The 240479-nt window shown below is 50.9% G+C and overlaps 44 protein-coding genes and 14 pseudogenes across 44 annotated transcripts; 30 read left to right on the forward strand and 28 right to left on the reverse strand.

Annotated features, from left to right (window-relative positions):
• Nucleotides 1–13025: 13025 nt before the first annotated feature.
• On the reverse strand, nucleotides 13026–16919 carry SAPIO_CDS5468 (Transcription initiation factor TFIID, subunit TAF1; the record flags this gene model as incomplete). The annotated part of the gene is made up of 4 exons (XM_016787793.1): nucleotides 13026–13137; nucleotides 13543–13728; nucleotides 13787–13843; nucleotides 13951–16919. The coding sequence occupies 4 exons, from the start codon at nucleotides 16917–16919 to the stop codon at nucleotides 13026–13028; spliced, it is 3324 nt and encodes a 1107-aa protein (XP_016642108.1).
• Nucleotides 16920–18489: 1570 nt separating this feature from the next.
• SAPIO_CDS5469 (uncharacterized protein) lies at nucleotides 18490–20445 on the forward strand (the record flags this gene model as incomplete). Its single annotated transcript, XM_016787794.1, has 4 exons — nucleotides 18490–19501; nucleotides 19572–20206; nucleotides 20268–20327; nucleotides 20413–20445. 4 exons carry the CDS (start codon nucleotides 18490–18492, stop codon nucleotides 20443–20445), a joined length of 1740 nt encoding a protein of 579 aa, XP_016642109.1.
• Nucleotides 20446–22730: 2285 nt separating this feature from the next.
• Nucleotides 22731–24874, forward strand: SAPIO_CDS5470 (putative fumarate reductase protein; the record flags this gene model as incomplete). The annotated part of the gene is made up of 4 exons (XM_016787795.1): nucleotides 22731–22764; nucleotides 22890–22958; nucleotides 23053–23290; nucleotides 23356–24874. 4 exons carry the CDS (start codon nucleotides 22731–22733, stop codon nucleotides 24872–24874), a joined length of 1860 nt encoding a protein of 619 aa, XP_016642110.1.
• A 3817-nt stretch (nucleotides 24875–28691) lies between these two features.
• Nucleotides 28692–30722, forward strand: SAPIO_CDS5471 (annotated as a pseudogene; the record flags this gene model as incomplete).
• A 5026-nt stretch (nucleotides 30723–35748) lies between these two features.
• SAPIO_CDS5472 (putative glucose transporter rco-3) lies at nucleotides 35749–37764 on the forward strand (the record flags this gene model as incomplete). The annotated part of the gene is made up of 3 exons (XM_016787796.1): nucleotides 35749–35864; nucleotides 36089–36364; nucleotides 36432–37764. The coding sequence occupies 3 exons, from the start codon at nucleotides 35749–35751 to the stop codon at nucleotides 37762–37764; spliced, it is 1725 nt and encodes a 574-aa protein (XP_016642111.1).
• Nucleotides 37765–39103: 1339 nt separating this feature from the next.
• Nucleotides 39104–41973, forward strand: SAPIO_CDS5473 (uncharacterized protein; the record flags this gene model as incomplete). The annotated part of the gene is made up of 5 exons (XM_016787797.1): nucleotides 39104–39419; nucleotides 40187–40251; nucleotides 40310–40934; nucleotides 41159–41223; nucleotides 41302–41973. The coding sequence occupies 5 exons, from the start codon at nucleotides 39104–39106 to the stop codon at nucleotides 41971–41973; spliced, it is 1743 nt and encodes a 580-aa protein (XP_016642112.1).
• A 1574-nt stretch (nucleotides 41974–43547) lies between these two features.
• Nucleotides 43548–43763, reverse strand: SAPIO_CDS5474 (annotated as a pseudogene; the record flags this gene model as incomplete).
• Nucleotides 43764–44865: 1102 nt separating this feature from the next.
• Nucleotides 44866–46596, reverse strand: SAPIO_CDS5475 (annotated as a pseudogene; the record flags this gene model as incomplete).
• Nucleotides 46597–47808: 1212 nt separating this feature from the next.
• On the forward strand, nucleotides 47809–49650 carry SAPIO_CDS5476 (uncharacterized protein; the record flags this gene model as incomplete). Its single annotated transcript, XM_016787798.1, has 3 exons — nucleotides 47809–48821; nucleotides 48888–49261; nucleotides 49328–49650. The coding sequence occupies 3 exons, from the start codon at nucleotides 47809–47811 to the stop codon at nucleotides 49648–49650; spliced, it is 1710 nt and encodes a 569-aa protein (XP_016642113.1).
• Nucleotides 49651–51750: 2100 nt separating this feature from the next.
• On the reverse strand, nucleotides 51751–52853 carry SAPIO_CDS5477 (uncharacterized protein; the record flags this gene model as incomplete). The annotated part of the gene is made up of 4 exons (XM_016787799.1): nucleotides 51751–51990; nucleotides 52068–52355; nucleotides 52447–52645; nucleotides 52726–52853. 4 exons carry the CDS (start codon nucleotides 52851–52853, stop codon nucleotides 51751–51753), a joined length of 855 nt encoding a protein of 284 aa, XP_016642114.1.
• Nucleotides 52854–54310: 1457 nt separating this feature from the next.
• SAPIO_CDS5478 (Glutaminyl-peptide cyclotransferase) lies at nucleotides 54311–55571 on the reverse strand (the record flags this gene model as incomplete). The annotated part of the gene is made up of 2 exons (XM_016787800.1): nucleotides 54311–54839; nucleotides 54916–55571. The coding sequence occupies 2 exons, from the start codon at nucleotides 55569–55571 to the stop codon at nucleotides 54311–54313; spliced, it is 1185 nt and encodes a 394-aa protein (XP_016642115.1).
• A 1922-nt stretch (nucleotides 55572–57493) lies between these two features.
• SAPIO_CDS5479 (uncharacterized protein) lies at nucleotides 57494–59141 on the forward strand (the record flags this gene model as incomplete). Its single annotated transcript, XM_016787801.1, has 4 exons — nucleotides 57494–57509; nucleotides 57599–57708; nucleotides 57885–58010; nucleotides 58137–59141. 4 exons carry the CDS (start codon nucleotides 57494–57496, stop codon nucleotides 59139–59141), a joined length of 1257 nt encoding a protein of 418 aa, XP_016642116.1.
• A 718-nt stretch (nucleotides 59142–59859) lies between these two features.
• Nucleotides 59860–60745, reverse strand: SAPIO_CDS5480 (Maf-like protein C3G6.03c; the record flags this gene model as incomplete). Its single annotated transcript, XM_016787802.1, has 2 exons — nucleotides 59860–60495; nucleotides 60578–60745. 2 exons carry the CDS (start codon nucleotides 60743–60745, stop codon nucleotides 59860–59862), a joined length of 804 nt encoding a protein of 267 aa, XP_016642117.1.
• A 1007-nt stretch (nucleotides 60746–61752) lies between these two features.
• On the forward strand, nucleotides 61753–62303 carry SAPIO_CDS5481 (uncharacterized protein; the record flags this gene model as incomplete). The annotated part of the gene is made up of 2 exons (XM_016787803.1): nucleotides 61753–61858; nucleotides 62101–62303. The coding sequence occupies 2 exons, from the start codon at nucleotides 61753–61755 to the stop codon at nucleotides 62301–62303; spliced, it is 309 nt and encodes a 102-aa protein (XP_016642118.1).
• Nucleotides 62304–63050: 747 nt separating this feature from the next.
• SAPIO_CDS5482 lies at nucleotides 63051–64595 on the reverse strand (annotated as a pseudogene; the record flags this gene model as incomplete).
• Nucleotides 64596–67051: 2456 nt separating this feature from the next.
• Nucleotides 67052–69919, reverse strand: SAPIO_CDS5483 (Urease; the record flags this gene model as incomplete). The annotated part of the gene is made up of 5 exons (XM_016787804.1): nucleotides 67052–67372; nucleotides 67445–68336; nucleotides 68411–69600; nucleotides 69709–69795; nucleotides 69899–69919. 5 exons carry the CDS (start codon nucleotides 69917–69919, stop codon nucleotides 67052–67054), a joined length of 2511 nt encoding a protein of 836 aa, XP_016642119.1.
• Nucleotides 69920–70769: 850 nt separating this feature from the next.
• SAPIO_CDS5484 (Transcriptional regulator) lies at nucleotides 70770–72819 on the reverse strand (the record flags this gene model as incomplete). The annotated part of the gene is made up of 2 exons (XM_016787805.1): nucleotides 70770–72244; nucleotides 72375–72819. The coding sequence occupies 2 exons, from the start codon at nucleotides 72817–72819 to the stop codon at nucleotides 70770–70772; spliced, it is 1920 nt and encodes a 639-aa protein (XP_016642120.1).
• Nucleotides 72820–77084: 4265 nt separating this feature from the next.
• Nucleotides 77085–79168, forward strand: SAPIO_CDS5485 (uncharacterized protein; the record flags this gene model as incomplete). The annotated part of the gene is made up of 5 exons (XM_016787806.1): nucleotides 77085–77219; nucleotides 77387–78127; nucleotides 78448–78473; nucleotides 78553–79046; nucleotides 79131–79168. 5 exons carry the CDS (start codon nucleotides 77085–77087, stop codon nucleotides 79166–79168), a joined length of 1434 nt encoding a protein of 477 aa, XP_016642121.1.
• Nucleotides 79169–80559: 1391 nt separating this feature from the next.
• SAPIO_CDS5486 lies at nucleotides 80560–82407 on the reverse strand (annotated as a pseudogene; the record flags this gene model as incomplete).
• A 2954-nt stretch (nucleotides 82408–85361) lies between these two features.
• Nucleotides 85362–87080, reverse strand: SAPIO_CDS5487 (uncharacterized protein; the record flags this gene model as incomplete). The annotated part of the gene is made up of 2 exons (XM_016787807.1): nucleotides 85362–86183; nucleotides 86970–87080. The coding sequence occupies 2 exons, from the start codon at nucleotides 87078–87080 to the stop codon at nucleotides 85362–85364; spliced, it is 933 nt and encodes a 310-aa protein (XP_016642122.1).
• Nucleotides 87081–92366: 5286 nt separating this feature from the next.
• On the forward strand, nucleotides 92367–95943 carry SAPIO_CDS5488 (uncharacterized protein; the record flags this gene model as incomplete). Its single annotated transcript, XM_016787808.1, has 6 exons — nucleotides 92367–92490; nucleotides 92609–93166; nucleotides 93265–93444; nucleotides 93516–94060; nucleotides 94144–95498; nucleotides 95589–95943. 6 exons carry the CDS (start codon nucleotides 92367–92369, stop codon nucleotides 95941–95943), a joined length of 3117 nt encoding a protein of 1038 aa, XP_016642123.1.
• Nucleotides 95944–97794: 1851 nt separating this feature from the next.
• On the forward strand, nucleotides 97795–98633 carry SAPIO_CDS5489 (Glycosyl hydrolase family 45; the record flags this gene model as incomplete). The annotated part of the gene is made up of 2 exons (XM_016787809.1): nucleotides 97795–98238; nucleotides 98379–98633. The coding sequence occupies 2 exons, from the start codon at nucleotides 97795–97797 to the stop codon at nucleotides 98631–98633; spliced, it is 699 nt and encodes a 232-aa protein (XP_016642124.1).
• A 3400-nt stretch (nucleotides 98634–102033) lies between these two features.
• On the forward strand, nucleotides 102034–107178 carry SAPIO_CDS5490 (uncharacterized protein; the record flags this gene model as incomplete). Its single annotated transcript, XM_016787810.1, has 5 exons — nucleotides 102034–102414; nucleotides 102520–102837; nucleotides 102913–104636; nucleotides 105672–106820; nucleotides 106929–107178. 5 exons carry the CDS (start codon nucleotides 102034–102036, stop codon nucleotides 107176–107178), a joined length of 3822 nt encoding a protein of 1273 aa, XP_016642125.1.
• A 3733-nt stretch (nucleotides 107179–110911) lies between these two features.
• Nucleotides 110912–111639, forward strand: SAPIO_CDS5491 (uncharacterized protein; the record flags this gene model as incomplete). Its single annotated transcript, XM_016787811.1, has 3 exons — nucleotides 110912–111017; nucleotides 111084–111172; nucleotides 111262–111639. The coding sequence occupies 3 exons, from the start codon at nucleotides 110912–110914 to the stop codon at nucleotides 111637–111639; spliced, it is 573 nt and encodes a 190-aa protein (XP_016642126.1).
• A 1488-nt stretch (nucleotides 111640–113127) lies between these two features.
• On the forward strand, nucleotides 113128–113975 carry SAPIO_CDS5492 (Uncharacterized protein; the record flags this gene model as incomplete). The annotated part of the gene is made up of 3 exons (XM_016787812.1): nucleotides 113128–113226; nucleotides 113312–113605; nucleotides 113673–113975. The coding sequence occupies 3 exons, from the start codon at nucleotides 113128–113130 to the stop codon at nucleotides 113973–113975; spliced, it is 696 nt and encodes a 231-aa protein (XP_016642127.1).
• Nucleotides 113976–114456: 481 nt separating this feature from the next.
• On the reverse strand, nucleotides 114457–116289 carry SAPIO_CDS5493 (annotated as a pseudogene; the record flags this gene model as incomplete).
• Nucleotides 116290–119004: 2715 nt separating this feature from the next.
• Nucleotides 119005–121983, forward strand: SAPIO_CDS5494 (uncharacterized protein; the record flags this gene model as incomplete). Its single annotated transcript, XM_016787813.1, has 3 exons — nucleotides 119005–119735; nucleotides 120900–121504; nucleotides 121580–121983. 3 exons carry the CDS (start codon nucleotides 119005–119007, stop codon nucleotides 121981–121983), a joined length of 1740 nt encoding a protein of 579 aa, XP_016642128.1.
• Nucleotides 121984–122329: 346 nt separating this feature from the next.
• SAPIO_CDS5495 (uncharacterized protein) lies at nucleotides 122330–122888 on the reverse strand (the record flags this gene model as incomplete). Its single annotated transcript, XM_016787814.1, has 2 exons — nucleotides 122330–122658; nucleotides 122744–122888. The coding sequence occupies 2 exons, from the start codon at nucleotides 122886–122888 to the stop codon at nucleotides 122330–122332; spliced, it is 474 nt and encodes a 157-aa protein (XP_016642129.1).
• A 1336-nt stretch (nucleotides 122889–124224) lies between these two features.
• Nucleotides 124225–127947, forward strand: SAPIO_CDS5496 (uncharacterized protein; the record flags this gene model as incomplete). Its single annotated transcript, XM_016787815.1, has 3 exons — nucleotides 124225–124493; nucleotides 124612–124805; nucleotides 124871–127947. 3 exons carry the CDS (start codon nucleotides 124225–124227, stop codon nucleotides 127945–127947), a joined length of 3540 nt encoding a protein of 1179 aa, XP_016642130.1.
• A 2398-nt stretch (nucleotides 127948–130345) lies between these two features.
• Nucleotides 130346–132670, forward strand: SAPIO_CDS5497 (annotated as a pseudogene; the record flags this gene model as incomplete).
• A 557-nt stretch (nucleotides 132671–133227) lies between these two features.
• SAPIO_CDS5498 lies at nucleotides 133228–134037 on the reverse strand (annotated as a pseudogene; the record flags this gene model as incomplete).
• Nucleotides 134038–134790: 753 nt separating this feature from the next.
• On the forward strand, nucleotides 134791–137477 carry SAPIO_CDS5499 (Histidine biosynthesis trifunctional protein; the record flags this gene model as incomplete). The annotated part of the gene is made up of 2 exons (XM_016787816.1): nucleotides 134791–137197; nucleotides 137275–137477. The coding sequence occupies 2 exons, from the start codon at nucleotides 134791–134793 to the stop codon at nucleotides 137475–137477; spliced, it is 2610 nt and encodes an 869-aa protein (XP_016642131.1).
• Nucleotides 137478–138133: 656 nt separating this feature from the next.
• Nucleotides 138134–139888, reverse strand: SAPIO_CDS5500 (Mitochondrial-processing peptidase subunit beta; the record flags this gene model as incomplete). Its single annotated transcript, XM_016787817.1, has 5 exons — nucleotides 138134–138521; nucleotides 138609–139294; nucleotides 139374–139451; nucleotides 139532–139657; nucleotides 139739–139888. The coding sequence occupies 5 exons, from the start codon at nucleotides 139886–139888 to the stop codon at nucleotides 138134–138136; spliced, it is 1428 nt and encodes a 475-aa protein (XP_016642132.1).
• A 1148-nt stretch (nucleotides 139889–141036) lies between these two features.
• SAPIO_CDS5501 (Raffinose synthase sip1) lies at nucleotides 141037–143705 on the forward strand (the record flags this gene model as incomplete). The annotated part of the gene is made up of 7 exons (XM_016787818.1): nucleotides 141037–141269; nucleotides 141322–141520; nucleotides 141589–141802; nucleotides 141865–142137; nucleotides 142195–142932; nucleotides 143012–143404; nucleotides 143491–143705. The coding sequence occupies 7 exons, from the start codon at nucleotides 141037–141039 to the stop codon at nucleotides 143703–143705; spliced, it is 2265 nt and encodes a 754-aa protein (XP_016642133.1).
• A 533-nt stretch (nucleotides 143706–144238) lies between these two features.
• SAPIO_CDS5502 (uncharacterized protein) lies at nucleotides 144239–147282 on the reverse strand (the record flags this gene model as incomplete). Its single annotated transcript, XM_016787819.1, has 7 exons — nucleotides 144239–144548; nucleotides 144696–145080; nucleotides 145149–145641; nucleotides 145705–145960; nucleotides 146037–146789; nucleotides 146871–146962; nucleotides 147199–147282. The coding sequence occupies 7 exons, from the start codon at nucleotides 147280–147282 to the stop codon at nucleotides 144239–144241; spliced, it is 2373 nt and encodes a 790-aa protein (XP_016642134.1).
• A 1159-nt stretch (nucleotides 147283–148441) lies between these two features.
• SAPIO_CDS5503 (uncharacterized protein) lies at nucleotides 148442–149035 on the forward strand (the record flags this gene model as incomplete). Its single annotated transcript, XM_016787820.1, has 4 exons — nucleotides 148442–148551; nucleotides 148656–148800; nucleotides 148869–148927; nucleotides 149005–149035. 4 exons carry the CDS (start codon nucleotides 148442–148444, stop codon nucleotides 149033–149035), a joined length of 345 nt encoding a protein of 114 aa, XP_016642135.1.
• A 2273-nt stretch (nucleotides 149036–151308) lies between these two features.
• SAPIO_CDS5504 (Endoplasmic oxidoreductin-1) lies at nucleotides 151309–153314 on the forward strand (the record flags this gene model as incomplete). Its single annotated transcript, XM_016787821.1, has 3 exons — nucleotides 151309–151404; nucleotides 151547–153135; nucleotides 153206–153314. The coding sequence occupies 3 exons, from the start codon at nucleotides 151309–151311 to the stop codon at nucleotides 153312–153314; spliced, it is 1794 nt and encodes a 597-aa protein (XP_016642136.1).
• A 362-nt stretch (nucleotides 153315–153676) lies between these two features.
• SAPIO_CDS5505 (U6 snRNA phosphodiesterase) lies at nucleotides 153677–154859 on the reverse strand (the record flags this gene model as incomplete). Its single annotated transcript, XM_016787822.1, has 3 exons — nucleotides 153677–154145; nucleotides 154266–154488; nucleotides 154565–154859. The coding sequence occupies 3 exons, from the start codon at nucleotides 154857–154859 to the stop codon at nucleotides 153677–153679; spliced, it is 987 nt and encodes a 328-aa protein (XP_016642137.1).
• A 1618-nt stretch (nucleotides 154860–156477) lies between these two features.
• SAPIO_CDS5506 (Uncharacterized protein) lies at nucleotides 156478–157290 on the forward strand (the record flags this gene model as incomplete). Its single annotated transcript, XM_016787823.1, has 2 exons — nucleotides 156478–156885; nucleotides 156970–157290. 2 exons carry the CDS (start codon nucleotides 156478–156480, stop codon nucleotides 157288–157290), a joined length of 729 nt encoding a protein of 242 aa, XP_016642138.1.
• Nucleotides 157291–157786: 496 nt separating this feature from the next.
• SAPIO_CDS5507 (Protein cft-1) lies at nucleotides 157787–162368 on the reverse strand (the record flags this gene model as incomplete). Its single annotated transcript, XM_016787824.1, has 5 exons — nucleotides 157787–158310; nucleotides 158368–159610; nucleotides 159663–159836; nucleotides 159895–160202; nucleotides 160271–162368. 5 exons carry the CDS (start codon nucleotides 162366–162368, stop codon nucleotides 157787–157789), a joined length of 4347 nt encoding a protein of 1448 aa, XP_016642139.1.
• Nucleotides 162369–163004: 636 nt separating this feature from the next.
• Nucleotides 163005–164053, reverse strand: SAPIO_CDS5508 (Conserved glycine-rich protein; the record flags this gene model as incomplete). Its single annotated transcript, XM_016787825.1, has 3 exons — nucleotides 163005–163548; nucleotides 163611–163671; nucleotides 163792–164053. The coding sequence occupies 3 exons, from the start codon at nucleotides 164051–164053 to the stop codon at nucleotides 163005–163007; spliced, it is 867 nt and encodes a 288-aa protein (XP_016642140.1).
• A 1407-nt stretch (nucleotides 164054–165460) lies between these two features.
• On the reverse strand, nucleotides 165461–166258 carry SAPIO_CDS5509 (annotated as a pseudogene; the record flags this gene model as incomplete).
• A 1028-nt stretch (nucleotides 166259–167286) lies between these two features.
• On the forward strand, nucleotides 167287–168538 carry SAPIO_CDS5510 (uncharacterized protein; the record flags this gene model as incomplete). The annotated part of the gene is made up of 2 exons (XM_016787826.1): nucleotides 167287–167369; nucleotides 167491–168538. 2 exons carry the CDS (start codon nucleotides 167287–167289, stop codon nucleotides 168536–168538), a joined length of 1131 nt encoding a protein of 376 aa, XP_016642141.1.
• Nucleotides 168539–168822: 284 nt separating this feature from the next.
• Nucleotides 168823–170571, reverse strand: SAPIO_CDS5511 (annotated as a pseudogene; the record flags this gene model as incomplete).
• A 615-nt stretch (nucleotides 170572–171186) lies between these two features.
• On the forward strand, nucleotides 171187–171873 carry SAPIO_CDS5512 (annotated as a pseudogene; the record flags this gene model as incomplete).
• Nucleotides 171874–172038: 165 nt separating this feature from the next.
• On the reverse strand, nucleotides 172039–173020 carry SAPIO_CDS5513 (tRNA(His) guanylyltransferase; the record flags this gene model as incomplete). The annotated part of the gene is made up of 3 exons (XM_016787827.1): nucleotides 172039–172257; nucleotides 172470–172558; nucleotides 172930–173020. 3 exons carry the CDS (start codon nucleotides 173018–173020, stop codon nucleotides 172039–172041), a joined length of 399 nt encoding a protein of 132 aa, XP_016642142.1.
• A 614-nt stretch (nucleotides 173021–173634) lies between these two features.
• Nucleotides 173635–175125, forward strand: SAPIO_CDS5514 (uncharacterized protein; the record flags this gene model as incomplete). Its single annotated transcript, XM_016787828.1, has 3 exons — nucleotides 173635–173778; nucleotides 173885–173993; nucleotides 174056–175125. The coding sequence occupies 3 exons, from the start codon at nucleotides 173635–173637 to the stop codon at nucleotides 175123–175125; spliced, it is 1323 nt and encodes a 440-aa protein (XP_016642143.1).
• A 992-nt stretch (nucleotides 175126–176117) lies between these two features.
• Nucleotides 176118–181476, forward strand: SAPIO_CDS5515 (DNA-directed RNA polymerase II subunit rpb1; the record flags this gene model as incomplete). Its single annotated transcript, XM_016787829.1, has 3 exons — nucleotides 176118–176474; nucleotides 176533–181362; nucleotides 181435–181476. The coding sequence occupies 3 exons, from the start codon at nucleotides 176118–176120 to the stop codon at nucleotides 181474–181476; spliced, it is 5229 nt and encodes a 1742-aa protein (XP_016642144.1).
• A 17347-nt stretch (nucleotides 181477–198823) lies between these two features.
• SAPIO_CDS5516 lies at nucleotides 198824–199084 on the forward strand (annotated as a pseudogene; the record flags this gene model as incomplete).
• A 5437-nt stretch (nucleotides 199085–204521) lies between these two features.
• Nucleotides 204522–205223, forward strand: SAPIO_CDS5517 (annotated as a pseudogene; the record flags this gene model as incomplete).
• A 1326-nt stretch (nucleotides 205224–206549) lies between these two features.
• On the reverse strand, nucleotides 206550–208910 carry SAPIO_CDS5518 (uncharacterized protein; the record flags this gene model as incomplete). Its single annotated transcript, XM_016787830.1, has 5 exons — nucleotides 206550–206818; nucleotides 206913–208101; nucleotides 208271–208436; nucleotides 208519–208696; nucleotides 208868–208910. The coding sequence occupies 5 exons, from the start codon at nucleotides 208908–208910 to the stop codon at nucleotides 206550–206552; spliced, it is 1845 nt and encodes a 614-aa protein (XP_016642145.1).
• A 944-nt stretch (nucleotides 208911–209854) lies between these two features.
• Nucleotides 209855–212420, forward strand: SAPIO_CDS5519 (Transmembrane and coiled-coil domain-containing protein; the record flags this gene model as incomplete). The annotated part of the gene is made up of 2 exons (XM_016787831.1): nucleotides 209855–210883; nucleotides 210951–212420. 2 exons carry the CDS (start codon nucleotides 209855–209857, stop codon nucleotides 212418–212420), a joined length of 2499 nt encoding a protein of 832 aa, XP_016642146.1.
• Nucleotides 212421–212657: 237 nt separating this feature from the next.
• SAPIO_CDS5520 lies at nucleotides 212658–213659 on the reverse strand (annotated as a pseudogene; the record flags this gene model as incomplete).
• A 1214-nt stretch (nucleotides 213660–214873) lies between these two features.
• SAPIO_CDS5521 (Uncharacterized protein) lies at nucleotides 214874–218419 on the reverse strand (the record flags this gene model as incomplete). The annotated part of the gene is made up of 6 exons (XM_016787832.1): nucleotides 214874–214983; nucleotides 215092–217382; nucleotides 217497–217725; nucleotides 217810–217903; nucleotides 217965–218104; nucleotides 218230–218419. The coding sequence occupies 6 exons, from the start codon at nucleotides 218417–218419 to the stop codon at nucleotides 214874–214876; spliced, it is 3054 nt and encodes a 1017-aa protein (XP_016642147.1).
• A 4432-nt stretch (nucleotides 218420–222851) lies between these two features.
• Nucleotides 222852–223731, forward strand: SAPIO_CDS5522 (uncharacterized protein; the record flags this gene model as incomplete). The annotated part of the gene is made up of 3 exons (XM_016787833.1): nucleotides 222852–222962; nucleotides 223154–223261; nucleotides 223318–223731. The coding sequence occupies 3 exons, from the start codon at nucleotides 222852–222854 to the stop codon at nucleotides 223729–223731; spliced, it is 633 nt and encodes a 210-aa protein (XP_016642148.1).
• A 3397-nt stretch (nucleotides 223732–227128) lies between these two features.
• On the reverse strand, nucleotides 227129–228306 carry SAPIO_CDS5523 (Uracil-DNA glycosylase; the record flags this gene model as incomplete). The annotated part of the gene is made up of 2 exons (XM_016787834.1): nucleotides 227129–227894; nucleotides 227972–228306. 2 exons carry the CDS (start codon nucleotides 228304–228306, stop codon nucleotides 227129–227131), a joined length of 1101 nt encoding a protein of 366 aa, XP_016642149.1.
• A 1631-nt stretch (nucleotides 228307–229937) lies between these two features.
• SAPIO_CDS5524 (putative Mitochondrial carrier protein) lies at nucleotides 229938–231472 on the reverse strand (the record flags this gene model as incomplete). Its single annotated transcript, XM_016787835.1, has 2 exons — nucleotides 229938–231121; nucleotides 231274–231472. 2 exons carry the CDS (start codon nucleotides 231470–231472, stop codon nucleotides 229938–229940), a joined length of 1383 nt encoding a protein of 460 aa, XP_016642150.1.
• A 1842-nt stretch (nucleotides 231473–233314) lies between these two features.
• SAPIO_CDS5525 (uncharacterized protein) lies at nucleotides 233315–236631 on the reverse strand (the record flags this gene model as incomplete). Its single annotated transcript, XM_016787836.1, has 8 exons — nucleotides 233315–233618; nucleotides 233701–234182; nucleotides 234282–234835; nucleotides 234925–235206; nucleotides 235267–235605; nucleotides 235696–236310; nucleotides 236385–236429; nucleotides 236535–236631. 8 exons carry the CDS (start codon nucleotides 236629–236631, stop codon nucleotides 233315–233317), a joined length of 2718 nt encoding a protein of 905 aa, XP_016642151.1.
• Nucleotides 236632–240479: the final 3848 nt, after the last annotated feature.

Here is a 240479-nt window from a genome sequence, read left to right on the forward strand (position 1 = left end):
ATAAGTTAATTAATTTTTTATTTAAATATAATAACATAATTATATAGCTTTAGTAAAAAAGATAGAATAATTAAAGCTTTCTTATAAAATAGTAAGCTACCTCTATAATTATAGAAAGAGGTCTTTAATTAGTTAGAATATTTAGAAGATTATAAAATAATAAACTTATAAGAATATTAAAGATATTTAATAATTTCTTAATATTACTAAATTTTATAAGATCTAAATACTTAAATATATTATTATAGTATTATCTTTTATTAAACTTTTAAAAAAGAAAGCTATTTTTATCTAAATTATTAATTAATAGGAAATTATAAATTCTTTAAAGAAAGCTCTTTTATCTAAGCTAATTTTAAAAGTTTTAAACTATTCTATAGATACTAAGTTAATCTATTTAACTATTAATACTTTACTACTAAAATAAGGAACTATTTTAGCTTAACTTTTTAAAATAGAATAATATCTTATAAGATTTAAAAGTAGAATATAGATACTAGTAGAATAAAATTATAATTAGATAAAATAGAAATATTAAGGAGTACTAGCTACTTTCTATAAACTCTAAACCTATCTAATAAAAATCTATTTTATCTTTAAAACTAATTATTAAGTTCTTACCTACTAGCTTAATAAATAATCCTCTAAAATCTTAAGTACTCTAATTACTTAATAGATTATATATATTTAACTATTTAACTTTAAAGTCTATTATATCTAAAGAAAAGATAATATAATAGTAAATACCCTCTTAAAAAAGAAATCTAGCCTATCTAATATATAGGAAAGGGAGAATAAGTAAGACTTAGATAAATTTATTAATTAATAGATCTTATATATAGAAATCTTATAGCTTTTTAATAAAAGCTATTTAGATAAATATTAATAAATTACCTAATTCCTATTCTCCTTTAAAAAGCTAAGTAATATAATTACTAAATAGTTCTATACTTTTAAAAATAGAACTTTTAAATTCTAAGTTAAATTAAATATCTTATAATTAAAAAATAATAATAGTTATAGAAAAAGAAAGATAATTAAAAATAAAGAGAAGAAGAAGGCTATTTAGTAAAAATTATATTAGAAACTAAACTATAAAAAGAAAGATAATATAAATTAGCTAATTAATAGGTTTTACTATTAGGAAAGCTTTTAAAGCTAGGTAGTAGAAAGATATAAAAACTACTTAGAATATTAAAGCTTTAATATTAAAAGACCTTAAAATCAAGTAATATTAACTTTTCTAGGTTACTTATTTTAAAAAGTTTATATTAATATCTAATATATATTTTTTAGTTATAAATACTACTTTCTAGTAAAAGCTAAATATAACTTAATAGGATATATAGTAGCTACTAATCTTATAAATACTATAGTAAAAAATATTACTAAATAGTTTTTAAAATTAGTTATTAGTTTTTTTAAGTTATTATTAAATATTATTATTAATAATAGCTTAGAAAATAAAATAAAATTAGTAGAGTTACTAAAGAAATATAAAATCTACTAAGTATAGATTATAATATATAATCCCCTAGTAAATAGAATAGTTAAAGCTAATTACTATACCTTTACTAATATTCTTATAAAATTAAAGAGAAAAGAGAGAAGATAAGTAAAGCTTTTTAACTTTACTTTATTAGCTAATAAAATTACTACTAGGGTATTAATAGAATATAGCTTATTCTATTTAATTTTTAAATATAAGCTAATATTATTAATAAAAGTTTAAATTCCTATATAGAAGTTAATTAACTAAGAAGAAGTTATAGACTATATTTAGCTTATCCTATTATAAATTAAGATCTTTAAATAAAAGGAGATTAATATAGAATTAGTAAAATAAAGAATTATAGAATACTAGAAAAAGCTAGTTTAGAAAATAGATAAAAATAATATTTATAAAAGAAAGATAAAACTACTTAAACTTAATAATCTAGTTCTCTTATATAATAATATAAGAAGGAATAATATATCTACTAAAAATAAATTTAAGCTAAGGTAATAAAGATTATTTTAAATTACTAAAATCTATAAAGAAGAAAAGAGTTTAAAGCTAAAAAAAGCTTAATAATATATTAATTAATAATTTTTAACTATTATATTAAGTTAAAAAGTTTTATAAAGATAATAGATAGTAAATAAGTAAGATAAACTTATTAGATAATATCTTAATATTTAATAAAGTTAAAGAAGTTTTAGAAGAAGATAATAATTATAATCTTCTATTATATTTTAAAATTTAATTTCTAAAGAAACTAAAACTTAATCTAAATAAATATAAAGACTTTATAAATTAGAGGGAGGATTAGAATAGTAAAGAGTAGTATAGTATAGTACTAGTAATAGTTAGCTAAAAAGAAAATTTCCTTTTATTAATCTTATTCTTTACTACTAAATTTCCTTTAATTAACTTTCTTTTTATAAATTATTTTTATTTTTATTTTCTAATCTTATTAATTAACTAATTTAAGCTTTACTATCTTTTTAAAAGTAGAGGACTAGAGATAAAAAGTTATTTTCTAGATATTAAAATAGAATATTATTATAATAAATTATTACTTTTAATAGCTTCCTAGTAATCTTTATTAAAGAAATTAATATTATAGCTAAAATTATTACTATCCTCTATATTACTAAGATATCTATTTATATTTAAAACTAAATAATTATATTTATAAGCTTTTATATAAAAGAGATAATTAATATAAGCCTTATTCTAATACTTTACTAAAGAGATATATTTATTAAAAAGTAAAATAATAAATATAAGAGTTCTAGAAAGCTAGCTAAACCTAATAGATAAAAGCTTATAAATATACTTATTATAAGTAATTAAATTTTAATAGCTATAGAAAGCTATTATAAATTTCTTAATATAATTATTTTATTATTTAAGAAGCTATTTTATTAAAATACTATAAAGATATCTAATAATTTTTAAGATAAATATATAATTATAAACTTTAAAGGTTTTCTTTAAAGTATTTTATTTATTAATAGCTTTAAAAGTAGCTTTAATAATTATATTTAACTTTAATAAATAATAGAAAAAGTTAGTAAATATATTCTTTATATTATATTCTTTAATAACTTTATAGTTAATAATTTATTTTAAAAAAATTAGGTTATATATTTTTTAAATATAGATAATCTTATATAGCTATAAAATAGTTAATTAATTAGTTTTATATCTTTCTTATTTTATAAGGAGGGCTAAGAATAGAACTTATATTAAAAGCTAGTTTTAAATTAATATATTAGATTTTAAAATTAGGTATTTAAATAAGATAGTTAATAAAAAGATATTTAATCTTTAAATTAAATTCCTTAAAAAAGTTATTATTAAATAAAAGCTTATAATCTTTTAAGTTTTTAGCTTAAGACTAGCTTATAATTATAATATAGCTAGAAGATATAGTAATATAGGAAAAGAATAACTAATAATAAAATCTAAAAACTAGTAATTCTTTAAATAGATATTTCTAAAAAGGAATAATATTAATTAATTAAAAAGAAAAAAGATAAAGGAATTAATTATAATTTAGTATTTAAAATAATTTACTATTAACTATTAGAAATTATAATAAATTATTATAATAAATATAAATAAATTAATATTTTTCCCTTTTTTAATTATTTAATATTCCTATATAGAAATATTAAGCTTACTATCTTCTCTAAATAGCTTTCTCTCTCTCTCTTTTTTATATTTTATCTTTTTATTCTATTTTAATTCTTTTAACTTTCTTTTCTTAAATAATATCTACTTAATAAAATAATATTTTTATATATTAAATTTCTTAATTACCTAATTAAAATCTAACTCCTAAACCTCTTTCTCTCTAGCTAATATAAGCTTTCTATACTATAATATCCTAATATTTTATTAAGAAAAGTTAATTATATAGTAATAAGTCCTTTTTTAATTACTTTCTATTTAATAAAAAGAGAGAAGCTTCTTTTAAAATATCTTAATCTTTTAAACTAGTAAAAGTATTTAGATATTAAAGTAGCTACTTAAATAGAAAATATCTATAAAATCCTATTCTAAGATCTTATAAATAATCTTTACTTTTTAGATAAGTAGCTAGTAATTAAAAAGTAGCTAATAGAAGATAAGATAACTATAAGCCTAGCTTTAATTATATTAGAGCTAGGGGATATTACCCTCTACCTATTATATTATTTCCTAATAAAAGCTAACTTTAAAACTTTTCTTAAATAGTTAATTAATTATAAAGGAGAAGCTTTTAACTATAATTAAGTAAGAGGAAGACTTTAGATAAGAAGAAAATAGTTTTATATTTTAATCTTCTATTATTATAAAGATTAATATTAAATAATTATAATTTAAAATAATTAAAATAGTAAACTATATTATTAGAATATTTTTAAAATAAATAAAGAAAAGTAAAAAGATATTATTATAAAAATATAAGAGAAAACTTTAAAAGCTTAAAAGATATAAAAATAGTTCCTATTAATAATATCTTAATAGTCTTTTTAAACTTTTTAAAAATATAGATCTTTATATATTTTTAATATATTTTTCTTCTTTTATTTATAAAATAATAAATAAGTAACTAGGGGAGAGCTAATAAGTACTTATATAGCTAAAAACTAGGTAAATAGAAGATATTTAATAAAAATAAGGACTAAAAAAGAATTTTAATAGCTTATTAAGTAACTAAGAAAAATAATCTATTCTTTTTTTAATAACCTTATTAATATTTTTTTAAATTCTTTCTTCCCCCTTACTTTTAAAGAGCCTAATAGTTTAATAAAATATAAAATTAACTAAAGATATTTTATATAATATAAAGTAAAGTTTAATCTTAAAGATAAAGCTAAAGGTCTAAAAGTAGCTATATAGGAAAAAAAAAGCCTAGGAAAAGAGATCTAGAAGCTTACTTAGAAGATTATTAAAGGGAAAAGAGGATATTAAGTAATTAGAAAATTAAGCTTTAAAGAAATAGTTTAATTTAGAAAAATTAAGCTATTATAAACTATTAAAAAGTAGATTATAAATTATAATCTTTATAAAATAATAATTTTAAAAGATATTTCTAGTTAGCTATATTTATTAATTATTAGTTTTCTAATAAAAACTACTTTAGAAAATCTAATAGCTTCTAAATTTATTAATTAACTAATTTCTATTACTAAATTAAAGTAGAAAGTAATTAATATCTTTAATAAACTAATAAAGTAAAAACTCTACTTTTATAAGAACTCTAAAATTATAAAGCTTTTTAAAAAAGTTATTAAGCTAACTATATCCTACTAATCTATAAGATTAAGTTTTTATCTATTTTTTATACTTAATATTTTAATATAATAGCTCTAGCTAGAAGAGAAAACTAAGTTTTAATTTCCTATACTACCTTTACTATTACCTTATCTCTAAGTTCTAAAGGAATAATTACTAAAGCTAATTATTAAGGACTTAATTAATAATCTTATTCTTAAGATAATTAGATAAAATATATAGTCTTCTACTACTATCTAGAATCTACTTAGATATAAGTAGTAGCTATATATAAAAGCTTCTAGGGGTATAGAGTTTAATATTAAGAAATTCCTAAAATAAGAGAAGGATTTCCTAAAGACTAAGCTTATTAAATATTTCTAAGATAGCTAGAAATACTAGTAAGTAACTTACTAGATTAAGATATCTAATATATATAAGTAAATAATATAAGATATTCTCTTTAAGTACTTAAAGGAAAAGGTATCTAAGTAAAAAGTAAAATCTAATTAATTAATAGGTTTTTATTATTATAGTATTTTCCCTTATATCTTTATAAGTTTTACTTTTATTTTAAATTCTTATTTAAGGTCTAGAATAATAATTTAAGAAGAGGGATATAATAGTAAAAAAAAGGATATTAGTAAAAAAGGGGATATTTTTAAGATTTTATAAAAATAAAAGTAGAAAAATATTATTCTTTACTATAGGCTATAGTTATAGTTATTTCTTTTCTTTTCTTCTTCCTTTAGGAGGGAAAATAAGTTTTTTAATAAGTTTTATAAGTTCTTTAGTTATTCTAGTTATTAGTTCTTCTTTTAATTAACTTAGTTATTATTAGTTCTTATAGATTATTTTAAGTAGTAACTTTAGATAGTTCTTCTATTATTTTATATATGTAAGTGTCCCCTATTTGATACTCTTATAATCTTTAGCTTCCCCCTATTTAAAAGCCTCCTTTAGTTATAATATAGCTCTATTTCCTATTAGTTAACTATTTCTAATATCTATTTCTATTCCTATAGGTAGAACTGTAGTACTTCTTATAGAAACTATTCTAGACCTATTTTAACTAACTATTTCTTCTTATTTCTTATAGTATTTCGGGCAGGCTGCACTACTCTGTCTTAATATAAATATATATATATAAATTTAATAAATATTATTAATTTTAGAAGTTTAAAGCCTACTTAGTTATTAGAAGAGATTAGTAGATAAAATATAAAAATAATATCTATATTATTATACTTATAATAAAATTATTTTAAATTATTATAATTATTACTATTTAATTTAATTTTAAACTAATATAATTTAATATAATTAATATTTTTATAAATATAATATTAGATAAAATAATATATATAAAATTATTATTTAGTTTTAAGAGATTTAAAAAGATTTACTAGCTTAAGAAAGCTTTCTATAATTTAAAATAGTTATTACTATTATAATATAAAAAGCTAAAAAGTATTTTAATATTAATAAATTTTAAATTTATAATCTATAAGCTATATTATCTAATTAGAAAAGAGGTAATTATCTTCTTTTATATAAATAATATTAGTTTTATATATAGAAAAGAAAATAAGGAGGAGGCTTATAAGCTAATAAAATAATTATAAGGGTATTATAAGCTTATAAGAAAAGAAGATTTTTAATAATTTCTTAAAATTAAAGTTATTTATAATAAAAAGAAAAGAAAAATCTATCTAAGCTAGGAATTATATTATAAAAAGATTAATAAGTTAGTAAAAATAATTTTTATTTATAAAATCTTTATAAAAACTAAGAAATTATTTCTTTAAGATAAAATAATAATTCCTATCTTAATTAATTAGTATTAGAAGAAGATAAGCTTTATTTTATATATAACTATAACTATAAAGCTAGATATAGTATTTATAATATTAAAAGCTACTAGGTTTATAAAAAATCCTAGCTTAATATATTATAAAATAATAAATTAAATATTTTAATATCTTAAAAGTATAAAATTATTAGTTTTAACTTTAGAAAATAAAAACTACTTTATTACCTATAATAATATCTTCTTTACTAATAATAGTTTTAATTAGAAAAGTTCTTAAATATATATTATAATATTATTTAAAAGGTTTATTAATTAGAAAGCTATAAAGTAAGATATTATAATTATTTTAATTATAAAAATAAAACTTTTAGCTTTTTCTTAAATAATTAAGGAAACTATTTTTACTTAATAAATCCTAAAAGAACTATCTATTATATTTAATAACTATTAAACTTTTCTAAAATATAATAATACTTAGATTATTAAGCTTATTATAGATTTAAAAATAAATTTATAGATAAAGCTATAGTATATAGATATTTATAATTACTAGTTAAAATAAGAATAAAGAAATAAGAAGATAGATATAAACTATATAAACTTAAAGGAAATAGTTATTAATAGTTTTACTAAAACTCTACCTTTATAAAAGTTTTAAGCTTTTATCTATTAAATTAAGATATTAGATATTATTTAATTAACTAAAAATATTTATAAAAACCTAAAATAACTAACTTTTATAAAAATCTTAATATATTAAGATCTATAGATATTTAGAATAAGATAAATTAAAGACTTCTTTATTTTTAGGATATTAAGATATTTAGAAAAGAATAGTTTTAAGAACCTTTATTTATATAGAAAACTATAATATATAGGGCCTACTATTATATATTCTCTTTAGTACTTAAAAAGAGAGGCTGGAAGAATAGGCTATTCTATAAAATAATTAAAATATTGTTAAGTAGGAATTAGAAGTTATAGCTATTATAACTTATTATGATAGCTAAAAAAGTATGTTGGCCTATATGTAAAAATAGAACCTAATATTTCAGGTGGAAACTAAGTGGAAATTGGTGGCTATTTAAGGAAGGTAATTAGGGGCTGGAAATGGAGGAAATTTCGGTTCTTTAACAATCACTGTTTTCACACATGCCATATTTCGCCCCCAATTTGATGCCGATATTCGAACAGATTACAGCCCGCTGCCTGACGGGCCAGTCTCTTTTCCCTGGAGGATAGTGTCCAATCGAGGCTTCCTAGTGGTGGTACTCTGAAGTACCTCTCGTGGCAGAGACAAACAAGTGCGCTGTTAATGGCTGGCTAATTTACAAGCACTTTGCATTGTCAACTGCCTGGGGAGGATTAGAGCACTCGGTACTTCCACCTTGGCGCGTCCAGGCCTGCCTCAACGTGGAAAGGAGCGACTCTTGTGCCTGGTGATGATGGGCGGAAACGTGCGCCTGCGAGTCTCGACTTGCTTTGCTTGGATTGATTATGGTCTCTCAGTCCCTTGCTTCATTCAACTTTGGACTCGACATCTCGCCGGGCAAATTCCCGAGTCCGAAGGTTGTCCTGTCCATTTCCACTCGATCAACAGCTCGTCAATATAGATTTCCACTTTGTCTCCCAAAAGAACAAAAATGGCGTCCACTTCAAATTGGCTCTTTCAGACCACTCACCATTTTGCCTAAAAGCTCGCAACTGATACCCGCTGGACATTTACATATCGATTGGCGGAATCCTTTACACAGCTACGGGAGCACTATAATATACGTAGAAGTAATATATTCGAAGAGATTATGAAGGCACTCTTACAACAGCAATTCTGATTAGAGCTACCAAGTGCCCAGTGTCCGGAGATGCCAACCTGGGACTGGGTCGGAGCAGGAGAGACCATCTCCGTCCATGAATGTCGGACAGTGCCTGGCTCAGGCCTATGACGGGCGAGGGACCGAGAAGGTATCACATAGCTAACACTTCGTACCTTCGCACGACTTTGACTAGACAAAATGAGCTCCGAAAGTCCCTTCAGGCGTGGGTGTGGGTCAGGTGAGCAAATCGGAAAATTCAGTTCCTGTTCTCAGGCAGGCCGGCGTGCTAATATTCTCCCCAGCCATGCTGGGCTGCCATGGGGTTGTAGTTTCACTTTTCTCAGCTAGGAAATAGAGTTAAACACTCAAGGAGCGCGAGTCACACATGAACATGTCGTTGAAGGGCTCGATCAGTCTCCCACCATTAAATCAATCCATATCTTCGGCCGGTTTGGAGGTATTGTCTAGAATTATCTACGAAATCATTTTCGAGTACAAAGGTATACTTCATGGTGGGGAACTTCAAGACCCTTGCTCAGGTTTCAAAATCTTGAAAAGAGCGATGCTACCCAAGCACCTTTTGGAATAATGCAACATTCAAAAACCCTTCGAATTTACCTCGATCACAATGATTACTCAAGCGCCAGGTTCAAAGTATTGATACCAAGGGAGCTCAGACTTGCCCTCCAACCCCCCGAGCACGACCAAGACATTTGTGGCTGAGCCATCGTCACCATTACTCTCAGAAATCCCCAGCCTTGCCTCCATTCCATCAAAGTATCACTATTTCATCCGGAGTAATGGTAGCAGCGATGAAGAAACTTTACCCATCCTTTACAGAAAGGGATCTAAGCCACGAACTCTACAACTCTATACAGCTTTGCTTTGCGCTGCGACCGTCCATGTTCACGCTGCTTATCTTGGAGCGGGCTCTCGGGACAATCGGCAATTTTTATGGAGCACGCGACGGCGATCCGGCGCAACACATCCCACTGCTAAACAAGACGCGGACTAGGTCGGGCAAGTGTTCTTCCATTGCCCCCTCGTGTTCGACGTTCGTGCTCCAGAATCTCCCGTGCGGTGCACATGGGCAACTGGAATGCATGGGTGCGGGCTGTTATCCTCTCTGAGCAAACTTGCATCGAAACTTGGAGAGGTCCCGCACACTCCCCTCGCTTGGTTGGCTCGGGGAATTAACGTGACGTAGATTCCTATGATGAACAAGCCTGGCCTCTAATCTCCCGGTGGTGTTCAGCGCCCTAGTCTCGGAATCCTAAGTTTTGTAGTGTTGTGGCTTTCTCTCACGGATGCCGTCGCTGAAGAAACATATCCCAACGTTCCGAACAGGACGGAATAACCCAAAGGAATTTCCATACAGAGTATTCCTGGTTTGGATTCCCGAGTCGAAGGGGTCATGTGACAAATGTCGGATTCGCAGCGACCTTGGTGTCTTGCTTCAACATCGACGACCTCATGCCTAATACTCTCGATTGCAGATTGCGACCTGCCATTTACGACGGAAGCCTCAAATTCTGGGAGGCCCACACACGTTAAGTCAGAAAGTTTATTGCTCCTTGAACCGCGTTGAAGCGCCCGGGCGCCTAACGAGCAAGGGGACAATCCAGATCGACGACGCATTCCTGGGGGGGAGGTGGGGGAGTGGCTGTGCTAAACTCGAGGGCCAGCGAATAACGCGATGGAAAACCACATGTGGCTCCCAGCCTGCCGAGGCTTTCTTTTCTTTCCCTTCTCCGCAGAGGGCGAGGGGTTAGATCATGGCTGGATTCAGGAACTCCTGGGGTCTTGCTGGTCGGTCGTTTCGGGAGACGGCTGTATGATGTATCCAATGTGAGTCTCGCGTGGACAGTGGGTGATGGTGCTCAACTTCCTCGTATGTGGTGTAGTGTCCTGTCCCGTAGTTTAGCGTCGATGCATGAACAAGGGCCCGTTTCTAAAAATAGACTAAAAATAGAAACATCTCGATTGTTGATGTCAACCTCCTTCATCAATCAAGCCACCACGGCCATTCACCACTCACCACTCACCATTTACCGTTTACCATTCGCCCTTCACGATCACCTTCCAATCGATGCGGTGCATTGCAATGCCAAGTCCACACCTCACGCCATCCGCCGAGGAAAAGGAAGACCGTCTAGCGGTACGAAGTCAGAACCAAGAGACCTCTCATCCGGCGAGACTAAAGCTTGGCTTACTTTGGCACCCTTGGGAATATTTGGTATTTGGCATTTAGCCCAACAATGCGATCGAAGCGACCTCGTCACAATTGGGCCTGGTCCTGGGCGCTTTCTTGCACGTTTTCCTCCCCCTCCTCCTCATCACACGCATGAGAACATTCCCCCTCCCCCACTTCGCTCTTCCCAGCCAGGGGTTTCTTAGTGCCTGCTCCCTCGAATCGAGGTGATAGGCCTGCATGGATATTTACCTAATACTCCTTGCTGTTTTCTGGTCAACTGATGGACGGCATGAGTCGTCGTCCTCGTTCTTCCAAGCCCCTGCGAGTTACCGTCCAACATCAAAAATTTAGAGGCAATATCTGCACCAATGTAAAGCCGCCTTTAATCGCCCTGAATAGGCCAGCTTAATATTTTCTGTCACCAATAAAATTGAATCCTAACTCACCTGAGGAGACAAAATGATGAGAGCCTCGCCTCTCCCTCCTCCCTCCTCCCTCCTCCCTAACCCTTTTCAGTCCCATGTTCATCGTCACATTTCCCAAGGGTACATGTACCCTCCAATCCCGTTTCCTGGTTTTCTCTGTTTCTAAGTATAACAACAAAATCCCGCAGAGTAACCTCGCAGCGTTCCATCTTAAGTTAAAATCCCCTTAACCGCCTCTACACGCCCGCCCGCCGCTCCTCCCGACCTCAACATAAACAGTTGCCTTGAACCTATTCACCCCCTTTAAGCCCATCTCATGTCTTGGATTGATTGACGACTTCTATTGTGGTAAGACCTATCGAAACTTTACTGATCCTCCTGCGAAGGATTCCATTCCTCTCATAAGCTCTGCTAGTAAAATGCACGAATCCCGTTCTCACATACCTTCCTTCACCTGCACTCAAGAATCAAATTGAAGGACTTTCACCTAACTAGCAAACCCCAGCATCAATAGACCCGCATCAACGAGTAAGAAGTAGTCCAAACTGTGGTCCTAGTCCTAGAACGTAAAATGCCTGGTGGCACAATCCCCACATTAGACTAGCCCTACCTCCTTTGCAGCTCGTACCCTACACCAGTTGCTGTTCGTCCCGACTCCCCCATCCATCCGCGCCTACAGCGCCAGAAACGATCGTGTTTCTAATTTTAGATCCCGAAATCCCACCGGCCTTTCGAGCCGCATCCCTGACGCCGCTAGCACACCAGCCAAAGTGGACCTCTCTCCTTGCCATATTAAACCACCACCTTTTTTCTTTTCTGGCATCGCTCTTATGGTGTTGGGTTACAGCGAGTCTCCAGTTCAGGTCAAAATTCCCTGTATTTTGTTTTTAACCAGGAGTGGAAGGGCGTGTAGGATCCGTGGAGATGGTCGACTCGATTCAGCTCCTTCGGTCTACACGTGGGGTTGTGTTTGCTTATTGATTGCAACTGATCGAGACAGTGTCTTTCGTACTTCGCAGTTCTGTCGCGCTTCTCGCTTATGTGAGAGAAGCTTCGGCGAGCCTGGGATAGGGTCTCACTTGCATAGGACGGGTATGTGGATGACGAGCGCATCGCCCCGTACCACAGGAAGTAAGACGAGGGGCATCATCTGTACATCAAATTGACGATGCTTTTGCAGATCCTGTCATCACCGGCAGAGCTATCACAGTGTGGGAACTCAACTTCAAACACGTAGATTGTTGCCATAAAAAAAGCCATTGGATGTATTGACCGCCTCTGCTTGATTAGACGAATGTCCACCCTGCAAAATCCCTCGTTTGCCTTTAAGAAGGGGTATCTCAGAAAATAACCTATTAAAAAGAGAAGAACACAATACCACACACACTCTTCCCCATTCTCGTGCCAGCCTTTCATGACCCCTGAAAGAAAAAGAAGAAGGAAAAAGCAAATGCCTGTTTTTTTGAAGGCTATACTCGTATCCTTATCCTCGCCATCGCCACATTCGTGCCAATCAATCTTCCACATCCTACATGGGCGGTGAGTTGGCTGCCATGGGAGTCGCCGGGCCGAAACCACCGAATCCACTAGCATCGCTTGCGGCGCTAGCGGCTGCCGTTCCATTGAGGAGCGGGCAGAGTCTAGAGAAGGAAAACTACAGTTAGCTAGGCTATTCTGAGTAGGGGATGTAGCTAGAGAAAACTAGGAAAGAATGATGAGGATGGGGAGGAAAGGGGGACGTCATGTTAAAGCGACAGACGAGCATTCCGGTGCAGCCTCCTTCCGCTTGGAAGGTCGGCCCCGACGTTTAGATTTCGTCAGGCGCTCTCGTTCTCGGTGCTCCTTGACGGACTGCTTCATCGCTGCCGCCAAGACCAGCTCGGACTTCCACCGGCCATGCGTCCTCACATTAAATGTACGAACAAAATCCGGTAGTGGATGAGGTGGGTACACCTTCGACTCCAGATCAAATTCGTGGCCCGCTAAAGCCTTGGTGAAATCAAATGCAGGGAACGGGGGTAGACAAAGGAAAGGTGGTGCCGTACTTCTTGTTGGTCTTGATGTGCCCGACCTGTCCGCAGTTGGCACACTTTCGGGTAGTTCCCGTAACCGGTTTCTCACTAGCTTCTGGTGACCTGGCGCTGCCTGCACCATCCTGGAGCTTTTTGTGCTGCTCCCTCTGCAGCCGCCTTTCCCTGTTCTTTTCGAGGCGGTCGAGTTCTGCCGAGATCCTGCAACGTTGGTCAGTAAGAGGAAAAGCTCTGATGCTTCATGCCACGCCGAACTTACTTTTTGGCAAATACACGGTCCATCGAGGCATCTCCAGTAGGGATAATTTCGAGGATGCTAGATGAATAATCGAGTAAGCAGGAAGTTCAAATTCTAGTCCGGCCACTGGGTCCGGTTCTGGGGGAAATCTGGTTGGTGGAGTGATGGGGGTCTTAATTCCATACTCTTTTTCCGCTGCCTCCATTTCGTTGCGCCGTTTGATGTATTGTGCAATGACCACGGGGTCCTCTACAATCTCCACTCTCTCCTCCAATGCTCCGTCTAGGCCCTCCACCTGGCGCACAATTCGCAGTCGCTTCTTGGACTGGCGACTAGCCGTGGTGAATCCGCTAAACTGGCTGACACTGTCGTCTACTGCGGGGGCTGGCGTCGCTGCACCCTGCACATTGAACCGCTCATCCTCGTCTGCTATCTGGAGGATGTCGTCATCATCCTGCAGCGTCGGGTCGCTAAGGGTGGTTTTTTGCTTGGTCCAAATCTCGGTGATGCCCGACTTATAGGCCAATTCTTGCTTCTTGACGTTGTAGGCATGCCCATTGTTGTCCCGCCTCTGCTTTTCGATCGCATCGGCTGACGACGACAACGGCCCCTGTTGGAGCTGCTCGAGGTAGCCTCCCTTCATCGAGGTTCGGATGAAGCTGAATCCTAGGCCGTGGCCCGTGGGGTCACCTTCGCCATGGAGCTGAAGCATGGCCTTTCCAGTGCAGGCATCAATGAAAGCCTTCGTTGTCTTCCAGGGAGCCATCTTCTCCGCGAGGGACTCTTCACCCTTCTCGCCGCCCTTCTTGCCACCTTTACCTCCTTGTGTTTCTAGGTCATCCTCGTCGTTCTCTTGTATGACCGCCAATCGAGGGTCGTAGCCGGCATCCTCGAGCATCTTCATGCCCATCGTCATTCCGTCGATTAAGCAGGTGTCCTCCGGCTTGATCAAGGCCCTGATTCCTTCCTCGTTCATCAACGTATCGCCGGGTGGAAGCGACCAGAAGCCCGGCCTGTTGTTGTCCTTGTCGGGACGCACGTATTTGAGGAATTCTTTGAGTTTCTGTCTGTTTTGGCCGTCGTTCGTGCCAGCCAGGTGCTTCGTGATATCACTCGTAAATAGCATACCCTCGGGATGCCTTCTCATGATGCGGTAGCTGAGCATCTTAGTCCGATTCTTGGACGTGGTTGTGACCTTGCGCGAATGAGGGCCAGGCACTTCCACCGACGGAAACGTTTGTCCGACAACGAAGATGTGATCGATTTTTCTCAGGTACCACTGGGAGCCTTCTCTGCCAGTCGAGCTTCGCCCTAGAATGAAGTCGCCCTCGCGAGGAGAGTGTTTGAAAAGCGGAGCCCGATACATCTGATTATGGAGTGTTGGCACGGTCTCACCAGGGTCGACTGTACCGAAAATTGCGAATGGAGACCGATCCTCCGGCAAGAGAATGTGTGTCTCGCCAAGGTCCTTCTTTGGAGGAGGAGGTTCATTGGTGTCCGCACCCTTGCGGTAGTAGTTGATCACACGGTTGCCCATGCCAAACTTGGAGAGAACGGTGGGAATTCGTTCACAGTACTCGAAAAGTACCGCGGTCGAGTTGTCCCTGAGTGTGAGATCCTTCGTGTTCTTGAAAACGTCACGAGCCTTGCCCTTTTGAGCCTTGCGCTTGAGCACATTGCGCTTCGAGAACTCAATCGACCGGCCAACAAACTTTCGTACATGGAACGGCGGCCGATGGAACTGGTCAGGCCTTTCCGAGAGTCTCGTCTTGTAGTATGGCCATGCTAGTCGGAGCGCCGGCAACCCGTGATCGACCATGATGTTGCCAATTGTAGCGCGAACCTTGTCTTGGTGGGCTTCCTTGAGCAGTTCATAGGCCTCGTCATTCGAGATATTGAATCTGCGTAGGGCGTTCCCACCGAGATTCCCTCCCGCCATGCGTCTGAGGTTCTGTTCCCGGCGGGCGCGTTTGGAGGGGCGGCTTTCGTCTGGCTCGATGAGGTGGAGTTTAGGATCGTTGACGTCCAAGCGCACACGTTTAGCGGAGGCCCTAGTCAGGAGCTCGAAGTTGTCTAGAGATGGCGTATGGTACTGTGTAATGTTTGGTAGGCCTTTTGGAATAGTCCGTTTCTTTTTCTTCGGCGCCTCGCCCATGAACATCGCGTCCCATTCGTCCTCAAGATCCGCAGATGCGCGCTTATGTTGTGCCTGTGCAGCGATTTGAGTGTCGCGGATCCTTTCCGCATTCCTAATCTTTTCGTCGAAGTCGTAGCAGATGGTGTCGATATGCTGGTTATTAAGCCTAGCAATTGGTTCATCATCGGACTCATCATCTAGCTCAAACTCCAACCCGCTGGTTTCGCCGAGTCTGGTAGGCCCTGCGATGCGGACAAATCCGTTCCCAGGGCCCTCCTGGAACATGCCACCCCGGGTTTGCTGAGAAGCAGTAGAACCTGGAACGCGGAAAGCCTTTTCTTGGTCATTCATGATGTCAAGGCTTAACTTCGTCGTCAGCAGTGGTTTGGGCTTCCTGGCTGGTTTCTTGTCCTTATAGTAATGCTTTCTAGGCGGGAGGAGTTCATTCCAGTTCAGGATAATGCCCTGTTTGAAGCTTGGCCATGTCTGTTTGACGAAATCCTCGATCGATTCGATGGCGGGAGGAATGCTGGGGTCTTGGTTCGTGCCCTCCAGAAGATCGGGGTAAAATGAGAGTTCGCGTTGGGTCTCGGTCTCCGTGGGTAGAACAAGCTCCGTTTCGGCCGGGGGGGCCTGGGGAGAGGAGGGTCCAAGAACTGCGTCGAAGGGCGACGATTCCCGTCCATCACCAAACAGATCGTCGGTATCGTGACTAGTTCCTCCGTCGTCTGTTAGGCCGGGAACTTCAAAGGATGTTGTCGCCGTCGGAGGTTCTTCGTCTGGAAGGTCATCGTCGCTTATGTCTTCGAAATCCTGTGCGTCTTCGGCTTTGCCACTTTGGTCGATAGGCTTGGTATGGGCGAAGTCGATACCTTTAATCTCAGCAAGCCCTCCCTTGTCGGCAACCATGTTCAGAACGCGCTGGATGTTGGCCTCATCGGCGGCATCTTGGTCCTCGGGTGAAACATCATCAGGCCCCTTAGACCGATTCGTCTCGTCGTCGGAATGCATCGTCATCGTGATCGATGGAGAGTCGGCGTGAACCCGCCGGCGGTATCGTAGGCGGTGAAAAATGCCCTAAGGCAAGACCAGCGCCAGACACTGGCGCTCAGCTTGATCGTATTATGCGTTTAAGCCCGTTGGATAGATGGATGCTCAAACGACTCGGTGATGAGAGGAAAGAGAAGTTGAAGGGAGCGTGAATATCTCAGGCCAGTTGACTTGACGTGAGGCAGCTGGTTGATGTGGGGATGTGAAATCGGAAGCGGGCCAATCACGTTCGCTGAGGAAATTTGGAGACACGATGGGGGTGGGTATATTTAGCGCAAACATGCGCGTTCCCTCGAGAAAACGGCTCGATGGAATGAAGGCGTCGGTCCTAAGATGCGAAAAAGAGGTGGCCTTTGCCGGTTTCTCGGCTTTGCTTGAAAAGGTACGGACTTGAGATGACTTATTTTTTTTTCCGAGAGGAAGTTTTTTTGGTATTCGAAGAGAGACGAGGAGGCAGCTTTTGCTGGATCAAAGATGGCAGCTGCGGAGGTGTCTAATGTCACGTGACAAATTGGGCGTGTTGAGGGGTGGACCTTCCAATTGCAGGCTTCATGAAGCTCAGGAGCAACCTCTGTGAAAATAGGAAGGTCCACTGCTAGCATGATGATTTTCAGAACAAACATCAACTTCTACACGTCAAGAGGATATCCATCGGTCACTGTTCTTCGTAGTTGGTCCAATTTAGTCCCTAACGTAGTATTGATCCCAAGTTGGCAGGACTTGAGAAGGAAGAGAAGACGTCTCATCGATAACATCATTCTACGCGCTATTGATCCTTGGAGCTCTAGTTCAACATTTGGAAGCACTCATCCCCTCCTCTCCCACTTCCCCTCATCTCCACAATTTATATATCCCTCTCAAGGATTACACTTTCATCTAGTGAACGCCTTCCTTATGCCAACGTCACTCCAGGCATCGCTTTTATAGCAAACCTGAATTTTGGAATACATTTTCATAGGTGACGACGTACCCTCTGCCTACCATGGACATTACATCAAAAGAAGTGTTGCGAAAGAGGTTCGTGGGACAATCCTTATTGGACCCGGACTATACCATCTCGACCCCTTCCGCCATTCTTGATCTTGCTATTGTCGAACGGAATTGTGAGCGTATGCTCAATGCGGTAGAAGCGCTTGGGTTAGAGTGGAGACCCCATGTTAAAACTCACAAGGTGAATTGCTTATCTTGCTAAAACGACTAGTTAGAGGGGGGCGAGGCCAGCTGATGCATATAGGCTCTTATTAGACTACTGAACTCACCCGGCTTCAAGTAGGAGACAAGTCGGCTACACCTGTTAATCTAGTGGTGTCCACTATCATTGAGGCCGAGAACTTGGTGCCTTTGCTGAAAGAATATTTGGCAGCCGGAAGAAATGTAAATGTGGGTTTTCATGACCCCGATATTCCCAAGAGGCTCGTTTAGAGCGGGCGTTCATTTGTTTGCGAAATAGGTTCTCTATGGGTTCCCGCTGCCCCCGGGTGCGGTGGGTCGGCTTGCGAGCGTCTCTAAAGAGCTCGGCTCTGGATCGCTTTCCGTCATGGTCGATCATCCTGACCAACTAGAGTATGCGAAGGCACTCTGGGAAGCTTCGGGGCACCCGCCTTTGGTATTTATGAAAGTGGATGGCGGATATCATCGATCCGGAGTCGTGCCCCAATCACCAATCTCCGTGGACATATTGGCGAAACTATTCCAGCTAGATAACGAAGGTGTCATTAAGTTCCATGGTTTATACATCCATGCCGGACACTCTTACGACGCCAGAGAAGATTGGCAGGCACTCAAGTTCCTGTTGGAAGAGTTTACTGTCCTGGGGCAGTTTGCAGATTCATTCCAGGAGGGTCAACCGCCGCGCCCGTTGATACTTTCAGTTGGCGCCTCCCCAACCGCAACAAGCTTACAGCATCCCTGCCTCACGCAATCGAACGAATCGGCTAGCTGCAGCCACAAGGACTCGGAGATATGCCGAGAAATTCTGAACCGACTACAGGACCTAAAGTCTAAAGGCTACCGGCTTGAAGCGCACGCGGGTGTATACCCTACCCTGGATCTACAGCAGCTGTCGACTCACGCTAGATCTCCTGACCTCCTGAGTTCAGATGATATCGGCATCAGTATCTTGGTGGATGTAGTGTCTCTCTACCCAGGTCGAGGACCCGACGGCACGACGGAAGCTCTCATCGACGCTGGATGTCTTGGGCTCGGTCGGGAGCCGTGCAAGGACATGGGTGGCGAAAAGAGTCGCCACTACAATGGTTGGGGACTTGTAGCTCCTTGGCCAGAAGCCGGCCTTTCTATTCCGCCACCTACTTCGGAGTTTCCTGCTGTTCACGGAGGCTGGCAAGTAGTCAAGGTGAGCCAGGAGCACGGCGTGTTGGGGTGGAAAGGGGACAGGACGGATGAAGTGCCGCTCAAGGTCGGACAACGCGTCAGAATCTGGCCAAACCACTCTTGTATTGCTGGAGCCTGCTACGACTGGTACCTCATTGTTGACAGTCGGAAGGAAGAATCGCGGAACATCGTTGTTGATGTATGGCCACGATGGCGAGGTGATAGCTTGAGGCACGACACAAAAAATGTCGGATGACTAAGCACCTTCAAACGAGTGACGTAAATTAGCACCTGTCGCATATGTCGCAACCTCGCCCGATTATCCGCTGCAGCAAAGTTGCCATATTCCAAACTTTCACTCGTTGGATAAATATTTTGCCTTCCCTATCAGTATCATGAAGCCTATTCTAGCCGCATTTATTCTGTCGACCTGCTCTCCAGCCTGCTCGCTTGTGTTAGGGCTCAACATCTTCCGATACATCGGCGACGTCCAACTACCCCTCATGCCTCCGATCGACAAGCCCCATCATCAACAACCCCCGCCTCAGGGCCAGGGCGAAGTGATCCTCTCCGATGTCATGGGCCGCGATAAGAGCATCAACGTATTCGCAGGCTTTACGCGCGACGTCGAGTGCATCGAGGCACGCCTGGATGACTCCAAGGTCAATACGACTGTTCTAGCCCCACTTAACTCGGCGATCGAGAAACTACCCCGGAAGCCGTGGGAGGATCCTCGCGACTACGGCGCTCTTGGCGCCGATGCGTACGAGGGCGAGGACGGCCTCGAAAGGGCGCAAAGGAATCTGAGGCGGTTCGTCGAGGCGCATATCGTGCCTCGTAGTCCTTGGCCGGAAAACGACAAAGCCCAGGTAGTTGGTGGTGGTAGGGATATTTGGTGGGAGTCGCAGGGTAACAAGAAAATTGTAGGTCTCCATATCTTCGATTTTACGGCCCATACTTAAGTATACCTAACGCCTCTTATAGCTCAAGCCAGACAATATCGAGGTTGTTAACGTGGCAAGCTCAGTATCAAATGGCGAAGTGGTAAGGATCCACCTCCATTCCCTGGCTCACCTCGAGTCCACTGTTCATGACCTCAAATTCTCTTAAAGATGCTAACCCATCTCAGTGGATCATAAACGGCGTAGTTAACTACGCATGAGTCTCACTTCCCCGACACCAGCCACAGGTCCCGGCCGGTTAGACTTTCCTAACACTAGATTTGATACACCCTATACATGAGCAGTCACGACTTTATGAGTAGCACGGATGCTTTCCCTTTAATTTGCACTAGATCCCACGATGCTTGGACATCGTTGTATAGCTTAATATACGTTTCTTGTTTCTTCTCGGTGTTTGGAAATAAAGATCTGTGATATCACCTGCTACAGCTGACCTCGGCCAGGTCCAGCTTATTCTCTTCATTCTCGGGAAATAATCTTCTTCATCGCAGACCTACCGACCTTCAACCAGACTTACCTTGGCCTCCTGCACGTTACGGATTCAAGAGAACGCCGTGCAGCCACTCGAACGACATGAACGACATGAACAACAAACTCAAGCCGAACTCAGTAGTCTAGCCCGAAGGAATGGCCCGTGAGGCCTATCCCTCACCTATGCTCCAAATGGACGTCCGCTAGCATCAAACGATTGTGATTGTCTCGAAATGTAGTAGTCCCATGTGCCACACTTCGCAAAACTCCTTGGTAGCATGTGGAAAGTTTGGGGTAGCATCAGCTCCGTCTGGGCAATGTGTGGAGATTGCACCAACTGCATGGAGACTCGGATCTTAAGCTGCTTGCATTGCGCAGAGAACATCGGTGAGATTGCAGATTCCTCGAGTCTAGAACACTCCAAACTCCAAGGCTCCGCGGACCACATGTCAATCGCAAGGGGTGGCATTTAGCGGATGTGGGGTGCCCTGAGATCCTGGGGAAAGCGCAATCACATGCAATTCGTGGTGACCTACCTACTATTCTAGGCTAGTTAAGCCAGACGCAGTGGGGGGTACAATTTGGGAAGGAAATAGCCACTGCAACAATTTGAAAGCATCACGGAGCTTCCTTGGTCGCGTGGGTAATAATTCTTTGCGCTATTGAGCTTTGGGATAGTCGACCTCTGGTAAGTGGGAAAAGTGCAACGTGGTTAGCGAGTATCCTCAGATTCACATGGCTTTTTCTCTCTCCTTTTTTCAATCTTTTTTCCTCTTCGTTTTTGGCTCTCCTTTTTCGCTCTGTAATATTTCATCAATTGAAGGCCCTGTAATTCGCACAATCGAATGATAAATGGCGTTTTTACTGCCGTCTTGGACCGCCCTGGGCCAGTAAGGCGCCGAGCAGGGCGAGGGCTGAGCCTGTAACTGGCTGAGACTGGCCTGTTCATGTGCTGGGATAAGTGACATCACGGCGTCCTGGGCAGAATGTCATCTGACATGACTGTGAAGCAACGAGCCAATAGAAGCTGAGCTAAATCCGTTACGAGAGCATGGAGCCTCCTGTGGAGACGGAGTCCGCCGTCATTTCACATGCCTAGTAAGTACGGAGTACAAGGGGGGAAAGTCACCGGCCCCCACGACGAAGCTCAAGGACTTATGAAGATCGAACTCGAGGTGCTCGAAAAGGGCTGTTGAACAATTTTGGATATGCCTCATCATGGAAGGATTTGGGCACTATTCGAACTTTACAATGTCCCCGAGTCGGGGGCCGTTGCTCCTTTGCCGATGCGCTAAGGCGATGCTAGTGTACGTACAGCTTTAGGAGCCTCGGCACATGGCGCCGTCGGAGAGTTCCACTCTGTTGACGCGAGAGTCTAGACAACGGAGCTTGGGAGTGCTGTGGATTGTAGTGCAGTTTGAGCTCCCCCGCACAGACTGGTGCTGGGGAAACCAGGTGCGGAAGAGCTGTTGACTTGATGGGGGAAAATAGGAAGCCGATCTAGAACTCGTTCTGAAAAGAGAAAGGGGTTTTTTTCCCTTGAATAGTATCATGTGTCTATTCCTCGTTCTCTTACTGTCTGTTCGATGTCAAGCTTGTACTGCTTGTACTTTGTAACCAACTGATTCTGGGTCCAGAACGGGAGACATTGGCTCACCAATCAGCTAGCCTATGAGCGCTGGAAATTTTAGTGGGCTCACCCCCTGGCACGGCCAAATCGACCTCGGCTCATTGGCGACCGATACCTGATACCGGACTCGGAACGTGAGCAACATACTACATCAGCATTTTAGATTCCTCGGCGCAGTAACTCGTGGAGTCTAACTTTACGCAGCCCATCACTCCCCCAACCCATGCTCCTCCGTCCCCTCACCAGTCCATATATTACGTGCCTGGTGCTCCTTATTTCCATTTTTCGCCTTCACGATCACTTTCCTTCCTCACCACCATCCTCATTCCTTTTGATTTGATTGTGCCTTGCCTTGTTAAACACTACTACGTCACATAACCAACCATGGCACCCAGCGTAATTGTCGTCGGTGGAGGCTGTAAGTTTACCCACACTTCCTCCTCATGAGCATGATCATGGTGTTGTTCGCAATCGCCATCATGCGCCCAAGCTCTTGTCTTGCTCGACGAAGATCCTTTCTTTGCTAACCCTCTCGGCGAATAGTGTCCGGCCTCAGCGCTGCGCATACCGTCTACCTTAATGGCGGAAACGTCGTTGTCCTCGACAAGCAATGTAAGCCAATTACCCCCCTCATCCATGGGATGCCGTGAAGGTTTCCCGCGCCCTACTGGGATGATTTGATCGCTGACCGCTGGACTTTGCACAGCTTTCTTCGGTGGAAACTCGACCAAGGCCACCTCGGGTATCAACGGTGCCCTCACCCGCACACAAGTCGAAGCTGGCATCCCCGACAGCGTCAAGCAGTTCTACGATGATACCCTCAAGTCCGCGAGAGACAGGGCCCGCCCTGATCTCATCAAGGTTTTGACCTACAAGTCCGCCGCCGCCGTCGAGTGGCTCCAGGATGTCTTCAACCTCGACCTTACTCTGGTCTCCCGGTTGGGGTAAGTGGCAACCGTTTAATTGCCTCCCCGGCGACACACTGTGCTAATAAAGTTTGACAATGTAGAGGTCATTCTCAGCCCCGAACACACCGTGGCCACGACGCCAAGTTCCCCGGTATGGCCATCACGTACGCCCTCATGCAGCGACTTGAGGAGCTCGCCGAGACCGAGCCTGAGCGCGTCAAGATCGTCCTCAAGGCCCGCGTTACCTCTCTCAACAAGGAGGGCAATGTTGTAACTGGTGTTACCTACGAGCACAACGGCGAGAGCCATGTCCTCAACGGCCCCGTTGTTCTCGCCACCGGTGGTTATGCCGCCGACTTCACCGAGAATGGTCTCCTCAAGCAGTACCGCCCCGACACCCTCAGCCTCGCCACCACCAACGGCACCCATGCCACCGGTGACGGCCAGAAGATGGTTATGGCCATCGGCGGTAACGGCATCGACTTGGACAAGGTCCAGGTCCACCCTACTGGTCTCGTTGACCCCAAGGACCCCGACGCCAAGACCAAGTTCTTGGCTGCTGAGGCCCTCCGTGGTGAGGGTGGTCTCCTCCTCAACGGTGACGGTGACCGATTCTGCGATGAGCTCGGCCACCGTGACTACGTCTCCGGCATGATGTGGAAGGAGAAGGACAAGAACAAGTTCCCCATCCGACTTGTCCTCAACTCCAAGGCTTCCAACGTCCTTGACTTCCACACCCGCCACTACTCTGGCCGTGGTCTCATGAAGAAGATCTCCGGCAAGCAGCTCGCCAAGGAGATTGGCTGCACTCCCGAGCACCTCCAGAAGACCTTCACCACCTACAACGCCATCGCCGATGGCAAGGTCAAGGACCCCTGGGGCAAGAAGTACTTCCACAACACTCCCTTCGACATCAACGACGACTTCCACGTCTCCCTCATGGAGCCCGTCGTCCACTTCACAATGGGTGGTGTTGAGATCAACGACAAGTCCGAGGTTCTCAACCACGAGGGCAAGCCCTTCGATGGTCTCTACGCTTGCGGTGAGCTTGCCGGCGGTGTCCACGGTGCCAACCGTCTCGGTGGTTCTTCCCTCCTCGGCTGTGTCGTCTACGGCCGTGTTGCCGGTGACTCCGCCAGCAACTACCTCTTCCAGAAGGTGCTCAGCGGCGCCTCCACTGGTGCCCAGAGGCTGGGCCTTATCTCTCTTCACATCGACCCTTCTCAGCCCGGTAAGGTGACCGTCGATTGGAGCGGATCCGCCTCCGGCGCCGCTGTTTCCGCCCCTCAGGTTCAGGCTTCTGCCGCCGCCCCCACCGCCGAAAAGTCGGGTAAGCCTGGCCCCAAGCCATTCAAGATCCCCGAGACGGAATACACTTTGGAAGAGATCGCTAAACACAACAAGAAGGATGATCTCTGGGTCGTCGTCAAGGGCGTCGTGCTGGATCTAACCAACTGGCTCGATGAGCACCCCGGTGGTCCTCAGGCTATCCTTAACTTCATGGGTCGTGATGCTACGGAGGAGTTTGAGATGCTTCACGATGATGAGGTCATTCCCAAGTATGCTCCTGAGCAGGTGATCGGAAGGGTGAAGGGTGTCGAGCCCACTCTTGAGTTTTGATTTTCCTCTTCTCTTTCCTGTTGAAAAAAAGGGTAATTTTTTTTTTGCAAACACTTTTCACGATGGTTACGCTTTTTCCCTTCCTAAGACGCATCGAACGGGGAGGAGGGGCGACTTGACATCGTTATCACGGGATAGAATCAGGATGAATGGGTAGACGAGTGGCGATGGGTCACATTATGTCACGATGGTTCGATCTTCGACACCTTTTCTGTATTCATAGAGATATCTGTAGTTATTTATTTTGGTCTGGCAAATTCACACATTTCATATTTCACTTTTATCTTCTTGATCTCACCTATTCGAAACCCTTGCCCTTTCCTGTACTTGTGTCGTCGAATTGACTGGACTCGAGAGCCGCTTTATAGGCCGCACGAGTCCATTGAAGGATGAATAACATACTATTGGGCTTCAAAGACCTTGGGCACACTATCGATATTCGATGCCTACGAGAGTGTAGGCTTGTAGGTATTCAACAGCTCAAGTGACAAGAGTCCTGGTGATGCCCACTATCCAGTGCTATGGTAGAGATAATGAAGAGATATTATAATTGTCCCTTAGCGGCGAGACGCCTAGAGCGGATGATCCGAGACAGATCATAGTTGTTGCTCGCCTGACTAGGAACCAGTGCTTCTCTTGGGAGGTAAGTTTCCAGTCCCCTCTCGAAACCGCGGGCTGTTGGGTATCGTTGCTTGAGTCCAGATACGCCGTCTCGAGGGCACCACCCCACCCGCGATAAGACCCGTTATTCAAACTGAAGTGAAGCGTGTCTTGACCGCGAGCCTCATGGGCCGATTTTATAGTTATATGGATCCATTGAGATCAGAGAGCTATTCCATCATATAGGAATCAATATCAATCTATCACACAGCCCCCCTAGTAAATGCGAATGCTATGAAACTAGAGCTTACGTTACTGGAACACTGCTCTCATGCTTGAAGGATTACTGGAACATTTTATATTGTTCACATACTGTAATCCGATGGTTTCACCTTGCCCCTAATCATCAACAGCGGTAGCCTTTGGGTGTTGTGAAGATTCGGATCTTGGAATAGGTCTAATGCAAGCTGAGCTCCTCTCCATCTGTCGCTCCTGACTTGGTTCAGAGCCTATGCGGTTCAATGTTACCTTATTCTTCGGGTTGTCCTTTCTGTCCCTTACCAGGTGACTCTCCGCTTCACTCCGCTGCTTTCCTCTCGCCGGGACCGTACCATATCACGAAACCAGTACAGAAAGCAAGCTAAGCCAGCTCCAAAAGAAAATGCTTGATCAAGTTCCGAAATCGAGTTGTTCGACCGGGGTATATAACCCCAAGATTTCCTAGTAAGTTGGCTTAAGAAGAATCCATGAAAGGTTGTGGATGAGCTGAACAGGATGAGGGCATAGTCACGTAGGAAACTATTCTTGGCCGGAGGCACCACTTGAGCCTCAACCGAAAAGTAGATTCTCCGCAGCGGCACCCGATTCCCTTTATAACGAGCCCATGTCAGGAGCGCCATACGGATTGTGACAAGCACTCGGGCAATCCAAAGCATTCCCATGTAAAACAAAACTGCCCATCCGATCACAACATTAATACACATGCCTGGATTATTTACCCAGTCGCAATCCTCGGTATAATCTCGTCCGCGGTGCATGATCAAGGAAATAGCGTCATCCACCGCGATTGTAAAAGTCGTTTCAAATATATGTCCCGTCTTAGGACCCACGAAACAGTAGAGTATCGAGGCAAAGGCGGAAGCGAGCCATGCAATCGAGACAAAAAGCGCTCGTTTTAGAGGCGCGTCCCCCGGGATCCTATCTTTTCCCGGCTGACCTTTGATCTGTCTGGTAAAGGATCGGTGGGCGATGTAGAGCAGCATTATTCCAACATCGTAGAATATAAAACAGATAGCTATGGGGGCTCTAACAGCCTCGAATTGCTGACGCCTCGTAAAAGAGTGCCGCCTTTCGGCCTCTGTCGCAGAGAGACGGTCGGCATCGTGGATGCTTGAAATATCGAACCCATAATGAAAGAGCAAGTATATAGCATGTCCAGCAGCAACGACGGGGTATGCCAACGCCACGAAATGGTCGCTATTGATCGAGTCGACAGTAGAGCGCCTCTTATTGATTGTCCAACCAATGAGGACAGACACAAGACTCAAGATCCAGGCCAAGACAACTCCGGGCCCATATAGGCTAGAAACGAGGGTGCGGGGACTTCCCAACTCGTCTTGTTCACCCATGGTGTTTTTATTGGCCAGATGTTGCACAATAGGCGGCAAAATCTCCTCATAGAGGATAGAGACGCCAGGAGAGAGGGTAGTTTCGCTGAAGATGCGTTTCCCGTGTGAGTAGAGAACTAGGGGATCATCGGTTGGTAGGTCGACCGCGTGTATCAACTCGATCCACCCTATTATAGATAGTGGTGGAGCTGTAAGGCGCAGCTCTGCTCTGTCCGATGGAGAGAGTCAACACACGTTGCCAAGTCAGCTTGGCCCCCGTTCTCCTACATAGTAGTTTGACCCAGAGAGAAGGGCTTTATGGCAATATGTTCGCCGCAGGTTGTTAATCTACGGAGCCAGTTTCTAGATATTGCGGTTCAGCCTGCGTTGCCAGCGTTCAGTCAGTATGATTCAGTCTTTAGTTGGTGCCACACTCTCAGGACTGCATGAGCATGGGTGGGATCCCTGCCTTAGTACCTAGTATCGAGTCAAGCTGTTCTATTCTTGCATTCTATACAAGACTTCCTTTCTCCTCCTCCACGTTCGAGTGGGAGTCTTGAATTAAGCAGGTCGTCTTTCGCGTTTAGACGTACTCCTTGCTGGGCACCTCGGGGGAATCTTCGAGTAACGCGTCCTCTTAGGTTATGGTGAAGCAGATTTCAAAAAATTTCTGGTCGGACTGAGATTGTGCCTGGCGACGAGTAAGTTCTAAATCTATGCGGAGAGCGAAGCTGGCGGTCGCTTAGCCGCAGCCACTTTCCGCAATCGTCGTTCGGACCATCCATCTCACCTGCCTGGGGTCAGGCCGTCTCCAATCATTACCGAGTCGATCAGGCTGGCTGCAACATTTGGTGGCGCAGCCAACTGCATCTACCTCCACTCAGCCCCGATGAGTATTTCGACTTGTCATCCCAGCGCGAGAGCAAAGACTACAAATATCAGAGTAAAGCAGATGTCAAAAGGGGAGATGTCAATCCGTCGATAGAATGGGGAAAAGACTCTTGAGTTTATGTCGCTCTCTGTCCACAATTTAGGTGGCTAAGTTTCACTCAAAGCCAGACCAGGGACTCTTCATACGTGTTCGGGTAGACGATGTAAGTTGATTTTCCTCTTAGATCTGAGAGGCTAGAAACCAAGGCCGAGTAGTAGTGAGGATCAGGGTCAACCATCGGAAGGCCTTCGACGGCCCGCCAGGGGGGCATCGTTGACAACAACCCGGAGCGTGAACGCTGTCACCAGTTCTCTATTCTTGAGGTTTGCGAACTGGTAAACCGAAATTATAGCAACCATGAATCCCCCAGCCCCAGCCTGCTCGGCTCTACGCTCAGCTCGCGGTGGACCAATGGCTACCAATATTGCAGCATGTCGTCTGCAAGGCTGGCGCGTGGCGGGATGCGTCATCGGTCCTTATTACCTGTTATGGTTGTTGGCGGCCGCTATACGAAGTACGGATGCCAAGGCATACGCGAGGCTGAGATGAAGAAAATGAACTTATAAGAGAATGGAGGTCAAAGGACAGGTTCTTCCCCCTTCCTGCTTTATGGGCCAGAATTCGAGTTTACTGTAAATGCTGCTCTACTCGTTCACCTTTTTCTCGTTCCATGATCGCGATGATACCTACCGAAGCGCCAAATCCGGCCAAGGAGCACCTTCTCCTCTACCATAGCTCCTCTGATGAGACCGGGATCGGGAAGCCCCAACTCGCGGCTAGCGACAGGGAGGTTGAGAAGCGGGATTCGGGAGGGACGGTCCAAGAGCCGCCGCTTCGTCGCTACTGGGTGCGCCCACTCGTCGCCATCTTCGTCCCGGCCATTATCACGGCTTATTACGGTGTTATCTGGGTCTACTTGATACAGGGTGTCGTCCATGACAAGGCCGCCAAGTACCGTACCTTCTCAGGCTCCCTGGCCTTCTACTCGTGGTTCATTATCGGTGTCTTCGCCCTATCGTGGTCAAAGTACGGACTTGTGGGCGTAGAGGCCTCTATGATCCGCTCGCGGCCCTGGGGCGCGCCCAACCTAATCGTGTACCTGATGCACTCAAACAGCACCTGGAGTAGTCCCTCTGGGTGGATTAAAGCTATCCAACACCGGCAGTGCTCCTGGCTATGGGGCCTGCTAGCCATCATCAGCCTCCTGCCATTTATCGCCCTCCCGCTCTCGGGCCTTGTCTTCGAGATTAGTGACGGTTATATTAGTACATCAGAAATTGCCTTCGTCCAAGGACGAAATAGCACAACCTTTAACGAGAGATACGATCTGAATTTTTACCCTGCGAAAGAAGCGTGGCTAGTTGGGTCTGCTCCGGTTATGCCGGGCATCGGAATCATCTATACCAACGAATCTGTCGACCGGTCCAAGCACTCTGCCTTCAAAAAACTGCCGAATACCCCACCCCTAGATGAGTCTGTCCCAGAGCTTTTCCTCGCGCCGCAAGCCGATAAGCCGGTGTCGGGCAGGGCATGGGGCCTCCGCATCAAGTATGACTGCTCGATCGTGCGATCCGCATCCCAGTTTACAGTCCTGAGTGAGAAGGCCTCGTCGATCTTCACAAAAGATTGCAGGTGTTATGGGCCATCCGAGAGCGACTGCGTCTGCCTCGACACTCCCTCGGGGGGTGAAATCACCTTATGGAACGCCACTAGACGCATAGCAACCAATGTTGGGGCATATTATGAGGTCGGGAAAATCGGTCTGGGGAATATCGGGCGGTACCATTGGGATTATCCCGATTTTGAAATCGACGAGGGAGGCGCGTCGATAGTGTTCGAGTATGCGGCATGGCAGTACCATACTGAAGGCGTTTACGGAGACCGAGCCTATCTATTCAATACTACTGTCGGACCCTCTATCGATGGGATAGGCAGCCCATTCATTAAATTGGACAACGGTACTTATACCGTGAACAACACCTTCTTTCCCCTCAAAGCCACCGGCGCCCGCGAGCTCATGGGTTTGGACCTTCTCTCCAGGCGGACCTTCAATACCTTAATAGAGGTGGCTCCCCCGATCGGTGTTCGGTGCGTCTCGTCCTCAGGCCTTGGGACTGCCGAACTAGACGGCATGACCTCTACCTTCCACAATTTCCAGAGGTCTGACCCCTTCGTTAACCTAAGCACTCCCTACGGCCCAGATCGCTTCGGGAGCACGGCTCTACTCGCGCTGGAAGGCCAGTTTCTCCAGCACTATCGGTCGAGCGGTCTACCCGGGGCCCAGCCTCTATCAAACTCCAACCGGTACGAGCAGTATATCGATGCCCTGTCCCTCCTACGCTCTATAAACCTCGCCTATGCTTGGGACGCCTTCGACCTCATGTACGGTGTCACCTCGGGGTTTAAAAGGGAGTGGCCTGAGCCGGGGCTGACGTCTTCGCGCGAGGGCAAGATCCTGACCATCGCCTCGCTGATCCCTGGAGACGAGGTAGGGTACTTCGTGCTCGGGCTCTTCTGTCTTTGGGCGGCGCTGTCAGCGGGGCTCGGGCTGTTCTACGGGTTCCGGAAGAGGCCGACTGATAGGCTAGACGGATATGTGATGCTCCGGGAGGGCGCGGAGAGAGCAGACGATCTTAAGGAGAACGAGGAGTTCAGGAGCTGGAAGTCGTTCTACGAGAGTAGGACGCTGTCGGGGCTTCCCGGTAGGTGACCTCTATAATTTAATGTGCTGGATTCAGAGGGCGCCATAGGCAAGACCTCGACAGATGGAAGGGAATAGACGTATGCGTCGTTGTACCGAAGCCTCCATATAACGCCTGAGAATGAAACCATCAAATCACAATCCAGAAGCTCTATTTTGTGCGACTGCCAGGCAGGTACGTAGCGGCCAGGCTCTTGCACTGGTCAAGATAACACAAGGTCCAAAACAGGGATGAAAATCCGGGGAATCAGAAAACGACAGTCCCAACCACCTGCACGGGTATTTCCACTCCTTAATGAACCACTCGTTGGTGAGAGAAGCAGAAACGCATCCACGTTCAGTCGCTCGTTCTCCGAACATGGCACTCACATGCTATGCCGAGGCTGATGATGATCATTGAAGCATGGAAGCCTTACTAGGGAGGCGCTACAGGGTGATTAACTGGAAGTGGCAAAGTGCCAGATCGGACATTGGATGACGAGCTTGGGCACTAGTCTTCGAACAAACTAATTTGTTTGGAATGAGCGAAAGAACAGGATCGGCGAGTCGATGGCGGCAGGGGTAGCAAGCACAGCAGCGTCTCTATTATTCCCATCTTCTCCCTACAGTCTCGACATTCCTCAACTCAATTTCAGAATCTGAACTGACGTACGAAGTAAAGGGGGAAGCAGATCCACGCCGGTCGAAAAGCTCTCGTCGCTGTAGACGGACGCCTAGTGGAGCCTGGTGGTTCTCGCGTGAAGAAAAAAAACGGGTGAATGCTTGAGTTATTTCCCTTTCGGACATCGGTTCTCGGGTGCGGGCTTGGCGAAGCGCATTTATTTCATTGATTTCTATGCTGGACTTTTAGCGTGACAAATCTTGCCCCAAAATTGTCGCCAAGCCACGTGTGGGTTGCTCTGCGTCTGTGACAGAGTGAGCTGGGCAGATTGGATGGCGGTTTGGGTCAGGGCCGCGGATGATGAGAAATTACAAAGTATGAGTATTGCTTTGTTACGACGTTTAGTGTATTGCTGTTGAAAATTCAGGTCCTGGTGGAGCCCAATAAACAGGGTAAGGCGAGCTTATTGCTTCGTGCAGAGACGATGAGGATATGAGCTCGGTGTCCAAAGGGCTGATATTGGAGGCTATTTTTTGTTCAGGATCCCTTGTTGACCCTATTCACTGTATCATGTATCAATTGGCTTCTTGCAGGCGTGGCTGAGGCTTCACCCTCGTAATCCCTTGAACGATGGAGCTTGCTTCATGTCTCTTCGTCCGCGCCGCAGAGGGTGTGCTCATTACCAGCACAAATATTGTTTATGACCCAAAGGTACCCTCGTAACAATCATGGAACGGTGAGACGCCAGTATCCGGAACCGTAATCAAGGCTTTTCAATAAACCCATGCATCTGTAGGTTGAACGACTTCTCGCTACCATGAATCGTAGCTGAGCATGTGGGCGGAAAGGGACACACTTTCACAAAGGAGAGGTCATAGTCGCCGACCAATCTGCGAGAGCTGGAGGCAAGGGAAACAGCCAACATGACCGGATGCTGTACTTCGTACAGAAACAGGCGTATTAGGAGGCACACCCACCACCAATACATCAGTCCTCCCTCCACACTTCCCTCCTTCCCTCCCTTGCCTCTACCCGACGAAGAGTTTCTCATCGTCACATCGTCACGGGAAGGAGCGGACATCATCGGTGCAATGATCCTTTCGACTCCGAGTCGCCTGCATGCAAGACGCAACGAGAGCCAAGGTGACCGGCGTTGATGCGGCGCTGCTCTTGAAGCAGAAGGGGGAGCATTCGGCCATACGACCACGACCTCCTTCCAACACAAATCAGGTTATTCACTAACTGCAAACAGTTTGGCCTCCTGTTGGAAGCAAAGGGGAGAGGTGCGTCGCAGGATTCTTGGGTCTCGACCCCATGAAGACTGCACTAAAGGCTGCTCCCTGTCCTGGTTGAGTGATACAATTGATCAATGTTGTTTCTCTGGATTCGCCTACCTGCAGGACGAGCCTATTTTCAGCCTAGCCATTTTTGGAACGGCGTCAATTGGTGAACTGTTCTTCCCGAAGTGCAGCACGCGCTGGACTTGGAGGATGGGCAAACAGACATCAATTGATCAAACAAACAGTTGTGCTTACGTATAGTACTCTGTACAAGCATTGGACAATCGACGCGAACCTGATTAGTGCGCGCACTGTCTGAAAACCTGTAGTGCAAAAGTACATGGTACTAGTGGCCTTGTCTATCCATTCCAGACATGGGTTTATTGAGAAGGGAGAGAGACAGAGAAGAAAAAAGGAAGCAGGGCAAACAACTCGCTTCCCTCCTTCATGCGAATTCCCAGGGTTTCATGTGGCTTAAACATGCCAGCGAAAAAAAGCGTGCTCATCACCAGGGTTTAAAGGAATGTGTCGTACAGTAGTTAATTGATCGATGTCTGGGTTGCCATCTCGATCAGTGGGAAATCGATTTCTCGCTTGCGGCGGTCTGCTCATTTTTTCCACCCATCGAGAAAGGATCGCCGCTGACTATCGCGTTCTTTGGGGAATCCTTCCCCGCAAAACCGATTCTGGCGCGAATGACGGGAACCTCCTGGTGGTGTTCGGTCGGCTTCGGCTCTTGAAGGGAAAAAGGGGACCTTAGGGCCACTAACCTGCGTAGCGACTTCATACTGAGTGGAGAAGTGATGGACTGGGGTAGTCATTCAATGTTGCTAATGGAGCCGTTGATGGCACTCTGGTCCTCCATTGAGTGGGTACCCGAATTCAGTGTGGATTCCTGGTGTAAAGGTGGCGTAACAAAGAAGTGGTGCATCTTGACACTCCTAAACTACAAATCAAGTGCCTCCCCCGTTGAACCACATAACCCAGTACTTGCATGATGCGTGGCTGAGGGAAGATTTTTAAGAAAAATCTGCGTACTCCGTGTCACACAGTTCCCAGCACCGTTAGCTAGAAGTCTGAGAAGAAGAAGAGAGCCCAGAGTTTTGGTGAAGGATCGGTGGATCCAATGCATTGCTCTCAGTGCTCTGTACCAACTCACTCCAATCACTGGTAAGGAGCGGGAAGACATCGATGTCTTTACGTACTTCATACTGGTAATACATAATGGCGATGGCATGACTTAACAGAGGTCTGTGTGGACAGGGTGAAGGGGCAGTTGGAAACAAGCCACCTCCTCAGTAACTGGCTGGATTCGGTCTGGGCTGGGATTGCAGCGGGCGCTATTCGCAGTAGCGCCTTGTCTAGACATTGACGAAAAAGCATGATGCGCGCCCTGGGATTCATTTCACGAGAGGCCTGCCTTGAAGCAGGGGGATCTGGGCTAGTTTAGACACTATTCGCCTCGGTCCCAGGATTTTTCCTTCTTAGGTCAGGAGACAGAACCACGGTCCCTAAGAGTAAGTCCTGTATTGCGGGTTTTCCTAGGCTTTCATAAATCGAGTCACTGATCTTCCCGTCCGCGTGCAGGAGAGTGCAGTGAGAGGATCGCCTCGAGGACAATTGTTCGAAGAGAATTGAAAGTCGTCTGCTCTGAAATTGACTCCCGTCTGCTTGATAGACCCCGGCAGGTCACTGTGTCATTCTCCAATCCTCTGATTAAGTGGCACACACAGTGTGATCCCCGGTCCAAGACTATACGAAGTGGTGGCTGTAACAAGATCCAAGTACAGGCTAATAAGCAAGCGACTAGTGTTGATGGCACTTGAACCGCACGGAGTACCAGCCTCTCTAACAAATTGACAAATTCAACCACCTAGTCGCCTGAGCTTCACGCGGTTTTCGCGTTCTGGACTTCGTATAGATGTCAAGGGGATGTTCCACTTCATGTCAGGCCAACTATTTCGAGACACTGTTCCCCTTTCGAGGATTACAATGTACTTCGTACCGGTTTTCTTACCATCTCTATTTTCAAGATGTCCTATCTCTTTAAACAAAGCGCCGCCTTCGAAAAAGAATATTGGACACAGTGGCATCCGCCCGGCTCAGTGGTCAAAAATCAAACGGAATCAATCGCGTGGTTAAGTGAGCCGGCGAGTCTTCTCTTGTGCGACCAGGGAACAATCTTATTGAAGCAAGAAAATGGCACCACAACCACATTGGATGGAACGCGAGATGGGAGATGAGGAGGGGGTGGAAACTCGACTCGTGCAAGTACTTCTGGGGTCTCTCACTGTGTGGGTCTATTCTGGGACCAATCAACGGCTTTGAAAGAGTCTAAGTACCGTGATTTTGGAATGTTGTAACTTAAAGTGAGGAACAAGTTACGTTTTGGGTCTGGTCTGTGTTGTCTATATTGATGGGCTGCAGTCTGGTACCTGCACACAGTATGGGGTACGAGGTACAAGAACTGATGTGAAAGTACAAGTCTATACGGTCTTCAGTGTGGTCCAGCGGTCAAGGTACTCTCCACCGCCTGCTTTAGTGCGCTACTTGACAGGAATCCCCCCAGAGTCAGCCTATTCCCAGCCTGTCCCAAGCGGTAGAGAAGATCCATTCCTCGGGTACCTCCCCGGCGCTACGGTAGGGGCAGACGGAAACCTAGCGACATGAAGTCATGTATAGGATACCCATAATACCGGCAATTGTACTATCCGATCTAAAGTATATAGTACCTTATATTGGCATGCCTAAGGTCCTGAATTGCAGTACACACTGTCTTCTGTGGCTGCAGATGTACCCTCCACACACTCTCCCCTCTCTTCCCACCAGACAGCGCCCAGGCCAAGCAGGAGCCAAGCAGGACGCCCGCCCTCTGGCCTTTGTTCCCAACACCCTCGTCACCATCCATTTTTCCCTCCCTTCTCTCCCCTTCTCCACTTGCCACACGATATTACATGTATACCCATACCCACCACACACGCCAACCATCGCCAACATCGATTCTTCGTGAGCGATCTCCTCAAGCCCGACTCGATGAACAAATGATCCGACATCGATTGGGACGCTGACATCGTGTCCTCCTTCCCAACCCCGAAATTCGATCGATAATTTTCTTAGGCGGATTCTCCCGGACTGAAGTCCACCACCGTTCGCCATGGCGATAGCCATGGGCTGGCAGAAGCCCGACAATGTCGCTGGCACTGCGGCGCCAGCAATTATGGTCGGCTTGTTCGTTGCGTCTGGAGGTTTACTATTCGGTTACGATACAGGGTAAGGCAATACGATATATTCGCGCTTTCACGGTGTTCTCGTCGGATTGGTTTCGGGCTCGTCTCAATGTTGGGGTTGGAAAATATCGCGACTTAGAGTGTGGTAGTTCCGAGACGAATAAAGAGGCGGTCTATACGCAGCGATGAGGGCGATTTCCACGGTCACAATTCACGATATATTGGTTTCTGGTTGGACAAGGGCTGATTGATTTTGGTTTTCCCTAGGTCCATCAATGGCATTCTTGATATGCGACCGTTCAAGGATCAGTTTTCGACCGGCCACGTCGATCCCGAATTCGGTCTCCCAGATCTCACGAGCAAGGAGTCCTCTATGGTTGTCGCTATTCTAAGCGCCGGAACGTTCTTTGGCGCTCTTTTCTCTGCTCCCGGTGCCGACTCGATCGGCCGTCGACTCTCGCTCCTCGTCAGCGCCGCCGTCTTCTCCGTTGGAGGTATTCTACAAACTTGTGCCCAGGCACTGCCCATGTTGATGGCAGGAAGGTATGTTGCGACAGGATCTCGTCGATGGACACGTTGAATGAGTGATTGTGTCTAACGGTCCCACCAGGTTCTTGGCTGGTGTTGGAGTTGGTGCCATATCAGTTCTCGTTCCTTTATACCAATCCGAAATGGCACCCCGATGGATTCGAGGCACTCTAGTCTGCGCCTACCAGCTCTCGATCACCATTGGCCTTCTCTCCGCTTCTATTATCAACATTATTACGCACAGGATGGAACACACGTCGGCTGCTTTTCGAATTCCTTTAGGTCTGCAGCTTTCCGCAGCTCTCATTTTGTCCCTCGGTCTCCTAATTCTCCCCGAAACCCCTCGATATCTCGTGAAACGCGGTCGCCCGGAGGCTGCTGGCCTCGCTTTGAGTCGGCTCCGGCGTCTCGACATTACGCATCCGGCTCTCATCGACGAGCTCCAAGAGATCGTCGCGAATCATGAATACGAGCTCACCCTGGGCCCCGATACGTATTGGGATATCATCCGTGGCAGCCCTCATCTCGGACGCCGAACTCTTACCGGATGCGTCCTGCAAATGCTCCAACAGCTAACAGGTATTAATTTCATTATGTACTACAGCACTACTTTCTTCCGAGGAGCCAGAGTCGACAACCCTTACACAATATCACTCATTATCAACATTATCAACGTGGTCTCGACAATTCCTGGTCTTCTTGTTATTGAATCATGGGGTCGGCGGAAACTCCTCATCGTCGGAGCAATAGGCATGGCAGTATGCCAGCTCCTTATTGCTTCATTCACTACCGCGGCCGGCGAAGATCTTGAAGTCGTCGCCCAAACAATTCTCATTGTCTTCTGCGCCATTTATATTTTCTTCTTTGCCGCGTCGTGGGGCCCCGTTGCATGGGTCGTCACGTCGGAAATATACCCGCTCAAAGTCCGTGCTAAGGCCATGTCTGTCTCGACAGCGGCAAACTGGCTTCTGAATTTCGCTATCGCCTATGGAACTCCCTTTATGGTAGGCAACGATCGTGGGTCTGCAAACATCGGACCCAAGATCTTCTTCCTATGGGGAGCCTGTTGCATCGTCGCCATTTTCTTTGTCTGGTGCATGGTCTACGAAACAAGCAAGATCAGTCTTGAACAGATTGACGAAATGTATGAGAGAGTCGACTACGCGTGGAACAGCACCCGTTTCGAACCGAGCTGGAGCTTCCAGCAGATCCTGGACGAAGGCTGGTCGCCGAGTGGCCAGCCTCCCGAACACGAACTAGAACCCACCCAATCCAACTCATCGACAACTGTGGGCAGCACGGCATCGTCAAGCTCAAGCACGACGGTAGTCGCGCCACCCCCCGCGGCATTTTCAGGCAACTCTAATAGTAATAAAACGCTGCCGCACATGTCGAACGTGGATTTTAGCTACTAATATGGTTGGAGCCAAACGGAGTTCTGGACCTCGGGCAACGACTCGCGTTCTCATCATTTTGTTTTTATCGGCATTTTCATCTTTCTGTTCATGTCTATACCACCAGGCTTGATATTGGGTACCAGCGACGGAGTTCATGATGCGGCGGCGTTTATACGGAATCACGACGATCTACATCTTTTTATTTTCCTTTTTACTCATTTTTATTTTTCCTCGTCTACAAGTTTCCGGGACGAAATAAGGCAATGGGCTTGGTGGGGAAGGGTGTATTCTCATGGGATATCACGGAAAGGATTTTGCACAATCACACTGGGCTTGTCATTACATGGAGCAATTTAGGTGGTCCCCCCGCTCCCTTCGATGCCGTTCACTTCACTATTTGCACACCATCCTGACTACATCTTCACTTGAGTACGGGGACATGGAGATACCATACCCCCTTCTCATATATATACCCGCTCCGGTCATGGTCTTCTATAATCTTTGGAAACATGTTAAAAGGGGCCCTCTACTCTTATACACAGCTACGCTAATACTCGGTGAGGGTTTGGAAAGGAGGTGGAGTGGGACATGCCCATATGGCATTGTTCATATCATCAAAGGCTATACAATCCCTGGCCTACAACTAAAATATACCAGATACGTTTTCTTCTGTTCAACTACATGCGCTCTTGCCTGCCCATTTTTTTGATATTGATGTTATTAACCTTGATTTGCAACTACTCGATCGAGCCCAGTTATCCAAAGACCGCGGAGCAGGACCCTGACTCGCTACTGCTCGGAATAGGGCGCCTAATCTATCATATCTATGTAATATCTGAACGGATTCATGCGCCAATTTCCTCGCTTCGGGTCCCGGTTCACCTATTGAGACACGAACTTCTTCAAGACCAACTTCTTGAGTTTGTAATTTTTCGCCAGTAACTCCTGCCAGAGATATCTATATCATCTTAAAGAGATCAGGTCAGGTCCATTGAGGGCATACATCTCCTCAGCACCGAATGTGCTTTCCTCATTCTTGATGAGCCAGGTGTCTTCACTCCGCGTTCTCCGTTCCAACTTCCTGGTGCGGTGCCAGTTGAGGCTGATTACCCCTTTCTCATGATGAAATGAGCATGAATAGAGCGGGCCTTCCTTTTCCAGCATCATGGGGCTAGCTCTATATATTGAGCGCCTCTTGAGCTCGCTCAGGTTCTTCCCTTGCCTCGTTTCCTTCAAGAAGTCTACAGCTCCTTCATATCAAGTTCTTTTTTCCTTCTCACCCTCTGACGAGCTTGCTTATCCATATCTTCACGCTCGAACTAAACCTTCCCTTAGCACATTCTCAGAGATAATCAGTATGGGGGGACTTGACTACCTCGACGATGAGACTTTGAATCACCTTCTTGCGGCGGGCTTGGATCTCGATGATAGAGACAGCCTTCCCGCCCAGTTGCGGAGAGCTCGGGCCGCTGGTCTCCTGGCTCATGACCACGGCTGGGCTGACGAAGCGGATTCTGCGCATGATGGGCCTCAGCGAGCTGCAGACGTAGAGAGAAGACCGGAAGCGCCGATCACCTCGGAGGAGCGATTACGTATCATTGCGACTAGTGATGTGGCGGATAGCTTCCTGGACAATAGAGAACAGGGAGCCGACAACTGCAACAACGCCGGCGGTAATGGAGAGTGTATAATCTGCATGGAGTCAGGCATGCCAATGCTACAACTCCCTTGTGGCTGCTGGTACTGCGCCCCCTGCCTCCGCCAATGTCTTCGAACCGGCCTCACCAACGAAGGGAGCTGGCCCCCTCGCTGCCATCAACCTCTCACGGAAGACGCCGTTCGCTGGGCTGTGGGAAACTCCCATTCCCACGCTCGCCTCTTCGACGTTTGGAGGGAGTCGGGACTAGAGTGGGGGGTTCTGCCGAGGCATCGGACTTACTGCCACAGTAGAGACTGCGGCAGCTTTATTCCTCCCAACACGCAAGACCCTGAAAGATGTCTTGTTTGTGGCCGACGAACATGCCGGCAGTGCAAAAGGCAATCACATCCGGGCACGGCTTGTGTGGAGGAGCATGGAGAAAACGAGCAGGTGATGGATATGATGGATGATAATGGTCTTGCTGGATGTGACCAATGCGGAAGGGTAGTTGAGCTGGCAGATGGTTGCAACCATATGACGTATGTTTCCCCATTGTTCCCTTCACTTTCTCTTCTTGCCGTTTCTATATTTAGAGGAATATCCCGCTAACTGACTCCCTCCGCTCTCCTCTTCCCTCTTGCCCGAGGGGGAAGCAGGGGTGAGGTGGGATTTTATGTTGTAGATGCCAATGCGGCCATCAATTCTGCTATCTTTGTGGCGCTAGATGGAAAACATGCCCGTGTGTCCACTATGGAGGCAGAGGCCTCCCAGCGAGAAACCGTGCTCGTCTTTACCGGCAAGGAGGCCAGGATGTCGATGACCCTGCTCCTCCTCCGGCCGCACAGTGGGATAACCATGATCTAGAGGTATGGGACGCCCGAACATTCGCTTCTACATATCTAGGTTGCTAACTGCATATTTCAGTTTCTCCCTGACGATGGTTTTGACGGCTTTGGTTTCCCCCCGATGCCCTGGGATAATCCACCGAGGGAGGAGCCGCAAGAACGACCTGTGGCACGAGAACGGCATTTCGCGCGAGAGAGACGCATGGTAAGATGGGGGAGGCGGGCGAGAGAGGCGGGCGTCGAAAGAGAGGGGAATCTGGCGAGAGAGATACGGCAACGCCTGGCTGGGCGAGGTTGGCGGCGAGCACCGCTGGAACCGGCAGAGCAAAGGGAGCCTCCGCGCCCAGTCGCGCAAATTCCGCAACTCCCACCCCCGGAAGAGGCTATGCCGGTGGACCCTGAGGGGGAGAGGCAGAGGCAGCTAGACCTAGAAAGAGAGCTGGATATTGCGAGGCAACTGGAGCTAGCTGAAAACCTTGATCCGGCGATGTTCCTGGAACGGGAGTGGGAACCAGGGCCGGAACTAGAGTCACCCCCACGACCGCCTCCTGAGCCTGAACCGGAGCCAGAACGCCAACCAGAGCCGCAGGCACAGCCACCTCCACCACCTCCACCAGAGCCCGCCAGACAACAAGAGCTGGTAGTTCCGGCCCCGCGAGCAGTCCGCACACCTCCGCCACTTTGCTTTATGGGTGATGCCATAGGTATGTGCATCGCGTGGCTGCATCAGCAGTCCATCCCAGCTTCTCCCAAAAATGGACTAACCTTGATATCTATATCCAGAAGAAAGAGGGGAGATAGATTTAATCGTATTGTGGCTCGTTTGTAACTGCTTTCATAAGGGATGGCTTAGCTCCATTCGATCTTACAATGCACCGGACATCTATATTCAAAGAACCAGAGCCGGCTAACATACGATTTCCTGCAGATGAGCGAGGTCCCACACCGCCAGGCGCGAATGCAAGGGAATTCAGTATCACCCAGGTGATCGAGGTAGGTCTTAGCACTTCCCTTCTTCCCGGCCTCTTGCCCCGGTGGAAACCGAGGTTAACAGGATGGATAACTATCCAGGGCGGTGTTCGGAGGTACGTAATAAACCGAGACATGACGTGCGGCCACGGCTTCGATATGCAGTGGCACACTATCCCCACAGCCGAGGTCGGCAATTTGGTCTGCCCGATATGTGAACGTGAAGGTGGTGCCGAGCGAGAGATGGGGGGTGGTCAAGCTCTTGTGCGATGTTCGACCTGCCGGGTTCGGACGTGCGCGTGGCATCGGCGGACAAGGTTTGGGCTTGATTTCTACGCGGCGCGGGATATGGTTCGGATGTTGGAGGGGCAGTCTACATGGGAAAGGGAGCCAGGACGCAGGGAGAGACGAGGAGAGGGAAGAAGGGAGAGGAGGCGAGAGGAAGAGAGGAGAAAGAGAAGGCGACAGGAGGAGGAGGAGGAGGAGGCGGAGGAAGAAGAGAGGCAGGAGGAGGAGAGACGGCGGGAGCGGCACAGGAGAGAGGGAAGATGGCGAGAAGAAAGACGGCCAGCAGAGAGATGGCGGCGGCGGGAGGAGGAGGAAGAGGAAGAGGAGGACAGTGAGGAGGAGGAGAGACGAGAGAGAAAAGCCGAGAGAAGGAAACGGCGGGAGGAGGACAGGCGCCGCGAAGAGAGGCGACGCGAACAACAGGCGACACTTAGGATTTTGTATCCTTTCGCGCGCCATCGCAGTAATAAAAGGAAAAAGAAGTGAGCGCCTTTGAGCACGCGAGCAAATTCCGGGAGTTGCAAGGTTCCAACGGATGTTTCTAATGCACTCCGTGGGCGATGTATAATGCATCCAGCCGCCTGACCATCCTACATCCTACATATAGCGAAGGCGGCGTCTTTGTTCTTGCGCTATTCCTTGCCGAAGGAAGCTCCCGTCATTAAAATCCTCCTTCGGAAATCTGGAGGATCCGAGACAGTGGCAAGTGGATATAAAGATCCACTCATTCATCACGGTATGGCCGGGGTCAATACACTCTGACACGTTTCAGCCAAACGACGACTGGCTCGGAAACGTTGTCTAGAACTTGGACGAATCTGAGCCCGACTACGAAGTACTTCGTGCTTATTGCACGTAGTATGGCGAGAGCGTTCTAGTATAAATCTCGAATATCTGGGTATCAGTCGACCCCTCACAGAGAGGTCGCGCTATTTTTGGTGTCAAAACAGGAAAACGAATCTGAAGAAAGAATCTAACCCGGAGCTGTATCGTATGGGTATTCATAAACTCGTATCTTAACGGGACATAGGATGATCATTAGTTAGGGTGGACGAAAGTCGATGAAGAGCCGAGCTAAATGGGACATCTGTTGTCCTCATCATCAAAAATGCTAGACGATGAAGAGAAGGAGAGATAAAAAGGGAAAAAAATAGAGCTCATCCTGAGAATCGAACGAGTGGCGGCTAGGCAAAAAATGAGCAGCTTCTCTTTGATAGAGCGTGTCATCCTTGTGCAGGGACCATGCTAATCTTCTCTGTATTTTTGCAACTTGACCATTTGCCCGCAGGCGATATTCGTGCTCCATATTTTGATATATAAGGGGTATCCATGGATTTGGCCCCTAGGCACCTAGGCAGCAGTGCCTCGGGAAAAACAGGCATACAGGCATACAACAGGCACACAACAGGCATCAAACGGTGGGTGGTAGGCGCCATGATACTGTGGGCGGCCGCTTGTGAGGCGATGACATCTGACTGCAGCAAGGGGGGAGAGGCGAGGCACCAACAGCCGAGAAGGCGGCAAGCAGGCGGCGGAAAACGTGGTGCCTTTGACGAATGGTGGGAGGGAGGTGCGTATCAACATTGAAGCCTGTTAGTGTCAGGCACCAGGATCGAATTATCCTATTAACCAGCACTGACCTTGAATACAACTTTACAAGGTACTTCATCGAAGAGAACAGGTCTAGTTTCAGAGTTTTTGATTAAGAATTGCAAACAGAAAGGCAATACGAAGTACCGGTGTAAATGCGGCGAGTGAAGGGGGAAAATAATATAAGATTAAAGAATGCCACTTCCTGAGCTCGTAACAACCCCTCCCTTCTTTTTACCCCGGTCCTGTGCCAAAACGTGAAGTCCCCCCGATGATCTCTCCAACTCCCACGTCCATGAAAAGAACCCAAACACCATCCAAAACCGTGTATGAACGCCGGAGACGCATATATCGAGACCAAAAAAAAGAGAAGATCAAGAAAAAAAGAAGGCCCCGCTTAGTCCTAACCTCCACGTCTAGCCGGTTCGAACCTATCCTGCCCCCCGGGAACCGCCATCTCCTCCTCAATCTCAGCTGTTCTCGCACTGCGTGCACATTTCCTCCATGTCGACGTGTTCCTCGAACTCGAGGCCGCCGCAACCGCGATCCTGGCTCCAGCAAAACGAGAGGACGTCCATCTGGGTCGACTCGTCGAGGCTGTCCTTCATCGCTGGTTTGCAGCGCGTCAGGTTGACCGAGTAGATGCGGTGGCATAAGTCGCAGACGAAGAGCTTAACCGTGCACATTGTTGTCTCGTGAGCTGGAACTGTTGGCTTGGGAGATTCTGGACTTTCCTTTCGTAGTTCTTTTTCTCTTTTTATCTCTCAATTTTCTGAATCCCCCTTCTCTCTCCCCTTCAGTCTATGCAACGCCCCCGCCTCTGGTATGGTGGAGTATTATCTTGAGTTGTTGTATTTAGGAGGCAGGGTCAGGCGGTCAAGAGTGGGGAAAGGAGGCGAAAGTGTGATGCCGAAGCTGGTAGTGGGAAGGGAAACGAAGAACGCTGGTCGGTGTTGGTTGATGTTGGTTCGCGTGAGTGAGAGTGCGAGAGAGGGCGAGAGAGTGTGTGAGAGTGTGGGAGAGTGTGAAAGAGTGAGACGAGCAGAGGAATTGGGGGTGGGTTTTTAAGTTGAGGATGAAGAGCATCGCAACAATAGGCACTTGGCGATTCACATTCTAGAACAAGGTGGAGGCGTCAAGAGTGCTGTTGTTAACATCTCGCGCGCTCAATCAATGCTATGTCGGTACCACGGGCAATGCATTTGCACATTGATCAATCTTGATTGAGGCACATGCCTTGGTTCAGCTGGAGGTAGGCTGCGGATCATATCCTCAGACCAGTCCGGATATCAACAGTTAGTTCTAGCGTTTTCAGGATGGGCCGGGCTCAATAGAGACAATTAGTCTCCAAGAGCTTGACTCTATAGCACCATAAGATCCCAGGGGCAAGAAAAGGAAAGAAACTTGAGAGAAAAGACCCAACACTGGATTGTTCTCTATTCCCTTCTCTATTCCCCGGGACACCTCGAAGTGCCGTCAATCGATCAATGTTTGTCACATCTAGTTTTACATTGGGCCTTTTGAACAGAACTTGACTGGGCACAATCCACCCAACATTGAATGTTCCCCCCTCTGGCATCAGTTGGCCAATGTGTCAGCTTGCCGACTACTAACATCAATTAACGTGGCCTGGCCGATGCCAATAGCTCTCAGCCCGGCTCAGCTGTGTTACAATGTCAGAGCTGAAAGTTGAAGAGGACTTTGTTGTACAGATGAAGCCTCAAACACCAATTGAGTCAATGGAATCGCTCTTGCCTGACATTCAATCTAACAGGAGTCACCTTGGCCCTAGTCCCCAGGGTCCCTCATCAGGCTCTCGAAGAAGGCCGTATCGACGCCCTGGAATGCCCAGTCTTCTCCGCCTGCTGTCAGTCCCGGATCACCACCATGTTCCAGGAAAGGATCCAGAGAGGCCGAGGGTTGCGGTGTAAAATCTTCGGCAACATCGTTGATGTCACCTGGTTCAGGTGTTGAGAATACACCCAGCTGGCATGGTGATTGAGTTTTTGAATGGGAGTTCGATATGCCCTGCTGTGATATCGCCATTGGTTCCACCACTTTGGTACCGGTATTTGAGATTCTATCAGGTCCGGAAAACCCCGAGGCCGACGCTTGTGTTTCCTCAACCATGGTGTCTGTGCTAGGTGTGGTGGTGGAGTTCTGTACTATCGGCGACGGGGTGGTAACCTGCCGTCCGGGAACCACTTTGCTCATGCCCTCACGAGCAATCTTAATAATGCCAAAGTACGGAATGTGCACGCTCACAAAGACGTTGTCGCCTTGATCCCGATCCGGTCCCCGAAGCGCCGCCTCGGTCACCGTCTCCTGCACACTCACCGTCTCCGCGTCAATCTCGATGGCCAACAACCGCTCCAGCAGGTCCGCGCTCTGCGCACTAAGCGCATCCGAACTAAGACGATTAACCTCCCTCATATTTTCCTGCGCTTGCTCTATCATAGCCCGGTCACTAAGATACTGGTGCGCCAGGAGATTCTCATTCTCAGGGCGCTGGCTACTATCGAGGTGGGCCAAAAGTAAAGTCATGGCCGCCATGAGGGCGAGAAAGTCGATGGTGCGACAGCTGTAGGCAATTCGATTGAAGCGCCGTAGCGTGATGAAGCGCGAGAGCACCTCCCGCGAAGCGTTGACGCAGGTGATTCTGGAGTACTCATATTTGCTGCGCCCAGACGACGAGGAGCGAAGCATGTAGGGTAAGTGGAGTTGGTTGAGGAGGTTGTAGTGGAGGACCTGTGCGAACAGCCGCCGCGTGTCCCAAAACCGAGTTTGCGGGTCGGCTGAGGCCGGGTCTAGGTTCGGTGCTAGCCACCACTTGCTCGGGAGACTTCGAGCCGCCTTCTGCAGCTCGGCGTCGAGGGTTCGTGTTAGGGCAAAGGTTTCGGGGCTCGGGTCGCATGCATTTCTCCCCAGAATCCGGGAGGCGATGACGCAGTGTCTTCGCTCGAGGCGACCCATGGGAGTGTCACCTACAAGCAACTCCTCGGACGCCATGCTACAGTCGGGACTAGCCTCGGGAAGACCCAGCATGAGGCAGAGATTGCGGTCCAGGAAGACTATTCGGAGCCACATCAGCTGCGGGTCATGTTTGGTCCTAGGGTCAAGCACCTTGTACTGTGCCCGCTGATGCGGTCGGTGGAGGCCCATCAATTGCGCGATGCTGGTGGCCCTCCGGCCCGCCACCCAGCTTCGTCGGAGATTACCAATGTTGGCTTGGTACATGCACTCGATCATGACGCACTCAAGGCCTTCGATGCTGCCGAGAAGCTCGTCATTGGTCGTGACGAGGTTGATGGCGAGATTCGCGAACCGTTCCATCATGGCTCGTGGTGATTCTGGTAGTCCCTTGATCTCTGGGTGGAGGTCGGGGTGGAGGTGCTGCAGGAAGATGGCGAGCTGGAGCATGTGTCTTGCTATTAGAACAGGGTGAAGATCCGGTCCGGGAATCTCCAGTAGACTCCTGTGGGTTTTGAGGCCGTTCTGGTCAAGGGCTGTGTATGGCATGGTCAATATCTCGTTGGGAAGGACGGTAGGGTCATGGCTGGCTCTGCATATCCTCTCGGTATCCTCTCGGGACGGTAGTGATGCATGCAAGAACTGAGACAGCCTTCCATATTTTCCGTGGGAGGCCGGCGTAATAGTCGTTGCCGCAGAAATGCCATTCTCGATAGTGCGGCGCTGATAGAAGTAGTGAGTATTTGTAGGGTGGATACTAAAGTTTTTATACACAGCCGAGGAAAGGGGGCGGAGGGGAATACTAACCTTGAAAGATGTATAGAAAGCTAGGTGTTGTGAAGGCTCCGGTCTCACTGACGTAGGAGTGAGATTGCTGGAGTCCATCAGTACCCTTGTGCTTTCTTCATTAGGCCTCCTGGGTGTTCTTCCGTTAGAAGAGGCTCCAATCCCATCTCTGCTTATGCGATCTATCAATGGATCAACTAGATCTTCAACTCTTGCAATGCTATTACCACCACCACCCACTTTCGGGGCTCGGGTCTCCTCTGCAGCAAGAGAGATATCTTCGGGAAACTCCTGGCTGATGCATTTGGAACCCCGCCGCCGACAGCCGTGGCATGCTACACCCGGGAACCGTTCTGGGTCAAATATGCACCTCATCTTCCGCCGTTTGCATTCCCAACAGCTGTGAGTTCCCTTCCGGAGCTTTCTCTTCTTCGCTTCGGACTGACTATTATGTGGATGTGTCATCATTTTCAATAGAATAAGTCTGCCGATAGGAACAATATCGTTTTCCGGTAGATAGAGTATTTGAAAGTTGCGGGCTACGAAGTGGAATGTGAATTGAGGAACCCCTTGTGCGGCGAGGGAAGACCGGCGGAGGAATTGATCCCGGATGAGGTTGAATGTGGGGCGTTCACCAGCGCGGTTTTACGGCGCAATGCAGCCCTGTGAGCATCGCTAGGACCACGCCCGTGCAGCATCCAGACGGAGGAAGCGGTTCGTGGGGTCTGTCGACCAATAACATCCCATGCCGTCAAGGCGGTCGAGTAACCCCCGTCATATCGTGCAACCGCCCTTCAATGCTTCCTCCGTCCTATAGCTCAAGTTGTTTAGAGGACATTGAACGCGCTGATGCGCATGCCTCATAAAAACTCCCATAGCACTTACCTGAGATCGAAAAAGATTTTCTCTCGCTCATCGTTCCAAGAGCCTGTGGTTGAGAATATAGGCACAGACACCGCCGAACAGACAGAAAACATGTCGTCTCGGAGTCCGCCCTCTGAGAAGATCAAAACGAAGGCACCCGGCATGGAAAATAGTAACCTGACAGACTCGGCCACAAACGGCGAGCAATCAGCGTCGTCCGAAAACACTCCCGAGAAGCAAGAGAAGAAAGACAGCCTAGAGAGCGAGATCGAGCCCGAGTACGCGACTGGCCTCCGCCTGTTCCTCATCATGCTCACCATCTTTACGAACACGCTTCTCGCCGCACTAGAGATCGGCATCGTAGCCACGGCCATCCCCGCCATCACCGACGACTTCCACCGACTCGACGACGTCGGCTGGTACGGCAGCGCCACCTTCCTATTAGTTGGAGCCACGGCGCCCATGTGGGGAAAGCTATACAAGTACCTCAACGTCAAGTATGCCTACCTCGGCTCCGTTGTACTTTACTTACTCGGGAGCATCGTGGCCGCAGCGGCGCCGAACAGCGAGTCCGTGATCATCGGTCGGGCGATTCAAGGCCTGGGGGCATCGGGGACACTCGGCGGCTCATTGATCGTCATCAACTACGTCACGGAGCCCAAGAGACGGCCCTTGCTCATCGGAAGTTGGATGGGCGTGTTTATGGTCTCGACTATCCTCGGTCCCGTCATCGGCGGCGCGTTCACGAGCGGCATCTCTTGGCGCTGGTGCTTTTGGATCAACCTCCCGCTCGGGGTTCCCATAATTGTCCTTCTTATGCTCTTTTTGCACATTCCAAAGCACATAAAGCCCGCGCGCGCCACTTGGATGGAGGTTATCTTGCAGCTTGATCTTCCAGGATTTGGTGCCTGGCTCGCCTCGCTTGTGTGCCTGACGTTGGCTCTCCAGTGGGGAGGCCAGACCAGATCATGGAGTGATGGGGGTGTGGTCGCCACATTGGTCCTCTGGCTGGCCTTGTTCTTTTTCTTCTTCGTCGTCGAATGGTTCCAGGGCGAACGAGGAATGGTACCTTTGAGGCTCCTTCGGCCGCGTTTGACGTGGAGCAATGCCTTGTACTGCTTCATGTAAGTCATCTTTTCCCCATGAATTCCCTCGGAGATTTGATCCTAATCAGCGCCTTTCCTTCAAAGCTCCAACGCTGCTCTCTACCAGGTCATGTTCTACCTACCCATCTATTTCCAGTCTATACACGGTCAGTCGGCCATTGGGAGTGGCATCAACACCCTTCCGTTCCTAGCCTTCTTCGCAGCTGGATCCATGGTCAGCGGTGCCGCCATTGGCAAAACGCGCCTCCTGCAACCGTACCAGCTCACTAGTGCGCTCCTGATGACGGCTGGGGCCTCTTTGTTATACACGATGGGCGTCAGTTCATCCAAGACTCGGTACATTGGCCCTCAAGTCCTCTTCGGATTCGGTCTCGGCCTTGGGAACCAGGTCGCCATGACCGCTGTGCAAGGCTTTTCTAAACCGGAGGATGTGGCGAACAGCACTGGTATTATGCTCAGTACGTAAATGATACTATTTTTCATACTTTGGTATAAATATGCTGCACTAACCCTAGGGCAACTAGTGTGCCAATCGATTAGCGGTGCTTACTTCGTTGCGGTAGCGCAATCACTCTTCGCCAACCGCATGCTGGAGACCCTCCGGAGTACTGCCCCCAACGTCAACCCCTTCGACGTTATCAACACGGGTGCCTCCGAGATACGTCAAGTCTTCACGGGCGAGGGCCTAGCTGCCGTGGTTGGCGCATACATGGTTGGGATTAAAGACGTCTTCGCTCTTTCTCTGGGGGCATCGGCAGCCGCAGCTGTTTTGGCTATGGCGATACCCTTTAAGAAGCTTCCCGATCATGATAGCAAGAAAAATGAGGAGGAAGGAAGAACCGCATAAACGTGTATATCCGGTATATCCGGTATATCCGGTACAGAGATACAATCAAAGATCTAGAAATTGCGATATGAAAGAAGAAGGAAGGCTATGTTGCAGAGAAATGGTCCCTAGTCTGGTGTTAGTGAAGTTGAAGCTGACCTGCTTGCACACTAAAACCATGCGCAGCCAATAGCAGCGGACCGAAGTTCCGATCGGGCAATACCTCGGCAAGCGCCAACGTAGTCCGCCTGTAAATCCAGACTTATCGATGAGCCAACGCCGTCGTCGCGACTATTATTCACATTTATATCTTTGGCGAGCTACATATGGCGTGTACCCCGAGCTTCGTGTACTTGCTCGGCGCCATTGGGGATAGAGAGTCGGTAGATTATGTGGATTCGAAACCGATCTGGGCAATGATATTTGGCTCCAAGATGTTAGAACCCACCGTGGTGGAATGCATGGAGATCAACCATAAGTATCAGGAGCTGCCCTCGTACACTTAAGGAGGATGGGAGAGAGAGTATCGGCAGATTCGTCACATCACACATTCGCATCTGGAGTAATCCGAACTCTGCGAACTATAGATGTTGCTAAGCGCGGTTATTGATTTTAAGTTGTCGAAAATAAAGAAGGGAGAGAAGACGCTAATCGACATACGCCTAGTGGCTTTATCGATACCTCATGTTCATCGCTTTCTGAACCAGAACTCAGTGTAACTCCCTCCATTCTAATAAGTGCTCCGCCTACCTCCACGCAATCACCCCCATCGGTTCAAATCCAACCTCAGAATGATAACCCACTGCCATATTCGTCCCCTCCCGACATAAATCCCACGGCCCATACAAAGGATCAATGCCAACTAGCCGGCATCAATCCCGGCCCTGGCGGCGGCCCACCCCCCACAACCGGTCCCCATTGAGGTTGGTGGCCCACGAGCGTCCCGCTACAAGTCCGACAAAGGTCCATGACATCTACAGTTCCGGAGAATCGCAGGCCCCGGCAACCTTCCAACGGCGACCAGCAAAACTCGAAAACAACACTGTGAATCGACTCCGCCACCGTCCTCAGGTCCATGATCCCCTCGCCCGGCATAAGCGTCTCGATGCCATCGCTGGACGTTCCGCGGAGGCTTTCGTCGACAATGTTGATGCAATTTTGGACTATGACTTGGCAAACTCGGTGGCATCTCTCGCATGCTCTCATGTGTCGGATCTCGCACATCGTGGATAGGTGGTGGATTTTCCTTCCCGCCGGTCTTCTTTTGCCTTACTTTTCGTGATGTAGGGTGAAGCGAGGCTTTTGCCTGGCGTGGTATAGAGATCGAAGGACGGGTAGGAGCGATGCCGGCAAGCTTCGATTGGTTGTTGGCGATGGCTCTTGTAAAACCGTTCGTTCGCAAGGACTACCTCTGCTTGATCGATACAATATAAATGCGCTGGATAAAGGCGAATTCCTAGCTATTCAGCTGTTTGTAAGACGCTTTACCAGATGAGCTATTGTTGAAAATAGGTAGGTTTGGTGAAGATGACGAGAGAAAAATTCTAGCCACTGCAAGGAATATCGAAGAGATGGCTGCTAGCTGAAGGAGAACTACATTGAATATGAGTTTGGAAAGTGATATCTATCACCAGTTCTGCTAGACAAGAAAGCAGGATCCGCGGACTTCGAGGAGGGTCATGCCTGGATTGGGAGTAGAAAGTTGAAAGTAGAAAGCACAACTGATTCGATTGTCGAGATGGAAGCTGCGAATAGATGCTAAAACAGAACCCGTAGTCTCCCAGGCAGTTTGGCTGCGAAGAGAATTGCCCATCATCACATCCACAATGCGAGAGCCATGAAAATGAATCGCCCAAGATTGTCTGAAAACACGATGTTTATTCCAGCGCTATTTCGTCTCTTGGGATCCTGGGCGCTCAACCCGAGGCTCCATCCTTTCTCTCCGAATGCCTAAATAAAAAGAAGTATTGTACAACGTAAACGTGGGGATTTATTTCGTTTCTGTTTTATCTTGCCTTCCATCACCACTCCGCCGTGGCCTCTTCAATAACGAGCTAAAAACATTTACAGGCTCGGTGTATTTTCGTTCTCCCTCCATTCATTACTCTTGCTATCGTCCACCTATCGCTCGCCCGCCAATCGCCTGCTCTGCACCTCACCTAGGGCCTTGGTGCCGCTGAGGAAGGTAATGACACCAATGACGCCGGCAACGGGAAGTAGTTGAAACAGGTTCCAGCTCCTGTGATACATGAAGAAGGAAGCTTCCATCGCAACAATGGACCCGAAGAAGATGGCATGAGAGAGGGGCGCAGCCGCGAACGCGGTCTTGAGGTGGGTGAGATTAGCGCCGAGCACGATCCACTACCCGATGTCATTGTCAGTTCAATTCCAAAAGAGAATAAAAGAAATTTCGTAGCTAGAAAACGAGTGAGACCTACGCCGATGAAGAGGGCGGGGATGGGTGCCAAGACAGCGAGCGTGAAGAAGATGGAGACGATCTTGGGAGGAACTCGATCTGGAGCCTTGAAGATATGGTGGATCTCGGGTAGCTTCCCATATCGGATGGGCTTCTCGTACTGCGGAGGGGTCGCGGCTGGGTTATCGACAAGGTCGATGTCGAAGACGGGGCGGACGAGGCCTTCCGACGAGCCGAAGGAGCCGATGACGATGCTGGCGTGGAGCGGCTTCTTGGAGAGGAGGTGCTGAACAGGGAGTTCTTTGCGAGGCTATACCAGAGAGAAAAAAAGAACAAGTCAGTTGGGTGGGCCTCTCTAAAATTGGACAATTGTTTGTCTGAGGGCATGCGAGGGGACATACGATCTCAACAACTGCCTTTCCACTCTCCTTGACTGCAAAGGCAAATGGAGCCTCAAGACCTGTATCCTCCTCTTTAATAATGACAAAAGCCTGATGAGGCTTCTTTGGCTTTCTGTCCTCCTTGGTCTTCAGCACTACTTTGATGGTATCTGTTGTATCTAGAGGAAGCGCTTTCGAGAGGGTCGCCTTTTGTGTGAATCTGAATCACGAAGGCCATGTTAGCCCACTCCATCGAGTACTGCAAATTTGGGGGTAGATATGGGGTACAAGGAGCTATACTTTTCTGTCAAGCCCGCGCCCTTCCTTGACTTGATCGAAACCGTCGCATCATCGAATTCCCAGCTCGAGGCCGCGTACGCAGTGCTGGCCACCAACAGCAGCGTCGACAGCGATTGGAGGATCCGCATTGCTTCGAAACTACCAGAGTTGTGGCACTGCTATGCTGTTATGTGCGGCGGAAAAAAAGAAATTAGGAAAAGAAAGGAATGGGTTGGGTTGGTGGTGGGGGGAAGAGAGGGTTGAAGGCTTGTCGGAAGGCTCGTGGGAAGGTCGTCACTGCTGGATGTGGACTTGAAGCTTTTCGAGCTTCGTGTTAACTTGCGTCAAGTTGCCAGCGCGGCAGGTACGTACCTTGCGTTCCTCCACCCCTTCCATGCAGTCTCGAAACACAGTATTAATTGTAAATATAATACATAATAACGACAAATTTGCACTGTAAGCACCTCGAGCAGTTCAATGGGAGTTCTACAGTTTACAGATTAAGAGGTGAATCATGAGGGTGTCACAAGTAGGAAAGAGCCTAGTTATAATTTAAACCTAATATTTTAGGTGTTCAGAAATATCATCCCGCAAACATTGCAAATACAGCACCCATACTTAAAACATAGGGTATATTCCTAGTATTACAGTAAATACTACTAATATAAATAATACAAAGAACTAGTTGGACCATTTGGTGCAGAAAAACTATTATTATTTATTAGTAAAGCAGTTAGTGGTTTAAGTACAGGTATGGTAACTAATTATGCATTATTTATAATAATAAGTGTTATTGTGTATTTAAAATATTTGTTATGTATATTATACATATTTTTTAAAAATATAAAGAAATCTTCATTATTATTTAAATTAGATAATAAATGACTATCTTTATATTTATTATGCACTAAATTTGAATCTTTGTGTTTACTTCTAAATCAGAGTCTGGTATTATATAAGAATCAAATTCTATTAAGTCATTATTAGAATCTAAGAAAAAGGAAAGATCTTGGATTATAGGAAAAGCTACGCTAGGGATGTTTGTCCTTTAATAATTTAAAAATTATTAAGCTTTATGAATATATAGTATACTACATACTTATATACACAATATATTAAATTTATACATACTATACTCATAATTTTATGGCTTTCTTATTACTATACGTAGCTTAATTATAGAAAATAAGTATTAAATAGGGGTTCCAGTTATACTATTTAACTATACAGGGCTTAGTTAATAATTTAAATTAAGTTTAATTTTTTATTATGATAGATTTTACCCTAGTTTTATATACTATGCCAATTTTATTTTTGACTATGTAGTCTTGTATTCTACATTAGTTTTATTCGTAATATTATATTACGTATATTTAAGAAATATCTTATGTTCTGGAAAACTATATACGTCCTCCTCCCGTGGTACAATCCAAATGGCTCACCAAAATAGTACAATACAATTCCAAGTAACATCCCCCAAACGCCAGCAACTATCGCAATGGACAAGGATGGCTTCCCACATCCGAAGATCGCATCTTGGAAATACATCAACGGGATGGAATCCTAGAAAATTTATCAACGGGATGAAAAAAAAAAAAAAAAGCCCTCATAGTTCTGTCTTGACAGACCTCTTGTCCCCAGCCTTCTTCGGTAGGTAGCTATCGAGCTCCATCCATTCCGCGACGAAACCAGTGACGATCTTAGCCCAATCGTCACTCGACGGGATATCGAGGTGCTCGCCATCGTCGGGGATTCCCTTCGAGTCGTGCCACTGGTCCGGGAACGGTGAGGGAATGATGTGCAAGATCTCTACGCCACGCGCCATGAATGGGATGTGGTCGTCCTCAATGTATCCGCGAGTGAAAGCATTGGATTTCTTGTTGGAGTCGGGGAGGAAGAGGCCGGCGGTAGGCGGGAGTTTGGTTTGAAGGAGACCGAGGTCTCTCAGGCGCTTCTCGACCTTGGCCATGGCTTGGTAGGCCCAATGTGTAGTTAGAAAGTAGGATGACACGCGGGGCCATGGGGTCGTCGAGCCGAGGAGGTCGAGGAGGACGAAGAGGCTGATGGAGCGGAGGGGGTTCTTGAAGTTTGATGTGGCGGGGTAGAACTCGCCTTCCCAGGCCTCTGCAAGGGCCCTATTTGACAAGGGGGAAAGAAGTTAGAGACGATAAGCCATAGGGACATTCACGGGGCTGTTGCGGACGCTCTTACCTTGATCCGTAGAGAGAATCGGTAGCCGACCAAGCAACGAAGGCCTCCTCGCCATCGAGGAATAGAATCTGAACGCCCTTCTCCTCCTCCAACCCAGAGCCGGCCTCTCCGTTCGCGACCATATTAGCCCACTTCTTCGTAAGCGCCGCATCGATACTTCGGGCAGCATGAAGTAGCACGGCGCACGGGACAGCACTATCCGTCGCGCCGATGAAGCCCTTGGGTTCAACCTTGCTATCGTAATGCGCAACAAGAGTCAGACGGCTGACGTCTCCCTCGGAGGCCCAAGGCGGATCTCGCCTAAAAACGAGGTTAACGAAGGGGATTTTCTTCTTGCCCGACGTCGGCGTGGTCGCGCTCGTGTTTTGGAATCCAATCTTCCAGTCGGGGAGGTTCGTCTGGAAGAAGTCGACGAAGTGTTTTTGGACAATCCGGGAGCCCTCGGTACCGGGGACTCGGGGGATCAGAATGGGCGCGAGGAGGGCGCCATCTTTAATGTCGAAATCAGAGCCAGCTGATGGGATTCCGCGGAGGGCATCGTCGGAGAGTTCGGTGTAGGCGGTTGTGAGGTCGAGAAGGGCAAGGAGGGCGACGAGGATGCGCAAGGCGAAGGGGACCAAGCCCGGAAAACCGGGAGTTTTGGAAAGAGGAGGCATGGCGCGGGATATTTCTAACATATGATTGTTACCTGGTAATCATATTATTTTGCCATGTCCTCTATGGGTTGGCGAATCTCATGGCGATTGCCCGAACGAAGGGACATAGAAAACGAGTTGAAGTGGTGAATTGCCAAGGCGATGGCAGGAAATGCGCACTGCACCTTTGGTGCTGGTTAAACTGCAAACTGTCCCAAACTTTTTTGGTCGCTTCCATACAGATGTAGCAACGAACATTGAAAACAATATTATCAATCGACACAACTTTACGCTATGAAGACCGGCAACAATCCACCTCTTTTTATTCATAGCATAACTCGGGATTATTCCATCTCTAAAGATGCTTTGACAGTTTGGATCTTTCTTCGCTCGGCCTCTCTCTCCTCCCAGACCTCGATACCGCTTGCCAAGTCCACTTCGTCGTTTCGCGAGGATTTTGAGACGACGACTCTCTTCCCCCGCAAGTGGGGTCTTAGCCAGGCACCGGCTCTGGGATTTACACTTGCATTCCAGAGGTTTTAGATCGGCGGGAATTGCTTGGAAGGGCGGCAAGAATTAAAATACCCTAGATGGAATCAGGGAGTTCCCCGTCCGCGCTTCTAGACGTGTACAAGTATCAATATCTGAGACCTCTTGGATCCAAACCCATTCTCCTTCAAACCCACATGGCCGAAACGGAGCAGGATTCTCGATGATGACGCTCGGCACCTGACAGCTGAAAGGTGTCGTGTGTGTGTGAGGACGTCACCGGTCATTCTAATCTGAGCCAGTCAACGAAGCTTCACTTTCACATGCCAGAACGCGAAGCTTCACTGGCCTTTTTGTGAGGCCGAATTTGTTGAGAAGCGACTAGGGCGGACCCCTGTAATTTGTACGTGTACAAAGTCAAAGTAGTTTGTATCGTTTACCAGGGGCTGGACTCAGCTCAGGGGGTCCAATGCCCTCCAGAATACAAAAGTAGGGCAAGCTAAATCAAGATCGAAGAAAGGAATTGATCTTGATCAATATTTGAGTTGTACTTCGTAAGGCGGACTTTTGAACAAGTGTACTTCTACTCCTACCCACAAAGCTGAAGGAGGATGCGGCTTTCATCTCCCATGACCCTGGCATCAGAGATAGAAACACAGCACTCTCGAACGACATCATAGCAAAATGGACTTCGAGGGAGCAAGATCCGGGTGGATAATCGAGGCACATTCTCTTTATTGGATGGTGAAATAAGATTAGGAACGCACGAGGTCTTGCAAACTTTCCAAGCTAGGTGGCCGATACACAGGTATAAAGTGACATCAACAGCCGCTGTTTGCAGTAATTTCTCCAGGGGTTGCACGCTAGAAACTTTGTCGCCAGGCAAGGAACATCCTCTAACAAGAGTGCCTATTTTAGTGAGTGCTACGTAAAACTTCGTCTATACTACATACACTACGAAGTAGTGGGTGTGTCTATTACTTCGAAGTCTGCATAGTGTCGTGAGTGGGTGGGGGCAGGACCCTTATTGTCCATATTGCACCAATCTCAACCCTGATAGATCTGTCCCTGACGGCACCAACCAACCCACAGCACAAAGAAAGCCCTTCCTTCGTCCGTGGTCCAGCTCTTGCAATTGTGCCGGGTTCACCTAGTGCCAACACCGTCACCCTTTTCCGCCTCATCGCTTCAAGCCCTCGCCTATCCTTTACCCCCGCCATACCTCTCCCGCCCTTCCTGGCCAGGCCAACAACTTCTTTCTCCAGCCTCCCGCGTCTTGGACCTTCAGGTTTTTTTTTTTTTTTTTTTTCTTCCTTTTCCCTTTTCGTTCATTGCCTGTGACAATGCGTCTGTTATAACAAACACGCTTGCCCTTGACCAAACTTTCTTCCGTTCCCGCGCGTGTCCGCCTTCTACCATAGCCAACGCCGACGCCTCCCTCCGAATCCGCTGCAATGGCTCCTAGCAAAAGTATGCTTAATTCGGAGCCTCCCTCCGAACCCGTACCCTCGCCCAGTCAAAGGACTGCTAGCTAATTCCCGTGTTGCGATAATGTGTAGGGGAAGCGATTGCCGAGTGCATCTCCGACGAGGCCCTAGTACATCTCAAGACCTACAAATACTCCTCCGTCGATAAATCCCCCATCTCCTATTATATCCTGGGACCCTATGTACGACTCAACCCTTCCTAAAAATCCCTGCCCCGCCGACCACCAGCGCCGATGCTCTCACCGAACCCTCCCTCCCTAGCATTCTCTTGCTCGGAAAATAGAGAGGGATACCGTTGAGAGTCGATTCTTATACTTTGTTGCTCGATTCGGTTGGACTAACTTGTCCTCCTGTGTAGTGGAATGCCTTCGTCAAGTTATTACCGCTATGGCTTGCGCCAAACATGGTAACCCTTCTTGGGTTCTTCTTCATCCTGGGAAATGTTGGCCTCCTTGTCATCTACATGCCCGACCTCGTAGGACCCGTAAGTCGAAATTTCCCCTGAACGGCACCGAGTTTTGTGTGACTAGTACCTATGGTTACAGCGCTTGCCGTGCCGGACGAATAGCTTGTAAGCATCTTCATGTGTACTCTCAGCTAACTGGCCCAGGGACCATCGTGGCTCTACCTGAGTTTCGCTTTCGGCTTGTTCATGTACCAGACTATGGATAACGTCGACGGAAAGCAGGCGAGGCGAACCGGCACCTCCAGCGGCCTCGGCGAACTCTTCGACCACGGAATCGACTCCCTAAACTGCACCCTTGCCAGTCTTCTCGAGACCGCTGCCATGGGTCTCGGCAACTCCAAGTCCGGCGTCTTCACCGCTCTCTGCCCCTGTCTGGCCATGTTCTTTTCCACATGGGAGACCTACCACACCCACACCCTCTACCTGGGCTACATCAATGGCCCCACCGAGGGTCTTCTAATCGCGTGCTCGATCATGGCACTTTCCGGCATTTATGGCCCCGGCATCTGGACGGAACCTATCGTCGATCTCGTAGGCGAGCGGTACTTGTTTGGCTATGCCGAGGCTATCGGCGATACTACCTTCCGTGACATCTGGATCCGGCTCATTCTCCTCTCTCTCTTCCTTACACACGTTCCGTTCTGCGTCCTGAACGTCGTGAAGGCTCGCCGTGCGAAAGGCCTGCCCATCGCTCCCGTTTTCCTCGAATGGACCCCCATGGCCGTCTACACGCTTTCTATTGGCGCCTGGCTCTATTCTCCTTACTCGACCTTGAGGGAGGAGAACCACCTCGTTCTATTTTGCCTTACCATGTCGTTCGTTTTTGGAAGGATGACTACCAAGATGATTCTGGCTCATCTTACGAGGCAGCCATTCCCCTACTGGACCGTCATGTTGTGGCCTCTCGTAGGAGGCGCGATCCTGGGCAACCTCCCCCTCCTTGGGTTCCCCCAGATCAGCGCGCAGGCCGAGTTGTACTATCTCTACGGTTACTTCGTCTTCGCCGCTATCGTTTACTTTAGATGGGCGTACTTGGTTATCACGAGCATCTGCAACTACCTCGGCATCAACGCGTTGACGATCCCCAGAGAGAAGCTACGTACGCTCTATGGTCAGAGCAACGGATCCGCGACCAGGAAGGCTGAGTAGACTTTCATGCGAAACTGATAAGACACTCTCCATACAACACCGACGCATGGGCCCGAGAGGCAGCGGCCACGGCTTCGGAATATAAAGCTATGTATTGCAAGAAACACACACATAGAGGTGATTGGAAGGACTTGGGCTTTACTTACAGTTACAAGAAGGCCGATGCGTACTTAAAACGCGTTAATGGGATGTTTAAGGGGGCCTGAGGAGGAATTGGGCGGATAGAAGTGAAGGCATTATTTGGTTCTTGTTATTACATTAAAAAGTTACATATGAGCGAGCGCGGTGGATGAAACGGCACCTCTGAGCAACTTGGGTTCCTTTTCGGCGTTTTGGGGTTGTTTTTCTGCTTTGCATAGGCTCGTCTCCTTGCATATCTTAGTCCTTATAAGCATCATCGAGAAAGCTATAACTGAGGAGGGGAGGGCTCTGTTTGGAGTCGTTGTAGATCTATGACAGTTTTGCGCTTGTAGGCACGAAACTAGCTGATCCCGTTATCGCCTGTCTTGATATGTGTTATTTTTCAAAAACCGCCCAAGTTACTGCCCTCTAATTATCGGGATCGACAATTCTAGAGTGAAAAGTGAGTAAAATCGAGGGTTGGGTGGAAGGAGACTGCTGATATCGTTCTCCATCTTCCACTCCCGACAAAGCGTTATGTAGTTTTCCTATCTATCTAACCCAGGCCATGAAAGCTGAGAATCGTTGATTCTCCCCATCACTCGTCCTCACCCTCCGACTCCCCGTCCTGTCTAAAGATGACCTTCTCAGCAAGCGCAAGACACTGCCTAACCGGCAACCCCACAACATTATCTACACTCCCCTCCACCTTTTCAACCAACAACATGCCCCCAATCCCCTGCACCGCATAACCCCCCGCCTTATCAACGCCCTCCCCCGTCGAAACATACGCCTCAATAACATCATCCGGCAACCCATCCGACTCCCTCGCAAAATAAACCTTGGTCTCCTCCGTATGCGTCTCCATCACGTACCCCGGATACTGCGCATCCTCCCGGGGCGCTATGGCGCACACGGCGGTCAAGACGCTATGCACGCGCGTATCGCGCAGGTGGCGAAGCATGCGGATGTGGTCGGCGCGATCGCGGGGTTTCTCGAGGATGCGGCCGTCGCGCGAGACGACGATGGTGTCGGCGGAGATGACGAGGGACGGGTCCGGCCGGGGTTCAGTGGCGTCGTCGCGGGTTTCGGGCTGGGATTGTACGGCGAGCTCGTAGACGTCGAGGCATTTTTGGATGGCGGTGGCGGTTACGTATTCGGCGGGGGTGTGGGATTTTTTGTCGACGTTTTCGGGTTTGGTGGAGGGGATGATGTCGAGGTTGACGAGGCCGACCTAGACAGGGCGAGGGGCATTTTGTTAGACGGGTTATAGGGGAAGGGTGCGGTGGTGGAACAATAACAGGGAGCGAGCTTACTTGACCCAGGAGTGCTTTTCTACGTGGTGAGGCGGAGGCAAGTATGACGCGCTTTGACCTGAGATGCTTGAGGACGGGGATATCTAGAGGTTTGAGTCTGAATCTTGGAGGAGGGTTCCCTTTTGGAGGCCCGCTGGAAGGGGCGTCGGCGTCCTTGGAGTCCGCCATGGTCGTAGTGGATTTAACGTGGCCAACCTGGCTAGGGTAGGAAAGAGGAAGCTGAGGCTATTCAAATTCTCCGAAAACCTGAGGCCCGATCCAGCAAAGATCGAAGATCAGTTGGAGGCGCTTTAGAGGTTTGGTCAAGGTCAAAAAGTACCCCGCCTTGCCCCGCCAAAGGCCGGCGCTGGGCTCCACTCCCAACATGCTTTGTTAGACAATATTAGGTACAATTGTACTTCGTACGGTCCTCTGCGTCATAGCCAGCAGGGCCGTAGTTAGCCCGGTATTAGCCCAAATCCCCCCCTGTCGCCTGTGGGAAGGAGAGCCTTGGTGCCTCCGCTGCAAGGGGCAAGACCAAAGGACAACCTTCCATAGATTAGTCATAACGCTCAGACCAGGAAGTAATTAGCAAGTGTGCGACTCGGGAAAGTTCAAGTCCAGTGCGACCAACATTCGATTCCTCCCACCAGATTTCGTACTCTCGTACCCACTCTGCACTTTCTGCACCTCTGCTGCACCGCACTTCCCGTCCTGGCTCTGCCCTGTGGGGGAATCAATCACATGCCAGCGTCATTAGGTGCCTTTCGATTTGCGATTGAGACTGGGCTAAAATTGCAACTACACATTGATCGATCACAAGCAGATGCCAGGCACAAGCAGACAACTTCCAGGGTCCGGACTGCGCATCCTTACCTCGCGTCGGCCTTTTTTGGTCGTTCCCTTGGTCTTTTGTCGCTCGACCTTTTTTTAACCTAGGGCCTAGGGTATTTCTTTTTCTGACTCGGTATTTTTTCACGTCCTCCACCGAGCAGCAACTTGACCGAGCTACTTAGTCGAGGTTGGCGCACCTCCCGTGGGGAACCCTTCTGACTCCCAACCCATCTTGATCTTTCACAGATATACCCAGTTTTTTGTTGCCGCCTTTTTATAATCTGCCCTTACTACGGACTGCTTTTACTACGAAGTACTTTCTTGACCCTGCGAGCCTATCATACCGCTCAACCTCTTCCGCAATGGCAACTTCCAAATCATCATCAGAAGAGCGCCAATCCGCGCCACCGCCCGAGGAGAAGCCTCGCCTTACCGAATCAGAGAAGAAGATGAACCACATCGCCTCGGGTGAGTTGAGTCCCTGGTCTCCCTTTCCACCAAGTGCCCCTAGTTAAGGACATCAACCCTTGTCGCATGGCTTCTTACTTCCCTGTTTCTCTCACCCACTCTCTCCCCCTCTTCCTCGGCCCTATCCTAACCTAATCTGCGCCACACCCACATGCACTTGCAACTCGCCCACACATGCAACATACGCAGCCATTCCATTCCACAGGAAAGAAACTAACAACGTCCCTTCGCTCACTCCGCAGAACAAAAACGAAGACAAGCCATCCGCGAAGGCTTCGACCGCCTCACCGAACTCGTTCCCGGTCTCGAAGGTCAAGGCCGCTCCGAAGGCCTCGTCCTCAAGCGCACCGTCCAGTTCATGCGCGACCAACTCGCCGAGAACCAGCGCATGGTCGAGGAGATTGAGAGCCACGGCGGCGATGTACCCGAGAAGTTTAAAGTCTAGTGAGTCGCCACAGAACGCCGCAACCTCCCCCTTCCCGTCAGGAGCGTTGTTACCCTCCACTTCCATACCTAAAGCTAACCACGTTGCATTGCTCTGTCGTGCTAAGTAAAACGCAAATCGCCCCGGCGTCGAGAAACAAAAGCGACTGATACCGGAACCTCGCAACGAAACCCTGTCGACTTCTCATTGCAATTTTTTTCCTTTTATTCTTTTTTCAACCTACCGTCCTTTGTTGGCTTTATATAGGCTGGAACGCATCGTCGCGTTAATAGAGAAAGGAAGCGCCACTCGCATCGCGGAAAGAGTCGAAACGTCACACTCTACGGAAATGGAAACAAACGACGAAGGAAAAACAAGGTGAGAGAAAGAGAAGGAGGGGACGAGAGGACGAGAGACTACGCGGAACGTATAACGAGTGATAGAAGGTTGGGAAAGGGAATGGTGGGCCGGGAAACATTGCTTCAGTTATTTTGTTTTATCATTATCTTGGGTTGGGTTTCGGCGCTCGGGTGGTTCGGCATGATATCCCATCTTGTTTTTTTATTCATATTTTAAAGGATTACTCTTGCATGGAAGATGTGCAAGTCAATGGGAGAAAACGGAGTTCTATGCTTAGGACGTCTAATCATTGAAAGCTCTTACACTCCTCTTCTTCTTTCTAAAGTACATGTCAAAATAAGTTACACGCCATGTGAGGTATATGGCAAGAGAGATTTTTATCTCCGTTCGTAGGCCAGTGTTCCGCTATCACTGGAACGTCGCAACCATCTTCTCCATCATAGCCAGCAACTCCTCCGGCGTCATCGTCTTCCTTCCACCTCCAGGCAAACTCGGCCCCGAAACGGTAACGGTGCGATCCGCCGCCTCCCTCGCGCCAATGGCAACAATAAGACCATACCCCTTCCCGTCGGCCTGGAGTTTCTTCCTCCCCATGGTAATAGGCCTCAAGTCGAGGTCCACGGCTAAGCCGGTCGGCTGCTTCATACCCTCGCTGACGGCGCCTGTCTCTAGTCCTTCCTCGCCATCGTGGCCCTCGAGGACGTTCCGCACGGTATTCGCCCAGGCCAAGGTAGCCGGCTCATCGTTGACGGTCAGCACGGCCACCTGGCGGGGGTTCAGCCAGAAGGGCCACTTCCCGTCGTATCGCTCGATCAAAAGCGCCATGAGCCTCTCGACGGAACCCAGCACGGCGCGGTGGACGAGCACGGGCGTGACGTAGCCGTTCGTCGCTAGCAACTCCGGATCCGTCGTCTCCTCGCCACGAGCCTCAAGTTCCGGCGCGGGAGCCTCGTACTTGAGGCCGAAGCGCTTGGGCAGCTGGAAGTCCAGCTGGATCGTCGCCGTCTGATGCTCCTTGCCATCCGAATCCTTAATAATGATATCAATCTTAGGGCCGTAAAAAGCACCATCACCCTCATTGACACTCCACGCCTGACCCGACGCATCAAGCGCCCTCTTTAGCGCCTCCTCCGCGCGATCCCACTCCTCCAGCGTACCAATGAAATGATCCGCCGGTCTTGTCGATAGCGCAAGCCGGTAGCTCACGCCGATCTGCAGCACGGAGTACACGAAGCGCACGAAACCCAGCGACCGCCTAATCTCCCTCTCGACCTGTGACGGCCGGCAGAAGATGTGGCCGTCGTCCTGGTGGAAGCGCCTCACGCGCGTGAGGCCCGACAGAGCGCCCGAGACCTCGTTCCTGTGCAGGGGGCTGAAGTCGGCGTAGCGTATGGGCAGGTCGGCGTAGCTTCGCGGCTCCGAGGCGAAGATGAGACAATGACCGGGGCAGTTCATGGGTTTCAGGCCGTAGTCCCCCTCGTCCTCCTCGGCGGCGGCTTCTTCGTGGCCGCCGCAGCACGAAGAGGTGCGCGGGTTGCTCGTCACGGAAAACATGTCGTCGGCGTAGTTCTCGAGGTGGCCGGATTTTTCCCACAGAGACTTCTTGTAGATGGTCGGCGTGTCGACCTCGTCGAAGCCGTAGCGGACGTACTGCTTGCGGAGGAAGTCGACGAGTCGGTTGGCGATTCGCTTGCCGTGGGGGAGGAGCAAGGGCGAGCCAGGGCTGTATATCGAGGTGGTGAAGAGTTTCTGTTGGGCGCCTAGGCGGCGGTGGTCGGGGGGTTCGGCTTTGGATTGGTGGTCTGACGAAGTAGGGGCGGCACGGCGGAGGCGGGTGGTGGTGGAGAGGGCACGGCGGATTGATTGTTGCGCTGCTGGGCGCAATTGGGAGATTGGGAGTCGCGAGGGCCGCAATTGGGCGAAGAAGGGAGAAACAGCCCGTGAGCGAACCATCACGACGGCTGTGGACGGGGTACCGTTATGACATTGCTTGACGGGAGGTTCGTCATGAGAGGAAAATCGCCCGCGACCTTTGGGAACTTGGAGGGAAATTTGCGGCACATTTGGCAGGCGGTGAAAGATATTTGTGCGGCAGATTTCCCTGACCGCCACGCCATGCTAAACGCCCGCAATGTCACTAATACCAGGACCGTCCACCGTCCATAGGATGCGGCGCTAAAATGCCCATTGCAGCAGGAACTTGTGTATTATACAGCCAGGCGACAGACCAATATGCTCCTCGTCCTTCAGCCGATACCTTTGTATTAGTGTGGATGCCAAGATAGACATAGCCAGGCCAGTTATCAGGCTGCGTTGTTGCGCCTCTGCCTGATCAATCAATACTCCCAACTGAAACATTCAAGGCTCCTTCAGAGTGCCATGGCTGGTCTAGCCCGCGCATGACTTTCTGCCTGCCGTTGGGGCTCCTTTACCCCGCAGAAAAAGAAGGGGGATGTGTTTCCAGAGACAGAGTCACGATGCCCGAAGCTCTAACTAAAACGAACGCAAGACAAGAGCTTCGGGCACCGGTTCGGGCTCCGCTTTTTCCCGTCACTCGGACGTGACCGACTCCGGACAACAAAGCTCTCCATCACCTTTGCAACTTGAACTTTGGGTGCCGTTGCAAAGACCTCGCTGTGAAATGCCATCAATGCGGCAGTGGCTCCGATCTCTTACTACTAATCCCGGTAAAAAGGCTGGCAGCTCAACGGCCTCCTTCAACAGTCTATCCCCATCGCCACCGAATCCCAATGACAAGAAAGAAGAGGAAACGACAACCGCGGCCAAGGGTTCGGCGTTCGTGCTGAAGGTTCTTGTCGACCAGGAGCCGGCCGATGCACAATGCGTAGATATTATTGCTGTTCACGGTCTTAATGGCGACTGCGATGGAACAGGGACCGACCCGACAAACGGAGTTAACTGGTTGACGCATGAGTCCTGCTTACGAAAAGACATACCCAAAGCTCGAATCTTAACATTCGGTTACAATTCCACAACCTACTTTAGCCGATCTGACGCTGATGTCCGCGATTTCGCGTCGGAGCTGCTGGCAGCGGTCAGCACCAAAAGGTTCCATAGAGCGGAGCTGGCGAGGCCGATAGTGTTTCTGTGCCACCATTTGGGTGGATTGGTGGTCAAACAGGTAGCACGCCCCCAGCTCTTTTGCGTCTCCGTGTGTGGATAAGACATATGGTAGAACATGTATATGAGTTAGGCAGCATTCCGTTTACTGACTATGCCAGGCGATTATTCAAGCCCATGAGAAGGATCGATTCTATTCACACATTCTGAGAAATATACGAGGTCTTGTATTTTTCGGAACCTCTCATCGGGGATCGAGTCTGGCCCCCTGGGACCAGATCGGTACGAGACTGGTAAAGCTCGGTACTCTTGGGTTTTTGTCGAATACGAAACTGCCCAAGGATCTGAGGATAAATTCAAAGATGTTGATGCACATTTCGGATTCTTTTGCACACAGAGGAGACCAGCTTGCCATCGTCAGCTTCTACGAGACCGAGTTCATGCCGGGTCTCAATTATCGCGTCAGTCGAGTCGTAGACTTCGTTACCAGTATGATCTCGAAAGCTAACAGGAAAGTCTTGATAGGTTGTCGAGAGAGACTCCGCCATCTTGGGGTGGCCGAACGAACTCGACATCGCAGTTGCTGCCGACCACAGTGGAATTTGTAAATTTCCTTCGGCAGATGACACGAGGTACCAAATTGTGGTGTTCCAGATAAAGAGACTGGTTGGAGACTTGGGTACGAATGAAGATAGCCATCCCCGTGAGTCGCTCTAGGCACTTCTTAAGCCACTCTTGATTGAGCAGTGCACGCTGGTTGATAAAGATTAGTGGTGCTTACCGACCAGGAGGAGAGATGTATGAAGACCCTGCACGATTCTACCACTAGAAGAGGTATCTGTATCTAGTGGTCATAAGTTAATAGGGCTGCGAGCATCTAGAGACTCTGCTCCATCATAGTGTACGATACAATACCCGAGGCTTATAAGTTGGGTTGGATATTTAATACCTATTCTGGACAAGTTAATATGTGCGTTTTGAGGCTTTTTACGACTGGAAGCCATTTATATACGTATATCTCTATAAGATAGGTCTCTGGTTAAGGTTGGTTAGTACGAAGGGGAAATATCTCGCGCTCGATGAAAGACTTGGACTCAGGTAGGGCACTAACCCAACCGAGAGAGTGAAAAGAATTCGAGAGTGGCCACTCTTACCAGGAACACCGTTGACGAGGACAAGTCAATGTGCGGCTCCCTCTTGTTTTGTCGAAACGATATTATTGATTTATATATGTATATTTCTGTGGCGTTTGTATTCACCCTACTCCTACCCAAAACTAACGCATTTACCGCTCTTTCTGTATCCATCGATAATATGCAATTTCATGCTCAGTACATATAATATGCCTGAGTCAAAGGCAGCGTCTCAGAAGGAGCCGCGGAACAGATATTCCCATCCGCCTCCACCGTATAACTCTCCGGGTCGACCTTCATCTTCGGCATCACATCGTTATACTTCATATCCCGCTTGCTTACATTCCGGCAATTCCTCACCGCCGAAATGCGCGACTTCAGGCCGTACGACGCGATGGAGCCGTTTTCAATGGAAGAGTTACTGACGAAGAGCACGCTTGACTCGGGAACTCGAGCTCCGAACATAGGGCGACCGATGATCGGCTGCACCGTTGGTAGCGAGGCATTTGCGTCGCCCTGTTTTTAGAGAACAAAAGAATTAGGTTCACCGCCAAAAGGCTGCGTCTCTTGAACGAAGTGGTGGCTTACCATCTGGCCCCAAGAAATGAGGCCACCCTTGATCACAACTTCAGGCTTCGTCCCAAACCAAGCCGGGTCCCACAAGGCAAGATCCGCCAACTTGCCCACCTCAACACTCCCAATAAGGTGACTAAAACCTTGCGCGAGTGCTGGGTTGATGGTGTACTTGGATATGTATCTCTTGACCCTGAAATTATCTGCTTCGGTTCCTTCGTCCTCGGGAAGCACACCCCTCTGAATCTTGTTCTTGTGCGCGGTCGTCCACGTTCGCAGAATAACCTCCCCGCAGCGACCCATAGCCTGCGAGTCACTGGACATCATGCTAATGGCACCAAGGTCATGAAGAACATCCTCGGCCGCAATCGTCTCGCCTCTGATACGAGACTCGGCGAAAGCAACGTCCTCGGGGATATCCTTGGAAAGGTGATGGCACACCATCAACATGTCAAGGTGCTCATCGAGCGTGTTGATCGTGAATGGACGCGTGGGATTGGTCGATGAGGGGAGAACATTGGGATGCTCGACCACGGAGATGATATCGGGTGCGTGACCGCCGCCGGCGCCTTCTGTGTGGTAAGTGTGGATGGTGCGTCCGTTGATGGCTTCGATCGTGGACTCGACGAAGCCGGACTCGTTGAGGGTATCTGTGTGGATGAGCACTTGGACGTCTAGGTCGTCGGAAACGCTGAGGCAGTTGTCAATAGCGGCGGGTGTGGCGCCCCAGTCTTCATGGATTTTCAAGCCGCAGGCGCCCGCATTGATCTGATCTCGGAGACCTGCGGGACCGCTGTCGCAACCTTTACCCGTGATGCCAATATTTACAGGCAGGGTATCGCAGGCTTGGAGAATTTGTTTGATGTAGTTCTTACCAGGCGTGCAAGTGGTCGCATTAGAACCAGCACTTCACCATGGAGTTAGTGATTGATGCTTTTTTTTTGTCCCTTTCAACGTGGGAGCAGGCGCTCAGTCACTGACCTTGGACCCGTTCCTCCGCCAAGCATCGTAGTGACACCAGAAGCGAGAGCCTCCGAAACCTGTTGGGGACAGATATAATGAATGTGCGTATCGATTGCACCGGCCGTAATAATCTTGCCCTCCCCAGCAATCGCATCCGTGCAACTGCCGACGACCATACCAGGGGTTACTCCCTCCATGACATCCGGATTGCCGGCCTTCCCAATGCCAACGATCATACCGTTCTTCACGCCAATGTCGGCCTTGTATATACCGGTCCAGTCGACAATCAGAGCATTGCTAATCACCAAATCAAGCGACACGGAGTCTCGCCTCCCCGTAGCCTGGCCCATGCCCTCTCGCAGTGTTTTTCCACCGCCGAACTTACACTCATCTCCGTAGACCGTAAGATCCTTCTCAACCTTGACCCACAGGTCCGTAAGACCTAGTCTCACGCGATCTCCCGTCGTCGGGCCAAAAGTAGCAGCGTATATGTCTCTAGACATAGTCGACGGCTGGATAAGACTCATGTCGGCTGTCAAATGCTCATGCAAGTGCCCGAAACCCCTTGACTGCAAATGCTGCACAATATTTTCGATCCTCCAGTGCTCCACGGTTCCACTGGCGAGGTTATTACCGCCCCTGATGACTTTGTTCCCAGCAATCTCAACAAGGGTCACCGTCTTGGTGTCGCCGGGCTCAAAACGCACCGACGTGCCAGCAGCGATATCGAGACGGTACCCGTAGGCCTTCTCGCGATCAAAGACGAGGTGAGGGTTCGTCTCGATAAAATGATAGTGAGATCCTACCTGGATTGGCCTGTCCCCTTGGTTCGTTACCTTGAGTCTGAGGCGCTTCCTACCTTCGGAGAATGTAATCACTCCTTTTACAGCGACAACCGCACCAGGCGCATTTTCAGCCGCGTAAGCGCTCGCCTCTGGCATCGGGAAAAGATCATCGCTCGGGATGGGGAGGAAGCTTCCGTATAGTGCGCGGTCGAGGTTACCATCGTCCGTCCTAATTGGGTTGTCGATCGTCACAAGGTAGGTTCCGGAGGGAAACGTTCCTTCGACCTGAATTTTATGGCAAGTGCTGGGCACTGAAGGGAGTACATGACGACGACCCAGCATCGTTGAGCCGAGACTCATGAGATCGGAGACGGTATGGTGCCCATCGCGGATGAGCTCCTGAATATTGTTGGCAATGAGAGCCTGGGGAAGTGGACAAGTGCATGCATATGTTAGCTTGCTTCATGGCTTTGTCAAGCCCATTCCAGTGCAGGAAGCTCTGGCCGGAGAATGTCAATTGGATTGATCTACCGTTGCTTCAGAGTGGTTAAGCTTTACGCCCCTGGCGAGGCGACGTTGCGCGAGCTGGCCAAGCTGCGAGACGAGGAGCTTATCGAGCTGTTGACGTGGGCATGGCTGTTAGATCTACGGTCCACAAAAGCTGACGGAGACTTCGCGGGGGGTACCAATAATTCTTGGCAACGGCGGGGTCCGAACGAACCTCCTTCGGGGCGAGATGCATTCTGGCAAAGGGCTTCTAGAGCTACTGGGCGATGGCTGGCAGCGACCAGGATTGAGGTACATTTACAAGGAGCAACGACGGATGAAAAGTGATCTCCCGACTGAAAGATTCAAGAAGCCACTTGCAAAAGCAAGGTCGAAAATCAATCAAGGTAGAGAAGCTCCGAGTGTTGCGTGCGAAGCCAGGAACGGAGTGGGGAGAAGCTTATCAGGAGCTGGCGCCACTGATCCGTTGATGTTCTGTTCTGCGTTTGGCTTATCGTTGTTACTAGGTAATATAAATACCACAACGTCATCTGGTCTATCTGTCCATGTACTCTTCAGTAACTTCGTACATGGCACTTCAAGTTGTCTATAGTAGATAAGAGGCCGATAACTAATCAATCCAGATAGTCTTTCCCGCATCTCCAGATTGTCGACTTGTTAGGTAGCATCTTGATGCATCCCGCTGCGCCCAACCAAGCACTGCATGCATGTTCAGAGAGCATGCTGGAAGGGGAGTCTGCAGCGCCTTCGAAACATTGGAGTGCGTATCTTGAATGTAGTGCCGAGACCGGTTTTATCTCTCGGAAACGGGCCAGGCGATTCACACATACGCAGTAACGGTCAACAGATGCGGAATTAGAATGTGGAACAAAGCATTGGATTGAATTGATCAAGTCAAAACCAAACAACGCGTGGCTGTAGCAGTAGTAAACCGTTCCCTCCGCCCCTAATTCCAATGTTCCAACCCCCAACGCCATAAAACAAGCCAACCAATCCCTGTCATAAATCGATAACTGCTTAAATGAAGTCTAAGTATACTTTCATGGCAAGGGCAGAAGTCCTCAAGCTGTTTTGTGGCTGCCCACTCATTCTTCATCATCTACCTCCTCATCCCACTGCTCCTTCTCCTTCTTAATAAGCCCCGCCATCTCCGGCGGCTGAAATATGGAGCTGCCGGGCTCCGTGTTGCGAGGCACTTTCCCGAGATTCTCGTCGTCGAAGACGGAACCAATAGTATCGATCCACCGACGCCGGCGCTCCATAAGCGTCCGCGTAAGATCGCCGATACCAGGCCGCGCCGTGCCCGCCGCACCAACGAGGTGACTGCCGCCGCCAGCACCGCCGGGCCGCTTGTTTTTCTTGCTCTTGCCCATCGTACGTGTGCGCTTCAGGTAAGCGCTTTGCACCTGCAGGTCCAGATCTTCCAGGATAGTCTGATATTCCTGGTGGGCCATGCGTTCCTTGACAAGCTCCGTCAGGCGAGCTTTGCGCGCCCCGTTGATGAGCATCTGCTCGCGCAAGCGCTCCTGCAACAACCGTAAGCGGGCGGAGACTTCGTCGTCGAAGTGCCCGTCGTACTCGGCCTCGAAGTTACCGTCAGGTGCGAGGAAGCCGATATGGCGGAGTTCTTGCTTGAGACGCTCGTCGACCTGGCCGTATTCGAGCTTGGGATGCGAAGCCTTCTTCCATGCCTCCGTCGATGACTCGGGCATCGAGGTTGCAGGCGCAAGGGAACTTGCTTTGTCGTCGCCAGCTGCGCCGCTCTCACCCGTGTCTCCGTTCATATCTAGGCTCATTACAGCGTCGCCATTGACACCATTCGATCGATCCTCGCTTGGCGGCGCTCTCGCTTCTGGTCGCATAGCCTGTAGTAGGCGGCTAAGGAGTGGGCCGACTGACAGCTTATCGGTTTCGCCGACATCATCACCCATGATCTCTATGGAGCCACGCGGCTGGTTTGGAGGCAGCCTGTCTCTAGTGGAGTGAGAGTCGATAGCCATCGCACCGTCTTCTTCCGCCCAAATTTCCGTGTAGTGCTTCTTCCCCCTCTTCGGCATTGTGAAAGGCGTGACACGATCGCCTCGTTCTCTTAGGAATGCTAGGTCTTCCTCGGAAAAGGCGCGGAAATACGGCTCGACGTAAGAAGAGAAAGTACTAAAACTGATTTGATTCGCGGGTTTGGCGTTACTGAAATCTTTATCGGGAGGGTCGCCAGCAATCAGGTTTGCTAAATCGCTCTTAGGGTATTTAACAACCGAGTAAATCTCCTTTATTTCGTCCTCCGACATGCCCGGGACAACATCGCGAATCTCGTACACTGTGGGGTCGGGGAAGGTCGAAGGATCGTCGCCAAAAGTATTGCTTTGGGGAAGCATAGGTCGTGGTGGTCGCGATTCGTCATCGGAGCTCGACTCCTCCTCGTTCTCGTCGGCCTTTGCTTTTTCATCGACCTCCATGGCTGTTGGGGATGCTTGCGCAGCTGTTGAGAGTGAAGAACTGACCGACTCTTCGCGATGGTGCTTCTTCGCCTTTGTTGATTCGCGCAGTGGGGAAGATCGTTCTATAAAAAGGAGAGAAAAAGATGACGTTAGCAAGAGGGAATTGTTTCGAAAGGAGAGAATGTTTATCAAGTTTTAATGAGGGTCCAACGAAATATCGCCGGAGGTGGATGGGTGGAGCTAAAAACGCACCGGGCTTCGTATCTTGAGGCGCCAAAGAATCCGCCGCCTTGCGCTTCTTTCTGTTTTTCTTTTCGCGCTCATCCTCGTCCGTCCTCGTGCGTTCTTCTTCCTCATCCACACGGTTCTTCCGCGCCATGGCCAATATGCGCATTCCTTTGTCGTAGAAATTGCTCCGCAAATCAATAGTATTTTGTAACCGTTGGAGACGGGCTACCATGCCATCCAGACTCTTGGTATCCGGCATCATGGCGTTGGCGGCGCCTTGGTCAACCACATCGTCATTAGTTAAAGCACGAAAGTGCTCGACTCGTAACTCGAGATATTCGGCGTCTACAGCGTCGATGGGCGGGAGTGTGGCGGTCACGGGCATCGAGCTTGGCGTCGTATTCCGACTCCTCTGGCGCATTGCGCCAGCGCCCTTCTTGCCGGTGCCTTTTTGCGACCCGGGAGGCATTGTGAAAGTAGTTGGAAGGGATTCGATGGAAACGAGCGCGTGGTGTGTCTTAAATCGCGTGTATCGAGGTGGGAACGGGCATGATTCTCAAAGGACTCGGACTCGGCACTCGGATTCCACTACAGATGATTATACAGGCGATGAAAAACAAAGATGGAGTTAGAGAGACAATATCTTGAGGGAAAAAATATTGACGGTACTCGAGATGCCAAGCCCTTGTCTGAACGAGTGGATGATGATGGACGTCGCGCATTGAACTCGACATCAAGTTCGCCTCGATGTTGATCTCCTCTCCACGGCAATCTCCGTCATGGACTCTGACAGGTGCACACCTTGCAAACGGAAAAGAGAGTTTGTTTTCCGATGGACACACCCGAGCCTTAACTTTTTGATTACCTAATCAACAACAAGCACCAAAACCCGCGATCGAACAACGAAAGAGAATTGTGAGGAAGGTACTTCACTGGAGTGGAGTTGTATTTTTGGACAGCTTCACGAGCTTGCATGATTCATGTTTCTAACAGAGTCACGAAGTGGTTCGCCCAATCGTCTCACGCTCGGCCGAGACGATCCGTCTCTTCCGTATTTATTTCACCAAGCCAGCTCGCCCCTCGCCGTCCAGTTAATCGGCCGGCTTTGTAGTTTATCATGACAGTCTCAGCACAGGTGAATTGGGCAGATAAGCTTACGTGGGCCTGGTCGCGATTTAAGACCTGCAGACAAGGAAAACGGAGGGAAACGAATCACAATATTGAGGTTGCGCAACTGGACAGCTGGGGCTGGCGCGGATCAACCCTACCAAATATCAAATATGCAATATTTCATGGTTGGCTTTGCCGAGTCCCCGCTCAGGTGAAGATCAGGGCCTGGCTTGCTGGTCGAGGTCAGGGGTGCAGGTCGGCCGGGACGGTACGGAGCCCAGAAAGTGCAGTCCAGCTTCAAACGCATTCTCTTCCGCACTAGATTTCCCATATTGGCGACACGACCGGTTCTGGTCGTCGCGAGGTGTTGAGACTCTGAAGCTATGAAGTGGTGGGACGAGATGTGATGAGCCCGGCCTCTCACGGGAGATGATGCTGCTGCTTCCCATGATGTGCGACAACACTTTACCCCATGTCGATCAGAATGCGGACGAGACGCCATCAATTAGTTTCGAAGCCCCCAAATAGATGAGAAGCCCTAAGTTTGAGAGGTGCTCTAAGCTACTACTTCGCGACTAAACACATAGAAAGGCCTCTGTGCTGTGGCGTTTGTAAGAGCGGACAGACTCTTGATCTATCCACACTGAAACAAGGCGTCATCACTGGACGGGCTGTTGCCTCTCCCAGGTTTGACAACGTGGATCAAGATCAATCAATTGCTTCAAAGTCTTCAATAAGTTGGGCATTGGACACTCCACTGCCGTACTCCGTACATGACAGGGCTGCTCGCTACGAAATGAGTTAGACTTTCCTTAAATAGTAGTCCTTCGACAAGCCCACTCGCATTTTTGCCACTCAATGAGAGCCCGCCGCCAGGCGTTCCACGGGTTCCGGCACGTACGTTTTACATACCCGCCTCCGAGGTGCACACAGAGGGATTCGATGAGGTTGACTCCCCACCCGTCATACGAAAGATACACCAAGCTTTCATTTACGCAATGCATGCACCCACCCACCGTTTTCTGCACAGCTTTGTCCAGTAAGGTAATAATTGGAGCGACTGGAAGGAAAGGAATCAAGGGCGACTTTTCTGACTTTTCTGCCTGCCCCTATATAGTATGTACATCGTGAAACGAAGTAATAAATCTTGCGGCATCTTCGTTCTCCATGCTGTGTGTTTGATTCACTTAAGGCAGCATATTTGGTAGCACCTGTAGCACCTCCACCTGTCAAGGCGTTTTCGACCTGATGCTGCTCGTCCGCGTGGTTTCCTCTGAGTTGGTAATGGCATCTATAGATGTCTATCTAACGATATGCGCCTGAAGATCCTGCCATTCACAGGGAGTATCGAACGCTCATCGAGGGCTTAGTCTTCTCTTAATGGTGTTTTTGGTATTTGGTGTCCGCACATTTGCTTCTTCTTCGGAGTCGTGGCCTGCACATTTCAATGACTTCTTCAAAGTCATGGGTCCGCTCCGGTGCTACGGTGTCGACGAAATCAAGAGAGTTGGGCGGAGAACTGTTCCTATCTTCTTGCTTAGCCAGAATGAGCTACCCTCATTCTCAACCCTTGACTTGACCGATTATTCCCACCAGCTTTGCGGTCCCCTGTGGTTATTGGGGTTGCGGAGCTAGGTTTGACAGTTAGTTGAGTGTTTCTCTTAGGTTTTTTGATGCCAGGCCGTGGCTCAAATGGCTTATTGACAATGTTTCTCACTCCACCCTCAGACGAGGCCCGCGTTCTCCCTCCCATCGGAAAAGGCACAAACTTTAACCGACCCCGAATGTCCTTTCATTACAGGCATTGCCAAAGTCCAAGCCGTGGGTTATTTATGCTTTTGCCAGGTGCCGCCCCTTGCTCATGATTATGGACATGTGTGATCCCTGGGAAGGAAGATTGAATGGCGAGAAACATTGAAGCGAGAAACTTCCTCCGCCGTACTCTGTGGTCGCCCAACCGGATGTTCGGAGCACGAAGCTGTTGTCTGAGACCAGGGCCATCCACACGCTAACGCCACGAACCCACCCAGACAGAGCAAACTGCGCCAAAAGTGCCAGCCGGGGGGAGGGTACCTAAACTAGACACGAATCCATGGTTCAGCAGCCAGAGTTGTAGGAGGGTTCCGTCATACTGCTATCCCGTGCACAAGACCAAGTTTGCTGCTATTCAGGCTTGAAAATGCCGGGTATGTAGGGCATGTAGATGGTATCGAGCATTATGGTGAATCCGTGCATTATTTTGCCGCCCATCGTTCTCATCCACCCCGGCTCTACAGAGTAGCCTCTGACTCTGTCCAAGAACGATCAATTGATGCATTGATTCCATTATCTTCGTTTTTGGTAAAGGGGTGACCTGACAATATACTTGCAAAGTGGACCGGGATTTTGATTTTAATACAATTGTACTTTGTTGCGTCCAGTCCACAGGTATTACCCTCCCCCTCCACAAGTACAACGTGGTGTATTACCTGTTGAGTGGTCTAGCCTACAAGCCACGACTACCCTGGCGTGTACCATCAGTGTCTCGTCAAGGCACACCATTCCTGCTATTGTCATTGCCCATTTTGTACCATCAAATGTTCTATTCCGCAGCCGGGAAACGGCTTAATCATATGTACTTTGTACTTGCACTTTTCTCCTTCGTATGCATTGAACTCTGCTCAACCTTCCGCTCTAGTGTAATGTACTTGTACGAGGTACTCCAATATCCTCCCCTCCCATCAAACGTGCTGACCATTGGACACCCTCCACTTCCCCCTTCCCAAGTTGCCATCCCTTTACGATCACACGAAGTACCCAGTTCAGGCCAGCCACCACCACCCAGCGGCGCCCACCCACTCCTCCCCGCGGTCCCTCCACCAGGTGCATGAGCTTTCGATTCTTATGATTTACTTCGTACACAGATAATGCATGGCGAATTGCGGGTTTGGCCTGAGCACTTCATGCTTCTAGTGCTGCGTCCTGCCTCGCTTCCCATTCCTCAATTCTGCAAATCCCCATTCCAACACCTTTTTTCTTTTCCTAAATCCCGTGCTGGTTCCGCCCTAGCCAGGCCCATGTCGCCGCCGTAACTGCAGCCGTCCGTCCATACCAATCGCCTCCCCTGTACCCGCGCTCTCTCCTTCGAACTCGCCCATCATCCAACTCCAGTCCCTTCAATTCCTTCCCAAGAAATTCTGTGCCGCCAGCTCGATTCCTCGCTCTGCGCATTCGACCCCCCCGCATCGCAGACGCCGAAGTAGATGCAGACGCTGATATGTCCTCCATCAAGAACTTGAATATGTCCTAGAAGCATGTGTAAGTACAATTCAAGCTTTCCCGACCGACGAAACCTGTCGCAAATCCCCTTGTAGCCAAGCCCAGAAAAGAGTTTACCGCATCGCCCCAGTCTTGGCGCGGCAACTGACGTCTTACAGCGCTCTCCGAGATTCGAAATGTCGTGTATGTTTGAAAGCCTTGCTCCCTTGCCTCCCTCACAAATACGCGCTTCTCTCGACCATTGGTTCCTGGCGATTTCGAGGTTCGAGTCGAGAAGTGAGGGCTCTGAATCTGCGGGGTCGCCCCGGACTTGGGCACGCCTCCTCGAACGCGTTGCGCTTCTTCAAATCGCCCTCAGCTCTCACGATGCCCATTCCGCGAGAGACGACCTCTCCTTCTCGCTTCGCACCTCGAAATGGGACCAGATCCAGATGGCGTCTTGTCGACGGAAGCTTCGACATAATCTTGTGGCTAACTCTCTCCCTCACAGTCTCTTATTTAGTAACCCTCTATTCAATGGGGAGACTTCACTTCCCACGACCCTTATTCGAAACCTAACTGCTGTCGCCGTAGGTCTTGTCTGTCTGCCGGCACCCTTTCGCCGTCCCCCACTTGAACGTGCCGGTTCTGTGAATGGCCTATCGGTTCCCTACTGACACCTTTCCTAGAGCCAGTTAGCCTTCGAGTCACAACAGTCGGCCAATCTAACGACGTTGACGACGACAAACGCCGAAACATTAAACGGAGTTATTCAGGGTTTACTCTATGTTCCGACGATAGATTCCAGCAACTCCTGCTCAGAAGATCAGTACGACCCAGCGATCGGTCTCCCGCGAAATGTCACTCGACGGTCCAACCTCCCACCCACCAACTACAAACTGGTCGCGATCGCCCCATGGTTCAGCAAGGAATGCACCCAAGCCTATCTAAAAGCAGCACGATACGATCCCGTCCGAGCCTTCATATTCTACAAACCCAACAACTCGACGAAAAAGCCCCAAGATGTCGACGAGCCGATCTGGGACCTGGATGATGGTGGTGCGTGGATGCAACAAAATAAGTTCCCCATCTTCGCCATCCCCGGCCGGGAAGGCAATAAGCTTGTGGACCAGCTTTCTCAGTACTCCGGCTCTTTGCAGCAGGTTCCTTTTGGCGAGGAGATTATCGACGCCTTCGGCCCTAACCCCCGAGACTATGTTCGAATATGGACCGAACTAACGATGAAAGATACCAAGAGCATGCCGGCGTTGTGGACCTTCTTCGTCATTGTCATTGGCGCCCTGCTCTTGATTATCGTTTGTGTGTCCGTCTTCATGCACTTTCTACAGCGCCAACGTCGCAAATCACTTGCTCTTCGTGTTAAGCAGGGCGAGGTCGATCTCGAAGCGATGGGTATTGCCCGAGTCATGGTCCCTGAGGAGCATGTGAAATCCTTCCCCTTATACACCTACCAATCGGAATCCGATAGAATGAATGGACCCTCTACCCCTGCCTCTAACCGTAGCTCCCGACACCCCGACCGCAGCATTTCATCCGTCGTTTCCATCTCGGGAAGATCATCCCGTACGAGCCTGGCCGGGAGCGAATGTTTGACAATAGCGACAAATTATCAGCCTCAGTGCCAAATATGCCTCGAAGATTTTAAAAACCGAGTCTCCGTCATCCGCCAGTTATCATGCTACCACATCTTTCACCCAGAATGTATCGACGAATTTCTAACCAGAAACAGCTCGCTGTGTCCAGTGTGCCAGCAATGTATGTTGCCTCGCGGATACTGTCCGCGAATCACCAATGCCATGGTACGACGGGAACGAGCTATGCGACGACTCCGCAGTACCGTCGATGTCGAGATCGATTCGGCCGAGGGCAAAAGCAAGCACAAGCTCTTCAGCAAGCGCACATTTAGTGACCTCGTCACGCCAAACCACCACTCCTCTGACCCATCCACTAAATCTACCAAACCGCCCAAGGAGGCACCCGTCGAACCCCAAACGCCAGTGCAGCCTATGGAGGGGACAGAAACGCAGACCCCAAACGCTCGGGGTGCCGAGACCGGTAGCCCTGACGATCCTGACGCAATTGCGCAATCTCCACAGAACCAGGAAGGTACCGCCACCGAGTCTGAGGATACCGTAGCCGCTCTCCCTCCTATAACCCGACACAAGAAGTCTCGTCGTAATAAGCCACGTGAGCTGAAACTAGCCCCAATAAAAGGTCCTCCATTATCTGACCACCAACCCGAGGGCCGCAAGAGTCCTTCGGACCTTGCGAGGGCGAGGATGAAGCACTTAGCTCGTCCGCTCGACGATGAGGATGATCGACCGCTATGTAAGTATATACCCTCTATCTATTTCTCTTTCGCACCGATTCGAGAACCATCTCGAGGCTTGTCTGCTCTTGACAACTAACCAGACTCTCTGTTTCTATATAGGGAGGAGAGCCATAACTAAGGTCTTTCCGAGCTTAACATGAAGCGGGCAGCTACTATACGTTTTCTTTTTCCGGCTGTTATAGTGCATTTTCACGAATATCTCACGATATAGAGCATTGGGTATCGGCGTCTTGGTTCGTCAATATCGGGAACTGGTAACTTCTGGAGTTATGGTTTGGTCATGGGACACGCATCTACCTGCATGGATGGGCATATTACCTTTATTTTTCTCTCTTCGAACGGATCTTTGCCACTGCCGACCTTGGTTGTGGTCTATTTCTATCGCCGCCATTCGTTTCACACATAAACTACTACCAGGCAGTGCCTGTGTTCGCAGCCTTGACTGGAGGGCGAGCCTGAAGCAGTAACGATGACAGAGGCCCTAACAGGCCGATGAAACACGCAGCGGAAGTACTCACACAGAACGCGGACAACTCGTTATACCTATCTCTACCAAAGTGATGGTGATGGGACGCTCATCACGATTCTACTGGACTCCGTCTTCCCTATCATCAGGAGGATACGAGAATACGAAGACCCTAGGAGACCCTATTTTAAGCGTTAATTTTTTTCGGCGTTTCTGCGCATCACCAACTACGCTCGCTCGGCTCCGGACGAATACCGGGAAACGAAGCGCCCGCTCTCTGGTATTTACTTATTTCATTCTTACACTTTGGGGTTCGGGATTATGGTATATATCATACATAGACTCTTGGGGAACTGGAATCTCGGGGCTGGTGAAACGGTGTTGAATGGTGCGTGACTGGCTGGGATCTATCCTTATTTTCTCTGCTGAAATTCAGAGTTAATCTCGCTTCCTGTTGTCCTCTTTTTTTATTATTTTTTTTTATAACAGGGTCATATATGTATTGGGAAGGTGGGAAAAACTGAGGGATACCCGAGGAAAATCCAACACTATTTTTGTTTCTTTTTGTTTGGAGGACACACACACATATGTACGAGGGTTTCGTTCGGCTGCATATAATGGTGGTGTGTTATCTTTATAGAGCTAGTCTGAGAGGAAGTGCAAAAAGAACAGCGAGGGAAGAGAGCCCAATTGATGATGGAAACAGTTTTGGCGCATTCCTCTTTGAAGCGTCCATGGCTTCTCGGAGCTTCACTTGATGTCAAGTAACAAGTTGTCTTGAGATGAGAGCTACATATGTATGGACGGTCTGTCGCTTCTCCCCGAGCGGCTTTCAGCAAGTCCCTCAACAGGGGAAAATGTACATAGAGTGATCATCAATCATTATAAGTTCCATTGAGGAAAACTGACTATACGCAAACCTATTTAACAGTTCCCTATAAAACCCTCAAATCAAACACAGAAAACTCCTTCCAAGAAATCACAAAGCCGTGGCAACATCATAAATGCCCCTAAAGGGTCGAGTAACTCGAGAACCAGAACATCTAATCACCCTCAAGCAACCTCTCCTCCTTAACGCCCCCCCTCGCAAGCGCCTCCCTAATCCGATCATTCTCCGCAGCTCTAATCCTATTCCTCGCAGCCTCCAACCTCTCCACCCCGCGATCAATCGTCTCAATATGCACCGAAAGCGGCACGCGCGCCCTCGCACTCCCCGGCCCACCCGTAAGCTGCCCCCCAGCACGCCTCGCAATCTCCGGCTCGGCCACGCGATCGCGTAAATCACCCAGCCCGGCCTCGATGCGTTCCAGATCGACGATGAGCGCGGAGACCTGCGCGACGGCGGCGGAGCGCTGGGCGTCGACCTGTTTGAGGAGGGAGAGTTGGGCGTTGAGACCCTGGAGGCGGCGGGAGTTGGCACCAACGAGGGTCCAGAGGGTCCAAAGGACTTGGTCGCGGCGGGATTCGACGGATTGGGATGAGCGGGTGACGATTTCGTAGATGAGGGAGAGGTGGTCTTCTGCTTTTGTGAGGTGGCGGAGGACGGATTGGGCTTCGAGGATGAGGGTGGAGATGCGGTCTGAGACGAGGGATGTGTGCTCGATGTACTTGTCGACAAGGGCACGTTCGTCAAAGACCCCCGTCGTCGTAGGTTGGAAAGGGTAGAAAACCCACGAGGCGAAGTCGCCGAGGAGCCCGCCTCCGTCGTCGTTACCTTGGCTCCGCTGCAGGTCGCCGTCGAAGGAATCGAGGTAGCGAGCCGTCCACTTGTTGATGCTGATGACGGAATCGACGGCGGATCCCACGTGTGTGTTGAATTTCTGGAGTTCGCTCGTGCTGCGCCGCGCCGTGTCGATGTAGCCGTCGAATTCCTGGACGAGCTCCTCGCGCGCCGTCAGCTCGCTGTAGCGGACCATGGTGCGCAGGTCGCGGATGGAAGATTCGGATCGCTTCATTTCGAGGGGTAGGGAGACGCCGTCTGCGCTGCGTTCCAGGACTTGCTCGAACTGCGCCTGCACACCCATGAGCTCGTCGAACTCGACTTGGCGTCCACCTGCCTGGCCCGATCCTCCAGCGGTGAGGGGCGGGTCAGGCACCTGCGGGCAGAAAGAGAGGTCTAGGTAGGAGACTCCAGGAATGCGGCATATCGGAGATAGCGAGACGAAGATGGATTTCGTAATCATGTTTTGGACTATTATAAGACCGCCGAAAAAGAAGTATATGGCGAGGAGGAATGCCAGAGGTCGTTGCGCGAAGCGAAAGGCCATACCAATAACTCCGAAGAACCAGCCAAAGACATCGAGTAAAGCCGCCGGCAGATGGGTAGTTAGAGCACCTTTCAGCCCGCTCCCGTCCTCCGCATCCCTGTCGTTTTGGTCATTGTCATAATATAACCGTTCGCGACCAGTGTTCTGCCTTCTCTTAACGGGACTTCCCCGCTCTGCTTCCGACTGGTAGCGACCAACCCTTCGTCGCAAGTCATAGCCGCCTAGCTGATCATCATCCCTGCCTGGCCTTATGGTACGGGATGACCGCCCGCTGCTGCGCCGCGAACCAGTAACCTCGACAGTCGGCATATAAAACTCGGGATCAGGCGTCCGGTGGGTGGTAGTATCTCTCCGCGGCGTCTGCCTAGCAGAAGGAACGGTGGGCTGGAACGGCGAGCGAAGAATGACGCGCTCGTCGTCCGCGCTGGTGAGAAAGTCCTGGATGCTGTCTTGAGAGTTTATGCTCATCTGCCCGCCGGAGGATAGTTGCGACGGTGCGCTCGAGAGGACGATATCGGGGTCTTCGTCGGCGGGGACGATAGAGGTGTCGAAGCTATCGTTCTCGCCGCCTTCGACCATGCGCCAGGAGCTCTCGACGGGGATTGCTTGTCGCCTCGACGACATTGTCGGCTCCGGGTGCGCGATGCTTTATGTCATATGAATATAGAAGGCGCTCGCTTCGTAGTGCTGGGGGAGGCGACTATATCGTCCGGGTCTGATGCTTATCGCAGTAGTTTGGGGAGGATATAGAGATCAGAGAGCGCCCACTCCAGCTCGGTTGGAAGATGGAAAATTATATATTGGCGTGTTTCCGCGAATCGTAATTCTTTATGTTGACTGTGTGGGTGCGGCGCTGCCTAGAGCAGAATATGGCGCAAGCAAGTTCGAGGCGAGAGTCAACGGTCGCGCTCAGCAGGGAGACGCGACGGGAGGAATGTTGGCGGAAGCGTTAACTTTGGGCGATATCGGGTCTTTATATAATAGTGTGGTTGAAGATGTGGTCCAAGGTCGTATTCGCAAGTTTTGGATATTTTGGTGACTCATAGAAGGATCAAAGAAGTTGCTCGTTGCGGGTGTTTGCCTAAAAATATTCTGAAGATGTGAATGTGCAAGGGTCGTTTTCGGTATGGGGGATGGAGTTTGAGATGGAGAGCTGGGCTAGGCTGGTGTGGATCTTGGAGATGTTTATTTGGGTACGTTCATGGTGGGATGCTGCTGCTGTTGTGGGGTTTAGTGGCAGACAGGGAAGCAGGTCCCGTCAACTTCGGGATGCCGCCGCTGGTACCTCTGTACTGCGGTACAAGTTCACTTGGAGACTGCGAAGTACATCATCTTCAACCTGTCACAGTCCTCTTGCCAGAACCTCAGCGTGACCTCGTCTGGCTGGATCTGTTACCATGATTGGCTGTAGGGACAGTGACTTCATCATAGGCAGCCACCCCGCCAGGCGCGTAGAAGTATCGAGTAGTGGAGTTGTACTTGGTAGTGGAAACATTGAAGGTGTGCTTGGAACCAAAATACCTTGGCCTGTCAATACCGGGTCCACCTTCCCAGCTCCACCGAGCCGACTTGGCGATAGTGACCCGAGGCTGTCCCGCTTTGGCTGGCAGCTTCGCCTTCCCATCTCTTATCTTGTAGGGTGCACTGCAGTATCCTAGCTGAGGAGAAAGCCGTTCTTGACAACACATTGAGCCCAAATGAAAACTACTCGCGACAAGACACTCGGTACTTTACTTTTCGAAAACTAAGAAAGAACCTTGCGCTCCAGGCTCAGTCGAATAATAAATACACCGAATCTGCGGACCCCCACTGACCGCGCTTGTTTTGCTGCGGTCGGTATTATCCCTTTCGCCTCACAGTGACATATTAACCCACCCATCGTGCATCCAAAGCACGGCATCATCCACGTGGGAAAGGCAAGGAAAGGCAGGGGAAGGGGTCGACTCATGTCCATTTCCTGGGTTCCCCAACCGCGTCATCCATCCACCTCCACTCGCCCACTCTCCCACCCACTACCCCCAGACATACTCGACCAAGACATGCCTCAACGCGGCTGATAGGAACCACAGCGTGTCTGACGTAGAGGGGTTCTAGAAGGTACCGGGATTAGAGAGACCCTTGTCCTGCTCCAGATGTGTTGCCTGTGTGCCTCAGGCTTCGCGTATCGATATGCGACGACCGTATCCATACGATGTCGAAGCGATGCAAGTTTAGTCGTGAGACCTCAATGTTAAATATCCTGAGCGAGGAGTACAAGTCCTCTTAACGTCCCCGAATAGTCCTACCATCCAGAGACTAACTATGTTCATTTGTGTATCGCGTGGATGGTGATGATTGAAAATCATGAGTCCTCCAAGGCTATGCTGCTCGACAATATGGGGTTGTCAAAATGAGGCATCTACCTGCTCCTGTTCCACTAAATCATGCTGCATTCTAAAGAGGGAGGGCTGTCAAGTTGATGCACACAGTCAATGTTAATCTACTTCCTGTTCCAAGCATCAAGCTCACTAATAGTAGTGGTAGATTGCTAAGGTCGCCCGCACCAGCTCGTCATGGCCGACCCAATGTCGTACCAGGCGCTAGCGGCAGTAACAGTTGGAACTCACAGGTTGGGCGCCAACACCAGAATGAGGCCTGGCCCAGACCCAAAGCCTCACCGCCATTTCTTTTCCATGAGATACAGGTCTGCGTATCAAGTTGGACGACCTGACAGAAGTCGGCAGATTACGAAGTAGTTCTCGCAATAGCCCAAATGTGTGCGTGTTTATTTTATTGTGAAAACGTGCATGGGCATCTCGTCGGTACCAGCACCGTCGATCTCTGGCGTCCCTCGAAGCAACTTGAGGTCCGCCAGGCCAAGTTGGGTCCAGCCCCATTCCAGAACACCCCACAGCTTCGACGCTTGCTTCCTGGTCCTTCCCGCCCCAGAATGCGCGAACCATCCGCGGGGTTCCCAGAGGCTCCAAAATAACGGGGCGAGCCAGCCAAGGCTGCTCCACTAGATCTGATCCGTGGTTGGCGCCAACCTTGCAGGGCGGAAGTAATCCAGTGGTCACTACGAAGGAATATCCTTGGACCCAGAGGGACATGACCCGCAGAGATTGAATACCTTGGTCAGAGCAAATACCCAAGTCAATACAGTCAAGCGCAGGCAGTAGAGATATTCAGTTCCCACAAGATCATCATGTCCTTCATTAAAAAGAGAGAACTACCAAAACCAAAGAAACAAAACTCGCAAATCCGAATACGTACACGAAAACAACCGCTCGAAAAACAGGAACAATCGCGGGGATATAAAAGAACAGTGAAAAAAAGAAAACCCGAATCTTGCCTCCCAACACTCACAAACCCCTCCCCTCAAGAAACCAGGCAGGCGACGAACAAAATTTAAATCGACCAAGCGCAGGTCCCTTTCCATAATAATCCCTTAAGGCCTTTGCCAGCCTTTTTTTCAACAGAACCAAACGCCCTCCTTCCCAATCATCCTCCCCCTTTCCCAAGCCGCGTGATGAAAAAAACAAAACAAATAATGAGAGAAAAAGAAAAGTAAAAACTCATACAGGTCTCTGCTTGGTTGCTTAGGCATTCTTGCCCGCCTTCTTACGACCGGACTTCTTCGGCTCCTCTTCGGCGGGCTTAGTCGAAGTCCTCCGCCGCTTCTGAGCAGGGCTCGCGGGAGTGGCGGGCACCCTGGGAGTGGCCTCGACCTCCTCCGGAGCCTCGGCGGTCTTGCGCTTGCGGCCAGGGCCAGACTTCTTCGCCGACTTGGCCGGAGGGGTCTCCTCAACCTCACCATGGGCATCGGCGGAGGTACCCTTCAGCTGCTCGGCGATAGCATCTTGCTCATTGGCGGCCTGGTCCTCATTGCTAGGGAGGGGGATGTTGAACTCCTCGGCGTACTTCAGAGCCTCGTTGTCATCCATGCTCTTGGCCTCGGGGTTGCCATTCTTGTACGAGTGAACACGAGCATTGTAGAGTCGGAGGTTGTACTGGTAGGCCTGGTTCCAGCCTTGCTTCTCAGCACCACCCATGGTGGCCCAGCGGCGTTGACCCTCCTCCTGCACGGCGCGCTTGGGAGCACCGCTGCCAAGATCGGCAGCAATGATGGGGCGAGCGGTCTGCATGTAGAGGAAGTAGGGGGTCAGAGGGCGCTTGGGGGCGTTGGGGTCAAGAGTACGCTTCTTGCGCTCCTTCTTCTGCTCCTCTTGGGGAGGGGCGATGGGCTGAGGCGCGGGGATACTGCCAAGCGCAGCGAGGGAAGCTTCCAGGTTGGCGAGAGGCTCATTGTAGCTGAGGTCCTCAGCCGTGGTGGGAAGTCCGAGAAGGAGATTGGTTTGGCGCAGATAGTCATCAGCAAAGGACTTAATGAGTTGCTGGATGGTCTTAAGGCGGCCAAGAGTCTGCAAATACTGTTAGCATCTTGCTTACTTACTCCGCGAATGGATGAAAGCAAAAGAAAAAAGGAAAGGGAAAAAAGAGAAGAGAAAAAAAAAAATCAAAAACGCGCCGCGATATTAATGTCGCGAGCTGTTGGAGCACGCGCTGCAGAATTGAGCTGGTGGAGCTCACAGCTCCATTAAGTGGGGGGAGGGGCCGATATGGGAAGCTGGAGCTGTCTGAATTTGGCGCTGTGTAAACAATGAAAGCTTGGGGCGGACGCGTAGCGGGTCCGAGGCAAGGCACCCAGTTTGGAAAGTGCTGGGCGCTGCGGCGAAATTTGGCTGTGTGTGTGTGGAGGGTGCGACACAAAGCCCGAGGATAGAGGCGCAGCCGATTGTGCGACTCCAAGGGCCGAGGGAAAGATGAAAAAGCCTCTGTTTTTTTTTGAGGCGAGTCGAATGTCCTCGTGGCTTGCGCAGAAGGGCATCGATATGCGCTGTCTTATCTTGCGCTTGCAATGGTAAGAAATGCGATGCGACATCCAGTCGCAGGGCCAGACCAAGCAGGCGCAAGAAAGAAGTGAAATGCTCCTGCTCTTGCGTGTCTCGCAAACTGAGGCCCAGAGTGCGCGCTTGTCTCTGCTCTTGATCGCTGGCTCACTTGAAGCGGCACGATCGATTACCGTCGGCGCGGAGGCCGTTGCTAAAGAGAAGTCGGGGGAGTGGTTGCGCGTTGATGCGATGCGATGCGATGCGATGCATCACAGGAATACAGCAGTAAACAGGAAAATGAAAACAATGACTTACCGAATCTCGAACACGGATGAAGTTTTCGACTTCAACTGCTCGCGAAGTCACGGCGGGCATCACGGGCAACGGGACGGCGGCGGCCTTATCCTTCTTCGCAGGGCGCGGCATGATTACAGTGGTGGCAAGTTTGGTGGATGAATATTGTTAATAGTGAGTGGTGATGATTGTGTTGCTGCTGCTGCTGTGGTGGTGATGGCGGTTGCGATAGTGGATTGGGGAGGAAGAGGGGGTTTTGGGGATGTTGGGGTGCGGGAGGTGCTGGAGTTTTAGTGATTCTGGGGGTGGCGACCTAGTAGACCTGAGAGGGGAAAATCAGCGCTGGGCGCAAAAATAAGTTGTGTGGGAAGAAAATAGAACCGGGGGAAAAAAAATTCGGGGGCTGGGGGGGTTTATGTGTCAGCGAGGCCTTGACGCGATCAGTAGAAAATAATTCACTCGGGTGCCCAAAGCCAGCCAAAATTTTGAGCGGGATCAGAGGGAAGGGAGGGGACAGAGGGATACCTGTGTGGGAGGGGGGCACCACAAAGTCTTGTATGGTGGATCGCGCCAGAGGCCAGAGTCACAATCACTGATCGAAGTACTCCGATTTCTCCCTCAGTGGCAGCCTAACAAGCCCTCGTAATACCGTAATCGGCCGAAGACAGCACACACTTTGAGGCCAGCTAAGCCAGTGCTTATCCAAAGCCTAGCCCTCAGAGGGCACCAGAAACAATCAAATTGATTGATCTAGTAATTGATGGAACTTGACTTGAGGCACGGAAACCGTTCTAGCAACTCCATCGCCCTCTACAAATGATTACAGAATCCGTACACTCACCCACACCCTGGCAGTACCTGCAGTTTCATGCGCCTGTGTCCTCCACAGGACTCGCCATCGGTGGTCTGACATCGATCAATCCTGATCAATCCCACCCCTTTCATAGATTATCGATGAACCCTCACTGACCCACCACTCCAAGATTCTGGATTCTGGGCGACCTGTCCGCTGTCCTTTAGGCCTCACATCAATCCATCTCCACACAATCGAGACTTCCATCAACACAAGCGTCCAGCGCCTCACAGGGCAACGACCAAATATTCAGTCGCTAACAGAGAAGAATCCTCCAGCCAGCACCATCAACAGAGGGGATCCCAAAATTACAATTCAACATTCCCCTTTCAGTACACTAGAAACGTCAACTCGCCGACACCCCGAGTATCCGCCAGCAGGGTACACGTGCTAGTCATATTAATTTGAGAGTTTTCCTTACGCGCCCGCACCTTGATTGACCATCCATCTGCGCCAACAGTTATCGTCGACTCGATGTTAACACAGGACAACTCGAACTCGGAACAACGGGTTTCCACCCACGGATGTAAAAAGAGTAGAAGGCGACACGTAGCTGGCGGTACTTGCCCTCAAATAACCGACAACGGAGATCAACTTTGTGACAGAAAAAATAATAGCCGAGCAAAACGACGAGCTTGAACTTCAGGCATGCTGTGACCAACGACTGGAGGGGAGATGTCTGTTATCGAATAGATGGGAGCGACTTTATTGCACAATGTATTCTACTTGTACCTGTCTATCAGACGAGAAAGCTCGAATCTGGCGAAAGTATTGTTACAAAAGGTTATCTCCCCCTGGTTCAATTCCATTTTTCAGATGGAGCAGTGTCGTGGTGTTTCTCTTGTTGAATGTGGGAGCTCTGAAGTGTGCTGGGGCTGCCCTTGGATTCATTTACACTGGATCGTCTAAAGCGTAAATGCTATCAAGATACTGGATTTCGCGACGAGCTCTGTACCTGACGCTATTTTCCCGGGTCTGTCAGGTTGGGTTAGTGATGGCGCGGCGAAAATTTCGTGTTTCCCAATTTCAGACGTCAATCGTTATGCAGGTCGCCCAGACTCCCCACCAATGGGACGCTGTAAGCAGCACCTGCTGATCTACCTCCCTCCACTGCAACCGCCTCGAAAGGTGAAAGATGTTGGTGGCCTGGACTGAAAGCTTCGCGTGTAGATTTCAGAACGGTCTCGAAGGACCAGGCCAGGTCAGACAGAGCCTGACCTGACCCGGCTTATCTGGCTTTCCGCCTGCCCCCAAGGCCTGGCTGATCTGGACAGGCCGGTCCCGACAATTTTTCCCCTCACAGCCCGTCAGGCTATGGCAGACACCAAGACAGGAATGGCGTCAGGGCTTCGAGTTTCGGTGTCAAAAGCGGGAGGGCTAGGCCTGGCCTGCAGGGTGTTTCAGTCAGACAGACAACAACACTGGCTCCCAGCCCCAAGTCGACTCGTAACGCCGAAGTCAGTATTCCCTCCCGCTCTCAGTCCCCCATCCGCCATCCGCTGACCCGAGAAGTCTAGCTCATCACTGATTTTCTGTATGGACAGACAATTGCTTCACTTTTACAGCATACAAAGCAAGCGGACACATCAACGACCCGTTAGTATCATATCTATTACTGTAATCTGCTGTGTTACATGTTAAGCAAAGTGTCTTCCTTTTCTTTCCTTTTTTCTCTCTCTCCTTCTCTTCCCTCTAGTTAATAAAGCACTCGACTCGAGGAAATAATCTCGAGGTTCCTCTAAAATCGTCTTCATGCAAAAAGTAAACCTCGCACTGAATCTCTATCAGGCAAGGCACTCTGTAGTGCCGACTTCGACGGAAATCGAGAGACTACTTTGGCTCTGAAAGTCTTTTTTTAGCTCCTCTACCTTACAACCCTGACAGCTTGGACAGACCCCCTGGCTGCTTCCCGTGTTTCCTCATCCTGTCTCCAGAAGACTCAAGACATTTGCAGGGCGGGCCTCTCTCACACTCCCATACGCCTGGCTATTAGTCTGCCGATAGAACCTAGCAATCCGTTGGATTAATAGGGCATCCTGTCCCCAAACTCGGCATCCCGTATCCTCTCGCTGTCAAGACATGCCACCTCACTGGAGCGCTGGGGATTAACCACTAGGCCCCAACCACATCAAGCCGGCAACAGACCTAGCACTCTTCGACAGTTTCAGCCCAAGCCTAACCTACCACGTCAACGATGCCTTGACTTCATCATGCCCTCAGACCCAGTTGCACTTATTATTGACAGCTCATGATGCTGTCGGTTTGGTCGCGAGACCAGTAAGTGCCGGGTCGCAATGGACTATTTTACGAAAGCAATGCCGTCTCACTTGCAATGAGAATATTGCGACTTGCAAAGGGAGAGAGCAATCATCACCGCAGAACTAGCATCCCGCGTGTACGATACTCGCCGGATGGTATGCCAGTTTATCAGCCCTGCAAGAAACAAGGCCAAGTTGCGATGATGAAAGGCGCCTCGCAAATTGTGTAACCCAAGAGCAAAGAATGGCGCCCTGCGGTGCCGCTCCCCGCTTGCGCCCAGGCCGCCTTATTGTCGTGTCTTGTACAAAAGTAGTCGAGACCTCAAAGCCTGTTCCTCTGTGACCTCGCCACTTCAAGTACGTATTGGCTGTATGAATATTTGGTTAACACCCACTTCCAAAACAGCCTTCAATCAAACTTCATGTCCTTGTCAACAATCGCTACTCCGCTCTGATTGATGAACTTATTTTCTTGGTCAGAGATGATGGCTGCGAGTCTACTTCATAAGCTCCGCTTCTCAGCCGCAATGGCTTCCATGTTATCTAAATCCTCGGGTGGCTGGCTCATTGCGCGGCTTCTAAACCAGGTTAAGACGATTTATTAAACATTGACGACTCGACCGGAGGACCAAGGCAGGCCTATCACGACCGGTACCTTACCCGGGCCAGGTTGGTAATCCGTTGATGCATCCGGCTCTCAATATAGTAAGAGTGATATTGACGCGGGAACACCAAAGCCGGTACTCCTTCGGGCTTGCCTCCAGTGAGGGGCAGCAGATTGCGCAGCCTGGCAGGCTTCTTGTTCTGTACGTACCGAGGGTTGGCGACTTTGGAAGATTCGCAACTGCATGCACATGAGCAGCATGAGCAGCACATGAGGAATGCCGCCGTCCCGGAAGATACCCTTCAAGTTTCATTTGATCCGGACGCTTCAGCTCTGCAGGGTAGTACTCCGACGAGACCCAGCACGGGCGCTAAGAGAGTCCGCGTCCCCGCCCCTCTACACAGCAAAATTTGATCGATTCCCAGCACCTCTCTCTCTTTGCGCTAATTCTACGGTAGTTGTTGAGACAGATCACTCACTGGCTTTGTTATCGCTTCTACGAAGTAGTCTGGCAGCTGGGTCACTTGGGTCCGCTGGCCCTAACTTGTGGTATCCAAAGTACGGAGTAATAGTCTCCCTGGTTGTGTACGAAGTACTTGTTGCAATCGTCCCTTGTGATTACCCCGCTAAAGCTCTCCCCGAAGCAAATCACGTCGCTCCCTCGTGGGAAGCATGAAACTTGGCAAGCATGGCCCACGCGGAAAAGCAAGGGAGGGGGTAGGAAACAAGCACTTCCAAGTATTGATCGCGACCAGCCCACATCCCTGGTTGACATCGTTGTCACTGGGCTGGTCGCCACTGGATCTGACGCCACTGCTTGAAGTCCCGTCATCTACTGGGCTGACTTGCAGATGAGCATTATGCTGGGGAAGTTTTCTCTGTCTCGTAGAACGCCGACCTCTGCATGCTCTGTACATAGAGTCATTGCTATTTTGCAGTCGGGCGGGGTTTCTGTCGGTCTCACTGGTCCTACTATAGACGGGCGTGAAGGTGAAGGGAAGGGAAGGAAGCACCGGGGAAGGTCGTCATCCCGATCAATCTGGCGATTGTAGATTGTACCAAGACTGGTCGATACTTCCTCGTACACCAATACCCCGCCATCAACCAATGCCTGAGCTGGCTGGCTCTTGCGTCCTGGATCATGGATTAGTTTAGTTGCTGTCCCTTAGTCGACGGCACTACTTCGTACTTCATGCCAACCAAGCTCAAAGCATCGACTCAATTGGTGAAGCTCTGACCCCCCCTAGACATCAATGATACGTTTAGCTCAATGTATGTCCCATCCCTTCTCATGCCACACCAACGAAGTAGTGTGCGCAATCGAGACGAGACGAGACCAGCCCCGCCCCGCCTTGTGCCCCTCCTTCAATCTCCAAGCTTCCACAAGCACCATTTGATACTTGAATTCAAGTTACCCCCCCTTTCGCAAACATCGGCTGCCTCCCCCCTTCCTTCCTTAACCTCAGTGCCGTGCCGTTTTTGAATCACGACATATTCCTTCTTTGCCTGGATATCTCGTAGTAGATCCATCCTTCCTTTTACATTCCCGCACGAACTGAGATTCGTACTAAACTGCATTTCTCTCTCCAAGCTTGACGCTTTCTACCCCACGACGCTTTCTACCCCACGAACCTACTAGATCCGAACTACACAAATCAGCAACCCGGCTTCTAGTTACATTATCTACGGTTGATCCGGAAAGGATGTTTGAGAACAAATCCTTTACGTTCTTGGTGGCTGTGATTGGCCTCCTCTGGTTCACTCGTCCCGCTGCTGCTTTCGGTGCGGGTAACATCGCGAGCATCTCCAAGGTCGAGGGCCAGAACTGTGAGTAGCGAGATTCCCACCAACCCCCCATCCTGCCCTTGACCGGGTCCTGCCTCTATGCCCCTTGTGCCACAATACGCTGGATGGGCAGCCTACTGATTCCGCAATTCTCCACTAGGGCGCCATGGAGACATCGAGGATGCTCTGTTGAAGATTGCCATGGCACAAGCCTTTGGCGGCAAGAAGTTCAACAAGCTCAACGTCTCCCGAGTTTACTTCGGAAACTGGCTCAGGGATTACTCCCAGGCCATCGACGTCGGTACCGTCAAGGCGGTCTCGGCCGAAGCTATCCGACTTCTCCTCTGCGTCCTCGGCTTCATGACCTTCGGCTTCGGATCCAAGGAGTTTGAAGTTACTGCCGACCGCCTCGGTTGCTATCGCCCCGAAGAACATATTGATAACCCCAAAAATTATGCCGACAATGTGGACGCTCGTAACTATCACAGAGCTCTTCGTGGCCCTGTAGACGAGGGAGTCGAGCTCGCCATCGACCCAGACACTGGTATGAAGAACTACATCGCTAACGAGCGCATCGGTATCACTACCTCGGCCGGTCTTGTTCGGGATCTCCTTACCCGCTGTGTCCGTCTTGGCAGGAGCTACGCTCGTAGCGGAGACAAGACTGAGCGCAACGAGTCCTTCCGCCTCATGGGAACTGCGCTTCACTGCCTTGAAGGTTCGTCATCGCCCGGTGTTCCTCCAACCTAGTTCCAGCTTTCGTCCAATGTTGTCTTCCTGAATACTGACTCCTTTTTCTTTTTCCCCCGGCTCTAGACTTCTTTGCCCACAGCAACTATATCGAGTTGGCCCTCATCGAGCTAGGCGAGCGGGATGTCTTCCCCCATGTTGGTCGAAACACTCAGATCAATATCCGCGGTGCTCGCGGCTCTGTCTATCCAATTGTCACTGGTACTTTTGGAGGTGTTGACTTCCTCCACTCCGTCACTGGTGAAGGTAACCAACTTCTTTTCCTTCCTTCCGTTCCGTTTACCTTTACCAGAATCAAATAACTTACCGGCCCCTAGTTTCTGACAAGCTCACTCAAAACGAAATTGAGGAGCTTGAGGGAACCTTGCAGCAGAGCTCCACAGCTGACACCAGCATTCTTCGAAACCTGCTTGATAAGATTCCTGACGACCTTTTTGGCGGTCAGCATCAGAGTAGCAAGGTCGATGAGCTGCAACAAAATGCTACCACGGCGCAAATGCAGAACCTGCAGGTATCTCCAAAGGACCCCGAGGAGTACACTGTTTACGTGCAGAATATCTTCCGTCAGATCATGCCGGTTATCGAATGGCACGATGGTCTGATGAAGGATATCTCCAACGCCACAGACAAAATCCCAGTCTTACCCAAGATTCTCGAACAACTGGAGGAGCAACTCTCCATGTTCATCTTCTCTCTCATTGCTCCTTTCATCATCCCCATTATCCATCAGATCGGAGCCGAACTCAAGACTGGATCTGAGGAGATCATCCAAAGCAGCGTGAATGAGCAGCACATTGTCTTTGACGACTCCCGCTCCACCGATCCCACCCACTCCATGCTGTCAAAGGACCACTTCTCCAACGTAGGTTTGCCATTACGATTATCCTTGAGAACTTTTCCTGTTCGCCCCTCGTATCGCCCAAACAGACTGACACCCCGGTACAGATTCTTAATGAAGTTGCTGGCCGAGCCGCCGCCTACACTGTCAGCTGGGTTGTTCCCCAGGTCATGGCGGCGATCGACGATGAGAGCGTTAACGTGAATGAGATGATTGACCGCATCGTCGAGGGTATCCTCCACCACCCAGCGCAGCGGGAGATGGCTCAAGGTGGCGCGCGCGAGGGTAGAAGCATCATATTCCGTTGCGTTGAGGAGTGGTGGAATGAGCAAGGCCGCCGACAGGACGAATATCGACAGAAGCTATCTCGAGAGGGTGTCCAAAACGGAGAGAACCATAAGGAGGGCGTCCAAGACACCGGCCACGGCCACGGCTGCGCTGGAAAGCTCAAGATGCGCAAGCAGTTCGGCGAACCCGAGACCTGGGAGGATAAGGTTGCCGGAAAAGCCGCCGATGCCATCCTATCCGGTGCCTCTGGTGCCTTCTCTAACATCATTCAGCAGCAGACTGGTGTCAAGATCCCCAGCTACCAACCCCCCCAGCCTAAGGAAGAGGATAGCGGCATTGGTGGCCTGCTAGGAGCCGCCAGCTCATTCCTTGGCATTGGTGGAAGTGGCTCGTCTTCTCGTCGACAGGAGGACGACCAGGGCTACACGCAGACGCAATCGAGCTACCAGAGCGGCGATAGCGGCTACGTGGCATCCCAGACGACGCAGCGTTACGATAACGATGGCGGCTACGGTCGATCCGAGACCACTGAGCGATATGACAGCGGTGGAGGCTATACGCAGAGCCACTCAAGCCAGCGATACGATAGTGGCGGCGGCTACCAGCAGTCTCAGTCGAGCAGCTATTATCAGTCTTTCTCCTCGTCGGGGGGGAGAGACGATGACGGCGATAACCGCCGAGGGGGTGATTATGGTGGTGGCTACGGTGGTGGCCGGCGCAATGACGGCGACGACGACCGCCGAGGCGGTGGCTATGGTGGTGGTTATGGTGGTCGACGTGATGACGATGACGACCGCCGAGGTGGTGGCTATGGTGGTCAACGTGACGATGATGACGACCGCCGCGGAGGCGGCTATGGACGTCGTCAGGAGCAGTCGTATGGTGGTGACTCGTATGGTGGTGATTCGTATGGTGGTGACTCGTATGGTGGACGCCAGGAAGGAGGCTACGGCGGACGTCAAGAGGGCGGCTATGGCGGGGGCGGCTACCAGAGAGGGGGCTACGAACAGGAATCTTACGGTGGGCGGCGTGAGGGCGGAGGAGGTTATCGTGGCCGAGACGACGATTCCGATGACAATGAGCGCCACGGACACCGCCGGCAACATCACAGCCGAAGCAATGATTCCGATGACGATGACAACCACGGCCACCGGCAGCATCACGGCAGGGGGTGGTAGGGGTTTTCCCCAGGCAGCGATGTGGGCCTGGGAAGTGAGACTGAACAAGGCATCGAACCCGACGAAACCATTGACCAGTTTGACAGTAGGGAAGTGGGCGATTTAGGAGAGCCCGGGCCAGACGCTGAAGACGTGGAGCTTGAAGACGATGGTGGAGAGGAACGCGATACCGAGGAGGACGGGGAGGGAGTTGGTGAAGAAGTAGAGGCGGAAGAGGCAGGACCAGAGGAGGAGGTAATCGAAGAAGCAGAGGAGGAAGAAGAAGAAGAAGAAGAGGAAGTCGAGGACGAGGAGGTTGAAGCAGAAGCTGAGGAAATAGAGGACGAGGAGGAACAAAAAGAGGATGAGGAAGAGGAGGCGGAAGCGGAAGAGGAAGAGGAAGAGGAAGAGGAGCCCGAAGAGGAAGCGGAGGAGGAGAGTGAGGAGCGACGTTGGTGGTAGCAGTGAGAACCAGAAGGGCAGTCGGTCGCGGTAGTCTTCAATTGGGGGCGGAGGAGGTGAAACGGTCTTGCTCTGCGGGCTACGATCTCGTCATATCTGGCCATCAAGGTTACAGTCCCACATTCCCATGGAGAGCGTGAGGAGAGGCCTGGATTTCCCGGGCATCCTCTCACTCAATCCGGCGTACCATCGGCCAGTCAATACCTTGGCCCCAGAAATAATTTAGAAAAAAAAATTAATAAAGAATGCAAATGTTTGGTTTTCCTTGAAAAGATATACATTGGTGAATTGTCCCTTGTCTAGTGATCCTACAAACAAACCCTTGATTCTTCCTCTCGTCATCTTCAATATTTCTTCTATAACACGCCGAAGCTACATTGAGGTCCTGCTAACTAAGATGGTGCTGAGACGGTTCTATGTAAGTCAGGAGCTGACGTCGTCCCCCGGCAATGGCTTGACTAGAGCAGAGACCCTTTCTCGGAAGCACAGCCGAGCCCCATACTACGTGTGTGCGTACGTGACACTCGACGGGATGAATACTGGGAAGATACGTCAATGTGTTAACCCCTGGCGGCATAAACGCCGAGGAGCCATTGGTGATTGAGACTGAAAAAGGCATCTCTGCAGGCTGATGTCTCCGTGTCCCGCCTAGTGACAAAACATGTCCCCCATCCACAGGAGTACATTGAGCAGATACTCGGGTCATAACCTTTTTTTTCTTCTCCCTCTTCATCTCCAGAGATGCGGGGAACGCATCTTCATGGGGTGACATAAAATAGATAGACTTGCCGGGGAACGAGGTATATTAAATTGGGGAGAGAGGGGGTGAAGAGGGGGATTGTGTTGTTGTCTGGTTGGCGCGGTCTTTATCCCCGCTATGCTATTAGTGAGTGTGGCATGAACAGATATTGCAATATTATACGGGAGCCAGAGTTTGAATTGAAAGCATCTTTTCCCGCGACGGTTCCAAGACGTCGAGATCCGATTTCCGGGCCGGATTCCTCGAGAATAGGAACTCGTTTGAACACACCATCAGGGATATCCCAACACGCGAGTATGTCAGGGGACAGGCACCATGCATTTCGACGCCTCCGCATCCGGCAAAGGAAGGAATTAAAGGTTGCAATGCATATATACCCTGATCGGTGTCTCTATGAATGGTGGGGGAAGCCGGGATGGATCGATGAATCTATTTGAGGAGGGCGGCTTAATATGCTGACGATTCTCGGCTGGGATTAGTATTTGTTATGAGGCCCTTGATATTAAGCGAAAATCGGGCCTGCCTTTCGCCTTTGATTTCTTCCCATTCCCTTTCCCGAACGATTCCCAATTTCTATTCCATGTCTCTTCTTATTATTGGCCTGTTATTTCGGATCATCGCCTGTCGTCTTCTCTTGGTCCCAAGCCTTGGGAAGCCAAGATCCCGTCCGGACCGTCTCCGGGGAGAGACGATCAATTATTAGCTGACAACGGCGGGGAGCTGTATATTAACGCGATAGATGCATCGATTCATCAACGTACGCGGGATCGGCTTTAAGAAAGATGTGAGGGCGATAGAGAGAGATATACAAATATGGAAATATATTACCTTGTGTCCTTCCCTAGGCACTTCCTCTGGGCAACCGTCTTCCTCTTGGCTCTCTCCTCTTCACTCTTCTTTCTTCTTTATACACTTTGCCCAGTCTTGCCTTTAAATCCGGGCTCTGGGCTTCTCGAAACCCCCAACTAAGTAAGAAATCCAGGGAGTAATCGCACAGGTTCAACAGAGCCGCCCGGATTTCCCAATCGCTCACGCTCCCCTCGCCTCGGCCTCACTTACACGCCCCATTCACCCGTCTTTCCCCAGCTACAATGAAAGTCACCCTCACTACCCTCACGGCCCTCGCGCCCCTCATCATCACCGCCTCCGCCCAAGCCAGCGGCTCCGGCTCCACAACCCGCTACTGGGACTGCTGCAAGCCCTCCTGCGCCTGGCCCGGCAAGGGCAGCCTCGCCAAGGGGCCCCTGGGAACCTGCGACAGGAGCGACAACCCGCTCAACGACGGCGGGTCGACTCGGTCCGGGTGCGACGCCGGCGGCAGCGCCTACATGTGCTCGAGCCACAGCCCCTGGGCCGTCGACGATAACCTCTCGTACGGGTGGGCCGCCGTGCGGATTAACGGGCAGACGGAGAACGATTGGTGCTGTGCTTGCTATGAGTTGACGTTTACGAGTGGGCCAGTTAATGGGAAGAAGATGATTGTGCAGGCGACGAATACTGGGGGGGACTTGGGGCAGAATCACTTTGATATTGCGGTAGGTTATGATGGCTGGACTCTCTCTCTCTTTCTCTCTATCTCTCTCGCTTTCTTTTCCTTTTTTTTTTTTTATTCTAGGATTGCCCAAGAATCGAAAACGAAGATCAATACAACTAACGCGGAAACTCTCTCATTTAGATGCCCGGCGGTGGTGTCGGCATCTTCAACGGCTGCACCGACCAGTGGGGATCCCCGCCAAACGGCTGGGGCGAGCGCTACGGAGGCATTAGCAACGGTGCCGACTGCGACAGCTTCCCTGAGAAGCTCAAGGCCGGCTGCAAGTGGCGATTCGACTGGTTCGGCGGCGCCGATAACCCGTCCGTCACCTTCCAGCAGGTGCAGTGCCCTGCCGAGCTTGTCGAGAAGTCTGGATGTCAGAGGAATGGGATTTGAGGCTCTTCCGAGTGGCTGGTATTGGGGAGACGGTGAGCTCGGTGGCGGCAACAGGGGGTTTGCATTTTTGTAGAGGTTTGAGTCGAGGACATTGTGGTTCCTTGCTCTGGGGTTTCATAGTGATACTTGGGCCTCCGGCCTGGCGACATTCTTCTTCTTTGTTGATATGTATCTTATTGCCCTTCTTCAGAAGTAAATATTTGCCATCTATTTTTCTTCAATAATTGAAGAAAGTTGTTTACATGCAATGAGGAGCCTGCTCTCTTCCTTTCCAGCTTAGAACAGCTTACATGGAGAGAAGCTTATCTCGCTCCAACGACGACATTGAATGCTTGAACTCTTCTCTCAAGACGTTAACAATATCTAGATTAAATATTCTAGAATTTTGTAACTGTAATTTCTATTCAGCAAGAAAATCCTTTGTCACGATGCAAGAGCTGGCCCTTAAAACAACAACTTCTAAATCAGCACCAGCTTGAGGGCCATCGCTCATGCCAGCACCACGATAATGATTCACCCTATTCATCGTAGTGATCCTCAAGTCTTTTTATACTCCAATATCTTAAGAACAAATGAGATATTTCTTCCTCTTTTTCTTCTTCCCACTACCTACCAACCACTTCCTCGTTTCCCGTTTCCTCGGCGCAAGCAGAAACGAACTCGTTAACCTAGAGTTTTATATGTTAAAGCATAGAGGCATATCGCATCCTCGTCGACCGCTGCTGTATTGTTGATAAATACACCGCTTGGCGTGCTTCTCTCTGAGCTAATCCAACCCTACTTCACAACCAGCATTATGGACCTCATTGCTTCCAGTCACTACAGGCTGGTGATCCCCACTCTGCGCACCCTCCACGACGGTATCCTGCGTATTGTTGATGGTTTGGTCGATTGCCTCGTGGCTCTCCGACAACGCCTGCGAAACCCGGACGAGGATCTCATTTTTTGAAGAGACAAAATCACTGGAGTTGCGTCTCGATCTGGCCGACTGTGGTTTCGCTCGGAGCCGGACCTGGTAGATCGCATTGGGCAATTTGGCTTGTTTGTGGCCTTCGCGGAACGTTCTGAACCCCTACCATTCCGATTGATCGAAAGGAACACACAGTGGAAGAGAACCTTGGAGGGCTCGATACAGATGCTATCGATGGTAAGTAATCTAATGGACTATTCATTTCATCGCGGTTCGGAGAAAAGCTAACAGGAGTTAATGTAGGATGGCCGGAAGCTTCATCAGGAGTTTCACGGAGTTTTACAGGGAAGCAAGATTAGGGAATGTTGTTGTTTGTCGTCTTTTGGAGGGTTTGTTTTCTTGTGAAGAACGGTGCCGCGAGTGTAGATGATACTCTGGTCTTTGGCCTCTGTTCTCTGCGGCCTGGCTAGCGAGATACCCGGATTCAGTTTTCCAAAAAGGGTTAGGAATCAAATACTTCGTAGTATTTCTAAGAGACTTCTTCTCATATCCATGTTCGTCGAAGGTAGGGATTCGATGTGCGTGCCAGAAGGTGGCTTGCTTGGACAGGCTCTGACCGACGGGTAGATGTTCATATATCAACCGCGAACCCCCTGTCGAACTACAGTGACAAGGCATCTGCCGCAGAAGACGAGCCCGCATCATCAAGCTAGGAACCCGAGCACGTGTGCACTCATGCCTTCAGTCGGGACCGTTGGGATCTGTATCCCTAGCTTGTATTTCCTTCGAGCTGTCCGGGGGCAAGGTGCTGTTGTCGTACTCTGTAAGGCCTCATACGGCAAGGGCGACACAACGGTGCTCTTTCCTCGTTTGATACTTCACGCAGTATCACGTGCAGCAACGCAAATAAATTCGGACTGACTTCATCTTCCTCGTTCGCGTTTATCATTCTCGCCCGGGAGTAGAAGGTCAATCTGGTTTCTCGCCCCCGGTTGTGACTTGAGGGCTATCTGAGGCTCATCTCCCATCTACTGTGAGAAGAACACTGAGTTTCTCGCTTTCGAAAGCCGGAGCGTCTAGATGCTCTTTTGACACCGAGTCCTTCGGTAGGTTTCCAACGTCTCTGCATTCTATTGATAGGATTTAACTTCATGCTTGCAGCCTTAGTATCTCAAGACCAACCTCCAGCGCCTGCTTGTCTGCACTCCATCCCGGGAAATGAACACGCCGAATGTTCCCGAGAGTGGTAGGACAATGCGGTCACAAGTCGGCATCTTTGGAATTCATGGGGAGCAGGAAGCGGATGCGGCTGGCCTATCAAAACCCTGGCATGTCGAATGACGTGTTGTTTGACTCTCTCGAGTCTTCGGAATCGCTCGCCGGGGTCTCTGTGCAGTCCAAGGGTCTAGAGCCTAGATCTTTCCTCTCCCCCAGTTCACCAGAAGCCAAGATCTGCGGTACGCCCTGGCAAGGTTTCTTGGCAGATCCCTCCTGTTCCCTCGAATCCCTTGCTACACTTTCCCTAAAACAGACGCCCCCACATTCCCATTTCACATCTCCCGCCAAACTGCAAGCTGCAGGTCAATCTTCGAATCAGGGTCCAGTCCGGTACGACCACACATCTTGCCCACATGGTCCACTCATTGGTCGTCGCCGGCCCCCGACCACACCCCGACCACACCCCGATCCAACTCCCACCCGTCGGCCTTGCTCTCGCCTAACGAAACCACCACGATATGGCTTAAAAAACGTGGGCTCGCCCAATTCAACCTATGATGAAGCTCCTTTGCACATCGTGTCAGCACTGGAGGGGTAACGAGGTTATCAACTTTCTCAATTTGCCTCCGAAGATGGAGGGGTAGCTTGCCAACTTTATACACACGAGCACACCTCCCTGTACAAATCCTTGTTTGCGCAATGCCGTTCCTCTGCAAGTCTTTGTGGGGAGGTGAGCTTGTAGCTTTGGTGGGCGATCGCTAGGCGCGTCAATGCCAATTTTTTTTGTCCTTTTGTCCTTGAGCTTTTTCTTTTTTTGGGTTCTTTCCTCAGGGGCCAAGCCTAAACCTTCCGGCCGCCGATACTACAGCCAGGCGAAGACGGATTGGTCTGGCGGTATCTAATAATCTACACATTGAGGGGCGGAGGTTGGGCCTTCTCTCGTGCCTTGGTGAGTGCATGCGACAGCATGAATGGCCGGCGTTTGACCAAATCCTTGACCCTAGCGCCAGCCAGCTCGCAATGTAGAAGATGCCGTCTTATTCCTCGGCTCTCTTGTTTTATTCTCTCACGCCGTATAAAGGTGGCCAACGTGCCTCTGTCAAGTAGTCTCACGCGGCTCTTCTCCTTTTTTGTTTCCCTTTTCTTTCTCATCCACCCCTCCCTCTTGGTCTTGTAGTAAATTCAACATCTACAGAAAGAGCGTCAACAACACCTTCCTCCTTCGAGGATAAGCGATGCGAGAGTACCATGGCTTTTCCTGGTGGTAACACAATGCCTCCGGACATGGACACAAAACTACTTCTAGCTGGCGTAGCCACCGCATTGGTCGGCAGTATCTGCGTCTATTCCCTCGTCTCCCCCGCAAACCGATCCGGCGGCGGTGACGAACAGCCTCCGGGGCTGTTGAAATCCTTCTTCCTCTTCTTCTACTCGTGCTTCATCAAGCCCCACACCGGCGACTCCAAGGGCAACCAGCAGGATGCCCTCGAGAGCTTCTACAAGAAGCAGGCCGGTGCCTACGACGCGACCCGCGGCGTCTTGCTTCAGGGCCGCGAGGATATGCTCGCGCTCGTTGCCGCGCAGCTCAAGGCGAGAGCCGAAGCTGCCCTGGCTGAGGGCCACAAGAAACAGAAGCGCAGAATCTGGGTTGACGTATGATTATGGACCTACCTTTTCCACCAAACCCAGGCTACGCTTTTGAGCGCCCTCAATTTTTGTTTTTGGAGCACATTGGACTTACACGGGGTATATTTCTAGGTTGGTGGTGGCACGGGCTACAACATTGAGGCCATGTCTTGCTTCGTCAACGTCCCCGAGTTCTTCTCGAGCGTCTACATCGTCGATTTCTCTCCCTCTCTCTGCGAAGTCGCGAGGAAACGCTTCGAAAGGCTCGGCTGGAAGAACGTCAAGGTTATTTGTGAGGACGCTAGGAAGTTCCGCCTCGAGGATTATGAGAATGATCTCTCGGGCGACCGCACTCCTATGAGGTCCCCCAGTTACAGCTACTTCGAGCCCAAGAGGCCGGAGCATGGCGGTGCTGATCTCGTAACCCTGTCGTACAGTCTTTCCATGATTGTGGGTTTCATTCCCCCCCCCTTCCCCCCTCCCTATGTGTATATTTTTAGTCTAACAAAAGCTCTTTGGGCGTAGCCCGACTACCACTCCGTTATCGACTCCCTTTCTTGCCTTCTCTCCCCTCGCGGAGTCTTTGGCGTTGTCGATTTCTACACCCAGTCCAAGGCTGACTTCTCCTTCCGCAACTTCACCGGTGGTATCATGAACCGCCATGTCAACTTCTTCACCCGCAGCTTCTGGCGAGCTTGGTTCGACATTGACCGTGTCAGCCTCGAGCCTGGTCGTCGCGACTACCTCGAGTACAAGTTCGGCACCTTGCTGACCATCAATGGCCGCAATAAGTCCCTCGGTCGTATCCCCTACTACGTCTGGCTCGGTGTGCATAAAGCTCCCTTCTCCTCTTCGAGCTTGCCCCATGAAATCATTGAGAGGATTGACGCCCTCGTGACCGAGTCGCCTCGCCTGGTACCCGCAAACAAGGGCGGAGATGCCCTTGCGCGTGCCGTTGAGCGCTCGGCTCCCGAGATCCGTTCCAAGGCATTCCTCACCGCTGTGCAGAACCTCTCTGCCAACCTTCCCCTCCCGGCCTTCTTCTACCAGAACCACCACTGGAGGATCTACTATGATGATCAACTCAAGAAACACACTCAGTTCAATGACGAATACATCTACGCCTTCACCTGGGAAGACGCCCGCGTTGACGAACGCATTCTCAAGATTGGCCCCAAGGACGTCATCCTCGCTATCACTAGCGCCGGCGACAACATTCTCTCCTACGCCCGCCAGGGTCCCGCGCGTATCCACGCCGTCGACCTCAACCCCACGCAGAACCATCTCCTCGAGCTCAAGGTCGCCTCTTACACCGCCCTGCCGTACGAGGACTTCTGGAAGATCTTTGGCGAAGGCAAGCACGTCAACTTCCGTGAGCTCCTCCTGACTAAGCTTTCCCCCCACCTCTCCAGCCGCGCTTTCCAGTACTGGCTCAGCAACGTCGATGTTTTCACTAAGCACACTCACGGCCTCTACGACACTGGCGGCTCTCGTCATGCCATCCGCGTCGTGCGCTGGGTTTCCCGTATCTTCGGCTGCCGCAATGCCGTCGACTCGATCCTCTCGGCCAAAACGCTCAACGAGCAGCGCGAGACCTGGCGTAACCGCATCCGTCCCGCTCTTCTCTCCCGTCTCATCTGCAACCTGGTCGTCAGCCAGGAAAGCTTCCTCTGGGCTGCGCTGGGCGTGCCCAAGAACCAGCTGGCCATGATTGAGCAGGATCACGCCGAGAGCGACTCCGTCAAGGGCCCCAACCCCACCTCCAAGAACAAGCGCTCCCACGCCATCTGGAACTACATGGTCGACACCCTCGACCCCGTTGCCGAGGAGACTCACATCGCAGGCGACAACCCGTACTACTACGTCTGCCTTGCGGGCAAGTTCTCGCCCCGATGCCACCCAGACTACCTCCACCGCCAGACCCACGCGCGCCTCTCCCAACCCGGCGCCCTCGACGGCCTCCGCATCCACACAGACGAGCTCGATGAGGTCATCGCCCGCATCACCCCCGGCACGCTCACCATCGCCGTCGTCATGGACAGCATGGACTGGTTCGACCCCTCCGACCCGGGAGCCGCCGTGCGCCAGATCTCTCGCCTCAACCGCGCCCTCGCTATGGGTGGTCGCGTTCTTCTGCGCTCCTCGGCCCTCACCCCTTGGTACGTCAAGGAGTTCGAGGCCTACGGATTCTCGCCTAAGAGGGTTGGTGAGCGGGGCGTCGAGACGGCTTGCATTGATAGGGTTAATATGTATGCGTCTTGCTGGCTTTGCACGAAGGTAGGCAATTTGCCGCCGCCTACGCCTGAGATGGAGGGGATGGTTGGGTCTGAGATTAACCCATTGGTTTTGTAAGGGTGGTTTTTGAGAGAGACTATAATAGGCTGAGTGTTCAAGTTGTTTTTCTTGATGGATTGCTTGGGTTGTTCAACACCGCCCAAGCATCCTTTGAATATCTGGATGGAAAGGAAATGTTTATGCGCCGTCTTTCATCCCGTTAAAGATTGCTGGGAATAAGACGCGATGGGAAAGCCGGCGAGGGAATAGGAGAGCATACTTTGTAACTAAGAATGATTGAATGATATCCCCTTTACACTTTTTCTTTTAAAGTAATTATCTTTTTTTCATGCGACTTCCTCGACCCTGGCAGCATCTCGGGTTGTACAAAGTGAAGGATAGAGTGCCAAGCCGGATCATTGTCCTCCACTCCTAGACGCGCCAAGCTGATCTGACTCTTGTGAAATGCAAAGTATGGATGAACGGCTCTCCCTCTGCTCCCAATCGCTGGCTAGTTTTTGCTTTACAGGACTTGTGCGGGTAGTAGAGACAGAGTCCATTTACAAGCGAAGCATATTAAGAAAAACAAGGCGTAACATGGGATACGCTTCGGAAAGGTGTCATGGACCTCGAACATCTTCCACTTGAGGCCCAACATATTATTTTGTCGAGACCTGATGCTTTCGTCCCTAAAACGGGCACGTAGCCAGTCAAATGAGGTAGGCCAAAGCCTTTTTTCCTTATTTTGAGGTCCTCGTGCAATTTCACACTTCACCCGCAACCGAGAGGCTGCCGTGCCGCAGATCTTTAAATGACCCTTGGGGATATTCTCGGCGAATGGGGAGGAGGCGGGTTAATGTGCGTTGGTTCGATGCTGGTGTTGGTGTTGGTTCCAGACAAATGGGTCGATGATCCTTAGATATATAACCAAGGCGATGGTGCCTGGGAAGGAGGTTATTTTGAAATAGCCTTGCCTTTAGATGCTCTCAGAATCGAGAAATCGGCAATAGGAAACGCATTGCCATGGCAAAGTCAAACTATATAGCTTCCCTCCGGCAGGTCGCCACATCGATGCTCTTACCCGTTGCCTTCCTGACACAAGCAGTTCACCTCGCACAGGCCCAGATCGACTGTAACGCAAAGGAATTCGTGGTTAAGACACAAGAGGACGCCAACAGCCTTTCCTCATGCTCTTACTTCCATGGCACCGTCTATATATCAGACAATGCGGAGGGCGACATAATAATCGACGGGCTGAACGCCGTCGGCGGTCGGTTCAGGACCTTGAGTGGTGGCAGCAGCAGGCTCACCAGCATATCCTCCCCATCCCTCACCTTAGTAGGGGCCGAGTTTTCCGCTACCTATATGAACCAGCTCCGGTCCATAAAATTCCCCAAGTTAGAGAAAGTAGTGGGTGGGGTTTACATCATGGGCGTGCCTGAACTAGTGGAAGCAGACTTTGGAGCGCTCGTTGAGATAGGGGGCGATTTCACGATCCAACGGGCTGAGAAGTTCGAGACTTTCCCCATCAATGCTGGCACAGGAAACATATTAACGAATGGGGATGCGGCGGTGAGGATCACCGACTCCGGGTTTCGCAGCCTCGGCAGAATTTTCCAAGGCTCGGTGATAAACGAAGCTTTGCTCTCGAATCTTCCGAACCTCCACGAGATGTCGCTCGACGTAGTCAAAGCCAACGAGATTGTTATTGAAGGGAATGGAAACCTCACCATGTACATGAACGGAAGCATGAAATGGTATCCTCGGGGCGAGATCAACTTCCTCAACGTAACGGGGGTTCGCGCGATACAGCCATGCGACTGGCCAACCGTGGGCGAGCTCATCATCACGAGCAATCCGATGGAGCATTTGCGCTTCGAGGCCTCTGGGTTGAAGAGCCTCACGGTTCAAAACAATCCGCAGCTCAAATCGCTGTGGCCGACGCGGAGGGGCTTCCCGAGAGTTTTAACGGACGTCATCATCACCCACAATCCGCAGCTCAAGCTCAGCACGATATCTTCTGGTCCTGACCCGCTTTCCGGACTGAGAGAGAAATGCGAGCAAAGTGATGACAGAGACGAGAGAGAAGACCAATGGTCTTGGCCGTACGAGAGCATGAGGATGATTAACATTTCTGCCGATATCGACGGCGACTTCTTGTGAGTTTCACTTCTTTTCTCGAAAAGCGTGGAGATTTCCCTCCATTCGTCGTGTTGAAAAAGAAAGAAAAAAGAGGACTGTTGCTAATTATTTTTCCTCTATCACAGCGATCGTCTCCTCAACAGATGGTTTCAAAATAGCAGAGGGCCTAGAATAGAGTCTGTGGAGGTCATGTCGACGAATCCGGCGTTTAACTGCGCGGTTTTCGATGAGGTGCGTACCAAGAAAGGGAAAATCACCAACTCCTACTCGTGCCAAGGCCAGACGGCTCCGTACGGGTCGGCGGCTTTGTTTTCTCCTCAGCCTTGGTTGGCGGTTGTTCTCTTTGCTATCACGTTGGGAGCACTGCATCTGTGAGCTTTTGGGGGAGAATGATGGAGGATGACGGGCTGTTTCTCCTTCCTGTTAGATACCGATACCTGCATCTTTCCTAAGTCAGCCATAACGTTAATATAATAATCTGTGCAGATGGCTGGGTGTAAGTGAAGAATGTGACTCTTCAATGTAAAAGACGAGGGCTTATATCGACTTCCTTGATTCTCAGGTGTAGTAGTGTATGCCTAGACAAGGCATGTGATCAATTGATGCCCTGCTCTACTTCCTTCAGTGTTCGGTCGAGACTGCTCCTTCCTTGCCAGACAGGAATACTGGGTTTGGACCTAGCGGAAGGAACGCTCCATTCTCGACGCGATTCTAGAACACCATTCAGCATGTGCTCTACCTCAGTATAAAAAAGGGGAAAAAAAAAAAGTAATAATAAACGGGAATGCTGAGGACGAAGCGTCGCCTGAGCCATGACACGATTTTGCAGGGTACTGGCGAACCATGGAAAGAATTGTGAGCAAGACAAGATATCGCTCGATCGTGGTTTATCCCCTTTACCATCAGCGACACTGACGTTGATGAGGGCAACTACGGAGTAAAAGTGTAAGGCTTCTTTCTGATCTTCATCGTCATCTCGAACAAGCTTACGAAGTACGCGGTCGACCGTTTTTAAGAGTGGGCCGCGTGGGGCTTCGGAGCGTCGTTGGGGAAAGCCTGCAAAGACGCGGTGGCACCGGATAGCGGCAACATGAACAGGACATCAAGTGTTCGGGACAGAGCCAGGCTTGTGGCGATTGGGTAGTGTCTTGGGGATCTACAGGGAACCATTGCCGATCAGCGAACACGAGAATCTCTTCCTTGGTGGTGGGGTGTTGCTTCGCAGGGACGGCCGGGATGCACACATTTGATCGTTTCATCGTCCCTGTTTATCAGGACTTGGATTCTCATTTGGGGGTTTTAGGGTCCTCTTCCTTCCAATGGACAAGACGGCCCAAAAAGTAAGAAGAAAGTCATGATGCTTTTTACTTCGTAAACTTATTACTTGGTAGTTGATTTCGGCCGGATGCACAGGACTTGACGTCGGGACCCTCATTCTTGGCATCGCCAATCAGCGGAGAATTTTGTGCTTGTTCGGCTGGGTTGATATATCAAGGTGCATTAACTGCTGCGCGAGCAGTCATCTGCAGACTGCTCGATATTGGGAGGAGAGAAAAATACGAATCGTGAGGGTGGTGAGGAGAGGTTTTTGAGCAATCAATAATACTACAATGTCGAAAGTAACAACTCGTATTAGGCTTCTGGCGACCATTGTTGTTAGCAAGACCCGAGATACTACGACTTTGTAGGCTACTACATAGGTAGCGAGAGCAAGAATGTGTGTGTGTCCCGTCGTATCAATGCTGGGTCAATGGAACCCAAGGGGAACGTGAAGCGGATACAAACCTTGATCCATTGACTGCTGCAAACGGGGACAACGTGGAAGAGCCGGAGAAAGAAACATTGATCGACAGCCTAGTCGGGCTCCGCTGATGATGGCCACGGACAGGAACAACTCGAGGACGCGAAAACGGGTTCACTATTATTTCGCATGTCTTGTCATCTGGTTGAGAGACATTCCGGTGTGATAACGCGTCCGCCTCCGATGAGCATCAAACAGAAAAGCACTCCAAGACATCAGTTGCCTGACGAGGCCATTTTATCAACATTTTTTTTTTTCTTTCTTTCTTTTACGTTGCTCATCGCGCGATGTTGGGAAATCTCCCATCTCATTCACTATTTTGTCTGTACCAGCACAGAAGAATGGTCTGATCATCCACAGATGGGATTTTTCAAGAGGGTGGAGCACACTACGGAGTACACTATGTACTTCGTGTTGGGCCAATTCTAAAGAGTAGCCACCAACCTGTCAAGCAAATTTGCCTCAATTTAGCACTGCATCTTAATCGTTTGCACTCATGACCTGGTGGTTGGCGATGTGGAGTCGCCGTGTGCGCTACACTAGTGCAGGTGCATATGTATGGATGAGATATGGTTGCGGTGGATGCACCTTCGACCGTTGAAGTCTTGGCCTGAAGGGCCTAAATTCAGACTTACTTGGTAGTTCCCTTCATGCCCTTCAACTGTTCTCCCGCTCGTTGCTGCCAAGTACGAGGTAGTTTGGATCTTCCCAAGGGTTCAAAATGGAAAAATCGTTCATGTCTGCTTGAGCAATGACCGCAGGTCAGTAGGACACAGTATTCGGGGTGTGCCGAGGTAGTCCGGCTTGCTGTGTAGCCCGAGCGTCGAGCGTCGGAGGGAAGTAAGAGCATTGCATCGTTGATCAATAATTGAAGGAACAATAACCTTCTGTTCGGTCAAATGCCTGTGTGTCTACGTACTGTTGACTCAGAAGACTGCAAAGATACAAGGAGCGCCCGAAGAAGAGGTTGTGAGCCCCCAATTCTGTCCCAGGATATAACGGCATCAAAATGTGGTATTGAGACTGGTGCATACTGAGTACGAACATTGTGCAGAAACCACGTCCACCAATGATCGATACTACAAAGTACAAAGTAGTGTACCTCGCTATCTCCTGCCCGGACGATGGAACGTTGACAGAATTGAAGTTTACTAACCAGCTCTAAAGTACGCAAGTACATCACTGCAATAAGATCGGTACCCAAGTGGCGGCAGAGAACGCGAAGCTGAAATGCATATGCCAGAATCCTAAAGGCACTTATGGACTAATATTAGACAACACACATGAAGTCGACTGCAGTGTGAAATGAATCTCGCGGCCCGTGGCGTCAGTTCCAAGTCCGTTCCGATCCATTGTCATGATCAAATTGATCTCCTCTTCCTCTGGTGACCAAGGCTGTGGTGGCTGGCCTGGCTTGAGCTGCCTCGCACTATCTCTGTGCTAGCTCCGTGCAAAACCCGCTAACTTCAGGTACGAGCTTGGATCTGGCCTGTTACGACAAGTCACCACGAGCCATGAGCAGGGATTTGATTCTGCAGCCAGCTCCCAGAAGCTGCCGCTGTACGAAGGTATGGTCTGCTGATTGTACCCCGAAGGTACCTGGCCTCTCAGGAATTAGGGGTACCACCACCCAAAATCGCCGGACCAATATCGTGAGTGGACAAGCAATTACATGACTGATGTCTCCTGCAGGACCAAAGAACCCCCGGACCTCCCTATTTTGCTGATGTTAAAATTGCAGAATCCGGGGTTCTGGGCTTGTCTCAGTTGATGTTGCTTTCCAAGTCCACTGCTTCGTCACTTTCCCGGTTCTTCCTTTTTCCTTTTTCCCTCTCTCCGTTTTCCTGTGTGTGCCATTGTCTTAATCTGCTACCTCCCCTCTTTAATCCTCTTCATCGTCATTCGTTCTTGAAAAAAGTTTCCTGCTCTCGTTTTAAGGAAACATATCTGTGCTTGTACCGAAGCTTTTCGTTCTTCTGTTCTGTTCGTTGTCCTTCGCTTTGTGCCCTTTCGCTCGTTTTTCTCTCGACCCACCGCGTTGCCTCCGGATACGAGAGATTTTTCTCCCCCTTACCGTACGTTCATGACACCTCCTTTGCTAGCTGTTAACGTTGATGGCAACTTCGGCTCGTACCCTCGTGATTCCATTCGGCCCCCTTTGTGGCGATTCCTTGCTGTCGAGCTAAGCTCATGCATATCTACCCTCGACACATGCTAATAGATAAACTCAATAGACCCGGCCCTAATCTTTTACGAACCCCTTGATCTGTCGAGTCCCCGAGTAATTACACACACAACATTACGAAGATGCCTTCCTTCAAGTCTACCACCCTGGCCGTTGCCGCCGCCTTCGTCGCCGTTGCCCGTGCCGACTACGTGATCCAACCCGACAGTGTCCCTCTCTCGACGAGAAGTAGGTTGCTACGCTACCAAGAAGCCTAGCCGTTGCTGAGACGCTAACGTGAATTCTGTCTACCAGAGGCATGGTGTGCCGATGAGAAGCGTACTTGCCCCATCATCTGCCAACAGATCGATACCAGGCCGGCCATCGTCAACGACTGCGATCCTGTATGTGCCGTTAAATAACTACCCCCCTTCCCCCCTTCTATAAAGCAACTCTCTGGCATGTGAAACACGAGCTAACCCACCCCCTCTAGGAGCAACTAACCTACGGCTGCATCTGCGGTAACGGCCAACAGCCCAACATCTCCGAATACACTCTCACCCTCCCCTACTTCACCTGCACCGAGTACGGAAACCAGTGCGTCACCGCCTGCGGCCAGAACAACGAGTGCTCCCGCGCCTGCCGAGAGGACAACCCCTGCGGTGCCCAGGACCCTGCGCCCCCGAACAAGACCGCGACCGAGACTTCTGCCAGCGCCTCTGCCACCAAGTCCGCCGACGACGAGATCATCACCAACCTCGGCGGTGACCAGCAGGGAGCTGCTGCGTCCTTTGGCGGTATTGAGCTGGGTCGTCAATATGGTCTTGCTGTTGTGCTTGGTGGATTCTTCGCCGGCTTTGCTCTTCTGTAAGCTAGCGTAAGGAAGGATATGGGGAGAAAGAGAAGGGAGAAGATGGGGTTTAAACACGGAGAGTAAGATGAATCATGCCAGTTTTGGCTCCGGCGTCTGCGCTTTTTCATTGTTTTGTTTTCCAGTTCCTCAAAAAGAACGCCCTTGCTTGCCGGATATATTGGCAGCACAAGAGGACTGTGTTGAAGGGTGTTGTTATGTTTTGGGGCAGTTTGCATTGGAGAGAACTATCTGATTCCAGTGTCTAATATTTTTGTGAACTTTTTGAGTGGGACCTGGGAAAATGCTAAGGACAGTTGTGTTGGGATGTTCCCAACTTAAATATATATAATCTTAATCACATTCAATGGGGCTTTGTCGTGTCGATATGAGCCGACAATGAGCTGGGAAGTTCTTGACCATTGAGCGTATCGGAGCGGTTCCCGAGCCCGGCCGATGTTTCGTTGTTCGGGAATGGGGAAGGATGCAGTCTGCCGCTTGTGTCATCATGGCACGAATTTGAACAATGAAGGCACCAACAATCCTTGTCCCCCGCATCTGCCCGTTGGTACGACTTCGGCGATGGGGAAGATAGTGGCGAAGGTTGAATTCTAAGAGTACGCCGCTCTTATAATTGGGGGGGACCTGAATACCCGACTGCAGAGGTGGATTCAGGATCCCAATGCTTACCGTTTCCAAAACAGAAGATCGAAGAAGCCCAAGATAGTCTTATTGTAAAAATTACGAGCGCCGGTTGGTTTCTAACATTGACGACACGGATGCCTTGGTCATTCAGTGGCTCCCCATTCCAAAACGGCGACGTTGGAGAGGCGGCGGCGTAGAAACCGTCCAGGTCAAACCATGTCGGAGACGGAAAGAATCTTGGTCCAAATGGGGAGGACCCTTTTCTTTTTTGGTGGCCGGTGAATTGACGGCCACAGACTGTGAGGGTGCCTGGGGATTTTCTCTGAGATCTCATGAGGTACTTGGCGATATTCTAAGTTAGTGTGGGATTAGAAGGAGCTAGTTTAGAGAGGATGGTGGTTCGAATCTGGACTCGACTGTTTCTTTCTTTTTCGTTAGTATCGTTGATGTTTTTCCTAACTTCTCATCAACGTCGTCGGAAGTAAGTTTAAAACAACAATCCTTTCCACGTCGACAAGAGAATAAGCTACGTTAGGTATACGCGTCAGCTAGGAATTAAGCTTCAACCTGCTGGAGGGGGCATAAACTTCGTTTCTCGGAATATTCCGATTCCAGGTTCTGGATTTGAGGTCGAACAAGCACAAGCCAGCGGGGCATATTTTGGACGGACACCACCGGCAGAAAACTCCAAATCTTCTGACCGCCTAAATTTTCAAAGCAACTTCCAACTCCGAATTCTGCGCTTCACAGCCTTCAAATCCTCTCTTCGAAACCGACTACGCCGGGATTATTCTCCTCCAAACACATTGAATCCTCACGAATAAAGAAAGGATCCAAAGAGTACCTGTCACCCTTTCCGGAACAATGTCCGCCTCAATGCGCAACGCCATCCAACGGCGTCCCCACCGTGAACGAGCCCAACCCCACGAACGCCGCCATCTCGGCCTCCTCGAAAAGCACAAGGTCAGTCGTCCCCTTCCTTTCTTCTTCAGAAGCCTCCCCCAAATAAAAAGAAACCGAACGCTTAACACCGAATTTGAATTAACAGGACTACTCCCTCCGAGCGCAAGACTACAACAAGAAAAAAGCCCACATCAAAAACCTCCGCCAAAAAGCAGCCGACCGCAACGAAGATGAATTCTACTTCGGCATGCACTCCCGAAAGGGCCCCGGATCGGCGCTGGTACGCGGCAAAGGGTTCACGGGCAAAGTAGAAGGAGACAGGGGGAATAAGGCGTTGGATGTGGACGTGGTGCGGTTGCTGAAGACGCAGGACGTGGCGTACGTGAGGACCGTGGCGAATGTGGTGAGGAAGGAGGTGGAGGAGTTGAGGAGGAGGGTGGTTATGGCGGGGGGGGGGGGGGGGGGGGGGGGGGAGGAAGATTGTTTTTGTGGAGGGGGTGGAAGAGAGGGAGGAGATTTTGAACGGTGGGGGAGATGACGCGAGGAAGAACGAGAGGGACGATGAGGATGGAGAGGATGAGGGCGAGGATTTCGATGACGAGGAGGATGGTGGGGAGATTGAGGCGAAGGACGAGAGCGAGCTGGAAAAACTGGAGAGAAAGTTGGCTATGGCGGAGAAGAAGCTTAGGGTTTTGAGGCGTGCGGAGAATCATCTCGAGATACAGCAGGCGAAGATGGCGAAGACTGCGACGTCGGGAGGACATACGAGGAAAGGGAAGAAGCTTGTCGTCCGCAAGCGGAAGAAGTAAGGGTTGGTCAGAATTATAGCAATGGCCTTTTCACTATTCCCGATATTTACGACGTTTGATCTCGCCTGCCTCCGGGACAGGGGGGAGGACAACTTGACGACTAGGTAGATTCTCTCATAAAAGACGTGTTTTACGATACCCCAAACAAGTTTCCTGTGTTTTCCAGATCGAATACCATGAATTGTAAATACGAGGAGACCGTTCTAGATATATACTAATAAAGAAAAGAAAGAATAGAGAAATGATATGCTGCCAGTCATTCATTATCCTTGCTCAAGCTCCTCATTCTTCCTATCCAGGGCCGAAGGGAGCCAGCCTCGAGAGAAACACTTGCCCATCAACTCCAAAAAAAAAAAAAAAAAAAAAAAAAAAAAAAAACAAAGCTTGCCATTAAAAGTGAGCAAAATGAACTCCATTCATTATAAGCCCAATTCACCTGATGAACATCCAAAAAGAAGAGCGCCATGAAAATTCCCCCGTTTCATCCCTTCGTCGTCCCAATTAGGCCTGTACACTTCAGCAGCCCAACCACAAACCACAACAACACCTTCAACACCCCCGTAATCACCCAAATGACACACTTCCCAAACGCGAGACCCACCGTCACGATCACCCTCGCAGGCCACGGCATGCTATCCCTCATCCTAGGACCCTCGCGCTTAGCCTTCTTGTTCTTCCTCTTCTTCGCACTAAAGGACTCCTGGCTCTCGACATCGTAAATCTCAAACGCGTGCGTCGGCGTCTTCTTAGAAAGCTTCTTATTCCTTCCACCGGCTGCAAAGCTGAGGCGGTCGAGGCTGGGTGCCGGTAGATGAGCCATCTCAGGAGGCGTGGGAGGCGGCTCGAATGCCTCGACGGCGGTAACTCTGGTGTCTGAAGCCGCGACGATGAGGAGAGCGGCGACGGCAACGTCGAGGATGAAGTAGCTCTCAATCTTGGAGGCGAGGGCCGTGTCTACTTCGAGATACCCGACACCGGTGCCGTCACGGGTTAACCTTGCGAGATGGTTCGGCGACTCGTGATGCTCAAGAGTATATTCTACCCTGCTCCACGCGGCATACCGCTCAACCGTCACGCAAAATGGCGTGGCGAGGGCCGGGTGAGCGAGATAGTGACTCGAGGAATCGTCATCCCACACGAGCCGCGCACATTCCATCTCGGCTAAGTACGCCGCACTTTCGTCTTCGGGCTTCTCGGCCATGATCTTGACGGCCTGCGTCGGAGCGAGATGCGCCACGAGACCGTCGTTGGGGCGGTGTCTCCGGGCGCTCTCCTCGAGACCGGTGCTGAGGACCTCCTGCCAGTGCTTATCGGCGAATTTGGGGCTGAGAGGTAGACTGAGTCGGCTGCTTCGTGTGCCTCCGGCTTTCGTGTTCGAGGTAGGAGATGGTGGACCTCGGCAGGACTTGGCTGGGTCGTGCCTCGACAGCGTCACGAGGGCGGACGCGGACGTAGGGTTGACCCGGAAGTAGTAGAATGGTTGAGTGGCGGATGAAAGCGTGTAAATCGGCGCATCTTTGTCTATCGTCATCTTGAGGCAGTACACCTGCCCTTCGGATTGAGATGCCTTCCAGCCGTTGGCTACTTTCCATAACGACTTTAAGTCCTCGGTCGTTGATACGTCCGGGAGGGGGGGAGGACCACTGGGTTGGTGATGACTAGTAGGATGCCACTGTGAGGCTTGCCCAGGCCGGGGAGATCCCATAACCGCATCTATCGGCGGTGGCGGACTAAGAGGGGTGACAGGTTCAGGAGAGTACATCGGCCTACTAATGACAGCCATGGGAATGTGGGTGGGGCTCCTCTGGGTAGGAAAGTAGTCTTGCTGGTTCAATGGCACTTCTGGGTTATATCGCGGGAAAATGGACCTGAGAGCAGGCTCATCAGGAGAATCCGGCTTATCATCCAACGGGCGCTTCGCGATAGAGCTTCGCGATACGGTGCTGGCGCTGCGGACCAAAGTCTGAGCCTGGGAAAAGGCAGTTCCGGAGCGCGGAGGGGAATCCGCAAGCTGTCGCGGCTGCTGCACAGGTGGCGAAGCACTCTCTATCCTGTTGGGGACTTGCGGAGGGCCAACGGGGCGGTTCACGGGTGAGGCAACTCTGCTCTGGGGAGTCTGGCTCGCTTGCCTCGGAGGCGGGGTGGGACTGGGACCGACATTGGCGTAAGGGCCGGGGACGACGACGGGTCGTGAAGGGCCATCGATGGGACTAGTGCCCGCCGTAGGACGAGGAGTTGTTCGTCGGGGAGGGGAAGAAGTCGTATTGGGGAAGAGGGAGAATCCTCCTGGGGGAGGTGTTGTCGACGAAGGCATCGTGTTAGCGGTGAAATCGCCTCTGGGCAAGCCAGGGCCGCTGAACTTCGATCGCTGGTTGTTTTTTCTGTCTTTTCTTTTTCTGTTCTCAATCTCTTCTCTCAAGGAATCTGCTTTGTTTGGATGCCCTGCGGAACGAGAAAAAGTTGAATGGGACTAGCAATGACTCGGGATCGGGGGCGGGAGAGTAATCTGATGGGGTGGGCTCTTGTATAGAGTCGATCGCTAGTAAATCATGGCCTTCAACATCGACGAGATAACAAAGTGACCTTCACGTTTCAACATTCGGTTTTTCGTATAAATAAAACCAAGGACAAAAGGTTCAATAAAATCTTCAAGATCGCATAGGCCAAATGAGACGGGAGAAATACTAGGAGTCGAGGAGAATTGGGATGGTGAAAAGAGATATACCGCTGGACCAGAACCAGACACCCTCGCCGTCAGCCATGGCGCTCTCTCACTTTTTTTTCCCTCTCTCATCGAGCATTTTCCAAAGAGCCACCCCACCCTTTCACACCCCGCTTAAGCGCTCAGGGCCGGACCCCGATTGCTGGCTGTTTACTTGTTACAGGTTCACCGTCTCTGGTCGACTGTGGTTGGGGTCCGCCCGCCAGGGTTGGTCTCTCCAAGGTAACCCATCCTCGTCTCTGGCCTCTCACAGGCGGGGAAGGGGGCAAGTAGTTGGCTCGAGATGCATAACAAGAAACTGCGAGGCGGGAAGTGAAGAAGGGGAGGGGTGGGGTGAAGAAGAGGGTAAAGAGAGGGGTGGGAGGTCGTTGGCGAATGTGAGATGATGTTCTGTGCAAGGTGCCCAGCGCTCATGCAGCGTTCTTCTCCAAAAGAGAGTCGGACTGTCAGAGAGAAGAGTCGGAGAGACTGGGGACGATGGGAAGTGTTGGTGCAGGCACATTGTCGAACCAATCAAGTGGCGAGTCACACTGCAGGTTAGCCGCCGGGGGAAAGAATTCGGCCACGGCACCACAGCGGACAGGCCTGATCCCAGCCTATAGGACGAAGGAGACAGGGGGACAGGGGAGGGGGACAGACGCGCGGTGCAGAAAAGAAAGAGAAAAAAACTGGAGGCAGGGAGGGGGAGAAGATGTCCGGGTTCTTTTTTGTCTTTCTGAGACCATCACACTGGGATTTTGGCCATCTATTGGGCAGCTGGCATGTTTTCCCATCGCGTCTTTTTTTTTTTTTTTTTTTTTTTTTATCACGATAGTCGGCGATGGTCTGGATTGTGCCTTGGAAATACTTTGAACTAAGCGGGCTAAATGTGACGGGCCCAAAATGGCAGCATCGATCACACAGTTGTGAACTTGTGGGCTTCAAGTTGCGCGAGCATCGCGGAGTGCCAGCGCCTACACTAAAGGATACAGGCCAGAGAGACAGCACTTGAGGTATTTGATGAGATCAATGGCATCAACAACAACTGTGCCGCTTCCTCGGATCCGCTCTTGCCGAACAAATACGACGATACAATGATAGAACAATACAACAATGTACTGAAGAATCGGATGCATCCACGGATCCAGATGTTGAATCTGCTGGGACCTTCCTTTTGACCCATTGGTTAATATTAGTGTTTCCCAAGTACTTCGTAGGATGAAGGAACGTCTTCGCTCCTCTTCAACCGCTTTGTAATATTTGATCCGAATGACTACTCTGGCCGAAGCCCATCAGCACAGTTTATCGGTTTCATTCTTCTGCTTCGATCTCCGAGATGGCGGTCCGAGGATTTCACCGCTTCTCTCGATTATGTTGGACAATTATTAGATACTTTACACATCAATGATGTAAAAGTCCCGAAGAGCTTCTTGAATTTAATCTAGGCTACCTACCAAGTAGAGCCTAGGCACTTGTAAACGGTGCTGAGAGTTGAGCCCGGACCTTTTCGCGATGAGCACGCTCTGGTATTAATAGTGACTGACCGGCGGGAGGCGGAACCATGCCTAGCCGTGATAAAAATATCGTTGGGGGCCATGCCGGTGATCACTCTAGGGGATCCTCCAAGTTGACGTAAATGATTACTTCGTACTCAAATGGAGGATACGGCCGAGTTCTCCAAGCTCGTCACCTTACGGTTGAAGGTTGTTGCTCTGGATCGAAGAGTTCTGTCTTTTTGGAGTAATGATCGCCCTTTATATATAGAGCTGCAGACACTTTCGGGTTACATTATTCATTGAGTGTCACCGTGAGGTCTGAAGATGTGATGCTGGATGCGGAAGACATCCTCCATACGAAGTTCCTGCGGAGGGATAAAGAGAGGGAAAAAGTGTAAGACCGGAGGTCGACTTGTTTGCCTGGACAGCGATGGTGGTTTCTGCCCCGCCTTGATGAGGCCAAGATCGGGCTCTTGAGAAAGGGTTTTTGCACGTGCTTCCCGGGGACTGACATCAATCTCGATTATGTCGAGCTGTTGATAATACCAAAAAACCTCCTTCCTGTTACAAACCTACCATAACCCCTCGGGAACGTGAATTGTCCGGCGGAAGCCGGAAGCCTGAAGCCTGGAGAAAACGTCGGCAAACGATGAATCTAGTTTAGGTTCTAGAAAAGGTGGGATTCTTAGTTTCTCGCGGGCATCAATTGATGCACCTGACTGATGCAGAACCATATTTTTGATCGATAAACCCAGCCAACCGGCATTCGAGGCCCATTTATTCTGACAGCTCCAAGCACTTGAGAACAACCTCCGCGTTCGCTTAGAAAAAGATGGATCCGATACAGATCCCTTCGCGCGACGTCATCGTATCTCTCTGCCAAGACGTTCAGTTTGAAACCCACAGCTTCGCCTACAACGATCACATTTGGATCAAATGTGGCCCGGGTGTGACGTTGGGAGAAGCGGCCATCCAACGATACGTGCATCGCCATGCCGATCCTAACATCGTTCGCATCCCGGAAGTTTATGATGCCTTCACAAGACCACAACCGAAGGCTGCGGCACTGACTTATATAGTCATGGAAAATGTGAAAGGCGATAATTACGCCACCTTCAGCGAAGAGCATCCCGAAGAGGCGGAACAAGTCCTCGAGGCCATCGCGAACGCCGTTCGCCACATCTGGGACATTCCGCTGCCACCCAACGCTTCCCCAGGACCATTCGAGCGACAAGTTCCCGTGGACAGATTATTCTCTGATTGCGGGCCAACTAGTGCCTTCAACAACGTAACGGAGATGGAGGACTGGCTAAATAATAGGTTGAAACAGGCAGGCCGACCGGATAGAATCAGCCTACAGGGAGAGCCACTTTCCCTGTGCCATTGTGATCTCGGACCGTTCAACATCAGGGTCGGTGAGCCGGTTGCCATTCTCGACTGGGGCTGCTCTGGTATCTATCCTCACACCTTTGAGGAATTTGCCATTGTCCACCAATTCAACCTTCGAGGCGCCAAGTTTGCCAAAGCTCTGCATCGGCAGCTTTTTGGACCGAAATTCTCCAAGTCAGTGCGAGCATTATGTCTCGCATCAAGGTATAACTGGTTTGGCTGCTAGAAAGCTCAGCCATGCCCTTTTAGCTTGCATGCATGCGATGTCAATTGCCCTCCCCGCATTGTAGGGCGGTTTTTGCCTCTACAGATACTACAATATGGAGCCTGGGCCCTGCCCCAAGCGCTTGTGACGAACTTCTAGAAGCTGCTACCAAATGTAGGCCCTAACCACTGCCTGGATGGAGCTTTTATCCCCGAGCCAACTTGAGGTATCAAGTGAGAAGCGAAAGGTGAAGTGTCAGCTCACCGATGAGAACGTCGATACCTAGGCAGAATGCTGAAAGAAAGGAACCTAGCACCCTTCAAACGCTTGACGCGGGACACGGCAGCGGAAGCTCCCCCGCTCTATCTGGCGGGAGAGAGTTTGAATCAAGATTAGAGCCCATTTGATCTCTCTTAAAATAGCTAGTTGAGGCCTAAGAACGATCTCCACGACCATGCCTTGCCATGATAAAAATATCATTGGGGGCCATGCCGGCGATCACTTTGGGAGATGCCTCAAGTTATATATAGAGCTGCAGACTATTTTGGGTTACCTCTCGAATGGCTGGTGGTTTTACAATACATGTACTCTCTAAGCTCTAAGCACTAGGCTCGAAAGTTTATCGATTATACTCTAAAGGGGCAACGGGGGACCTGGTGTCCCCCAATGCCGAAAGCTGGCGTTTCTTCGTTGGATGTCGTAAAAGATTGGCAGCTAGCGTCGCCGGTGATGGACTTATTTCAAATTCCAAATTGAGAGGGAGTAGTAAGTAATAACTATCCATCAAAGATCATCCTTCATGTTCCTTCTTTTGCCCGTCAAGTTGAGTCTCCACCTTGTTCGACAAATAGAAAAGGTGCGGGCAGTGGCGGTTACATCGGCATCCGGCAGCCCCTCACCAGAGTCGGTGTTATCACGGAGAAGTAAAGCGACCAGGCTGCTGTAGCTAGAATCATTCTCGAATTAAAGATCGATTTCTCTCTCTTCGACTAAGCTGTGTATGTCCGTCCCCAGGACTACGCCTGGGGTAAATCGTTCGAAGATGTCTATAGTTGCTATCATCGGGTAAGGCGACTTTATTTGTCCCCGTCCCTTTCTTCTCTACGTTCACTGACACCACGCATGTAATCCAGTGGAGGTGTCATCGGCCTCAGTACCGCCTTCAAACTCCAACAAGAGGGAGTCCCCGTTGTCGTCATTGCACGATCCTTCCCATCTCCATTCGAAATAGTCGATGCTCGCGAAGAGGTAAACTACTCTTCACAATGGGCCGGGGCTCACAACCGATATATTCCCCCACTTGACGAGGCTGGGAAGCGAGACCATGACCTTGCCTTGGCTACGTTCCGTCATATGGATGCTCTCGCGAAGGAGAGCCCAGAGGCGGGCATTACTTTTATGAAAGGGATTGAATATCTGGAGGCCGGCATTTCGGGATACGCCGCTCTTACTACCGAGACGGCCAAGGAACTTGGATATGAGGAGTTCAAAGAACTCGACGCGGAACATCTTCCGGAGGGGGTGGTGCGGGGCTTCGAGTATCGCACCTGGTGTGTGAATCCTATGGTGTACTGCTCCTATCTGCTTCGTCGCCTCTTTCTCGGCGGGTGTAAGTTCATCAAGAGGGATCTCAGGTCACCTAATGAGGTGTTCTCCATGGAGGAGCTTGGCGACTTGAGAGCCGTCATCGATTGCTCGGGTACCGGATTCGGTGATGAGAAGGTCTTTGTTACAAGAGGTAAAGAAACGAGGAAACAATGCGTCCATATCCTAGCATGCTCTAAATGACTGTAAGACTAACACTGACGTCCAGGCCAAACTTGCCTCGTTGCCAACGCCTGCGACGCTACCGTGACACGACAAAACTCTGACGGCACCTGGTCGTTCAGCGTTCCCCGTAATTTCCACGGCGGAACCATCATTGGCGGCACCAAGGAGGTGGACGACTGGAGTTTGGAGCCGTCGGCGGAAACGCGTGCCCGTCTCCTCAAGAACTTCGCGGCGACTTACCCCAAGATTCTCGAAGACGGCGGTGAGTACAGAGTCCTGAGGGACATTGTCGGTAGAAGGCCGACGCGAGTCGGAGGCTTGAGACTGGAAAAGGTCGATGCTGGACCGGGGAGAACGGTTATACACGCGTATGGGTTGGGAGGCCGGGGCTATGAGATGTCGTGGGGTGTCGCGGAGGCAGTTTTCAGTCTTCTAGAGGAAAACTAATGCCCCGAATACAAGTAGTATAATAACCGAGTATAGCATCAATGCCGCTACCTTGGCTCGGGAGATCCAACCTAGATCATTTGCTGGACACGATCGTAAATGCACTTCAAAAATCATGTCGCTGTACTCGACTATATAGGGCTAGAATACACTGCGGAATCAAATATGCGTAATATACAGTGGCTGGTGTGTATGATGTGGGGGAGATTTCTCTATGTATGGAGCGATCCATAACGCCGTCGCAAAAACGCCCCAAGGTGGCACTCACTCATCTCTACTCGCTCTCTCATCTTCCTCATTATCGTCCGGAACCCCAGAGGCCGCATCTCTCTCGTCGGCCGTAGCATCATTTTCTTTCATTGGAAGGGTGACTCGCCCGCGCTCCGCCAACCCTCTCTTCCAGCGCCTGCTTCTCGGCCAGCTTCCGCCTCGACTCCTCGTCTCGCTCAGGCATGCGCCACCATTCTCGCATAAAGTCCTCTTGCGCCGACTTCTTGAGCTGCTTTCGTTCCCTCTCACGTTGGCGGGCAAGACGCATGGCGAACCACTCTTCTCTCGCCGCATCCTGCTCGGCTTGTGTGGCGTGCGCTTTCATGCACGAGTTCATGGCGTGGAGCGGTTCCCGGCAGGCGAAGGAGACTGTGAGGGTTCGGCCGGCGGCGCATTCGGCAAAGGCTGCAGGTTGATCAGTGGTGTCAGAAATGCGCGTCCTAAAAGAAGCAGATGGTAGCATGTGATTGGGAGGGCAGTAAGGGCGCACCTTTAATCTCAGGAGCACAATGATTTCTCACACGTGTGTAGTAGATGTCGCGGACCTGAGCTTCCTGGGTTGCCGAGAGGGGAAGGGGATTCCGCGAGGGCACGGGTAGACGGTCGACGTCCGTGGGAACATCTTTGGATGCCATTGTGGCCATTGGGTTGGTAGCTCTGCTGTGGCTGGCAAGCTCCCTGTCGTCGTCGCTGTGGATGATGTGTTGCAGCTGGGAAATTCAATTGCTTGGTCTCGGTGGAATGTTCTGAACACTGGGATGGGATGTTCCTAGATTTACCGGGCTTCACCGCCTTCCTAATTGTACATGCCTTGGAGGCGTCGATGTACCTCATACGATTCCGACGGCTTGCGGAATACTTTGCCAGACAGCCTGAGAACATTTGAGTGGTTTACAGAGGTAGGTTTTTTTCCCTTTTTTAATCCTTTCTCTGGTTTTAACTCTTTTCAATTTGTTCTTTTTTGTATTTTTTTTTTCTTCTCCTTTCTTGCTGGGGATTGAAGGTCTATTTTGAATGTTCGTAGCGGAGGATGCACTGCGGACGGAAAATAGCATCGTCTGGAACTAGCGAGAAGAGAGAGCAGAAATATGACCGACCCGATCATGAATTGATGCTAACAAGCTCACATCTTGCCAAGATCAGACTATGAACAAAAAAAAAAATTCATCCGATTTGAGGCGGGCGTTAACTAGTCCGACGCGTGTAAAACGAGCGACGTCTCCTGGTGCCTTGGAGAGTTTGGGATGGAGAAGATGGCATGGCATGGGACCAGTCAAAACTTACACGAGGCGAAGGAATGGCGTACTAAAGAAGCGCGGAGAGCGTTTGACGCCGAGCTGAGATCGAGGCTCCTGACGCTGGACCAAGTCCTTATATACTTTATTCTAATTCTAATTGAGAAAATAACGACAATAATTGATATTAACTGCAGGAAGGGCCGCTGCTTTCGCAAAGTTCAGGTAGAAAATTTCCGCGGCGCGTGACCTATCCCGCTCAGGGTTGAACGGTTTTGTCTTTTCTCGATAGCTTCATCAATGGTTTGGCATAGTAGCAGTCGCTGAGCAGCCTAAGAAGTAAGCTTCAGTTGCCACCTCCACGAGGACGACTGCGCCCTATCCATGTTTTTGTCCATCGTTACTTCGTCCTTCGCAGTGTTCATTGTTACATTGTAACATTGTACAAACCTGACCTCGTCCTTTGCCCCACATCTGATGACAAAGGCTACCTTAACCACGACCACTTCTGACTTGGCGTTATTTTTTCTCTGCTTGCAACCTCGATCCTTCGCCCTACCCACGCCTCACTCCGATTCGCTTTCCGATTTCGAGCCCATCCGACGAGTCGAATTCGGGGACGAAAGAAGGCGCCGCCACATTAGCCAGCCTCGGCCCCGTATCCCTAACCTGCCGACGTGCTTTCACCGTTGGCTGACTCGATAACCAGTGATAAAGCCATACCGGATGCGACGACATGACATGGACCTGGACGGCCCCTGTCGGAGTGAAGCTCGTCCTCATCATCGCCGTCATCGCCTGTCGCTTCTTTAGGCCGCCGCACCCTCCTACCCTCCTCGAAAATATTATCCACACCGCCGTCTTCCTCGCCGCATTCTGGGCCTTCTGGGGATCCATCATTGAGCACCTCGTCCTGTCCAGCCTCAACGTGACCCGGATTGTGCTGCGCATGGACTTGGTCCCCCAGTATGGCAACATGTTTCTCGTAATTGCTGCCTCTTGCTGGTATGAACGATGATCCCTTGCTTAGCTGCTCTCTATATCTTCCTCTCTTCTCCTCCCTGCCCTCCTATCCGGACTCTCCGCTACCGCGATCTCTCGGCTAACCATCTTGATCCCCTAGGCTGCTTTACCGCTCCTTCCAGACGATGCGGATACCAGTCCAGGATCTAATCGAAATTCTCAAAGTCGACGTTCCCGAAGCTCCCGATGTATCCCTGGCTGGTATTCGCTCAGACGCCGCCACCCTTGAATGGTCCCGCCCTCCTAGTAGTCGCCCTGTCCAGAAATACGTCATCCAGGTAAATGGAGTAAATGGTGAGTGTGCTTCATCTAGCGGATTAATCCCCTCCGTGGAATTACAATTACTGATGAAAAGTTAGTTGGCAACTCGGGCCCTCAAGATACCGCTATAACTGTCACCGGTCTTAAACCGGCACACTTCTATAACATTCGCGTCATCGCCGTTGGTTCCAACAATTTCCAATCTGGCAGCTCTGTAATCCGCCTGCGTACATATGGAAAGGACGCCAAGCCTCAGCTTCTTAATGGGAGGCTTCCTCCCAGCTTTGTCGACCAGCAGCAGAGCCGCCGCAGAGAGGACGACCAGGATGGTGACTCCGAGCCGCCCAAGAGCCCCTTGCCATCTATTGAGGCCGCACCAACCCTGGATCCATCGACAAGCCGGGATTCTGCCCCCACCGCCGTGAGCCATCGTCGCAATACGGTCAGCAGCAGGCGGCATTCCCCATCAGTTGCGAGCCTCGACCAACCCGCGCTTAAAGACAAGGCCCCAGCCACTCCCGAGACCCAGGAATCTCTAGCAGAACTCAACGAAAAGTTTCAGCGCATACGTAAAGAGATATCCGATACAGTAGCCCAATATGAGCGTGAAGAGGCAGAGTTCAAGGTGCAAGAAGACCAGCTACGGAAGGATCTGGAAAGAAAACGGCAAGCTTTGAAGGAGAAGGAGTCGAATACGGAGCAGCTCCGTAAGCGGGTAAATATCACTGGAGAGCAGATGAGAGCAGCGGAGAAAGAGCGAGCGAAGAAGGAACAACTGTTAAAGGATAAGAAGGCGAAATTAGCAAGCGCGCGTGGCCACATCGCCAAATTAGAAGCGGAGACGGAATCCATGCGGGCGAAACGGGAGTGCTTTGCATCCAAGAAGGCCGAACTTGACGAATTCCGGGAGACCAAGGTGGCCGCTCTAGACAAGGACAATGGTGTCCTTCAGGAAGAGTGTTCTAAGCTCGAGGCCGAGCTCAAGGAGAAGGGGAAGATGCTCAAGGAGCTCAAGCTTGAGCGCCAGAAGCTTCCCGGTGGCGATGCCGACGAGCGATGGAGAGAGACTGATATTCAGCTGAAGAAGGAATGGGAGGCTAGGCGCAAAATGCTCGAACAGCGCATTCTGTCGGAGATGCAACGCCGTCATGATCTGACCGCTCAGGTTCGGATGGTTCATAATCTGATCGAACAGTATCGCGCCCATCAGTCAGCTATGACGAATCCCTACCTTCAAGGAAATCCGCCAGGCATAGATTTCGTGGACCAGTCGCAGCAGAATCACCTCAAGCGCCTCAGCCGTCAGAGCATTTCGCTCGCAGGACTTCCGCCACACAGTCAAATTCCCCTTCAGGAGTCATCGTATATCACGGCGCCTGGGTATGGAAGCCGAGCCAGCTTTGCCCCCGGTCCGTATGTGGACGCTTCCACAGCTGCAGATAGTTTCGGCCACGACCAGGCATTTAGTTCGGCGGAGATTAGTAGTCTCACAGCGGGAGCGCCCCTGAGTCCGACTGCAACCTCTCTAATCCCTGCAGGTATCCTAGGCGACGATGATCTCCTACCTAGTCCGGAGTCGAGGCATCTACAGAGTCCATTTGGCCGACCCATGTCCGCTAACTTATTGGATGCGGATCCGCAATCTCCTGCTTCGTCAAACCGGTCGCTCAGCCTGATCTCCAGCCCCCGAAGCTCTTCACAGCATCTACCTTTCCCAGCATTCCCAGGCGAACCCGGAGACCGTCGATCGAGAGAGATTGGGGGAATAACATCCTCGCCAACGGCCCCTGCTGTCCAACCCTCTCGCTTTACTAGTCTGTTTTCCCCGTTCCAGCGTGCAAGAGCCGCACCAAAGGCCACGGAAGAGTTGGGACCACCACTAGGGACGTTGAAACCTGGTCAGAGCCAGTCCTTCCCGAGGCAGCTCGACGACTGGGATGCTGCTAACAAGCGGAAGTCTAGTTTGGCCGGCGGCCTCTTCAGCCGCAACTCTGTCCACGTGGATAGCGGCGACAGCCATTCTACGAACAACAGCAGCTCGTTCTCTTCTAGGAGACTAATTCCCTTTAGCTGGGCACAAGGTGTTAGCGGGCCTCCGGGAGTATCCCGAGATCCGAGTAGCCCTCGACCTGCTTCAATCGCCTCATCCGAGCTAGCTAGGGCCTCGACGGATGGTGGTTCGATATGGGGCGCGCCGGGCGATTCGAATTTGAGCAAGAGCCGACTATGGACGTCGTCAGATGCGCGCTGGCACTCGCACAACCCGTCTCGACGACAGTCCGTCCATGGACAGGTCAATGCCCCCGAGACGACGCTCGCTTCTCCAGAAGACGAAATTCTCGATGACGAGGACCTGCTCAATCCTGAGGTCTCGCCCAGCCAAGTTGGAGTCATTGGAAGTCGCCCGCCCACCTCAGCCTCGATCTCTCAGCGTTTGAATCCCAAGGCACCTACCTTTATGGCGGGTTTGTTCCGTAAGCCTGACAGAGACGGAAAAGAGAGGGTAGAAGCGCGAGCAAAATCCAAGGATAAGTCCAAGGACAAGGAGAAGAACAAGGAAAAGGAAAAGGCTAGTGCATCGGGTGCCTATCACAGTGGGGACCAAGGCTCTCACTTGGCGGGAGATGACGACTCGCCATCGGATTCGCGAAAGTCGAGAGATACCTTCTCAGTGCACACGCAAACGTCTGTTTCCGAGTCTCGCGAATCGCTCAACCTCGACAACACGTGGTCCAACACACCCTCGGAGCCGAGCATGGGCCTATCGTCTAGCCTCAAGGAACAGGATAACGTCGTCAAGAAGCTATTCCGAAAGGGCAGCTCGAGCCGGTTCAACCTGTCGTCGCGACTGGGCAAGGATTCCGGTTTGTTTAAGAAGGGTCCCGGAAGCAGCACCAACTCGGACAAGAATTTCTCGGCGGATCGCTCGAGCATCGGCGACCTTGATGACCTTGGTGATGAGGCGTTACTTGGCCGAAGCTTGGATAGTGTCACGAGTAGCCCGTCTCTCGGTCCGGCTAAGTCCCGGGACAGGGATAACAAGGAGAGCAGGATGAACGGCTGGAGGTTCTCGATGAAGAAGAAGGGGAAGGATGCTAAGGAGAGCCTGGAGTTGGATCGTAAAACATCCTTGAGTCTCGACTCGGAGGCGGCTACAACTGATGAAAATAGGTGATTACCTACCGGCCCTTAACTCTCTTACTCCTACGTTTGTTTTTCCCCCACTCCGTTCATGGTCTGGTCTACATATATCTCGAAGGAGACATAAAAGCGATTGGTTTTACGGTCGTCAGCCTTTCTCATAAATACTTGGTAGTTCCTGGATGAGGTTGAGCGGTGGAACTCTGCTTATTCCACATTGTCGGCGTTCACTTTCCACGAAGCGAAGAAAATACAATTTGTTGTTGACTGCCCTGCGCATTGGAATGACTGCAATTGTAGCACAGGCTCTCTTGCACTGCATTATGCCATCATGGATGATTATTTTGTTTGACCAGTGACTCTCGTGATGTGGCTGGAGTCGAGAATGGAATTCCTAAAGCGAACTCTATGTAAGATGAATTTCTTGTGGGAACTATTGGTATCACTATTTAGTTCAACGCATTCCAAAGGAACCCTCACTAACTCTCTGGTTCAACAAGAACTATGTTATGAAGGGGAGAAAGATGAAGCTCGGAAGTCCCGTGCCATCCGAAACAAGCTAGGTCAAGTGCGAAACCTCGGGGTGAGTGGTCGGAAAAGTCTCAAAGAACGGACATTCACGGACTGTTCCGCAGAACTAGGGATATTTTAGAGACAGGGTCCTTCTTTTACTTCATAGCCCTGTAATCCGTAGTGCGGAGTAGGCATCACTGGCGGCTAATTTACGAGGCATGGGGGCTATTAGACGTGACACTCTTTGTTCTTGGGCTTCAATTATCGTTGAAGTGATGGCGGCTAGGAACGGTGGAGGAGCAGCAATCATGTGGCTTCTCAAGGTTCCGACGCTGGAAAAGGATCAGGTTGATGGATCACGAATCGATGATCGATTGCGAGGCTCCTAGTGACACAGAAGGCCGTGGAAGAGGACGATTGGTTGGGCAGACCCTTGGGTTCGACTTCGAAACGCCCGCCAGGTACTCATGCAGTATGCAAAGAATCGTGGGGAGAGGTCACAGGAGTTGAGAGGCTTGCCAAGGTGTGGTCGGGGCCGTTAGGCCGAGGCCGAGCAGAGAAGGATTATTCGCTGGATGGATAGCGACGGCGGAGAATGAGACTCATCCGAACAATGAGCCTTTTTGGGGGTGGGAGGAGTTTGGGCAGGCAAGAAGAACAAGGTTGCAATACCCTTGTCGTGCCCCATGTCTGGTCAACCAAACCCGACGTAATGGATGGGTGATCAATGGTGAGTGGTGCGATGACGGTGGTGGGCTCGGCTGCTGAGGCGGACGAGGAGGCGAGCTCTGACGAAGTTGGACAAAATGGGACTGCCTGAAACTAGATTACGAACTATTAATATTGATGAATGACCTGGCCTGGCTCAGCCTTAACAGATATTGAGATCCGTTTGTTGGGAACATTGAATTGTAGTGTACCTCAGTATTAATGATCTTCTCCCCACGGCAGCTTCCCCCAAAATCCTCAACAGCTCAACTTCTTCCTTAACAATTTGAACCCTGCAGAAGGCAGCAACACCTTCGGTACAACCTTCCCCCAAAGCTTCGTATACGATTTAGTATTTATTATCTCGTTCACTCCCAAAAGAGTTCGCCCCCAACGCAAATTCGTAAATTGGGGGCGTCGGTCGATTCACTCTTTTCGGCGCATTTGAACCCCTCCCCTCTCTACCTTCCCTGATCCAGCAAGCTTTGGCAGCTTTAAAGTCGGCTTGTTTGCAAATTCTGTTTTCGGCGAGTTGGACCAGTCGCAGGCCCCGCCGGGCGCACCTTCCGTTTCTTTCTTCCTTCGGTGTCTCCACTGCGCCCAATAATTTAGCTTGTGATCAAGATTCTTTGACTCGACTCAGCGTCATCCGCTCTGGTCCAAGTCTGTCCCAAGTTGCCCTCTTCCAAGTCTAATCCACAATCCCCAAAAGGCGTCTGACTCCTCCATTCTTTTTTTTCCCCCAAACTGTCCGACTCAACCTATTCGGTCATATATATCCTTTCACTGTCCCCTATCTGCGACTGTGTATTTCTACATCTCTGCCGATCACCTTATCCCGCGCATAACTTTGCCTCCATCGTTTCCTCAAAAACGACCCAACCCAACCAGGTACAACCTCGGTTTTTGCTTGTCTCTGGATTCTCGGACCACTTGTGAACTTTATCTCCCTTGACTTTTTGTTGATTAGCCTTAAATCCTTGACACCCGCTTCCTTGGGGCCCGAACAACTTACTTTGCGAACGACCTACTCTAGATCATCACCTCTAGATTATCACCCCAGTTCTAGCAGGAGTTTGAATCACCCGATATTGCTAAGCTAACTTACCCTACGACCTCCGGCTCACTAGCTGGGCTCCGGCTGAAATATCGCCTGGACCGCTACACCCACCCCGAATTTCCATCCGCCTTCGAAGGCGCCCCTTCGCAAAATGCAATACGTAAGGAACCTTAGCGACTCCGTCTCCACGGCGTGGAACTCGATCAACCCGGCCACTCTTAGCGGCGCCATCGACGTGATAGTAGTCGAGCGGGAAGATGGCTCCCTAACGTGTTCGCCCTTCCACGTGCGATTCGGCAAGTTTTCGCTTCTGCGCCCTTACGAGAAGAAGGTCGAATTCCGAGTGAATGGCGTCAAGCAAGACTATTCCATGAAGCTCGGAGAGGGCGGCGAGGCCTTCTTCGTCTTCGAGACGACAGACACCATTCCTGCTTCGCTGCAGACCTCGCCCATCAGCTCGCCGGCCTCCAGTCCCCACCTCAGCCCTCAACCCTCTCCTACTCCGAGCCTCCCAGAACCCGACCAACTGATTCTCGATCAAGAGCCCAAGTCGAGGCGTCCACTCTCGACCTTCTACTCGAACACTCCTGCCGCACAGAGCAATGGTGTTCTACCTACTCGTATGCCACCGTCGCCGGACTCCACCACCGATAGTACCGAACCGAAGTCGCGCCCCTTGAGTGGTGACTTTAGCCTCCACAAATTACGACGATCCGAGTCCGAACCTGATATTACCGAGAGCAAGGGCCAGGGAAGCCCCGAGCTGTCCATGGATAGGTCATCCAGTCCTCCTCCGCTGACACTCGAAGATGCTGTCGCGCGTGCGAATACTCTGTCCAAGGAATTGTCTGGCGCCAATATTCCCAACTACGTCACGGAAACGGGAGACTTGATGCTCGACATGTCGGCGTTCAAGGGCAACGAAGAAGATTTCTTCCGCGCCGAAATCCTCGCCAGAAAGATCTTGTCAGAGGAGCTCGAGGGCAACTATGATATCGGTGCCCTCATCGGCGTCGACGAGAATGGAAACCTGTGGATATATAGCAGCGAGCAGGCGAAGGATGACGCAATGAAGAAGTCCGCAAACTACCCCATGCGACAAGGGGGAGGCGTGCCAGCGGATGCTGCGTCCGACCCAGGATATCATAGCGACGGGAGCGATTCTTGCGCCTCCGCCGGTCAGCCGCATATCCATAGGAGATCAGAGTCCGATGTGGGTCCCATGCACCCGCAGACGCCACCTATCACGCCTCCCGGCGGTGTCGGAAATCCCAACAAGAACTATGCCAAGACTCTTCGTTTGACAAGCGATCAGCTAAAGGCTCTCGACTTGAGCCCTGGGCAGAATTCGATGAGCTTCACCGTCAACCGCTCCACCTGCCAGGCCTACATGTACCTTTGGAAGCACGATGTACCCGTCGTCGTCTCGGATATCGATGGAACCATTACCAAGTCGGATGCGCTGGGCCATGTGCTGAACATGATTGGTCGCGATTGGACTCATGTAGGAGTTGCGAAACTCTACAGCGACATCGTCGCGAATGGCTACAACATCATGTATCTAACCAGCCGTTCCGTCGGCCAAGCCGATACGACGAGAGCGTACTTGGCAAATATTACCCAAGAGGGCTTCCGACTGCCTCGTGGGCCGACCATTCTGTCTCCCGACAGAACCATGGCTGCCTTGAGGCGCGAGATCTATCTCCGCAAACCCCACATCTTCAAGATGGCTACGCTGCGTGATATTCGCCAGCTCTACGGAGCGGATCACAAGGCTTTCTACGCCGGTTTTGGAAACCGTTTCACAGATCAGATCTCGTATCGAACCGTCGACATCCCGCGAAACCGCATCTTCACCATCAACTCGAATGCCGAGGTGTCGCTGGACCTCCTGAGCCTTAACAAGCTCAAGATGTCGTACATGAATATCAACGAAGTTGTCGACCACTACTTCCCGCCCGTGAGCACTCTCATCACGGGAGGCGGCGAGGAGTTTACCGATTTCACCTTCTGGAGGCAGCCAATCCTCGACCTGTCGGATTTCACCGCCAGCGAGACGGAAGAGAGCGCCGTCGGCGAGGAGGAGGCTAGCCTTTACGGTGACGAGGAAGATCTCGCCGAGGAAGACGAGGAGGACGCGGGTGATGGGTTAGCGGACAGCTACATTTCGCGCGACTCGGTCGATGAAGGAGAAGAGAGCAGTGTCGACGGCGACGACCACATGATGGCCTCCATGACGGAGGATGACGATGCTGACGATGAGTACTATGAGGACGCTGAGGACGTCGGAGAAGAAGAGGAAGGAGAAGAGTACGAGGACGAGGAGCACGACAAAGTCGGCGAGTTGCCGAAAGATTCAACACAGACGCTCTCGGCGGACGAGCAGAAGGAGAAGGAGCTGTTGCTGATGCAGGATCACAGCGCGGAAATTATTACCGGCGTAAGGCACCTCAGCGTTGGCAAGGAGTCTAGCTGAGACCGAGAGGTCGGAGAAGTAGTCTCTAGCTTGAGAACCTTGGCTTACCAAAAGGGTTCGCAACAGATTATGGCTTGGGTGATAGGGGACATTTTGAGGTTCTGGGACATGGAAAACTGGAAAGCGTTTGAGTTATACAAACTGTATGGCCAGCTGTTAGACACTGGGCGAATTGCATTGGAAAGCGAGGGTTTCATTGGGGTGTTCCTCTGTTTACGATTGATTGATCCTCCGTTTTCATCATCTCCTTTTTGAACAGTTTGCTTTTGATTTTTCTCATAGAGAGGCTAACGTCGTCTTTTTATGTACAATATGACGCCGAAAATAGAGGCATTTGCATGACCGTTTGAGCCTGATCTCTCCGTGTTAAAACGTGAAAGTAAAGCGGCCGAGCGAAGCACGAGTCAGAGGACGAAAACACCCAGTTCTTTTAGTTTGCCAAACCCATAAAGTATAAGAAACAACGGGATATTATGAAAACATCGAGAAAGACGCCTTGCCTCCAAGAAAGAGATTAAAAAATGGAAAGAAAAAAAAAAAAAAACCAATCCGACCCCTCACGCGGTAGCTTGATCCTCATCCATGGCATCCCCAAACACATCCTCCATCGTCCCACCCTCCGCCTCGACATCATCCAAATCAGGCGCCTCAATCCCATCCATCGCACCCCCCTCAACATCCTTCATCTCCTCATCCTCATCCTCCTCACTCCCCTCATCAGCCCAAACATCCCTCAACCCCCAGCTCAACCCACTCAGCACAAACCTCTCGCTCGGCAGCCTCACTGCCCACTCATTCGGCGCAACCCGCGGCAGCGCAACCTTATTCCTCTCCTTGGCAAGCTCCTGCAACCACTCCTTGCTGAGCCCGCCGGCGTTGTTCCCGCCGCGGAACTGATATCCCTGGCGCGACGCGATGGCGAGACGTACGGCGTTGGCGGAGACCGTTGCGTCGGCGCCGACGAGGGTCGCCGTTGCTCCGGTCGTGGAGGATGCGCGCGCGCCGGCGTGGGTAGTGTACGGGTCTACGCTTAGGTGGATGGCGTCGTTGAGGACGGCGGAGGTGTGGCGGTAGGCGAAGTCCATGAGGAGGAGGGGCACGCGGGATTCGTAGGACGTCACGCCTTGGGAGGTCATGAGGAGTTCGAGCATGCGGGCGTCGCGGGGGCGGGGGGCGGAGGTGAAGGGGGAGGAGGGAGGGTTGTTCGGTTGCTGCTGTTGTTGGGATTGGGATTGGGAGGTTTGCGTCGTTGTTGTGGCAGTGGTGGTTTGGGTTGGTTGGGATGCGGCTGGTTGTTGGGTGCTTTGGGGGGTTTGGGAGGCGTTGGCGGGGACGCCGTTGGTTTGAGGGGCGGCGGCGGAGGACATGGTGGTTGTGTCGTTGATGCGTGTAGGAGTGGTTTTGGAAGTTAAAAGGATTCCTCGTCGATGGTGGGAAAGTGGGTGGCAGTGGCAGCCCGGAGCTGGGTGCGCAAGGCCTGTGGTCGGTTCGGGTGGCTTATTGGAATTGGTCCGTCGATGCGGTTGGTTCAATAGTGGGGAGTTGTTTCAGGCAAGGTCCGATTCTTCGAGTACTGCACTCTAGAGGTCGCAATCGTTGATTTGCAGTGTAGATGGAGTTGATGGATAATGGGTTCAAAGATGCTGGATGCTCGAGGTTCGCGACTTGCTTCTGAAGCTGGTGAGGTTCGGCTGCGTGTGATTCTGCCGGGTTTCAGCCGGATAAATACACTGGCCGGTGTGGTTTTAGCGCTTGCACCCAGTCATGGGCTGCTCTTACCTTCGGTGCAGTGGCAATTGGTGGGGCAGCAACGACCAGCAATTGAAGGCGACCTGGAACCCCACTAAATCTGCCCCGCCGATGCAGGAGCGAGTCATCGAGAACATTGAATCTTTTCGAATGTTGTCGACGCAGACTGTCATATGAAAGAAGATTTAATTCGATAACGTGTCTGATATTCTCCTCAAGTGAGAACATCATCCGACCTGAGATCTCGAAGCTCAATTGCGTCGGGACGAATTGGCTCATCCTGATTTCTCCCCTCCACTTAGACGGACGAAATCGGTCGCCGTCCTATCAACTTTTTTTTCTCTCTCCTTCCCGATTGCGCCTGACTCACGATGGAGACAACGCTCCCATTTCCCTTCCTTATTAGTGTCCCAAGCACCGGCTTGGAGAACATCGAGGGCCTTACGCGCGGAGAGCTCTCCGTTCTAGGATGCCCCTTCATCGAGGCCGATTCTAACCTCAAAGACGAGACATGGCGCTCTCTCCGCCGAAACAACGCCGATTTCCACCCTCACTTCGATGTGAGCAAGCTCGAATCCAAGGATGACATCCTGAACCTGCTCGATCGCGGAGCACGCAGAGTCTTCGTGCCGGTCGAGAAGTTTTCCGAGTACGAGAACGAGGAATTCGTCGCTCGCGTAGCACCCGTCGTCACCACGCCGGATTTGTCCGTCGCTAAGCCGCAAGGGCTGCTCATTACCGGCTTCGACCCCGCGGCGCAAGATCTCGAGAAGTTTACGGAGGAGTGCAAGGCGAAGAAGGTCAAGGACCTCTTTATTAAGCCTGTCAATGGAGTGGATCTGGAGAAGTTCGTAGAGTTCGCCAAGAAGTGTTCTGCCGTCGCCATTCTTCCTTCCAATCGCCTGACTACTGACAAGGCCGACTCGTCCAAGCTTCTATTGTCTAAGCTTATCGCTTCCTATTGGAAATCTGATCGCGCAGACGGCCTCATCCCTACTGTGGTGTGCGATGAGGGTGGCATTGCCCTTGGCATGGCTTACACGAGTGAGGACAGCATTGGCGAGGCTATACGGTCCCAGGCTGGCGTTTACCAAAGCCGGAAGAGAGGCCTATGGGTCAAGGGTCTTACCTCTGGCGACACACAGGAGCTTCTAGGCATTGGATTGGACTGCGATAATGACACACTAAAGTTCACGGTGAAGCAGACTGGCCGATTCTGCCATCTTCCTCAGTCTGGATGCTTTGGAAACCTATCTGGGGTGTCCAAGCTAGAGAAGGTTTTGGAATTGAGGAAGGAGTCCGCACCGGCTGGCTCCTACACGGCCCGCCTCTTCTCTGATGAGAAGCTTTTGCGCGCTAAGATCATGGAGGAGGCTGAGGAGCTTTGCGATGCCAAGACCGCGAGCGAGATCGCTTTCGAGGCCGCTGATTTAATCTACTTTGCTCTCACGCGAGCCGTTGCCGCCGGAGTTTCGCTCTCTGATATCAACCGCAGTCTTGACGAGAAGAGCTGGAAGGTCAAGAGGAGAAAGGGGGATGCGAAGGGCAAGTGGGCTGAAAAGGAGGGCATTAAAACGGAAGGTACTTCTACTGCTGCTCCCGTGGCTGCCCCCGCCGCCGCCCCGGCCCCTACGCAAGAGCCCAAGAATGACCGCATCCTCATGAAGAGGATAGACGCTGCAAACTCCGCGGAGCTTACTCAAGCCTTGAAGAGGCCGTCTCAGAAGTCTAGTGAAACGATTATGAAGATCATTGTGCCCATCATTGATGAGGTGAGGAAGGGAGGTGATAAGGCGGTGTTGTCCTACACCCACAAGTTCGAGAAGGCAACTTCTCTGACTTCTCCTGTTTTGAGAGCACCTTTCCCTAAAGAACTTATGGACATACCCCCCGAGACTATAGAGGCTATCGACACTTCGTTTGAAAACATCCGCAAGTTCCACGCCGCACAAAAGGAGGAAAAGCCCCTCAAGGTTGAAACCATGCCCGGCGTGGTGTGCAGCCGATTTTCTAGGCCAATTGAGGCAGTAGGCCTTTACATTCCAGGCGGCACAGCAGTTCTTCCCAGTACCGCCCTCATGCTCGGTGTCCCCGCCATGGTCGCCGGCTGCAAGAAGATTGTATTCGCTTCCCCCCCTCGATCCGACGGTAGGATCACGCCTGAAATCGTCTACGTTGCCCACAAGGTCGGCGCCGAGAGTATTGTCCTTGCCGGCGGTGCCCAGGCCGTCGCTGCCATGGCCTACGGTACGGAGAGCGTGTCCAAGGTCGACAAGATCCTCGGTCCTGGTAACCAGTTCGTCACGGCGGCCAAGATGTTTGTTAGCAATGACACCAATGCTGGTGTGAGCATCGACATGCCTGCCGGTCCCTCTGAGGTTCTTGTCATTGCTGACAAGGATGCCGAACCCGCGTTTGTGGCGTCCGATCTGCTTTCCCAGGCCGAGCACGGCGTCGACAGCCAGGTTATCCTCATTGGTGTTGATCTAAGTGAGGAGAAGCTCAAGGCGATCGAAGACGAGGTTCACAACCAAGCCGTGGCACTCCCCAGGGTGGATATTGTCCGCGGTTCCATCGCCCACTCGATCACCATTTCCGTCAAGGATGTTGATGAGGCCATGCGCATCAGCAACGAGTATGCTCCTGAGCATCTCATCCTCCACCTCAACGACCCAGAGGCCGTAGTTGAGAAGGTTACGAATGCTGGTAGCGTTTTCATTGGCCAGTGGACTCCCGAGAGCGTGGGCGATTACTCTGCCGGTGTCAACCACTCCCTGCGTAAGTCTACCCATACGAGACACTCTTCCTATTCCTTCAATTGTACACACTTTACTGACTAGAACATTTTCAAATAGCAACCTACGGCTACGCGAAGCAATACTCGGGCGTCAACCTCGCTTCCTTCGTCAAGCACATCACGAGCTCTAACCTCACGGCCGAGGGTCTCAAGAACGTCGGTACAGCCGTCATGCGCCTTGCCGCTGTTGAGGAGCTGGAGGCCCATCGCCGCGCTGTTAGCATCCGACTTGAGCATATGGCTAAGAAGGCCCAGGCGTAATGGGCTTAATTGACTTATTGGTTTATGTGGAGAAATGAAGAAGGAAAAGAAAAGCTTGTCGGTTATTTGAAGGAGAACGAATTTCTTTACCTTGTTGAATGCTGCTTCATCAAAGTTTTATTGTTAGACCTGATTAGAATCAAGTAGGAATTATCATCTCTTTCTTGGGCTATTTTGCTACTCCTCTTTTTTTCGCTCACTTCATCATCGCGTGATTCACTTTTTCAAAGACTTTTCTTAGAGAGGACTTTAGATCCAAAAAAAAAGGAGATTAGAAAACAAAGAAGACTTTATGATACACTAGGCAAAGGGAGGCTCGTCTGGTGTGGCTTTCTCTAAAGAACAAGAGAAACGGTATCTCAATATACACTCTATACCCGGGGATTTTGTTCGCACACAGCTTTCCACCAACAATTGTCCTCCCACCCCCAAAGATCGGGCCCTCTTATGTTTTGTGTTCCGGAGAGGGCCTTCTTCTTTTTTTCTCTGGAGACCCAAGAAAAATCTACACCCCCTTGATTGTAGTACGGTGGCACGCCCTTTCTTCACTTCGCTCTCCTTCTTCCCGATTAAAAATGGACAACAAAAAAACACCCATGATTTGTAAATACCCTTTTCTATATTTGACTTGACTTGCGGACTAAGGTGTCATTCCCTTAGAACTTGGGCTTCATGGTGTTCCTGAGTCGTTGGTAGTCGAAGAGGCCCTCGATGCTGCCGACGGCGGAGACGGCGATGTCCTGGTCCCAAAGCTTTCGGCTGGCGAAGTCCATGACGCTCTTGTCGGAGACGGCGTCAATCCTGCGCTCGACCTCGGCGGGGGTCATGCGGCGGCCGGTGGTGATGATCTGGCGACCAATGTCCTCGGCCATGGCGGTGGTGCCGTCGAGGGAGAGGAGGATGGAGGCCTTGAGCTGGGCCTTGGCGCGCTCAACCTCGGCCTCGGTGACGTTGGTGCAGAGGCGCATCCACTCGCGGATGGAGAAGTGGACGAGGTCGTCGACACGGTCGAGCTTGTCGGTGACGAGGTAGATGCCCCAGAGACTATGTGAAAAAAAGGTGTCAGAAAAGAAAACTCCGGTTCCCCGTCATATTATTCGAAGCCGTCAGATCATTGTCGGTTCAACTTACCCAGTGTCGCTGTAGCTGGTGGAGAAGCTCATGAAGCTGTTGGCAAGCTCGTGCTGGTGAACAAAGGCAGTGAGCTTGCTACCAGAGTGAGGTGCGTTACCAGCAGCCTTGTCGTAGTTGCCAACGATGGCCTGGGTAACGAGAGCGGTGAAGTAGTCGGGATCGTTCCAGCTGACACCCTCAACAGCGATGGCGATATTGGCGGTGGGCATGGTGTCGTCTCGCACCCTCACATCAGAGCCGATGAAGTCAGCCTTCTGCTTGGACTGGAGGTAGGCGAAGTTCTCGGCACTCTTGGCGGGGAGCTTGGAGAAGTACTGCTCGGCAAGCTTGACGAGCTCCTCGTGGGGGATACCACCGGCACCGACGAGAACCATGCGGTCAGCAGTGTAGTTGTCCTTGATGTAGTTGGTGAGCTCGGTCCTGGTGATGTCACGGATGTTCTCGCGGGGGCCGAGGATGGTTCGGCCAAGGGGCTGGTGCTGGTAGGCGGTGGCGTGGAGGTGGTCGAAGACGACCTCCTCAACCTGCTTCTCGACCTCCTCAGACTCTCGGAGGATGACATCGCGCTCGCGCTCGATGGCGGAATCCTCAAGCTTGGAGTTCTGAAGGATATCGGCGAGGATGTCTACGCACTGGGGGACATCGGAGTTGACGGCCTTGGCGAAGTAGACGGTGTTCTCGCGCTGTTTGTGTGTGTCTGTATGTTAGATGATGACGTGGTAACAGGGTAAAAGTTGAGGTTGCGAAATTTTGTCGACGTACCGAGGTGTAGGCGTTGAGGTGAGCGCCCATGTTCTCAATCTCCAACTCGAGCTGCTGCTGAGTCCTGTTGGCCGTACCCTGTCGAAAGAGAAAAGAAAATTTGATGTGAGTATACAGAAGACCCTCTCAATTGTATCCCGAGATGCGATTGATCGTACCTTGAAGGCCAAGTGCTCGAGGAAGTGTGCGGTACCGTTGGTCTCGTTCGTCTCGGCCCTGGAGCCGGAGTCGATCCACATGCCGACGGTCGAGGTCTGGGCCCAAGGCGAGTATTCGGAGGCGACCTAGAAAGAGCATTGAGGTTAGGAGGATGCATAAACACCATCAATCTCGATCAATTGGGCGGCCTGGATGGATGTACGTACGGTCAATCCATTTTTCAGGGTGGTGGTCTGAGTCTTGCCGACGATGTTGGAGGAAACAGGCGTGGCAAGGCCCCGTCGCAGGCCGGCGGAGAGGGATGCTCGGCTTCGCAGGCCTTGCGAAAGATTCAAAGCTAGTCTCCGGGACGCCATGGCGGGAGCTGTTGTGTGTAGAAGAAAGAGGGAGGACGGGGCGGGTGGAAAAGGAATGAGTGGTTTGATGTGATTTCTTCTTCCCGGTTTTGGCGTTTCTTTTTCCTATTGTGAGCAAAAGCTTCCGCTGAGTTACTTTAATCGTCGCCTGATCTTTCAGGCATTAGCTAGGTACTTCCGAAAACCCGCAACCCGGACTGCTCCGAGGGAAGGATTCGAGCCAATCACATGACGGATAATGTAAGGTGTGATGCTAGCTGATGCGGCCTGCTGATTTTGCGGTTTTGGCAGCTGTCAACCACTTGTGAATTCAAGTCGATTAATAACCTCGCTTCCTTCTCCATCTCCATCCAATAGTACATGCATGACCGCCACTGAACTCGGATGGGCAAGGCAGCGACACTGGGTGGCTGACCCAAATAAGCCGCCCAGACAACTCAGAGGGAACACAGGGTCATACAGACCTTCCGATGGTCTTACCGTGGCGGCCATACAGGATATTGTGATATTGTGATAGCTAGCCTTTAATTATTCACTTCCTCTCCCGAAATCGAGCTCTCTCTTTCATCTATCAAAAACGGCAAGTTTCGGTATTTGCGTTGGTGACCTACGAAGTTCATCCAGCTCTCACCATCAACCAATTCACATCAGCTCGATTTTATGTCTCCGGCCGGCCAAGCTCCCGGTGCCAGCCCTTAAACGGTTCCGAAGCTACAGTCATGTCCCCTGAGGAGAGATGTCCCATCAGCCTTCGTGAGATAAGTCGCGGAGCCCAACTTAATAAACCATTACACCCCGTGCCGGAGAGAATGAAAGTAGTAGCCGCTTGCTACCCTCCTCTGGGTCAAGTATCTGTTCTTCAAGGTTCCGAGATAAAGTTTACTATCGTTCTAGAGGTTCCTTATTCAAGTGGTAACCAGCCCTGGGATGTCGCACTATGGCACTCGACAGATGACCAGCCATGGACGGAAGCTCCTTGCTCTGTTGTGGGGAAAGACAGCACATCGATATCGTTACAGGATGAACCGGCCTCATCATCATGGCTGTACTTCTCCGCAAGTCTCTCGATTACTCAGTCGTGTTCTTTCACTGTCAAATTCCGGTCTGGACAAGCCCAACCGTGGCGCTGGATTCGAGAGGAAGTAGGAATGGGTGACGGTACACTCATCGTTCAGTCCGCCAGGGGCGCTACATACGACTCTGGGGAGGACCTTTCAGATATAGTGAAGAATCTCAACCCTAGATGGGCCGTTCGCTCCCGGGTCAGCCAGACCCCAGGAACCCGTCTCTGGTCTCTTAGTGCTACAGTTGACCAAACCCAGGGCGATAAGTCTACAGAGGAGGATATCCCTCTGGGTCTTCCATGGGGCGACTTTATAAGGTCAGACCCAGATAGTACATTGCCCGGATTATTCCTCTGCTAATCGAACTAGATGGTTCTCGCTTGCGCGGATCTCCAACCCATGGATAGCTCCCGTCCACGGCAAGACCCGGTTCGACTTGAATCGTGACGGCGTAATCTCGTCTTTCCTAAATCCACAGGGCCAGCATTTGGTCATCCTGGCCCTTTCGGGACTACGGAATGTCTCGACGAGTCTTCAATCTGATGAGGCTGGAAACGTTGTAGCGAGAGTATGATAACACATGCTCTCTCTCAATCCTTCTCGTGAAAGACGAAAAAGTATTAACCAACCTCGTAGGTTATTAGTGATAGCAATGCCAAAGAAGAAGCAACTATTCTAGTCGCGATGGGCGACGACTTTCGAAGAGCAATGGCGGCGACAATGTACCAGGCCCGAGACCTTGTAGTAGCCCTGGCATATGAAGACGCGCAACGGCAGCCTGGAGTATCTGAATTCGATGGTCCTGTCCGGCCAGAGTGGCGCGAGGATTGGTATGATGGATTGGGTTACTGTAAGCATTTTCTAAGCCCCTGTTTGGACGTATTAGATTCTTGTTTCGCTAACTGGTTACAGGCACCTGGAACTCCCTGGGCCAGCAGTTGACCGACGACAAGATATTTCAAGCACTAGAGAAGCTTCGATCCAGTAATCTAAAAGTCTCAAATCTGATAATCGACGACAACTGGCAGTCCATTGACCACCGAAGCGACGACCAATTCGAAAACGGCTGGCTCGATTTCGAAGCAGACTCTCGATACTTCCCCCGAGGACTGAGATATACTATCCGCCGTATCCGTGAAGAGAATCCTCATATTCAGCATGTTACAGTCTGGCATGCACTGTTCGGTGAGTCGGATGTTAGTTTGGCCAATTCTCTTTAACGTGAGACTGATTTGAGAGTAGGTTACTGGGGCGGCATCTCTCCTAATGGAAGGCTAGCGAAGTCCTACGAAACCGTTGATATCATGCAGCGACGCGGAATAGGGGAAGACCCAGGCCAAATAAAGACAACTACTGTGATTGCGAAGGACGATATTTCTCGATTCTACCAAGACTTTTACAGGTTCCTTTCCCTGTCCGGCGTGGACGGCGTCAAGACCGACGCGCAATTTATGGTCGACACCTTAACTTCGTCGTCCTCTCGGAGAGAACTCACGAATGCCTACCTCGACTCCTGGAATATCTTGTCCATTCGTAGATTTGGCAACAAGTCTATCTCCTGCATGTCCCAGGTGCCTCAAATCATGTTCCATACCCAGCTACCACACAACAAACCTCAAATAGTCTGCCGAAACTCCGAAGACTTCTTTCCGGATGTGCCCTCATCTCACCCGTGGCACATATGGGCGAATGCTCATAACAGTATCCTCACGCGATACCTAAACGTCCTGCCTGATTGGGACATGTTCCAGACAGTTCACGACTATTCAGCTTACCACGCTGCGGCGCGCTGCGTAAGCGGCGGCCCAATATACATCACTGATGTGCCGGGAGATCATAACCTCTCCCTTATTCAAGAGATGACGGGCCAGACTATTCGCAGGAGGACGGTGATATTCCGTCCTAGTGTTGTTGGCCAAGCCATTGATCCGTACATCGGCTATCATGACGACGTATTGCTAAAAGTTGGTAGCTATAACGGTGAGTGAGCGCATCTTTGGGGCCTTTTTTTCTCTCTCTCTTTTGCTTGGGAAGAGACTAATAGACATGACTACCACAGGTGGCTCTGAGACTGGAACTCCCATCCTCGGGGTATTCAACGTCTCGTCTCGCCGGCTCACCGAACTCATCCCCTTGGCTTCCTTCCCCGGAATCGGCAGCTTCTGCCGCTACGTCGTAACCGCTCATGCGGCTCATACCATCAGCCGCCCCATCAAACTTGACGACCCCTCGGCCCTCCTCACCGTCGTCCTTGACGTCCGCGGTTACGAAATCTTTACGGCGTATCCGACACTATCCTTTAACCCCGGTGAGAATAAAGAGGTACTTGTTGCCAACTTGGGACTGCTGGGTAAGATGACGGGTGCTGCGGCCGTGGCCGGAAGCAAATTCCACGTTGCGGCGAATGGGAGACTTCAGCTCGACACGGATCTCAAGGCTCTTGGTACTCTAGGTAAGTTTAACTGCCAGACCCTCACCCCGAATCGATCTCTCCCTTTTTGAGACTCGCCGCGATGTGACCTAATTGCATCTCTCAAGGCATCTACATCTCCCATCTCCCAACCTTAACCATTGACGACGACTTCATCGCCACCATTTCCGGGAGAATCATCCCACCGGGCACCGTCTCCATCAGCAAACGCGACGAACACGTCCTGGAAATCGACATCGAGACTGCTTGGAAGGAAGTCGGCCAGCCCGTTGGCTGGAGCAATGAGGTTGACGTTCGGGTTTACTTTACGTTGAAGAAATAGGTTACTGCGTCTTGTTATTTTTACGCTTGGGTTTGGGTTTCGGTGAAGATATATGAGTGAATGATTACACGCTGGATTTGAACGAACAGCTATAGGTTCCGGTCGTGGACTGCGCATACGAACCATAGCAAAGGGGGGGGATGAACCCGTTACTCATAATACCGCATTCCAAGCAAAGAGGAAAGAATTAAACTGTGAAACATTTTCGTTTCATGATACGCCCGCTCCTAACAACTCGATGCATAACTAGCCTTAGACCCGTGTCTGCATGATAGCTAGTTGGACATGATTGCATATATGCTGCATGAAAGGGAAAAAAAAAAGAAAAAAAAAAACAAGGGCCGTTCCCTGAAAAGAGACCAAAAGCGGGAATTGCATAACCCGCCCAATGTCTTTCCGGCGCCGCGACTCATCCCGGAACGCCTCGACGTCGAAGATCGACAATCCTATAATACATTACACATGGACGCCCTAGACCGGGCTATCCTATAAGTTTCAAGTCCTCAAAAAATGTGCTCAGAGAACGGAAATCCCTAGACCGAGGATACATTATCGCCATTGTCGCCTCGCCGGGCACGCTCGATGCCGATAGCGAGGAGGACAGGATCGATCAGGAGAGGCTCGGGGTGAGGATCCTGCACCAACTCAAGCTTGGGGTTAACCGAAGCCGTTCTCGCTTTCCTATACTTCTCACGGATCTCCTCCAATGTTCGTTGGCGCGCTGGCCCATCCAATATGGACAAATACTCCTTGACGCGTGCAGTGCGCAGCTCCCCTTGGTAACGAGCCGCCTCTTTACCCTCCACGAGCGACTCCACAGTAGGCAACACCACCCCGTCAGGCCTAGAAGGGAGGATATCGGGGGGCGGCATTTGATGTCCCAGCTCACCACGTGTGGTGGCCGGATTGAGAAGGCTTGTATGATCTAGTTGCAACTCGGTACCGCCCGTGGTCCTCTAGCCACCGTGGACGTGAATGTAAATCGTGAACTTCTCAAGTTCTGCCTCGGGGCCGCCGGCCACCCTCTTGTCCGGAGGAATCTGTGAGATCACTTGCGCCTCGATCGTGTTCAAGCCTCGGCCCAGCATGGTCTCGCACAAGAGCGTTCGCTGACCTGGGTTCCCGATTTGGTTAATCTGAAGGATTCGTCCATTGTGGAGTACCCAGAGTTGATACGGGCGTTGAGACTTTTGGAAGTCGTCGGTAAGTTGGGGGTAAATACCAATTCGCACGTCCATCTTGAGCGACACATGATAAACTTGCGAACGGTGACACTGCTTCGGAGAACCTTGTAGCGTGAGGGTTGGGAGTTTCTGTTGAGCGACGGTGGAATGGGGCCGAACAACAAGGCTAGCCATGAGGCCGTTGCTGAGTCCTATGGGCGTTGTTAGTAATGGCGCATGGTGAATAGGGCCAAATAGAACTATCGTTTGAAAAGCATACCTTTGCCCTCAGCCCTGTAAGGAGAATCCCAGATGGGGTTCGGCGGGGGTGGTGGGGGAGCTTGCTGCACAGGAGGCGCGGTAACGCCATTCGGCATTCCTGTAACAGCGGGCTGGCCCTGGGGAGCACCAATTGCACCGTTCGCAACCGGCGTGGCGGGGAGATGCTTTACTTCTTCAACGGGCTTGCCTCGAACCGAAGGACTGGGGGACGCGACAGACACACTACCCCCCTTCTCAAGTGGAGTGGCGGCTGTACTCGAGGCCGTGGTTCGGCGGACCATCGCAGCACTTCCCGGGGCCTCACCATTCTGGGAGGCTCCCGACTGAATTGCAGTCTGCGAATCGGTCGAGCCACTGCGACCACCAACATGAATGGTGATCTTCTTCGAAGATGCCGCACTTTCAGTTGTGGGCACTTTTAGTTTGATCTTGGGCTGGGGTGGCTCTTGGACAACAGCCTTTGCCTCTTCAAGTTGCTCCTTGAAAAATCCCTAAAGAACATTTATATTAGCGGTTGCCCCACGATAACTCTAATCTGGAGCACGCATTCTTACCTCTAGCTCTTTGGCAAGCTCATGGATGTCACTACCTTCCTCGTTGTAGTAGTAAGCATTCTTCCATAGGAGACTGGATTTCTCCTCAAAAGCACCCCAACCCTTAAAGTCGCTGACGCCGGCTGCATCGTTTCGGCCATGAATGCCTTTCACCATCTTTTGAAGCTTCCGAATCGACAGAGGCTCCGTGATAATCCGATAATAATCCCGTAGAGACCGGGGAGGCAGATTGATGAAAGGCTCGAAGTACTCATAGCTTGAATGGGACAGCTCGTTAGCAAGAGACGAAGCACAATTGTAGGTTACGGCTAAAACGTTATACTCGGACTTACCCATCGCCTTTCTTACGGAGGAGCTCCTCCACAATCTTTTCCTGGGCTTGCTGGAAGTTAAGTCCCTTGTAGGGAACATTTTGATACTGCGAGTCAGCCTTTCCTTGCATCGCGGCCTTGGCGGCCATTTTCTGGGCGTGCAGAACTGGGTTTTTGGGTGGACGACCGGGACCTCGTCGCTTGGGAATCACAAGGACGGGCTCCTCTTCCGCTTCGTCATCTTCTTCTTCTTCCTCTTCTGCACCCTCATCCCCATCGTCCTCTTCCTCACCGTTGCCCTCATCGGCCTCTGGATCGTCTTCTTCATCCTTCGCAGGGGACTCATCATCTTCCTTCTCCTTTACCTCCTCTTTGTCGGCAGTTTTACTCCTGCTATTGGACTGACGAGATCGAGATGACTTGCTATCGTCACGACTAGCATCGTCGGTAGAACCCTCGGGGGGGAGAGGCGTCGGGAAGGCTTGATAACCTTTTGTCTGATACGCAGGGTTATTCTTCACCATGTAGTTACTGAGCGCCTTGCGAACTCTCTCAGCGTCTTCGAACACCTGGGAATTACGAGGATAGAAGTCCTTCGCATTCATAACCATGCGCTTGAAGTAGCTCTCAAGCTCCGTCATGTTCGCAAAATCTCCGTTCTTCAATTTCTCCTCGATAATTTCGAGCGAAATAGGTAGTCGGGTCTTGCGATAATAATCGGCGTTGCTTTCTCGAGGAAGCAATTTCTCGAAATGCCCCGCGACGAGTCGGCCACTGCGAAAAAATGTGTAAAGCTCTAGTTAGTCTCCCAATGCAGAGTCTCGAGGGAATATTTAATATATTTGTAAGGCGTACTTTTTGTCGGCAGTTCGGCGAATCTGCTCGAGGAAACCGAGTCCCGATTGAGTGGTGGTTTCGTGGGTCTCGCCTTTCGTGATATCGGCATCCTTGGATGGAGTTAGCTTGTCAAGTTGCCAATGATTGATTGTAGTGATGGACTGTGGGAAAAAAAGGCGCCAAGGACAGGTGGAGGATGGTGGGAACTGGGGTTGATGGGAGGGGGTGGTCAAGAGAAAAGCAATTGGCGAGCATCGGCGGCTGCTGCTTGCGACCTTGCGAAGGTGGACTCGAAGAATGTACTACAGAGGAGAAAAAATAGGACGACATAGATGGGATTGTTTACCTGAGGGATGCGACGGCGTTTCGAAGCGCGCTCGTCGACATCCACCGATGTGCGGCTGGACCGAGATTTGCGTTTATTGTCCATTAAAAAGGACGGCGCTTGGATCGCGGGAGCTCGAGAGACCTTATTCAGTGCATATGATGCTGGTAGGCTCTTCTGGATAGTTGTCGGGGTAAGGACAAAAGGGCGATGGTGATTATTGAGCCTGGTGGTGATGGACGCGATCGCTGCACAAAGTCCAAGGTGTGAGGTTGTTGGATCAATAGTAATTTTTGGGGCAACAGAGTGGTGCACCTCCTGCTTGGAAGAGATGGGAGGTTCCAGCTGCCACCTTTTGGCAAAGGTTGACCTGTTCTAACACCAAGAAGGCAAGACGGGGTACCGAAGATTGTCCGGCAGCAAAGGAACTCGCAGCAATTGGGGAACTGGCCAATTAGAATTCAAGAAGCTAAGTTCCAACAGTTGAAGACCATTATTAGTCAGCAACTCTGGTCTTGGCTGTAAGAACAATTGTAGTTGGTTGACCTCGACGAACTGCATTGTGGTTGCAATCTTTCTCCCTCTAACTACTTTAACCTTCTTATACGTCCCTTTCTCTGGATGCTACTGCTCTGGGATTGTAGCCCTCTTGACAAAGGGAAGAAGACTGCACTTACAAGGATCTCTGATGCTCTAGGGACCAGGACTAGAAGATGACCCTCCCTGCCCTGGTCTACACTACTGGAGCACCTAGTTTAGTATGCTGCACTTGAATCACAGGGTCTATATCACGTGGTGATAAGTTTACACAATTCAATTGTAGACGTTCCCCCTACCACCCAGTCCAGCCCCGCCTGTTGATGTATTAATTGCCCGTGCCGCCATGAGGGACACCAGAGCTTTGGGTGGGTTGTTTACATCACCATAACAAACTCCTTGATATCCCAACTTCTAATCGCGAATAACCCACGATCATAGAGCTTGGAGGCATTCTGTTGCCTTTTCCCTAGATGCTGTTAATTCCTTTTTAATTTCTTTTCTCACAACCTGGCTTGTTCTAACCTAACTTTGTCGCCTACCCCTCCATTCATCCATCCCTCGACTTCCGAACTCGACCTCGACACAACCATAACAAACACACTTGACGTCTCGAGGACCGACCAAACACAAATACACCTTTCGTACAATCGGTTTCACTTTTTTCCGTGCTACTGAACGTTCATTCGAGGACTTTCTACGAACTATTAACACCCCAATACACAAGATGCCAATGGACATCGATATCAGCCGACGAAACAAGGTCCCCCGTCCGCTTTTGGACGAGGAGCGCGCTCTCTTGGAGGAATTCATTGAATCCATCCACTATTCGGCCCGGTATGTTTGTCTCGTGCTGGCGCATTCTCCCACCTCGCCTGCATGATTCTGCACCCACCCGGCCAGGGATTGAGCTAACAACCGTTTCTCATCTGGTGTTCTAGATATTCCGATAACGAATACGAGTACCGACATGTCCAACTCCCCAAAGCCATGCTGAAGGTCATCCCCAAGGACTACCATGATACCACTAAGGGCACCCTGAAGCTGCTCTGGGAAGAGGAGTGGCGTGCCCTAGGCATTACCCAGGTTGGTGGACTCGATACAATGTTTTGGGCTGCAGCAGGGACGCAGATGCTGATCAATCACGCAATCAGAGCTTGGGCTGGGAGCACTACGAAGTTCACGAACCCGAACCCCACATCCTATTGTTCAAGTGAGTAAATACTTCCTTTATTTTCTCTTTTTGGGAGAGCGCTCTGCGTGGTTCATGTGCTAACAGTCCATCCCCAGGCGACCCCTCAACTACACCGCTCCTCAGTAGTTCCGATGATTGCCTTTTTTTTGGGAGGGAACAAGCCATCCGCAAACGGCGAGACGGCGATTGAACATGTGACTTCTGTCTACGATACCCTGTAACTATTTCACATTCGGTTTATCTCATCACCGAACCACAAGACGATTAAAATCATTGGAAGCGTTTCAACTTTCTTCAAGACGAAGGATTGTATAGTATAATGTGCCCATGATTAACGCGAAAATCCTCCCCGCCGGAAATATAGACATATACAAAACCTCTGTTTTCCTTTGTGTTTATCTTGTCGGACGCGTTTATGCATTATGGTAGAGCTGGTGTGTCGCGTCGTCTTCAGCAAGGCAAGAACTTCCCACTGCCTTGTTCCTGCCTCCAGTTCGATTTCATGTGGCAACAGAATGGAAGGCACGTGAGAGCATCCCTCACCAGCAATGTGGGGGGCAGTCGTCACAGGCTTGACCCCGCCGCTGCTCTGAAGACGATGAGTGATATGGTCCCACCAAACAACTTTGGCCTGTGCCCTCCCAAGTCCCAGTCCCGATTTTGAAATATATGTCAAAGATAACAGTAGACCATTGATTTTTCACTCCTTGAATTATTTTATATTTTAAGTAATTTTCTATCCGAGATTGTGACAAAAGTTAGCACTTTCGCAACGTAGTCGGAGGTGTATCTCTCGACGAGAAATGGCCGTGAGGGAAAAAAACATCGTGCAAATGTAAATGATAGGTATCGAGGACCTTCAGCTGCCTTTCTGAACGATAAATCCCCACAATCAATTCAGCAGTTTGTATTGGGCTGAGCTGACGTCAATGTCCTCAGCACCTTGGAAACGGTCTTACGGGATCTCAACATGGAGTCCTGTAGTTTATGATAACACCGCCAACCGGGCTGGGTAACCTTTCTCTCACTGATCTAGTTCGGACGAGCAGTGCTCGTTACAATATCCTCATGAAGAAGTTGACAGAGGCTTAGAGTGTGCCTCGTTACACGACTCGACATGCTGGAAGGAAGGGAAACACAATGCTTGTCCCATAAACTGCGTGCCTGCGATATGGATCCGAATTTTAGGAATCGTCGTTACGCAAATGGTAACGTAGCAGAGGCGGATCAGATCCTCTTGTAGCGATTTGCCAACTTCAACGCTAGCCAGCTGTGAGTCTTTCCGCAAGCTGAAGCTGCTGAATCCTCGTTGTGGGGGTCGTGACCTCGTGAGCGGACCTAGTTTACTTTGTCAGGGCACTGAAGTCTCAACCGCCCTATCTCCAGGCACCGGCGGGAGCTGTCAGCTGGCGACCGGTAGACTGGATCCAGACCGGTGGTCTATTTCTGTTCGGGCTTAGCGGACCTCGCCGCGCTGATCGAGGTCGCTTTTAGGTTCCTGAGCAGGGGTCGTAAGTGTGACATCTGCTGATTTTCAGACGACCTCGCCCTATTGTTGGATTAGGTCATTAGGAGATTATTAATTTGGCGAATACAGAATTTCAAGGTACTTTGAAGACTGATGGTCTTGGTTTCTGCACTGTCCGTAGTATGAGCCTGGCACCGGACGTCATTAGACGTTTCAAGTACAACGTGCCGCGACGGTTCCATCAAATGTACCTTAGAAGCTGTGGACACATTGCACATTTGGCGGCCGACTTTGTCGTCTTCGTTTTTTGCGTCTTAGTGTGCTCCTTTGGGGAGGATTTGCGGAATCCACAGCTCCGACCAACCTACGACGTGTGGCCTGTTGGCTTTGTTCGAGATCTTGAATTCTGTCCTTTATTTTCAGATCCCGAACTTTGCCTGGGCTTTGTTGGTCTGACTTGCCAAATATCAGTGGCGACGTTCCCTGTTTGCTGTTCCTTTGAAACCTTCAAATTCAACCTCAGGAGGTCGGGTTCGACATATTCACCTACCATTGTCTAGCTTGCATCTTCCACCTTCTTTTTCCACACATATACGAAGTAGACTGCCAACGTTTCCTTTTCAGTTTCGAAATTGTATTATTACTACCCGCCTTCTTGACATAGACTTCGGAGCCCTCTGCCGAACCTGGTATCAGAGTGATTCCCCCGCCATTCCCGGACCAATCCTCTCTAATTAATTCCATTAACACCACATAAACTTCTTGATTTCCGGAAAATCCACCGCATCCACCGCGGAGCCGAATTCTCCAACGGCATTTAGCCAGCTGTCCTTGTCCTTGACGACCTGGGCCTGGGCCACCATATTAATACTCCCACCTCGAAGCGAGACCTCCCCTCTTGGGCGGGTCCCCTCTAGAAAGCGTCCAGACAATGCGGCCCCCATCCAAACTGCTTTGCCTAACGATTCTCACGAGTTGGACGGCGCAGGTTAGATGCGCCGCTGATGCTTCTGAAGATGCTTGTCCGGTATGCCGCCTTCCTCTCTCTCTTGCTTCTCGTTCCTCCTAGCGAGGCTTCCTCTTTTTTCTCTTCTCCCCCAACGGCTACTATCTCAGCTCCTTCCAATGACCTTGTCGATTTGTCTAACAACCGCAACCACCCATTCCAGATATCACCGAAGGCGATAGTATCCGACGCGTGTGCCTCTTATGCGACTCTCGAGCGCCTGAACACCCAAGTCAAGCCGGCTATTGATGATCTGACGAAGACGACCGACTTCTTCTCCCACTACAGAGTCAACCTTTTCCACAAGGGATGTCCGTTCTGGAACGATGAGAATGGCATGTGTGGCAACAGGGCCTGTGCCGTAGCCACCCTCGACAACGAAGAGGATATACCCGAGGTCTGGCGAGCCGAAGAGCTGAGCAAACTCGAAGGCCCCAGGGCGAAGCATCCAAATAGGAGTGTACAAATACAGAGGCCTGAGAAGCCCCTCGGAGGCGACTTGGGAGAGGATGTGGGCGAGAGTTGTGTCGTCGAATACGATGACGAATGCGATGAACGAGATTATTGTGTGCCGGAGGACGAGAGCGCTACTTCCAAGGGCGACTACGTTAGCCTCTTGCAGAACCCTGAGAGGTTCACGGGTTACGCTGGCGACGGCGCGAAGCAGGTGTGGGATGCCATCTACCGGGAGAACTGCTTCCAGACTAGTTCTTTCCCCAAGTCATCCCAACCCGGAGTATCAGACTGGACACCCAAGGGTCCCGCGGCCTTCGATTTCAAACATGTCCTCGAGGTCGCCGGTCGACAGCATGCCCTGGAACAGAAACGCCAGGAAAACCCCAACACGCCCTTCGTCTCTCAAACCGGTCTCGAGCTCGAAGACCAATGTATCGAGAAGCGCGTGTTCTACCGGGTCATTTCCGGCATGCACGCGAGTATCAGCACGCATCTCTGCTGGGACTTCTTGAACCAGACCACTGGCGAATGGACGCCCAACGTCGCGTGTTACGAGAACCGACTTCATAAATTCCCCGACCGTATCAGCAATCTTTACTTTAACTACGCTCTCGTCACCCGGGCCATTGCGAAGCTGGGCCCGTACCTTCAGGATCCCGATTACGTCTTCTGCACTGGTGACAAGCAGCAAGACGCGGAAACTAAGGCGAAGATCAGGGCCGTGACCGACGCGGCGTCTAGCGTACCACAGATCTTCGACGAGAGCCTCATGTTCAAGAACGGCGAGGGCCCGTCCCTGAAGGAGGACTTTAGAAACCGGTTCCGCAACGTCAGCAGACTGATGGATTGCGTTGGCTGTGACAAGTGCCGACTGTGGGGTAAGCTCCAGACGGCGGGCTACGGCACGGCGCTGAAGGTGCTTTTCGAATTCGATAACGAGAGCAACGAGATCCCGAGACTTAAGCGCACGGAGCTCGTGGCTCTTTTCAACACCTACGCTCGTGTCAGCAGCTCTCTGAATGCCATTGGTCAGTTCCGAGCCATGGTTGAGAAGCCTCAGTCTCCAGAGGATGCGGTTTCTTGGACTGTCGACCCATCCCTCGAGGACGAATCAACGCATGGGAATGCTGTCGAGCCGGAAACAGATTTATACGAGGGTGTGAAAGAGGATGCGAGAGAGAAACCGAAATCCAAGCAAGAGCGTACAATTAGGGACGAGTTTGACCTTGAGTTTGCGAGGGTATGGAAGGCATTCAAGATTGTCATTGGGTCATGGATCCGGCTTCCCGGTCTCCTGTAAGTTCTCTCGTTTTTTTATTCTTCTGCCTCTGACTTGAACTCTGGAGACTAACAAGGAGCCGATTAGATGGAACATCCTGAAGTCTGAATTGAGCCGACTCTACGAATTCTACGTCGGATTGCCCGTCAGCCCCCGAATTTGGACTATCAAGTTCCCTCGCCCAGACGAGCTATAGATGCTCTCTGTCTTTGTATTACCACCTTTTATTTGGAGAAATTGCGAACCTACATTAAAGGCGTTGATTCTATTCGAAAATATCAGAGCTGGGATGGTCGAACATTGCATAGTGTGTGGAGTTTGGAGTTATATTCTATTGAACGAGACAAGGACTTGTTCCTACGCCTTCGGGGCCAGAAATCATGTCTTTGGCCGTGGCCTGCCTTGATCTAGTTACCCGTGGATATGTATATAAGTTACTTGGCTATATATTTCGCAGCCTTCAACACGCGTAAATATTTATTCGATTTTTTTGGTCGATTTTAGATTTAGGGGTGGCCTCTTGTGACAGTCCTCTTCGTGTTCTTAGGCCTGACCTTCTCACCAGCTGAAAATCTCACCCTCTCCGCCGGCACACCCCTTTTCAAGCCCAACATGCGTAACAACATTCCCAATCTTGACCTTGACGCCAGCAACGGCCACCGCCCAACCATGCACCTCATCCAACGGCGCCTTATCGTCCCGCTCATCACGGGAACCTATCACCTCCTCACCCTCCGGAACGTCATCAAGGGTCCAGGCGAGCGAAACATGAAACGCATCCTCGTCGGTCTCCGGGCCGCTTCCGCCGTTCTTTTGGTAGAGTAAGGGGAGATCGAAGGATCGGGCCGTGGAGTTACAGCGGTGGAGGAGGGTCGTTAGAGGCGTGGTTTGCGCTTTCGAAGTCGTCGTCGGCGGGGGGGAAGAGAAGATTTGGGGGTCGGGACAGGGGTGGACGTAGAGGACGAGAAAGGTGCGGTTTGAGTCGGGGGATTTCCAGAATTTGAGGGTGTGCGGTTTTACGTAGAATCTTTTAAATAAAATCATGGGTCCCAATCGTCAGCCACTAGATGAGCAGTTATAGAAACCAGAAGAAGAGAAGAAAAAAGAACCAGGGAAAAAAAAAGAGGGACTGGGAGGAGATCCATACGGGGCGACGAGAGACGAGCGGATCCCCGTCGTGATAGCTTCAAGGAAACGATCCTTTTGCGCGGTGGTGAGTGCTAAGGGTCGTGAGAGGCTGATGTGCAAGGGGAGAGGAGCGCCGAGGTCACTCGTCAAGAGCGATGTGAGAGTCGCCTCGCCCCTTAGCTTCTTTTGGGCATGTTGAATGAGGGAGACGAGGGTGCGATGTTCCTCTGCCGAAGGATGCCCTAAATTCTCATTAATTCATTATATTTGAAGCGCGTATGAGAAGAAGCTCAAGAAAAATATCGAGTGAAGACGCACACTCGATGTACACATGAGAAGGCCAATTCCCTACCACATGTGGAATGAGACGCTTCCGGCCATGGTGGAGGGAAGGGTCATCGACGACGCTTTGGCGTACTGTCGAGGCGTAGAGGTCATGGAAGTGATCTGGTAAGGGTGGGAGACTAGGTTTCCGACCGGTTGGGGGAGTGGTTTCAGTGGTGGATGTGCGGGATGGAGCGGAGGCGGTAGAGGATTTCCGGCGCTTGGGCTCGGGCTCGGACAGAGCTTGGTCGGGGTCGGAGTCGGAGTCGGAGTAGTCGACGAGACCCATGAGGGATGTGATTTTGGAGTTTGATGAGTATTGTTGGGGAGGTGGGGAAGATCACGATGGTGCGGAGGGGCGTGTGGGTATGTGGGTGTGTATGGGTTGAGATAAGGTGAAGGGTTTACAAAGGTACGACAACTGGGAATGAGTCTGGAAGAGGTTTCTACGAAGTCTACAGCTCAAGCTGGGGGAGAGTAGTTGAGGGCGACGAACTGATCTAGTACGAAGCACAGAACTCGAGCTTCAATCCATTTCGACTATTGGCTGGCAGGGTCCATGTCGATGTTACCACAATTTACCAGGGTTGATCTGATCTCCATGTGTGCCAGGGACAACAACGACTCGTCTGGGCAGAATCTCAATGAGCTCACTAACCGACGTTGTTAAAAGTTGGTTTTGCCTTTTCCTTCCAGTGTATGTTAAGTAGTTTATATGTTATTGATTAACCTTGCCGCAAGAGACGAGACCATGCCACCTATCTCATATTCCGCGAGGCTCTGGGCTAATATGCAATTGATAAGCCTTCGTTGTAAGCGAGAGAGAGGACGAGCTTAATCCATGTGGGAAACTATTCGAGGCAGTAGATAAATGCGGCGTCCAAGTTGTCGCTAGCAGCAGCAATCCGCATCCAAATATCCGATATCTGCGAATGGTGTCACTGGACTTTAGCGTGCGTGACGTCATCAACATCTCAGACGATGTGGCTGGCTCGAGTTGAATACCGAGAATATGAACAAGTAAAGTTTACTTGCGAAGCTGAGCCATGGCTCGTCGGTCGTCGCTCCTCCCCGAACCGATCAAGACCCGTTTATCTGCATGGTCCAGTGGCAGGAGCGGGTTGAAGTGCCACTCTCCACAAGTCATTAGCGGAAGGCTCTGCCCAGAATCATGGCGACCACGCACCATCGCCATCGCCATCTTGTGCCGTCACCACATCGCATCACCAGCACCGTCGCCAACACCAAGTCCCACCACTCCACTTGGCACACGACACTGCCCCCCCGAGTCTGCAGGCTAGAGTTCCACACACACTCTCTAATCTGTCTGCCTCTGTTTGTCTTCGTCTGTCTCTATTCTAACCCCCTTCGTACGTGTCCACGTAATCTTCGCCATCCTCCAATACCAAGACTCCAAATTGAGTTGCCTTCCAAACATCAATGATTGAACTTCTCGCTACCTCGTAGGCTATTTCCTCAACATCTCTGAATTGTACCTATTTTAGACCTCTCCCTTGAAAGACCCGCCTTGTCCTACGTATACTTCGTACTTTCTTCCCGAGGGCCCCGACAACCTTGAGTTTAAAACCCCAGCTTCTTGTAGTTTACAAGCAAGGATATCTCGTCTTGCATTATTCCACCTGACTTTGAACCTTCGAGCTGCGCCGTCATATTGCGTACATCTATTCGTACCAAATTCATTCGTTCAACTGATTAACAAGTTATTGATCTGTACACCGTTATCCCAATAAACCTGAATTCTAAGAAAAAGCAAGTCGCACAAGACATCTCTCCTCAGTTTCCCCATCGCTACCCAAACTCCCTGCCTCGTCCAACATCATCTACTTACACAAAACACCAGCCTGTACAACCATCGACCAGACAATCCAGCCCAGGAGAGAAAGAAAATGGCCGGAAAATCCCCAGAAAAAAGGCCCAAAGGCGGCACCCACCGAGGCCACCACCGCCGCGAAAGCTACGCCCGCCCCGATCCCATCGACGTCCTCGACAACACCCCCTTCGGCGGCGCCTACCACCACACAGGCCCCTACGAGGCCACCCTCGCCGCCAACAATATGAACAAGAAGTACTCCCCCGTCGCCGCCGTGCACGAGTCCAACATGGCCGCCCTCAGGGCCACCCCGCGCGAGTACGTCCAGGACTCGCTTACGAAGCACGTACCGCTCCAGGGAACGGCTACTATCCCTCCCGGCGAGCCCGACTTTAATGGAGATATCATGGACTATGAGGATGGGGCGGATTTGATGAGAGAGCCTGACGCTGGTGGCGGTCCTTATAGGAGATGGGAAGGCCTCGTACGTTGTCTTCACTTTTATTTTCTTTGTTCATTCTGTTTTTATTTCTATCCCCCTACTAACACTTTGCTTCTTCCCATCCAGTCTTATCGCCCCGAAGACCTCAAAGGCAAAGGCGAACCCTCCTACACTTACGAAGAGTCCGAGAAAGCCCGCAACCGCCTCCGCAAATCCTCCCTAGGCTCCTCCCCAGCCGGTTCCTCCTATGAGATGCAGCCCCAACGTCCCGCGCGCTACTCCGATTCCCCTTCCAAACGCCTCTCCAAGACACCTTCGGTGCAGGAGAGGAAGCGGAGTGTCAGTGACGTGGCCAAAAGCTCTTCCGCCGTGCAGGAGGGGGAAGTGTCGAGTTACGCTGGCTTGAGGAGACGGTGGGGGAGCCTGAGGAAGAAGAGTGGTGGGTAGGTGCTGCCGCCGCGGAGACTGGTTATTGAGGTAGCGGATTCTGTTTAAGTCTTTCTTTCTTTTTTTTTTTTTCTTGTTTGCTATTTCACGGCGTTTCTCGTTTTGGTTTCCTTTTCCCCTTATGAATAGAACTTGATGCTGAGGAGAAATGTTGGGAATAGCACGAGACGGGCAGTTTAGGCGGAATGCGCTCTTGTCGATGTGTATAGCGCTGGAGGATGGGTAAGCAGCGAGTTCACTGCTCGCTTGGTTATAGACTAAAAACTGTAAACGTCAAGGGAACTAGCTCGATAGAACTTCTTGCGCTGGCGGCCCGTTTCGAAACGCTTTGGTTCTACGTGCCTGGGCTGGAATACAAATCACTCGATATAGTACACTCCCCCTTTCTTTTGTTCCCTCCAGATGATTCCCCGCCCCCATATGGAAACGCCCTTGGTTTTCGCCCTACCAAATCCATAAACCGAACCTCATCGCACAACACTCTCTTTTCACAGAATCAATAATACGCAAGTCCCGCCCACCCCAACAACGACTCCAACTCCCCCCTAACCTGCTCAACACCCGCATACCCCGTCCGTCCCGCCAACTCCGCCCTCCTCCCCGTCCCCAACTCCCCCCACCGCGCCAACACAGCCCCGTCAATCATCGTCCTTCCGCTAGCGGTGTCCACACCCACGGTACCCGCTGCGGGATGCGGCATGCGGTACGCCTTGGGATTTGTGCCCGCAGCCGTCGGCAGGGCCGTGACGAGCTGCGCCGTCAGGGATAGGAGGCGGCGGTAGGCGGCTTCGGGAAGGGGCGAGATGGTCGAGAGCATGCCGCTTTCGGAGGCCATGAGGAGGATGTGGGTTTGGAAGGTTCCCGGGTCGTGGCCGTTTTGTTGCGGGGGTTGGAGGGGGTTGGAAGCGGAGGAGGACGTGGTTGTTGTGCGGGGGAGGAGGAGGGTTACGGTGGGGCCGTTGGAGGAGGTGCAGAAGGTTGTTTTGTGGAGGAGGAGATGGCCTTGGAGGGATTTGGGGTCTAGATACGTGTGTTAGCTTGAGTCAGGTTATGCGCTTGTGGAAAATAACAACTTACGTTCGGGATCGTATTGGAAGACGTGGATCTCGCCATTCATGTCCGCCGCCACTAGATACAGGTTCTTCCCATCAGGAAGGAAATCCGCCGTCACCACCTCGAGGTTAGTCGTGCTCTTTCCAAACAGCTGCATACGATACGGCTCCTCGGTGCACCCCGTAAACCACACGCCCTTAGCCGCATCAGCCATGACGCAGAGCCCCGAAGCCCGTAGTTCCTTCGCAGCGGTAACGTAGCAGCTCATATCCATGAAGGCCACGGGAAGCAGCGAACCATCCTCCTTGAGACCGCGGACCATGCACTTTTGGCCTTGCGCCACGAGCATCAGCCCCTGAGTGCCGATCTCGCTCACGGCCGTCACGGCGCCCCTGGGGATGTCCTCCTTGGCGATGAGCTTGAGCTTCTTATTCGTTTCTGGTCTTCCTGCCTCCGGGATGACGGCCACCACGTCGTAGACGTAGACTCTGCCGCGGATCGGCAGGTCCTCGCCCTTTCGCGTACCCGTGCCCACGACGACGAGCTGGCGTCTTTCCTTGGTGACCTCGGACACCTCGAGGTTGAGGGCCTTGAGACATAGCACATCCTCGAACGGCTCATAGTCAATAGTCTGGATGACGCTCCAATTAGCAGGGTTGACCAGTTTGACCACCCCGCGTTCGACCATTGGTTTCATGTCGATATTTTCCCGAGTCCACTCCTTGCGGTGCTCGTCGTCTTTGGGAAGTTCAAACGGTTCGAGAACGCTTCCGCCCACGGCGTATATCTCCATCGCGGTATGATACGCGATCTGCTTCACGTTGAAGTTGAGTGGTATCTTGCGGACCGAGATGCCCAGCTCCGCAAGGCTAGTCTTCGCCGGAAGCTGAGTAACTCGCGCAATTCCCTCGCAGTCCGCATAGATGAATCCCCTCTCACAACCCTCCGTGTGGAAAGAGCTCATGCCCCGCACACTGCGCCCTTGGAGGCCAATGAGCTTGGGGGTGCTCTTGTTGCTTTTCATGAGGAAACTGGGCGAGGTACCTGGGAGGAACACTGTGCTGTATCCTCCGACGTTGGCACAGGCGCGGAGCGGGACAAAACGTGGCTCCTGTGGCGTGGTATCATCCTGAGGTGCTGGGGTCTCAGGATTCGAAGCGAGAGCGGGATTGCGCAGTTTCTTGAAGTGCAAGGCCTTGCTAAAGCTATCCCCACCCTGGCGGAGAATGGGCTGGTATATAGTGAGGTCGTTTGTAGAATTTCGAACCTAGAGAGTGTCAGTATCGACGGCCGGTCCGGGCGTATCTGGGGAGGCGTACGATTAGATATGGCGACTTGTAGGTGGTATCACCCAGATCGGTGACTAGCACCTCTGTGAGGCTCTCCTTAGGAGTCCCCCTTCGGGTGCTGAAATCTGTAGACAAGAATGGAGGTAGGTATGCGAGCCCTTCTGCAACGAAGATGGGTTTGCTTAGATCAGGTAAGGAGTAGACCTGGGTGAGAATTAGCACCAGAGTATCTCCGGCGGAGGATGCAAGGGGGGGCACTCACGTATAAGGCGCCGGCAGTATTAACAAGGAACGCCAATATATTCGGCGAGTTAGGCGACTGTCGATCCTTTATGAAATGCCCTTCAGTGTCGGTGTAGAGGCATCCACTTAACCACTTTGTGGAAGTAAGTTTGTCATCAATTCGCTCCATCTCCTCCAACTCGCAGTTGTTATCGATCTGCGCGATCCACACACTGGAGTCATCTCGGATGAGCAATAGGAAAGGATCCGCAATGCTGCCGCTGACGACACGGGGGTCCGCTCCCGTCTCTTCGTCGAGCATAGGAATGATTTGTGAGAGGCCAAGATCTGCGCCCCAAAACCAGTCAGCGCTCTGGATCCCAAATATATCAACGTTTAACTCGCAGTTCTCTTACCTCCGTCGTAGCACCGCACCTCGGACTTCAAAACTTGAATTACCCTCTTGTGCTTGCCCATAGCTCCAGCCTCCACGGTGAATCCCGCGGCAGGGTCAAACTCGGTGCCCGTAAGAGCCTCGAATCCCGCGGCAGTCACGGCGTAGACGTCTGAGGTCTCGTAGCCATCAAGGTCAACCTTGGCGACAATCATAAACCGATCAAATTCCGCCGCAGCTCCGTAATCGCTCCCGATAGCAGCCGAGATCTCCTTCTCCGCCTGCAGCGCCTTGGGGATCGGTTTCTGGACTGACATGGTCCATATTCCCCTCGCCTCTGGGAACTCGAAGCGTCCGATGACGTTTGGCTGGATATTCTTGTTTAGGATGGCGATTGATCCGGCGTTACCTCGACCGACGGCGCAGGCAAGTTGCAACGGGCTAACTACGCCCTCAGAGTTCCTCTTCTCTTCGCTATTTGGGAAGAAAGCTGCTCGTCCGGGGGAGATATCCCGTATTGGAGCAATACTCGGAAGGGTATCTTGTACACGGAAGATCAGGTCTCCATCCTTGACTGGCCCATTGGTCCCGTTCTGGTTTCCGACTGAGCTTGGACTCGTGGAATCGCCGTAAAGGTCATCATCATCATCCTCGTCCTCAATATCAAGGTCATCTAGCTCATACTCAAGTGACGGGTCGACAAGACGTGATTTCCTTCTCGCGGATTGGCTGTGCTTCCTGGTCCATCCCACCACGAGTGAGTCGCTAGTAGTACTTCCGATGAAAAGCGCTTGCTTATCAACCTTAGAGATGCACGAAATCCTCGAGGGTATGATGTTTCCACCGCATTCTTGTGAGATTATTCTCACGCTGACTCCGGTTACGGTTCGGCCATCTATCTTGAAGCTGATAATCGCCATCTTACCAGTATTCAAGACCATGAGTAGCTCTGCCGATTCAGGAGCTAGCTGCTCAATCACGCAGTGCTCAAGCTGTAGATGAAGGCTGCTTTGATCCGCGAGTGGGAATGCGGTACATATCTTCGCAAACGGGTTGACACCGACACCATTGGCTCTACCGGACTGGTCGATGTGGATCAACTCGTTATCGCCAACTAGAAGCGCGCCTCCAACGGGAGCGGGGAGTGGTATGACACGATGTACGTCGTCAGGGAGGTTGTCCACAGCAAGAATGGTAGTTGACGCGCGCTGATGCAGGTCTAAAGTAAAGACTTTATATGACATGTGGTCCTTGCGGCTAAGGAAGTAGGCTTCTTGTTGAGTCGAAGATAGGATGCCAAACGTTGGCTCTCGATATTCGTATAAGAAGGCGAAATGCTCAGGGAATAGAAGCTTTGGATCGAGCTGAGGGAATCGGAGGACAAACGATTCGGTGTAAGGCGTTTCTTTAATAACACCATTGGTGGTGGCCTTGTCTGAGGCTTCAGGAGGCGCTTCCTTAGCGGGTCGAGGTCCGTCTAAATCCACATCCCAATCATCCATCTCTATGTCCGCGCTTGCTTGTTTGAACGGCAGAATCGCAAGGCTCCGGAGGCCGAATTTCATGGCCGCGCATCTGCTGCCGGGGTCCGCCTGCAGAACTGTCTCGTATTCGGAGAGGGGAAGGTCAAACGAAGAACCGTCTTCATTCTCGTAGAAATGCACCGATGTGTCGATAATGGTGTGAGTATCGGGATTCCATTGCACTAGACATGTCTTCGCGGTCTGCAAGGCGACCAATAGACCATGACCTCCGGACTTGCTGCCCTGGATATTAACTGCAGCTAGCCCACATACGGTGCCGGCAAGAGGGTACTCGGCGACGAGGACAAGCTTAGTGTTGTTGCCTCTGTCTGCTCGATGGATACCCTCCGCCAAAAGTGAAGACTCGAGGTGGTCATCGTCGCCCCGGCGGCTTTCGAAAGCGAGTGAGGGTGTCGTGTTCGAGGGAGAATCCTGTCGCAGCGCGTTGTCGACCTCGACTGGAATCGCCTTCGTCCCGAATATTTGCAGCAGGGAGCCCTTCGCAATGACTAGGTTATTGCTGTCATGGGAGAGAAAGGGTAAAGTAAGTGAGTGGGTGACAGCTGTAGGAGCTGTGAGCTCCGTATAACACTGCATTTTGAACCTGGCCAGAAATAGCCATGGAGGCCCTTGAAAGAGAAGGTTGAATTGGGAGGCGTCGCGAACTCTTTTCCAGTTCACCTTTCAAGGCTTGAGCTTTTGCTTGGAATTGACAAGCTGTTGGTGGATTCACACCTAGGTGTGTTTATATTAATAGGCAGAATTTCGGATAATACCTGTCATTGAAGAATCCAAGACATGGTCCAATGTCGAGGCTGCCTACTTGCATATAATGCAATAATACATAATTTCAGAGCATGTCGCTCGCTCTCAATGAGAGCAGCTTTTCAGGCTTAACTGGACAACCCGTGAGTCTTTCCCCGATAACATTTCGGTCCACAACAGAGATCCGATCACAAGCATTTATTTCAAAATAGAACCGTAAACATTAAAACTATCTCAGAGAGCAGATATAAATATTAGGAAGACGACAGTTCGGCCTCGGGAAAGTCACGAAAGTTTACAGATATCTGTCTTAAAGGTCTCTCTTTGGTATCTATCCACAAACGCCGTTAACTGCCAAGAAGGGGGAATAGAAAAGAAAAAGCCACCATTTCCGAGGGAAAATAAAAGTCTTGTCATGGTAGATGTCCATTGATTGCAGAAGCCATGAGAAGGAACAGCGCATGGCACTTAGGCCATGAAGACTGCTACCACAACCGCGGCAGCCATAGGCCAGAAGCCAAGAGCTTCTATCACCACCGATCTGGCGCCAGATTCGTCGGCGGGTACAGGAGCCTCGGTGCCATTCGGGAGGGTACCGTTGATCAAGATGGTCTTTTGGCCGTCAACCTCAGCGACAGTGACCAAAGACTGGTTGAGGCTCTTGTAATCGCCGTTTCCAACGAGATCCTGGATATACGCGGTGTCGTTGTTCGCGTCACAACCGCACGGGTTGTAAGGATCACAGGCGCAAATGACGGGGAGGTCCGCATCGTTGTTCGCGGTGTCGTTATGGAAGTGGTAGTGGTTGGGGTAGTGGTACTGGTAAGCGCCCCAGAGCCAGACGCCAGGCCAGAAAGCTAGCGCTGCGGCACCAACCAAGGCGAGGGGGACGATCCCGCTTGGACTCCTAGTGCCTGCCTTGTAAGGCGTCGCGGCACCAGCACCATAGAATCGACCACCCGCAAAGGCCCTGGGAGCGCCGGATCCGGCGAAGCCGGGACTACCGGGCCGTCTAAGACATTGTATTAGCATGATATGTCCAGCGTGATCGGCAAAAAGTCGCCGGAGACTCACGAGCTGGAGCTAGAGCTGGAACTCGAACCGCCCCTGCTGGAACTAGACGAACTGCTGGAACCTGGACAGTTATGTCAGCCCAATGAACCAAAGCTAGATGAACTTCAACTACGCGAAACCGAAGGAAGCAACTGGAGGATGAGCGGCCAGAACGCGACAAGCCCGCTCGAAGATGACGAACCACCACGGGATGATGAGCCACTAGATGATGAGCTGCCGCCGCGAGATGAGGAACTTCCAGATGATGAACTTCCACCACGAGATGATGAACTGCCAGACCTACCACCACCGCCACCGCCACCTCGAGCACCACCTCCGCCGCCACCCTTTCTCTTCCAGAGCTCTTTGCCGGTCGACTCCGCGATGTCGGGCTCTGGGAGGGCGACGGCATTGGCGGCTGAGGCGCCGAGTAGTAAAATAGAGAGTAAAAGATCGAATTTCATGGCTAAGGACCGAGTGTGTGTGTGTGTTTGTGGGGTCTGGCGTTCGCTGGAAGAAAAATCAACCAGATATGGGCCGATGACCAAGGACGAGAGGGTTTTTAAATCCTGAAAATTGGTCGACAAAGTCGAATCGGGGCTGAGCGGGAAAGGCAGAATTGGTCTCCAGTAGCACACGCGCTAAATAAGTATTCGGGACCAAGGAGAACAGCCACTTGGGATAGTGTCTGACCGGGGTTTTGGGCTAGGAAGGATGACCCTGTTTTGAGGGGCAGAGTTTATTATTGAGGGTGCAAAGTAACGAAGGAGCGAAGGAGCGAAGGAAACTATGATGAGTGATCTAACGAGATCAATTTAAGGTAGGGTGGGCCTGGAGTACTGCAGGGTACCTTCCTTCAATGACGCCGATGCCGTACGAAGTATGAAGTACATACCTCAGTACTTGTACCAACCGCAGCTGCCTTGGTCCCAGAGCTCGCGGTGTTGGCCTCTTCCTGGCTAGTGCACACTACGCAGGCTGTGGTTGGTCAGGTGCCTGATACTTCACCCCAGCCACGCTTGCAAACACCATGCCACCCCCAAAATTATTCCGTCTTACAAGTACCGAGGTACTTGTACTTCGTAAAGCACAAACTGTAGAAGGGAACATCGGAATGGTGTGGCTGCGATTGATGCCATCACTGATGCGTTTACGCCTGTGATGCCAGACCGTGTGTGGCTCGGAACAGTTCATTGTTTGGCACAGAAGAGAGCCATTTTGGGCGTATTCCACCCATTGAGGACTCGAGGATTCCAGCTCTAACATGCCAGCACCTTCGTTTACTTCGTGATTGATTTGCATCGAATCCCGTGGCCTGTTGTTGTTGGCAATCGACAACGGCGATTGATTGTCTAAAGATGACCGCATAAACGTCGATACATCCCCGCCGCATCCGTCTCGTATAGTCATGGATATGCTCCGTTTTTATCCACTAAATTCTTGAATACCCGGTCATACGGTAATAAAGCGAGGAGAAGAAAGGAATCCCGATTTATTCCACTTCACCGCTTGTGCCACTCCAATCCAGTCGGTGTGGAGAACACAGCACCAAGTCCGCCAGCCCGAGTTATCGAACCGGCCGCGTGGGGCTTGGCTTCTGGACTTTTTCCAATCGATGCAGGTACTAGCTTCGGCCGCCTGCGTGGCTTGCACATCGGAGAGTTCACGTGTGGCTTAAGACAAACTTCAATCTATCCATCAAGACCCTCACATGCCCGTGTTTTTTTTTTCCTTTCTGCCTAGGAACAACTCTAAATATGCCTGCGCAGTTCTCCAGTACAGGCTCCATTTCTATCGGCCCTTTTGCGAGATTGTTGGTCGTACAAAATCCAGTGAAAACATGAGCAAGCCGCCTATGTCTTTATTTCCTTTTACCCAATGCCAATTTGAGGCGCAGTTAATCCTGTCCTGAACTGCCCTTTTGACGTCTTATCCATGAAACTGTCTTTAAGCACTCTTTTCCTGAGGCTCTTCGGGGAGAGTAGCGACCTTCTCTTTGAACAGCTTCTCGGCCCTAGCCCACACGGGGTGCTCTCTCCGGTCTTGAGATAGAGGAGCGAGGGGAGCAAATCGTTGCTAAAGGCATCCGATGCCTCTCGTGGGAGCATGCTAGGGGGATAGTCAATGGCGATAACAGACAGCGGTGGGCCTTCGAGACCCTCAACTAGGACGGTTGGCTTGTCGAAGGTTGTGGCGGTATTGTAGACGGGAACGGGGTCATGAGGAGAAGTAGTATCCGCGGACACACCACCGATGACGGTGCTGCGGTCAGGGACTCGTAGGGAATCCATATCGACAAAATTGGGGATCTTGTGAGTTAGGATGCAGTTGATAAAGATGTCGCTCTCCACAATCTCCCTGAAGGGGCCTCTAGCCTTGGTTCCATGGAGATCGAGGATCTGTTCGGTAGAAATGCCGGTGCGGAAACTCACGTCCACGGCACGACGACCACACCTACCAAGGGCGCCGATTACGATGACTTGGGGCAACCGGCCAGCCTTGGCCTGGGCTTCAGAGAGAACCTTCTCAACTTCCGCAATGAGTTCATCCTCATTGGCGTAGTACTTAAGACTGGGCAACGGCTCGCCGGGATGCGTATCCAGGAGAGTAACCTCCCATAGGGAACCATGACAGCACGTTCTGCCATCCAGCCTGCTCCTTGTAGCCATGAGAAAAGTGCACAAAAGTATGCTTGAGCGGGACTTTTTTTTGCCGAGGCCGAGTGACAGTGATGTATCTGCATATCATGCCATTACCGTAGAATAGAACCGAGACTTTAGCTTTGAGGGCCACTCACAGTCTTCCTCGGGAAGCTCCTTGAGACCGCAGATGGTGTGATCAGTAGGGACGTCAGTCTAGCTACCCTCAGGAGCCAAGGTCGCGTCAGCAGCCTTAAACTCTGAATCATGCGCTCGGGGCTGCGCTCAACATTGACAGCATAGCCAGCGTCTACCAAGGCTTTGGTCGTACTGGTAGTGAGCATGGAGCGCTCCAGAGGCTCGTCTCCGATCGAAGGTGGAGAATAGTTCCAGGCATGATGGGTTGGCCGAGAGTGATACGTAATTTGGAATGCTTGCAAATCCGAGGAGAGAGGTTGCTGGTAGATTCTTCCTAGGTCCAATTGATGACACCAAATTGCCTTGAATTCAATTCGATAATTTCGATGACCTGTGGCTCTTCTCCGAGGCGAAAAGGTCCCTATCAACAGCTGAAATTGAGATTTAAGAGTGAGTAAATTGTCGGCTGTTGACAACTGTTAAAATGGTTGTTGTCCCCATCATCTGCGACCGACCCGTCATTGTCGGTCGCTACTTCGTACAGGTTCATCGCATTCCCACCGTTGTGATTTGGAATGGTCGCAGTGGGTCACGCAGAAGGGTCAACTACACATACATCATCACACATGAATCGGTCTCACCAGTTTAAATGATCATCAGTAATAGTGCTAGGTTGAAGCTTCGCCTCCTCGAATTCTGGATGATATGAACTCACCAGGTTCGGCTGGCAGCGGAGGTGTTCCTTCCTCCTTCCAGAAAAGCAACTCTAGGCAGCTCCCGAAGTAACCTTCCTCCCTCCCATACGACACAGTACCAAACCACCATCATTTCCAGTGGAACTGTTCATCCAACTCTGACATCTACGGTCGTATTTCTATTTCTTGCTTTTCACGCGGCACGTTGCTACTCGCCTGCTCGTGATGCCGAACCCCAGTAGCGAAGAGAGGAGCCTGTTAGACCGGCTCAAGGCACTGAACCCTTCTACGGCAATTAGCTTACCAGAGTTCGTTTGTCCCTCGTCTTCCAAGTCGTGCCACTCCTGGGTGAAGTTTTAGGCTAACTAGATGTTTCCTCAAACGTACCCGAAGGCCTCGCTCCGCAGCATCTTCTAACAAGGAATATAGCCGATTGCGAAGCCAGCCAGGAACAGACCTCGCGGGCCGGCTAAGACAGCTTCGAGAGCAAACCGAGAGCGATTCTGCGAGAGAAGCTCCATCTTCCCCACAGCAACCACGCGAAACTCAGACGAGTGCACTGCCACAACCACAAAGTTATAGCGCTAAAACGGCGGGGTCAATCCCGCCACCCGACAGTGCTGCGCCATCCTGGTCTAACGGCTTGGCCGATGACGATGGGATCTTGCAAACGGATGATGATTTTCTAGAAGATCTCCTAAACGAGGAGGCTGCGCTCGGTCACCAGCTGTCTCTGGACACTAGAGCGGAGCTGGATAGCCTCCATGAACTTGCACGGCAATTTTCCCTGCTCACGGCGGCCGGGAACAAAGAAACCAAACAGAAAGGTGATGATGACGATGATTCAAATGGGGACGAAATGACCCGAGAGGTTGAGGAAATTGTTTCCAAGGCTGTGACAGAGACAAAACTTGCATTGGAGCCGAAAGGTGATGACCCGAACCTAATTGCAGTTGTCGGAACCGAACTCGACACAGCTGGTGATGACACCGCCCTAAGCTCAAAGGATGGGGAGCAACCCGAGCTCTCACTCCCATCTGTTCCCACCGATATGCCTTCCCCGACTGCCTCGCCATCTGCTAAGTCGGCAGTCCCTATGACAGGTGATTTTGAAGATGACATGGCTCGTCGCATGGCTGCCCTGAGAAACTTCAAACTGTCCATTGGAGGACAAGACGAGGAATCTAACCCACTTGGCCTCCCATCGGTTCCCACATTCCAGCCCTCTGAAGTCGAGAAGCGAAAGGCGGGTCCAGGTGGCCGTGTGGGGTTCACCGACGATGACATGAAAACCTGGTGTGTGGTATGCCTTGAGGACGGTACTCTCATTTGTCCTGAGTGCGACGACGATGTTTACTGCTCTCAATGCTGGTTCGACATGCATAAGGGCCCCGCCGCTGGATTTGCAGAGCAGAGCCACCGAGCGCTACAGTTCAACAAGGATCAGAAGAAGAAGAAAGTGGCTATTGGTGCTTGAAGGATATCCTGTTTTGCGATTTCCCTTTCCTTTCACCCTGTCCTCTTTTCTAGCATCCACCATTCTGCATTCATGCAGTGGGCTATGAGAATACTGAGTAATGACAATACAAAACTAATGACATCTGAACCCTTTGCTTTCATTTTTTTTACCCTAATACCATGCCTATCCATTTATACCAGATGCGAAGTCCGTTTTCCATTTCCAGTACACAATCTCCCAAATATTCCGTATACCAGCGATTTCGCCAAAGAAAATTGTGAAAGAAAACAAAGAAGCCCCGCTCAGGACCTTCTCGGCGGTGGTCCCCGACTTCCTCTACCCCTGAGGTCCTGCCACGTCGCACCAAACCTCCTCCCAGTACTTGCGAGAAGCCCCTCTTCCTCGTCGGCCTCAGCATCCTCGTCGATCTCGGCGAGGTTGAGCTTAGGAGTGCGGAACAGCACCGTAATAAACACAACCAAGAAGATGCCAAGAAAGGCGAACTGCGCCCAGAAATCCACTACGCCGAAGAAGGGCCAGGTAATATTGACACGATTTAGGAAGGTCGACATAACCGTCGGCGTGCATACGTCCTTGGCGCGGGGGTATTTAAGAGCCTCGGAACACGGGACGATGAGGTCCCGATGCTCCGAGCAGTCTGGGCGTCCATGTTTGTCGAAGATATCGTTCGTGCAGAAAGTTTGCGTGCCATATATAGAGTATTGAGGAGCCACCATCGTGACGATGGTATAGTTAATGGCGAGGATTATAAGTGCTAGCATGACGGTGGCGATGAGGAGTGCCTGGGGTGCAGTTCGGCCTTTACGAATCTGGAAGATTCTAACCCATAGGAATCGAATACCGACCGCGGCGATTCCGGTGATAGAAGCACTGAAGAAGAGAAGGACCAGGAGCACCATAAGCACATAGTCAAGAGGGAACACGGCGGCTGCCTTCAGGAAGATCCAATTCATCGGCTGGAAGATGTTGAGGTGGCCGAGAATGTAGCCGCAGTGCCGTTTGCAGATCGAGTTCTTGGCCTTGTCAACGCCCGTGATGAACATGGAAGTCCAGATGAGAAGAGCCACGATGAGAACCAAGATTCCGGACAGGAGCTTGATGGGACGAAACACGGCACAGAGCTTAAGCCAGGTTAGGTAGACCCAGCTCCTGCCCTCACCCTGGGCCTCCGCTGCTAACCTCTCCCTGCGCACTAAAGTGCGCTCTTCGCGAATCAGTCGCTCCAGCTCCCTCCTATCTTTGGGAGGCATATCTCCAGTGCGGCCAACGTGTCTCATTTCCAGTTGGCGCTGGCGCTCTCGATTTTGCTCGAGGGCGGACGCTGTGTTCTGAGAGAGCTCAGGGCCCGAAAGGGATGGCGCGGTCTTGATAATGGAGACGGGCAGCAGCGCAAGACCAGCACCAGTATAAACCACATATAGAAGCGTCCCCAACGTAATTAGAAGACCGATGGCGAATCCAAGGGCCTTTTCTCCATTGTTTTCCGCGAGTAGACGCTTGAAATAGTCAAGGTCAAAGTGGCCTCCGGAATCCCTGCCAGCAGCGGGCACGAAGAATCCGAGTAGGAAGAGGATGACGACCAGGAACAAGAATCCAGCGGTGTATTTCAAGGTGCTCGCAATGCGGCTACGCAGGGTACGGCCCTCTTCGACCTCGATCTCGTCATACTCCTCGTACCAGAAATACCCAAAGGGGATAACTAGCAGACAGAGCAGAGCATCGAAGCTGTATAAGGTATAATAGACAATTTTGAGTGTCTGGAGTAGTTTGTCGACATGTTCGATAGTCGCCCAATCCTTCTTCACTCCAAGAGAACTCGTCGTTGCGGATACGAGGGCGATGTCGACCGGGAGGAGGAGTACTGTCGCGAGAAGAGCAGTAAGACTGACAATCGCAATGCCGCTGACAATGGGGGATCGATCGCGTGGAGTTTGCCAGGTGAACGTAGTGGTGGAGGCAGCTATTAGAGAGAGGGCCGCCGCGACCGCGTAAGTAACCCAGATTAGGGTCGTCTGGACAATGGCAGCCATTGTACCAAAGTTGGTGAGTTTCTTTCTCTTGCTTCTCTTGGAATTGCTGGGCGAAATGGAGAAAAAAGTGTCGTTTTTATACCTAAGTGTTCGATTGTTGATTGCCATCCAAGGTCGTGGGCATCGAGATGTACAAGACAGGCGTCGTCGTTGCCCGTCAACCGTGACGCAATGGTTTGTCTTGCATTACGGAAGGCGCGCTCTTGTTTCAAGCTGACGAGGAATCATTACGTCGGGCGATGGAGCTAAGCTCGGCATTCGTTATCGATTAACGCAATGACCTATTCTTATCGGCGGCATATTGCCAAGGACGGTACATGCAATAAAGGCATATTCTTAGCTCGGTTTAGTCAACAAGCAAACGCCCCCGTTCCCACACCCCTCCCCGGTTTATTTTGTGCCTGAGGCGTAAAATATTAAACGTGCTGCCCCACCACCAGAGAATACCCCGAAAACCAGAAAAAAGTTTTGTGAAGGAGAGCTAACACTTACAGGCGAGTCTGCCTTTAGAGGAAGAGAAGACACCCGAAAAATAACAAATTCCCTTCATATATCCCAATGTTCCGTTTATAGCCCTGCGAAGAATATCTATCACTCCACCCGGCGCTCGTCGACATGAACGCCCGGGCGATTCTCCAAGCCCAGGGATGGCGCGGCGACGGACACACCCTCCACGCGACCAGCGACGGCATCGGTCTCAAAAAGCGGTTACTCGTTAGTCGAAAGGATGGCACATCTGGCCTCGGAGCGTCGCAATATGCAAACGATCAATGGTGGCTAAGCGCACTCGACGAGCAGCTCAAGGGCCTGGATACATCCAATGGAAAGGTCGTTCAAACTCTCAAGGATGGAAAGTTGAACCGGCTTGACGAACAAGCTGGCAAGTCAGAATTATATAAATCTTTTGTATATGGAGGAATACTGCAGGGAACGGTGGATCTCCTACCAGCCGAAGTTCCGGAGCAAACAATCAACACTACCCGACTACCCCCCGAACCTCGACCGACAACGATGATTGCGAATCCCTCCGAGAGCGAAAGCACAAGCACTTCCGACTCTACAGAAAAGCCGAAAGAGACTAAAGAGGAGCGCAGGGCGCGAAGAGCGGCACGGCGGTTACGGCGGGAACAGAAGAGAGCTCGCCGCGAAGCCAAGCAATTAGCCCGTTCAGGAACATCTTCGGAAACTAGTACTGTTGCGAATTCCGTCAAGTCCATGCGAACTGAAACTAAGGAGGAGAGGAGGGCGAGGAAAGAGGCGAAGAGGAAGCGGAAAGAAGAGAAGAAGCGCTTAAAAGGCTGAAGATTTGATGTCATCTGGGATATGCCCCCTTTTTTGGTTATGCGTTATTACCATGGCTAGTGATATGGCGTTTGGAGTTAGCACCCGTCAGTTTGTCGCCTCACTTATCCTGGCTCTAAAGTTTTGATGGCTCGATGAAAACGTGATAGACAATGATACCCTGGGTTATGTTTCTTTCGGAATTTTTCCTGGCTTGTTGGACAAAAGCCAGGGCCGCCTGTCCCAGAAGTCATCCTTGATGATGTCCAAATGCTCTATCAACACTCTAGCCTTCTCCCGCTTCTTCCTGTCCTTTTCAGCCTGTGTCTTGGTTTGGACAATGGGTTCGGCAAGGTCGTCTGCTTCCGCCTCTGTATTATGGGTTCCAGGTTCGACAAGCTCGTACTGAAGGCGTTAGCTAGTGTTTAGTTACCAACGGGAGGGATAATAGCCGTACGTCTCTGAAAACCACACTTCCTTTCTTGAACATTTCCGGTTCGTTATTGTAATTTATTCCGAACCTCGAAAATAAGAGTTCGTTCTTGTCCCGCGCCAGAGTTCCCTGCGAGATGTTAGGTGCTTCCTTGAACGATGCAAATAAGTAATTAGAGACATACTGCAAGAAGCTTTTCCGCTTCCTTATTGTCGTGGTTCCCGAGCTGGATTAAAGCCCAGAACGCCGTATTGTAGAGATTGTTGATGTGGCCTACAACAGTTAGCTCCTGGACAGAGAGAACAACACAACTCTGAACGAACAGTCAACTTGTCTCCAGCTGAGGTAGTCACGGAGGTTATGAACACTCGGATAGCAGACAGCGCGGCCGTCAAAACTCGGTAGAGGAGGAGATAGTGGAATGTCGGGAAAATACGTCGGCCAGAAATAGATATAATTTGCGGTGAAGGTTGAAACGACAGTGGTCACGAGCTTGCTAATATCGATTAGTAGGAGATCACCTTTGGACAGGCAGAGGTCTGATGGGAACAATCTGACCTTTCTCTTCGTTCGAAGAGCACACAAGTCTTATGGAAGACAAAGCTATCAAGGATCTTAACTCCACTTATCCGTAGAATGCTTACATGGAGGAGCTAACCTGTATTCGTCGCTGACGCCATAAGCGATGGTGATGTCAGGTAGCTCGGTGACGACAGCCCGGGCGGCAGCGTTCATGAGATCTAGAGCTCGCTTATCGTTGGGTTTCTCAAAACCATACTTGGCACACAGTCTGGACAAACATTAACTATTAAATGAAGCGAATACCGGACAGGGCTCTAGATTCTCACTTGGTGAAACCCCGGCCGTCAATTCTTACAACTATCCATGTGTTCGGAAGGAGGTTGTCAGGCCGCTCGAAGCTTTTGACATACTCGAACCTAGTTGACTATCTATTAGAAATGAAAGGACCCGGGAGCTATATTCTGGAGTTCGGGATCCGTACTTGGAGTTCGCCATATTGAGCCGCGATATACGCTTGGGTTGCGTGGCACGAGATGATTCCTTTAAGTTGAAGGTTTCATTGTTCAGACATCACTGAAAGAAAGTGGGGGAATTTCATTCACGGGTACCTCTGTACAACCTATTTGCGGGTATAATTGGTGCTACAGGTGACACCTGGAAGTATCTTGGTACCTTTATTGCCAAACCTTGGTTTTTGCATGTTGGTGGGGTGGATCTGTCTGCGACAGGATTAGCCTTGCAGCTAAATCTCCCAAGCGAGAGGCGATCGCGGAGAGTGTTTAACTTCCACTCCATTTTCGAACCGAACTGCATTGAAAAACACAACGATGAATTTACTCCTTTCCGACGACTATCTGCTGCAGGATTACCCTGAAAACATCACCAACACCATCCGGTCCGGTCACTCAACATGCCTCCGGTTCAATCGCAAAGGCGACTACCTCGCTTCTGGTCGCGTCGACGGGACCGTTGTAATATGGGATATTGAGACGATGGGGGTAGCCAGAAAGTTGAGGGGTCACAGCAAGAGCATCACGTCGCTAAGTTGGTCTCGGTGTGGAAGGTATCTGCTGTCAGCCTGTCAAGGCTGGAAGGCTATCCTATGGGATCTCCAAGATGGCAGCCGGTATCGTGAGGTTCGATTTCGGGCGCCAGCATATATCGCAGAGCTCCATCCATGGAACCCGTAAGTTTATTCCTGCTCCAGTGTCTTGAAGAGCCTCCCTTTATGTGAACTCTATAATAAAGATGTCGGTCGTAGTCACCAGTTTGTCGTCTCCCTCTTTGACGAACAACCACTCCTTGTCGACGTCACGGAACCGATCGACGTCAAACACGTCCTCCCTTCCTCTCCGAAACGAACGAACGTCGAGAACGATACTGCGCTAAAAGAAAAACAAGCGAAAGAGGACGCGAAGCAGATGACGACAGTTACAATATTTACGTCGAGTGGAGACCACATTATAGCGGGTACAACAAAAGGTCGGCTAAATATCATCGACGCGAAGACACGAGAAATAATCTTTTCCAACAAAATTTCCGGCTCTGTCATCACGACTCTAAGAATCTCCGGCTCGGGCAAGGAGTTGCTGGTCAACGCGCAGGACCGCATAATCAGGACCTTTCTCGTCCCGAATCTCTCGGCTGAGAATCTCGATCTCGACACCATCCAACTACCCCTCGAGCACAAATTCCAGGACGTTGTCAACCGCTTATCATGGAACCACGTCACCTTTAGCTCGACCGGCGAGTATGTCGCTGCCTCGACATACAACAACCACGAATTATACATCTGGGAGAGAAATCACGGAAGTTTGGTCAGGATGCTCGAAGGTCCGAAAGAGGAACAAGGCGTTATCGAGTGGCATCCACACAGGGCGCTGCTCGCCGCTTGTGGTTTGGAAACTGGCCGCATCTACATTTGGTCTGTCACGAGCCCGCAAAAGTGGTCAGCACTCGCACCTGATTTCGCCGAAGTCGAGGAGAATGTAGAGTATATCGAGAAGGAAGACGAGTTCGACATATACGCGCAAGAGGAGATACATCAGCGGCGGCTAGATGCCGAGGACGAGGATGTGGATGTGCTGACAAAGGAACCGTCAAAAGTGGACGAGGAAGACGAGGATACTTTCCGAATGCCTATCCTATTCAACCTCGGGGAAAGTGATAGCGAGGAAGAGTTTATAGCTGTCTCCACTGGCACAATGCGGCGTAGGAGCCCTGGAGAAGGCCAAGGAGAGATTTCACTCAATGGGATCGAGGAAAAGGCACTGGTCCCCAAGCGAGGAACAGGAAGAGGAAGGAGTAAGAAAAAGTAGCAACGTCGTGAAATGCCAAATGGATCAATCAATATACCCCCTTTCTTTCTTTGCACGTTCCAAAATCCCGGGTCGGACTAGGACTCTGTATACGCGCCGCGCAGGCACCGTAATGACAGCATCTCAACCTGCATCTTGTATTTTCTGTCGCCGGCCCCGCTGGAGCTTGATATTGTTAGGAGGGCGATCAATGGTGGCAGGAACAACGGAGTCGACCATTCATCAACAACAATGGTTGTTGATAATGTGGAGAATCTGGAGGTGAAAGGTTATTTGATTTAAATATTTTCCAAAAGTAGAAATACCTGTACTGGAGCTATTTTGCATGCTGTTTCACCGTGAATGAAGTACCTCGACATTATTCCCCGGTCAGGCATCATTGATCCACGCATTCAGCGTCCAAAGAGGCGCTGAGCCCACTGGAGCAGGCAGCGGTTTGGGAAAGGCAGAAAATTACCTAATCGGGGCTAGCGTCATCTCCCACGGTCAGATCCAGCCTCAAAGCCAAACCTCTCGCCCCCGTGAATTTTTCAACAACGTAACCCTCGACAAACCTCTTGTCATCAACCACCATCGCATCACAACACGCGTCAGGACGCCGTAGATAGTGTCTCTGACCTTCTTTCACGACTTCGAGTGCTTTTCTTCGCGTTATCGTCGCCTTTTTCCCGGCAATCGTGCGACGGTGGCGACTGCGACGACGTTTTACTAGGTTTCTTCCTCGGCCGCTGGCCAGGAAGGGCGCCGACCTCAAGCGCCATCCGCAATCATCCACCAACGCTCTTTTCCATCTCTGAAATTCTCGCGCGCTTTCCTGCTGTCTTTCGTCGATTTAATTCTCGCGTTCTTTCGACCGACTCTTCGTCCTGGTCACCTCTATTACCGCGTTCGTACCTTCCCCATCCAATCGGTCTCGACGCGCCACCGGCCCCCTCTTCGACTCGCAACACCTTTCTCCTATCCATCAAAACTCGCGATAATCATCCATCAAAATGGCGAACCTATACTTCTCTCACTCGAGCGCGCCGATAAAGACGGTAGAGGAGATCCAGTTTGGCATCCTGGCTCCTGAAGAGATCAAGAACATGAGCGTGTGCCACATCATCTACCCTGAGACCATGGACGAGTTGCGCATCAAGCCTCGCGACGGAGGATTGAACGATCCCCTTCTCGGATCCATCGATAGACAATTCAGGTGCAAAACATGCACCCAGGCGATGGGAGAGTGTCCAGGCCATTTCGGCCACATCGAGTTGGCGAAGCCCGTTTTCCACCCAGGCTTCCTCAAAAAGGTCAAGAAGATTCTTGAGATGGTTTGCCACAACTGCAGTAAAGTGAAGGTGGATAGGGTAAGTTAATGGCGAAGTTTGATTGCTTGCAAGCTTAGCCATGCTAATCAGGCCTCAGACCGACGCGGACTTTGCGCGTGCAGTCCGAATTCGAGAACCCAAGGCGCGTTTCCAGAAGGTTTGGGAACTCTGCAAGAAGAAGAACATCTGCGACAACGAGCCCCGCGAACGGATGGATCCCGGTGTAGATGGTGGACAGCAGAAGGTCATCATCAACCACGGCGGCTGCGGCAACATTTGCCCCGAAGTTCGCCAGCAGGGGCTCAGCATTCTTCTCAAAGGTGGCATGGCCGATCAAGAAGGTGCTCCTTCTTCCAAAAAGAAGGATATGGTGCCCATTTCTCCCGAACAGGTGTTAAACATCTTCCGCCGCATCTCAGATGATGACATGAGGGACATGGGTCTGAATGCAGACTATGCTCGCCCTGAATGGATGATCGTCACTGTCTTGGCAGTTCCACCCCCTCCCGTCCGACCCAGTGTCTCCATGGACGGTACTGGCACCGGCATGCGAAACGAGGATGATTTGACTTACAAGCTGAGTGACATTATTCGAGCGAACGGCAATGTAAAGCAGGCTATCCGGGAGGGCTCTCCAAACCACATTCTTCGCGACTTTGAGCAGCTTTTGCAATACCACGTTGCCACGTATATGGATAACGACATCGCAGGCTTGCCCCGCGCCCTGCAAAAGAGCGGCCGACCCGTCAAGGCCATTAGATCGCGTCTAAAGGGAAAGGAGGGTCGTTTGAGGGGAAACCTCATGGGAAAACGTGTGGACTTCTCAGCTCGTACCGTCATCACCGGAGATGCCAACTTGTCGCTCGACGAAGTCGGTGTTCCTCGCTCGATCGCGCGTACACTCACGTACCCCGAGACTGTCACCCCTTACAACATTGGCAAGCTTCACCGCCTCGTACAAAATGGTCCGAACGAGTATCCCGGCGCCCGATATGTTATTCGCGCTGACGACGTCGGCGTTACCCGAATCGATCTGCGACATCACCGTCGCGCGGGACAGATTACTCTCGAGTACGGCTGGAAGGTCGAACGCCACCTCATGGATGGCGATTATATCATCTTCAACCGTCAGCCGTCTCTGCACAAGGAGTCGATGATGGGTCATCGAGTTCGCGTCATGCCCTACTCGACATTCCGACTGAATCTCTCTGTCACGTCACCTTACAACGCCGATTTCGATGGTGACGAGATGAATTTGCACGTCCCCCAAAGCGAAGAAACTCGCGCCGAAGTTAGGGAACTTTGCATGGTGCCTCTGAACATCGTCTCGCCGCAGCGAAACGGTCCGCTCATGGGTATTGTTCAGGATTCACTGGCTGGTATCTACAAGCTTTGCCGTCGTGATACCTTCTTAAACAAGGAGCAGGTGATGAACGTCATGCTCTGGGTGCCTAAATGGGACGGCATCATCCCGACCCCTGCGATCCACAAGCCGATCCCGCTATGGACTGGCAAGCAAATCATCAGCATGGTCATCCCGCCCACCATTAGCTTGTTCAATCCTAGTGAGAGCCGAGAGGATGCGCCGCTGAAGGATGAGGGTCTCCTCATCCAAGGTGGAAGGCTTATTTACGGTCTTCTCTCGAAGAAGAGCGTAGGTGCCGCTGGCGGTGGTATCGTGCACTTGGCCTACAATGAGCTTGGTCCGGAGGGTGCCATGGCGTTCCTTAATGGGGTTCAGTCCGTGGTCAACTATTGGTTCTTGCATGTCGGCCATTCTATTGGAATTGGCGACACGATTCCAGATAAGGCGACCAGTGAAAAGGTGCAGATTCATATCGATGAGCGCAAGGCGGAAGTCGCAGCGCTCACTGCCCAGGCAACGGCAAACCAGCTCGAGGCTTTGCCTGGTATGAACATCAGAGAGACCTTTGAAAACAAGGTCTCCATTGCCTTGAACAAGGCTCGTGATGATGCCGGTACCACCACCCAGAAGAGTTTGCGCGATATGAACAACGCGGTTCTCATGGCCTCATCGGGTTCTAAAGGTTCGTCCATCAACATTTCCCAAATGACGGCGCTCGTCGGCCAGCAGATTGTCGAAGGAAAGCGTATTCCTTTCGGATTCAAGTACCGAACGCTGCCCCATTTCACCAAGGATGATTACTCCCCCGAGGCACGTGGGTTCGTCGAGAACTCTTACCTCCGTGGTCTTACGCCAACTGAGTTCTTCTTCCACGCCATGGCTGGTAGAGAAGGTCTCATCGATACTGCAGTTAAGACGGCCGAGACGGGCTACATCCAACGTCGTCTCGTGAAAGCGCTTGAAGACGTTAGCGTGAAGTATGACGGGACCGTCCGCAACTCTCTTGGTGACATCGTTCAGTTCCTCTACGGAGAGGATGGCCTCGACGCTCTATGCATCGAAAAGCAGCGTATGGATCATCTCAGCATGTCCAACGCCGACTTTGAATCGCGCTATCGTCTAGACGTCATGGCCAACAAGCGGCCTGCTGCCCTGGATGCTTTGGAGTATGGCAATGAGATCGTTGGCGACCCTGCCGTCCAGCAATTGCTGGACGAGGAATATGACGCCCTCTGGTCTGATCGAAACAACGTCCGTGAGATCAACGCCAAGAAGAAGGGTGACGAGATGATGCAGCTTCCTCTCAACGTCATTCGAATCATTGATTCGGCTAGGAGGCTGTTTGGCGTTGATGGTAGCCAGCGCAGCGACCTCCGCCCTCAAGACGTCATACCCGCGGTGCAGGCGATGCTCGATCGCATGACTATTGTCACTGGCAATGACCCTATCTCTCATGAAGCCAACAAGAACGCCATGATTCTCTTCAAGGCACAGCTTCGTTCCCGCCTGGCTTTCAAGCGTATCGCTGTTGGCCAGCGTCTCAACAGGCTCGCCTTCGAGCACGTTCTTGGTGAGCTGCAGGGCCGTTGGGACAAGGCATTCGTGAACCCTGGCGAAATGGTTGGTGTTTTGGCAGCCCAGTCCATTGGTGAGCCTGCCACTCAGATGACGCTCAACACGTTCCATTTTGCTGGTGTATCGTCCAAGAACGTTACATTGGGTGTTCCACGTCTGAAGGAAATTCTCAACCTCGCCACAAACATCAAGACGCCTTCAATGGTCGTATATCTCGAGGGACGAAACGCCACTCAGGAGGCGGCGAAGGCTCTTCGAAATGCCGTCGAGTATACGACTCTGCGATCAGTCACCGCGTTCACAGAAATCTACTATGACCCCGATATCATGTCGACTACCATCCCTGAGGATATGGACATGCTCGAATCATACTGGCTGACTGATGACACGATGCGCCATACGATTGATGACCAATCTCGTTGGCTCCTTCGTATCGTGCTTGATCGGCAGAAGATGTTGGATAAGGGTTTGGACATTGAGGATGTCGCTGCCCGAATCCGACAAGACTACCCCTCCGATCTTGCAGTCATTTCCAGTGATAACAATGCCGACGAGCAGGTAATCCGCATTCGAACAATATCGAGCAATGACAAAGATGAAGACTCGGGTGTTATTGAGGACGACGTAATGTTGAAGCGTTTCGAGAGCCATCTTCTCGACACGCTCACCTTGCGCGGCGTGCCGGGCATTGAGCGAGCTTTCTTGACGAAGGGTGACAAGCTCATCGAGACTGATGACGGATCCCTTTTGGCTGGCAAGACGGACCCTCGCTGCGAGGAGTGGTATCTCGATACCTCCGGCAGTGCGCTCCGCGAGGTCCTCACAATTTCCGGTGTTGATACGGCCCGAACCTATACCAACAACGTTTGGCAGATCCTCGAAGTATTTGGCATCGAGGCAGCCCGTGCTGCCATTGTGCGCGAGCTTACGCAAGTGTTAGCCTTTGGTGGTTCCTACGTCAACCATCGACATATCGCCCTTCTCGTCGATGTCATGAGTTATCGTGGTTCCATCTCGGCCGTCACTCGTCACGGAATCAACCGAGCCGACACTGGTGCGCTTATGAGGTGTTCCTTTGAGGAAACGGTTGAAATTCTCTTGGAGGCGGCGTCCAGTGGAGAGCTCGACGATTGCCGAGGAATCTCGGAGAACGTTATGCTGGGACAGATGGCGCCTATGGGCACAGGCAACTTTGAGGTGTTCCTTGATCCCAAGATGCTTGATACCGTCATTTCTGATCACGCACGCATGGGTCTCATGCCTGGAATGCCGGTCAAGGGCGGCCCGACAGAGGGTGCTGCTACGCCATACGACAGCGGATCTCCAATGGCGGATTCCGGCTACGTGTCTCTTGGACCCGGTACCCCCGATGCCGGCAACTTCTCTCCCATTGTGGGAGCAGGAAGCGAGTCCCCAGCTGGCTTCCAGACGTCTTACGGTGCAGACGGCTATGGTTCTGGCAGCTTCAGCCCCTACTCTCGTGGAGGCGCCACGAGCCCATTCAGTACATCCCCCACCTCACCAATGGGCGGATATGGTGGATACTCACCGACGTCACCTGCTGGATACTCGCCGACTTCGCCGTTACTGGATAGCTCTGGCGGACGCTTCGCCACCTCTCCTTCGTTCAGCCCTTCTTCGCCTTCATTCTCGCCCACGTCTCCCATGCTCCATCGGCCCACGAGCCCCAACTACAGCCCGACGTCCCCGACGTATTCGCCAACCTCTCCCACGTCGCCCAGGCACTACTCGCCTACGTCACCCAACCAGTTCAACTCACCCACATCTCCCAACTACTCGCCGGCCAGCCCGAACTACAGCCCGGCCTCTCCCAACCTCCACGCAGCTGGGGCAACCTCGCCCTCGTACTCACCGGCGTCGCCGAAGTGGTCTCCCACCTCGCCGCAGTCATACTCGCCTACGAGCCCTACCTTCCAACGAAGCCCGGCTCAGCAGTCGCCGACGAGCCCCAGCTACTCCCCTACTGTAAGTTGATTTGATGATACCCCCGCTTTGTACTTGAACCCAAAGTATGCTTACACGCTTTTGCGATAACAGTCACCTCAGTGGTCTCCTAGAACCCCTGGACCTCAGAATTAAGGAGGCAGGCAGGATGACCCTCGGCTACATAAGTTGCCAGCCGACTGATCGCAAGAAAGCATCGAGTCCTAGCACAGCATGGCCTTGTTTTTTTTCGAGGCGTTTATAGTGTTACATCGAAATTACGACGCATTGTGTCTTTTTTCTCTCTCCCAAAAAACTTTCTCTTTTCCCATGCGTTTCTAGTGTTTTTTTTACTCTTCTACGGCGTCAAATTAATGCATCATGACATGGTCGTCATCCGGTTCGTTTTTTCCTTCTTTTTTCTCCTTGTTTCCTTTCCGCCCTTTTGGCCCCGGTGTTACGACCCAGAGCTTTGCAATATAGAATCAAAAAGACTGGTATTTTCAACCTGAAAAAGAGAGGGGAAAATAGGATTCGTGGCTTTTTCTGTGCATAGGTAATGGAAGTTGTGGACTCGATCAAACAAAGACTTCATTTTTCTCTTATTCCAGCCCTATGGCCGGTTTTCCTATTCAAGTGGATGGAACGAAAAGTGAAGTGAGAATAAAAAGAAAAAAAGGTGCAGAGGGTACGCCAGCATCGAGGAGAGAGCGACAGAGGAGGAGGAGGAGGAAGAAGAAGAAGATGAAGAAAATGAGAAACGAAGGCTGTATTCTAAAGGAGGGAAAAGCTGCCAAAAAGGGGCGACTGGCTACTCGAGTGTATATTAATATCAGAGGGGAGGTTTCTTGATGGAACTCTTTTTTTTTTATCTTGGTTCCCTTCGAATGTTTTTTTTCCTCCCCTTTTTTATCATCGATTCCCTCTCCTTTTCCTTATGTGTGTCTGTTGAGCTGTTTTCCACACTGGCTTTTGGATCCAATTTTTTCTTTTCTTTTCAACAGATTGACTTGATCGATGGAGAAGAAAAGGGAGTGGCACATAGACTGCGAGTAACTTCGTTTGATAGAATCAACCAATTAAATCAGATTTTTTTTTTTACTAAACTCGTTGCTTGCTCAACTGTCTCCTGGATCGATCCCCGTCACCAATTGAGCTTCGTGCTGCTCATGGAGGAAGGGGGGAAATGGCAATGACATCAATAAGAAATTGGGGGCTAAGAGAACGGAGAAGTGGAAATGAAGAAAAGAAACGGGGAAAGAAGAACGGGGCGCAAGCCCAGCACGCGACAAGTTTCGGACCCCGAGATGGTCTCGATCGTCCAGGAATGCACTCATCGTCACTGGGCATCTCCAAGGCGAATCTGTCGCCATCATGCCCTGGCCGCCGGGCCAACTAACGAGTTTGCCGACACTGCAAGCCAACATCGGATCGTGACCAGTTAGTCCCACATCCGTATTGCCCCGGGGGGCGTGTGGAAGGGAATGCCGCCGTTGGTCGTCGAATCTGCTCAGATCCCCGGGTTGACTCCCGTATTCAGATTGTCCAGCATACCTCCTATCCCATTCTAGGGTATATGTTGGCAGGATTAGGCAGGATTCAGCGCCCAGCGGCCACCTCGCCTGTCGCATTTGCGAAAATGGATTTGGGGACCTGAAAAAAATAAAAAAATGCCTATCTGACAATATTAGCCGCGATCCTGCGCCTTGCGCGGCCGAGGAAGACCTAAAACTCCACCAAAATGCACATTATAATCGTTGGTCTTCTCTGTAAGAGATACACCTCAAAACCCGACCCTTCGCTCAACCTCGTTTACAGAAAGAAGACTTCGCACGCCAGTATCCTCAGTCATGTCCTTTTGTGCCTAACGCCCGCCCCCAAAAGGATCGCGACGTGAGGGAGGAGGCGTGTTAGTTGACGGCCGTCAAAGCACAGCTAAGATTTGAAGGGGGTGGAACCGGGTAGACTTGGCTACTAGCGAAATAATACCACGATAGCTTCGTCCAAACAGGGATTTTTGCCCTTTATTTTCCTCCCAAAGAATGTGAAAATTTATACTCGTGACATCAGTGGCTCGAAATCTTGAAAATACTGGGCTCAGGGCCGCAAGGAAAAGCCGCATGATGGGGGCCAGAAGAATGAAAAAGGAAAGCAGCAAACCTGGGAGTGTCATCAGAGAAGCCTCCAGATTCAGAAACCTGCGTCGAGGGTGGGCTGTTTCTCCATCCGCAGACAGAAAACACGAACGCTCCATTCTCTCGTTGGAAGCCTCAGCCCCACGCATGCGCATGGAGAAGACAAACAAAAGAAGCCAGACGTTGGCGCTTAAAAAAAAGTAGTGCACACGATACTGGACGAAACAGGAAGCCCTCATCAACATGTTTGCAAGACACGTTGCAGTGCTTTGTGGAGACTTGAGGGCCGGAATGGACGGGGTGTGTGGGGTACAAATCCATCGACGGTCTGAGCCCACCCACCCTGACACTTGTTTGTGCACCACCAGATGCTGAATTGAATCACAACATTGAATCTTCACGCCCCCCGGGCTGTCAGGGCTGAACAGCGTGATGCACACGCCTCCCCCCTCTTCACTGTTGAACCATAAACTTGCTTGGCACGACAAATAATTCCCGGACTTTTCCAGAAGAAAGTCGCATCTCATCCAAAGAACGACAATAAAGGTAGGGGGATTTTTGTCCGGGGTTCGTTGGCTGAGGCCAGACAAATCCTGGGGCGGAATCTCAGAACAGGAATCGAGAGAGTCAAAAGGTCAACTCGCAACCGGGATATACCGGAAGAATAGAACAGTCATTAATATGAAATGAACGCTTTTCTAGGGAGGAAAAAAGTGTATAAAGTCTAAGAGATGACGGCTCTGCGGCCTCAAGCTTGGCCCGGGCTCAAAGTTGTGAGAGTGTTGTGCAGTCTCTCCTCCTGACATGACCGGTGGCTGTTTGTGCCGCACCGCATGTGCCTTGGTACTTGGCACCCTAATTCAGTCGAGGGTACTGTAGCATTGTCGTCTGTCATCTTCTGCAGTGAAACTTGGTTAACATCTAGCGCACATCATGTGCAGTAGCGCATCGAGACATAACCTGGCCAGGGACCTGTGTGGTGTCGTCGAGATGTCGTATTCTGACTTATGATAGAGGGGGGATCCCTGGATCAAGATCTGCAGGGCAGGCCGGGGAAGTGTTCCTGAACCTCAGGCTAGCACCATTTCAGACATATTGAAGCCTCTCGATTCAGGCTCGCTTCTCCATGTCGTTTTGCTGCGGCGTAACAAGTAGCACAGAACATCCCCGTCGATTTTGTTAGAATTTCTCCCAGAGCGGAACTAGTCCACGAAACTGCTGCACCACATCGGAAAGAGGGGATCGATGGACCATGTCTCTACCAATGCCCGTTGGCCCTTTAGCGCTGCAATGCAAGGTGATCAGTACCCAAAGGGGGGTGCATCTGCGGCCAGTTAGACTGCTACTGGTATGAATCCCCAGGGTCGGATTTCGCTGCACGTATCGTGCTTGAGGCGGAGACAGCATATTCAGCGAGGTTGTTCTTGTAAGTCCAGATCACTTCGATTTCTATCCAAACTAGGGAAAGAGGAGGGGGTAAACGTGTTCGGCGAGCTGAGACTAACCACGAGATACCATACGGTTGACTTGCAAATGTATCGCTTGATCGGTTGCATCATATACGTATACGAGACAGGGTAAGGGACAACACCCCCAATTTAAACAAACATCCACACACAATCCGAAGGTAGCGAGGAACGCTTGGATCATCCGAAGTGGTCTTTCCTACCATCCTTGCAGTACGAAGTAGTAAAGCCAAATCAGGTTAGAACGTAAATGCCGTTGGGAGAGACGTTTCGGAAATTGGACTTCAACCGAGAGGAGCCTCCTACTTGCTTGTCGGCATGTTGTCCATCCTCCTGTATCTGCAGGGCTTGGCTAATCCCCAGTACCTGTAGACAGTAATGTTGGCGACGCTTAATTGCTGTCTGAACCGTCACCTGTATAGATTTCCCGTCGCCTTTAACGGTTGAAATTGCATCCCTGTGTTGGGTGGCGCACCTCAGAAGAGAATCTGGTTGAAGAATCCAGAAATCAGAAATGAATCAGTGACTGACGATATCGATTCCATGCCTGGCAAATTCGTGCAGCAAGACTCCAGTCGCCAGGTTAGTGCGGACGCACTGGCTTTCGATAACCCCAATCGGAGCTGCTGAGGCCGAGACGTAGGATGGGTGAAGGTGGAATCGAATGATGCTCTGGCTTTGTCGTTGGAATGCAATCGGCTGGACGAAATCATGGACTCTCCAGGAAGACGTCCCTTATACCTCCTCCATGAGCTAATGCGGGCCACGTTAGTGTAAATGCCAGCCACACCACAAATTAGCAATTGCGCCATTGATCACCACCGTTTTGCACTTACACTGAATGCAACCGCCACTATCCCGGGCTTGGTTCTCGGTCAGATTGCCTCGATTCTGAAGGCTCCAACAGCGTCCGGCTGCGATAAAAGGCCAATTACATGACGGCCTAATGGCTTTTGAGCGGGCACCCTTTCCCCACTCTTTCGAGTAATTTTGTGACTATCCGGTTTTATTCCTGTTGCTTCGTAGGTCCTTCGGTTGGATTTGGGGGACAAAAGTGCGGATCGCCGGGCTCACCGCCGCCAAACCTCGCAAGCTTTGGGTCCAACTATTATCTGTCTGCCGATGTCCGCAGTGAAGGTTGACCCGGGTCTATTGAACGACTCCACTGCAGCCAATGTGGACTTCCAACAACTGAATTGCGATGTTGCATTGTGGCCCCCGTACTGCCTACAGTGGAGCGCTCGCTCATCGGTCGAGGCCATGACCTATTAATCCATTTCATGTCAGAATTAAGGAATGCGAAATTCTCCGCCACTCGCCGCACAAGTTGACGGCGAAAACTAAACTCCCGCTGAGCGACTAACCTCGAATCGGATCTTCCTCCTTACTGTCAAGGGATGTTGGGTGGCTTGAGGGATCAGCAAGGAGCCGAAGGCACCTGGGTCGCTTGAGATGCGGCCACCTGTACGGCCACACCATCTCGGCGGCCTTCGAAGTGGGCAATGGACCGCCATCCCGCAACAACGTCAACGACTAAATATAAACGCTCGGTAAAGTAGTGACTACCAGCCGCGGGTTGCAACCCTCTCGTTCTTCAGAAACTCAGCTCATCATGTGACAGGGAGAAGCGTCAATCACATGATGGAGACTTCATGCATGCAAGGCTGACGAGGCTGCACTGTAGATCACCAACATGGTAGGTACCTTCTTGATTTCCGTATAAGTGCCTACTCGTAATTCAGTGTGGTGCTCCGCAACTGCTGGTGGCCAGTTGGCTGCTCCTTTCACTGTGGTTGCTCATATTATACGGCTTCAATCAGAAGTGCATCCGCGGCGAATCCGTGGTTGATCTGGCAAACGAGATTCTAGAGCTGTTTAGTCCACCTAGAATATAATTGAAATCAAGGAGTCGGTGTGGGCATCATATGGATCGCCGAACCTCTGATTGCATTTTTATCGACTCCTCACCGCTGTTTTCTGCGTTCGACAGATCACGAAGGGATGCCGGGATCCGTCATGGACAATGACGAACGGCCATGGAAGGTGGCCAATAAGGCCTCTGTTCCGCGAAGCAGAATAAAAACTATGTCTCGAAAGAAAAATCGAACTCAATTGGCATGAAACAAGACAGCAGCTCTGTAGCAAGCATGGCGCGATGCTGGAAGCGAGCCCTACACGGATTCCACCGAGATTTGGCACGTACAGTTGTACGTCCAACACTCAAACCCACCATAGGCATGACATCATCCATATATCGATGTACTTATTTTGTCAAGAATACAGCAGGGGCTATGGAGATTTCATGCTGTGCGAGCCTGGAAGAGGAACAAGCAGGGGAAGGGAGGAGTGGAGAGACACTCCTTCCTCCTTGCATTTGACGTACTGACACAACGCAAGGTACCTCAGGCGATGGGGTAGCACATGCCAGCCACCTACATAAGGCTGTATCACATTGTAGCTATCAGGGTAGGCGTGGACAGCAACTTCCATAGCTGTAACGAGATACACCCATCGATTGATATCTTAGCTCGAGGCAGGTTAGGAACGTTTGTTTTCCTGCAATCTCTCCTTCCAACTCAAGAAACCTCGGCCTCTTGCTACATTCCAACCTGATATTCTATCCGTAATGTAGATTCTGGCGGAAAACAATTTGAAAGTACCGAGGTCCTCTTTTGGCAGCTGGCTTGCACAGCGTTTGTCAGTTTCACGAGTCTGACGAGTCTCAACCACACATCGTTGCTACCCATACTTCAAGCTATGGGCATTTGCGTCCTCTACTTGAGTTATTGTTTTTCTTACATGAAATCTTGGGGGCACACATAAAGAATACTTTGAGGGAGGTCACTATCAGAGAGGCGGAGCTTATGTAGATATGGTGCTATTCAGAGTATAGGTGGAAAAGGCTAGACGAGACGACGATGATGTCGTTTGAATCTAAGTATAAAAACTGGTACAAAGTGCAATATGAAGGAAGGTAAGAATGAAAAGTGATTTGGGGGAAAAGGAAGCCTTCAGGCAAACAGAGCCGGGAGAGGAAACGTCCGAAGAAACCAGCGGGGAAACCTAGCTTGTATCAAATACAGCTAGTACCCGATCGTCCGCACTCTCCCACCACTATAAAGAAATCAAGTCATGTGGAAAAGACCGGGGGAAATAGAGAAAGTAAAAGAATGAAGAAGAGAAAACGAGGAATGAGGAATGAGGAAAAAGGGGGTGTAAGAAAAGTAGAATCAAGATGTAAGCCAGCTTCACACCACAAGCCCATGTAAGACCACCTCCGTATCAGACGAGTATCCTTGATGCCTGGACTCTTCCTCCTCCATCTAGATTGTGAGCTCCGAGGAAGAACTACCCAAAAGGGGTAGGAATGATGACTGGTGAGTGGGAAACGGCGTCAAAGTGCGCGCGGGGGCGAGAGTTGGCAACATCTGGGAGGAAAGAAAACCAAGCAAGAAATTACAAGCTCAAGCAAAAAGCAGCAGCGTATGGAAATGAGAAAAAAGGCCGAGTCAACTACAAGTGCGGCCCTCAGCTGTCGAGAAGCCGATCTCATAGGGCCCGGCGTGGCATTGCAGGCTGTTCCTGCCTTCTATAACCGCTGTTTCCTCCCATATTTGTCGTATTGGTCGTTGCTAGACCTGTAGCTGCTGTTGTGATATCCGAGATTAGCAGCTACCCGGTAGAGGCAAAGGAACACAACTAACCTACGCGGCTCGTGCAGAAGGGTTCCGGCAGTTTGACTTGTTGCAAACATCCGGATTTGTGGAAGTCCTCTGTCGAACTTGGTGGTTGGGCGCGTTTTGCTCACGGCATGTAACTCTCTGATAGTCGACATCGCCGCAGACGTATTGAGTGACGTAGACGACGCACATGTTGGGCAGGTTCGATGTGGTGGGGGAGATGGCGTAGGGAAAGTAGGCGATGGCAAGAGCCTGGTATCTTGATGCGACCTAGTCGGTTTGGCTGCCTGTACGCTGTGCGTCGAGGCTATTAGACGACGGGTGTGGTCGTGGAGGGGACAAGTAGGGTCTCTTGAGTGATAGAATCGACTGACGATGGAGTCAGCTATAGCTTGTGAAGAGCAGAGTGTACAGAGGCTGCGGAGGGTTTATCGACAGGAAGTTGATAAGAGATTTGGGTAGTCGGACAGCAGTCGTGCCACACAGAGAGTATCAGTGTAAGTCCAGTTAGGATGTGGAGTGCAAGGATGCTTGAGGAGAATATGGATTGGGTTTCAGAAACGCAGAGCAGGAGAGTAGAGATGAGGATGAAGGTTGAGTTGAGAGGGTTGGGATAGACAGAAACATCGTCGATAAACCGGAGGACAGCTGTGGCCTTATATGCCTGTCGCACATCCCAAGAAAGTGACTCGCTGCACACAATGATACACCTTTGATTGGAACGACTGGCTGACACAGGCAAGGTCCAAGCATCTACTCCAGAATGGGTGTTTGCTTGTTAGAGAATAGTTTTTCTGCTTTTTCTTTTTCCTCTTCAGCAAAAGTAAAGCTCTGGTCGCCTAAAGGTGAGGCAATAAAAAACGGCCCTTTCCAGTATGCACAGTCGGTCCACGGAAGAACTAGTCTGCTCTGTATTTCGTGAGAACTTGTGTTGGTTCTAGCCTCCCAAGACCTGTTGGCCCTAGGATTGATGCGGCCCTCGATTTGGCCGCAAGGCGCGGGTGTGGTCGCCGGCTCTCCTTCCACAGTACACTCGTGCGCATGGTTAGTTGGTCGATCCGTAGGGCTCCACGTGCCGTAAGAGTGAGGTCTCCTGATAAAATTTGTCTGCTTGCCACAATGTGGTTGCCGACTCTGCTGCATGCCGTGAGGAGAACGATCAGATTGAGAGGGACTTCACTGATCAGTGTGGGGTTAAATTTGTGAAGGATGCCGTGAGTAGTGTGCAATGCAGTAGTAGTTGGTGGTGGTGGGGAGCCCCGGGGGGGGGGGTGCGTTGAGATCAATCAGGGCAGGGCACGGCTCCTGCCAGAGAAGAGAGAGAGGGGGGGTGGGGTGTCGCGAGCGACGACGAAGACGAAGAGGAAGAAAATGTTGGACTCGGGTAGGGATAAGGGACAGAGAAGGGAGGGTAGCAAGGAGTATATTGATTGATGAGGTAGAAAAATCGTTGTAGACCGAGTCTCTTCTATTTTCAGTCTTGCTTCGTGCTTGTTAGTCTGTGAATCACGCAGCAGAGGATCGCTTATGAGGGGCCAAGACAACGACGGCAACTCACTTCTGAGAAGCGATCTCATTTACTCTGCCTGGAGCGCGCACCTTGCGCCATGCCTCTATTTGCCTGGAGTTAATTTAAATTCCAAAGACTTCGTATTTTCATTCCTTTCTGCCATCCTCAGACTCATTCGACTCGAGCTTGTTCTCATACGGGCACCGCAAGCCCTGAAAATAGCAGTGGCGATCCTTACGTCGAGTGATGCGACGGCTATGTGGATGCGATGCGTGGGGAACAAAAATAAATTCACACACCCGTGTGTCCATGAAGCCAATGCCAGCCTTTGCTTCGTATGGCTGTTGGCGGAGGCGGAAGCAGGGTCCTGGTTACTTTGCGCCAGGTGATGATGGAGAATGACGGAAGGGTCGTCCAAGGAGATGTGCATGTGTCCGGATGAGTCTACCAGACCGAGGGTGGGCTAGTGTTGCTGGCACCCCGTATCCATGCATCTAGGATGTCATCTCCATGGGGGGATGGAGGCAAAGGGACGCAGAGAATCCGAAAAGAACCATTCTCGAGTGCTGCCAGTCATGGCCCAAGACCAACGTGTACCCGCGAAGTACACAGACGGGCCATATGAACTAAGCATGCCCGCACCGGGACCTACTTGTACCCACAGACGACGCGAGAGGTAGCAGGACTATAAGCCTGTTCGCGAGTTAGAGCATAATATCACGGCCAGCATATTAGACAAGTATACGAGGGACTTGCTCCGCCTCTTACCGGCCGAAAGGATGGGATCGAGGGAAAAGCAGCTCTGTGGAATTAGGCGAAAGATACTTTGCCTTGGACCTCACATGTCTCAGTCCGTAAGTTCCTTCTCGTTGATGGCAGGGAGAATAAGATACACGCTAGAAGGTGGGGGGAAGATCTCTAGTGCTGGACTTATCTAGATCAGAACAAAAAGGCGGGCACTGGGGCTTCGCCCTGAACTAGCACCCCACGGTCGCCAGCAGCGAGATCAAAAGTCGACGCCACCAAAATGAGTTTAAGGGCATGGAAGAGACGATGCGGACACGACCAGGCATGGATGCAAACTAGCTGGTAGGGCATTGTTTCCGATATGTGGTTCGCCCGTGTCATGTAGTGGAGATTGACAGTCGGCGTAATTCTCTTCCTTGGCCGAAGGAGATACAGTACACAGTTTTAGAGAGTCTCGTGAGGTGGCTCAAAGGTATCTGCGCAGGTTGGATACTAGATTCCTAGGCACATAGGGACATAGGGGCTTCCGGAATGCGAGAACAGCCAGCCTAGTGGAGGTGAATGTACGTGGGCCGCGCTGTTCACACGTTCGGGCATCCCTGTGTGGGTGGATTACCGCATGTTAAGGTCCAACGTCCAACACCCAACAGGTTCCCTTGCCATTAGCCGATGCCACAACGCCCTCCACTCCCTTGTGTGTAGTGCATCAGAGCCCGGCTTCTCTGCACATGGCGGGAAAGGGAAGGGTGTGCCGCATTGCGCAGGGGATGCGGGCGCCGACGACTGCGGATAAGCACGCTGTTGAGGACGGGTAGGCTCGAGGGCGTTCGCCAGTGTCGAAAATCGCCAGAGCCCATTACATAGCCTAGGCCATGGGGAGACGGAGAGGAATACCACCAACATAGGCAAGACAGAGGACCCAACAAGGTCCGGAGAGGGTAGGAAGGCTTGGGTCTGCCAATTTCCCGAGTACTAGTAGAGGATTCCTTGCTCGCTGACCGTCCCAGTACGTATAAGCAGCGCACGAACACACGCACAAGCACAATACGTGTGTACGAGAATCCGACAGTCTGGATGAAACTGTGACGAGAGCCACTATTGACCAGTAAAAGGGGCGCACATCAGCCGAAAACGAATCCTACTGCCCTGGGTACGTCCACCCAGTGGGCTTGAGGTAGTCTGATTATGCCCAGTCATTATCCTTATACTCCTTATTCCTCGATAGTGCACACCGACACGGTAATGAGAGTGAAAACGATCGTCGAAACTTTTGGCGGAGAGAAACCATAGCCTTTGAGGGAGAGGAACCGTCGCTTCGGTCTAGTGTTTGCCAGCAGCTACTTTCCTTCTTCAGTCTGTGCGGCCCCAACAGACAGATCCCGAATCTGCGTCTGAAAGGAAGTTTGCAAGCTCTTCGCCCCATAGCTCCATGGCCCCATGGCCCCCGATGGCCCCATCGTCGCAAGCATTGGCCTGGGTCGACGGTGTTGGTTGGGAACTCGAAAGTACATTGGAGAGACTATTTGGCATTTGATCGGTTGAGGTAGTGAGCAGAGACAGACGTCCTTGCTGGTTTGGTTCCCTGCGAGGGCCCACTCGACCCCAGTTTCGTGATGAGCAGATGCATACGCCGCAGTCAGGTTTGGTGTTGCCGAGCGGTAACACGACCTATGAGCGTCGAGGCACAGGGCGGCAACAAGGCGGAAATACAACCGATCCCAGGGTTGGCGTCCACCAGAAATTCCACTAATTTCCCTCCACTTACTCCTCTCCCCAAGACGAGAAAGAAGTGATAAAGCAGTGTATCTAGGTTGGACAGCAGAGAGGTTAAGCGAGCTTTGCGCGCTGGACCGAACAGAGGTGGGAATTCAGGACGATCCACGAGGCCCAAAAAAAATGAGCCAAAAAAAGTAAATAAAATAAAAAAAAAAAAAAAAAAAACGAATAAAAAAATCAAGCGGTTGAGCAAGGCAGCAGCAGTTTGGGTTGGCTGGCGGCACTTGCCAGACAGCTCTCCTGGTCCGCTGCGAAGATTATCCGGTTCACAAACCTCAAAGCCAGGCTTCTCGGAGCCATCACTTGGAAGGAAGGAACACTGTATTATTATTATTACAATTTGTATATCTCCCGGGTACAAACTGGCACTACTGTAGCTTCCGACTACCCACCCACTGCCTGACCCCCAAGCCACTCTTCCTCCATCATAGATATATATTGCACTTTCTATGTCACCGGTACAGAGCGGTATTATACAAATTTTTAGCTTGAGATCAACATCCCGGCTCGAGGCAACTTCTATTGATCAATTGATGTTGGGCCTCATCGAAGATAGGTGGGTGCCTTCGGTTGATAACACCGTAAACAGAGAGGTGCATCAAGCCGATGGATAGATTGACGGTTTGGCCTTTCCTTGTCGAGATAATTGTTCGACCAATGTCGTAATATCCATGTGCCTCCAATTGCTACTTCCCATAAGGCAATGCAAGATTACTAGAGCGTGCATTCGGGCCGTACACGGATCAATGTACCTTATACCCAACGTGCCTGCCGCGATTCCTGAGGAATTCACTCATCAACACATCATGAGGCAGGCAGGCTCCGGTCCGTGAGAAACAGCAGCAATAAGGGCAAGAAAGACCGAGATCAATTGCTGTCCTTGGATAGTTGCTTCCTTAAACTGTCCAACCTCACCCCGGGTCCCAAAAGAAAGAGAAACCTCCACCGAAGAATGGCTCACGAACTTCATCAGTTTTTTACCCACTTTTGCAGACATCGTCACTCGAAGTTTGACCAAGGCCCAGCAGGTTATGGAGCTCTCGGGACCCAATTCCAGCACATCGATACCCCATAGACCTGTCTGGTGAATATAGATCCAAATAGATAGATCAAAGGCCCTGTCCAAAACCTCAAGATCATCACGCCGGCCCCATCAAGCAGCAGCCTGCAGGACCCGTGGCTCACCATCGAGCGGATATTGATGGATGGCGCACACCCCCAGTGAGCTTCGTTACCCTCACGCCTCCAGCCGGCGAGGTAGCTAATGATCTCAGTTGTATCACACAGCTGTTTGTCCGCAGGCAACATATTTGCATTTGATGTTTCTTCCTCCGCCTCCACTGCCCCGATTCCATGCGGCCGTTTATGTGACCGCTCGATGAGGCCGGGAGCGGCAGTCCACGACGAAAGCCACCAGATTCTTCCATACCTAGTCGCTTTTCTCCTCCCGCTCTGCCACTATTATTGGTACTACCTGACTACCTTGATGTTTTACCCAACTCATTTCCCCAACCGAACCCTGCTGCCTGCCACGGCTCAAGCCCCAACCGAACCCTCCGAACTCCTCCTTGGTCTCCGGGCCTTTATTCCACTTCGTTCGATGTGAATCACAGCCACCAGAACTTCTGCCGCTCGCCCTAGTTGCCCGATGATCTGCATCCTACGCCACGAGATATTCTTCAGTCTCACCCACGAGCTTCACGGATACCGACCAGGCATCGCACCTCGAAAAGAAGGGGAACTGTGCCAAATCCAGCATTAGCCGGGCGTGGGCGTGGGCGTTCATGTCTCCGCCAATTTACCTCGTGCTGTCTACTAACATCTCTCGCCCGTCCAGGTGATGACAGTACGCCACTTTGCCATTGTCCCATGACCGCACTTCTAGGCTTGGGCTCGCGTGGGAGATAGATTAGAATCCACGAGATGAATCTTAGCTCACACCCATCTCAGCTGCTAACCATCCCTGGGCACACGGGTGCCCTTGAATCGGCCGGAATCCTTGCCGTGCGGGCCGAGGCAACTTAGGAATGCTACTTTAACTCTTGATGTTTCAAGCTGTTGAAGTGATACGCCATGATCCTTGATCCTTGGGGAGGCAATGAGGAATGGCTTTAATGTTCCTTCCCTGGAAGCTAGCGAAAGGGCCTTAGCGTTACACTACTGAAGGTTATGTGAAATGCGAAGGTATGACGGGTGTAGGAATGGTGCCTTTCCCCATTGGCCAATGTCACCACCTAACGATTAGCCTGGAAAACTCAAGGGCTTGGGGTTATAGCAAGCTTAGATAATGGTTTTCGTATCGATGTCTCCGTGGCAGGAACACGCTACTCTGGCAGGCTCCCGTCGACCCGGATCCGATATCATGCACGCCTCCTCGCTCCTGCGTTGCTCCGGATGCGATATACCATTGTCCCGTTTAATCTCGACGATTAAATTTGTAAGTTCGAGCCGCAACTAGGAAGTCGGGGATACGCAATCACGTTGTCTTCCTTTGTTTCTTTCCATTTTTTTTCTTCCTTTTTTTTTTTTTTTTTTTTTTTTTTTTTTTTGATGTATTTTATTTTTATGACGCCGTGCGCCGCCAAATAGCATTGCGAGTGCGATTGCCGAGACCAATCAGATCTCTAGAGTCGGCTCTAAGCGCCAGGGGCGCGTATCAACCTCACATCCGTCCCGGTGCTCGTCTCAGCTCGAAGAGGCTTTCAACCGCGAACTCATTTCACAACTGTGATAGAGATGCATTCAATGATGCGACTATCCAGTCATCCCTGCAGGAGCTAGTTTGGGCTCTAAGCTCAAATAACTGCGCACGGAGATGTGTTGGTGGGTGGACCATCAACTTCGCTCCATCAATGACAGGATATCGCTACTCCCAAGGTTCCCCCCTTCGATCTGCCGGGCATGATCACCGAACCTACTTCCCATTTACCCTCCTGACATCAAGGTGATATCAGGATCCAACCAAATTAATATCCACACATGCAAGTGCACCTCAAGGAACTCTGCAGCAAACTCATCACCAACAAGGAAAGCTAGCTTGAGTAGCCGAGACCCCAGGACAAATGGTTCCCTCACACCATTGTCATCACATTCACAACACTCTAGCTCGATCTTCCGTCTTCGAATTGGCTCTTTTGACCCTCTTTTTTCTTGCTAAAAGTTCCCGAGCGTATCCTTTGCTTTGACCTCCCGTTCCGATGTTATCGTCTCGATCCGTCCAAGCTCAGACAATCGAACGATGGTTTCTAATGAGCAGACACCCTTAACCAAGTTTTTCATATATTATATTAAATAATACAAAGGCAAGGACCTTATGCTCTGCTGTATCCCCCGCACTCACATATGTGATGGCCTCGCTTTGCGCGACTTGCGGGCAGGGGCTCGGATCGTTGGTTATATGACTGCACGGTCGACTGCTTGCCCGGTTGGCGGGCTGAACTGACCTGCTATGGACGGAGCGATCTTAGCGCCTCTGACGCGAGGTGACAATGAAAGCTCGCTTCGGAAGACGAAATGCCTCGAATACGAGAATGGATGCTTGGGGGTGTCGAGGTCGGGGCTGCCCTACGTTGTTGCCAAAAGCCAATCAATACATGACTGCCTATTCTTGTGATTGTTTAGGAGCAGCCCGCCCCCTTCCACCTTGCTGGTCAAATGCTTTACATTCTTCCGGTCGATGTCGGTTCTTTTTCTGCCCCCCGCATACTCATGTTGTTGACATGTGGTGTCTTAAATCACGAAATTTAGGCAACAGCCCCCGGAGCCGCATCGGGTGGGCTAGGAGATGAATTCAGTCTCAGTCCAAGAAGACCCCGGACTACAATCGGCAGACTCTCCGTGAAATGGAGAAGGAAACTCGAGAATGTTTGGCGGAATTCTACCAACCATGGTATTGAGGCTCGAGGCAGACATGTCTCCAAGGATGAGCTTGCTGCTTTGATCTGGGAGAGACTTGAGATCCGAAAAGAAGGTGATTCCGTTCGGCAGCCAGCGGTAATGTGGTGCATTCCAACCCCGAGTCCTTGTGTTGGCGAAGTTTTAACGTTTGAGATCCCAGAGCGAGCGAATACCGAGGTGCCAGCTGAAGATATAAGAAATCGAGGCAAGCTACGAGTCTGAGGGTGTTCGAATCTTGGCATTAACTAACCCACAAAAGTAGGCACAGCAATAATCCGATCCAGACCAATGATATGGGCGCGAACCCGAGTCAGTGGAGACATTGGGCTGAAAAGATAAACCAGGCTCCCGATCCTTTGCTGCGAGTATGTTGTGGTCGCGACCCAAGTCTAGGCCCTGATCTAGAACTTCTTCCTTATCAATAAGTGCAGGGTGCAGAGACACATGGAAGCCGGACATTTCGGTTGCGCCGTATGCGTACTCTCATCAGCACGCAGGGTCCATCGAGGGTGCAGGTGATAAAGACGGTATCATGAGGTTGACGGTTAACCACGGGATGCACTGATGTTTGAGTACGTGGCAATGTCGAACGATTTTTATCATCGGAACGAGGAGGTCCACCCCCGGATTTTCTGCCCTACAATTCCCGTCAAAGATTGCATCATTGCGTCGTTGCATCTAGATTCACTGACACGAGTTCCGTCTCGGGGCTTCAGTGGAGAACAGCGGTTGTTTGTTTCTATTTCAGATCCCGGAAACTCCCATGCTATCTCTTGGAAGGGCCAATGGAAGACGCCGCTGAGCAGGACCGAGGGCCGATCCGACTCGGCTCAGGGCTCCGCACGAGTTTAAGGTCAGGACGTGCCTGACAGAGACGTCTTAGCTCCACCCGCTAGCTTCCGCTGCCATCCCAATGGTGTGGCTCGAAGCCAATATCACATTAGTGGTCGAATTATCGTTGTTGCCACCCGCAAATTGTCAGAAGCTTGGATGCTCACGCGGCCGTTCACGCTCGAACCATTCCAGCCCCCCCGCCTTCACGCCTTCACGCCTTCAGCTGTCGTTAGTGGAGGTGGCAGAGCACAGAAACAGGCACAAGCGCCAAGGGCTAGGCTCAGAAGCTACAGCTGATTAAGGTGCAAACTTCTTTCATGTGCAATTAAAGGCAAGCGGAGCGAATGAGGACGAGTAGGAGCAGGCGATACCCGAATAAGCCGAATAAACGGCGTCGGAGGCAATGGTGCAAAAGAACAAAATAAGGTGGAAGAGGAAAAAAAAAAATTGACGGTCAGAGCAACAACTCGAGTCCAAAAACCGGAGTCTCGGAGTTTTGTGCACTGAACGGCTTCACAATCATCGATGTGGCGACTCTTTTGCTTTTCAACTCAACGAATCCAAGCCTCATTCCAACATGAAGCTATTCAATTCAGGTCCAGGGCCAGTTGTGCTCCCACGTGCTGGCGGGGGCGGGGAGAGAACATGCCGAGGAAAATAACACCGAGGTGTAACGCCAAGGGCTCTTGCCAGAGGTCAGAGGTGGTCATTCTGGCGACATCAGCAGGGCCAGGGTGGGAAATCTTAATTCTCCAGTCATCTGGTTGGAAAATTTATTGAAGCCAGGCCCTAAGGGAAAAAAAAAAAAAAAAGCGGGACAACCAGTCCTCAGGGTATTCAGGCGAGCGGCATCAGGGCACACGGCATACGCGGTGGGGATGACGACCCCGGGAGGAGGGGTCAATTGGCTTTGAATGCTTTTGGCCCACTCGATGGGAAGCATGGATGGAGCATGGATGGAGCATGGAGGGGTCGCAGAGAAGGGTCTAGCCCCTCGCCGCCTCAGCAGCCAGCGTCGGCGGTCTCCATGAGACAAGAGAAGAGGTGAAGGAAAGAGAGAAAAAAAGGAGAAAAAGAAGAAAAGAAAAAAAAAAAAAAAGAAAAAGAAAAAGAAAAAAAGAAAAAAGAAGAGAAAGGTGATCAGCCAGCAGCACACCACACCCAAGCAAGCATGAGCCTACGATCGAGGAAAATACATAAAACGGACACAACCTTTCCTCCTCGTCCTTCTTCTCTTCCCATTCCTCTCTCTCTTTTCTTCTTCAACCACCTTCTTTACTCCAAAGCCTCTCCCACGGACCTGCTATAAGTGACTGCTCACGCTCCTCGCCCTTGTTTCTGCTCTTTATTCTTTCGATTACAGACTAATACCGCCCGACTCCGACTCCGTCACCTTCTCTCGCGCACCGAACTACCAAGCAAATCTTCCCCCTCGTCAACCTAATCCACGAATTCACAATGTCTTCCCGAAACTTCGCCACTATCCGCAAGCACGATATGCCCATGCCTTTGTTCTTCCTCCCCTTGGCTCCCGAGACCTCCCCCAACTTGGCCAGGAGGCCCTCGGAGACCTCTTTCTTCCTTCCCCTGGCTCCCGTTATCTCTTCCCCCCCTGCCAGGAGGTCCTCGGTGCCACTTGCTCGCCGCTCCTCTAGCGTCAGCAGTGAGAGCAGCGAACCTTTCAAGGTCCTCAAGCTCGCACCGGTCCACCTCGAGTAAATCGACTTCACTGGAAAAAAAAAGAAACAAAAAAGAAACAAAAAAAAAAAGACCCAAAAATATCACCTCGAAACACAGCTCACGACGAGACGACCTTTTTCATTCATTGTAGCGATTCCACAACATACTTCATCCATCTTATTACGAATCCAAAAGCCAAAAAATTATCTGTCTTTTCCACCCGAAATTCGAAAAAGTTGTTTGCGAGAGTACGAGCAGTCCGGTCCTCTTCTTTTACACTAGGGTTCAATAACAACTTTTTGCTTGTTTTCTTGGCGAGTGTCTTGTCTGTCTCAACCCGGGCAGTTTGCTATTTTGCTTATTCATTGCAATTGGATTCGTCATTTCTTTTGTCTATTTTGCACCTCCCTTTTGATTTTCGACAAAGCTTAGTAGTCGACGCGAGGAGGAATAGAACGGGTATACGGAGTGAAAACTGGCATGGCGGGCTTTTCTTTTCTTCTTTCATCTCACTTCGTAGGAATAAGTCAAAACGGAGAATGAACCAATATTGGCGAAACAGGGAGGAGGGGTGTGCTGGAGATCAACTCAAAAGCGGGAAAATGGGAGGCAACGGCTTTCGGTGGCACAAGATTCTGTGGGGGGAACGAACTTTTCTCCAACACAGCTAGTTTCTTTTATTTTTCATTTTACTTCTACCGCACACTAACACGGCGGGTTGTTATTATGGATGGGAATACAGATTGACACCTAATAAATAAGAGTGTATTTACCCCCCAAACGAACTGGCCTTGCAGACTCTAAGCATGCCTGGAATATGAAAACCACTATCAATCGATGCTCGCTTGATAATTTGGCTACGTAACAGCACCTGGCGTGTCGTGTCAGCCTCTGCCTCCATCCGTTCAGACGCGGTGTACTTCGTATGCGTCCACCAATGCCTTAAGTCCGGGAGGTGTGGGACAAGGGTGGGAATGAGACGAGGGGTCCTGCTTGTAAGGCACCAGAGAACGAGAGAAACGAAGGAAAAAAAAAAAAAGAAGCAGAAAAAAAAAGAAGAGACAGAACTATTGGTGGAGCCGAGGAGACTTGGAAAAGAGCTCCCAAGCTCTTGTGGGTCAAACGGGTGAGGGTAGCAGCGGCATGAGGCGCCCCATGGATGGATGAGCCGGTGTCATGGGCTATCCTTGTGGTCTGGTGGTGGGAGACACCCTTCGGAATTGAAAGGATCTACCATATTATTGCATCATGGGCGATCTAATTGGTACGATTGGCAACGGATGGGATGTCTTATCGTGATGTGGGAGTGGAATGACAACTCTCGAGGCTCTCTTTGGGGGATGGATGGACATGGACATGGGGGACACGAGCCAGGAATGGGGTGACCGGGGTCGAAACGAAGGGAGAGGAAAAAAAGGTTAGGGGACCACTTTTCGAAGTTTACTTCGTATATTTCGTGGTGTGAACTACTTCGTAAACCACGAAGCAGGGGATAGAATGCAGGAGGGAATGGGGCAAGGTCGCACTAACGACGTCAAGGTTGGGTATGTGCGCAGATGGAGAAAGGGCCAGAGAACGACGATGGTTTATGTCGAGATGTCAGACCGATCAGACTCACTCTCGGGGCATACCAAGATCAATTGATGCAGCGCCTCGGGAGAGGGAGGCTCGTTTACGGCCCATCATGGCCATACTTCATAGAGATATCCATCAATTGATCTTTAAGATCCTAGACGTTGGTGCTGTCAAGTCTAAATCAACTATAAAATGGTCTGCGAAGGGAGAAAACACACGAGACATCAGACTGCCAAGTGTTATTTTGCACAGCCAAATCATCATGTTCTTCACTGTAGTTTTGTTTATGTCCTGACCTCGGGTCCTGCAGGGTGTCATCCAAGGACTCGTGGCATGTTCAAAATTGAGAGGATATGTGGGTTGATCATGAATGTGAAAGTGGGTTGAGGACGGGGAACTTTAAGAACGTCGAAACTTACACGCTCCACCAAGCGTAGAACAGAACCTTCATTTGGCCAGTCGAATCTGACCTTGGTCAATCAATTGCCAATTGGTATTGTGGCATCCCAAAATGGAGGGACAACGCCCTAGTAGAACGGTCCCGCCTGTTAATTTTGATCCATCAAGATGTACGGAGTACTTGACATTGCAGCTCTGTCAATTGATGGTCTCTCCATATTAATACTTCGCTTAATCTAAGGGTCGCAGCTAATAGTCCTCTATTTTTGGGGTCTCTTATTCTTCCTTGCCGCTTTGATTCTGTGGATTGAATTTACATTACATACTAACGCAGCAAAAAAGTGGGATTCTGCATAGCCTTTTCCAGGGGCTAGCTCGGGTCCTCGGTTTAATAGACCACGGAGGGAGGGAACATGGAAACTATTGAACGCCCTCAGTGCTGTTTCGTTGAGATTCCTGTTCTTCATCCGAACTTTTTTCTGTCTGCCCCTCGTTTCTTTTAGCATTGAAAAGGTATTTTTGTGAGAGCTGAGAGCCGGTCTCCAGCTGGGAAGCCCCAATCACTGCTGTCGGGTACTGTGGAGGTACTTGATGTACGAATGCGAAATCCAAACAGGCAGGGCATCTGCGACTAGGCCGGATTGCACCAATTGTGGGCGTTCCACGACGGCAGGATTGAAGTCGCGTCGCGAATCAATATGCCCACTGGTTCACTGTCGTCCAGCGAGCTGTAATGTAGCTGTAGATGTAATGTAGGCTGTCGGCAGCTCGCATCAAATAGGCTCAAAGAAATCCAAGATCCATGATCCACATGCGAAGGGAAACGAAGTCGATGGACCCTCCCTCACCGCTAGTACAATTGCAGCGTACGAACGCACATGCAGATTCGACATTCCACTTCCTAAGACCACTTCCGCTGATCTTCAATGGCGTGGAAGGGACAAACGAGACTCGGAGAAGGCACATGCCATCCATTGGATATTGGGTAGACCGTCGGGAAGGAGCGATGAGACGACGCTGGAAAGGTTGTGGAAGTACTGCAGTATGTGGGTACACCATTCAGCCTGGCGACGGAAGGTGTAAGGGTGTAAGTGGTCGTCGGTTGCCTGGTCGAACACCAAACCACCGAATCCATGAGCACCTGCATTGCTTCCGCCGCTTCATGCAGCAGGAAACAGCAGCAGGAGCATCTCTCCTCGCCTCTCACATTGTGCGTCGCACCTTGCACCTTGCACCTTAACCACGCCACGCTCTGTACTCCTTCCCCCTCCTTTTCTGTCAAACGCATGTGCTTCGTGACCCTTTTAGTTCGACCATTCAATGTTTCGCTTCTCGGGGAAAGGAGCTATCGGCGAATTCTTGTCTGCCAAGTATATTATCCGTCCCCCTGCCTCCGAGTCTCCGAGAAAGAGCGAGCCTGCAGAGGTGTCAGACTGCAGATTAGATATTAGCATTATTGTTCGAAATCCGGGCGGAGAACACACCCCATCGATATCTCTTACACAACCAATATCCTTCACAGACCCAATGACAACTCGCCTTCTCCCTCCTTCCCCAGATTTCTATCTCGGGCACATTCTTTCTTCGTGTCCTAGAATGAGACTACCATGACGGATCTACGAATTATGAGAGAGACGTTGGGCTTTCTTTCATGACCTTGCCTGCCTCCCTGGTCTGTACTCGTCCTCCCCCACACACCATCTTTGGATTCTGGTTCGTCTTCGGTCACCTCCGCCACCAAGCAATGTGCGTGTTTGTCCGGGGCAAGGGCAAGAACTGGCTAACCTGGCACTTTTACGCGCCTCCGCTGCCATGCGCCCTGGTTGAACCCCCACTAGGTTCGTGAGACCAGTGGCAGGCACAATCCCCACACCCAGAGCCTTGAACCCCAAAATCACGGAGCCTCCGGCAAACGTGGCTGGAAAAAAGGGAATATCTACATCGTTGTGGTGGGCGACCGTCGTGGCGCGAAGAATAAGGCGACGCCGGTCAGTGTGGACGACGCGGTTATATTCGTGGTCGGCTGATGAGCGACTAGAACTTGCACATCCCGTACAAGCAATCGATGACGGCAAGCAAGACGAAGATGAGCACGCGAAACAAATGCCCACAGGGTTTCTTTTTAGGGCTGGAACAATCTTCGAAACTCAAGGTCCAACAACCTTCCTCATTCATGATTCTCTCTCTCCAGGGGATCTTGGCGCACCAAGTGCGGAAGAGGTTCCATTCGTTCCACACATTCCACACGCGTGGCTGAATGGCTGGCGGAGATTGTCTACAACAGTCGTGGCAAGCTCGAAAAGAAACAAAATTGAAGAGGTGGGTCAGGTGTTCCCCCCTTTACGAAGTACACAAGCACTGCTTCGAATGAAGACTGCCCAGGTTTGGCATCCTGGAGCGATTGCGTCATGGGGAGGTTGTGAAGCTTCCCCCCCGGAGCAACTTGCTCCCTCCATCATGGATTGACCTTTCATATCTTCGCCCGACGGCAAGCGAAGCTCTATGGAAAAGCTCGAGCCGCCTTGGCAGCGGTGCTTTGAAATTAAGTTACAGCTACCGGTCCCCCTTCTCAAGGCGAGGGGCATGAGGTTGCAGCAGATGAAAGGGAACTCGCAGTCTCAGGTAGCTGGGTGCCTTGCCGTTTTTGTGCTCCCTTTCAATTTGAACAAACTCCCGAAAGTTTGTACGTAAGATAAACTCTTCCGCGACAACACCAAGTAAGAGATTGAAACTCATCGACTTTGCTGGAGACGCCTCTCCAAGGAGAGACGCAAAAAGGGGTCAGAAAATTAAGATCCGCGAGGACATGGCCACATGATCACTCGCCGGACAGATTTACAAGATCTCCATCGCAGACGAGGTCTTCGATTCACCTTGGCTTGCATTCTCCATTCTGCTTGCTGCATCATGCCGACCAGGGTGACCAAGAAGGGAAGTTGAGCGGACTCTGCCTCACAAGTCTTGCCAGACAGTTAGTTGCAAGTATGCCCCCAAATTTTCTTGGGCACTGGTTCATGTTCCAAAGTAAGATCCGAGCTGGCAATTCCGTTGAACAATTATTATCCCCGTGCTGTACAAGGTAATATTCCTCAAGTGAGATGCTTATCCGTTATTACTGAGACTGTCCGAGCACATAATCTACATCATCGACCAGGCACGGGTGCTTAGCCCGTTGGTCACATGCACATCCATTGGCAGCCTCAGGATTTCAATGAACCGTCAATTGATTGCTTCATCAATACTTCCTCAACCCCGCTAACAACGGTCCAGTGCCTGCCGGCGCGGGGGAATCTGCAATCCCGAGACACCCAAATGCTGAATTGAGACGACGGGAGCGTCGTATTAGTTCCCCGATTAGCTTGGTGCGGTGCAGGAGCAACAATAATTCGGGCAACTGGAAGAGGAGGGAGGCTAAGCTTGCTAGCTAGCTCACGTTCAGCAGACGACGTGCAGCCCGGACACCAACCCCCCGTCGCTATCCATCCTGACTCTATCTATTCCAATGGCTGGCTCCGATTTCCCCAGATTCTTCGACCTACCCCGAGAAATCCGAGACCACATCCTCTCGTACCTCGTCCCCACCCACGAGACCCTCCACCTCCACTCTCCCGCCTCCCACCCACCCCTCAACCTCCTCCTCGCTCACCCCTTCATTTACGAATCCGTCACCCACCTCTTCTTCACCACCAACACCTTCATAACCGATCACTATGGAACCCGCATCCTCTCCACTCTCCCGACCCCAACCCTCCGCCGAATCCGACGCCTCTCCGTCTCGGTAGTCTTCCGAGAACGGCCCCTCAAAGCCGAGATCCTCCTCCTCTCCGACGCCGTGCTAAACGGCGCCCTACGTATCCTGTCCATCTCCATCCCGCCGCATCACCCTCCTCCATCCCCCAGAAGCAGAAGCGCGCTGCTGGCTCCCCAGGCACGACTCTGGCAACAGTTGCCGGAGGGTATGTGTAGGGACCTCGTGCATCTGCTGGCCGATCCGTATCTGGAGAGGGCGGCGCTGTGGGTGGGTTTTCATCACCGGGCGGGTTGGTGTCGGTTCCATCCTGGGGTGGATTGTCCACATACGGTGGGGGGCAAGGGGCCGGATGGTGTATTTCGTGGACCTATCAAGATTGATCTTGAGCTGTTGGCGGAGAGGTATGGTGATGAGGAGAGGCTGAAGATGATGGTTGCGCGAACTAGGGAATAGAAAGGTACCGCCGCGTTCTGGTCCGGCAGTCCAGAGAATGGCGGGCCATGCGCGATGGACGGGCCTGTCTGTACTTATAGGTGAATCTGTATATTAATATATAAATCAGAACGACGCTCACGCTCTACTTCTTGTACGTTGAGCTAGTGTAAACCGCCGAACCCTTGCACCTGTCGTAGATGCCCTGCCTCGCTTAAGCCGAGATGTTCAATTTCTCCAAGGGAACAAGGAACGAAAGGAAAGCAACCGGGCTAGGAAGAGTGGATGGGAGCAAAATATCTCGATAAGAGTGATCTCGCCGAGGAAGAAGATGCATCTCACACTCTTCCCTCTAACAACTTAGATCAACATAAAGTCTCGCAGCGCAAGAGAGGCGTATCATATATTATTCGAGGAAGGAAAAGAAAACGAGATCACCCTTTGCTTCACATGGGAAGGGAATGAAAAAACCCCTCCTGAGGAACGATAACTTGGAAACGTTTCATCACCCGGAAAGGGTTCCGATTACTTCTACTTCCCCAACGGAAGGGAAATCAGAACAGGGCCAAAATGCCCGCAGCGTCAGCCGTTCTACTTTCCTGTTTCGGCAGTTAAATTGTGGACACGCCGGACTCGCTCCGGAGCCGGCAAGTCCGCCCCGGTCAGCAGCGGGATCGGAGAATCGATTCCGAGATTGGTGGGCGATAAGCTGATAAGCCCACCATCTCTGTCTCCAGTAATGGCCGTCCCAAACAAGCAAAGTAGGCGACTCTTATGTGGATTGATGCTTCATCTGTCTTCAGGCTGCATTGAACAATCTCTGGCTTGCGAGAAACCTTTCTTTTCGGTCAACTTTCGCTGTCTATCAAATGTCATCCTGCCAGACCTCGTCTATAGAATAAGGCCCAAAACCACCAGAAAGACCAGGAAAGATGAGAAAAGAAACATTTCTAGTAAAAAAGAACGCCCAACCAGTTAGGGTAAAATTTCTGCCTCGTCTCTCCTACATGTATACATTTATGCCTTGTAGTAGGTGAAAATGCACCGCCATGTCCCAACTTTTTGGTGTAAACGATAAGAAAACCTCAAACAGGGGAAAAAAAATCAAATGCTTGAACAAAAAAAGAGGGAAGCTTTTGGTATTGCCGTCCAAGATCCCGGTTCATTACCGCCCTAGTCATCGCGACCCAAATTCAATCTTGCACCACCACACCGCATGGCTGCGTTAACATAAAAAAAAAAGAAAAAAAGCTCTGAGGCTTTGCTGGGCTTGGCATGTGCCCTCACAAAAGGCCCCACAACTTCCCCTTCCAACCCCCATCTCCCAACATCAAGTCTACAAGACGTTTATCGGCTGGACATAGCCTTGGTCACAAGGCGCTTGAGAGCAAGCTCCTGCTTCTTGAGATCCTCGGCGCTGGTCTCCTTGAGCTCGAGAGCGGCCATGGCATCGCTGATGGTGGCCTCGATCTTGTCCTTCTGGCCACGCTTGAGCTTGAGGGAGAGCGAGGGGTCAGAGACGAGCTCCTCGACGTGGTTGATGTAGTTCTCGAGGTGCTGCTTGGCCTCGAACCTCTTGCTGAAGGCCTCGTCGTTGCTCTTGAACTTCTCGGCATCTGTAGTCGTTTGTATTAGATCCATATTTGCTTCTTGAAAATGCGTTTGGGCGGGGGGTGGGGGAGTATTATCATAAATCATTTTTAAACTTACCGTTGATCATGCTCTCAATCTCGGTGGACGAGAGCTTGCCAACAGAGTTGCTGATAGTGATGTTGGCGCTGCGGCCCGAGGTCTTCTCAGTGGCAGTGACCTTAAGAATACCGTTGACATCGACCTCGAAGACGACCTCGAGAACGGGCTCACCGGCCTTCATGGGAGGAATGGGAGCAAGAGTGAACTCTCCGAGGGAAGTGTTATCCTCACAGTTGACACGCTCACCCTGGTAGACAGGGAACTGAACGGTCTGCTGCATATCGGCAACAGTGGTGAAGGTTCGCTTCTTGATGGTGGGGACGGTCTGGCCACGGGGCACGACGGGGGCGAAGATGTTGCCCTCCATGGCAACACCGAGGGAGAGGGGAACAACATCGAGGAGAAGGAGGTCGGCAGTCTCGGCGGAGGTGGCCTTGCCAGAGAGGATACCAGCCTGGACGGCGGCACCGTAGGCGACAGCCTCATCGGGGTTGATGCTCTTCTCGAGCTTCTTGCCACCGAAGAAGTCGGAGAGGAGCTTCTGGATACGGGGGATACGGGTGGAACCACCAACGAGGACAATCTCGTCGACCTCACCCTTCTCGAGGCCAGCATCCTTCAGGACGGAGGCAACGGGCTCGAGGGTACCGGCGAAGGCCTTGGAGTTGAGGTCCTCGAAACGGGCACGGGTAATCTGCATGGCGAAGTCCTCGCCGTCAAAGAGAGAATCAATCTCGATGGTGGCCTGGGCACCGCTGGAAAGGGTCCTCTTGGCACGCTCGCAAGCCGTCCTGAGACGACGGAGGGCACGGGGGTCGCTGCTAAGGTCCTTCTTGGTCTTGCGGGTGAACTCCTTCCTGCAGTGATCGAGCAGGTTGGTATCGAAGTCCTGGCCACCGAGATGGGTATCACCGGAAGTAGCCTTGACGGTGAAGACACCGCCCTGGATGTTAAGAAGGGAAACATCGAAAGTACCACCACCGAGATCGTAGATGAGGACATTTCGCTCCTTGCCGGTCTTGCCAGAGCCGAGACCATAGGCAATAGCGGCGGCGGTAGGCTCGTTGATGATACGAAGGATGTTGAGGCCAGAAATGGCACCGGCATCCTTGGTGGCCTGACGCTGGTTGTCGTTGAAGTAGGCAGGAACAGTGATGACAGCCTTCTCAACCTTCTTGCCAAGCTTGGCCTCGGCAATCTCCTTCATCTGTTGGTAGGGACGGTGGCGTTAGCCCAAGAAAGGTAAAAAGCTAGGACGGGAAAAAAAGGTAAAAAAAAAATTTGGCACGAAAAAAAAAAAAATCGACACCGTGTGGCTGGTAGCCACGAACGCCGGGAAACTGCAGCGAAATTGTGCTTCTCGGGAGTATGCATACCTTGGTCAAAACCATAGCAGAGATCTCCTGGGGGGAGAAGGTCTTGGTCTCGCCGAGGTACTCAACCTCGACCTTGGGGTTACCAGCATCATCAATGACCTTGAAGGGCCAGCTCTCCATGTCCTTCTTGACGGCGGGGTCATCGAATCGGCGACCGATGAGACGCCTAGTTGGAGGGTTACCCGTTAGCTTTCCTGGAACAATGGCAAGGAAGTCCCTTCCAGTTCCTCAGTTAGGATTGAGCTTACTTGACGTCGAAGACGGTGTTGCGGGGGTTCATGGCAGCCTGGTTCTTGGCGGCCTCACCGATCAATCGCTCCTTGTCGGAGAAGGAAACGAAAGAGGGGGTGGTGAAGTTACCCTGCTCGTTGGCAATGATCTCGACATTGCTCCCCTCGTAAGTGGCAACGCAAGAGTAGGTGGTACCTGTTGAAGGAGAAGAAAAAGATTCATCGTCAGCCATCAGCCATCATAGTAAGGCGGCAAAGGCGGTGGGGGAGGCCCAAAAAGCGGAGAGAGGCTGCGATGCGAGATGTCCGCTGTGCGATGGACATCCCCATCTCAGCGGCGAGGGTCAGCAGCGGGGTCAATTCTTACCCAAATCGATGCCAATGGCACCATCATAGACTTCTTCCGCCATTTTTGATGAATGAGGGTCTCCTAGGAGGGAATGATTGAGGGAAAGGTGATGAAGGAAACGGGAGACACAGCGAGGGTGAAGAATGGAGATATGGCGGGAAGAGGAGGTTTGTTGTTGAGGGAGGGTTTTAAGCCAGGGTCTGACCTTGACTTTCAAGCAAGAAATAATTTTTTCTTTCCCCAATTTTTTTTTTTTTTTTTTTTTCCTTCTTCGCCAGAGGGGGTGGGGCCCCAGAGGCTGGGTCCTAAGTCGCCAAGACGCCAGACACTAGGCCTGAATAGGGTGTTAGGCAGGTTTTAGTGGTGCCTCATATTTTCGGCCTGAACTCAAACCAGCCCTCCCCACAGTTCAAGATCGAAACAGCACAATTGCAATTGTAACATGTGGCTTATGTAATACTGAGTCTTCCCGGATTGTTATCTCGGCAGCAAGTCTCACCCATTTGCTGTACTCCATACTTCTTCGTGGCTAACAGAAGCCAAGCACTGGAGCTCTCACTGTAATAGGCAGCACTCAGAGCTCACTCACCTTTGCAACGTCTCCGCAAGAAGTCAATCTCGAGAAGTTGATGCCAAGCGTCGAGTCGGCGTGGAATGCTCCATATTATATTTTCATGAAATTTAACTTGAATTTAACCCCTGCTCTCTCCTTTCTGATATACTACTGCATGTGATACTTGTTGCTGTTGGTTCCTACACTGCTCCTTGCAGGAACGGGGGAATGATCCTCCCCAAGTCGATCCACCATGGGTGACCTGAGGGGCAGGCATCCAACTACCCAAGTGAAGTGCCTCATCTCATCTCGAAGTCACCATCATCACCAACATCCTTCCTTATCCATACTCTCCTCCCCAAGCTTTTTACTATTCTTAAGCTGTATCCCTTAATTCATTTCCTCCGTATCCCCTAAGAGCCTCATCCGCGCTCAGCGTAGGTCCGTGAACCATGCCGCCCTCAGCAACGGAACCACGCGAGCTCGTGGTACTCCTAAACCCCGCCCGCCGCAAAGCCCTATACCAACTCAGCAACGACATCATTATTTACATGCGCGCGCAATTGGAACTCAAGGATGGTGATGATGACAACGATGAAGTACCCGAATCCGAGGCCGACGGCTGGTCCGACGATGATACTCTCTGCGACGGCGAAGCTGGGCGTCAGCGGTATGCCCCTCCAAGCCAGGGCCCGCCACCACCCCGCAGGCCAACCAATACACTTCCCAGCCGGAAGCTCCTCACCTTACGGGCGGAGGCAGTGGCCTTCCTGAACCGGTGGGCCAACGGGTTTATGACGGATCTAAAAGAAATCGTGGTCGAGCGAGAAACCCCCAAGATTCTCGAGGAGAGGAGGAACCGCCTGCAGCGCCTCCGAAACGAGCCTGAGCCCTCGTTCCAGGGCGACGATCTGATTTCCTTTGACGGGGATAGCGATGCTGCATCGCCGCGGCGCCGTCCGGAAGTGGCGAGCCTCGAGTCCCTTTACAAACCCCTCCCCACCCGCCTCGACACGCTTTCGTTCCATGACCGGAGGGACATGCTGAGCTGCGTCCTGCTTTTGCTCCTATCTAAGGGGTTCTATTCGGCGCATGCGCGAGTATTCGTACTCTACCTAACATCTTCCCTGAGACTTCCCGTGTCCGTATTGATTAACGAGGAGACCGAAATCGCAAAGTCACTCCTGAACGCATCCGCCCAGGCAGAACTGGCGCCTCCCCATTTGTCCGCCGAGGCCGAGGCCGAGAAGAGGCGGCAAGAGGGCCAGACGAGCAGGTTCTGGAAGGTGGGCCTCGCATCTGTTGCCGGTGCGGCGGTGATTGGAATTACGGGAGGTCTCGCCGCGCCGGTGGTTGCCGGCGCCATTGGAGGGTTAATGGGCAGTGTCGGGCTGGGTGGGGTGGCCAGCTTCTTGGGTATCTTTTGGATGAATGGCGCTCTAGTGGGAACACTCTTTGGCGCCTTTGGAGCGAAAATGACAGTAAGGAATGAGAATTATTAACATGTTATATTCGATCTATGAATCATTAACTTACTTCGTCTTCTAGGGAGAGATGATGGATAACTACGCCAAAGAGGTGGAAGACTTCCGCTTCATCCCCCTCCGAGAAACCACACGAGCGAGACGAAACCAAGACGACCAACCGGGACGCCTCCGCCTCACCATCGGAGTCAACGGCTGGCTGACAGATAAGAACGACATCACCCAACCGTGGAGCGGCCTCAGCAACGACTCCGAAGTCTTCGCCCTCCGCTACGAGATGGACAAGCTCCTATCGCTGGGCAAAGCCCTCGAGAACATGGTAGGCAGCTACGCCTGGAAAACAGTCAAATCCGAAATCCTTCGACGAACCGTCCTCGCCACCATCGGGGCCGCCCTCTGGCCCGCCTACATCCTCAGCCTGGCCACCACCATCGACAACCCTTTCAACCTCGCCCTTAACCGCTCTGAAAAGGCAGGCCTCGTCCTCGCCGATGCCCTCATCAACAAAGTCCAAGGCGAACGGCCCGTGACCCTAGTAGGCTACTCCCTCGGCGCCCGCGCAATCTACACCTGCCTCCGGACCTTAGCAGAGCGCCGCGCCTTCGGCCTAATCGACACCGTCGTCCTCATCGGCGCCCCGGCCCCGTCCGACCCGGCCCGCTGGCAGAAACTCCGCAGCGTGGTGGCCGGGACCATCTTCAACGTATACACCTCGAACGATTACATCCTTGGATTTCTCTACCGCACGCACAGCCTGCAGTTCGGCGTCGCGGGTCTCCAGCCCATCCAGGGCGTCAAGGGCGTCCGGAACCTCGATCTGAGCGAGGAGGTTAGCGGCCATCTGCGCTATCCGGACCTTATCAGTCAGATCCTGACGCGGTGTGGGTTCCCGAACGTCGCTGGGGGGGACGGGCCTATTGAGCGGGAGGAGGACCTCAATGCAGCTGCGGCACAGGCTAGTGGTCAAGATGCTGACGGCTGGGGGGATTGGAACGATGGACCACTCATCGACTTTGGGGAGGAGCCGGAGCCGAAGTCTCTCGTTTCCCAGACAGAGCCTAAGTCTCGTGCTTCCCAGCCGCCGGGAAGTATGGTAGCGCCTGTCGGTTCATCCAGTGCAACAGTAGTAAGCGCTGGTGTTTCCTCAAGCCGTAACAAGCAGGCGGGATCAGGCAGGGGAGTAGGACCAACTCGATCGTTGGGCTCAAGTAGTGCGGTCCCGGCGGAGGATCGGGGTATCGATCCATTGTCGGGTACTTTTCCGATCCGAACGGTGGAGCTCCCTCTCCGAGGAGTCCGGCCACAGGTAGAGGAGACCTGGCCGGAGCCACCAAGCCCCCCGCTCAGGGTTATCGAGCCCAAGAGTCTCGTTGAGCCTTCGCCATCAACTCTGGCAGGAGCAGCTGGGTCCTCTAGACCAGAACCTACACAGAACCCCCTGAGCCATAGTTACGTTGGCACGTTGGACATGTACGATGGTGTCTCAGACGAGGAAGTCGGCGGCATTAGGATGGTGAGCTACGACTCTGACTAGGGGGCAAAGTCCTTGTTTTCGGGAATAAAACGCTCTGTATATAATTGTATTAATCTAATATCGTAACGGAAAATCATTAACGCCTCGAGAAATTTGTATAATCTAAACTGCATAGGATTTGAAAGCCACGATGAAAAAGAGAAAAAGAACTAAGATGCAAAACTAAAAGTAAAAGAAATGGGAAAGAAAATTTGAAAGAAGAAGAAAGAGCTCCAAAAAGCCAATGGGGCATCGCGATCATGACTCGTCTCCTTCCCTTCCTTCAACATCATCTCCCTCTCCGCCCTCCTGCCCCTTATCCTTCGCCTCCGCCTCTCTCTCCTTCCTCCTCTCCTCAACCCAAGCCCCCAGCTCCCTCCAAATCCTCTCCTTCTCCGCCGGCGCCAACGTAGCCGCCAACCCGCTCGTACTCGCTGCAACAAAAACCCTCGCCCCTCGCCACCCCTCCTCAGGCGCAAACCTCTCCCCCTCATCCTGCCACCCATACTTAAACTCCCCCTTCTTAATCGCCCTCCCTTTCCTCACCCTCCACACACTCTCCCAGATGCTCTTCCCCACGAAGCAAATCGCCTCGGGCCTCCACCGCCTCGCCTTCTCCTCTAATATCGCCACGCCCTCGTCCATCTCCGATTTGCTCAGCTCGGCGCCGTTGCGGCTCGGACGGGACACGATGTTAGTGAGTCCCACGTGGAAGAGCCGCGGCATGTCGTGGTCCTCTTCGGGGCGGCAGAGACGCGTGGTCACGCCGCTGCTGTGCATGAGTTTCCAGAAGAGGTTGGAGGGGTGGGCGTAGGCGTGGCCGGTTTGCGCGGTGCGGACGCCCGGGTTGAGGCCCACCATTAGGACGAGGAGGTTGGGGCCCATGCTGTCCGTTAGGGGGGAGAGGTGCGCGTAGGTGGAGGGTGGGGCGTAGCCGGAGGATCGGCCAGCGGGTTTACTTCTTCTCTTGGATCCCTTTGCCGGGGACCGAGAAGAAGAGGAGGAAGCGTCGGCGTCCGGTGAGTCAGAGTCGGTGGCGGCCTTACGCTTTGTTCTGGGGGCCGGTGACGGTGTGAGCTTTGCGGAGGCGACGGTCGCTAGAGAGACTTGCGAGCCGGAAGGGTTGATGCGAGGACTTCGGCGGAGAGGAGCCCCGGAGGAGGATGAGTCCTTGAATGCATAATCCTGGAGGTTGAGACGGCCTGAGAAGGAGACCGGCTTAGACTCAACGTCAACTGCCTCCGCTGTAGAAGCCATCATTGATCACTGTCAAGGTGGTGGGGGCGGGAGGGTTGTAAGAAGTAGGGTGTAAATCAACCTCCGTCGAGCAAGTGAAAGGCGTCAATGGCTTTAGTAGATCGGTGATACACTCGTGGATATAGTCATTTATTATAGGAAAGAGAGACAGAGAGGAATCCAGAGAGATGTTCCGGGAGAGATGGCTGGAAAAGATCAAGTCATCAGCCCTCAATCCCTGGTAAATAATAACCACAATAATCACAAGAAATTAAATTTTGGCTTCAGCTCGAGGAATGCTGCCTGGTCGTGCCTTCCACGGAGACATGGGTCTGGTGGCGTTACGGTGCACATTAGCATCACAAACTGTGCTAGCCTGGAAAGAACAACCCGAGGAGCAAAAATTCACAAATCTCCAAATTCCGCGGCGTGAATCCCATACGGTCTTGACCCCGATTCTGCTGTTGCTTCGGGGTGCAATTTGCTCGAGCCGGTAATCGTCACAACGTTATACGCAGCAAGGACCACGAATATTCATGGACACAAAACTCACCTCCAAGTTAGTCGGATCGGGATACTCGAGATCACTTGTTCCCTCCACAATTGCACGAGAGCCGAGGATCAAAGACACAGAGCGTCAAGCCACTAATTCGTTGATTTCAAAAAGTTTAAAGATTAGAGAATAGCTAGTCGCAAGGATAGTCGAGAACCAAGGTAGAGACAAAAGCGCCAAGAGTATCTGCAGAAAATGACAAACAAAAGGGGAGAGAGTCTGTTTTCATATTCAAAATCCCAAATCCCCGGTCGGACTGGGTTCCGTCACGAAGATGTCCGTACAGCAGTATAGATGATGAGACTCCTCATTGGAGACCCGACTCAAATAGCGAAGAGAATAGGAGGAAAAAAAGGTCATATAAAAAGCAAGGGAAATGGGTTGTTTGTAAGAAGAACACGAGCTTTCCTTCTAAGTGGTATCATCTTGGTTTGGGGAAGAAATGAGAAAAGCAGAGTAGCAGAAAAATCTCAAGACAGAAAAGCACGCCATTAGAGTAACGGGCCTGCACTGGCCATGTGAGGATATACCGGGGAAATCACCAAAAAAATCAAGAAGGCAGTGTGTCTCGTGAGGATAAACGAGGGCAGTTAGACAACGATTTTTCGGCCAGAACCGTAAGCGAGTCCTTGATCAAGAACCGCTACGGTATGGTCTTGGAGGCATTGCTTGCCTTTCTTGACATCTAATAGCGCGGACCAGGAGCGTCTCGGCTTTCGGGCCCACTGACGCCTTCCATGTTGCCCGTAAGCTCAGCAACGCGAGCCTTGATACGGGCGACACGAGACTCGATAGCTGCGAAAGGTGATGTGTTAGCAGTGGCTCCAAACGATCCGACACAACAACTTCTCTGAAAATATCAAAATAAAACAGATTGAACGGAAGGGACTGGGATATACTTACTCTCTTCACCACTAGTGTCATCCTCGGGGTCATGCTTTGGCGCAGGGGCCGTGCTTCGCTGCGCTGCACGCTCAGCTGCATTCTTGCGGATCTGGGCCCATCGGTCAATAGCGGGCGGGACTTGGACCTTGCTTAGGTCTTCAATCGATGGATCGGGGACAGGGGCCACGGCTGGAGAAGGTGACCGAGCATGCCGGGCAATCGGGGGCGGGACGGCGTCGTCCGAGTCGCTATCGTCGGGCACGAATGCCGGCTGGTCAACGAGGGGGCCCTGATCGAACCGAGAAAATTCCTTCTTGGCATCGGCGATATCGGCAGCGTTGGGCTCCGAGGTCTCGCTAATCGAGCGGGGGTAGGTCGGCTCCGGGCGAGGGGGCTCAACCGACTTCTGAGCCGCCTTGACGGGCTCGGGCTGCTTCTGAACAGGAGCAGGAATAGGAGCGGGGGCGGGGGCGGCCACATGGGCGGGCTTCTCGACTGGTTTGGGGACAGCTGCCGACGACGAGGTAGCCGCCGCCGCCAAGGGAGACGATGCACCAGGAACAGGCGAAGGAGCCGCCCTGTCCCGCTCGAGCATGCCGTTCAGCTCCGCAGGGGCATTATCCGGGATCTTGGATGAGCGGTTTTTCCTTCCAAAGAGCTTCCTAAAGCCAGGGGCTGGGGCTGCAGCAGGAGCAACGGGAGCAACGGGGGCTTTGTCCTTTTGGAGCTTCTTGTGCTTCTTGCTCTCTGGGCTGCTTTCGAGGGATGGCTTACTTTCGGGGACGGGTACCGGCGCAGACGCGGGGACAGCCTCCTTGTGCGGGGGAATTGGTGAGCTGGCTCCGGCTCGCTCAGCGGGATGAACATCCAAGGGTGCCTCGAGGGCCTTCTCTGAGAGTCCCCGCTCGGGCGACTTGGGAGTCACCGGGGTGATTTGGTGAGAGGCTGGCGCGGCGCCGTTTGTACCAGTGTGTCCATTCTGCCTTGAGGGGGATCTCTCAACGCCACGACCTGCGCTGGGATCTGCGAGATAGGCGTTCCGGGTGGACTCCTTGTCATACTTGCTAGCCCACTTCATCGCTTGAGAGGCCTCGCTGACAATAGCCGGCTGCAAAGTCATCATGCTTGAGGTTTTCTCTTGGGAAGCTTCGATGTCTGTCCTGCCTCGGCGCTCCGGAACCTGCAGGGCTGACTGTTTCTCCTTGGCCTGTAGCTGCGCGGCGGCAGCCTGGATACGGGCATGCTGGTCGGGGCCGATGCTCGTCTTGCTCAGCCCGGGGTGGCTCTGATTGAGGCGTTTATCACCATGGTCGAGCGCCTGCTTTCCGGTCGACTTCCTGCGGCTAAGGGCCTTTCCGCGTCGTGTCCAGCTAAAGAAGCCCCTCTTCTTTTCGGCGATGTATGCCCCGGCCGCGGGCTCAGGAGCCGCGCCGACTACCATCTCCTCCATGACCAACCACCTGGCCGATCTGATGTTCGTCTCGATGACCGCGCATCGACCGAACGCCGCCTTTCTTTCGGGGGTCTCCTCCGGAGCTAGACTGCTCATCCAAACCCACCAGAAGGCATCGTCCAAATCAAATTTCGTGATGCTAGCGAGCTCGCCCGGCTCGAGGTGCCGATCAGACTCCAATCTCGGTCGGTGGGACTGGGAGCTACGCTGGCGTATCGCGGTTTCGATGGGCGGGAGGACCTTGTCAGGCGGAAGCAGAGTATTCGTCGGGCTCGCCGGACCGTCGTCAACGAAACCACTGGACAGGAAATCGGCCCAGGACGGCGTAGTGGGCCGTCCCAGTCCGCCCTCTGATGCTGGGGTAGATCTCAGAGCGGGAAGCTTCCGAGTAATACCATCTGTGTCATCTTCATCCTCTTCCTCCAAGGGGCTAGAGAACCCAATATCCTCGAACCTCGACCACGAAGCGTCGCGTAAGCTGGTGGAGTGCTTGGAGCTAGAGACCTGAGACTGGTTTGCCGAAGAGATCGCCTTGAGGACTCTGCGGCATTCCTCGGTCAAGGCCCGTACGGGATCCTCATACTCCGCGTACTCGCTAAGGCCCTTATCCTCGTTGCGGTATTGGAAGTGATTAGCTCGGCGTAAGAGCGCAAAAGGAGTCGGCGAGACCGTGTCAACGTGCATGAGGACCTTGTTCGTCGTCGTCTGCATGAGCGATGGGCGCTGAGGTGGGTATTCGGTCTCCTGGAGGAGCTTCTGCAACGACATTGGGAGCATGGTGATTCCGGCCTGAGGCGTCGTAGGAGAGAGCGATCGAAGATAGGCGAAAAATAGGTGACTTGTAGCGTCGGCAGCACTAAACAGTATCATCCGATCAGCAGCCATTGGAGGGGGCGAAGAAGAGATAAGAAAATAGGGTCGCCATGAAAACGGCAAGGCCTCACGGCGGGAACGTGCCCAGTAAACCTACCTGAGCCAGGCGTTGTAGCCTCCCTCGAATCCTTTGCCGGTATCCTTGTGCTCAAAGGTCCACCATGCAGCTAGCCGAGACAACTTTCGTCCACCGAAGCCATTCATCTTGCCGTGAGCGGCAATAGCCGACATGAGATCGAAAAGGTCGAATATGATGCAGGATTTGGCGCCATTGTCGACACTAAGGGGAATAAACGTCTTGAAGGAATCGCGGGCCAGATTGGAATCTACAGAATTCCGTGTTAGTTTTCTCATACCAAGGCAGGGGTTTTGGCCGCCTGCCGAATCTTCTGTCTTGAAATGCCACGAACCTTGCTCGCCAACTTTGAATAGTTCGTAGGCATCCCAGCCAACAACGCCACCCGGTAGCCTGCTCCAGCACCATTTCACGATTCCCGAAATAACCTACGTGAATTGTTAATCGATTGTACGGAAAGACGGCCCACCGGAGGCGACGGCAACATACCATAGGCTCTGTCATGCGAAGCTCCTGGGCGAGGACCTCGCCGCGCATGTTCTGATCAAAGAAATGACGAATAAAAGTACGGACAGCGCTGGGATCGGATGCCGGCCTAAAAGGCAGGAGGAGGAACGGCAAGTCCAGAGCTGAAAGAAGCAACCCTTTGTCAGCACATCTCGCACATAACACTGAGCAGCAAGCCGCTCTGCTCCACCGCATTACATGCAGGACACACGGCGAGGTAACAATCGACCTCTCGACCTCGACATACCTCGACTCTTGAGCTCCTCTGTGCATCGTCGAATCAATTCTTGGATCTCTTCGGGTTCGACAGATTTGCGTGCCGACGCATCGTCCCATTTTTTTACGGCTTTTTGGTTTGCTGCATCATCAAGATTTCCATTCTTTTTGGACTTCTTGGAACCATCGCGGCTCCGAAACAGCGAGAACAAGCCAGCCATCTCGCCGTTGTCGACCTCTTCGCAATGGCGGGGTGCAACAGGGATTTCGAGACGCGAATCAAGGAAACCGCAGAATATAAACTTCAATGGAGAAACAGTTCGGCGGGGGGGTGGAAAGCGCGGTCAAGCGTCAATAGAATAAGCGGATCCGGACTGTGGCGGAAGCGGTCTCAGAACGACTTGAGACTAGGTTAGAAAAAAGCGAATGTCCTTTGAAGCTGGCAGGCGGGAAAAAGCAATTGGAAACCGTGGGGGGTTTAAGATACGAATACTAACTGGAAATAAGAAAGTAAAAAAAGAGAATACAATGAAGGAAGGCGGAAGAGCGTCGTCGAGTTCGAGTTGGGGTAGCACCAGAGCTAGCTTTCGATTCGACCTTCGATAAATCGGTTGCCTAGATGCCTTTATCGACAGGGTCAAAGAACAAGGTAACAATAGGAATTGGCAATGGTCAAGATGAATAGTAAGGAGCGGTTAAACTGGCGATGAGGGTATCAGAAACGGCCCAAGCGATGGATGGACACTGCAATGGCAATGTGCGGAAGGAGAGACGAGCAGGGGGCGGGTGCGTCGAGACGAAAAGAAGAAGAGGCGTTGTAATAAGAGGACGGAAGAGAAGCGAAGCTGCGGTTGCAATTGCGATCGCGATCGGGAAGGCGCTGCGCTCGCTGACTTGGATGGAAAAAAGAAAATTGCGCCCGCAACAAGAATGACGATGAAGAAGAGAGACAGCAAAGACAAGGAGAGGGAAAAGGAGAGAGATACGAGAGTTATTGGACGAGGGACTTGGTTGAAATTATGAGGTGTATTATTATTCAGGGGTGGATTGGGTATGAGAACTTGAACCATCACGTCGAATTAATATTGGGCGGCGTTCAGGCCGGGATGTTTTTTTTTTTTTTCCCTTCTTTTCTTCTCTCTCTTTTTTTCCGCCTTCATCAATGCTCTTTCCCCCTGGTTTGGTTAGCTCCTTCTCTTGGAGTCTCCAGAGTACATGCAGAATAGGGAGAGACCTCGTCTTGGGAAAGGTACTACGATGTAATTACCCCCAGATCTAAGTACGAAGTACGAAGTACAACAGTGCAGCGAATCCCTCACCGGACTTCGGGTTCAGGGAGCTGGTTTGTAACCCATACGCCAATTTCATGCGGCGGGATACTTAAGACCTCCCGTTCCGAACGGTACTTTTCACTTGGAGCTAATAAGCGAACACCGTTTATCACAGGCAAGGTTCAGAAGTACTTCTTACTTCGTACGTCAAATCTGATTGATGGTGTGTGGCTGCCGGCCTGCACCTGCAGATAACTTGTACTTGTTGTGCCACTTGCATGGCAGGTTGACCGTCAACCTGGATGGCAGTTGAGGGGTGGGTGGCATCCGATTATATGGATTGAGGGAGCAAGAGCGAATATGGACAGGCAAACCAGACGAATGTAGGCGGTCATGGACGCTAGATATCAGGAATCCTCTCAATTCAGGTACTGGAGGTGCCACCCACATCTCAATCGAGACTAGTCAGGCCAGTAACAAACCGGGCCAGGATGGAGTACGGAGTACTTCGTAGCGTAAAGAGACTCATCCGATGTCAATGTTGTGTCGTTCAAAGGAGCTTAAAATGGCAGATGTTGCGCCTTGCCAGGCCATCGTTATGACGCAGGATTCCCAGCAGTTCCATCTTAGATTTCTCGCAGATGACACACTTGGCTCCGAGTGGTAGCATGGGCCTGACCCGATCGGTCAACGTCTGAGACTCTGAGAACGGACGTCGAAGATATTATTATTATTACACTCCACTACTTTGTAAACTATGTACACTACGCTACGAAGGAGGTGTAATATTAATATCATCATTGTATCAAATCTGGAACAGACATGCGGACACTCCACAACGTGGACTCAGGTCCCTGAAAGTTGACGGCCTGTTCCCAATTAGGTCTAGCTCCACCAGCCTTCTCCCCAATTTAAATTGGAGGACAGGGCTAGAAAGACTCAATCAATGTCGGGGACGGGGAGGGGACATCTCTCCACTAGTGCAGATAGTGCAGAGCCATAAATTAGCTGGTTCTCGTACCTGACGATCTGATACTAATTAATAGGAGCAGCAAACCTCAGTTCAGATGCATGGACGGCTTTAAAACGACCAAACAAATCGTACGGAAGCGTGCCTCGGAAACAAATCAATTATGCGACCTCAAGGAACTACTTACATCAATCAAGGTGGATTGATCAATTGATATTGGTCCATTCCCTGTGCTCTGAATCCGATGCTGGCCTGCCTGGTCTAGCGAAGGCTGATGGCATGGTGGGGATGATAAAGGAGGACAAGCTTCAGCTCATTTGGCTCCTCGACTTCCCGAAACCCACGGTGGAGTTTGTGTCGCACAGAAAGAGTCGTGCATTCATGCTAACTCAGACGCTTCGGCCTCATCGATCCATTCGAAGCGGAAATTACTATCATCGTGTCGGCCTCGCCGTCTCTGAGAAGAAAATGCCTCCCGGGGCAGTTTGGGAATCCAAATCCACCAAATTCTGGGATTAAGAAATGAAGAAGAGGACGAGGACGAGGACCAAAACTCCTCCGCCGACGTAAAAGACAGCAGACGAAACTTGAATTGCCGAAGCACCGTCAAGGCGCCCTCTTTTTGGATGGGATGTGGATCAATTGATATTTCGGCCCAGAGCGGCGAAGAAGAGGCTGCATGGGCTGAGGTTACAACTACGAACTGTACATGTGAGCAAGCCAAATCGAGAAGGCCAGAGATTTCTTGTCATGACCTTTTCATACAACGTTAGACGAACGGGTTGCCAGCTTCATGACCCGGTGTCGTACGAAGGTATTTTGACGCATGCCGCCTTGTTGCAGCAGGGTGGCTGCGTGGCTGCTTGACGCGCCCCATAATAATACAGTCTGACGACCGATCAACTCCAATGTTGCAGTGATCGGAAGGAAAGTGTTAGAAAAGGTGATCTCGAGAATAATAAAATAAATTTTTGAAAAACAAATAAAAGTTACGTCGTGCCAACTTTCCTTGGATACAGGGATAATGGGACAATTCCCATGTCTTAGTCCGGCAGTTCCCGTAACCCAAGCTTCCTCAACTCCGGTTCGTAAACTTCCTGCGGGGATTCAAGAGCATACACAATGTTGTGAGGAGGGCGCGGAGGTGCTTGACGTGTACACGTGTACGCCATGTCCTCCTATGAGCTTTGAGTTCCTTTGGAACAGTAACATCTACTTTCAGACGCTTATTCTGTAGGCAGTATCTTTTGGGGAGCCTAAGAAACTGGATACGGAACTTTGATCAACGTCAAAACGCACTACTTTGCAGGATACACAGCAAGACCTGCTTGTGCGACCTGCAGATGCCAGCGTTCGGGCAACATCCAGTACCGCGTAAACCGAGAACAGGGCGGTCGCGAGGACACAACCAGGTCGCATATGCTTGTGTACCTAGTTTTTTCATGACATCATGAAGGACTCTGTACCCGCCAACCCAACCCGCGAAGATGGTGAAGTTGTTCGTGGCAGTTAGCGCAGAACTGCATCGAAGTTAACTGAGAGAGCACCTCTCACCCTCCGAGGCAGAAGATAAATCACCAGCGACGCCGTCAGTGTGGGTAAAGGCTTATCATAGGTACCACTGATCCGGTCCTCGTAGTCTGCGTGCATTCTGGCATTAACCGGCACGATGTCTTACCGGCTCGGGTTCACGACGCTGGTTAGGAGTATCTCCGCGGCGAACATTAATATGAATTGATCCCTCCTGTTCATCCGACTAGACGTTGAGTCCATGGATGGAATCAAGGACCGCCCATCGGCCGTCCTATTGCGACTTGCAAGATGGAAATTACTATCCATTCTACAGATCTCACGAGCATCGCATGCAGTCTCCTGGCAGCCTGCCCCGGGTAGCTTGCGAAGCGTATATTTCCACTTTCCCAGCTGGGCGTTGCTGAGCATGACTCTTTTGTATATCTTGCCACCCGTGAGAGCCAGCACTTGGCTCACAGGTGAATAGCGACCAACACCTACGACACTGCCATGTGGAACTGGCGTCCAGATATGGGCTTCGACCAGCTTGAGGCGAGGCAACCAGCGGTTCCGGAAAGTCATGAGTAGTACTATTCTCGCGATTCATTGGCTCCTAATCATTCCCATTGCCTCAGCCTGCCCGCAGCTCAAGTCTAGACTCTCACGCCGTGTAAATGTTTGCGGTGGTTGACCAGGTCCCGCGTAAGGCGCCCTTGAGCATTTGATCTTACCCAGAAACTAAAAGACCACCATAAGACATAAAATAGAGAAGATGTTCACTTGCTATAGATCGTTTTACTTGTTCAGACAACCCTTCGACACCAAGCCTCGAGAAAAAGAAAATCAAAAAAGCCTCTTTTGATAATAGGTTCCCTTGATTTCCATACCACTTACACCATCATGAACCCTTTCCGCCAAAACGACCAGCCCGACCAGCCCACCGGGTGCCCCGTCAGTGGGCCCGGCACCGATTACAACTACACTGGCATCCATCCACCTGTCAGCCTTCGCGTCCAACCAGAGTTCCGTGCCCTTTTGACTGACAAAAGTTAACAGCCCGATCAGCCCGATCAGCCCGATCAGCACTTCCAGCTGCCCCCCGGGTGGCTCAACATCGATTACAACTCCACCGGCACCCATCCACCTGCCAGTCTTCACCTCCAAACTGAATTCCGTGCCCTTTAACTGACAAAAGTTAACAGCCTAGCTCCGGATTCGCACCTGTCCCCACCGCCCCTGGTGCCCCCCAATCCGTCCCCACCACCCCCCCTGCCCAAATCATCACCACACCCCCCACCCCCTCCTCCCATGTACGTATTCCTCCCTTCCTTTTTTTCTCTCTAGATTCTAACATAAACTATTGCAGTACGTGTTCGGAGGTAACCATATAAACGGCCATTCCTATATCCGCGCCGCCGACGCCTGCCCCCGATCCCGGCTCGCCGTACCCCAGCCTTTTGGCAACTATCCCCAAAGCGACAGTAGACCGGAGCTCCCCATTCCGTTCGAACGACCGTACCAGCACGTCCCGCTCTACCCGAACCAGTCGACGCCGTATCAACCCGGGGAGGCTCCCCGGACGTTGAGGGCCATCTATCAGGACGGGGATCGCTCGAACATGATTGTGGCCCGGCATATAGGAATGCGGGGACTACAAGACGCGGAAATGGCAAGTTTGTGGAGTGCGAATACCATCCAGGGTTCCCCGGCATTGAAAGAATGGTTGTGCGCTAGGGAAGGGAAGTTGGATAAGCTGGATCTTTGGGAGGGCGGCGGCTGATTTTATTTTATATATAGACCATGACTGGTCTTTATCATGTATTGGCGGCCGCATGTGAGATTCATAGATTGTCTCTCTTTATGAGTTTACCTAGTTACACTGAGTGCTTCAATGTCGTAGGGTGGGTGACTTCCCGCTATCAAAAAAAAAAAAAAAAAAAAAAAAAAAAAAAAGCGGCAAGCCCTGTTTCTTCTGCCATAACAGTAATTCTAAAGCCGAAACTTGAATTCCATCGAAGGCGAGATGGTAGTCCAGCACTGGACTCTGCACCCTGCGGCGTTCAAGGCTCCGTGCCTGTCCGAGATGGGCTCCACTCCCCGGACACCAAATTGAAGGCAGTGGCAAAACGCTAAAAAGGAACGCCGCCGTGGGGGAGGGATGGGCCGGCCGGTGGCACAGAAGGAACTTGAACTTAGCTTGGCTGGTTGGCCTTCTGTTGTGCCGCCCGAAAGTTGACAGCATCAATAATATTCCTGTTGCCAATCGTTCCCTCTCCTGATATCAAATTGCGGTATCAAGAACGAGGCACACCCAGTTCAGTTCAGTTCCTCTCCGAATACGGTGATTAGATGTGTCAGTCGGTCTCTTCGTCTTTGCGTTTGCGTTTGCGTTTCCGTTTCCGTCTCATGTACTTTTCAACCTAGTTGAGCCGATGCCATGGAAGGATTTTCTCAAAGTTCCCTTTCAACTTGCCTACTCGTCTCATCCATGTTCGGCACAAGCGAATAATACCATTCTGCCCGTCACTGACGCGGCCAGATGGAGTCCACCCACCCTACGCCTACGCTGCCCCCTCATCGTGGCGAATGTGGATGATGAGTTGTCCATCCAGCTAAGACTCTGCCAACTCATCGCCGCCAACGAAATCTAGCCAGTCCTAGCCTCCCATTCTCCACCGGGGTCCTGCGCGACATTTTTTTTTGCTTGCCATCATGGCCGTGGTAAACCACCTCTATTGGCCCACAGCAAACTACACACAGAATCATCAAACGCGCTGCTTGTGTGAAAGAAGGCGACGTTGCGAGGATGGCATTGTGCCCAACCAGCTTCACCATACGCACTCGTCGCGAGTTCCGATGTGGCATCATTTACTCTGCGGATTCTACGGAAGCAACAGAGCTTGTCCCTTGGGGAAGTTTTTCCCTTTAACCAATCTGCGACTACGAGTCTGAAGGAGGAGAGCATTGGACCTCGGAGGTGACTTGCATTGCGATCAGCAGCATGCCGGCCATTCCTGTGCATGGGCAATCCGAGCTTGAGAATATTGGGCACTGACTAAAATTCTTGTTTGACGTCAGAATTATACAAGAAAAGAATTTTTTTTTTTTTTTTTTTTTTTTTTTTTTTTTTTGGGAGGGGGGAAAAATAAATAAATAAAAGTAAAAAATTCCAACGGCTATTCGGAAGAAACTCGACATCACGAGTACTTCGTATGAAAAAGAATCGCAGTTCATTGAGGCTGTTCAAATCCTTCGCGGATCCACGCTTAGATCCTCCTCCGGCTTGGGCCCTTCCCATCGGAATACCACAACGGGCAGTGGTTTCCAAACCACAGTGGGTTCGTCCAGGAGTGAAATGCTCGTATTGTATCCTGCTCTTGAAATATTTTCTTGAGCTGTAGCCTCAAGAAGGCAGGTGCTCAGCTAACAGGTTCTTTACATCCACTTCAATTACACGCCATGGGCTAGGAACAGGTAGCCAACACTCAAGCTTGCCAACATACAGACCCGCCCCGTAGAAACGCCCAATTCCACCTTGCCAATTCAAAAAGTTCATGCGAAAACACATCATGATGACGGCAGCTGTACACGCTGCCCACGCCCAAGGTCTTATGAGTCCTAGCTGCCTCGGGAAATAATAGCTGGTGCCCATCTTGGCCTTCTCGATAATGGCGCGGCATTGAGCGGATCACCGGTTGCGGTTCTCTCGTGCATTGCGGGCGGAGATCACTTAACCCAGTGGAGCTTATCCGTGGGAGCGAGATTACGAATCTTCCTTCAAACTATGGAGAGAACAGGAAGATTTCAAAGTGCCTCTTGGAGACATGTACAGTATCCTTTATTAAAAACGTGCATCTCGATCTTACAGGTCACCTACATCCGATCGATCGGTGTTGCTCGGTGGGTAGCGTGGATAATACCGGCAACGATGAAGACGGAATGGTCCTTTTCTGGGAGGGTGTCTTAATGAATCTTCCTGTAGGATGGATAATTCGGACGTTTAAACTAGGTCTGAAGCGGCCCGCTGTCCTCGTAACGGCTTTGTTGTTTCAGTGCTCCATAGCCGGCCGGTAGACCGAAACGCGGTTTCGAGTCGCAGACGACGCTACGATGGGGATATACGGCCTGTGGGAAAGACTTACATAAATGCCAACTAACGATAGGTTGATATTCCACCTTTCACTCCTTTCACAATAGGCACTCCAGGGTAAGGATGGAGTATGACGGTTGTACTTTGTGGATAGGACGCCAAGTACAAGGAACCTCTGCATTCCATCGAGTCCAGAGGGCTTATAGAGAATGGCATTTGTAAGTGTTGTTGGACAGGAAGTCAAATTGATGTGTGGACTTGGTTCATAGAAGAGACATCGACGGCCTCTAAGGCACGTCCGCGCCAAACTATATAAGCACTCACTAGACTTCCTCCTCAGCAGGATATCAAACCGCTCACAGTTGCTCTCAACAACACTAATTCCGGCCCGCCGTAGTTATTTTTGATGCCACCTCCTCAAGAAGTATTATGATATTCTCAACTCTCACTCTTTACAAGCCTTCCATGCTCTATGTATGCCATAGATATCGCTTCAGGGAAAGGGACATACCTCCACGGGAAATGAGCCCAGCTCTTTGCCAAGAATAACAGTCCAACCAACTCTCTCTTCGAAGCCTTTGGGAGAACGGACATTAGATCCAGGGAAACTTTAAAACATAAACTCTCTTCCAGTCACTGACACACTTGTATGTTACCGAAAGCCCCTAACCACTCAGCGAGAACATCATGGGTGGCAATCGCCAGCGGACCACACCCATGGCCTGTTGCCTCGACACCGCCAATCCTTTCCTGCATCTTCACTCCTCAGAGAACAGTTGAGTGTTATCAATAGAATCCAAATGACCATTGTGCCAGTGACGCCCTTCTTATTCACAGTACCATTGACCTCCTCCAACCAGATACACAGGTTATCGGAGTAAAAACAAGCCCTCTTTAAGACAAACAAAAGACAACCGCTCCTCGAGCGGACCCAATCCTAAACATTGGGATTTCCAGGCAAGGAACCTGGGCCAAGACAATATCCCGACAGTTCGACGCAAATATGCAAATAGATACCAGTAGCCTCGCCACTCGTACCCCATACCCCAAGTTAACTTACAACTGTCCACCATCAATGCCTGGGACATTACTCATCTTTGCCGTCATCCTTCTTCTCTTCCTCTTCTTCGTCTGTCTTTTGCTCATTTTCTTCCTCCTCCTTTTCTTCTTCCTCATCTTCCTTGCTCTTCTCCGTCTTCTCCCCATCCACCTTCGTAACGGTCACCGCCGTCTCGGCAGCAACAATATCCCCCTCCTTATTCTCCACCTTCTTCACCTCAACCTCCACAATAACCTTCTCCTCCCTCGGCCCCAAGCTCCAATCAATCTCACTCCCAGCTCCATGCTTCGTCTTCAACCACTCATTCGCCCTCTTGAAATGCCCGCACGTGAAAAACCCCCTAGCCGCGCTCAACGGACTCGGATGCACCGCCTTGAGCACGAGATGCCTCGATCCGTCCACCTTCATGACCCTCTTGCCCGCGGGCGTGCCCCACGCCATGAAGACGACGCCGCGCGTCTTCTTCTGGGCCACGACGTCGATGACGCGCTGCGTGAACCGCTCCCAGCCGCGGTTCGAGTGACTGTTGGCCTCATGGGCACGCACCGTCAGGCACGTGTTGAGGAGGAGCACGCCGCGGTCTGCCCATGGCTTTAGGAGGCCGCCCTTGCGAGGGGGTTCCTTGAAGTTGGGGTAGTCGTTCTTGAGGGCTATGTACATGTTCTTGAGGGATGGGGGTGCGGGCATGGGAGGTCGCACGGAGAAGGCGAGGCCATGGGCTTGGTTGTGGTTGTGGTAGGGGTCTTGGCCGAGGATGACTACCTTGACGGAGTTGAAGGGGGTGTACCGAGACCTGTTGGGGGAGAAGCAGAACATGTTAGAATCGGACTTCTTACATCTTGGAAGGGGAGAAAAAAGTGGAAAACGTACCAAGAGTAGACATCCTCAGGAGGCGGAAAGATCTTCTTCCCAGCCTTCTCCTCCCTCGCCAAGAACCTCTTGAGCTCCAAGAACTCCTTGCTCAGGATCTCATCCTTGAGAACGGCAAACCAGCTCTCATGAAGCGTGTCAATCTCGAGCTTGAGCAGCTCCTTCTGCTCGGCCGTCAGCTTCGCGGCCCACTTCTTCTTGTCAAAGGTGCTGCTGGACCCGCTCGATCCTCCGCCGAAGAAGGACATGATGCTTCCGTCTGACTTGGGTTTCTTTGCGTCGGGGCCGGAGGAAGAGCCGTTTGTGGTGCCGGCTTTGCGTTTGAGGGTGGACATTGTCGGCGGTTTTGTGGGGACGGAGGAGGAGGAGGAGGAGTAGAAGAGGGGGTGGCCGCAGGAGGGCTTGAAGGATGGGAAAGGAAGGATGAGGACGGGTCGGCGGGTGAAAGTAGGCAGAAGCGGCGCTAAGGGGACTCGGAAGAGAGTGTAGGGAACCAGGATGGCGGTGTTGAGAGGGTGAAAACTTGTGTGTGTGTGCGTGTGTGTGCGTGTGTGCGTATGTACTATCGTGAATTTGGGACGCAGGCGTGGAGTTGGCAGCCGCCCCGAGATGTGGAGAACACTAGTCAAGACTTGGAACGAGCCGCAAAGTCCCGGAATATTCTAAGATGCGAAATCGGGGTTGAAGCAAATGAGCCCGAATGTAGGCAATTGGGATTACTCAAGAAGGAAAATCGATGAAATTCAAAGACTAAAGAGAGAGAAGGAAGTCGCCACGCTCGCGATTCACAATGGGGGAAGTCAAGGTTAATTGTACTTCGTGAAAGACAACAGGGGCGAAAATGACCAGGACACGCGAATCCCTGGAGAGCAGAATCGACGTTGGTTCAATACTTCTTCCAGAGAAATTGACAACGATCAATTACAGCATTGAATACTTCGGACTCCGGGTTACAGGGTGAGACTTCACCAGGTTCACTGTGGGATTTGGGGATCAAGCTGGGGCTTGGTTTTAGTTTCTAGGCAGGGGCTGCCACTGATAAGACAATTTGGCTTGAAATCCCAATGGATTCGTAACTTTTTTTTTTCCCTTCTCCAGGGGCGACCCGCGTCTTTTTCAGCTGGAAAACGCGTGTAGAAAGTCACTTTACGCGTCGAAGCTCTGGTGGAGAACTGCACACAGTGCTCTTGTCACGGTCTGGCCAAGGCTGCCTGGCTGCGAAAGGATTCGCTCCCTTGCTTCATCACCAGGGACACAGCACGCCACAGTGACATGCTCACATTTGACATTCACTTCTGGTACTTGGACATTTGGAGTCCCTGACCGGGAAAAACCGAGTCGATCATAGGCCATCACAATCTCATTCTGGAGCCCCGATCCGTAATGCTTCGATGATAGGAATCGTTCGGCTGCCTGAAATTAGTTCTCGCATGCAGGTTTGCCAGACATCATGAAGGCGAGTCAATGTGCGCACGATGTACAATGTAATGACTGACCAGGTTCCCTGGAATTGGACTGGGTTTCCCAAGAGGAAACGCCACTCGCTGCAAGCTGCAGGTTTGAGCCTTCGTTGGGAAAATTCTGTTCAATTTTCCGATCCCGAGCATTCGGCTACAGCCTGCCGAAAACCGCTTGAGCATCAATTGATCAGACAAACGTTGCAAAAGTAAACCCAATGATTGCAAGGAGAGTTGTTTTCTTTTTCCCTATAATAGACAGTCTACCTATCTGCCGGCCTCTAGACCCGGTCCGGTCGGTTGTATGTAAAAATCAAGAAACACTGTGACCTTTTTCTAAGCTCCCTGTAACGCCTGGCAATGCTATCATAGGAGATGTATCCGTAAGAAAACAACAAGAAAGCAGGCGCGGAAACAAAAAAAGTACAAAGAAAGGGGGGGTGGATCGTCCATCAGCCGAGGACAACCTTGCTTCCCTCCCCCTTGCCGTTAAACCGCATTACGACCTCCTAGAGCTTGCCAGCTCTATCCGATCCCGACCTTTCATTCACACCCCTGAACACCCGTTTCGACACCTCGTAGCTGCTAATCATAATGGCACAAGCCGGTGCAACCTTGAGCGTCCTCGGTATCCACCCCTTCCACAATCCCGCCACGCCCTCGTTCTTGAAAATGTGCCAGAGCAGCCGTACCATCGACCGGGCCTCGGGCACCTCCGACTTCGCAGCATCTGCCGCAGCCTTGCCGTCGCGCATCACTTGCGTCCGGGTCTTTCCGACGTCGAAGGGCATCGTCAGCGTCGAGGCCATCGCTCCCGAAGAGGCGCCGGCAATGAAGCTGTCCGCAAACGTCTCGCGGTGGTTCTCGTGGCTTTGGGAGCGCCTCCGCGCGTGACTCCGGGGTCCGATCCTCTCCAGCGTACGTCCCCGTTTCTCATCTCTCATGTCCGAAAGCTTGCCCCGGATAGCCTCGTATCCGTACCAGTAAACGCCGGAAAATGGCACATCGCGCCACAAAGTGAGAGTCAACCCCCTCCAGAGTGATCGATAACCTTGCGCGGAAACCATGTCCTGGATCCCGCGGAATGTCTCGAGGACATGGCTGGTACCGGCCTCTCCCGATGTCGCCTGCAGACGAGTCTTGAACAGTTCGATGGGGCTGACCGAGGTGGCGGCTAGGATCCTTGCGGTTGAACCAGCCACGAGGGGAACATAGTCGTCCGGCACGGTTCGCGCAATCGGGCTCTTCGAATTGAAGCGTAGCCAGTCGTAGCCGGTAAGGTAAATCATGTTTGCCGGTATGGCCATGACGAGCGTGGGCGAAAGACCCTTCCACAACCTCGAGATACCCTCGTTCTGCGCAATTTTCTTGAATCCATCCAGCGTTGAGCTTATCGTCCTCCTCTGCGCCTCTTCCACGGCGCATTCGATATTCGGCATCGTCGCAGTCGCAGTCGCACTCGCGGTAGCTGTCATCGTCGTGGCAGAGGGGGGACGTGGCGCCATGATGCAGGATTCGGCATAATTGTTGGAGAAGAAGACCTCCCGACAACAGGACGTCACACCGAGATCGGCAACGCGGACATTGGGTAGTAGAGAATCAGTCGTGAGGGCGAGTTTGGAGAAGTCGATCTTAGGAGGTATGGTGGCGACTTGCGATTGCAATCTTACGCGTACGACATCGAGGGGTGTGACTGTAGATCTTGTTAGCCAAGAAAGAAAAAGAAAAAAAAAATCCAAAAGAAGAATTCGAAAAAAAAGGATCATCCGATGTCTATGAATCGAGTCTAGAACACCATTGACGGGAAACCCAAACCGGGAGGGTAGAGAAAAAGAAAAGACTCACCTAGAAGCGACGTTAGGAGGCTACCAGATATAGCAGACATCATCTTCTGTGGCGCTGTGATATCGTCGTTATCATCGTTCGCATCGCGAATAGCCTCCTCAATGGTTGCCGAAGCCATCTCGGTGGCGACCTCTGCGGCGTCGATCCAAAATCTATCGTGGTTTTGTCCGGCGGCCGTGGCTCTGAGAATGGAGGTCATGTCAACGACAGCTCTCGCATCCTCTGACGAGAGTGTCCTGGGATGACGTCGTCGTGAGGGAGTCGATGGCGATCACGAACGGAGGGGAAGGAGAGAGAGTGAGGGAGAAAAAAAAAGCGGAAAAAAAAGAGTGAGTTCCCGGTTCGTGGCGCGAGTTGGCGGATGGATCCTAGAATAAAACCCCGACGGAATCAATGGACGAGAAGTCGAAGTAAAAAAGAAGGATTATTATGTAGAAGGGTAAAGTGAGTTATTGTCGGGGAATTAGAATAGGATTTGCGCCTGCGATAAGGGTCCTCGATGCCAGTGAGGGTGGCCACTCCTGGGTTGAGTCAGGTCAGTTTTGCGAGTTTGAGAGCTAAGAATTTCAACGACGCTTTTCGAAAGCGTCATTGACTGATTTGACTGGGGTGGATTGAGCGGAGGTGCGAACTCGGCCTGTATAAATCTCGGGTAATAAAAAAACGAAAAAGCCGAACATCGCCGCTGATTGATAATGAAAAGCAGCCATTGCCTTTGCAGGTGGCGCACAATTTTATGATCATTGGCCACGCCACAGTTGAACTTGCCGTTTCTGGCACATCGGCGATTCAGTTGTCGTTGAAACTACACAGGTACGAAGTACATTGGTACAAATCCAATCCCTCAAATAGCCGCTCCGAACCCGAGCTCCGGATTGTGGAGATCCGCGGACCGCAGTTTGTCACTACTTCGTAGATATTTACGTTGACATCAACCTGGTCTTGTCCCAATGATGGTCGCAGTACATTTGCAGCGCACGTATTTTCCGTAAGAAACACCTAGAAGCAGTGAAACCTGCGAGAATTCGAGATTGATAGTTTCGACGAACCAGATTCTGATATTACACACTGAGCTGCAAAAAGTCTCGAAGTCAATACACTGATGAAGACGTCGCAACCCAATCCCAAGCTCTCAAATCTTGTCAACTTCCCCTCCTAACCTCCTCTCTTCTCACCTTGCCTCCTTGTGCCCGAGGACTGAACAAAAGAACAAGAATGAAAGGGAATGGCATCACATTGTGAAGCTCAAGCTCCAGCTCCAGCCCCAACCCCCGAAATTCAGCAATTCATGAGAACATAAACCTCCGACATTGTAGGTGTAGTATTGTACAGGTCATTTCCCCAAAACGCCTGTGCCCCAGCGCCCGCGCCTGCCTCCCATCCAAAAGACTGGGAGGTAGGGGGCACGAGTCAGACGCGAGACCGAGATGAAGACGAACGAAAATCCAGAAAAAAAGACGTCCTCATCCGAATCATCCCCTCCACTTGGTTGTTTCGTTAATGCCTCCTCAGTTCTCCGTTTATTTTCCCCCTTCGATTTCTTTGGTCGTTTTCGTGTACGCATCTCGCCCGCAAAAAGTCCAATGCAATTCCCCCGTTGCTCCCAAGTTTTGAGACCTTTTTCGTATCTATATACATAATCATAACCAAGAGCCCCGTCGTAAAATGCCGGGACGGAATCGAGATTGTACTCCGGGCGTGGATGAGAAGAAATGAATCATGCGTAGAAAGGGAAAAGGCGAACACAAGATATATGAAAAGAAGAAGAAGGAAAAAAAAAAATAGAAAAAAAAAAAAAAGAAAAGCAAAAAAGCCAGCGCAAGAAACACTAGACAAGAACGCTCGACATAAACCTCGCTCATACCTCGTCCTCTTGCGGGTTTGGGTATTCCTGTAGAAGCACGACGCTAAGAAAGGAATGGAAGCGTATATAAGAAATCCCCGGCGGAACCATCCAACGCCGATTGGAAGGGAGAGTGTATGTGTATGTGTATGTGTACGTAGCGCAGTTGCAATCCGGACGTGAGCATCGCGCTGCTCATTAGTGCCGCTTCATCGATGGTCCGCCATCGTAGTCCCAAGCGCGCTTGAGACCTACTTCATACACACTGGCCACGGACTCTTGCCACATAGCTGGCGTGATGAATGTGGGTATTGGCGTGGTAAACTGCTGAGACGGCATTGCCTGAGAACCGGACGTGATTGCGTCATTCGCAGGCAGATTTGAGTAGCTCGACATATCTGGCGGACTCGATGACGACGACTTCATTGACGCTGGATTTACGGCACCCGAGCTAGGGCTTGGGTGCTGCACCTGCGGGTTCCCGAATGATGTATTCCAATTTCTAGAGTTTTGTTAGCGTGATACTTTTCGATAGGGTTGCCGGTACGGCTTCATGGAGAATAAAGGCGTCCAGGGCGACATACTCAAAGATGCGCGAAGGGTTCCAACTCGGCTGCTCCGGTATTGACATCTGGTGGCCCATCCCAGCTGTGTGGTTCTCTTGTCCTGAAAATACCATCATCGGCGGTGAATTCTTCACATCAGCCGGACCAGCGGATATAGGGGGTGTAATAGCCTGAGTGGAGTAAGATATATGGGACGCATGGAGGTTCCTGGGGCTTCCTTGATTGCTGATATGGCCAGTGGGGTCGACCAGAGGTCGGTAGGCAGGACTGGATCTGGGAGGCGTGGCGGCGCTTGAGGTCGGACTTCCATACGGGAATGAGGGTTTCAGGACGAAAGGCTTCCTAGTATCCATCGAGAAAGCCTCACGGACGGCGTTAATCTGCCTTTGAAGCTCCGGCATTGGCCAGGCCGCCATCACCTGTTCAACAAGTCGCATTTGCCTTTGGAAGTAGTCCCTCGAGTCGGTGTTTAAGTCCGGATCAGGGGACGTCATCGCAACCTAATTTTAGACACAATGGGGTTAGCCAAGTGTCAACTAAGACGAAAGAATGAAGGAAAATGATGGTGCAGCTATCGATCGACACCTCGGGCTCCTTACCAGGTGGAGGACGACGCAGGACAATGCGCAGTACACGGGGAAACTAAAGCCACGTAGCATGTTCTGCAGCCCGTTGAGGCCAAAGGAATGCAGGATGCCCTCCTGCAGCCTACAAATTGCTTTGGCGGATGAGTAGCAAATCATCATATGTTGCTTCCACTTCCCGTTTAAGTCGTTCGGATCGCAGAAGGCGAGCTGCGGCCGGTGGAGAAGAATAAACGTCAAATAGTGATACGAGAGGAGATTTCCGACAAAAGGAGATGGAACCCATGCAGGTGAGTTGTCGGGAGGGAAGGTGATGGAGAGATCGGCCGGCAGCTCGGTGAGCCACGAGGTGAGAGAAGGATTGAGTTGCACAAGCTCGGGATCAATACCCCAATCCTTCTTCTTCTTGATGCGCGCGTAAACCGAGTTCATGCGGCTGATGTTTCGTACAAGCCTTGCAAGGTAGGTGAAATTGCGGCTCACGAGGAACTCGTCGTCGTCATCTCCGGGGACGGGCTGGGGTAGACGGAAGTCCACCTCGTCAACATCCACAGTCAGGTCGGTTCGTCCTGTGGGAGACTAGCGTGTCAGTATATAGGGGATTTCGCGTTTGGGGGATGGTTCCAGCTGCGGCGGAGCTTCTTTCGGGGGCGCTTACCTTGGGGGGACCCAATCATCACTTCGAGAGTGAAAACTGTTTGCCAGAGACGTGTCTTCATCCGACATTCCAGTTCCGTAGAGTCACAATCCTTGCCAGCTAGGTGATCCGCGTAATGTTCATCCAGGCCAAGGTCTTTGCCCATTTGGACACATTGGACGATAGACATCCACGACCGGTAGTAGTAGCCCTTCTTTGGCGCGCCTTCCTTTGCCTTGAGTATTATAAGAAGGGCCTGCAGGGTGCTAAGCCTCGGCACATCCATGAACGCGTCGGCGTGTGCTGTTTTCCAGTTAGTTTGAGCAACAACAGTATAGATAGTAAAACACGAGAAGTGCCTACCGGCTGCTAGAGCCAGCCATTGCTGTCCTTGAGCTGGCTCGTCTGCCAACCTCCCACCGATGGCGAAGATGGCTTCCAGGATTAAAGGCGAAATACCCTGCCTATTTGTATTCCACTGCCGGTAGAAAATAGCCTTGCTAAGCACTGGGAGGAAGGGATGGACGTTCGTGAAGTAAAGATCTAGATATTGATGTGCCGTCGCATCATCCGGCATCAATGCAGGGGGAATCCGAATTTTTCCAGACGTCATGGGAGGTAACACAGCCGTGAAATCATCCACCTCCTCGATAACAGGCTCCTCTTCGCGGCGGAATGAAGCTTTATTTCTTAGATACGGTGCTTTAAGTGGTAAGTTAGGCCATATTCGAGGTTAAAAAGAGCAGAGAGATGGTCAACGTCCAGCGGAACCCCTAGAGGATAAGGACTTACCTGTGCCAGCTTCGTTAACTTTGAGCGAGCCTAACAAATCAGCGAGATCCGGTTGAGAATAGCTGTCCTGGGAATATGAGCCGGGGGAGCTGCCCTGGCCTTGGACCTGGCCAGCTTGCACGGGGGGATTAGGGAAGACATTATGTGATGCGTAATTTTCGTCGACTATGTTTACGGGAGGAGCGACGGTCGTATAGTGCACATTGGATTGAGGCTGCGGCGGCGCATCCGGGTATTGCACCGCATGGAAGAGATTCGTCTGGCTTTCGGCGAAAGCAGGTTGCTGGTAGATGGAACCGCCCGTCTTCGGCGTGGCATTCATCACGGACTGTTGGGGGTAGCCACCCTGGGCGGTGGGAGTGGAGGCCTCTGTAAGGGTACGGTTGGAAGGATCATAGGTGGATGTGGAGGTTGGAGTCGAGGAAGCAGTCGCGCCGCCGCTCACAGTCGTATATGAACTGATAGACGTCGTGGTTTCGGTCGTCGAGCCGTCGAAGCCGTTTGGGCGCACGCATTGTAGCTTTAGTCGGACGCACGCCGAGCACGGCCATGTATTCGTAGTAGCGGCGTCGCATTTGATCTTGCGTCTTCGGCAACCCTCGCATGCCCTCATAACTTCGGATTCACATATTAGCATTACAACTGAAGAAAGAACGACATAGCTTGGGCGGACTCTTGGTCGGGCATACCTTTCAACCGCTTGTGGCGGTTGTGCTCATCGACGAAAACATAGTCTAGTGGGGTCCAGTCAGCCAATCTTGCTCAGCCGCGGAAGGCGCAAAAAATGAGAGCGCGAGACCGCAATCAAGGAAAGAAAAAGAGAGATGGATAATGCGCACTCTTCTGGGTTTGTGGCGCTGGCTGCGGAACAAAGTTGAAAGATCCCATTTGCGAACTCTGAGGAAGTATCCTCCTCGCGGCCGGATCGTTGGACATGGCGGACGTATGACAAGCGGGAGAGGCAAAGCAAGGGTCGTTCGCAGACGACCGTCACTTGCCGGAAGGGTCGATCGTGGCAGGAGAGTTAGACATGAAATCTGCGATCCGGCTAACAAGCTCTTGGAAGCGATGACGATGGCAGATATTGAAAAGACGGGGTTTCTTCTCTGCGGTCACGCGATTGACCTGGCTCCGTAGCAGTGGTGAAAGGGAAGGATAAGTGAGAAGAGGTCGGGAGGACGATGGTGGAGGTGGGATTCCGACAAGAAGTACTAGTACCCTTCCCGGGTAGGCTACGGTGGAGGATTAGCGCAGAGGCAGACTTGAGAGGGCGTTGACATGAGGTATTAGTGGATGCTGCTATAATTGCGTACCTCAGTACTAATACTTCAATCCTGTTCAATTACTAGTTTAGAAGGAGGGAAGAGATGAGGGGTGTGGGAGTTGTGGATGTGCGGGTGGAGGAGGTGTAGACACTACTGGGAAGAGGGGGAGGTGTGTGTCTTGTCCTTGGGTGTGGGGGGAGTGAGATGGACAAAAGAAACGCCCATCAACTTTGTCGTGTCGTGTACCTCGTACATTGATTCATTCTGTGCCTGTACGAAGTACATAGTGTACACTCGACCAAGAATTGCAAAACATTACAATTGATCTTGAGGTGAGTAATTGGAGTGTATGAGTACGAGGGTAGGTCCAGAGTGCTCTAGCAGTGCAGGCCCTGGAATTAGTATGAAGTACGAAGTACGTCTCCAGATCATTGTCCGGGTGTACTTTCGTAGCGTGGTCTGGTGCGGGCCAGCCAGCGTCAACGTGAATTACCAGCAGCGGTTGGGGGTGAAGAGTTCGAATGCTTAATTTTGGCCGGGACTGCCCGGGCTGACGAGATTGATTGATTGATTTTGATCCAATGTACGGAATATTCAGTCTGTCAACTCAACTTCAGCTCGGCTCTTGGTAGTATCGGCGACCTCGATCAGAGAAGTAGACGCTTCAAGTCCGTAGTCTAGCCCTAACTACTTCATCCTACCCTGCAGGGTTTGGTCATTATCATCAAAATTTGCAGCCAGGCTTGAGGACGAACCACAAAGCAGAGCAGGTCTTCAATATCACAAGCATCACAAGCCGAGCTCTGTCGAGAACGTGCAGCCTCTACAACACACCAGGCACCATGAATTTGGTCCCCAACCACGAGCCCTGGCGACACCATCACGTTTCAACCCCTTGACTTTAGAAGTTGGCAACTTGCAGACGCAAGTACTCTGGCTCATGTGGTTGACACCGGAACCTTCAAATGCACCACGCATGCAAATGCTTTTGCCCTCTTCTATATCCTCATGCCGAAAACGAAGTACGAAGAAGGCCGATTCTTGGGTTGCAGGAAGTGTGGCTGGATTCGCCATCTTGATTCATGGTGGAGGGCAGGGGTAGAGGGTCTCCTACGCTAGTGTCTACCCTCATTATCAACTTGCAGCTGGTCTGGCTGGGGTAAAGAGGCGACCACGCAGGAGAAAAATCTCATCACCTTCGGATCCCCTTCGCGCTTTGGCAATCCACATGCTAGTTGCATCTTCTTCAGTGACCGTACTCGTGCATGACCATGGAGGCATGGACAGGGGCTCGGCGTCAGTTCAGTTTAGCAGTGTAACGAGAGCTGTATCTCATCAATTCAATGATTCCCAATGTCACCATGATCGAGCCCATTGCTCTCGGATCGGGTTACATTGCTGGCGTGCCGCAAACTCTATCACTTGGATGTCGTTCTCTGCCTCGGTGCGTGGCCCGCCAGGGGTCTTCCAGAAAACCATAAGAAGATGTACTTGTAGGCAAAGGTGAGCTCCCGTGGTTCGCTGGCGACGCTCTCTCACCCGAACCTGGTCTGGTCGTGTAAAGTACCAGTACGAAGTACAGGTTTGAAGATATCATGAACTGCCATTCTCCTCATGTTAGTCGCTCAATTATACATAGAGGGTTAAGTTTGAGCGGCTGCTTGGAAATGCAGCCAAGACAGGCCCATGTTTTCGACTCGACGCACGACGCGCCCAAGAAGGAAAGAGTCTCAAAGAGAAGATGAAAAAAACACGAGAGGCGACTCCCACCTCGTTCGTTTCTAGGCAGTGGTACTGATCTTGGCTGAGTTGGGCAGGACCCAAAAAACACTCGAGGTCATTGTGGGGTTTGCTCAAATCCACCGTGGCTCGTGGGCTAGTACAGAGGTATGAAGTACGAAGTTCGTGGACCTTAAGTACGCTACACTATAGTGTATTAAGTCCTGTGTTAAGCATCAATGATGACGCCCCGGAACAGCCGGTCACCAATCTCGACCTAGCCTCCTTGGAATTGTTTAGTACAGCCGTTGACTAAACGTCGTAAGTGGCGAAAAGAACGTGGTTTTCTACACTAGAACTGCTTTCTTCCCGGTTCTCGACCGTGTTTTTGATGTCCAGTGCCGGTACCATAGTAATATAGGTAGCGTGGAGCATGGTGGTAGGGCGGTAATTACTCAAGTCAATATAGTAATAGAACCAAAAGGTCATTCCTAAGAAGTAGAATTCGGGGATACTAGCTTGGATCCGCGCCTGGGAGCATGATGAGAGCTTGTAGACAGTATGGTAAAGATGCGTCCGTTTTCTGGTCAGTATCCGTACCAGGATCGTGACACGAATCCCAGCTGTCGCGCCCAGACAAGCATAGACGGGCATACCTGCGGCCCTCAAGGGCAGGCTGGGCCGGGCATCAAAAAGGTGGCTAGTTCTATCTGATCGGCGGCTAGCGTAGTGTATACGATGGCAAGGGGTCAGCCTGAGACAGGACTGAGTTGTGTCAATGCCTCCCTGACGTGTAGCCCATATTTTCTTCTGTTCTTCTATTCAGAGCCAAGCAGCCGCGATGTCAAGGAAGGTGGGCGAAAGCAACAGGCAAAGTTCTTGACTCGACTCCATACAGACGGGTTTTGCACTAGCTGCTGCAGCGTAGAATTTAATTATGTTGGGACTGTGCTATTAACTAGCTGAGAACTTGAGCGGACGTGATGTGGACTTCACGGGGGTTGAACAAGCGCTGGCGCCATTCAATGGAGACTATGGAGACTATTAGAGTGAAAGAAGTGCGCAGGGAGAGGAACCTTGAAGGCAAACCGCGACCAATTACGAACCTGTGTCTACTTGCATCCCACTCCCTTGTGGATACTCGCTTTAGTGAGATATCAATCGATATCATTCTCTTTAGGGCAGGTCAATATGTAAGATCAAATGTGATCCAATTGATCAACGGATTATATGTGGAGGGGGTGCTCAAGGCCCCAGCCAGTGGGCGTTGAAGGGACCGATCCGCAAGCCAAGCCTTGATTTAATAGCATAAACGATCGATCTTGGGCTCTGATCATCAATTGATGATCCTGTAATAGTTTACTTCAACGTTCGTAAGGCGACTTCGTAAGGCGAGAGGGCCAATCCTGTGGGCCCTATTCCACCTCGGCCTCGAGGCAGAACGTGATTTATAGGTGCAAACCCAACCCTCCATATCGCGCGGTCCTGACAGAAAGCCTGCAGCAGTTCGCGACAAGTCACATATTTTATACAAACTTATGACTGACCTCTCGTTATTAGGGAGGGTATGGTTCAAAAAACCTTTGCTAGACACCATTGCTGGATCATTCATAGTGTGTCGCCAGGAGCCAGGCCCAATGCAGTATACCCCAGTTCGCGGGCGACCTCCACACACAATCCCCAGTCCTTGGTCCTGGCTTTAGCGCAAGTCTCAAACATTACCATTGGCCTGAAACAAAGGAGAGTGGCAGGAGGCCGGATGGAGAAACGAACGAAGCCAGCCTTGCCGGGGATGGTGTA

Source organism: Scedosporium apiospermum (assembly GCF_000732125.1).
Source record: "Scedosporium apiospermum strain IHEM 14462 chromosome Unknown SEQ_SAPIO_0099, whole genome shotgun sequence".
NCBI classification, from domain to species: Eukaryota; Fungi; Ascomycota; class Sordariomycetes; order Microascales; family Microascaceae; genus Scedosporium; species Scedosporium apiospermum.